Source organism: Pleuronectes platessa, chromosome 22 (genome assembly GCF_947347685.1).
Source record: "Pleuronectes platessa chromosome 22, fPlePla1.1, whole genome shotgun sequence".
Taxonomy (NCBI): domain Eukaryota; kingdom Metazoa; phylum Chordata; class Actinopteri; order Pleuronectiformes; family Pleuronectidae; genus Pleuronectes; species Pleuronectes platessa.
The window spans coordinates 12,369,057-12,657,414 of NC_070647.1; the positions used below are offsets into that span (position 1 = coordinate 12,369,057).

At 42.0% G+C, this 288,358-nt stretch overlaps 4 protein-coding genes and 10 non-coding genes across 21 annotated transcripts in view; 4 read left to right on the forward strand and 10 right to left on the reverse strand.

The window, feature by feature from the left end:
* Window positions 1–15,966: 15,966 nt before the first annotated feature.
* trnak-cuu (transfer RNA lysine (anticodon CUU)) lies at window positions 15,967–16,039 on the reverse strand. The gene has a single exon. It is a non-coding gene; the product is annotated as a tRNA-Lys (tRNA).
* A 612-nt stretch (window positions 16,040–16,651) lies between these two features.
* On the reverse strand, window positions 16,652–16,761 carry trnal-caa (transfer RNA leucine (anticodon CAA)). The gene is made up of 2 exons: window positions 16,724–16,761; window positions 16,652–16,697 (listed from the first exon to the last, which is right to left on the reverse strand). It is a non-coding gene; the product is annotated as a tRNA-Leu (tRNA).
* A 10,115-nt stretch (window positions 16,762–26,876) lies between these two features.
* trnak-cuu (transfer RNA lysine (anticodon CUU)) lies at window positions 26,877–26,949 on the forward strand. The gene has a single exon. It is a non-coding gene; the product is annotated as a tRNA-Lys (tRNA).
* A 1,822-nt stretch (window positions 26,950–28,771) lies between these two features.
* trnak-cuu (transfer RNA lysine (anticodon CUU)) lies at window positions 28,772–28,844 on the forward strand. Its single transcript has one exon. It is a non-coding gene; the product is annotated as a tRNA-Lys (tRNA).
* A 4,359-nt stretch (window positions 28,845–33,203) lies between these two features.
* On the reverse strand, window positions 33,204–33,314 carry trnal-caa (transfer RNA leucine (anticodon CAA)). Its single transcript has 2 exons — window positions 33,277–33,314; window positions 33,204–33,249 (listed from the first exon to the last, which is right to left on the reverse strand). It is a non-coding gene; the product is annotated as a tRNA-Leu (tRNA).
* Window positions 33,315–35,227: 1,913 nt separating this feature from the next.
* trnal-caa (transfer RNA leucine (anticodon CAA)) lies at window positions 35,228–35,339 on the reverse strand. Its single transcript has 2 exons — window positions 35,302–35,339; window positions 35,228–35,273 (listed from the first exon to the last, which is right to left on the reverse strand). It is a non-coding gene; the product is annotated as a tRNA-Leu (tRNA).
* A 2,040-nt stretch (window positions 35,340–37,379) lies between these two features.
* Window positions 37,380–37,490, reverse strand: trnal-caa (transfer RNA leucine (anticodon CAA)). The gene is made up of 2 exons: window positions 37,453–37,490; window positions 37,380–37,425 (listed from the first exon to the last, which is right to left on the reverse strand). It is a non-coding gene; the product is annotated as a tRNA-Leu (tRNA).
* Window positions 37,491–37,737: 247 nt separating this feature from the next.
* Window positions 37,738–37,851, reverse strand: trnal-caa (transfer RNA leucine (anticodon CAA)). The gene is made up of 2 exons: window positions 37,814–37,851; window positions 37,738–37,783 (listed from the first exon to the last, which is right to left on the reverse strand). It is a non-coding gene; the product is annotated as a tRNA-Leu (tRNA).
* Window positions 37,852–41,043: 3,192 nt separating this feature from the next.
* LOC128428497 (ELKS/Rab6-interacting/CAST family member 1) lies at window positions 41,044–156,601 on the reverse strand. 2 transcript variants are annotated; one of them, XM_053414692.1, is made up of 22 exons: window positions 156,355–156,601; window positions 146,691–147,551; window positions 145,673–145,750; window positions 145,224–145,379; window positions 124,862–125,118; window positions 124,591–124,762; window positions 122,236–122,310; window positions 121,897–122,052; window positions 120,928–121,020; window positions 119,201–119,368; window positions 118,954–119,121; window positions 116,200–116,337; window positions 114,286–114,426; window positions 112,172–112,312; window positions 109,888–110,081; window positions 95,822–95,957; window positions 93,145–93,276; window positions 87,538–87,698; window positions 71,689–71,836; window positions 63,190–63,297; window positions 57,464–57,649; window positions 41,044–43,179 (listed from the first exon to the last, which is right to left on the reverse strand). In XM_053414692.1, the coding sequence occupies exons 2-22, from the start codon at window positions 147,189–147,191 to the stop codon at window positions 43,042–43,044; spliced, it is 3,447 nt and encodes a 1,148-aa protein (XP_053270667.1). In that variant the 5' UTR covers window positions 147,192–147,551; window positions 156,355–156,601; the 3' UTR covers window positions 41,044–43,041. The 2 variants fall into 2 exon arrangements, 1 of the variants encoding a protein (XP_053270667.1); XR_008333799.1 differs by lacking the exon at window positions 41,044–43,179 and adding an exon at window positions 62,797–62,874 and having other exon boundaries at window positions 57,509–57,649.
* Window positions 65,382–65,454, reverse strand: trnak-cuu (transfer RNA lysine (anticodon CUU)). Its single transcript has one exon. It is a non-coding gene; the product is annotated as a tRNA-Lys (tRNA).
* On the reverse strand, window positions 66,746–66,818 carry trnak-cuu (transfer RNA lysine (anticodon CUU)). The gene has a single exon. It is a non-coding gene; the product is annotated as a tRNA-Lys (tRNA).
* Window positions 156,602–161,596: 4,995 nt separating the features above from the next.
* Window positions 161,597–184,311, reverse strand: LOC128428841 (ninjurin-2). The gene is made up of 4 exons (XM_053415099.1): window positions 184,216–184,311; window positions 162,704–162,834; window positions 162,527–162,606; window positions 161,597–161,766 (listed from the first exon to the last, which is right to left on the reverse strand). The coding sequence occupies exons 1-4, from the start codon at window positions 184,309–184,311 to the stop codon at window positions 161,597–161,599; spliced, it is 477 nt and encodes a 158-aa protein (XP_053271074.1).
* Window positions 184,312–207,159: 22,848 nt separating this feature from the next.
* Window positions 207,160–285,238, forward strand: wnk1b (WNK lysine deficient protein kinase 1b). Of its 5 annotated transcripts, XM_053414577.1 has the most exons (36): window positions 207,160–207,727; window positions 210,596–212,261; window positions 244,512–244,684; window positions 248,694–248,914; window positions 250,651–250,808; window positions 253,965–254,053; window positions 254,599–254,738; window positions 254,881–254,960; window positions 255,120–255,437; window positions 255,739–255,808; window positions 256,186–256,379; window positions 259,875–261,296; window positions 263,355–263,447; window positions 264,295–264,363; window positions 266,171–266,413; window positions 267,231–267,301; window positions 267,428–267,578; window positions 267,765–267,881; window positions 268,174–268,284; window positions 268,430–268,481; window positions 268,575–268,715; window positions 269,435–270,212; window positions 270,480–270,796; window positions 270,882–270,943; window positions 271,291–271,347; window positions 272,060–272,143; window positions 272,270–272,306; window positions 272,401–272,474; window positions 272,680–272,964; window positions 273,194–273,465; window positions 273,679–273,754; window positions 273,843–273,972; window positions 274,805–275,002; window positions 279,170–279,342; window positions 279,900–279,956; window positions 280,238–285,238. In XM_053414577.1, the coding sequence occupies exons 2-36, from the start codon at window positions 211,317–211,319 to the stop codon at window positions 280,664–280,666; spliced, it is 7,887 nt and encodes a 2,628-aa protein (XP_053270552.1). In that variant the 5' UTR covers window positions 207,160–207,727; window positions 210,596–211,316; the 3' UTR covers window positions 280,667–285,238. The 5 variants fall into 5 exon arrangements, with proteins under 5 accessions (XP_053270552.1, XP_053270548.1, XP_053270550.1 ...); XM_053414573.1 differs by lacking the exons at window positions 259,875–261,296; window positions 266,171–266,413; XM_053414575.1 differs by lacking the exons at window positions 259,875–261,296; window positions 266,171–266,413 and having other exon boundaries at window positions 271,291–271,338.
* Window positions 285,239–288,165: 2,927 nt separating this feature from the next.
* Window positions 288,166–288,358, forward strand: part of LOC128429010 (proline-rich protein 5) — a 16,054-nt gene continuing 15,861 nt past the window's right edge. For 2 of the 3 annotated variants that reach the window (XM_053415296.1, XM_053415297.1), the window contains exon 1: window positions 288,166–288,291. The gene's annotated coding sequence lies outside the window, so the exon portion shown is untranslated. The remainder of the gene's footprint in view (window positions 288,292–288,358) is intronic. The other variant, XM_053415295.1, reaches the window with a different exon arrangement.

Consider the following 288,358-nt stretch of genomic DNA (forward strand, 5'->3'; position numbering starts at 1 on the left):
GCTTCACTCGACGGTGGAAAGAGAGAGAGAGAGAAAGAGAGAAGTGTAAGTGAGTGATTGTGTGTGTGTGTATGGGACATGTTGGTTCTGCCTTTTCTTTGTCTCCATGTGAAACCATGTGAGGCTCTGACAGAAACGTGACAGATAGTTGCAATGTCAAAAACTGGCAGGCTCGCATGCATCCTAATTTGTCAGGTGAGGCAGTGTTTTGGTAGCGTGGGAGGTGCGATGCGTGTTTTGTGTGCTTGTCTTCCAGCGAGCACGTGTGATTGATACTGTATATGTGCATAATGCATATACACTCAGCTGGTGCCTGCGCCTCTGCCGGCTCTCTGTACCTTCCTGTCAGTTCAGCTTGTCATTCAAGCATCAATAAGGAGAAACTTTTTCCCTTTCTCTTTACTCAGTTTAAAATTTGTCATGCTCTTCTCCCAGAAAGGGGAAATGGGCAGAAAGGGGAGACAGAGAAACTGCAGCAACAGTCAAGTGGGGTTTTATCACATGTTTGACAGGAGACACTGAGCATCGGAACAGAGAGACTTCACCGCGTTAACAAGGAGGGTTTTTTTCAGGGGCTTTTTTTGGGGGCTAGATGTCAGGATTGTTTGGAAGGCAACAGGGGGAAAGAAGAGTTGTGGAAAGAGCATGTGATAAAGAATTCCTCTTTAAACCTGCAGTGTTGGACAAGCTGAGCCCAGAAAAATCTAAACCTACCATTATTAATTGAAGGTTTTGTGATGATGAGCCAATCATTTCCATTTTGAGAGAAAATAATAATAATGTGAGGATGAGGCAGCATCATAACTTTAGATAAACTGGCTTTAAACCATTCTCAGGTCTATGCACTATTGACATAGAGACAGCAAATGTTTGCTTCAACTTTCTGAATGGATTATAAAGTTAACGGCACCATAGATCCTCCTTATTGTTTAATGTCGTAAAAGGTCGGGTCTATAATATAATTTGAATGTTACACAGGACTATGAGGTAGATTCAGTCAGTTGTGCGTCCGCACCATGAGAGTTGACAACACATCTTCCAGCACCAGCTCATATTTCAGCCAACTGCTGCCATGGAAACCACAGACAGTTTCCGCCATATACATCTACAAAACAATAGTTGTTGTATCATCATTATTTATATTTCCTTAAACAAAAAGATTTAACATTAAAAACACATTCCAGTTTGGCATTAAATTTCAATGAAGCTTTAAAAAAAAAAACATTCCAGAATCATTCATCACAGTTTGTTTGTGAGTCCCCGAAGAGACAAACATATCAGGCATAGTCCAAATCAGAGGTTTGAAAAGGCCCAACAAGTTATTGAACTAATTGAAAATCTTTTGTTTTGACTATATGCCTGACATTGGTCATTAATTACATGTGAAATGTGTCAAACGTTTAACAACGCTGATACAAATCAATGTAAATGACCAGTTTTCATGGGTAACATAAATGGGTTTAAATTGAGTAGTTACACTCCACATAGCTTTGCATTGATATAACTATTGTTTCACATGTTCTAATTCCCTGAACTCTTATACTGATGAATGAGAGGGAACCTGAAGTGATGAATCAGGGAATTTATAGATTGATTTATTTAATGGGCCAAAATGCTCTGAACTTTTCCTCAACCTGTATTTAATTTGAGTTTGGACATTTAAGCCGTGAGAAAATTTCCCACCAAAATGTTATTTAATATTCAATCTATAAAGGCGTGATTGAGACGGAGTGGCACTCTTATCTCTCTGTAAATGAATTACAGTTTCAATTTGCATGTTGAGTGAATTGAACTGAAAGTGCCTCATCCCCAGAGTGTCCAGAGCTCTGGTGTGCGTGTTGATAACCAGACTGCCAATTCAGGATTTGGTAAAAAGCTTTATTCACACATGACTCAGTTATTTATTGCTTCATATGTGATCTGTAAGAAGTCTGGAAGATACCGATTTATACACTGAGATTCAAACTATTCTGAAGTTAGCATCAGTTTATTGCAGGATTTTCTAGGTTTTGCTTAAGAGGGATTATATATTTTATGATAATAAGAAGCCATGGTATTTGGAATATTATAAGAAAATTTATAACTAATTGAATTTAATCAAAAAATACCATTTGTTAAAATTTAAATAAAGTATGGAACTAAAATATGATTTTTTTTTACTGAAAATAATGTTTAGTAAGTAATTCCAACTTTAAAAATTAATTAAATTCAAGTTGTTTAACTCATAAGTTTCCAGTGAGGATAAACGACAGAATATGATATTATAAATGTTATATTCAACTAGCAATTTATTTTCTTATTTTAGGAAAAATGCCATATGCCATCAATTTACATACAAGTCAACAATAAAGTTACACATTAATGGATGTGTAACATTCAGACACCAAAATTCAAGTAAAAGGTTACTCTGACTCACACATGACCCAATAATTCTTTCTTGGGTCACAAAATTACCTTGAAATTCCAAAAGAGTTCATTTAAAACCATGTAAAATGTGATTGTTTTCAAAATAATTCAACAAATGTCGGCCTTCCTTTGCTTCCATACATGTGTTTTAGGTATATTGAGTGTGTAGTATACATTCAATCCAGAACAGGTTCCACAGGCTGCACACAGATGAGTGCCAGCCGCCAGCTTTGCCCGACTGTGAGTGGCACAGACCTCATCTTTCCACTGCTGCTCCAACAGATGTGACCGGACTTGAAACAAACCTGCGGCTCCAGGTTTGTTCGGTGGCTCTGATGCTGAGCCGTGTGAGTCGTGGTCGGAAAGTCAGACCAGATCTCTTTTTTTTTTATACAACGAAGGAGATTCATCTGAGCTCCCTGACGTCCCTGAGTCACTGAAGCAACCAGCCTTCACAATCTAACAAAGATGATGCCGAGAGATGCAGAGACTAGCAACAAAGGAGGGAGGAAGAAAATTAGGCAGTGACATATGGTGTATGATTGTAGCCTTGAAGAGAAGAGTGAGATAATTGATGTGTTTGTGCAAGAAAGAGATTTTAAAAACAGACGAATAGAGAAATAGAGAGAGGCTCAGGGAGAGAGACATGGGAGGTGGAGTGAAAGAAGATAAAGAGAGAAACTGAGGATTGAATACAAAGAGGGGCTGTGCGTGCGAGCCTGTGTTTCTGTGTGTGTGCGTGCCTGTGTGTGTGTGCGTGCCTGTGTGTGTGCGTGTGTGTTTCTGTGTGTGTCTGTGGGAGAGTGTGTACGCTTGGTGTGTATCTGCCGTCCCCAAGGTCCTTCTAGCTGTCTTCTCCTATTGATTAGTTCATATTGATCTGGCCTGGCACAACACTCACCCACACACACACACAAACAAAAACACACACTACACCACGGTTCACTTTATTTAGCCGGGCTTTGACACAGGGGACATGAAGGTACATTGTTAACACACATGCAAGCATGCACACACACTTGCACACACAATGCTCCCATCATTTGGCCTCTTACAATCACAATCATCTCCTCAGAAAGACATACACACACACTCAAACACACACACACTCTCTCTCTTTGCCCGTTTGCTCCTGTGCATTGGTTGTCTGAGAAACAATGAGAATCATGAATCACAAAGACTGTCAGCAGAAAACTAAATGTCTTATACAAACCTGATGAATCCCTCAGTCTGCTTCTCGGGGAAATGCTTGATTTTCCGAAAACGACCATTTGTATGTGCACGATAGTTTTATATGCTACAGGCAGATAACCCAAAATTTAAAGCTATTGTAATCAATATTTTCATATATGTAAGAGGTGTCGTATGCAGGAACAAAGCCACAGAGGATTACCATCTCACACTTAATAGTTCTAATCTACTAATCTAAAATCTAGTGATCTTTTTAGTTTCTATCAGCTCCTGTTTTGGTTTTACAGCAGCATAAACATGTTTGTTTACTTTCCCGAAATAATACGCTACTTACGCTACTCATGCTAGCCGTCGTTGTCAGCACTTTGCAACAATGGGAGCGGCTGAAGAGACAGATATTTCCTTCAGGTGTTGGTAGAGACCCAAACAGAGCAAAAAAGAGTGAATACTAGAAACAAATACATATATCTTATATATACCAACAAGATAGCTGTATGATGATTTGTTTGTACCTGGTTACCGCTGCTCCTAAGTGGCGAAAAAATCAACTATTAATTATTTAATTGTATCATTCCACATGGTCGTCGTACGTGTTTGTGTTGCTCGATGTTCTGGAGTGGCTGCTTCTGAAGATTTTGGGTCACAAAAGAGTTTGAACGTGAAACAATTTACAGTCAACTGCTGCAGCGGTGGCCTGAAGGCAGAAGGCAGAAGTCGCAGGTTTGTGTCAGGAGGGTCATCAGTGCTGGTCCCAAGCCTGAGTGGGAGAGTGCAGCTGAGGTGAATCAGACTCCCTCTCTTCAAATTAAAGGATTGGGGGGGAGGGTAAACAACATATAGTCAAGTCGATGAGCCCTTGAGCAAGACATTTTACCTCCAGCTGCTCCTGAGCTGCTCTGTGGAAGGGGTGTGTCGGTACAGCAGGACGAGGCTTACAAAGACGGTCTTCGTTCACAATGATAGAAATGTGAGGAAATAACGTGAAGAGGGGAAAACGCCAATAACAATCTGGACCCAGTGTCTGCTCATCAACAGCGCTCTAACGAGGAGGCTTTACTTGTCACGGCCAGAATGATGCATGATGGGACCTGCGGCGGGCGCCTGACACATATCAATATGTATACCCACATTTCTATACACCACACACAGATATGGTCTCTTTTTTTTATATATGTCCTTCATCCAGGCTCTGTGCAAGACTTCCTTTCTCCCTCTTTGTCTCTGATTCAGAGGAAACGTCACTGTCTGTCTCTGCCTTTAGTCTTTTGTGTGCATGCACACAAACACACACCCACACGCACACACACACACAAATACAGTACGTGCACAGACACACAAACACCTGCACCCACAGAGGCATACACACACACACACACACACACACACACACACGCACACAGCCTGCCTTCTGCTGCTGTGATGGCTCCGAGCTGTCAAAACATCCTTGCTTTTTCTCCCTCTCTCTCAGCAAAGCAGCCTGACTGAGCTTGTCTATGCAGGTTCACAGAGACTGCTGTCTATCCACCCTCCATCTCTCCTCCCCCCTTTTCTCTCTCTCTCTCTCTCTCTCTCTCTCTCTCTCTCTCTCTCTCTCTCTCTCTCTCTCCTCCAGATTTGTGTATCTTAGCATCTCGATTTTGCCTTCTCGAGCTTTTTCAACATGCCTCGCTTGTCCTTCGCCTTCACAAAGATCTGCATACACTGAGCATTTTCAAAAATACACATGGGCTCTGTTTATACTGCATTTGGCGTCTGCCTACACAGATGTGCTCACACGTGCCGTCAGCATGTAAGGTCTATGCAGGCTTTCCTTTGCTTTTTCTTCACGACTTTCACACAATCCTTGCAGACATGGGCAGATGAGGACATCTGATCCAGTGACACAGAAAAGCACCATTCAGGGTTTAAGGCTGAATATAGAGTTAAGATATAGAAACATTGTATTTACACCAGTGTGTTTTCAAGCTGTTTGATCCTGTTTCACCACCTGCATGCTCCTTCAATACAGTTGATCCAACACTTCAGCTGTTCTCTTTGAATGGCCTGGGCAATAGAAGAATAATTACCATCTATATATTTTCATCTATAGCAATATAACAGATGTTCGATACATATCGATATAATCCTCATCCAGTGTGTCTTGATGGTTAGGAGCCATAACACACAAATGATTTACCTGGGATTGGTCAAATATTTTCTGTTTGTCTTTCTCTGCTTATGAGGAAGAGTTTAAAACTACAATCGTCAAAAAAAGAGGCTGTAAGTGTATTTTTGACATATTTAATTAATTCCATCTGATTGCAGATTTTAAATTTGACCACCTATCCTGGATGAACATTATCTCCATTAATCCTGAGTCCATTGATCAACCATCATACAACTGACAACATCTGTATTGTAGAACTGGATATACAAGCATTGAAAATGAATGGCTCTGCTGCACAGTGCTGGATAATGTTGTGAGCAGACCGAAGTCACTAGTACTTTTGAGGTTGTAGGTTATAGTCCTACTAAAAGTCTAGAATGTGGAGTAAAAGATGCAACTTCAAATTAAGCTTGGTGTTAACTTGGTGTGAGCTGCAGTTAAAGCATCTTGCAAAACCTCTGGTGTGTATTAAAAAGCCTAGAATAGTCTTCAGAGGTTTTACTTCCTGACACAACATTCACTTTGCGAAACCTTTCTCAAGATCAGAATCAATGAAACTTCGCTTTATGACAAATCCATTTGCAGCAGTCTTAAGCTCCTTTAGCACACGGTTGAATTTCCCTCACAAGGAAAAGTAAATTTTACAGTTTAATAAGTGGAAACATGAATTTTTTCCTCTAAAAGACATCTTCCTAATACAATATACATTTGTCTTCTCCCTCTTTCCTTCTCCGTTGGATATCTTTCCTTCTCTCCTTTTCATACTCTCTTTCCCCCACAAACACACAAACAAACACACACAGAGCGCTGTGTGTTTGGCCTGCAGGGTGTGCGCAGCGGGGAGGAATCAACCGTATGGCAGACACGAGGACGGAGCCAAATCTGGCTCGTACACATGGTGTGTGGCCGTGCTGCCCTGTGTGTGTGTATGTGTGTGTGTGTGTGTAGCTGAGGGCGGCTTGCACTTAAATATATATCAGGAGCAGTGGTTGCCTAAAGGTGAATGTTGTGCGGTTTTCACTAGATGGCTGCTGGCGAATGAATGAAAACCACTCTCCTTTCCCTCGCCAGCGACTGTCACTGTGCCCTTGAGCAAGGCACTTAAGCTTCATTTTGACAACAATTTCTGGGCGTGTGCTGATAAAATGTAAATGCTGAGATGTGGGGACATGGTATACATGTTCAAAATGAGTCAGATGGAGCTATACACACAAACAAGCAGTCACTTGTGAACACAACAAAGTTCACCACCACTTTATCTCGAGGTATTAGAAATGAGTGCTGCAGAACTACGGCAAGCCCAGTGGGTCAGTACAGGGTAGTACTTTCATGGTTTGCCTTTTTTTCCTCTTAACAAAGACCAAAATTGTGATAAATTAGAAAATATCCTTTGAAATTCAACTCGATTTAAATTATAACAAAACCAGAATTCTGCAGCCTATGTATGTAGTCTGTATGCAGACATGTATGTATTTACAGTACACTGTCTATGTATATACAGTGTCTACGTTTTCCATTTCCATGTATTGTGCATTTGACAATAGACGAACTTGTCAGTGTGTGTGTGTGTGTCCGTGTGTGTGTGTGTGGGGGGGGGGGGGGGTTGATGTCAATACCTCTGTCATGTCAAGTTAAAGTTTATGTTCCTGCATGCATGTCCATGTCCATGTCATTGCATGCTTCCTGCATGATGATATGCGTGTAATTTAATTGTACACGCTTGCGTGTGTACTGTATGTTGTGTGTCTATTTGCTGCCAACATGGAAGCACACATTTGAGTGTGTGTGTGTATGTGTGTGTGTGTGTGTGTTTGTGTGAGAGAGGGAGAGCGTCTTGGCTCGTGGTGGTTTTGTCAGTGCATGAAAATCATTTATTCATGTTTCACTCACCCTGTGTATGCGTGTGTGTCTGTGTTTGTGTGTGTAGTCTGTTTATGTCATGTATGCATGCTCTATTAGATGCTCTTTGCTTACATGTGTAGCTAAAGGTTAGCCCTACCATGTCCGTATCCATTTGTTTGTGTTTCCCTTACTCCTCTCTGTCTTGTGTTTTCTTTTCAAACCTCTCCAGCCTTGTTTTTCACCTTCACTCCCGTCCTCTCTCCCCCATCTCCTCTCTGCAGCTCCCCTCAAAAACATCTGTGTGTCTCCTCTCATGTGTGTGGAGGTTACCCTGGGTATGCACCCTGACTGTGTGTGTGTGTGTGTGTGTGTGTGTGTCTGTGTGTGTGTGTAGGAGGGTTTTAAAAAATGCATATACTCTATAAGAGGGAGGAGGAATCAGAGCGTGGTGAAAAGAAAAATACAGCCTCCGTGTGTGTGTTGTGTCAGTCGGGTCGACATCTGATCTTGCTGAGTATGGTAAAGAAGAAAGTGCTGAAAGTACCTTGTGTGTGTGCCTCTGTGTTTGGTGATGGGGGGCGGGTCCTGTGTCTGTGTGTGTGTGTGTGTGTTTTGTGGCCTGTATGTGTCGTCATTTCTGTGTGGGTGGTAAGAGGAGGGAGTTAGGCAGTAAGGGAATAGGGTGTGTGTGAGTGCACTTAGTTTAAGTGTCAGCATGCCTTTGTATGTGTGTGTGTTGTGTGTGTGTGGTCAAGATATTGCTCATGTCGAAGGGACCTAACTGGAGGGTCTTGTCCTCATAAAGTAAATGACCGGATTTAAAAGGTGATGGAACGTGAGAAAGGTTTTAAGGTTAGGTCTAGGCTACATTTGGGTTTAGATTAAATGAGGATGAGGGTTGGATTTAAGCAAGTAGTAGTTATGTTTAAGGATAGAGTGAGGAAGGGAATTTAAGTCGATGTTATCCCCTCTGAAGTCATGGAGCTAAATGAGAGACGAAAAGTGTGTGTGTGTAGAAAAAGAAGTAAGAGAAGAAAGAGAAGGAAAGGCCTTCCATTTGTCAGCCTCTCTTTCGCTCTGACTCCCCCTCTTTCCTTCCTGCCTGTCAGACACATATAAAAAATACAAAAAAATACACACCCACTACGTGACCAAAGAGTTTGTATAGACTTCATCTCTATAGTAGCTGGACTGAATAAAAACAATCTAATGTGAACAGAAATGACATAGTTATATACTGAGCGAGGATGTGAGATCTGATTACAAGTGGTCATTGGACACGTATGTGGAAACAGATGGTAATACTAGGTTTGAACTGTCCACATGTGGTCAGGTCAGTGTAGTTGGACGGTAACACCAGGTCTGAACAGAGCCTTAAAGCAGCAGTAGTCCCTTTCCTCCGTCTTCACCCTCTTTGGCGCTGTGTGTGTTTTACATTTCATGTTTTGTGTCTGTGGTTTCGCGGTTACATCAGTAGCAGTGTCTCACTGAAGGAAATATATCCATACTTCATTTCCTAACTGCAAAAAAATGAAACATAGACAAGGGTGAGGGGTAGAAGAACTCTGGAACGAGCGAGTCGGAACAAATGAATACAGATCCGGTGCCAAAAAGCAAAGTTGGGAGACTGAGCAGGTGGAGCAGAACTAACTTTGTTTTGTCAAAGGACTGGTTTACAGATGGGTAAAGGTAGGTAGACGTCCATGAAGACAATGAGTCCATCAAAACAGGTAAATGCGGGTCAGAGGAAACTAAGACACAATCACCAAGGCGTCCTTTGACATTTGATTTTTACCTTTGACAGAAACTTTCCCGATGACCCAAGGACGTTTGTAGGAACTCTGGAACTTTTAATTTGGTTTTATTTCTTGAGTGCTGAACTGTGACAATAAGAAACACCGGATGTTGAATGATCTCCCTGCGAAACATTAGGATCGGTGCAATAAATAAACAAATCTCACAAGCTAGGTCATAAATAAAAATCTCCCTTTCCACTGTTATTAATCTTAAGCCTTTTATATTGTTTGTTTTGAATATTCCTTCTTTCAGTCACTCCTTTCTTTCCTCGCTCTCCTTAACCTGAGCTGAACTGAAAGAGAGAAAAGAGAATCATTATATGAATCTGTTATTACATCTACTGAACATCCAATAGTGTTGTGTTACTACGCCACTGACACAGGATTTTAATTAAAGCTTAACCCCCCCCCCCCCGCCCGCCTCGAAAAAACGACAACGGTGTAGACAGGCCTATTGATTTCTGTGGTAACACTGTCCTGTCATCTATGTCTGCGACCCCCCCATCCCTCCCCTTCCTCCCCCTCTTCTCCTCCCATACATGTGTAAAGTCACATTTGACGCTCCTCACCTCTCCTCCTCCTCCTCCTCCTCCTCCCTCCGTTACAAGTCCTTTAAACCCGAACGACCATACAGGTCGTTTGTCCCCATACGACCCCCTGGAGCTTCCCCCTGAAATACTGACACTACGGTAACAGACGTACTGGACCATGGTTACAATAATGGTAACAGTTTGGTTAGGGCTAGGCTCCTAAGTAAGGCTCAGGACAAGACTATGGTGGGGGTATCTCCCTTCGGCTATATCCCTACGGCTTCCTAGAAATTTGGAAAAACTGCTGGGCCTGTTTTAGCCTGAAAACGCTGGGACTGTGATATAGTCTTGAAGGAAACAAAGATGTTTGTAAACCAGGACTGAGACACACACAGCCGCTCCCTGAGTGGGTCTTGATTTGTGTTCGCTAATGAAAACGTAGAAGCATGGATGTTGCCTGAAGATTAGAGACACAATGATGACTGTTACAGAAAACTAAAAGTGTGGGAGTCCTGTGTTTGGACGTCTTTGCTGCTCCTTGAACGCCACCTGGCCGCTACAGTTCAACCTGCTAAGGAACATAACCATGGGATGTTATTGGCTGAGCTGCCGCGCAGAAAACCCATGGGCTTACAAGAGGACGGTCTCCTCCTCTGCTACCATCACTTATTATTACATATTTCCCTCCTGCTGTTTACATCTCTTCTTTCTTTCAGCTCCATCTCCCTCCGCTACTCCATCCTTCCCCTGTTCTCCCCCTCCCTGCATTCTTCTTTTCCTCCCGTTCTCCTAAAAGGATTCATGTCAGGATGAGAGAGACGCTGATTGGATTCACTGAGGTGGGGGTACGTGGGCCTTTTGTTTTTGCCCGTACCGCACACGCAACACACACACATGCAGAAAACCACATACAACACACAAGTGGCTCCACACACAGATAAAACAGGACAAATAGGAGAAAGTCTCAGCAATCCCCCAGAGAGAGAGGTGGAGGAAGAAACAGAGATTTCCTGCTGTTTGCTCCACAGTGATGCCAATAAGCGAACAGGAACGAACAGGAGACGAAGACAAAGGAAGAAAACACAGATATGAAGAGGAACTAAAAAGGAAAAGGCTCAGACAAAAACATTCACATGCTCCACTAACCATAAAGATTGATAAGGTTGTGCAAACTGGATTACGGTTTATGGCGTGTAGTCTGTTTTACTACATGTGTAACCATGCGGACAGACAAGAAAAAAGTCTTAAAACTGGAGATTACATGTTTTTGGTTTATCCAATTCTTTGATTCAGTAGTAAATATTAATCTAATTAATGGCAGCACATCTTGTTTAACTGATATTCGTCCAATTAGGAATGAATGAAGGGATTAAAAGGTTGGTAAACTACAACCTTCGGTCAGTGATCATGATAAGAGATCATATCATCAATGTGTGCTGCAATTTCCCGACGTCATAAGAAGTCCAAAGTGGGAACAACGATTTCACAAATCTAATATGAAGCCATGTCCACTTGAGACCCGCTGCCACAGGGAGCATGTTCATAAGTACTGAGGAAAATAATATTTTTCTTCTCAACTTGTTTTATTTGAATCCTTTGTGGGTGTAAAAATGTATCAACATACATAGTAATCAGAAACGTATTTAATGATGAATTCTAAGCCCAAGATTAGGAAAAACACATAACATAGAAATAGACATCTTCCTCCAAGCTACCATCTAATCTAATTCTATAATGTCAGCTTTTACGCAGATGACACTCTACTTTATGCCACTGAATTGTCCAGTTCACTTAATTAATTGACTACAGAGCCCCATCATCACAGAAAAATGAGCCCATTTTCTGTTTTATATCAAAAAGCAAATATACTAATGATTGTTTTCTGTGTCATCAAACACAGATTGTGGAAAAAGTTTTATCATCAGACTGTCAAAGCTTCCAAACTACCTCAAAAGCTTTCTTCCCTCCAGCAAATCAACAGTAACTAAAGCCCTAATTTTAGACATGTGCACTAACTGGATTCAGGCACTATGCATCTTTTAGATTGAACAACAAGCAATTATCTCGTTGGTTTAATGCCCTTGAGATTTCTAAACTTCATTATCTGACGGTTTCTTTGTCTGTTTGTATTAATTCTTTCTGTCAGATTATTGTTGGGTGCCTGACTTTATATTTGTTGTTTCTTGGATGCCACAAGGTGTCTGTTGAAAACAAGTTCTCGATTTCAGTAACACTGACACTGTAACAAAATGAAATACGTGTCATCAGCTTGTTCTCACTGTAAAATCTGTAGAATCACTGCTTTGGAAATATCATTTCTCATGAGCTGTGGTGTCAATCAAGTGGTTGAACTGTGAGGCAAACAAAAGAGGAAGAGAATCAAGTCAGAGCAAAACAAGGAAAGAAGAGTGGGTAGAAACAAGATCGTTAATGATGAGCTGCACACGCACCGATCGGAGGTTGAAGGTAGATGAGGAAATATCACTGGAAAGCTATGTGGGGCAGCAACACACACACACACCTACACACACACACACACACACACACACACACACACACACACACACACACACACACACACACAGGTCTCTCAACCTTGGGTCGACCACCCATGCAGGAAACACACATGCACACACTCACTCCTGTCTCGCCATGATGATGTTATTCATATTTAAAGAGTTGGTCTTCTAAGTGAACACAGCATGGAAGAGAATATCTCAATGTGCACACACACACATGCACAAACACACTCACACACACACACACACCCACACACCCACGCACAAAGACAGGCAGACAGCTTGCTCCTGTCAACACTACAGCTTACTCCAGCCGTTTTCAGACATGAACTCTGGAGAATGTGCAGAGAAGTGGGTCTGGACCTTGTGTGTCTGTCTCTTGCGTGTTAGAAACATCACGAACGGACACACACGCTCCTGCTGTTTTCAGACATTTGCGTTTGAACTTGCTCTGGCCTCTGTGGAGAATGTCAGGAGTTCAGTGCATTTCTGGAAGCAGCTTTAAAGATGCTGGTTTTACACAGAAAATTGCCAAAACAAACCCCTCTGCAAAGTCTTTTTTTTTCAATTTCCAATTGTCAGACAATGACTTGAACCTTTTTCTATTCAAGATCTGTGCAACTGGAATTAAAGAACATCTATCGGGAAAGATTTAGATTTAAAGATTGTGGCAAACTGCAGAATGATACGTTTGTCTGATGGTGGTGAAAAAGTCACTTAAGACATCTGGATCCTTGGAGTGTCGACAGAGAAGGAGCGAAAGTGAAGGGGGGAGGAGGGAGGGAATAAATTAGAGGATTGTTTCGCAGCGCCTCAGGTCTTGGATCCCCCACCCTCCCAACTTCTCCACCTCCTCTCTCTTCCTTTCTTTTTTCCCTCCTCCTCGCCAGAGGAAAAGTCCTCCATTCCCTGCATTCCTCTCACATTCCAGCTCTGGGTTTACCTTCTCTACCTCTCCCTCTGCATCAACATCATCTCCTCCTCCTCTCTCGCCCATGGCTATCCGTCTGTCTGTCTCCACCTCTTTCCCTCCCTCTCTCTCTTTTCTCCCTCAAAATCGCCCCTCCTCCTCCTCCTCCTCTTGCCCTCTCCCTCCTCCCTCGCTCTTTCCCAGCATGCTCCAGTAGGCCAGCGGCAGCAGGGGGCTCGCCTGAACCCCCCACCCCCAGCAGGGGCCCTCCAGCTCAGCCTGGCTGGCTAGCAGGCTCCCTGGCATACCTCCAGCACAGACACACACACACACACACACACACACACACACACACACACACACACACACACACACACACCCACACAACTCTGCTTGCTGTCCTTGCCTGCCTTCTCTCTAGCAGCCTCCCTCAGGTCTTTAAACACTCTTTTTTCTTTCTTCAATTTTTTTCTTTAATCATTTAGGTTAAATTTTGGTGACGTCTGATGTGGACGTCGTTCTTCACCAAATTGTGCTCAAATATGACAAATCGTCAACTTCATATATTGTTTTATCATACTATTGCAACAGTCACTGAGTTAATGTTGTTTTTTTCCTTTAGTTTATGACTGAAGTTATCTTATATCTGTACATACGCGATTGATGTTACACAAAATGTCGCAGTTATAGTTATGTGAACCAACTGTAGTAAGTTATATGCGTAAATAAGATTATGTATGAGGGGGAGAGAGGGAGAGAGAGAGAGAGAGAGAGAGAGAGAGAGGCCCTCAGTAATTTGGTATTTCCTTTTGAGACAGGGGAGGAAGGACCAGTGCGCGCTCTCTCTCTCGCTCTCTCTCTCTCTCTCTCTCTCTCTCTCTCTCTCTCTCTCTCTCTCTCTCTCACACACACACGCACACACACATAAATACACAACTCCATTAATGACCCTTACATCCGGCCTTACAGAGGCCTAAGAATAAAGAGGGGAAAAAGAAAAGAAGGAAAATAAAAGAAAGAAAGTAAGAAAGAAGGATAGATAGGTTGATAGATCGATAAATCAATAGATAGATAGAAAGACCGATCGATAGATAGATAGATAGATAGATAGATAGACAAATAGAGTTAAGAAGTGTTAAGAGTGAGTTAAGCTATAAGTTAAGACAGGTATGCACTACAGGCCAAGGGTGAGAGTCCACACACACACATACACACACAAGCACACACAAGGGTATGGGAGTTCAACTGGAGGTTAGACCCTGAGGCTCCATGGCTCAACAGAGACGGAGAGAGAGAATTCATAAGCAGCTGATTCAGCCACTGACGACTGTGATTACTGCAGATGCAGAGGAAAAGAAGGAAAGAGGGAGTTTTCAGCAACATTGTTCTTTTCAAGGGGAACGGGAACAAATTGAAAAGACAGAGATGAGACGTTTGTACGAAAGAAAGAAAGAAAGAAGGTACTGAGTGGGTGTTAATGTCTCTTTTACAACTCCAACAGCAGCTGAAGATGTAACTGTGTCTCCACACTGTCCCACACACTAACACACAGGGCCCTGACCTCGCTGATGGCAGCTGTTGACATTAGTTACACACACACGTATACTCACACACGCACGCGCACACAAACACACACACACACGGGATAAACAGGATTAAATGGACAACACAGAAGTCTCGATAAATCCTATCCAAGACCTGAAAAACCCTTTTCCCTATTGATTGATGATCGATTCATTCATTCAAAGGAAGTAAGAGATTTTAAACACAAGGACACATTCTGACTACGTGACAAACTTTTACAACATATTTCTTTGCTCTGTGTTCAACCTTTGCTCAGCTCATTATCTGTTAAACTGAAGCAACGTGGTCTTCTGACTCAACAGCTCGCTGTGACCAGTTAGTCATTAAACTCTGCCTCCACACAGATCTAGTTCTCAGTACTCAGATGAGTGCTTAGATGAGTTAGACATTAACACGGTGTCTCTGTCTCAAGTTTTCTATGTTTTTTCATCACAACTCTACTACACAAGATTTCACCATATCTGAAAGAAACTAATCCTACAGTTATAGACAATGAAGAAAATAATCAAATTCTAGCGCATCTGAGAAGACAGATTCGTGACGGTTATGCTCTACTGACTGAGCCGACCGGGCTACTGTAACATAACGTATATCACATGAAAACAGAAAACAGCTCATATATCATAACAAATATTTTTCGTGTCAGAAGACAGAACAGATCATTCATAATTCTACAGAAGAAAAAAAAACAGACAGATGAAGAAAACATGATATATAAGTGAATGATGAATGATGCAAAATATAATGTGACCTTTCTTTTAAAACTCATGTTGTGCTTTTGGGGGTTTTCCCCCCCTTTGCTTTCTTTGCCTTGATGTGAATGTCAAAGTTGAGTCCATGTCAAAAAGAATTCTTCTCTCCAACATAAAACTGCATGTGAAGAGACTGCAAAACCTGTTTGTGTTTGATCAGTGGGCGTTAGACCTTTGGAATTCACATACTACAGTACTACTTCCTGTCAGAGCAGATTTCAGATGCGGTAAAACTCCCAGCGATGTCGTCATCTGTAAATCATTTGCAAACCCATTATTAAAAATAGCTACGCCCAACGTGGGGCTCGAACCCACGACCCTGAGATTAAGAGTCTCATGCTCTACCGACTGAGCTAGCCGGGCACATTGTGTGCTATTAGTAGGAGTGAGAAAACGTGGTCAGCACCACGGAGAGCACCGACAAAACAAGGACATGAGATAAGGATCATCTCAACGGTGAGTGGAGGAAGAAATGATTAGAGCCCATAACATTACCTCAACAGTCATTGAATGAGAGAACATCTTGTTTTGGATTTTAACTACACTATAAAATACATGTTTCTTTGTGTTTCTCAGGCTGAGAAACAGAGGTCGGACTGACATCAAGTTTCTCAGTAAACCACATGAGTCTCAGCCGCTGCTGCTATAGAGAACTGGTGGCCTCTTTATTCAAATGTTATTAATATAGGACCTATCACATGTCCAAATCCCACAAGATTCAACACTGCTCTTCTTTTGTGCCGTTAACAATACATGTGGCAAGTGTGAAGCTGATAAGATAAACAGTTATGGAGATAAACTTTACTCAGACAGAGATTTCTGGAATTAGCAGATAGTTGCTTACGTTTTAGCTTTTATTTAAGAGATGCATTCCTGGTCCTGTTAGCTATAAGGTTCACTCAAGCCTAACGGATTATACACATGTAAACCCAACTACATTCTACAGCTCATGAATGAGGCCTGCAACAAAACATCTGTCAGGAGTGGGATTTGAACCCACGCCTCTATTCAGAGACCAGAATTCCCTTTGCTCAGGAAGGAGTGAACCTTGAGTCTGGCGCCTTAGACCGCTCGGCCACCCTGACAACTTGAAGCCACTCAAGGCCAGCGTCAGTCTGTAGGATGCTCACTTCAAATCACTCATGTTCAGAGGTGATTACTGTAAAGACTTTTTAATTGCCAGCATTGGAAATACATCTTTCTATCTCCCTAATGGAAGAATGAATGGACAGACGACAATGAATGAGTGGACAGATGGACGGACATCAAGCTGAAGGAGGGATGGATGGACGATGGAGGGGTGGGGGGGATGTTTGACGTCTTTGATCCTCCCAGCAGAAATAATCAACAAAGCCCTGGAGCAGGCCAGCTAGACCCAGTGTGTGTGTGTGTGTGTGTGTGTGTGTGTGTGTGTGTGTGTGTGTGTGTGTGTGTGTGTGTGTGTGTGTGTGTGTGTGTGTGTGTGTGTGTGTATGTATGTGTGTGTCTGTTTTCTGGCTACATGCCAGGACCAGCTCCCCAGGAGAGAGATCAAAGACTGTGCTCCCTCTCTCTCCCTCTCCCTCTGTCTTCATCTACCTCTCTCACTCATATTTCTCACACTCCCTCCTCCTCCTCCTCCTCCTCCTCTGTTCTCCACCATCTCTCTCTGCCTCTCTCTCTCTCTCTCTCTCTCTTGAAAACACTCGTTATTGCTTTTCATGATTTCTTTGACGTTCCCTTTCTTTTTTACCTGAGGGCATAGAACTGGACGAGAACCGTTTCCTATGCAAAACAGAAATGAAAAGACAGGACGGAGGGATGAAAAGAGCGAAGGAATGAAAATAAGTGGGGGGAAATAGAAAATGCAGGGTTGCACTGGTGTTTTAGAAACTAACAGGAACACACACACACACATACAAAACCTGCCAGAACAAATGGTCCCATGACAACCTGGCAACTACGAGAGCTTTGATGCACAGGTCAAGAGAGAGAGAGAGAGAGAGAGAGAGGGTGTGTGTGTGTGTGTGTGTGTGTGTGTGTGTTTCAGACTGTTATTTACCTTTAAGTCGGACAAATCTCATGACAACAACAACCTGAATGTCAGACACACGGTTCAGATTGAATTAGCCCTTTGGCAAAATAATCTGCTGTTTTAAATTAAAAGCTCGTCTCTGAAAACACAAAAATGTTGGACACAGCCGCTCTTATCTTTGACATTTCAAAAATAAAGCATTCCACTAAATTGACAAATCAAATCTGAGGTTATATCATTGGTTCATTGTCTGGTCAAGCAATTATGTCTAAACTGAGACAACGGTATGTGTCTCTTCATGTGATAATATGTTCACAATAGACCCTGCTGACTTTTGGACCCCACTGTGTGTATACGTTCTCAAGTTGTTGTTTTTCAGAAGTCATTCTGTGCTGCTGAAGTTCAGCCTCATCTCACTTATTATGATTATAAGCTGATTGTCCTTTTTCTAAAATTTTCCTATTTTCATAGAGGAGATGATGTTTCTTTGGATGCTGCCCGACACGGTGCTGTTCATCATAACAGGAACAAGGACTAAACTCTACCTCTTTTTCTCTTTTTCCTCCATCTATACTTTCACACCATTACCTGACTGGTCATATTTCCTCTTCCTCTTTCTGCCTTTCTTAGCACAATGCAAATAAGAAACTTGATCCCTCTCCCACCTTTCCCGACCAGTCCCTCTCTGACCCTCCCTCCTTCTTTTCTTCTCCCCTCTCTTTCTGCCTCTTTAGCTCTGTCACTCCGCTCTCTCCTCCCCTGCCTCCCCTTCCCTCTCATCATCCTCATCTCTCCCTCTTTCTCGCCCCAGCATCTCTCTTTTTCCTCCCCTCTCTGTCGTGTTTTTGTCCCTCACCCTTTCTCCCTCTCTCTCTCTCTCCAGCAGTAGTCATTCTACTTATAGCCTCGCCATAAATCAACCTGTCATTCTCCGTCATGCTCGCTGGATCTCGCTGGGGCTTGTGGTGCGTGCACACAGACACGCACGCACACACACACACACACACACACAAACACACACACACACACACGGGGTAGCACACATATACAAGCTCAAACACAAGCACAGACACACAAATACGGAGAAGAATCAAGACTCGGAGACATCAAACACACTCAAACACAAACACACACACACACCGAATCGTAAAAAACATTTTTTTTAAATTCTTGAATAAAACCTAAGGACAAGTAGAATCGATTGAGAGGGAAGATCAACGTAGATTTAAGAAAAGATAACAGAGACATCTCCACCTGTTCCCATACCACAAACACACACACAGACACACACACAGACACACACACACACACACACACACACACACACACACACACACACACACACACGCACACAAACAAGCACACTTCATTAGGACCAGGCTTTGGTCCCCATGAGGTCCTCTGGTCCTGACAAGCTCAATGATGCTGGAGAAGGTCCTCTATGTACAGCAGCTACATTATTATTCAAGGCATCTCAGACCACTTGGGTAAGATCACAGAGACAGTGAGGTCTTGGTATAAAATCACTAACTTACTAACTTTAACCAAATGCTTCAGTAGCTTATTCCCAAAACGTTACGTCTGGAATCGGATCATCCAGCTCCAACCTCCTCTCAGTGACGTGTGTGAAGGATAATGATGTCACACTATTGGAGAAAAGCTTAGAATGATTTCAATAATTCAATCGTACAGCTCCACTGATTCTATTCCTTCAGATTGTATTAGAAACTAAATGATCAGCATATAAATGTATGTGAAGGAGACTAGAGTGTCTCCTTCTTCCCCTCCATCTCTTATTTTCAAGACTCTGCTCTTCTCTCGTTCCTCTCGTCGTTTTGTCAGAGATAAACATCTCCTCTTCTCCTCCTCTCCTCTCTCTCTCCTCTTACACCCCTTCCTTATTCTAACTCTCCATGACCAACGCAAGAACCCCATAAAGACCCTTAGGAGACTGAGGATTTCATGGGGCTTTGTGTTTGTTTACGCGTCTGTGTGTGTGTGTGTGTGCGTGTGTGTGTGCGTGTGTGGCTGCGTGCGTGTAGCCGCGCGCATGTATGTGTGTGTGTAGACAACAGCACATGTGGCATGCAAGGGCACGTAATCCTGTGGCCTCCAGATACCGTTATTGACACACACACGGCACTCTATGACCTGCACTGCCCTTGCACACAAACACATACATACACACACACACACACACACACACACACACACACACACTCACACAATGACACGTCCTAGTATAACCCACAGTGCCCTCAGCATTGTACAGACAGTGAAACAGATACTTTCTGGATGAAACGTCTCTTGATTGTTGTTCTTTGTGTCTTTTACAAACTGGTCAAATTCGATATTTATCTCATTGTTAAAATCATACAAACTTAATGTTTGTGTAGTCACAGATGAATGAAGGAGAATGTAACACTGACCTACTGTTTATTCAGCCTTCACATATTTCTATTATTGTTTATGTTTTGTAAAATCTAAAAAAGTGATCCAGTTCCTCCTCCTAGTAACTAAATTCACCAACAAGAGCAAATAAGTGAAGATGAATATTAATGGAGTCCAGTAAATAGACCGATGTTGCAGCTGATCTGAGTCCTGTTTGAATTACATTTGCTAAAACTTTCAGTGGTCAGCGGTTTCAAGAATTGAGGTTGTTCTTCTTTCCAGTCAAACTGTATGTCTGTGGACGTGTTTTAAGATTTATGAGCTGGTTGGTTTGTGCCACAGACAGAGAAGTCAGAAAGTGTTGAGAGACGAACTGTCCCTCTGTTGGTTTGGTTCTTCTTTGATGGGGTTTGTTGTCTCGGAGAAAAACATGGAATATAGGCAGCATTCAAATGAAGAACAGAAGAAAACAATAACAGGCACGGATATAGATTGCCAAGGTCACATTTCACTGTGTATCGTATACAAGACCTCCTCTTTCTCTCTGCGCTCCACTGCTCTCCTCCTCTTCCTCCTCTGCATTCCTCTCTCCTCCTCCTCCCTCCCTTCTCTCACACTGACACACACACACACACACACACACACACACACACGGTCTCTCCAGAGATGTGTCCGTTGCTCTGACCTCTCTCTCTCCTGGGAGAGCTGGCTGTCTGCTCTGCTCTCTCTTTTTCTCTCCTGGCCTCACACTTTCTCCTTCTCTCCCCCTCTGTGTCTTTCTTCGTCTTCCTCTTCCCTCCGTATCTCCCCATCTATTGATCTATCTCTCTAATCGTCTTTTGTCTCCTACCTCTCTCATCCTCTCCTTGGTTTCATGTCTCCCTTGCTCTCGCATCCTCTTATCTCTTCATCCTCTCTCCACTCAATCCCTCACCTCCTCTCATCTTCCCTCCCTTCGCTGTCTTTTTAGCCGTTCCCCTTCCCCCCCTCTTTTCCACCCACACCCCATCTCCTGCTTTTCTCTCCGTCCCTCTTTTAATATTTCTCTCTCTCTTTGGGCTTTCATGGTGCTGGTGAGACTGCAGGGCTCAGTCTGAGGCTTCTTGCCCAGTCCATGCTGCCTCTCTCCAGGCACGGCGCCCACAGAGGGTGGGCAAGGCTGAAGGAGAGCTGGAGGGGTCTGTCTGTGTGTGTGTGTGTGTGTGTGTGTGTGTGTGTTTGTCTGTATCCAGTGATGAGGAAAGGAGGATAGAGACAGAAGAAACAATGGAGAAGAATAGATTTCTGTTGAGTCACACTTTGCTGGCTGGAGCGTTACTGTGGCTACAACAGCACTAGTGTGTGTGTGTCTGTGAGTGTGTGTATCTGTGAGTGTGTGTGTGTGTGTGTGTGTGTGTGTGTGTGTATGTGAGAGTGAGTGAAGGTTGTTATTCTAGCTCAGGAAACTACAGTATGTATAAATACAATAGAATTTATAGCAACACATCTCTTATATCTGCTTTATATGAGCTTTCACTATTTCTCATGGTTAAGATAAGGGCTGATTAATCAATCATCTACTTTCTTAATCAAAGTGAGGAGTGACCATCAGCCTGCGCCACAGACAGAGATCATGCACTGGATGTTTTAAAATGGCCAAATATACATGGACTGACAGGTATAACAGAATTGGGGCGAAATGGTCCTTTAGAGCAACACATACTCAGACAATCAGAAAGCTTTAAAGCTGGCAATGTTATCATATAAACCTTAAGTATTATCGTTATCTAGCTGCAGATCCCTCACTGCAGCAGGGAAACCAAGCATGCACAATAACAGAAAGTTCACATGGTAAAATTCATTCTGCAAAACTTCAGTAGAGGTTTAAAACCTGCCTGATGATCTGACTGCTCACGGTTCTGCTGGACTGGTTTTAATTATCAATGACGTGATTTTTTTTTACCTCAATATAATTTTGATACATGATGCTCTGGCCGACCTGAGGCAAAAAGTAAAAATACACAACCAGAATTATCCTAAAAAATTATTCCTGGGGAGAGCATAACAGATAACATCATCAGTGTGTGTGGGGGGTGTGTGCTTGTGTGTGTGTGTGTGTGTGTGTGTGTGTGTGTGTGTGTGTGTGTGTGTGTGTGTGTGTGTGTGTGTGTGTGTGACAGCATCAGCACACCTGTACCCAGCTGCACGCAGAGAACAACAATTCCCCTGCTGGTCACTAATGGTACAGGCCTGCTGGAGAGGAATCAAATGGCCTGGAACCAACCAGGCATGATGGGAGAGGGGAGGGAGGAGAGGGGCAGTGGTCAGATGGAGGGAGTGAGGGAAGAAGGGGAGGGAAAGGGAGAGGAAGGAGGTGTGGGGGGAGGAATGATGGCCGTGCATTCTGAAATTAATTTGGTGAAAGACGCCAAAACAAAAAAAGAGTCTTCACAGGACAAAGAAAGAGGGAGTGAGGGGGGGGGGGGAGTTCACACCAGTGTTTAAAATGTCGCCTGTAGCTGTCATCTCTTTATTTATCTCCTCACTCTCTTTTCTCAACCACTCCTTCTCTCTGTTTCACTCCAGCTCCATACCTCCCTCTCCCTCTCTAACCTCTCACCCCTGTCCTCTCGCTCTCTCTCTCTCTCATGTCCAGTCTGTCAAGTGGAGAGTTCCAGTGAGGTAGCGCCATCTATCTGTGTCCACTGTTACTGCAGTTAAAAACTTCAGTCCCTTTGAAGCATAGAAAATACAACTTTTGGAAACTAACATAAGAAAGCTTGGAAAATATGAATGAATTTTAATGTTTGTGTTTTCTATGCACACGATAATCTTACACGCAAAGATATGAAGTTATGAGGTTAAATAATGTCTGATGACAGCAGCGTCTTGTTAACTTATGCGCAAAGGTTACATGGTTTGTTAGGACAAAAAAACTAATTAACCCAGAAATAAAGTGAGGAGATGAATCCAAATTATTAATAATGACTTTAAATTACTTAAAATATACACTAAATTCAACATCTTAATCCCAAACTTTATGATTTTTTGAATGGAATATGTAAATTTTGAGCTTCGAGGTTTATTGTTGACCTCACAAATAGTTGGAAATTAATTCTAACTCATGCTCCAATAAAATTCGAAGTTTTATCAAGATAATACAGGAATTACAAATAACTACATTTTTTCTTAAATTTAATTAAACACAAATCTCAATACTGTCTTTAAATGTAACCCCCTCATCAAAACAAGAATCCCTCGGTTGCACTTATGAAATCTGTAATGACTGTTTATGAGGCTGCTTCATATTTTCCGTGTGAGCATCAGTGTGATGTCTCCAGGTGCTGCATGCAAACACAACGTGCTGGGGAGTCAGATCCCTGCACATTTATTGAGCGTAATAACGCAATTCTGATCTGGTTTCAGGCGGCGTGCACGTCTGACAGACGACGCAGCAGCGCAGCAGTGGCAGATGTGAAATATCTGCTGCTACTGCTGCATGTGTTAAAATATGCAGGATAAGATGCAGGATGAGATTAAAAAGATACGACAGCAGAGGTGTTTTCAACTCCTCTGCATCCAAACATTAACAGAGAGTAAACGCTTTGAGAGAGTGTTTTCAGGGGGATGGGAGAGTATAGTTGATTCACTAGTCAGATTTTAAATCCCTAACTCAGATTAAGATTTTTCGTCCCTCATTAATCCAAACAAAGGGATTTAGCAGCTTCAAGAAAAAAAATTATGCTGAGTAGACGGTTTCCAAATGCTCTTTGTTGCCAGGGTGGAAAAAAATGTATTTGTTAAAGACAGAGAAGTAGAATATCCAGTAACAACAGCAGCAACCTGCTGTCCAGAGGAAAATGTCAATATTAGATCTGCAAACACGGGATTCTGTCCAGTGCAAACAATACTTTCATTATACACACACAGAGAAAACACAGCTGGGCTCTTTCTTTCCTTGCAATACAATATGAACATTGTGTCATTAAAGTCAGTTAGTTCAGTGTGGTAAAACGTGTTTTGGGAAATTCTGCAGCCTGAAAAATTGACTCCACTGAACAGGCAGTAACTTCATGAGGGTTACCATGGCAATTAGGCTGCACGTTTTTTCCATGTTGATTTAGAATTGAATATTAATATCCATCCCAATGCCAATATTTGACTGTAACTATATACATTTGCTTTGCTTTGATAAATGCAGTTCTCATCATTTTTCTCAGTTCAGTTGGAGGTTTACCGGGTACACCCAGACCCAGGGGTAGACCCAGAACCTGCTGAGGGACTACATATCCCATCTGCCCTGGGAACGCCTCAGAATCCACCAGGAAGAGGTGGACAGCGTGGGAGAGGGACGTCTGGGAAACGCTACTTGGGCGGGAACCACTGTGACCTGAGCCCAGATTAACTGAAGACTGTGGACGAATGGACGGATGTTGGGTTTGTCAACAGTGTAGCTAGGGAACAGTGGCACCGGTCTTTTTCCAACAGTAGTTAAATATTCAATCCAAATTAAAAAATACAAGCCCTGATTAACTCTTTTATGTTATGATACTTGCTTATTGTCTATTTGTGAAATTAGAAAGACGGTTTCTTCATGTTAGGATTGTGCATTGGTCCACAACTTAACTGCACTGGATCCCAAACTATGAAAAGTATCTCAGCGTCATCAAACCACAAATGAAGTGGACAGACACAGATTGAAATAGTCTCCTTGTTATCTGGCGAAGAATCCGTGTCCTCTCCTAACGCAATGCAGTGCTCCGCTCCCCTCGGTCCAGGCTGCAGGCGACGGCAGCTACACTCAGTGCACTTCCTCATCAATCATTTCAGCCAATCAGTGATGGATTGGCTTTAAAAAAGTAAAATGTGTGTGTGGGTGTTTGTGCGTAAATCAATGTTGTCTGCTACCTCTGTGATTTTGTTTTTTTACCAGACAACAGACTAATGCTTTGTCGATCCTTCATCTACAAATAAATACTGCAGTGGAGATGTGGGATAGAGAGAAGGTGAGAGAGAGAATGGGGAAAGAAAGAGAACTAAAGGAGAAGAAAGACACACAGACAGGGTTGGTGATAGAAGGATGGAAAATAAAAATTCTAGTGCAAGAGCGAGAGAGGAGAGAAGATAGTGGGAATAAATTTGATTTAATCCTCTCTTCTGTAGCTTTCTCTCGTGTGTGTGTGTGTGTGTGTGTGTGTGTGTGTGTGTGTGTGTGTGTGCGTGTGCATTGACAGAGGAGCTGGTTTTGCTTCAGGTTGGATATTGGCTACAGAAAAAACCCACTCAGTAATTATCTAGAAAGAGCACCTGCATGGGCACTGGGAATCTCATTATGTTATAACCACCAGCACCTCGTCCAACACACACAAATACACACACACACAGACACACAAGGCAGAGGAAAAATTAGAAGGTAAAAATGGTTGAGGAAATAAGAGAAACAACAAACTTAAATGAACATTGACATTTTTTCACACGACTTGATTTCTAAAACTCTCTGTCCAATCAGACGGCAGCGCTGCTCGTACATATAAAGTTATATTGAACTCAGTTTTCATGATGAGTTTCCTTCTGCTCGTTCTTCCCTTCATCTGTTTTACCTTTGATCTGTTGTAGTAGCAGACAATGGCCAGTAAGAGGCAGCGTTTCCTCTCATCTGACTGACTAAATGTTCCCTGTCACTCATGTTTTTTTTGTATTTCCTTCACTGTTTCTTTTCTCTGCATCTGGATTCATGCGTTCGGCCCCCCCTCTCCACACACACACACACACACACACACACACACACACACACACACACACACACACACACACACACACACACACACACACACACACACACACTCACTCAAACCATCTGCAGGGTTAGCATGTTCATAACAGAAGCAAAAGCAGGTGTGTGTGTGTGTGTGCGCGTGTAGAGGACCACCCTGCTGATTTGAGCTGCCTCACTCATTGGTGCGTATCGTCTCTGACAGTGACAGAGTGAAATGATTTCCAGTGAGTGACCACAGCAGGAGGGTGCAGGACTCAGACAGTGCCCCACCCGAGTCCTCTCAGCCTCGGTCGATCAACACTAACACCCTGATGATTTACAGGATACAGTTCAAACTTAACTACAGTTGCTACTACACAACATGTGTGTTATCAAACTACCGATACAAAAGAAGTCAGTTTCTATGTAGAATGCCACAGACCATGTTCAGACTTGGCATCAACATCCGTCCACAGTGATCCAATCACAAGTGTTCAGTGCTAAGTGCAGGTGTAAACGCACAGATACATGTCATTAATGCTTACGGAGGTTTGATGTCTCGTACCACATCTGGAGGTGGTCAAACGGTATACACAATTATATGCATAAAGAGCGTAGAGGGTATATTTATCACAAGTGGTCACAGGAGACACATTGAGGATGTCTTCTAACGCAAGACATTCTTCAAGCATAGAGATGCAACAAAAGTGAGCAATGCATCAGCCGGGCCAGCACGACACTGTCTGGGTCGTCCAGGTTAGCGAGTGTTTTAAGAAGTAAGGAAATCAATTGGTGGAGTCTTTGAACTGCACAAGTGTTAATAGCTTAGGTTGACTTCTGAAGGGCCCTCACACACCAATCAACCATCAACAAGAGTCCACAGACTTGTTCCAGCACTGTGTTGTTTCTGAGATCACGACTCAAAACTACAAACTTACATGAACAGGCTTCACCTGAGGACAAATTCTAAAGAGTCTTTGCATCAATAACACCTCAACAGACCACGGCCTGCAGGGGTACAGTTCAGAGACCTGATATGATGACATATCAGCAGAAACATAGCCCGGCTAGCTCAGTCGGTAGAGCATGAGACTCTTAATCTCAGGGTCGTGGGTTCGAGCCCCACGTTGGGCGAATATATATTTTCTGTGTAATAGATGTGGTATTACAGACGATATAAAGATGATGTGAACACATAATAGTAGTCCTAGTAGCAGTGCACTGTTATAAATGTGTAATAACATGCGTTTGGGACCCAGTTGCTCAGACCATGTTTGAGGGTGGATACCTGTCTTAGTGATTTTATGTATCTTAATAATAAAAACAACATATTAACTCCTACATACCTTTTAGAACAATGAGCTTGAGAGAAGTAGTAAAATCAACAATAGAATGAATACAATGTCATTTAAAATAAAATAAAGCAAATAGGCCACATTGACTCAGCTGACGTCCTCTGACCTGCTGCACTTTCATAAAGGTCCAAAGGAATTTTTAACTTTTCAGTGTTTCCCATTCTCTGAATTGTTTGTAAGCATTGGCACGATATCGAAACCGACAATATAATAATTGAGCAGAATGGTAATATCATATTTTGAATAGGGCTGTGAAATGATTACAATTTTTAATCAAATTAATCACAGGTTTCTATGGATTAATCATGATTAATCACATTACCGATTTTTTCGGAATATTTTTGTGAAAACAAGATTTATGACATTTAACTTTTCTTTTGTGCTGCAACTCAGCAGTTCTTCAGCAGTTATCATTGCTTTTCCATATGGAACATTAATATAATCTTCATCCTAAACAGAATTCGGGCTCCTTAGCCATTGTGTGGTTGAATAAAACTTTTTTTTTAAAATTAAACAGAAATTATTTGAGCTTCTTAGCCATAGGATGGTTGACATTTTTTATATTTTTTGTCACACAACCATTAACCACACCATGATACAATCTAATGCCTCTAAAGGCCCTCTTAGCTACTCGGTCTTTAGCCAGTTGGTGAGGCAAACTAACTTGTTCAAATTCTCTGACAGTAAAGCTGACCGCTTCTTTTGCACAATGTGTCCGGCGAGTGAGTCTGGTTTGGCGCATTCCACTTGAACGCTCCTCGCCGACCAACACATGCTTCGCTTCGCGTTGCGGTGGTTAGGCGGGTATTGCTACGGTGAAACGATAACGTCTTCTGGCAGAGTGTGCATATCACCTTGGTTTTACTGAATGTTCGATCTTTGTTTTTTTGGAACACGATCTTCCCGTCCAGTAGGTCCTCAGGTTCATCAGAATTATCCATGTTGTTTGTTTGTTTGAATGGCAGCTGCCGTCTGACTGCATTAGAGCGGCGACTAGTGCAGAGGCGGCGGAATTGGAAGGTCCTTCTGCGCATGCGTTAAAAAAAAAAAAACGAATTAATCCTGTAATTTAATCATAACGCGTTAACGTTGGGCGAATATATATTTTCTGTGTAATAGATGTGGTATTACAGAAGATATAAAGATGATGAGAACACATAATAGTACTCCTAGTAGCAGTGCACAGTTATAAATGTGTAATAACATGTGTTTGGGACCCAGGTGCTCAGACAAAGTGTGAGGGTGGATACCTGTCTTCGTGATTTTATGTATCTTAATAATAAAGACATTACATTAACTCAAGAACACCTTTTAGAACAATGAGCTTGATAGAAGAAGGAAAGACAAGAATAGAATTAATACAATGTCATTTAAAATCAAATAAAGCAAATATGCCACATTGACTCAGCTGACGTCCTCTGATCTGCTGCACTTTCATAAGGGACAAAAGGATTTTTTAACTTTTCAGTGTTTCCCATTCCCTGAATTATTTGTATGCATCGTCACGATATCGACACCGACAATATAATAATTGAGCAGAATGGTAATAACATATTTTTAACTATACGAAAAAATTTCGTTCTATTTTGTATATCCTTGTAGCCCGGCTAGCTCAGTCGGTAGAGCATGAGACTCTTAATCTCAGGGTCGTGGGTTCGAGCCCCACGTTGGGCGTCAATGTTTTATACAGGAACATGTGGGTTAAACTGATCAAGACCACTAACTACAGAAAAAATCGGTTTGCAGTTTAAACTCTCACCTCATCTGAGCTCAATACATACATGTAAAAATTTAGAGTTAAAGGTTCAGTGTGCAGAATTTAGTGACATCTAGTGGTGAAGTTTCATATTGCAGCTGAATAACCCTCACCTCACCCTCCCCTTCCAAACATCAAGAGACCCTGTGGTAGCCTTTAGTTGTCATAAACTCTCAAAAGATGCTTAGTTTGTCCTGATTGGGACCCTAACCCCCTAACCCTTAAATATATCCAGGTTATATTGGAGGAAATAATGCAAAGTACAGTGTATTGAGCTGAAAGAGATGGACAAAGTAAAGAGAGAGACAGAAAGAGCGATTAAGAGTGATAGAAAGAGAGAAAGTCAGAGAGAGGGAGGGAGACGAAAACAGAGAATGGGCTTATTGTAGTGAACGTAAATAAGATTCTTGTCCCCATCTGTTTGGATCTGCAGCCTACACTGACTATGTGTGTGTGTGTGTGATGTGTGTGTGTGTGATTTGTGTGTGTGTCAAACTTCCAGCCCAGTGCAGGTGTGCTGTTGATAGTTTTATCAGTGCAGGATCGCGGCTGCTGAGACAAGCAGAGGGAGGAAGGGAGGAGAGGAAAGAGGAGGGTACGGGAGAGGTGAAAGAGAGAGGAGGAGGGAGGAGGAAAGGAGAGGAGAGGAGATGACGGCCATAACTACATTTCTGTTTACCCTGTTCCATTAATATTCCATAACACGTAAAGACTGAATACATGCTCCCTATAATATGCTACAACGTCATGGCTACATTCAGGCTGCTGCCTTTGTGCTGGTTTGGAAAAACACAGTAATGTTTCATGGTTTCAAACATGGGACTAAATACTGTGTGTGGTTTCTGGACCCAACGTCAGAACTGGTCACAACTTCTAAGACTCTAACAAAGATATTTTATCAAATTTAAAGAGCAACTGTAACATCCTTCCATTATCTGTACTGCTTATTCTACAGGGATCACGGGGTTCAGAGCTAATCACAGCTCCCATTAGGCGACATTGGGGTAGACATACAGAGATATACATTTAGAGACTGGGATTCGAACCAATAACCTTAGCAGATAGCTAAATGATTTGGCCCAGATTTGGCCGACCTATCACACAACCCACATCCAGCTCACATACTGCTGGGTTCTCACATCGGATTATTCCAAGGGGGAGAAACTCTCACTCTGACGTTTGCCTTCACAAATGAAACTGCTGCAGAGAAAGTGTAAAGAATTTAAATATACAAAATCAAATTAGAATCCTATGTTGTTATTATTGCTTTGGAACACTGGATTTCGTGTATCAGTGTTCAGTGAGAGCAGCTCCTCTGGTTCTGAAGCTGTTTGTCTTGTGGCCTCCTGGTCAGTGACTGTCCTCGTGTACCAGCCCGCTGGATTTATAAAACAAGCTCCGGCTCTATAAAGTGTCCAATAAACCACTTTTACTATTAGTGTGGGGCACTGTTAGCACACAGCTACTGACCGCCACCACTGACCATATGCACACACACACACACTCACCCACCGAACACACACACAGAGTTACTGGTCAGAAACATTTCGAAGACTGCTGGAGTCAGGACCTCTGCCAAACTCTAACCCCATGTCACCCCACCCTGCCGCCCGATGACATCACTGCATAGCCCTGAACCACCAGCCCAGAAAGGTCTGAACATACACACACACACACACACAAACTAACACACACACAAACACGAAAATCCAGACACCATAACAATTACCAGCGGGTCACATTTTGAGTGCACACATGCAGAAATGTACACACACACACACATATCACTTGACCATAATGACTACCGCATGACCACACTGCATCGTCAATACTAAAACACTGAAATACATACACACACTCCCACAAACACACAAACACACACACGCACACAGGTGTTTAAGCCCCAAAAGTTAAATTCAGAAAAATGAAGTCGATAAATCAAAGAAGAGAATGAAAAGGTTTTCTCTCTTTCACTCTTCTCTTTCTCGCCCCTTCACACACACAAACACACACACACCCACACACACGCACACATACACAAGTGGAGGGTACCCCTGTCATGCACTGCTCTGGGAGGAATTCCCAGGAATCAAGTCGACCAATCAGAGATGAGAGTTTAAAATACTGGCCCCTCCACTGGAGAAGCCGTCCACTTCACATGGACCACTGTGTTTGTGTGTGTGTGTGTGTGTGTGAATCCAAGTTAGTCATTAGTGTTCCCACTGGGCTAAAATACACACACATGTAACACATCGAGTTTCAAACCATCTCCTTCTCAGATACTTCACACACTTTTACAAACATTTCCCACGTTTCCCAGTTTTCTTGTTTTCAAACTGGTGACCACAACTTACAGAAAACAAACCAACTTAAATCAAAAATCTTTCCCTTATCCAAATTCATTGTATAACATATGGGACATGGACACACACACACAAACACACACATACACACACACACTCACAGACTCACTTATACAGACTTAACAATACACTTGTGAATGACCTTGAGGATTCATTGATGCTTGCAGACGACCCATCTACTCCAATATCTATATGAACACACACACACACACACACACACACACACACACACCTGCTCACTTAGTCTTCTTCCCTAATTGCTCTGTTCCGATGGAGAGGACACTCAAGCAACACTTCGTGTGTTTGGTTAAAGAAAGGTTTTTCTCAGCAGTTTGAGGGCACACACATAGACAGACACAGACACAGACACACACACACACACACACACACATACACACAGAGACACACACAGACACAGAAACAGATTCACACACACAGACAGACAAAGGTAACATTTTACAATGAGAGAATGTTCAGGATGTAGATTTGATGGCCATAGACATAAATAAATATTAGAAAAAACTTGCTAACATCTGGCTTTTCCTGCGATGGGAATAGATCCAATGACTCTGCAGTAGAAACAGGTTTTCATTGGTTCCGGCTCCGATTGACAGTGATACATGACACCCGGGGGAGCTCAACAATTTCTTCTAGACTCTATTTGCACCTTTTCAAGACACAACGTTTTAATGCATGAACGTTGCGCAAATATCTTGGGACTCTTTGTAAGAGATTTTTTTATATGTATCATGCAAAGTGAATGTTGAAGCTTAGAACATGTTGGTTTCTGATACATTTGTGTATTTGTGACTTTGAAGACAGACTTTTGTTGAAGACCTTCATGAGTTTTTCCGAATAGACTCTGCATTAAGACCCCAAAACTGTTAAATATCTCAACTCAAATGATAACGTTTCTACGAATCAAGGCTTAAATGAGAGACACACACAGCATCGATCCAAAAACAATGCAGCTGTAAGAGAAAGAAGACGGAGTGAGAGAAAAGAGAAGCTTTAAAGACAAGTAGAGAAAAATCATGTCATGAATGAAAGAGCGAGAGGGAGGGAGGAGAGGGGAGGAGAGAAAGAACAGAAGTAGAGCTGGTCGACAGGGGGGGAGGAGGAAGAGAGATTATCTCTCTCTAATGGCTAACCTGTTGACAGCAACACTTTTCACCACCTCTATCTACACATCTAACATTACTATCTACCCTCACACACACATTCACACACACACACACACACAGTCAGCTCCACGGCTCATGTGGATTGTAGACTCTATACCGGAGACGTCACCGACCGGAGACGACCGCTGCCGCCATCGCATCACATCACATCATCAAGATAAATCTGATCTGCTTCCACATGAGCTGACAGACGGAGAAACTCACTTTGGTCTGCTCTGAACAAAAGAAGATACGAGGATCCAAAGAGCAGGAAGATGAAGTCTTCAGTTGATTAAAATATCTTCGTAAAGAAACTAATGAAGGAAATGTTCTTTTAAAAATGTCCTGTGTTTTCTCCTATAACACACACACAGACACACACACCTCATATCTGTAGTATCATTATATTTTCCTGCTCAGTGTATTTCTACCTTGTATTTTATTGTATTTGATATACGAGGCTGCTGCTGTGACAATTTAATTTCCCCATGGAGATCAATACAGTATCTATCTATCTCTAAATTTATCTAATTGGCTTAATGAGTGTTTGTGGCTCCCTTGAGAAAGACATGTCAATCTTAAAAATGTCGAGTGACAGTTTATATCAACTGTCTAGTTTTGTCAAAAGAAACAGTTTTAAGGATGGGGGGGGGGGGGGGGGGGGGGGGGGGGGACATCGTTATTTCACAAAGACACAGGAGGAAAGAAAGTTGTGTTTCTCAGAACCAGACAACAGTGGGAGCAAAAGATATGTCAGAAGTGGGATTTGAACCCACGCCTCCATTCGGAGACCAGAAATCCCTTTGACCAGGAAGGAGTCAGTCCTTGAGTCTGGCGCCTTAGACCGCTCGGCCATCCTGACAGTGGAGTCACAGTCTTTAACAAGTTGATAGATAAGTGGGATTTGAACCAATGCCTCCATTTGAAACAAATCAGGCACATTTAGAGAACTGATATCTATACGTACGTGAATTGTGTTGGGCCTCGGCGGATGTGATCTTTAATTTATTATCATGTGTGTGAACATTTTCAACACAAGCTGCAACATGTCCAAGCTGAAGAATCGTTTAGGACTTCCATGCATTTTCCATGCAGGACAATCTAGTCACATGCACAGAAGGCTCACACGGGACAACACCAACACACCCGGAGCAGCTTTCTACTCAGAACATGACGGAGCTGTCCGTCCACTGTCCCTGTGCAGGACAATGTGTGTGTTTGTGTTTATATCAACTTGATGCCACAAAGTTTTAACTACAGCGCCTCAGGTCCAGATGAAGCCGGAGGCAGCTCCTCTGTACAGAGAGAAACATTTGTGCAACATTTCGACCAAAATAGTCCTGGTCTCCACCGCAGGGCGAGAGGGACACACACACACACACACACGCACACGCACACACGCACACACACACTCCCTAATTCAAAGCCAAAAGTCATGAAACGAGTCCATTCTGACAGCAGAGACATTGTGGAGACCAAAAAAAAAAGAAGGACAACGAGCTCAAATGGAACAAAGTCCAAAACCAAGTTCAGAAAGTTTCATCAAAACTCTCACCACACAGTAAACACTTCACACACACAAGATTTCACTGAAATAGAATACTAATACACATAAAAACATAGTAAGTCATATACTATGTAACATTTTTGCAACATTGTATAGACATGTGGAAAGTGTGGGTGCAGAGCGTGTGTGTAACATGTAATGACCTTCTCTGAGAACTTTTAGGTCAATAAACCATTATAAAATATGTTTTCTTACCTGGTCTGCTGTGCGTAAATCCAGTTGCTCCTCAGCTCTCCAAGGACAAGTCCTCCTCCCACCATCCACAGCTCTCAAGTCCGAAAAGTGTGACTCCCTGCCCGGCTGGGAAACTGCACACAGGTCGGTGTTTTCATTGAAAGGAGGGGGGAGAACCCTTCAGACAGACCCCACAGCAGCAGCAGCAGCAGCAGCCTGGAGCACAGAGCACACACAACTTCTTCCAAGTGTCCACTTTCTTCAAAACACGACTTTTACTGCGCAACTCGCACCAAAGATTCAGAAAAAGTCCACTTTAGGGAAATGAGCAGATGTGTGAACGCAGCATCCGGTGGTGCGTCGATCTGTCCGCGTCCACGAGAGTCCCCAAAACTGTCGCGCACACACGAAGAAGTGACGCCACACGATGAGTGTCGGTGCACACGCTCCGCTCCTCCTCGGTGTGCACGGCTCTGTGCGCCCCTGCGTCCTCACTCAGCAACAGGTGTCAGGGAGAAAAGTGAGATTTCTCCACATCACAAGTTTCCAAACTGTCCAGCTGATACGCACGGAGGAGGAACAAGAAGAGGAGGAAGGAGGGGGGGGGATGTGCGCAGTCCACAGCTCTTCAGGAGTTTTACGCGTACAAAAATAAACGAGAGCGAGAAGTTTGGAGAAGAAGAGAGAGAGTCAGGAGAGGAGTGAGACAAAGGAGAAGAGAAGTTGTGTTACTGTCTGGGGGACTGTCCTGCAGTGTGATGTGGAAAAGTGTCCGCCGGCCCACCGGTGCAGAGGGAGGAGAGAGGGAGGGAAGGAGGGAGGAGAAAGTTATTTTACACAGACACAGGAGGAAAGAAAGGTGTGTTCTTCAACTGCCCTGAAACAGCGGAGAATAAACCATGTGTCAGGAGTGGGATTCGAACCCACGTTCAGTGTTTAGTTCACAACTGTTGTTTTTCACATGATTTTATTCAGTTTAGAGTCTAAAGTAAACTTGAGTTGAAGAAAAAGAGACAGTCTGAGTTTAAAACATCTGTCAGAAGTGGGATTTGAACCCACGCCTCCATTCGGAGACCAGAAATCCCTTTTGACTAGGAAGGAGTCAATCCTTGAGTCTGGCGCCTTAGACCGCTCGGCCATCCTGACATAGAGGCGACTTGTAAGAGGAGCCAATATATTCCTTTATTTTGTAATAACTGTATTTTCTCCTGGACACTTTAAATACATACGCATTGGAAGATGATACACTCATGAAAATGTCGCCCTCGCAAAAAGATATTGATTGACGTCTTGTAGTTACTGACATAGTCTGGTAATCACAGAGTTAGACTGAGTTGGTCGTTTGGATCACGTGTTTTCAGGGTGTTACTCAGTCCTGTCTCCTATGAAGGACCATACATATGGAGGACCATACATGACATAAGTAAAAATAAATAAATAAATAAATGTATAAATAAATACAGAAATAAATAAATAAATGAATAAATAAAAAAGGAAATAAATAAATACAGAAATAAATAAATAAATATGTTAATACCAAAAGAAATGTCAAAATAAATGTCTTTACTATATTTGCACATTTATTTATTCCCTGATACATTTCCTTTTCATTTGCAGTGTCCTTATGCTAATGAGAAAGGCGGGCCTAACCGCAGTCTCATGCAGGATTGGTCACAAGAGTGTAATGATCCAGCCCTACGTCTGCCTCTCAATGCTGACTGGTGTCCAGTAGCTGTTTGCAGCGTTGAGCCAGTTCACACTTAAAATGAACTAGTTCAAGTTCAGAGGGTTAGTTAAGGTTATTTTTTATTGGGATGATTTAGCTGTCAGTAGTCCTGACTGTGAGCGTCACGTCTCGTGTTGTACTGAGCACAAGGAGCGAGCCGAGAGGAGAAGGAGGAAACAGAAACTCCAGCTCGTTACAAACCACCTGCGGCTTCTGCTCTGATCATGAAGCCGCTGATCTCTGATCAGATGTGACCAGAGAAACTCTGTGTTTCCACTGTTCTACAAAGTCACTGAGCGGCTGTTTCACGGTGAAAAGCTCAAGTCTCAGTCACTGCCCGTGTCTCTGAGCGAGTGTGTGACGGAGCGGGCTGTGTGTGTGTGTAGCTCAGTTGACCAATCCTGAGGTTAGGCCCGCCTTTCTCATTAGCATAAGGACACTGAAATGTGGAAATAAATAAATGTGGAAATAAATAAAAGTTGGAATAAAAGTGGAAATAAATAAATAAATGTGGAAATAAGTTTAACACATTGATTTATTTAATTCTGCATTTATTTCCACATTTATTTATTTATTTCCACATTTATTCCAACTTTTATTTTTCGATTTCAGTGTCCTTATGCTAATGAGAAAGGCGGGCCCAACCTCAGTCTCGAGCAGGATTGGTCAACTGAGCTACACACACACAGCCCCTGCGCTGCTCCACACACTCGCTCAGAGACACGGGCAGTGACTGAGACTTGAGCTCTTCACCGTGAAACAGCCAGTTAGTGACTCTGTGGAACAGTGGAAACACAGAGTTTCTCTGGTCACATCTGCTCAGAGATCAGCGGCTTCATGATCAGAGCAGAGGCTGCAGGTGGTTTGTACCGAGCTGGAGTTTCTGTTTCCTTCTCCTCTCGGCTCGCTCCTTGTGCTCAGTACAACACGTGACGCTCACAGTCAGGACTACTGACACCTAAATCATCCCAATAAAAAATAACCTTAAATAACCCTCTGAACTTGATATAGTTCATTTTAAGTGTGAACTGGCTCAACGCTGCAAACAGCTACTGGACACCAGTCAGCATTGAGAGGCAGACGTAGGGCTGGATCATTACACTCTTGTGACCAATCCTGCTCGAGACTGCGGTTAGGCCCGCCTTTCTCATTAGCATAAGGACACTGCAAATGAAAAGGAAATGTATCAGGGAATAAATAAATGTGCAAATATAGTTAAGACATTTATTTTGACATTTCTTTTGGTATTAACATATTTATTTATTTATTTCTGTATTAATTTATTTATTTCCTTTTTTATTTATTTATTTATTTATTTCTGTATTTATTTATACATTTATTTATTTATTTATTTTTACTTAAGTCATGTATGGTCCTCCATATACTATAGAGTCTCGATTCTAGAATCTATGCACTTGATTTATTTTATTTGTTTCATGGACACCTGGAAGTAAAACATCTGTCAGAAGTGGGATTTGAACCCACGCCTCCATTTGGAGACCAGAAGTCCCTTTGACCAGGAAGGAGTCAGTCCTTGAGTCTGGCGCCTTAGACCACTCGGCCATCCTGACATAGACATTACTAGAAGATGAGCCTTAAGTTGAATTTCTTTGTGTTACAAAGAAGGACTTAATTTCCTTTTTGGAAACATCAAATACATTTGCATGGAAGAAGTTACACTCATGAAAGTGTCGCCTACAGAAGAAGTCTTCCTTTGTTACTGACAGAGTTTGATAATCACAGTTAGATTGACTTGGTTGTATGGATCATGTGTTTTTTAGGATTCTACTAAATCCTGCATACAGTCTGTTAAAGTAATGTCAGAAGTGGGATTTGAACCCACGCCTCCATTCGGAGACCAGAAGTCCCTTTTGACGGAAGGAAGGAGTCAGTCCTTGAGTCTGGCGCCTTAGACCGCTCGGCCATCCTGACAACTGACCACTGTGATTCACCAGAGTCTTTTTCTAAGCATGAGAGAGACTTTCTCTAGACGGAGGAGGAGGAGGAGGAGGAGCTTGAGGAGGAGGAGGAGAAGAAGGAGGAGGAGGAGAAGAAGGAGGAGGAGGAGCTTGAGGAGGAGGAGAAGAAGGAGGAGAGGAAAACGGTGTTGGTGCATGTTTGGACAGTCAGTGGCTAACAGCTTATTTTAGAGGCTCTGCTCCTCTCACCTCGTTTTTATTTCCTCTCAGAACCTTTTCCTACCGCCCCCCCCACCATCCTTCATCCAGTCATTCATTGACTCTACACACCATTTATTAAAGGAAATGAAGACAAATCTGTATTCAGAGAGTAAAGCAACCAGACACAAGCTGATGCCGTCCAACCACAACTGACACCATGAATCATTTACCCTGAAAACATGTAATATACCAGGAGTGTGTGTCCTGACAGGAGCTGCAGTTGGTTTTGCTCCCTGCCCTCCCTCTCCTCCTCTCTCTCTGTTTTCTCTTTCTCTCCATCACCCTCTCCGTCTTCTTCTTTTTCGCCCGCGTGTGACGTGATGTGTGATGATTGAAACCACATCGTCCCAAAGCCAAACCCGAGCCCTCCCCGGTTCCTCTGCAGCCGCTCACTTCTCTACTTCCTCCGCTCGTGGCTCCTCCACAGTCATGGAGAGAAGACATGGGCTGTCTGTACACACACACACACACACCCACACAGGACACACAGGACACACTCAGGACACACACGTGTTCATAAGTACATGTTATCTCAAGGACATCTGTGCTTTTTGACTTGTGAAGCAGTATCAGTGGGATCTTATCGACGTGTTGTGCAAAGACAGGTGAGTCTAACTGTGAGAGACAAGTCCAAACAGAGAGAAACATAAAAATCATTTTGTTACATTATAAGCTGTATTTCATATTTACTTTTACATACTTTCTCTGTTATTTAACTTCTGTAAAGTGTATTTGAGTATTAAAATTACTCTATAAATAAAATGTATTAGTATTACTAGTATAGTTATAGTAGTCTAGTCCCTGTCCCATACTATCTTATAATGATTTGCATCCTGTTTATCCTGTAAGAACTGTTGGGGGCTATAGTCAATCCCAGCTGACATTGGTCGAGAGACGGGTACAACCTGACAGCTCATTTATAATGAATTCTACAGTATAGCATATCCCATAGTATAGTAAAGTATAGCTAAGTATAGAAAAATATAGATTTCCCCCAATAATTGCAATGTCAGACTGTTAGTGTATAAAACATGAACACAACCATATGGAATATAAAACACATAGACTTCTCCGACACTTATTTAAGTCTATAAATGTAACCAGGTGTACACGTCTTGTTCTGGAACTTTCTGTTCTGGAGTTTCTGTGTCAAAGCAGAGATGAGAGGAGGAACAGTTCAGAGTTTCAGATTGAATCTTGCAGGTTGAAGAGTTGATTAGGTGACAAACCACAAGCAAGCAGGTGGACACACACACACACAGACACACAGACACACACAGAGGGAAGGCTGACACACGAAAGAAGGAGCAAGAGGGAAAGATGGAAGACGGATTCTGACAGAAATAATAGCTGCTGCTCAGTGGGTCCCGTCTCCTCCATCTCTCACTCCATCACTCTCTCACTTTTGCCATCACATAAATCCTCCTCCTCCTCTTCCTCCTCTGTCCATCCCCTCGGTCTCCCTCCGCCGGCTTCTACTAGGACAGTCAATGGAGAAAGCAGAACCGATTCCCCACGTGCTCCCAGGTGCTCGCACACGTGCAAAGCGTTGCCACATGTGACGTTTACAGACTGTCAGCCGAGTGTTTGATGTGCGTTATTGTGTTAAAAACAGAACGACCCCGGCGACCTGATGATGTTTTCATCCCCGTGTGGAAATTCTTCACAGAGGACGAGGTCAAAGACGTGGTGAAGGTCAAGGCCTGAGGTCAGAGGAGCTGAGTGGGTCTGTTAAACCTGATTTTCTAGTTGAACGAGTCCGACTCGTAACACTGAGCTGCGGCCATATGCAAAGAATAAAGAAGTGTGTGTGTGTGTGTGTTTCTTTCTACAGTTTCTATGTAATTAACCTGCTGCCTTTTACCTTCACACACAAACATTCACCTTGTTTCCATCCCAAAAAGTTTCCTCTGGTCTTCGGTGGTGCATCTGAAACCAGTTAAATTCATTCATCTGGTTTCAAGTATGAAGCGTCCACTGCAGAAGCATGACTTTCCAAGATACTCTAAAGTACTTTCTCAGAAACGGTCAAGTGCGTTAGAGAAGAATCTAGACAACAAGAACACACACAAGCACAGGGAGTGGCTGGTGCATAACGTTAAGCAGCTCTTTATTGTCGGAGAGGATTCAAATTGAAAGTAAATGTACGTTTCTGAAGTGTGTGTCTGTGTGTGTGTTACCGCTTTTCGACCCAGGTGAACCTGGTGCAAGGGCTGTTTCAGAGTTGGTTCAGCTTGTCAACCTTTTAAGAACCAGTTTGCTTTTCCACGTGCAAAAGTATTGCTCTTTTTTTTATTTATTTAAATAGTGGTCATAGTATTTTGATCCCAGTGATTCTTTCCTCTAGATCAGCGAATTCTTGATGCCACAGTGGAACCAGTTCTTTTGACCGTCGAAACTCAAAGAGCAGGTTGGAGATTAGACACCGGCTTCCAACCAGCATCATGGTGAGTGTTTTCTGAAAGGACACTGGTGGAGATAGAGCAACCAGGGGTCTGGAATAATGTCGTTATTGTGGGCGGACTGGAAAATGAACCACTGCTGACAAGATAAGAGGCTGAGTCGAGTTTTCATGTGAAGGAAGAAGATAGAAAGAGCAAAGGAGGTAAAATGAAAAAGGGAGGAAGGAGAGAGGACAAGTGGAAAGATGCAGGATCGGTCCACTGAGTTCAAACACACTCACCAGTGTGTTCAGGCGTTTGTGAGGGAACACAAACTGAACAGCTTCCCAGAAAATTTGAGGAATGAAAATAACATTTCTGTTGCACAAAGTTATGTTTACATTTGTCTTTATCCCTTCTTAATTCCCTTCTTGTGAGGTATTAATACCTTCACCTCTTCTGGCCTCAGTAAATCCCTCAAAAGACAAAATATATGAGAGAGACAATTCACCCTTTGGACAAAAAGAAGCAAAAGAGACAAAAACAACACTTCCACAAAAAGAAAAGATAAAGATAAATTCATTTTTTATTTCCATTCTTTCATTTTCGATCCACGACAGAGTCACGGTGAGTTCCAGTCATCACCAGCCCCAAAGACAAAACATCATCAGTATAAAACACGCAAAACTAAACACTGGATTTACGACAACACGCACATATCTGACTGAGTTTCATTTCAAAATAAAACAACCTTTGTGTTTCAAATGTGACACCACACCAGACTCCAGAGTCCTCATCCCAAAAACAATTTTGAAATGAAACTCCTGATGTTGCTTTTGACTTGTTAAGACACTGCTGAGGTGCAGAGGAAAGTTCTTCAGTCTAATCAGATTTGAGGATGTCGTGTAAATCCCTGTCTTTGGGTCCCGTGTCCACCGGGTGTTAGTGTTTTTTTTAAGAGAGCTCAAGTTGCATGTGGCCAACGTTAGTCATGTGTTCAGCACAGAATGAGACTACAGCTGTGTCCAAATTCAGGGGGCATCTCACTCAGAGGACTCAGCCTGATCTCCACAGTCCATAAAGGAGCCACCCGCATAGCTAGCTGTCTTCCATTTGTCTTTTTGGGGTGTCGTCCTCCTCCGAGGGATGAGGCCCCTGAATCGGGAAACAGCTCAAACTAAAAACACCCCCAATCAAAGGAGCTTCTCAGTGAATTTGATACAATTAGATCCTCCTGTGCGCTGTGCTGCAAGTGTGTAAATCCATGTGTCAGCGCTGTGGGAAACATGCATTCGAGTGTCATTACCACAGTAACACAACAAGAACAAGAGAGTGAGCGTGAGGACAAACATTCCTGGTGGACACGGTGCAACGTACAGCAACAAACCTGTGCTCTCCTCCAAATCACACACACACAAAGAAAGGGGAAATATCTTGACACATTATGTAACATACCGACCAAGAGATGACAATATTTTCAATTTCAACAAGATTAGTGTTTTATATATTCATATATTACCAAAAGCAAAAAAATATATAACATTTATTTCATGTTCCCCTTCCTCCCGAGAAAGAAAAACCGACGGTGTATCGATGAGGGGGAAATGAGTGAGTCCAGACGTCTCCTTGTGTTAAGGGATTGTCACAGGAGGGTGAGTGAGGGATCATCTGAGCTCTGCACGGACACACAACCCAACAGAATGTGTTGCTTTCTTAGGTCAGAGAGAAACACAAACCATCCACACGGGCGTGTTTTCATAAAGGGACTATTGCGAGATTTATTGTGGTTCTATGCTTTTCGTTTGTTGTGTGAGACAATAGATGGAAGCGTTGTGTTCCCCTGATGAAATCTGTGTAGCTGTTAATTAAAACTTCTCTCTTTACAATTTACACAACGGCCGGGGAAAGAAAAAAAGACACTGTGAGCCGGGACCTTTCATCAGATACCTGACGGAAGAAAAAAAAATACAAGAAAAGGAACTGAAGGTGAAAACGTTAGCAGCAAATGATGTAAAGAAACGAAGGCAGCTGAAATAGACACACTCTCGTATCTGAATAAAAGACAGTGTGACAACAGTGTGTAAGTCTGGCATCAGAAAACAACCTGGCAAACTCAACTTACTCTCAAATACAGTTAGATTTTTTTTTTTTATCCTTCCTCCTCAATAAAATACAAGTCACACTCACATGTTACAACTGCTGATCACCTGGAAGGACACAAGATGGCCGCTGTGACGTGTCAAAAACTATTTTCCAATTAATTAGCATGCCAACAAAGCACTGAAGGGCGGAAAGGTGAACCATATTTTCCCTTAGCTGCCCCCCCCCTCGTGTAAAAAATATACAATGTGGACTGAAGACGCAGTGGATGAATATTTTATATCTGGATTTCTTTTTCTTTCTTTTGTAGATCCACTATCGAGTGAAGAGAAAGTTTTCATCTTCATGTCCAACACTGAGTATCTACAATCAGGGGATATTATTGGGGCTGGCTGACTGTGTGTGTGTCTGTGTGTGCGTGCGTGCGTGCGTGTTTGCGTGCGTGTGTGTGTGTGTGTGTGTCAGCAGCTGTCCTCCAGGGCGTTGACGACTTGTTCCAAGATGTCGGGGCATCGGTCGGCGATCTGCTGCAGGACCTGATTGGCGTACTCTTGGAGCTCCGCCCCCTCCCTCTCGCACAGCTCTAACTCCGCCTCCAACTGAGAGAAAGATGGAGAGAAAAAGACGAAGGAGATTTTAGACATGTTGCAAATCAACGTCTTGTGATGCAGTCATTTAGATTTAGATTTCACACGTCACTGTACATTATAATCTGTAGGGGTTTCCTCCCAGTTGCTAGCCTTGTGCTAAGCTAAGCTAACTCTTGGCTCCTGTTTCATATTAAACTGAGATACGAGAGTTGTTTCAATTAATAAATAAAGATGGTGGATAAGTTAATAAAGTGGCTAAAGGTTAACTTTGGTATTAATTCGAAAAGCGTGGAGCAATTCTTTTAAGTTGAGTAAGAGAAGCCAACATCATGAAGAAGATGAGAGAAAGATAAACGATTTTAATCCAACATAAGTCAAACTCAAAAATAAACTCCTTACAGCTGCATGGATGATGGAGAAGCATGTTTAAGTTGAGACACACACACACACATACACACACACGCAAACACAAACGCACACACACACACTACTATAATCTGAAGACACCACGATGTAGTTCTTTCGGACCGTATAGAGTGGAACATTTCAGCGAGTGAGCACTAATGTTGTTTTCTTTGGCTGCTGCTGGGCTGAGACGTCAAACTCAAACTGACTTAATGACCAATACATCTGTATCAATACAAGCGCGGCTCAAACAGTTGTGTTAACACAAGCACACATTTGTGATAATGGTTAAGTTTGAACCTCTCATACTGGTATTTTACATCATAATGGTTTTATTCAAGCGTAACAGTGCAGCAACTGATCTCAGTGGTAATAATCAATGAAATTACACAAAAATATTGTTTAAAATGTTTTAATTGAACAATTTGTAAATGTTTATTTGAACAATGTTTACGATAATCTTTTATACGTAATATTGAAAATGTTAATAAAACATTTGTAATAGAAAGCCTGCGCTAAACCTACATGTGGTGTTTTCTTATTTTATTCCGTCCCTTAACTTTACGCAAGTAGTAAATCCCTTGAGTTCCCCTTGAATATTTCATATTCCCTGATAACTAATAACTCATTTTGAATCATGGACAGGGGAAGAGGAAGAGGAAGAGGAGAGCAGTGGAGATTCTGGCTGAGAAGACAGACGAGAAAATACAGATGATGGGGAAAACAAGGGAATAAACGGAAAAGAAAGAGATTGAGAGATCGAGTGAATGAATGAGGAGGTGAAGCACAGAAAGAAGGGAAAGCAATGAGGCTTGACCACTCTACCCTTCCCTGTGTGTACGTGTGTGTATGTGTTTGTGTGCGACACGTGATACGAGTACGAATATTCACATTGTTGTGTGCTACCTAACTTGAATAAACCATTTTCGTAGAGTTAAGAAGCATTTTTTTTTTTGCATTTGTCTTCTGGGGATGAAAATGACATCAAAGCGATATTATCAGGGCTTCGAGGAATCACCATCATTTTCCATGTGGACGTGACAAAGGAGAGATTAAGAGCAGAGTGATGAGTTCTGAGCGGAGTCCAGCTTTTATCAGCGTCATCTCTCTACACCTTGATCTTTATCATTTCCAATGTTCCTCCCATCTACACTGGCCACACCAACATCCACCCGGCGCTGTGTGTATGTGCGTGTGATGCTTATCCACACGATTCCTGCGTGTCAGTTTATGTGTGTTTGCAGGTAATTCATCTCAATGGCAGCGCATTTTAGATGCAATCCCGCAGAAAAACACGGCAGTAAAGATAAGATGGTAACACGGCCGAGGAGATAAATGGTTTAGTGTGTGTGTGTCCCCTGTCGTCTGCTCTCTGCCTCTGACACAGCCTTGACCCACAGAAGGACACTCGAAAAAAATCAAGATCAAACGGGTCGAACACGGCGATGATGCTGCCATGCTCCTGAAACTGGACTTTAACGTTTCTAACCCCTGAAAACGAACTAATACCTTCCAGTTGGCAAAGAAGGGCGATTGTCTGGAAAGGCCCCCCCGAAGAATGGAACGACACCACTGTTAGAAACCCCCTAATGAGGTCTGAATCTTTAGAGGTTTAATTGAATATCTAAATATGTGTGTAGGGTGTGTTTGGAATGGTGTTGGGGCTTTGCACTTGCACAATATTTGCTAATTAAATAATTGCTTGAAGATTGACAGTATGTGGTTTGGTATTATGTGTTTCTTAAAGGAGGGGTGGGAGATGGGGGCTGGTATGGTTCGATGTGGGGCCTCTCAAGTCCCGGGAAAACCTTCAGTACATTAAAAGCAGATTTTCCTCTAAAATAACATATGACTTTGTAAATCTGGCTCATTTTGAAATACAAAGGTTACAGAGAACAGGCCACGACCCCCTACCCCCCCCAGAAACCACTGATCTAAACCCCTCATAGTGCAGTCAACGCCTGGATCCCGAATTCAACCCTGAAAAAGTTTTCCTCAGATAGACAGAGAACATATTACATCCTCGAATCCCTCCAATTAACCATGAAAGGAACATGTTGTCATAACTGATACGAATCAAAAGCAAAAACTGGGAAAACAAGAGCCAGTTTTTCCGCCGAAAAGAAATCATAATTGATTCCTCCGCAAAGAAAAACATCCCCTCGATGCTGCGCAATAAACTTTATCTCTTGCTACATTCAAGCTGCTGCTCATTTATGGCCTGAAGAGATTAAATATAAACAAGGTCGCACTGTACAGTCCCAGTTATGAGGTATAGGTCTAGATGTGGTTACAGGCTCCCATGGATCACGTCCCATGTGATCACAGTGTGTGGCCACAGAGAAATGTAGATGAAATAATGGAAGAGGGCAGAGAGCGGGTGTTGCCAGATTCATGACTCCTTCAAGTGTGTGTGTGAGTGTGTGTGCATGTGTGTGATACAGTGGTTTAGGTGTTTGACATGACAGGTGTGTGTGAGTGCACAGCGTTAGGCTTAAGTGTATGTTGCAAGCTCAAGTTCTAATTTAGTGAGTGATAGAGGATTGTGGGTAGCAGGGAGATAGATAGAGGGAAGCAGCAAGACGTGTGTGTGTGCGTGTGAGGGAGAGAGAGAGAGAGAAAGAGAGAGCGACAGAAAAAAGAGAGGGGTTGTTGAAGATGATTTTTACTGCAGCCATTAAAGCTCCATTATCATGATGGATCATTATCTATCTTATCGGGGGCCTGGAGGAACACACACACACACACACACACACACACACACACACACACACACACACACACACACACACACACACACACACACACACACACACACACACACACACACACACACACACACACACACACACACACACACACAAAAGTCCTGCACAAACATGTACAGTACATGCACACGCTTGAGAACGAGGGTAAGATTTGTGTGTGTGTGTGTGTGTGTATGTGTGTGTGCGATGACCCCTTGACACACATTACAGGGCTTGAACCTCTTTGCGGAGGAATGCTAATGTTTTCTAAAGAAATCATAACTCAACAGAGCGAGAGAGAGAGAGACAGAGATTATCAGAGAAACGAGGAGAAGCAGAGAAAGAGGGAGAACACATATATATACAATCTAAGTGAAGAGCATTAGCCCGTCCACCAACAGGTCAATTGCCTGCTGCAGATGCACATATCACAACACGCAGCCTCTCACTTACAGACAATTCTGAGGCCAGAGGTGAGTGTTTATCAGGAAAATGTCTCCGGGCACTTCATGCCGGCGCATTTTTTAACTGTTAACTTCATCCGGCTCAGACCGGTTTCGAGGGAAATCGTGTTCTGTGAAGCCCGAGGACCAGACGTACGTCCCCTTAGATCAGGGTAGTTCCCTGTGAGGCCCACATGAAGCAAGTTCTGAACAAATAATGGAGTTAGTCCAACAGCTTGGTTAATATTTTCGTTTCTGTCCTACTCGGAAACAAGAAACCAATATTGATTACTGATATCGTGTATTAAAACCTGGCCTGCTATTAATGAAACAAGGCATTTCAAGGGCCAAAAACAACTACACCACCTTGGAGAGTAAATGTACCAGTGGGCTTTAATGGTGGACATGAATTATATGAATGGGAAAGGAGCCATTTTTACCTCAATGACATGATTCATGAAGTTTAGTGAAAAATTAGGTCATGGACCAAGTAAGAACGTTTTAGTTTTTGGGGATAATTACTGGAACCATGTGAGAATTTATCCATTTTACCTGGACTCTGAGGAATAGAAGCAAAATCGTTTTTTCCTTCATCCCCATCACAAGGCCCATTTTCCACCATTATGAAATGTTTAAACAGGGTCTATTAGAGGATGAGGTTATACAAGCAGGTAAATATGCGTCGGAATGAAAACAGAACTGGAGCCGATAAGGTTGACTGTAAAATTGCTCAAACAAATACGACATAAACACAAGGGAAAGAGAAGGTGGAGGTCAAGACACAGTACAAGTCTGGAGAGCAAATATATTTTTCTGCATTTAGCCGAGTTTGTATTTTATATATAAAGAACACAGCAGGTCGTGTCCAGGTCAGACGTGTTCACAACAGGAAAATCTCCATGTCTGAAAGCAGTTCATGTTAAAGAGGTAGAGATACAAGCAGGTTTTAAAAAGACAGCCTGGAGCGGTGCTGTAGAAACACCATCATGAGTAAGAGCAAAGGGATAAAGTATAATAGGCCCTTTTAGACCATTATAATCCCTGTCTCTTTCCTGGTCTCTATTTAAACTATTATGTTCTAACAGGCTTACACTGTATGGAGCCTGCTTTATAAGCCCAAAAGTGCCTGAACCGTGTGTGTGTGTGCGTGTGCGTGTGCGGGTGCGTGTGTGTGTGTGTGCTCAGTCATAGTCCAGTGCAGCTCAGCTAATGACGCAGGCTAACGAGCAGCAGTGGGAATAGGGCTCCAGGACTTGTACCTGAAACTGCTCCTGGAGGACTAAATATAGTGCACTCTCAAAATACAAGAGCAGTGTGTTTTGTGAGAAATTCAAGATCACTTGTCAGATTTATTCTAACTGGTTTATTTAATCAGCCAAATGGACTATGGGAAAATTCTCATATTTACTGACTCGGCCCCTGGGAGCAGTTATAGGAGGTGGGCGGAGGATTAAACACACTCATATCTGGGAGCTCTCTATCGGTCCGTGCCTTGCTCATGAGCACTGGAAGATGTTGTAATGGAAGGGTATGTGTACAATTCCCCACTCAGCGTTTTATTATAGTCATGGAATTTTAATCTGACAGTTCATGTCTGCACCATTCACTTCAGCACCTAATAACGCAGGTTACGCCACAGGGAGAAGTGGGCCTGTGAATTTTAGTGCGGTAACTATAGAGGAAAAGCTTCAAAGAGACCAGGACTTATACAGAACATAAAAAAGACTTTAACCTTAAATTGGCCCTGCAGGAACAACTACACAACACTGGACTTTAACAGCACTAATGGCCGCAGACATAAACCACAGACACACGCTGCTGCATCGACTGTGGAACCTCTCAGGAGGCAAAACCCAGAAGGTGGATGCAAGTTAGTTCAAACTAATTCACAGTTGTTATAAGAGAATATTTGCCTCAGTGTAGAAGGTTCTCTTTACACCCATGTTTTGTTGTCGGCAGGATTAAGCAAAAACTAGTGAACGGATTTACACAAAACTTAGTGGAAAGATAGGATATAGGCTAAAAAAGAACCAATTATATTTTGAGGTGGATCCAGGAATGGTTTATCTCCTTTAACAACGCGAGATGTGAGGGCGTTTTTTGTCATTTTTAAAAAGTTTACCAGAGAACAATGACTGGATCTTAATGAAAGGAAAAGACATCCGATCCAATGCTTAGGGGTTAAGGTTAGGGTTCAAGACAATTTATCTCAGTAAGGGTGAGATAGGTTTACAGAGTTCAAAGGAAATTTACTTCACATTGACCAAAGTTTCTATATGATTTATAAGATTTGTGCGCTTATCCCATAAATCCCTAAAAAAGCTTGGAAAAACTACAAACTTCCATCGACCAGTGTTAGCCCCAGTCTCAAATATAACAATGAAAGATATTCTCATAGAAGAGAAGTTACCAGCAGTTACCACAACTGGCACTTTGCTGTATGTGATATCATCTAATAAATCTTTTGTTATATAACAGAGTTTAATGGCATTTTTAGGACTTACACAGTCTCCAAATAACGATTCTATTAAAACTAGTGAGGTGTTTGTAAAAGTCAGAATGATTTTATGTCTGTCCTGACATAAATTCTTCCACCATGACCATGTGGCAGTGAAAGGAACTTGAACTTGCTGAAGGAAACTGACCAAAGAGTTCACTGAGCTACAGACGGAGGAGAGAGAAGTGAGAGTTGTCTGTGCTTCTCCCCGTGTGGTTACTTAAGTGTTTGCCCTTCACCTGTCACCATCACCAGCATGTCTTCCCATCACACACAAGAGATGAAGGATAGACAATGGACAGGAGAAAAGGGACAAAAAGAAAAGAGAGCTGGGGAAACAAATTGATGAAAAACTGGCAATGAGAGAAAAATGTAAAGAAACAAAAGAGAAAAGTAGGAGAGGAAGAAGAGGACAGGACAGAAATGAAGAAGAGGGGGAGGAGCGAGTGATAACCAGAAACAGTGGGAAAGACTGAGGGACAAAGAAGTGAACGAAAGAAAAAAAAAAGACAAATGCATGTAAAAAAAAGAGAGGCCGACTGTTAAAGCCATTAAGCCAGGATTCAATAAATCTGCATAAAACCCGGCAGTTAGACTGTAATGACCAGTTAAGGCAAAAGTGTGTGTGTGTGTGTGTGGTTGTGAAAAGGGGTTCTGAGGGTTGTACTAGTGTGCGGCTGCGTCTGACTGTCTCTCCTTTTGTCTGCGTTTCTGAGTGTGTGTTCATTGTGTGTGTGTGTGTGTGTGTGTGTGTAATGGCCGTTGAGGACCTCTGTGTCGTATTTGGAGAGAAAACAATCATCCTTGGTGCAGGAAGCAGAGCTGCCTAATGAAAGCCTAGAGAGACCCCAGACCACAGTGCAGCACAAATGGATGTGTCTGAATCTCTGCTTGACAGAAACCCCCCAAAAACCCCTCCACTCCTACATCTCCTCCTCCCTCTCTCTTCCCTCCACTCCTCACCTTAATGCAATTTCCTGTACACGGACGCACAATCAACTTTTCGAGGCAAAAGTCAAAGTCAAACCTTGTCTAAGATCGAGTCGACACCGGGGCTACACACAGACTAATAAGATCGTAGGTAAGTTTCTCCATCCAGACAAGCACTTTACATGCTAACACACCTGAAAATGGATTTCACATGACCATTCATGTACACTGTGCAAGGAAGCAGATTGTCCACACAATGGTGAAAGGTAAGAGTGGGGATTTGTTTCGTGGCCTAATAACATGGTGGATGTGTTACTGACACCATGATCTGATAGTCATGACTGGTTCTTACCCAATCCGACGAAAGCAGATGGCGTTGTCATTGTTTTTTCTCCTGTCCAGACTACAACACAGCCGAGGAGTTTTCAAACTAAAACTCTGGAGTCGCGTGGATGCCAGTTGTAAACTTAGAAAAGTGTGTCACATCTACAAACGTGTGGATGTAACCCAAGTTCTGTCGATGTAGAGGTCATAAAGTATTCATGCTGCGTGGCTGCTTGACACTGTCTGCTTTATTGTTATTGTTAGAGGATGTTATCAGGTAAAAGCCAGAGATGTGAATGCTTTTTTGCTTTAAAGTCTCGAAGCAGTAGGTCCAAGTCAAGCTGACATTTTTATGGGTAAAGCCTTAGTATCAAATCTCAAGTCTACACCTGCGGGTACATACAAACATGACAAAAACAACCCAGACGAGTTATTATCACAGCAAAACTACTACAAAAACAAAAGTCAACGACAACTTTCCCAGTCTATCTTTGACGTGCGCTACCTTTCTGGTCCCTGTTACATGGCATTTCCATAGCTTATGTTTTTCATGTTCAATGTGAACTCTTCTCTGAGGCAAAAGTTTTTTTTCTAAGAAAAACATTCAATAACATCACAGACAGACAGATAAGCACAAAGCCAGACGCACTGTGACTCCATGCAGGGTTTTTATCATAAGGAAACTTTCTGTCACACACGCCTGAATATCAAAATAACAATAATTACTCTCTTTGCTCTATCAGTACTACTGTAATAACTGTAGCTCCAGTCCTCATTATCAGCGGTGATGGATTCATTCCAGCTCCGCCTCATCCTGTTTTCGTATCTCCTGTCTGTCAAAATTCACCCAATCGGTGACCTGGAGATCAGGACGGGTCCTCGCACACAGACGAGCAGAGTTCCTGTGCCGTCTGCCAGTCTGTGAACAGGGCATCGCTTTGCCACAGGTCATCAGGCTGCAGAGCTGGAAAAACAATGATTGTGTCCATTTGAAACCTTAACTTTATGGATAGAACTCTTTAATGTTTCATTTATTTTTGTAGATAACACTATGAAAAAGATTTGGTTAAATTTGCCAATGTTAATATGCAGAATTAACCAATTGTGACCACGTATAAGAACAACAATTTAAATTATAAATCTATCTACATAGCAGCCTTACATTCTCCTCTGGTCTTTAGCTTTCTGAAATGTATCTTCTTCATAATAAAGAGATGATAACTAACCAACATTGAGTTGTATGGTGTTTGAAGCCATCGAGCCGGCATCAGAATATCTGCTCTGTTTTCCTGTTTTGGAAATTTGTTATTACGTAATTTGACTCTGGAAAGCTGATGTGTAACTTTAATAATGTTTGTAAAGTCGGCCAAAATAAAAAGTACATATTCCTCCTGTCCCCCCTCTGAGAAACCCTTCATTAGGAGATTACTCTGGAACAACAGTGACATTTGAAGTCTGTAATCGTGCGGTATTTCCCTTCATTAGAGTGACATGTCGAGTTGTAAATGTGTGTACTCAGCTTTCACTGAGGTTTCTGCAGTTTGAGTTGGCTCACACACACTCAGGGTCGCTCGCCGGGAGCCGTTTTGCTTTTAGCCGATAGAGCCGTGGCCCGACAATTCATCCTGGATTCATGAGAGCGGTGGTAGAAAGTCCGACTCAGCCAATAACACTTCATACATTTTTATACAGCACCAAACACACGGAAATAGCCATTTGCATTTAGACTAAAATGGACTACAAACACAGACTTCTTTTACACACTTTTACATAGACAAATAAATACACACACACACACACACACACACACACACACACACACACAGCCAATTCGTTTACTTTCACACTTCAGGCCAGAGAAAGAGAGAAAGATAGACTTCCTGTCTGTGTGTGAGTGTGTGAGAGATTACGATGCCAGTTCTCTTCAGTGCTCATTAGAGACGTCACTGAGCCATAAAGGTTATTATTATGACTATGGCACAGAGAGCAGCTCGTTTCAGTGAAACCTCACTATTGGAATCAGTGTAGCTTTGGTGGTTCAGCCGAGGTTAAAGAGAAACGTGGAAACAAACACAGAAGAATCACATCTTCTGCAAATCCATTTTCAGAAAAACTGGCCCGACCGCTCGGTGCTGGACTCCAGGCTGCTGGAGCCATTAAGCCGAGACCTGACATCCAGAGGCTGCCTAGTCCTAGAACCTTCAGATCTCCAGTGCGAGAGAGAACTCAGCCATACAAATGTCAATCAAGCTGAAAGCTGATGGGATGTTTCAGTCTGAATCGACTTATGCTGCCATCCCTAAAGCCAGGACACTAAAAACACCAGCTCAGCTACAGTAAAGCTCTGCTGTTGTTGTGTTTGCGTTGCTACAAATCAACGAGACTTGTCCTCCTTATTAGAGATGCTCCGATGCCGATACCAGCATCACAAATGCCTCTGATAATCGGCGAGTACGAGACATGAAAGACTGAGAGCTCAAAATGTGTCAGGGGCTGCATCCAAAGCCACATCATCACAATTAAATGGTACAAACATCAACACAAGTTAATGAGGACTATAACAGTATGTTCCATTGTTGTGTCATCCAATAAAAAGTTCATAATCTAATTCACATGATGGATTAAAACACTTCAACATGCATCCCCTTTCAAATCTGCCGACTAATGAGGTGCTGTGGTTGTTATGCTGAGATAAAACAGTGTTTTTGTACCGAGTTACATCTGGGAAAACAACAGTTTTTTTTTTACAACACAAGTGCTCAGAGATGCTCTGAACTGGCTGTTTTGAAGTACAGTGAGAATTAAGTTAGTTTGGTACTTGAGGAGGTTTACATGCTCTGTGGACAGGTGTTGTAAACTAGCATTTATGCTAATACACTGTAAACAATGCATCTGGTTCGTCCAATGACATTGTCATGTCCATGTCCAAATAAAATCTACTACTACTAATTTCCTTTCACTGTCCATTGCTGCAGCTCCTCTTTTCTTGAAAACACTTGGTTTTAGCGCATGTCTTTTTAAGGCTCCCTCTCCCGATAAAGCCCAATCTACTCTGATTGGCCTGCTGAACCCACTCGGTTGTAATTGGTCAACTCCTTACACATGTAGGAAGTCAACTAGATGTGCATTATGCAATTGTATCAATGAAAAAATAAAAGATTGCATTTGGGATGTTTTTTTTAGGTCTGGTCATTTGTAGATATTTTAATGAAGGATTGTTACATATATTAAATCTTTAAATAGTAAACATGTTTCACTTCAGAATCCTACATTATAAGGATTTAACCTTATCTTTAGAAAAAGCAGGAGTTTCGCTCTGGAAGGTCTGAATGTGCAGCTGAGCCTCCCTGAGGTTTCCTGCTCCCAGTGTTACCACTTATCTGTAATGGGAGGTGCACAGCTGATAAACCCTAGACACCAACTTGTTGGTTACTGGTTACTATGTATTCGCTCCAGTGAAACAACATCAACGTTAGATCAGACAGTGTTCAAATGCTGGTGACACATCGCAGAACCACATTGTCAGATACACGAGGCTCCGGTGGTCATTCATGATCGCTCTGAAGTAAAACCTAATATGTGGGTGAGGGATAAGAACATTTCCGTTTGTGTGTGTGTGTTTTTGTGACTGTCCATGTGTGTGTTTTACATGCTATTTTAGTATGATCCTAATGGCTTTACAGAGTGCCAGGCATTTTAACAGAGCCAGGGAGAGCCTTGTAAAACACACACACACACACACACACACACACACACACACACACACACATGCTCACCACAAGACAGAGAAAACAAGCTGGCACACTGGAACATGGTGGTAAGGGAGGGAATCTGTGCGCGAGTGTGTGTGTGTGTGTGTGTGTGTGTGCATTTAAGAGGGTCAGCCAGGGTGATGGTGACACATGATGAAGGAAAATGGGAAACATGGGCTTGAATGAAAGACTGGCAGTGTGCGTCTGTGATTGTGTGTAGGCATGGTCGGGGTCTGCAGCAGACGCATGGCGCCAAGTGGCACTGCCTTGAGTATGGGTGGATTTGTAGGGAGGGAGTTAAGGAGAGGCAGAGCATTTCAAACTGGGAGGTTGTTAAAGGAAAAATCTCACCCCCCCAAAAAAAAACTGAGTAAAAAGCTAAGTCTCACCAGCTCTGACACCTACACTGAAATAGAGCAAGTGAGAGTGAAGAGTAATGGAAGGAGGGAAAGTGAAAGATGACCCGTCTCCTTGAGGGGAGAGAAAAAACAAAGGCCTGAAGAAGTACAAGGAGAGGTGATGAAGAGAAGAAAAAAATGCAAAGAATAATACGTTTTCACCCAAAAGCCGAAATCCTCAGTGTAAACAAAGGGTTGTAGTTGCTCTGCATGTATTGTGATGAACTGTTTTCCTGGAGAAATGGACTGATCCAGGAGTTTTCTTTCACTGTTTCAGCAGGATTTCACACAGATTTAATTAAATCTATGGCACGCCCATGAACGTTGCTCTCAAGCACAACAGAGAGACAGGTACACACAAAAGAGTGAAGCTTCTTGCGTGAGAGAGAGAGAGAGAGAGAACTGTATCGAATACGCACAATTCCAGCTGAAACTATGAGGTCTGCATGGATGGTAACAACTCGCACGCCCTCTACCACGCAGCAGCCGAGCAAAACACCAAGTAAGAGATCTGAAATGTTATTATGAGAAGTGATGGAAGTACCTCAAAGCACCTCTTTAGTTGTTTCCATTTGCTTTTAATGTCTGGCGAAAATTGAGGCGAAAAAACCCAGGCGGATCTTAACATGGAGAATATTGGAAGACACTGCCAAACCTGGGTAAGTGGATATATCAGGTCCAGTCCGTGCAAGGACAACCTCAACAGTAATGGTAGACGCAATGTTCTCAGTAATGGAAGAGTTGGATTTAACACTGCAGTGAAACAAACGTGCCGAAAACAAGAAAAACAAGCGAGAGGTTCAAAAACACTGCAGTGTGCCATGAGTGTGGTTAACAGTTGCGCAAAATGCAGGTGATTTGTGGTAGAATAGCGTACACAGTCTTTTTAAGATCATGTTTTCCTCAGTTGTAAATTTGACTTGGATGTGGCCACGAGCACAGTTTGGTGCAAATGTCATCAGTGTCTCTAAAATGTTTTCATAAATATAAAAGGCAGGAACAAAATACTGCAGGCCACTCAGCTGGCCGTCGACAAGCATTCAATCTTGTTAGATAAGCTTTCACGGCTGCTCACAAAATCAGGTCTAATTCAGAGTGTGTTTTTCTTTGGGAAAACCACCGACCCACAGAACACGGTCGGCTTTTCATTTCGGGGAAAAACCGGCTGATGATGAAAAATACGCGTGGTAATCGTCTGCCCATGAAAGTCACCAGGACCATTTCTCTGTGCCTTTAATGTACACAATGATAAATGACAACTTAATTCTCTGCATTCAGAGTTTATTTAAAGTGACACCGAACCGCGCAGCGCTGTATCTGAAGCACTCATGCTAAACAGAGACATTCTGCAGCATTAAGACACACAATAGGGCTTTCAGCAGGAAACTAGCCCCGCTGTACCCTAACCACACACTCTGTCACATTGGTCCGAGAACGCGTGTGTGTGTCTAGAGTTACCGATTTTCAATGTATACCACATGTAGCCACCATCGCCTGATATGTTTTCAATATGGAGGTAAGGACAGACAGAGTCATAGGAAGTGGAAGACAGCCGAAAAAAAGTAATTTAAATTTAATATACACTGTTTATATTCAGTATCTGAAAACACAAGTTGTTACCATGACGGTAGAGCAACAGCGAAGCCAACGTGTTTTCAACTTTCTCCAACGCTCACCTTTTTCTCTCCCTATCCTCATTTCACTTCTCTTTTCTCTCTCTCCTCTTCAGATGACAACTCTATCAACAGTAAGACAAATACACTCTTCTCTCCCCTCCTCGCTCTGTACGCGAACAGACCAGCCTCCTGCTGCCAAAAGCACAGAGCAGAGTTTACTCCCTGCAAAAGAAAATGTTTGAGACAGTATTTGTTCGGCTGCCAGGCGCTTGTCGTCAGGTGACCCACTGGAGTAAATCTGTTCAATAATGTCAAAAGCAGAGCCAAAAATCTGCCAGGCTGACCATTGTGTGCCCAACTTCTACGAATACATCCACACAATTACAGACACACAGAGTGTATGTACACACACACACACGCACGCACGCACGCACGCACGCAAACACACACAATGAGACGCGCACAAACGCAAGGGACAAGTAAGCATGAATAAATACTCACAGGCAGGTTTTAGAAATTGATAAATGAGGAGTGACAAAATGTCCTTCGATTTTTCCCAAATCTTTTCAAACATAGAGCACATTCACTCCACACACGCACACACTCACTCTGTAAATAAATAAATAATAATAATAAGCTTTATTTAAACCGCACTTTTCAGACCAAAGTTACAAAGTGCTTCACAAAGGTAAACTAAATTAAAATATGACAGGACAGAGGCAGATAAAATATTTTTTATCATGGGGGGTATCATGGACAACCTCTCTCCACCTCTTCCCACCATCCAAAAGGTCGGCCGAAATATTCCTGATATGGTTGCCGCCATTTTGCACTTGTGATGCCATTTGGTGCCAGAATCTACGCGGCAGTGATCATGGTGCAGAGCCACGGTATCAATCAGGATGTTTCAACCGATTTATGGCATCCAACAAATGAAAAATGACATGAAATCAGTGCGATAAGAACTAAAACTTGTACTTTGGCATTTATATTTTGGTCCATGTCCAATCCACTTACAAGGAGGAGGCAGGGTGTATGACCTATAATGGTGCTGACTTGCAGGATCTCAGAAATGACATTCTACATCACTAGAAGCATTTTGTGGAATTCAAGGACAAACAAACGTCATCACAGGATTTCAGACACACACAACTCAAACTGATAAAAGTCCCATGTCCTACCTGTTCCCGTGTCATGCTGCGCAGCTGCGTGTGCCAGGTGGCGGAGTCTGAGCGGTGATAGGAGGGGGGCGGGGCAAAGTCCTGCAATATGATTGGGTCCCGCTCCTGACACAGTGAGGTCAGGTGACTGATGTACAGCTTCAGTTTGCTGCGATTCTGATTGAGATCCAGGAGGGGAGAGAGAATCTGAGGGAGGAAGGAAAACGTGTTGATCTTTTTATTCCATTTTATTGTAAATGAAATATAACATCAACAAGAAACAAAAGAATAACAAAAAGGAAAAACAGTTGGGAATGATGATTCAGAGACAGAAATGAGGCAGATTGAGTGACAATGAAAGCTTAGTGATTTAAAAAAAAAAAATGATAATTATTATTCATTTTGATTGGATGTTGCCTTTCCACATACAGTGAAATGAAAACAGACGGAGAAGTTTCTTGGAACATTTCCATGAACACTACAAACCTGAACACCAACAATTCCAGTAATGGGTTCTCGTGAATGCTTTGCTGTGATTAGCCAAAAGTCCCTGGTTAATTATTATTATCCAGATTTCCATGCACTGGCACAATTCTTCTGGATTCCTTTGAGGAACCTGTTGACTTATGTAAAAACACTGTTCCATGACCACAAACACAAAAAGTATTTTGAAACAACCATGTGTTGAAGTACTGATCATAATGCAGTCAACTACTGCATGAGCAAAACAGACATATTTTTGGGGTACTAGACAAGACCCCCCAAGAGATGTGCGTGCGCGCACCCACCCACACACACACACACACACACAGATAAGAAATGCAGGCGCACCACTCTCCTTGGGGAATAGCAGGATTTAAGTGCAGAGGAAGGGGAAGCATGTTAAGAGGGCTGTTAGTGTGTGTGTGTTGGTAAAGTATATTTAATCCCAGCTGCGTCTGTCCACACCATGCGCTTCGTGCTCATCGTCACTCAGCATACACATTATACACACACACACACACACACACACACACACACACACACACACACCTACGCACACACACACACACACACTTCAGGTCTCTTTCACTCAGCGTAGGAACATCTTTCTCTCTCTCACTGCATCTTCTCTTCAAGAATTGCAAATATTCAGGTAATGTTGTCTCATGTCCTGATTTGACTTTAATCCTGGTTGATTCAACTTAGAACACAATGTTGTGATGTTGATTCATTTGATATGAGACTTGTTTCTTACACTTGCAGGACACATCAAGTATTGCATTGATCGTGAGTTGAAATACTACTTTTCTGTTGATATAGTCGGACAATTAATCAGCCTGGTATGAAGCCACTAGTCAATGATGTGTAACCATAGCAACCACACTGATGCCTCACAGCACATTAACTCTATACTAAAATGAAACATGCATGGGATTCTAAGTGCTCATACACGGCTTGCATGTTAGATATATAAGTGACTGATGTGATCACACCTATGATCCCCTACACACAGCTGTTACATAGCTTCTAGATCTGAAATCCTGCCTCAGCCGTCACAACAGTGAAAAATTTGATAATATTTGAAATAAAACTCCACATATAAATCCAAACCCTCGTTATTCAGCGACTCGTTGTGTTTGACTATCTTGACAAACAAATGAAAAGAAGTAGATGTGGGCGGTTTTGTGGGGAAGAGGAAAGGAAAACTCTTTTCTGCTCTCTCGTCTCTCTGGCAGCAAAAAAATGAAAGCTGAAGGTAAAGTGGAAGTAAATCAAAGGAACTGTCACTTCTGATTCTGAGCCTTATTTACTGGGAGCATGACACACACACACACACACACTCACACACACACACACACACATACACATACACAAGTACGCATACACACACACACAACTTGGAGTAATTTCTTTTACCAGACCACCTCCACCAGTGTAGCTACCCGACCTTCTTGGCTAACAACTACTCGTTTCTCACACGAACAGACGCTGAATATATAAGTGTTTATACATAATATGTGTGAGTACACACACCCATACAGTACAAGGCGGCCCACAAACACACTGTGGCAGAAACACACTCACACACACACACTCTCACACATAGGGTCGTTATCAGAGTTGTAAATAGCTCTAGTTACAGTATTTTCCAGTGAGGACCTGCCAGTAGTTTACAGTCCATTACGAAATACATTACTGAACATTTCCCTCCGGAGGAGCGAGGGAGGTAGACACGGGAAAAGAGAGAAAGAAAGTGAGGCTTCAGGGACCCTGCACATTGTGCATTTAAAACATTTCTGTTGCAGCATGTTATGATGGGTGCTGACAGTCGCAACGCAACAATGGCATTATCTCTCCAAGTCCGTTGTGTGATACGACAATATGTGAAAACACATCTCAGAATTCGGCTTTGGCGCTCTGAAAAAACATTCCCCCGACATGTGTGCAACAGCTGTTTTCTCACAGCACGCTCTAATCCGGACTATGCTGTCAAAAAGCTTTAAAGGAGAATCACTGTCCACACTTTCCAGACCTGCAGCGGAGCTCGGATCAAATGCGAGACAAATGAGAAGCAGGGCGAAGGCATGGAAGGAATGATGGCGATACAAAGAAGACCTTCGCACAGAAGTAACACCACCCGTGCTTTCGTTTCCTTTTTTTGGCATAATGGCAAATAATGTTACAAAATGTCTGGATTTACACTCGTAATAACAACGTGACATACGAACAAAACACTGACCTCTGGAAGTCTTTGCAGATTCTTTGAATTTACTGGCTTTATTAAGGTGTACAGTACGTGCATGTGCCTACATGTTTTTTATTGCATTACACAACCTGCAATGGTCAATGTATGCAGTGTGTGTGTGTTTAATGAGTCCACAGTGTTTTCCAATGTCTTACTGTACTATGAAACAATCCCACAGGACACATCATTTTATATAGCGCTCTGTATGTGTGTGTGTGTCTTTATTATCCTCCAACGACTGCCTACCAGACTCTTACTGTACTATGAAACAACTCCAAAGAGAGACATTGAGCCGGCCCCACTGACTGGCTGCATTTTGAAAAAAGGCGTCTATGGCCACATTATACGGCGAAGTCAGGATTTTTCTTCCTCCGCGGATCCCTCTGAGACGCACATGCACAGAAGCACATATATATTTATTTGACCAGGAACAGCATAGATAGAGGGTTGGATTGCAATGCAGAGCACGTTGTCAGTGCTGGAGACATGCGTGCTGATGCGCTGTGACTAATAAACATTTGGTTATTGTGGGATCTCTCAAATTCTCATATAAAAGCTCTTTGATATAAAATACACATCTACAAAGCCTCAGAGGAGGACTTAAAAAAGGCATTTCATTTACAGTACATTTAACTGCAGAGGGATGAGATCAGACCGTAGTTGTGCACTGCAGCTTATGTGAAACAGTTGATTGATCAGGTGCAATCTGCAACTCTTTTGCTAATCATGTTGCATTTGCTGCTTTTCTCTGTCCATGTCACAGAAACTGAGTATTTTCAGGTTTTTAGCTAAAAGATGTTAGAAGAAACACAAATTCTTTAAGACATCCCTGTACCTTATGGTCTGGGAAAGTGTTCCCCTTTCATATGTGCAGAACAACTTACTGAGTTCTGATGTCTTTGGTGAAAAAAGGGAGAGCGTTCATTCATGTTGAGTCATTTTAAACTATCCAAAATCTCACAAACCAAAAAGTCGAATTACACCTCTTCCCTGTCTTTTCCAACTGATGCATCTAAAATCACTCAAGACCATTAAAAATGCAAAACACCATTAAAAAAAGCCTCAACAAGGCTTCATGTGTTCTGCTGTGTTTCTCTGTTGCAGTTGTTCCTGAAGCATTTAATTCTCCAACTGCAGCACAGGATCCTCTTATGGAACGAGTCACAGCCATTCACTGTTCTGATGTAATGTGCTGTGGCGAGGTTCCCCACCTCACACACACTGAGGCGAAAGTTTGCCTGTGCATGAGTTCGTGCAGCCACTCGTGAGATGTGTGTGTGTGTGTGTGTGTGTGTGTGTGTGTGTGTGTGTGTGTGTGTATGTCCGGCTGGCCTGTCTCTCTCAGCAGGGAGGTGCTACCGCTAATTAATAACCAGGGATGTGCTGGTGAACCTTAGGGCTTTAAGCATCCCAGTGGGAATTCCCAGTGGAGGAGCTTAGGGTGCGCTAAAAGCAGCATGTGCTGCTCATATGTGCTGCCTCCACTGTTTCCAATGAATACCACCCTGTTCATAACCCTGTTAAGCACAAACTCACATAACTTACCGATACAGCACATCTTCTCAAAGTTAATGCAAATTTTTGATGACGTTTTTTCAAGATATTTAAAGAGCCAGTGACTTATCGGAACTCTCCACAAGTTTCAATATAGAAAATTGTTAAAAAAATGTTTTAACGCATTGGAAATACATAAGAACTAAGAGCTAAAGGAAAAATGTCTCGTTCTGAAACACATTGCATTCCTCATTAGACATATTATTGATTGATTTGCAGCCGTGTGTTTTTTATTCTTGCTTGACTTGAAGGTTGTCATGCATGTGCGATTAATGACCTCTGGGCCTGAAAAATACTGAAATCCCCTGTTGTGCGATTTTAAAAGAACACTACAGGGCAAAGGGTCAAAGGTAATAAACCCTTGCTTTTTATCATGCTTTAAAAAAAAATGTTAACGTCAGAGTTTGGCGGAGGAGCAGCTTTCTTAAATCATCCGCTACGTCACACACACAAAGAAGGTTGAGAAACGATCAGGGTCATGCAACGATCTCAAGCATCAAGACCAACACATGAGGTTTCCAAGAAGGGAAGATGATGTTGCACAGGAGGATCAACACATTAGGTGAAAAAGATGGAAAGAATAAATATGACAAAAAGCACATGTCCAGATTAATCGTCAGAGTAATTAAAAATGATTCAAGTATAAAAAAAATAAGAGCAAGAGCAGGAGGAAACTTTTTAAAAGTAAAGGTGAAAATGAACAGATGGGATATTTAATCAAACATGTTCCATGACATGAGATCTGGAAATATTCCTGCTTGGCCAATGAGTCCAGCTCTTTCAGGAGCAAGAAAAATCAGAAGTGCAAATTAAATTTTGTTCTTGGGAAAAGAGAAAACGCAAAGAAGAAGAAGAAATATGGCAGAAATGGAAGAGTTTCAAGACTCATGTTTGAATGAATGGCAGAAAAAAATGAAGAATGGAAAAATAGATCGATTAAAAAAGAAGAGAAACGATGATTCACGAAACCAGAATGACCACCAACTCACGGATGAAACAAAAGTAAGAAAGACGACGGACCAATGACACGATGAACACAACATGACTGGATCCAGATAAAGAGGACGCTCACCCTTCTGTACAAAATGGTTGACCGAAGAAAAGAAAGAAGGCATATGATTGGCTAGGCCCAAATGCCCTCCTCATCGTCCTATTGGTGAGTTCAGAGAAAGCAGGAAGTTAGTAGGTAAGCACAGAAACCTTGTTAAATTAAGAAACTTGAAAAAATGTCTGCTTCTAAGATAGAGAGAAAAAGGTAATGTTACTCCCACAAATGGAAATGGGACTTAATGTCACTGTCTTTCACTTGAACATAGACTAATAGGAACAATTAAAGACTGTTAATTTAGAGCAAGCTTTCATCCACATTAGGGTGAAGATATTAGTTTGAAGGGTTGTGAGGGATCTGGAATCATTTGCAGATTTGTCCCAGCTGAAGGCTCGTGTTCCAGGTTAGAGTTCTCACCTGGTCAGGGGAGGGTTTGTGATTGTTGGGCAGCTCTGCGTTCGGAGATGAGACCTTCAGGTGCTCGTCCTCATAGTTGTCCGCCATCAGCTTCATCCGGTTCTGAGTCTACAGAGAAAAAAAACAAGTTACAAACATTAAGATCAGAGACAGTGAGACATGATTTGACATGATTCAGCAACAGCAAATAACGTTTGTGTTTGAGAGAAAAAAAACAATACAATGAAGTGTGTGTGTGTGTGAGTGTTTTTTGTGTGTTCGTGTGATAAGAGGAAAACCCGCTCACTGAATTCCTCCAGGAGTTAATTTGCAGAGAGGAAGATGAGAGGAGAGTTTTGGACGACCGCCAGGAGCTTTGGCTTCACTAAGACATATTTTATACGTGATTGTGTGGCTGAAGGTGTGTGTGTGCGTGTGTGTGTGTGTGTGTGTCCGAGAGTGAAAGCGAGAGGGAGAGAAAGACAGAAACAGAAAATGGACAACAAGAAAAAGACAAAAAAAAATCTGTGCTGTGTTTGTGTCTTTTATGATAATAACACACACACACACACAACTTGAGATGCCACCTGTTGTGCTGCTTGTTAACTGGTGCAGAAAAATAACAGGCTTGTTAACTTGTCTCTTGGGGGGAGATCCATGAAGGCTTGGACAAACATTACGCTACACACACACACACACTTGAAAATCACTTAATGTGCTCTACACACACGCACACACACAAATACACACTCTTTCTCCCTGTCTTTGCTCCATCACTCTCATCTCTCCCCTCTTTGCTCTACTGTCGTCTCTTTGTTCCCCTCCATACTGTCCTTCATCCTCTCCTCCTTTCCTCTCCTCTCCTCTCACTCCATCTATTACTCATGTTAAAGTTATACTTCAGTAGTGATACACAAGGCTTCGAAAGAGCGAGGGAGTGAGAGGGAGAAGGTGAGGGAGGGAGTCAGTCTAAATCTGTCTTGTACGATCTAAATCCCCTTAGTCTCTCGCTGAGCCCTGCGAGGACGAGGGGCTTAAGCAGGCCAGACTGAGGCTCTGTGTGTGTGTGTGTGTGTGTGTGTGTGTGTGTGTGTGTGTGTGTGTGTGTGTGTGTTTGACAGAACGTGAAATAACTATGTGAATGCCAACTTTTACTTGTAATTGTTTGAAAGCTCAATGAATGGTGCTAGAAACAGGTTCCACTCGGTGTGTACGTGGAACCAGCACCTACAGTATGTGTGTGTGTGTGTGTGTCTGTGTACACAAGTTAAGCTGACGAGAGCCTCCCCTGGCGAGCACACACACATTTTTCATGTCTTCATTTTCTGCAGGCAGCTATAAAATAAATACACACATCCATTTCAAACAAACACAGAAAATAAAAAGTTCAACTTGAGACCGTGTAAGTACAGACTGAGGAGTCCCCGCTGCACCTGCAGACACACACACTTGCTGTGGAGTGATTTTTATTTGTCTCTGTCCGTCTCTTCAGTCTTCCCACTGATTTAACAACAGCAACAGTATAAGAATGTCCAGAAGAAAATATTTTTACTTTGAAAAAAAAAAAAAAAGAGGTACAGATAATATTTCAAAACAAAAGCATTTGTCACTTTGTTCTTCTTAGAGCCAAAGTTCACTTTTCAACCTGTGTCCCCGGGTCTCATTTTTTCCAGTGTGAGTATTTCAGAGATGCCTGAGGCTCCATGAAGTTCACTGTGAACTCTCTGTGTAACGTTATACTGTGACAGACTGTGGTAATTCAAATCCACTTCCAAATTTTGACTTTATGGACTTTGTTTGCCTTGGCTGTAGCTGCAGACGCAAAATGTCTGATCAGTACTCTCTTTGGTTACGATGCAAAATTGCATGATCGGACAAATAATTTGAATATGGCTTTATTATATTATATTACCCGAATTGTAGACAAACAGACTTCACTCATCGTTTCTCTGGTGCAAGCTGTCAGGGAATTTAGCATTTTAAAACCACTGAAGTGGAAGACTTGTTTAGATCTGCAACGACTGCTATAGGTGGACGAGTCCAAAGCCCAAAACATATCGGCTAAATGTGGGGCTCAATATATTGTGAAAACTCATGAATGACCAACATTCGCTTCCAGTCTGAGTGATCAGGTGTCAAATTCATCCTTGATGTTCCAACAAAGGGTCAGAACAAGTCAAAGACATTAATATACCTCCTCTCAAAAGCTGTGTCGCCCAACGTGGGGCTCGAACCCACGACCCTGAGATTAAGAGTCTCATGCTCTACCGACTGAGCTAGCCGGGCTATACTAATCCCTTGGAGGCGTGGCTAAATACTTGTGTTAACATGCTCGTAACTCATACTGGCATCGAAGAGTAATGCTTCTGGTTTAGGACGAGTGGGTGATAGGTACTTAAGTTATGTGTTTAAGTGTATTTCAGGCACTGGATTTTGTGTCAACACATGTAGAACTATGCTGGAAGAGCAGGTCACTATGCTGTGAACTGTCCATGACATTTGGAAAGACGGTTTCAAATGGAGCCAGAGACCAAAGGTCAACCAACGTAACCAAGATTAGAAGCTCTAACAATTGGGCTAGCTATTTAAAAAACGCATTACATGTTTGCCTCAAACATTCCCCTTCATTTCATCTTTTGATCCGTTCCTTGTATTTTCCTCCTTATCCTCTCTTTTCGAAACACATTTTTGGCACTGATTTTGGTTGATGAATGTCTGACGAAATCCGGCATAAATAACACAGAGCATTGGACAAATGTGTGTGCTCCTCCAACATTTAGTTGGAGAAAGAATGATAGAAATAGAGGACAGAGAAACAGAAATAATCAAAAAGAAAATAGAGTTTAGTTGAAGAGGATAAGCTGTGATGACCGTGTGTCTGATCTCTGATCTCTATAAAACGGCCTTACTACATCTAAATCTCTCAACCCTTCTGCAAACACGCCGTCTTTTCTTTGTCTCCGCCTCTCTTCCTCCACATCTTAGAGCTCTTTTTCTGAATAATCCCTGAAGTTTCTCCCTTCTCCCTCTTCCTCTCTTTATCTCTCTTGTCTCTCATACACAGCAATCACTATGATTAAGATTCTGTCTCATACCTAACACTCCACTCCTTTGTCTCTCGTCCTCCCTTTCTTTAAAGAGATATTTTTCATGTTGATTTTAAGACTATCTCTTCTCAGCAGACACAGTATCTCATTTCTTCTCTTTCTCTCTCACTTTCTCGACTCTTGAGCTTCTTAACATGCCTTTGTATCCGTGACTAATTCCCTCTCCTGTTCTATTCCTCTCTACAAAATGTCCTTATTTCCATATATTTCCTTAAAGTCCCCTTTTCTCATTGTTCCTTGTCTAGTTTGCTAGTTTCTTTTGTATGTTAGTATTTTTCTTCATGGTTTTGCCCCCTGTATTGATGTTTTGTATATAATTTCTGCAGCAGAAGTTTTACATTGTGCATGATGCCTTTGTATTATTGTTATGAATGCATCTGACTCAATCAAAATCCTCTTATGTTTTTAATTTACAAAGTCAATATATCCAAAGATATCCAAACCCAGCTACTTCCAATTCAAAAGTCATGCGCCCAACGTGGGGCTCGAACCCACGACCCTGAGATTAAGAGTCTCATGCTCTACCGACTGAGCTAGCCGGGCTACATGCCTACCCTTCACAGGGGCCCACAATCTATAACTGAGTTATAACCACACGCCTGTTAAGCCTATCGATGAATACTAGCAATGGGCATTAGGAGAAATGGTAAAACTTTTAGGATGAATTTGAACAAACTGTGTGACCCCTTTTCGATCCGTTAGCCAGCAAGCTAACGATCTTACTAAATGGCACTTAGAAAGCAGTTAGCAGACTCGTTAGCTTGAGGAGCTTTATTTTCCTCTTTGTTGAATGAAATGATGAACGGTCCTGAGAACAATATACCAAGGGAGGGTGAAAGTGAGGGGAGGAGAAGGAGGGAAAGAGAAAGAGAAGAACAAAGAGAAGTACCAGAAGAAGAAATTAACGCCTCTTCCTCCTCCTTCTCTCTGTCCTATTCTATTTCCCCCGTCCAGCCTTTCTTTACATCTTCCCCCTTTCTCTAATTGTCAGGAACGCTGACCTCAGCTCGCTTGTTTCCATGCCAACTATCTCACTTAATCTAATCATCACACCATTATTTCTTCTCCCGCTCCCTCATTGTTCACCTCCCATTCTTCTCCCTACCCACCCCCCCTCCCCACTGTGGCTCCGCTGTAACCCGCTGACAACATAGAGAATGAGAAACAAATGAGGAAGGGGGGGGGGGGGGGGGGGGGAACTGCTGAGTCATGCCTAGCAGAAAATGATTTCATCGTTACAAGGCTCCGGGGGATATTAGATGAGTATATTGTTTCGTCTTTCCCTCCAGCGGTGAAACAGGAACCTTTGTTGATATCTGTGGAATTATCAATAATGAAAAAGTTGCTGAGTCATGGCTGGACAAGAACTATTTCATCACGAGCAAAAATTTGATTTGCTTTCTTTTCCAGTTTCACCGACAAAGGCAGAAAGTTGTTGATAAGTGGGAAATAAAAAATGACAATGAAAAGTGTCAGAGCTGAGCGCAGAGGGGGGATGTTTCGTTTTGAGAGGTCTCTTGAGGAGCAATAAATTAGATTAGACTCACATTTTTTCACTTTTGCCAGTAACTGGAGAGGTCATGAGGATAATAAACAATTATTGAAGAACCATAAAGTTTTGGGGGTGTGGGGGGGGGGGGGGGGGGGGGGGTGGTGGGGGGGGGGGGGGGGGGGGGGGGGGGGGGGGGGGGGGGGGGGGCAGGACAAAAAAACCACCCCCCAATAAAAATCCCTAAATAAGCAATGGGAAACATGACAAAAATAGATTATTTTCAAGTGCATTTAATCTATAAAATACATAATTTTCAAATGCCGAACCAAAGCAGCCTCAGAGTTTCCCAACTAAAATGGGTCAGCAGCGTTTCCAAATCTCTACAATGCAGGTGCTCGAAACTTTTATAACTATGGCAGTAAATAGAACACAAACCTTCTTCAAGGCCCAATCGTCCCCTTAAATTCAATCAGGCGGCACCAATTTGCACACAGTCATAGATACCAACCAACAAATAGACCGGGGTGAAAACATAGCCTCCTTGTGGAGGTAACTAAAACATAGAAGTGCGCAAGTCTGGCCATATTTTATGTAAACCTGCTTTATGGATCTGTGATGAACAGCTAGTCTACTGTTCCCTGTCTGCTTTGTGAGATTTGTCTTTCGGTAATGTTGGTTAGGAGTGCTGTGGGTTTGGTAAGAATAATATGGAAACATGAAAGTCTTTAGAAGTGTCCATATAACAGCCAGGCCTCACACAGGTGGGGATGAATGGCTGCAGCCACACATACACCACCTGTAAATGTTAACCACATGTGTCTGCTGCAGGAGGGGCAGTAGCATACTTTCACCCCCCCACCCCCCCACCCCTCTTCTGTCACTTGTTCCATTTCATGAATTATTACAGTCCCTCCCTCCCAGCTTGGCTTTTACACTCTCTTCAACACAATATTCTCTCTCTCACGCTTTCTCATGGTTTTAGCCTCCGTCTCTTCACAACACTGTTGCAGAAAATAAAAATAAAGTATTAAAGTGAGGACGAGGCAGATGGTGAGAAAGACATGAGGAGCAGCGTGAGGAGAGCTGAGGTCACCTTGATCTACAGCATCCTGCCGACACTTCAGCTGCGGGGCCGAAGGTCGACACGCAGGAAACACTTTGAGGGTCAAACACCTATTCTGTAACACACATGTTTTTATATTTATCTAGTATAAATGCTGCAAATGTAGAGATTTCCTTTGGGAGGATCCATCCTTTTTTTCTGTCTCTTCTAGCTAAAGGTGGATATCTGTCATGATACAGAACACACTGCAGCAACACAATACTGTACTGGTAAAATAACTCATTCATTACATCCCTGGTTATATGAAAACACTAGATGGGTCAATCAGCGTTTTATGTTTTCTTAGCAGGATAACGCAAAAACTACTGGATGGATTTCCTTTCTTGATGAAACTATGGCTCAGGGAAGAACCCATTAAAGTTTGGTGCAGATCCAGAGCAAGAAGCAGATATATGATTGTCTCATCAAAGATAGGGTGTTTTGCAACTTTTTTGGGGGGTGTCTAAGGAAATAATTCTGCACCATAACTCACCGTCATGTTTTGAAGGCAAATTCAGAACAGACCTGAGACGTCAGCAGCTTTTGGGCTCTCGCGCAGGAGCCCTCAATTCAACAAAACACTCAGCGTGAACTTTGATTGACTGACAAGTGATGGCCGTCGAAGAAACACTCAGAGCGAAAACTTAAAAAACAGCAGTGTTGATTGTGCATGAAATAGATACAAGAGAAACACCTTTAGGATACTGGAAAAGCCAGAATAGGTATGTTGCTCATACATAATTAATTTTAAATGATTTCTTCCCGTTTACAGTTGACGTATTTGGTCCTATGGCAGCCAGAGTACATGCAACAATATTCACTTTCAATTTCATATCACAACGCTGTCTGGGTCCGTCTGCCAGGCAGGTTATCAGTGGTTCAGAGTGTGTGTTTGTGTGTGTGTGTCACGCTGAATGAGCCAGCTAAAAATACTACCAGCTTCAGCTCACTGTAAGATTAGACTGAACACACAACCACTCACACAGGGGAATATCGAGGAAGTCCCTGCTGTGATCCATCATTGAGGGACAGAAAATTATGACACCCCAAAGAGAGAGAGGAACCAAGACGAGAGCAGAACCACTCGCACCCTCGCACGACACACACACACACCGACACATTCACACAGAGCAGCAGACAGTGGAGTCTCTGTGTTGTCAGTAGGTGACGACGGGATGAGGGAGGAAGAGAGAGCGGAGTGATGTATGTTATAATGACTTCATTTGACACAACACTCACTGCTTCACTCTTAAACCCCAGTTCAAACACTCTCTGGCTGCTCACACACAGATTTAGCTCTTTCTTGCACGAGCCACATTCATCTAACTGAGTCCTCGTGAGCTTTTTTCCACCCATTGAGTGGACTTTTGGCAAAAATCACGCACTGGAAATCTCGTGCAACAACAGAGGTGCTAGATGTTATCTAATTCAGCAGCTCTGAGGATGAAAACTCAATTATGGTCACGGAACAGCACTTCAATTTCAGAGTTTAAATCAAACAAGTAAAAAGTTCTGCAGTCACTCTTTAGTTTGGATTTATTGTGTGTCATAATCATGTCAGCGTGTTTGGCAATTTTTGTTCCCATGCACGTACAGGAGGTGGAAAACAAACTGAATGTAGCCCCAGTTTTAACACGTTAGGGGGGAAAGCAAATTCTAAATTTGCCAAGGTAACAGTATAAGCTACTATAAGTGCATGTTAAATTTGTGTACATGTAATGTGTGGGATGGATGGAAGGAGGATTAGATGAAATATAAAAAGCAGAAAGAGGCACAGAGGAGAAAACAGTGAGGAAGAAACTCCACCGAACTCCCAGAAGGCTCATCAACTAAGGGGCTGGTTAGTTTAATAGAGCCACGAGAACCTTTACTGTGTGTGTGTGTGTGTCCGCATGTGTGTGTGCATGTGTGTGAGAGTGTGAATAGACCTCTGTGTGGAACCACAGAATCATTTGGCCATGTTTATATCCTTGTTTTTGGCCTGGGTCAGTGTGCACATATCAGGGTGTGCACAAATATTTGTGTAAATGAATGCATATCAGCAAAGTGACATGCACGGCACCGTGTATTTATGTGTTTGAGTATACAGTATTTGGACAGAAAACCTTTATGATGTGAACATTTACACAAATCCATATGAACAAATACATATGGGAGAACTATCACCAAAGATTTGTCGAACATTTTAACTGTGTGAGTGTTTTGAGACAAATTTATATAATTTCGACAAGCATGATTCCTCCCAAGAACGTGCTCCAGCTAAACAATCCTTGCCCTCCATTGTCTAAAGTGTGGCAGTCCTTGAGACAGACACCACCCAACCAAATCAGTAACACTGCTCCGCAAAAGCACTTGAAGTGAAAGCAGCAGAGCCAGAGAAAAAAGACAGCAAATCACCAAAACATCTGTTTAAGTTTTTATGTGTTAAATGTGTATCCGTTAGTAGAATTAACTGAGAAATGTTCATTCTTAATGTTTGTTCCTCACCAGTAATTATCTGCTGTTTTCTAAAAAACCTTGCCTATGGTATGATATGTGTTGGAGGACCATGCCTTACCTAACACCGTTTTTCAGCTGATTTATATTTTTAAGTTATGGCCGTTAATGCTGAGAAAAATGGCTTGAACTGTTGTTGGAGTCTGGAAATCATGTGAGAGGATGTTTCAATAAAGAAAACCAGTAACACCACAGTCCAAAGCAAATGGCCCAGTTCAAACAGGCCTGTTTAGAACAGGTGCTGCACTTCCTCATCGTCCACTTGGATGTCAGCGTGTGTGTGTGTGTGTGTGTGTTTACTAATCACAGCACAGTAATCGTACCTGCTGTTTGAGCTGCTGAACCAGACTGTCCTTCTCCCTCTTGAGAGAGGCCACCTCCTCCTGGGTTTTCTTCTTCTTGGACGAGGAGAGCTCCAGCAGGGCGATGTTGGCGTCTTTCTCACTTATCGCTGCCAGCAGCGCCTCTTGCCTGCAAAAAGAAAAATCACACATTAGAATCAACACGTTTTAATTTAGCACTGCTTTCAGACACAAATTAATTTGATTTGATCATATTTGATGTGCAAAAAACTGATGACAGCGCTAGCAGCTTTTTCTTTCTCACTCAGAGACACATTGTAGCGTTTGTTCCCAAATAACATATTCATCCACATCTATTCTAGACAGTTTGAGATTTATTGTCCTATTTTTTGAGATTTCTGCTGCCTCTGTCCCACTCTTCCCTCCACCTCCCTCGTAATGAGGTGGAGACAGAAAAATCCCAGAGAAGGACATCTAAGAGGAAACCAAAACTATCTGCATGGCTGGATACCAATTTGGGTGCACTTTAATGTGATGGTGAACCCATGGCGTGTCAACAAATTTAGGAAAGTCCTCTTAATTGGAGCACAGCATTGTGATTTAGAAGGATAAAATTGGTGTATTTTTGCAGGAATATGAGGATTGCTTGTGGTCAAGTATGACGCACACCATGTAATCAAGACGCCCCCAGTTCATTTATGGTGGGGATCTTATGTCGTATGTATAATCTTTTCTCTTCCTTGGTTTCCCTCCACACCATCTATCCCACAATAGAAAAAAAATACCAAACACATCAGTAAAAACAAATCCTAAACATTTGCATCTAGTGCAGCTTTTACTTTGTCCACTCTGCAGGGGGGATAACTAACTTTCCATTAATGTAAAGAAAGAGACTCTAATGTCTGTTCTTATTTATGAAATGACCAGGCAGTATATATCTGTAAGTCTTGGTGCTGAATAGAATAAACACTATCTATCTATACGAGTACACACTCTTATGTATAGACGTCTCTGGCTCGTTCTTTCCATACTCCTCTCCTGCTTGTCTCTCTCTATCTCGTCCCCCTGTCATAATGGTCGGGCTGACAGATAGATAGCATTCCATGTGGTCAGGGAGCAACAAGCCGCATCCCATCCGCCACAGATCTGGCTGAGCCGCCGCTGAGACACCCCAGGCTCTGATTTCTGAAAATTCTATCCGTTCTCCAGAGAGAGAATCTAAATCACAGTGGTTTTCCCCACAATCCCACAGAGATTAACTGGCCACACACACACACACACACACACACACACACACACACACACACACACACACACACACACGTACACATAGATGAGAGCATCTGAATGACGATTACATGTTTGGTGAAGTGAAGACTCACAGATTCTTTGCCGAGGCTCACTGACCACACTGTCAGTGTGCAAGTGTCCCATCATGCATCTGCACTGCTGCAGTCTTGTCAGAGGCAGCTGAACAACTTCAGACTACATCAATTCCCCGGGGACGTCTGGTCACTGTCAGACTTCTCAAAAGGCTTATTTGTGTAAGACTCTCCCAGTTTGGGAATATGAGGCCACTACTTCAAAGATGTATTATCTTGTACCTTTATATTATAACGTCCAGTAAGACAGACCTTAATATTTCTATCATTTGTCAATAATAAACATTTGAAAATGAAAAAAATTGTACAATACCAAAGAAGGAACTCCCAAGAGAATTCAAGGGTTAATGGTGTTTTTGTTTCAACGAGATTGTGGGACACTGTTAACACTGTCACTATCTTTCTTTTTCCAGACAAACACTGGTGCGGGGGACACGCACACATGCATGCACGCGCACACACATACACACAAACACACATACAGAAAAGCTAATGGAACATTCTTCTTGTTAAAGCTAACAGTGCATCCAGTTTTATACCATATCTGAGAGTTACCTGCCAGCACATGGCGCTAATAAACCCCAGTGATAAAATGATATTTATTCCAGATGCACTCGTCTCACTCGGGGCCTCTCCGTGGCACTCCCTTCATCTCACACACATAAAGCACTCTCTGCTCGGCCTTCTCAGCTTGCAGAGCTAAACACGCGCTTACGACAAGTGCTGGTTGTGGCTACTGCTGATGCTATGTGATCATTAAAAAAAAAAAAACATTCTTAAGTGCAGCTCTCTTTAGCTAAATCTTTATTAAAGATAAGTCGCCTGTCAGAGGGCACTTTAAAACATAGCATGCTCTCAGCGGTGCTGGCTGTGCGTCCTCACAGTTGAAAATAACAAAAGCAACGAAGCCAGCGCTCTGCGGAGGAAACGCTCCCAGTGGATGCTCTGCCTTAGATCTGTAACTTTGCTTTCAAGTCCTTCCTTTGTGGAGCCATATAGAGAGCAAAGTAGGATAAAGGAAGGTCTGCTAACAGTAAGTGAAGAATAGAAGCTTGTCATCTCTTATCTATTATACTTACTCGTCCCAGCAGCACCTCTGGTCTTATTTGTAGTGGTACTTATGCACTGCTCATCCAAGAATGACTTATTTATTTCAGAAGTGTCACACATTTGTCTCAAGATTCTGTGTTTATAGGGTCTTTAACCAGCCAATGTTAGCTTTGCATGCACTGTATCACAGACTGGACCAACAGCCCACCAACACACGCTAACATCTGGCTGTTGTCTTCACAGGGAAAAGGGTACAAACATCTTTCATTGGAAACTTGACGCCCTTTTGTAAACCATCAATTATATAAAGATGGAAGACAAGCCAGCTCCTCAGAAGGGAAGCGAAATTGTCCTGATCGCCCCCTGGTGGCTGGCTATGCTATAGGTGGTGAAAGATTTGTGTAAAATGCGTGATTGAGAGTACTTAGATGGTGGAGCTGGGGGCTACATTGGAAAATGCTGGATCATCGCAACCAGTAACGCAATGCCATCAATCAACACGCTCGATTGACGAGTCACTGTAAAACTCCACAGAGAACTTGCACCAGTTCATTTCAAATAGGTGGTGATGGAGGTGACTGGTAAAACAGCCCCACATTAATATAGACTTTTCACAGGTTATTGAAAATTTAACAAGTGTCCCTTTCAACTTCTATTCTCTCCCCACTTCCCCCCCTCCCTTTTTAGTCTCTCTCTAACTCATTCTCCATCAGTATCTCTCGCCCACCCTGCCTTCCTCATCTTCCTCTTCATCCCCACTCCTCCGTCATCACTCCTCCTATCTCTCCACCTCCTCTCCACCTCCGCCTGTAAAGAAGACAAGGAGGAATTCTTTCCGTCGTCCGGCAGTCGTGTGCCATGATGTCATCGCAGTGGTGACAAGGCAGACAGTAAGCAGAAACACAAAACCACGCCAGGCACCTGACCCCAACACACACACACACACACACACACACACACACACACACACACACACACACACACACACACACACACACACACACACACACACACACACACACACACACACACACACACACACACACACACACACACACACACACACACACAAACACAAACACAGGCTCTCGCTCCATCCTAAGACCACTTAAGGCCCCTCGCTTTATCAGAAACACTAAGGCCTGGTCTTAGATCACCCACATATTTTTCTCTCACACAAACGCACACACACACACACACACACCCACACCCACGGCTTCCTGTGTGTGCTGCGTTGTCTCTTTCATGCTGTAACACATAACTGCAATCTTCAGTGTGTGTGTGTGTAGGTGTGTGTCTTACAGTGATAAGTGTATGTCTCTGTTATGACAGCATGTGTTTCTATGTGTGTCTTTGTGCTTATAAGGATGTACTTATAATTCAAGTGTGTGTGTGTGCATGTTCGCAGGTTGTCTATGAGTATTCAAGGCTTATTTCTGTGCATTTCTATGTGTAAAATTGAAGTGTGTCTGTGTGTGTGTGTAAAGTAGATTCAGTCCTGTGTGACATTGGCCAGTCTCTGTCTAAGACAAACACAGAGCTATTTTAGAAATAATCCCCCCTCTCTCTGCTCTCTGTTTCCGACTGAACAAAGCAGCCCCTCCATTGTTTTTCAGTGACACTGTCTGCTCTGGTTATACAGGGGGCCGCTTGTAGGACACCAGCGTTTACTCTCTAACCCCTGTAGGACGTGGTGCGTGTCTAGCTCGACCTCATTTTTGCAAGGGGCGGTTTTCGCGCCGCACGCTGACCTTCAGAGAAACATTTCCCCAAACGTTTTAAATGCTACATAAACGACGAGGAAGTTGTTTTCCTCCCCGAAACCAATTCAACCCTTTTCAGACCAATTCTGAGAGAATGATTGAGTTTTGAGGTGAGTTAAATCAGCGGGTTCGGCTAAAAAATGCAGTTCTGCAATGATTATATTTACTTTAATCAGGAGCGATGTGAGCTTTGGTTTGCTTTAGACAAAAACAGACAGGCCGAGTTGCAGGAATTTGTTATTTATCGGTTTCATTCAGTGATTAAAAGAATCTGGATCCCACAATATCACAAGTTCTGCTGAGCTGGAGCAGGAGCTCAACGTCCCTCTGGACAATTGTTTGAATTTAATCTTTGACCGAAAACATTCTGACTCAAGAAAAGATAATTCAAGGTGTAGAGGGGTTCTTAAAAGATGACAGGAGAGGGGAGTGAGGGGCGGCCACCTGGATACAAGCTGAGGTCAGATCAACCTTAACCATTAAAGTTTTTTTCTAGCTTTTCCTTTAAAAATTGAAAATGAAAAAGGTTAACAGAGAGAGAGACAGAGAGAGAGAGAGAGAGAGAGAGAGAGAGAGAGAGAGAGAGAGAGAGAGAGAGACGGGAATATTCTTTACAAAGTGAATAGGAGAAAAAGGGGATTTTAGAACGAGAAAAGAGCTGAAGAGAGATGAGGAGAAGACTAAGATACAGGAGGGCACAGCTGGCTCTCAGTGGTAGCTAATGCTGCCTGGAGGCACACACACACACACACATGCTAACACAAACACACACGCTAATACATACACGCACACACACCTCGATGGCTCTGGTGTTCATGACTCTGCATCATCTGCTTGTATGTGTGAAGACAAAATTAAACCATTTCTGATTCCTACCCCTGTTTTCACCACCACCCTGTCTCACACTCACTCACTCACTCGCGCACACGCATGCTCGCCACACACCCACACACTTTAGTTTAGTTTATGGCTCTCCAGAGTGGGCCCCTACAGAGTAATATTTTTCTCTCAGCTGACAGCTTCTGTCCTAGGGCAGACAACTAGCCAGCACCGGGCCTCGATCCTGCTCTCATCTACACCACGGTGACTCTCTCTTTCTCTGCCTTATACACACACACACACACGCACACACATGAAAACAAACATGCACACACACGTGTTGAAGGTGTAAACTGCTCCTGATGCCTCACATCTTCAAATAGTGAGAGAAAGGTACCAAAGTAAGAAACTAAGCAAGAGGAATGAAGCTAGAGGCTTCTCTTTAAATTTTTAACCACCTTTGAACACACACACATGCACGCACACAGACACACACACACACACACACACACACAAACTCCTTTATGGCTCTACGAGGGAAAAGAGAGCAATGAATACACAGATCAGAGCAGGTTTTATGAAACATTTGTTCGTGCTGGCCTGCCATATGTGCAGCATCAAATCAATGATAGCCAATAAAGCCCTGGTTTATAGTAAACCATCCACTGCTGCTCTTTCTCCTGCAAACGCGCCGACACAAAGCTCCGTCGGATCGTAACAGTTCGAGAAAATGATTGACACCTTCCGCCGTTGTTATGGGCATTGAAAACGTTAAGATTGCTCTTGAGGGGCTACATGAAACACATGAAAGGGATAATGGTACAATTGAAATACAGGCTAATGATAAAATGATTATCAAGAATTACAGCTAATGGCCTCTTCTGCTTTTATTCATTGCCAAAAGCCAAAATGTGTTTGTGATCTGGAAACTTTACTTGTTTATTATGTCGGAGGAGGCCGTGTAAAAGGGATTTGCATAAAGAAGCCCGGTCGTGATTTGGCAGAAGATTTGTTTTATCTTTGACTAATGCTCCTTTGACTAAAGTAGCCCGTTGTACAATGTATAATAATACAATGTGAACAGAAGGGTTTTTTGGGTGAGATCTTTCTGAAAGCTGACTTGTGTGTGTGTGTGTGTGTGTGTGTGTGTGTGTGTGTGTGTGTGTTAACCCTATCGTGGAAGTGGGTCAGAGATGCTGGACATAAATGATTTAGTATGGAGAGAGATGAATGAGAGACCATCAGAGAGAATTGGAAAAAGTGAGAGAGCGAAAAAGAGAGTTAGGGAAATAGGTTAAAGCTGGTGCACAGGATAAGTGTGTGTGTGTGTGTGTGTGTGTGTGTGTGTGTTTGAGAGGGAGAGAAAAGCACCCCTCAAGGAGCTGTTGTACATCAGAGAGGCTTAAAGAAAAACAGCAAGAAGGCTTACACTCACACACACCCCACTCACACACACACACACACACACACACATTGACAGAAAGAAACAGCACTGACAGGAAAGGGAATAAAATAACTGGAGGATTTGGAGGGAAAACAAATCAAAGAGACGTGAAGGGGGAGAGAGGAACGGATAGAGGGAGGGAGGGATGGAGTAAAGGAAAGGGGAGGCCGAGAGACAAAGGCAGTAAGAGGATGAGGAGTGAGAGAGAGAGGGAGAGAGAGAGAGAGACAGAGGAGGGCAGGTGGGACTACTGCTTGACAGAATGAGGATCTGTTCTTGACACATTTACCCTTTTTCTCGCTGACTTTTTTCTCTACAAGAAACGCTGGCTTCCCTCGTTCCCCCACCTCCTTCTCTCTCTGCCTGCAACTCTCTCTCTCACACACACACACACACACACACACACACATTTAAAAACACACTGTGACTAATAAGAAAGGTGTAAAAATGCATTATCCATGGTCTGTGGGAGTTTGCTCTTTTCATGGGACCACACACACACACACACTAAGAAGTGTGACTAAAGATGCAGCTTTGTCTTCACTGCGGCTCCTTACAGTAAATCAATTTCTACGCCTTGCTACAGAGACCAAGACATCTGCTTACAATCTGTCAGCGCAAGCTCACTCCTGTACCTTGAACCAGTCACAGAGCCGGACACCTGCGACTCACACACACGTTCGTCAAAGCATCAGAGATACGCGCCAACCGACAACATGACAGTGGCAGATCTGTGAAATCCATAGATATTCTCTGTCGTACACCTCAACTCTGTGATTCACTGAGATGCTTTTGATTGTCAGTGGGTTCAGGCCAACAAGGGAAGCTGGATGCAACTTCACACCTTCGAAAAGGTGCAGTAAAATCAAGGAAAGCTGCTTTCAGACACACACTGAGGTCTGGATATCTTTTCTGGAGGGCTAGTGATGACGTCTCTAATGCACAATGGATGCAGAAGAGCATAAAATAAATAAAAAGACTTTGAATATCTCAATCACAAGAGCTGACCATCATGAAAACGCAGAAAGAGAGAGAAAGAGTGTCATGGGTTAGTTTTACACTATTAACTGTCAAATTAAACATGTGCATATTCTGCATAATAACTCTGGATAATTCTTGATAATATTAGATATTAAAAAGTTAAATATATATGAGCAATGATTGAAAAACGAATATAAACAATAATATCAGGGCAACAATCAAAGCAGCATGCCACTGGCTTTGCATTTTGGGTAGATTTACAACAAATCACATTTACCTTCATCTGTCTAAGATTGAATCTAACAAGGCCAAAACTGCTTCCTGATTTTTTGTTTTAATGCAGTGAAGCTTCTACATTTCAACAGTAATTTTCACCATCTTTAAAAGCTATAATCTCAAGTTTCAGAGCAAGTTAAAATAAAAATGACAGATTCACATTTCTCAGAGTTTTGATGAAGCATGAACAAAGTCCACCGTTAATATTCTAGATGTTTCATTTAATTCATCATGTATGATTACGTGCTCAGTTTCTTTGCTCGCTGACAACGAGCCAATTTTCCGATTCAGGAGAATAAAGTCTGACGGAATCTTTACAACCTGAGATGATTGATAACTGTGATTATGTCCCTGATGTAATCGCCGTCAGTTAATAACTCTCGTTCTCACTCAATCTGATGTCTTCCTTGTTCACTCTGTCTTTTCTGTGCATTTAATGAGCCAATCACAAGTCTGCCACTGGTCCGTCCTCTTCTCCCTCTGCCTGTCTGTCTTCTAGACTTTTATTATTTCCAAAATAGATATGTAATTGTTTGGCAATCAAAACGTACAATCAGAGGGTTTTAAAAAAAATAAATGCTTGTCTTGTTTTCTACTTTTTGATACATTTTCCCTTTTCCTCGCTCCCTTTCCCTCTTTAATTGCTGTTTAATGATCTGTTTGATGGCCTGGCACGCACAACCTGCAATCACTTGAGGTAAACAGGCGGGTTTTTGGTTTTGCCGCATCCTTTTTTACTTTATCTGTTCTTTCTTTCCACTTGTTTCCTTTGGTCCTGATGTGTTTGGTCGCTGTCCATGTCCCTGAACATTTCCCCCTTGTTCTAGAGTCTTTGTCCTCGTTTCAAATCTCGCCCCCTTTTCCCTCTTTTTGGTTCAGTCGACTTCATTGGTGCAAGCGCACTGAAATCCGTGTGCAGATTACACATTAAATAAGGAGGATAACAATGCACATTATAATGCAAAAAGTCAGAACTAAAAAAAAATGTCTTTCTCTGTCCCATAATCAGCTGGAGATCACTGGTTTACGAGGCTTCAGAGACGTTCAGAAAACCCTGTTATTTAAATACAACTTCTAACTGCAGCACATCTTTTATTGCTTCTAAATCTCCCTCAGTTGCTCACAAGGGAGAAGAGAGAGAGAGACAGAGACAGAAAAAAAAAATTCAAAGAGGACAGAGGAAGGCAGCTCGAGACGGAGGGAAGAGGGCGAGCGAGCAAGGCAAGTGCACAGAGCGCATGGAAGATGGCAAGAGAGAGAGAGAGACGTGCAGCGAGGCGGCCTGATGTGAGCTCGTAGGACTAGTGTCAGAACCACGTGCCCTCTTTTTGTCAAACTAAGCTTCCAACGTGTCTGACACACACACGCACACACACATACGCACACACTCGCTTTGGCACAGTGTGGATTAATATCATTGCCGTCTGAGGGGATCAAAGCGTGTCTCTGTGTTTAGTGCGCCGCCATAAGCATGTGTACATGCATTTGTGTGGGAGAATGTATTTTAATGCATGTTTTTAGAAATATATTTGTATGTGTGAGTGTGAGAGAGTGTGTGTGTGTGTGTGTGTGTGTGTGTGTGTGTGTGTGTGTGTGTGTGTGTGTGTGTGTGTGTGTGTGTGTGTGTGTGTGTGTGTGTGTGTGTGTGTGTGTGTGTGTGTGTGTGTGTGTGTGTGTGTACGTAATTCTCAAACATTCCTCCGGGAGTGAAAGCTTCTAAGACATCATGCTTTCTTGTCTGGTTTTGTGAGTGACTGTCTGTGTGTGTGTGTGTGTGTGTGTGTGTGTGTCTATTTATTTTTCTGAAGGCAACATGTACTTCTATTGTTAGTGATGGGATAGCTGCTGTGTGTGTGCTCATGTGTGGGTTATTTGCACATGTAGTGATATTGTTAGTGTTGGCTGTCTGACTGTCAGGAGCAGAACTCTCGTCCAATCGACATACTCACACACACGCACACACACACTCACTCCATTGATTAGATTCACGATGTAGTGACAAAAGTGAAGACAGAGACGGAGAGAGAGAAATACAGCCTTCCGGACAGAAATCACTCGATAATGACGTTTCCAGACAAATGTAGGCTGCAGAGTGGAGGACAATGGATGGAAAGAGGCAGGGCAGGCAGGATGCAAGCAGCGAGAGACGAAAACAGGAGGATGGGAGCGATGGAGGACAAGGAATGCCAGAGCGAGGGATGCAGTGGAGGGAGGGACGGCAGGAATGAAGGGAGGGATGGCTCGCGGAAGGGGTGCGGGGGGAGAAGAGGTTTGAGGTTTGGAGAGGGAGGCTGGGAGGGAGATAAAACAGAGAACAGAGCAGCAGAAGAGAAATAAATTGAATTTATAGTGTTCACCTTGAGGCATCAGACAAGGCTCTAACGGGGCAGACGTTCTTCATTCTCTAATTGTGCACGCAGTTCAAAATACAGTGCGGGTAAACAGACTTCCTGTAGTCAAGGTTGTCCGAATTCTTCCACACACCCAGCATGTGTGAGAGTGAGACAACAGGAAAAACAGCAGGGCACCTATACACACACAACTGAAAACAACAAGCATTGATACTTATATGTATCTTTCTCTCCTTTAAATCTACAAAAAGCTAATTTTTTAATAAAAATCACTCTTATAGTCACACAGAGGATCCTGTTCCAATTTATACAAACAGTCAAATTTGCTCAATAAATCCCCCCCCCCGATACTTGACTAGCACATGTTTCTTTCAGCCTGAGGCAGCCTCCCACATGCAGATAGAGAAACTAGATTTATTTTCCCACTACCAAGACAAACAAAAGTAATGTGACTCACTTTGTTGCCTGCTGCTCGAGGCCTTGACCATTAGCCTCGTACCAAAAAATCATCCAGTGCCTCCATGCCCCTGTTTCTGCCCAATAGGGACTTTTCATTGGGATTCTTCTGTGTTTTTAAAGCATCATTAACAACATAACAACCTCACAAGTAAACTGATTCATTCCGATTGTTTTTTAAATATTAAGTTTTTGTCTGGTAAAAACGCAGGAAATTAAATTGACAGTTTTGTGACAAAGGCGAGGAAGGACGTTGCGTGAGATAAGTGGTAATATATTCAATATACACTGTAGTCTGAAAGATTGATGGATGAACGGAAGGAGCGAGGGAGACAGAGATGGAGGTAATATAATTTCTTCAGGATATCACGCAGTTTTGTTGGCTCGCCTGAGTTGTTGTTGGACAGCTGTCTTTCTCCTCTTTGCTCTCCCTCCTTTCCCCTCGGCCAAAAAAGCATTTCTGCTTCTTTTCTTTCATTTTATTATCCTCCTACTGTCTCCCTCCCCCCAAAAAGAAATTTGTAACTCTTGCCCTGACCTCTTTGCATGCGTTTCTTCTCTTCGTTGTGTCCACTGTGTGCTCCCCTTTCTCTCCTCATCCACTTCTTTGTCCTCTCGGAGTCTGTTCAGATATCCAAGCCAAATTGTAAGTGATATCCAACTAATGTAATAGACTATTTTGAAATCCATCCCTTTTTAAATTAATTTACACAAACGATTTTGTGTTCGGATAAGTAAAACATGAACTTCCTGTGATATTCCTTCCCTGGAAATCCAAACGTACTTCTTTCAACACTGGAAAATGACTTCAGTAAATTCTAATAAAACTGTCACTGTCACATTTGCTATAATAAATCAGCACATTTCATATATAAAATCATCAAAAGCGAAACTATTGTTGTAAACCCAGTTTACAACCTCCACAAATCAAGTTCTGTTCAAAATGTGCTCCACGTCTGTTTGGGTCATTTCGCCCTGAACAAAGTTTCTCAGGCAAAGCTGCAGGACAAGGTTTCAAACTGCAAACGGGGTTCTTCAAATTCCATCTTGTGTTTGCCAAATTTATAATCAATCATGTGAGAGTTAAACTGCTTCATTTTAGTTGAGTGTTTACTTGCTTGCAGTGTTGAAATTTCCACGCTGAAAGGATGTGTTCTAATCACGCTCAGTGAGGTAAGTGCAAGCAACTGTCATCATGGCAAGAACTACTTGAAAATATATCTGAAATGTTCTTTTCATTACAACCCAACTTACAGCCATGTTTCTTTTGGACGGATTCTCCCTCATCCAAATCAAAGGTATAAGTAGAGACCTTCTGATCTTAAACTGTACAAATAAAACCAACACGACTTGTCTCGTCTGTGTCCTAAAAAAACACGTTTTAGAAGATTATTGTCTCCTCTTGAAATCCTTTCAAAGCCAACCAAAATCTTCTGTGCGTATGTTTTACATTAATCAAGTCTCGTCGGACAAGCGCCGCATTGAGTGCTACGGCTCCACAAACCAGACCTGCCCGTAACCACACCAGAGACGTACAGTAAACGTGTCTGCGTGTGAAACCGACATGAGAAGAAAGACGAGAGAGAAAGAGCGGGAGCGGTGCGGCGGGGTGTAGATGTGTGTCGGACGTCAGTGGAGAATAAAATGAGCCTTAATTCATCCAGATTGGGATTTCAGACCTGACCCCCCCCACTGTTACACACACACACACACACCGTCAGCGCATTCCTCTGCACCGACACCTGCTTACCCTAAACTCTCCAAACACATGACGACACATGTGCACACACGAGGCTGGGAAGAGAACGAGCATGTCCGTATTTAATGTATATCACAAAGAAAATATGCCTGTGTGCTTTATGAGCCTGCTTGCATGTTTGAGGGTCGCTGCAGATGATTTATCAGTGGGAACAGTCGCATGTTGGAGCCCTGCAGGGCAGATGTTGTTGTCTGTGTGTAGTTCTGTCTGTGTATTTTCCTGTCTCTGGATCAGAGTGTTTATAGTGCGGCTCTACTTAGATGTTAATAGTGGGTATTTGCATGTTTGTGGATGTGTGTATCCCAGAATTTTTTATTATATTATTGTGTGTTGTTGGACAAATACAGAAACACACCAAGGAACGAAGTGTGTTTGTGTGTGTGTGTGTGTGCGTGCGCGTGTGTGAGTGTGTGTGTGTGTGTGTGTGTGTGTGTGTGTGTGTGTGTGTGTGTGTGTGTGTGTGTGTGTGTGTGTGTGTGTGTGCGTGTGTGCATGTGAGTGTGTGGCAATAAGAGGAAGGAGGAAACAAGAAAAGAATAGAAAAAGAAACAGATGGTCAGTATGTGTGCTCTTGCAGCTGTATTCTGAATATTTCTGCACGGGAGTGTGTGTTAATATATTCTATGTCTGTTCCAGAAACCTCGGAAACATGCCGTATCATATATCATGTCTAACAGTAACATTAAACCTTACACCAATGTAGAACTGGGCAGCAAATCAGACATCAAACCCCGAAGAGTAACGGCCGCCTGCGTGCACGGAGACAGTTTCATGTGCATTACACTGAGATATATGGACACACAGGACACAGCCACCTTAAACATCTCGTGTTTTACATGTGGGAGAAAGCCAGAGAGAAATGACGTCTTCGCTGACCGAACCCTAATGTCCTGTGAAAAATATGAGCGGTGGCGTCATGCACATTACTCACAGCGAGACAACCAGCAGCTACCTGAAACATCTAAACTTCTCACTGAGGGTTTGCTGAGAAGAAAATAGACTACATCCCAGATATGTGAGAAGCATATCCTACTGCGGCCTGAAAAAGATCATGAATTATGCAGAGGCAGAGCTGGAGAGCTGGAGAGCGCCGTGCTTTCTTTCCAGTAAGTTGTTAAATTATCACATATGAATGTGACAATTCGTCTGCAGGGGGATTCAAGCGGAGCATTTCAAAGAGGAATTCCCTCTGTGTTTTCGGGTGAGTTGCTATTAATCAGAAAACCACAGACGACACGAGCGGAAACAGAAGAAAATAGAAGCTTTGGCAGCAAAAAAAACGCGAGTGAGGAGAAAAGTGCTGGCCAACGCAGACAAGCATACCAACAGTAAATAATTGATATCCTAAAAACGTAAGTATGAGCTCAGAGAGGGAAAAAGAGAAACAAACTTTTCTACAAGGCCTGCCGCCAGAGAGTTTAAGATTTAAAGTGAAGGAAAAGGAAACTTTTTGTACCTCTTAATCTACCCGTCTACAGATGTACTATTTCGTACGTCAATAAATTGGCCCCAATAAGGACACAAATTAATCTAACCATCCTGAATATGACGCACGGCGGTGAATATGACTAAAAGTTAACTTTTTGCTTTAGTTCTATTGGGTAAAAACACAAGTGAGGTTGTGTCAAGTCAAGCTTATTTATATAGCACATTAAAAACAACAGGAGATGAGCCAAAGTGTCTTAGAGTTAAAGAAATACAAGTTTGGACGAAAAAAGGACTAGAAGGGGCAAAGATGGAATCCTTATATATGCAAGAGAGAATGTATTTGCAATCACACGATGAATATATGCATAATTCACACGTACAGTATCTGTCACATAAGAGGGCAGCGCCGTGTGTGCAGCTGCTGCAGAAGCACCAGAGACAGGCAGCGCAGTAAACATCTGGATCTCTGTATGATCCAGTGGAAACACAGTCAGAGTTCAGAGTATATACAGTCAGTGTGCCGCAGGGACAGAGAAGTTAAATGATAGCACAGATTGCACCGCCCGCTGGAGACTGATAAATCTAATCATGCATGTGGTCTGTGTGTGTGTGTGTGTGTGTGTGTGTGTGTGTGTGTGTGTGTGTGTGTGTGTGTGTGTTTGCATTTAGTTGCATTGTGTGTGTTGAGTAAGGGAGCATGTATACGTGTAATTCGCCTGTGTTCCTGTATAAATATTCATCATGGAGGCAATATCCTCGGAAAAGGAAGCGTGGACATGTCCAGACACAAATAAGACAATCAAGCACACGTCTATCTGTGTATCTGTGTGTGCACATGTGATACACACACACACACGCACACACATAAATTCACCCATGGAAACAAGGCCACGCATTCTGAAGCGCTGATGCCTGTAATAATCGCACGGGTTGTTACTACGGTGATAAAATGGCCAATAACTTGCTCACCTGGGCTGTGAATGGACATACGGCTGGACCAACACACACACACACACAAACACACTTTATATCTCTCTCTTGATGCAAAGAAATTCAATGATGCTAGAAAATGTCAAGGAAAGAGCGCAGGAAACCTAAATCACAGTGCATACCCTCATTTTCCCATGATGCCATGATGCCCCACAGCGTGTTTAAACAGGCAGGACATGCTAACACGGACATTCTTCTTGGCTTCGATTTGTTCGATTCGTTCCACTAAATTACACCACATTGTAAGGTCTCGGCGAGGATGTAAAACAGCACAAAATACGGAGAATCAATGGACTGCTGGACTCCGTTTAGCTGCACTTAAAAACGCAAACCCATCTATTAAAATTGCATTCAATTTTTACACTGATGTACTGTGTGCATGTGTGCATGAGTGTGTGCGGTGTGTCTGTGCAAGCAATCAATCATTTGAAGAGTTGTACAGCGGGAACATGGTTATTGCATTAGCACGCTACTTAGGTCTATGACTTTAAAAGTGCAGGGAGAAAGAGAGAGGAGATAAAAGAAGAAAGGGACGAGAGGAGGGCTGAGAGGAGAGTTGATGAGGTGTGGGGTGAAGATCATCACGAGCACTGGGAACCTTCCGGGAACACTGAGGCGACAAGGGAAACTACTGGAGATATCATAAGAGTTGCTAATTTGAGGGAAAGTGTGAAAGGTCAAGTCTGACTTTGAGAGATGATAACTGGTTGGAAATGTTAATGTACATAAACCAAGAGGCGAGAACAGCCAGTGAAACACTAGAGGACTATTAGGACCATGTTGAAGAAGCAAAATCTGAGATTTCAAGAATAAAGTATGAAGTAGTAATTTTAGGCTACGTGTGATTTTACAGGGGGAATATCAGAAGACCAACCTGTGGCCTGCATTAAAATGAGGAATGATAGGCTGAAATTGAGTTATACTTTAATATAAGTTTCATAAATAACGTTATACTTAATCTTTTGGCTCATCAGTACCACATTAGGCGATTGTAAGTATCTAGAATTCAGAATGATTGAGTAAGAAAATGTCTATTCCTAAAATAGGACATTTAAATGAATGTAGGAGCCAGAGAGAGAAACCTTTTGGGATAACTGGAAGTTGCTGTTGAGCTGGTTTACCTGTTGACATTAAAATAAAAGTAATGAAATGTGTGTTTCTGTGTTCTCACTTCATCTCCAGAACCTCCTCCAGGTGCTTCCGCCTCTCGGCCCGCAGGGCGGTCAGGTGACCTTCCTTCTCGGCCAGTGAGAGTTGAGTCGATGACAGCCTGGCCTTCATCACATCCAGTTCCTGTTTCACCCTCTCCATGGCAACCAGCAGGTCCTCCACCTGACACACACACATTAGAAAACATTACTTTCTCATGTCTTCCACTTTTAAATCGTCAGCCTTAATGTATATTTATTGTTTGGTTGTGTGTGTGTGTGTGTGTGTGTGTGTGTGTGTGTGTGTGTGTGTGTGTGTGTGTGTGTGTGTGTGTGTTTGTGTGTGTGTGTGCATGTGCATGTGCGTGTGTGTGCATGTGCATGTGCGTGTGTGTGTGTGTGTGTGTGTGTGTGTGTGGGTGTGTGTGTGCGCTTTGACATATTTTTAAATGAAATGCTTTGTCGCAAATCATCAAACATTTCATTCTTTCCTTGTTGTTTTCTCTCATCAATGTTCCTCTTTCAGCAAGTTATTTAAACACACACATGCACACTTTGAATCTGTGGTGCTGAAGCAGAAAGAAAGAAGATCAAAAACATCAAACCCAAAGACAACAGAAAAGGATTTAAACTATTTAAAAAGGAAACATTTGTTTTAATTGCTCGAAAAAAACAGATGGTATCGGCAGAAAGAAAAAGTAGAAACTCTGAACAGAAGCTGAATCTGAAAGCAGCTGTTCACAAAGAAACTGGGACAAGGACAAAATAAAGAGTCTTCCCTTTAGAATAATAAAAAAATGAGGCCAGGCCTTTAATTCAAGGTGGAGGATCTTTCTCAATGTTCATGGATTTTTACTATTTCCTTCACTTTTTAATTCTTTTTCCAAGACTTCTGCTTTCCCGTTCTGTCAGAATTCCTCCCCACCAATTCCAAAGTGGCCAATAGACTTTCCTTGAATGAACTGGATGTTGGCTCTTTAGACATCATTGAGATTCTGTCGTCCTGTATCTCCCATCATGATCTCCAGGTGGTTCAAGAAGATTCCACTGAGAGGTTACATTTTTTAACTTCTGACTTTAGTGCACCACGAACATTCGGACCTCAAGTTATTATTTGAGCTATTTTTTCTAACTGTATCTCCACAGGCCTTTAATAAGGATAAAACTGACTTATTATCTTCACCAAGGAGGTTGTGATTTCTGTTGTTCATTAGCAGGATTGTACGAAAACACTTAAAGGGTTTTTTTTACATGCAGATTTGTAATTTTTTATCACTTTCTTTAAAATTGTGATAATTGTTTTTAAACATATTCACCAATTTGATTCCTAAACACAGTCCTAAACAGAGGTAAATCAAGATCTGCACATTAGTCCTAGAAAAAAAATATTAATATGTTGATAAAGAGAAAGAAACTATTCCTGAATCCGCCCCTTAATCCGCATCTTCACCAAAGTTTAACGTGTTCTTCCCAGACCCCATCCCTCCACCAGTTTGTGTGTAATCCTGCTAGATCTAGTCCAACAACAAACAAAGCCTCCTTGGTGAAGGTAAAAAGCCATTACAGAAGTTTTTATATCCTTCAGTAAAATAAAAAGGTGACAGAATGGAATGAAAAGTGAAGAATGAATGGTGAACATATAGAAGTGCCATTTGGGATGTTTGTTTGTTACCTTTGACCACCTAAAGCCGGCTGTGGTGAACTCATGAAGTGGAATGTGAGACAGCTGCGTACAAAAAAGCAGAGAGAGAGAAAGACAGGAGAAAAGAGAGCAAGGGAAGGGGGTGTTGACAGTGAGGGGGGGTCCAAAATGGATGTGAGACAGAAGTAAGGAAGGAAGAAGAGAAAAAAGGAGTACAGAAAAGGGGAAAGAACAGAAGAGGACATAAGGGGGAAAGAGAAATAAAAGTTGAGGTAGCAGGATGGATGTTGAAAGGTATGGAAGTGTGAAGAATGAAGAGGGCCCAAATAAAGGTGAAGAGGAGATAAGAGAGATATGTACAGGGAGGAGAGGCAGAGAAAAAGAGAAAAGTTGTAAGAAATGCTCAAGTGCAAAAAACAAGCCGTACAGCAAAGACGGAAGACAGGGAGACAAATAGTCAGATGAAAGAAAGTGCAGACAGTGCAGTAAGTTGCACAGAGCAACACAGGCAGTGTTAAAACTGCAATTCAAACGAGACACAAAGAGGAGGAGAGGTTAGGAGGGAGAAGAGGGAACCGATGACAGGAACCTAAAGGGAAAGAGAAAGGGAGACAGACGAGAGAAAAGCCTTTGGCCGACATCAGAGATGTAGAGACTGAGGGATGGAGGGATGCAGGGAGGGTTGAGGAGTGACGGGGCCTGGCTGGAAAAGAAGGAGAGGAGGAGGAGAGGAGGAGGAGAGGAGGACAGCAACCCCTTCAGTCTTCTGAACAAGTGTGTGTTTGTGTGTAAGAGCGACTTCAAACGCAATCGAGTGAAAGAAATTAAAGAAGAAGAAAGTGCACCGGGTTCAACAATTAAAATTATGTGGTTAATAAAAAAACGGAAAGCTGGAGAGCAGAAGACAGATGGAGTGTGTCACTGTTGACTCACTACTCTGTCTCACACACACACACCTTTCTTGACCACATGTACACTAGTGACTCATGGCAAGCAGAATAGGTCGAATATAATTTCATGTGGTCAACAATTTTTGCTGCCCATGGAACAAACACACACGCGCACGCACACACAGGAGCTGTCAATAAATGGCTGCATATCAATGGTGTGCGGCTTGTGTGCTTGTCCCCGGTTGCATCTGTGTGTATGTGTGTGTGTGTGTGTAAATGCTATAAAAAGAAACGCGTGTTCTTTTACACACGCCGTCCTCATTAAGGTCGGAAATTGTCTCTCCCTCTGTCATCATTTTATGAATCATTATGTGAAACGTTAATTGCAATGACGTGGTCGTAAAACAGGGCCACAAAAATATTTATTTATAATTTGACTTGTGTATACCGAGACACCTTTCCCGTTAGAGAGCCGTGTCCCTCTGGCGCCCGCTGAATGCCATGTTGTGCCCAGTACGTGCACTGTTTAAACAGCAGTTAGCACTTCTTTCCGCCATGTTTGCGCGTCTGGAGCAATGTATGTATGTGGACCACTGTCTTGTGTATTACTATCCTGTCTGCGAGTGTTGGGCGCACACACACGTGTATGTGCGCGTTTGCGTGTGTGTGTGTGTATGTGTGTGTGCGCTGAAAGGCTGAGTTAGCGCTGTTGATGTTGGGTGAGAGCTTGGCTGCCATCTCCACTCGTTCACCACACGCTGACGTTCCAGCTCCTTCCTCCTTCACTCAAGCATTTGAGTAGGAGGACGCTCTCCAGCACCCTGTCCTGGCCTAAATGGCCTCGATTCTGTCTAATTAAAGCTGCCACTTCTGGCTTTTTCAAGTATTTCTATACAGCGCTGATAAATTAAAAGTGATAGCTTGGCACAAATGGCTCTAAACAAATTAAACCGCAGTCCTCTTCAGGAGGATAAACATGTTGGAAGGGACTTTTTCATCTTTCCCTCACTTCACAATCTTCGAGGTTTAAGGCTCTGTTGTATCTTTGTTTTGGGACGTTAAAATCACACCATAGGTTACTACTGTGTGAAACGTTTTGATTAAATTGTTCCAGTAACTATGGAGGCACGGGAAGATAAAAGTGGCCTCTGTGTATTTTTGCTTGTTCGTGAAGAGCCGTGAGTGCGAGTCGGATTAGTCTCCAATAAAAAGACGGCAAATTAAAAGAGAGAGAATCGTGTTTTTATTGTATATTTACTCCTGGTGTAATACTGATATACAGTATGTACTGTACAATTAATTAAATACAAAAGTAGAAAGGGGAAATTAATACTTCAGAGAGCGTATTGTCAAACTGTGATGATATAGTCAGTGTTCATTATTTTAACTCTGATTAAAAAGGCTTGAAATGTATTTCTCATGCGTCCAATTTCCAAACTCCATCTCTTTCTTTCGTTACATGTTTATGGCTGTTTAATTTAAATCTGAAATGTCCATCCCTCGTCCTATTGTTAATAGCACTTGATCCTGAAGCTGTGCACAGTCACAAGGTTTTTGTTTTAAATTTAAATTGAACAGCTCCACTGGTTCCTAAACCAAAGGAAACAACAGAAACAAAAGCCAAGGGTCCAATTTTAGGCTTTGCTTATAAAACATGTTCAGGTAAGTTCCTGAAAAGGTCCCTGAGCTCCTAGTAAAGTTAAAATGGTTGAAACTAGCTATGTTTTAAATATGCAAGTGATCGTGATGTGAAACAACATGAAATCGAATAAAATAAAAGTGTTCTCTAAAGCACTGATCAGTACTACATACAGATTGGCTTCCCGTGCTTGCTCAAACCCTTCATCAAAGCTGCATGAATTCAAATATCCAAGTCCAATATGCTATTTCTTTTCGGTTGCATCATTACATCAAAAGGGAAATCGGACCTGTTATGTGCATCACTTAACCGTGTTTGTCTGTAGTACTTAGCAACTCTGAAAACTTCAGGATCTAGACATGAATTGGAAATAAAGCTCTGTGATTTTTGGACGTGCCTTTTTGCACACGGAGCAGAACAAAGCTAAATTTGTCGCGTAAGCCTCGTTTCACCTTCAGTGCATGTGCCACGTGTCAGGCTCCGCCCATCCGCCACGTCTCTTTTTCATACATCCGTCCACGGGTCTATGCTCCTAACCCTACCTGGAACTTACGTCTGCCGGGGCGCTCATTAACATTTACCATGAATGAAGGCGTCAGCAAAATACCTCCAGAGTAAAACATCTGTTTGCATGCCTGTCTCTCCGTGTCTGTCCAGAAGAGGTCTGGTAAGTAAAGGCCAGTGAGGACGGCCAACATTTAGAGTCAGTAATAACAATGGAGTCCAGCCGGGGGTGCCAAGAGCTACAGCGGGCCATGTTTTCTCAGGGCAGTTTTCATCCTTAGAGCCCACGCTGTTTTTTCCCCCCACTTGTCAAAACCCATCTTGGCTCTGAGGAACATTTCCCATCTCTGTGGCCTTGTTAAGTCATTGGTGCCCAGGAGAACAACACACACACACACACACACACACTCCCACTGGTCTGAGGTTGAATCCACTGACCCCTTCCCTTCCACACCCCGCTTGGAGCTTTCCTACTGTCTCAATATAGATGCAACAGATTACAAATTGGAGTGGAGGAAAAGACGTTTGTGCGTCGCCGGCCGAGGAGGACAAAACACAAGCTGTTCTTTAAATAGGGACATGTTTACCTCTCCTCCAAATGAGGAGTGACTGGGCAAACACACATCCAGAGCCACACCTGAATGAGCTCAGTTGGCACGGGGCATGTGTGTCGCCGGCCACCATTAGCCACTTTTGGCATGGCGTTGTTTAGCTATGTCAAAAAGGCTTTTTATTTTGCCATTAAGATATTTGTCTGTGTGCGCTTTTGTTTGTCCGTCCAAATGTCCCCAAAAGACAGAAATGAGGACGATTGTGACCAGGTGAATAAAAAAAAAAGCAGCTTAAAGGGGTTGAGTTAAAGGAAAGATTTGGTTCACACATTTATTGGTTCGGGAAAAGGAATCGTAGACAATGCGGGTGTTGTGTGTTTATTAGCCATGGCGTGAGAGAGTACCTGTTTCTCGGAGTGGACGCGTGCATGCTCCTCCTGGGCGAGCACCACCTCCCGCTCTGTTGTGATCTGAACGCTTTCCCTCAGCGCCTCCTCCAGCTCTTCGATGCGGTCCTCTTTATGACGGAGGGAGTCCTACAGAGAGAAAGCGGGCAATGACAAGACAGTACAGAGTTTTAGAGTCGGTTAATGCAGCATTTATTAAAGATGGAGTCAATAAAAAAACAAATGGTGAAGGGAATATAAATAGTTTTGGGGGCCTTTGGTCACAGACAGTATTCATCCTGAGAGGAACATCTGCAAATCCTCCCAAAGGCTACGGAGACAATTCACTCCAAACCACAAATGTGAACCTCATGGTGATGCTAAAAGAAAAGTCAGGGGCTCAGGGGAAGTCAAAGACCATGAATGACAATAAAAGATTTTACAGCAATCCAGCCAAAAATGGTTGAGCTATTTTAGTCTGGACCCAAGTGATGGACGTGAACCGCTACGATGGCAAAGGCAACTAAAAACACAAAACGTGAATCAATTCCAGCCTCTCGAGTGTCAGTATTTGTGTGTTTTAAATCATTGTAAATTGATTATATTTCGACTGTTTGCTTTGATAAAACAAACTCTCTGACTCTGGTCAATTGTGATTACAGTTTTTCACCATTCTCTGACACTTACAGTTACTCTGAGCTCTAGATACTTGGAACAATATCTCTAATTCAGTGATGACCACTTTTGTGAGAAATGTATTTGATTTCAATAATTGCAATAACGTATATTTGGCAGCGTGGCTCTGTTCTGGGACCTCCCCACTTAAGGTTGGAACAGGCAGCAATGACAACACATGACAGTGATTGGGTCAAGTTCAGTTTGAAAGGAAGGTGCTGGTTTGGAGGTCGGTTGCAAAGTGGCTTTTCAGTGGAAGGAGGAAAAAGGGCAGGCAGCTAAAGCATCTTAAATAAAGTGCACAATATGAGCTAGGAATATTTGAAGCTTAGGAGGGGATCAGCTGGGCCATTAGGCCGGCATAAGGATCTGCTACTCACAGTGCACGTCTACTGGATTGTGGCTGTGGTTGACTTTGTGACCGGCCTGAACGAACGCTATGCTCAGTTTTCTAAAAGAGTTTTCTCCCCTTCGTTATCAAAAAGTTTCTTTATTTATTTGGGGTCCAAAAGTTATTTTGGGGACGCTTATGGGGATTGAAGCGTAGATTAGGCCCCAAAAATCACGAGGTGTACAAAACCATCCTTGATCTGACATCCACCACATCTGACAGTGTGTGTCCTAAGTTTCCCTGCAAAAGCAGCTTTCCCTGTCACATCTCGCCTAAGACCTCCCCAGAGTCAAAACCTTGGACACTCCTCATTCCGATGTGCTGCTTCCTGCGACTGGAACAAGCTGCAAAAAGACTCACAAATCACACAATCTGATTTCCATCTGCCTCCGAGGACTCAAGACTTCCCGATCAAGGAAAACGAATGAACTTCCCACCAATGCCCTATAAAAATAGAGCTATTTCTTCTTCCTGCCAGGCGACTTTCCTGGTTACAGTCGAATGGCTAACTGGTGGAGACAGGGTGGGACCCAGAGGATGAGACATTACAATTGGCCGTGAACAAACCTCCAGAACATCTCCAACACATGTGCTGTGAATCCGCATCCAGGTCCAACATTACTTGGTGTCTGACTATGCAGCGACGCAGACAGATCTTAATTGAATTAAATATTCTCATTGTTTGGAGTTAAATTCTCACTTGCATTCCATTAACCGTCCTCAGTGCTGGTTAAACACACACTAGTTATGGTTGTGACCGCTGCGGTCTCATAAGTCTGAGTGACTCACAGAGCTATCAGCTCATCACCTAACCACACGCATATGCACGAATGACAACTTCCAAACTGCTTAAGCAGAGGATCACTCATCGCCACAGGGAGCATACGCTGATTCGCGTGCGCACACACACGCACAGAAAGAGTGTTTTCATCTGCCTCTAATCAGAGGAGACCAATGAGGTTAACGATTACTGGAAGAGGAGACGCAGGGCGAAGAGGAGGATGGACAAGGGGAAAGAGGAAGTCAGGGAGGTTTAGGTGAAATTAAACGTAGTGAATTAGAGGTGAAAGGGAGGAAATATGAGGAGATATGAAGACAACCGCAGCCATTATCATCACCCGACACATGGCTGCTCATCTCGTGGTCACTAGACACCACAGCAGAAAATGAGGAGAAGCTCTCTCACCACAGGAAGCGTTAAAAACCCACAGCATTCATTTCATCGTTCGTGGTTGTCTCCTTTCCCCTCTAATCACCTCTCCTCTCATTTTATCAACCTCTTCTCCCCCTTTGCCTCTCCATCTTCCATCTGCTCGCCCTGTCAGTCATCCTCCTCAGTTACCCCGTCTCACACTCCCTGAGCGAGAGCTGCATCACGCGCGCGCGCGTGTGTGTGTGTGTGTGTGGTGTGTGTGTGTGTGTGTGTGTGAGTGTGTTTGACATTGCCTCAGGCTGCTCCCTGTCATAACTGTCACATTACGATGAAGCATTGTTGTGATAGCAGACAATATTCAAGGTAGGACATAGAGGAGGAGGAGAAAAACTTTTTCCTTTCTGACTTTCTTCACCCTCTCGCTTTACCCCTCCACTCTTACAGTTCCTTTCCTCCTCTTCCTCCCTCTTTCCTACCTGTATCTGCTGGGAGCTTTCATTCAGATTGTCCTCTCTCTTCTTGGCCTCCTCCATCAGCAGGGCGTTCTTGCTTTTCTCCTGCTGCTCCTTGTGCCTCAGGTTGGCCGCCTTTTTAGACTGGTCCTTCATCTGCCTGCAAACACACACAACACCCAAAAATCAATAGTTGAAGTCAATAAAGCAACAGATAAAGATGACACTCACTGTACAAAGATGTCGACAGGAGACGGAGGAAGATGAGGATGACTGCACACTGAGCTGTAAGTGTGAAGAGCAGCTTTAGATATACAAACATTACCTGGTAGTGATTCTGGATAAGTGGTATCTTCAATAAGACACAAAACTTTTGATCTAATCACAAATTGATCAATAAATTAAGAAAATCCAACAAGATAATATTATATGCATTTTAAACCTACACATCTTAGAGCATGGGTATTCAATTCAAATTACAGGTCCAGACAGAGAAGATTTCCACAAGCAAAGATCCAGAACCTAGTAATGTCTATCTAGTGTAATGGTTCAGTGCAACATAGAAAAGAAGAAGAATCAATCTAAAAGTGGAGGCTACGCTGAATTTAACACATGGACTTGGACCGTGGACTTAGTTAATTAAAGTAGACTTAACATCCAAGATGATGAATGTGCAAGTCCCTGAGTGATGTCCAACGAGAACATTTGCTGCAAATAGTGAATAACCCAAATAGAAGAATGGGATATTACTGGCAATGTCCACTTGTCCCTTGCAGACAATACATGAAGAACAGATCCAACACAATACGAAAAAAAACAAATTAGAAAATGTAGGAACTGTATTCTTTCCAGAAATGAGGAACATTTACATCTGGGAGCATTGTAGTGCTATATCCTTATTTAAGGTAGTGAAGCTGTTGAAAGTACCAGTTTTATCCTTTAACAGCATTGACATGAACCTGCCACAAAGACCCCACATGTATGCACACAAACAAACCGCAATACCAACTAAACGGAAATCACTGGGATCTACAATGCTGCCGGCTGACATTAAATATATCGAGTTAAACCGTCACATTCACAACACATTCAGGACACAGTACCTGCTTGTTCCGCGAAGAATAAAAGACACAGGGATTAACTGTTCTGTACGATACAGAGCAGATATAAAAATCCCTTGGGGCCAATATAATGTAAAGATCAGTGACTGAATTCAATGAAAAGCTATGAATCAATGACGAGATGACATCTGAGATTTCTCCCCAGCAGGAAGCATGGGGATCTTTTCAGAGGGGGGATTACTGGGTGTCGGGAAGCAGAGTCTAAATCATCGTCTGGGGAATGACGGAGAGAGAGTGTGCAGGAAAAAACGAGGGAGGAAGAGAGAGCGGTATTCTTCATGGGAGCTGCAGGGTTTGGGAATGGAGAAAGGGTTTAATCCCTGTTTAAGCTGTCTAGAAGCCATTGTGGCTCTGTCACAGACCTACAGTATCAGCTATCACACCAGCTTGACTTGATCAGGATCTCTCATACCTTACACATACAGACACACACACACACAAAGAGACACACACACAGGGACTAAGCCAAACTAATGCCAGTAAGGTTTAACAAAGTCTACTGAATCACGACACAAGTCAAAGATAAGTCAAACAGAAAGGATGGATGTGTAAGAGCGCACACACACACACACACACACACACACACACACACACACACACACACACACACACACACACACACACACACACACACACACACACACACACACACACACACACACACACACACACACACACACACACACACACACAGCCACTCATCCAACAAAGACAAAAGTAAACAACAGGCTAAGACATTAGAAATTGATCCAACTCAATAAAAGTCCTTCTTTCTGTATGCTGCATGTGTCCTCAAGTCTTTTGTGTGTTTGCATATAAAAAAAAGCTGTTTACAGTATGTCTGCCTGCACTGTGAAAATATTTACGCACGTGTTCCTGCTATCATAACTTTTTTTTATAGACTCGTAGATTATCTATTTTCTCCACATCCACTGCCGCAGCTGCCAGTAACCGACCTCCAGTGATAGGAATCCACTGCAAGCGCCATCTCACGATACTCACCGCCCGAAGTCATATTCATATTCTAGAGGGTAAATATTTAATCACATCCCTTTCATGTATTGTTCCCGTCTTCCTACGCCTTCAACTACCTGCTAAACTAAGCTAAAAATAATGGAGGTCATCCATCAAGTTTCTTTTGCATCAGTATGACTGCCAGGGAAGTTGAGAAATGATATTGGCAGACGATGGAAACATAAAATCCTCGATGTGTTTGCTAAAAGGTCCAGGGGGCCCGATTGCAAACTGTCCAGAGAAATTTGGGAAGCTGGAGGAAAAACTGATATTTGACGACGGAGGCCAAAAAACCGCTCGGCAGCACCTGGCTGCTCAAAACTCGCAGAATAACAATCGCCGTGCGTGAGTGTGGGTTCCACTTGTGTTGTTTTTGAGTGCAGCTTATACATATGAAGCATAACATCAGATGCATTATGGGGATTTTTTTTTGTATCCTCTGTTGGGGGTTGATTTCTATTTGAATACTTGGGATCGATTTTTGCGCTATACGCCCTGTGTGCATGTGTAACAGGTCATAAACAGGCAGGAATGTTCCTATTGGAGGATTTCCAGGAAGCTCCAACCATCTGGTTAGCTCTCTGAGGTTTCCCCTGCTTCATGCTACATTTACTCTATGTATGTGCATGTGGAACGGACATTTGGTCTGCGATGTTTCCTATTGACTCAGCACTCAGTTCCCACTTACACTCTCACTCTTTCCTATTTCCCTTTTCTAACACTAAACACTTGTTTTGCTCAGCCCCTCTCCTGTTTGGCTGTATCTCTCCTCATGTGTATCATTTACATGGGTAACTATCACGCATCTGCCTCAGACCACAGCGACTTCCTCTTCATCTTCTCTCCGCCTTGCTCTCCCAAACCAAACCCTGCTCTTTCCCCGCACTTATTTTTCCACTTTCCTCGGACGCCGCTTTATAATCATTTGCGTGATAGCAATCGTTTATTTGCATCAAGCCAATCTGAGAGGACAAATCGTTTTTCTCCCTCCTCTTTCCTCTCGGTCTCCTCCAAACACCCACACCCTCGCCAAAATGCAACATTACCCTTTACCCTTCGGATAAAAATATTTTCATCAGACCACGGACCATTTCCTCCTCTCCCTGATGTCTGCCTCTCCCTCTTTTGTCACTTCCACCTCCCGTACTCTACCATCCCTCGCACTCCTCCTCTGTAAAAAAGATAAACCATGGATCACAGGCGACTGCAACAGAGGTCAAACAATCCCTCTCCAACTTTTTTTGCCATAGGGATTTTATCATCTGCATACATATTGTCCCTGTGTTTGCTTGAGACAAGTTTCTAGTCCTTCTACATGGATGTAACATGTAGAGACGTCATATGTGCTAAGACATAAAGTAACAGCTTGAGTTTAAGACTGCAAAACAATACCAATATATACAATTCTACTGTTAAATGCAGATCGTTATATTCATAAAATCATCTATAAAATGTAACAATTCACAATTTCTCACTTTCAAATGATGAAAAAGGCTGTGGGTTTGTAATAATCCTATCAGGCAGGAAGAGATTAATATACTGACAATGACATGACCATGATTCAAATTCTATGACACTAAACGCATCATTAGGTTAAATAAATGGATCTTATCATCTAGTAACTTCATTATGAGGCAGTTACCGAATGTCCTTCTTCTCTATTTCATCCTCATCTCCGTCCTCCCTGTGGAAAACGCCTGAGAAAGGAGAATTTCCCCACAGGGTTTGATAAAGTATGAGATTAACTATATTCCTGTATTGTTATGCAACTGTGACTGTTGAATGAGTTCATATTCTGCTGTACTGTACTGTACACCATGTGTCAGGACCAGTCCTTTCTTTCCATTTCCACCCCGCTCTGTCCTGATGAACACACCAGATGTACCATGAATATAGATTTTGGAAAATTGCAGTTTTGATTTGAACTCGATGGCTCGGCTGAAGTTGTTTTAATAGGCGAAATGTTCCTTCGCTCTACCCACAATGCTGTAAACACAACACGCTAATGTGCAGTGAAACCGCGTCTACACACACACATCAAAAAGTGCTCACATACTTAATTATGCAGTCTTTGAAACGCAGTACGAGCGAACACGCAGGAAGACGTTTACTCAAACTGTGGTGATATGATGCACGCAAGCACACCATGTGCGGACAGACTCACACAGGCACACACAGACATACACAACTATGCACTCGTTGACACACAGTATGCACGTTCACAAGGTACAAGCTAAACTGTGGTGATATGATGCATGCACACAGGCACACGCACACAAACACAAACACACACAGATAGAAAGTGGGAGAACTGTACCAAACACAACCTGCTTTGTATTAGATCAAATTTGTGGGTTGGACCACACACACATTTTTAAAGCACTGACACACACACAGGCAGACAAACACACACAGTTGTGCGTGCACCTTCACATAAACCAACAACAGGCATCCGTTTCCCACCATTTACAGAAATACACTCATATAAACACTGCGGCACATACTGTAAATCATAAATCATGCCACCATAAACAAACACAAACACACTTGTTGACAGCCCTTTGAAATTCCTAAATTTAGCAGGACCACAATAATATCTATACGTACTAATGCTAAATGCACACACTATTATATGAACTACCCAGATACACAAACATAGAATAACCTTCATTAAAGCTTAAAGTTGTAAAGTGTGAGTCCTGCTCTCAACCACCAGAAAAAAAAAACTAAAAACAAACACACATTCACACATTTTTATAATCTTCAGTAAACATCAAGCGTTCCAAAATAAAAAACAACATTTTAACCTCCCTCATTAGCATGTTGCTGATATTCAGGGAGCCACATTAAGGTAATATTAATATTGCATTTGGAGCCCTGTATAAATATTTGATCAGAAATGCTCTGGGGGCTCATGTATGTTTACTGCACACAGTTCAACCAACATTAACATCAAGGATTTTCTTTAACTGTTCGGAATTCAGTATTTCCTTTGAATAATACAGGAAACATTGGTTTGGCTTACTAAGCCGGTAAAAACTAGGAAACATAAACGATCATAAGCACGATACTGTATTCTGGTCTTTCTCACGTTGGATGCGGAAGAGAAACTTACAGTACAAGGAGGACCTTTTTGAGGAACGAAGAAAGAAATAATAATAATAATAATAATTTAAGGTTTGCAGAATGGCAGTGGGATATCCCTCGGGTGGACCGGTTAATTTGTGGGGTAAATAAGGAGGTAAGGCAGCTGGGGCCTTTGTGTGGATATGTGTACTAGCTGCCCTGATGTGGGATACTCGAAGCTAGCCTTTCAAAACACTGTGATAAAACTGCAGACAGAGTGAAATGTCTTTTTTCAATTGCTCCTGTCCTTATGAAAATAAATCACATTGAGGGGATACTTCCACACTTGAGAACGAAGCACGCACTGAGCTGAGGGTGTTTCGATAAGAGTAACAGTGTAAGCATGTGAAGAGGGAGCTGGAGTTGATGTTGGCAGTGTCTCTGTTTAACATGGAGGACAACAAAGTCCCTGAGAGAAACACTGACACTCCTCATAGGCCTGGCTCGTATACCTGCCATTAATCGGCGTCCTGGCAGAACCGGTCGCTAGGGGACGGCTCTGAGCACAGGTGTGAAAGAGCTCAAGACGCATCGAGGGCGAATTATGATCCAAACGCTCTGTGAGCACAGGAAGGGGACAGCCCTGTATTACTGTGTAATAAAACAAAACAATACAAAAACACCTCCCTCCTCCCTGTGCTTTCCTCACTGATGGATGGAATTAACTTCCTCTCCGCCTGTGACCCATTAAATACCATAACAACCAGAATGAAATGTCATTTTTTAATTGCTCCTGCTCCATAAATCACATTTTAGGGATATAGCCACACTTCACTAACCATACACTGAATTGAAAGTGTTTCAATAAGAGTAATAATATAAGAGAGAGCAGGGGTTGAGGCTTGAGTTCTCAGAGATTCTGTTCCAGCCTGGCCCTTTGCTGTATGTCTTCTTTGCTCTCTCTCCCTCCATTTGATGCTTACTGTCCTATCAATAAAGGCAAAATGCTCAAAATATATCTTTAAAAACATATTAATCACACACAAACATATATTTTCTTATTTTTTCATCTACCCTCCTTCTCTGTCTGTCTCTTTATGTCTCTCTCCCCTTCCAGTAAATCAATAAGGTTATTCTGTCCCACTTATCTGTACATTCTGCAGTATAAATGTTGCATTACTTTCTTCTCTTGTTTTTGTCTCGCTTCACCAATAAAAAAAAAAAGAATCCAAACGCCCGACCACCTTTTAAGGTTTATTTAAATGTTTCTTTCTTTGGTATAAAAACAATCTTTTATAGGCATTGAGTTCAGTTTATGCCATAGCAAAAAGTCACTAATTCATTACTTGTCTACATATTGTGTTTAAATAAGGTTGAAAAAAACATGCAAGGAAATAAAAAGGTTGTTTTTTCATTAGGTATTCAGTAAGATCCCAAACAATGAGGAGAAGCTACAAAATGCAAATATTAATATGACAATACTACAAAGCAGAATAATACTAGACTAATCAAAACTGGGAAGGAAAATGTTTTTCATTTTCCCTGCGTGTGTCTGTGTGTGTCTGTGTGTGTGTGCGCAGGTATCTTAAAAGATAACTCAGTACTCATGTCTTCTCTACTGTTGTCACCCTCTTGCTTAAAAGTGTGTTCGTGTGTGGAATACAGAAAATAAACGTGCATGGTCGCTGATACCTTGCGTGTGCGTGTGCATGCGTGTGTGTCTGCTTGTTGTCACCCATTAGCTGACAAATCCGCGCACAACCTCAGCGCTCGGAGTCGCACAGGACCTCAAAGGGATCACACTCACATACACACACAAAAGAAACAATGCAATTCCTACAGAAACCTTGATGTCACCGACTTGGCAGTGGATGAGGAGTTCCTTAGCTCAAGATCAAAACAGCCAGAGGAAAAAAAAAGACAGGAAGAGAGGAAAAAAAAAAGATAGAATAAGAAAGATACGTTTTTTTGTCATGTACCAGCGAGGCAATGCTAACTTTTTTTCTCTTTTGTGTCTATCCCCCTCTAGAGTTGAATCACAAAACACCCGAACAACAGAGAAGATAAAGCTGACAAGACGGCAGGGGGATCAGTGGCTCTAGAATTTGAAAAAATAGAGAAAGAACCAGCAAAGAAAGAGCTGGCACTGCTGGGACCATCACACACGAAACACTCAGGCCGCCAGTTTTATGCAGGAAACAGAAGGATGAAGTGGTTATTATGTGGTTGATCACGATGTGTTGGTCAGAGATATTTCAATAGGACTTTAATATGTCTGTTAGAAAAGACCGAATTCAGACGTCGGGGGTTTTGCATGCTGAAATGTCATTACAGTCACTTTCTGAGTAAAGACCATAGACTGAATATTAAGATGTGGCGTCATTGGCACAAGATGGTGGCGTTTCTATGCAGCAATATTATGGCTTAATTGCTGGATAGTGGAAGGAATTGGAGACGCATCGTCCATTTTTATATACATTGGTACAGACGATAGAATTATCGGAGTAAAAAAAGATGGATGTGTTTTAAACTTGGACCAAAGCTATATGATGCTACACTCAAAGGAATAGTTGGAGACAGTTAGCTTAGCTTAGCAAAAAGATTGAAAAATATAGGGAAACAGTTAGCACAGCTGACATCTTTTTTTGGCAGTGATGACAATGGGACATGTGATGTAATTCATGAGTTTTGGAGGTGCTGCTAAGGAGATATTTACAGCCCTGGACTGAAAAAGGCTGGCTGTTTCCATTATTCTTTTATGCTAAGCTAACTATCCCTTGGCTAGAGCGTACTTATCGTACAGATATGATAGTGTTGTCAATATTTTCTCCAAATTCTCTAACGAATGTTAATATGCTTGTTTCCCGAAATGTCAGACTGTTCCTCTCAGCCCCCACACTAAAAGTTAATGGTCTAATTGAGGTCATGACAACTTTGGGAGTCAAACCCGGGGACACAGGCCAGGAAAGATAGTGAACTACGAGTGGAACAGATGAAAAACGGTTCGCCAGAACTTGAGCCGAATCCCAGGCTATCTCAGCCTCTTAACAAAATCTGGAGTGATTTCTCTAGAGCAGCAGCAAAGACAGAAACCCAGAAGAAGTAAGAAGACCTCTGAGCAAAAGTTCACGGCTGTCCAAGTTAATAATGGCAACTCGCCGCGGCAACGTTTTTTTGCTTGTTTGCTGTGGGAGCCTCAAATTTAAAGTTATTAAAGCCAGCGCTTGCATTAAAAGTTCAAATAGTGGTGTAGTGATGAGACTAGCAGAGAGTTATGAACGAAGGGTGAAAGAACAAGACAATAATGTTTCCTCTTGAAATATAGCAGCAATGTGTCAGAGAACAAGAGCAGAGGGAGAGTCAAGGTGTCTCCCTCAAAGACAGACAGACACGACGGGAATGATTAAAAGAGTTTGTGACGGAGTGAGCGAGATGAGAGAGCGTCTCGATGCAAGGACAAGGAGTATGACAATGAAGGAGAGAGATGAGAGAGACAGTGATGGAGGCTGGATGGAAGAAAAATAGGCATGCAGTACCAACCTTGAGGCAAAACTGGGTAGAGCGGGAGACAGTGTTGCATTGTAAAGATAAAAGAGGGAGAAAGAGAGAAGGAGCAGGAAAAGGTGAGAGAGGGGAGAGAGGAGTTGAGCGTTAGGTTAGTCAGCTTGATCACCCCTTCAAAGAGGAAAGAGATGAGAGACAGGACAGAGACTGACAGACAGACAGAAAGACAGATGGGACATGGCAACGCACAGCTGGGCAGGCAGGTAGACGGCCACAGAGACAGATCAGTCAAATGCAGGCATTTCTTAGACGCCCGCTCGCCCTTATAGGACCTCTACAAGCATGAACTCTGAGCATATAAAGAGATAACGCAGACTTCAATGTGTTTTTTGAGCCCAACTAGATAATATGACCATTCTTTGATGAAACACATTAATGCTAGTTTTAATATCACATTTGAAACCAAACTTATAGATTTTTTTTTTTTTACATTTATGGGTTTAACACGGCTCATAACGTCTCTGCATCATGACATTTATATATATTCAAAAAAGGTGACATCCTCTGAGGGAAGCTGGAGAGCGGCACTCGTTTTCACATCTATCCTGAGAGGAAAACCCTCAACCACAGATCCTCTACCATCCAGAGACGTATCCCATCCTCTTCTGCCCCCCCATGTCTTCAGACACAGCTGTCTCACACACACACCGTTTGAACTACTACCTGAGATGGCCGCCTATGCCTGTGACAGCTCAGGAACGCTCCTCCGACATGGTTGCTTCAGCACCCGCTGTCTCCCTGCGCGCTCACCTGTGCCGGTGGTTCAAACGGTTCAGGATGACCATGGTCTTTGCCATCAAGAAACCCCTGAGATGAAAAACCTTCTACCTCATACGCCATTTTCTGTGTGCTGCTACTGGAATTGTCTCTCATATCTAGACAACAACAATAACCTAGCTTTAGCATGCTAATTGGTATGACGTATTTGCATCTTAGCAACGCCTCCCGGCAGTGTGTTCTGTTCTAAAGGTTTTTTTTTTTTGAATCTCCAGGGAAAAACACTTAAGCCAAAACTTGAACTTTAAAACCGAAGTTAAACTCTAAGGGGAACACATGAAAATGCAATAACAACCCATGGAAAGTGAGCAATTAGCCAATCAAAGCAGACGCTGAGACTGCGATCACTACCAATTATTTCTTCTTCAATAGTTTGGACACTGCAGACCACTTCTCTGGCTTCCTCCTGGGGTCACTTGGACAGTGAGCGGATTGTGGAGCGGTGGAAAAAGGCATATTAAAAAGGGGCACGACATGCAAACGTTAAGATATGAAATTTGAAGACAATTTACTTCCTAATTTGGTCGGCCCCAAAAGTATTCCACACAATCACTCCTCCTGAAACTGGCACGGCCCAAACTCCAGGGTGAGCTTATGCCTGGGAACGCACACAGGTGTCAGCGTGCCAGAGACAAATTGTCCATTACAGAACAATATAACACGCAATAAACTTCCCTAATTTCCTATTACTCAAGTTTATATTCTACATATCTCCAAACCACTTTCCCCTTTCTCTAATTTTCTCTCCATTTTTTCCCTTGCCAGTCTTTTCTGTCAGTTTCATTTTCTGTTTCTCTATCAGCGCTATGTTGCCTTCAGCGTTTCTTTTCTCTCTCTCTCGCGCTCTCTCTCTCTCTCTCAACGTCTCCACCCGTTATTTCACTGTTTTTCTCCCTCCACCACCACCTTCCTTTCCCTCTTTCTTTCCCTTTCTCTCTGTTTTCCACTCTTCCATCCAAATCCTTTATTTTGGCCATCAGGGCAGATTTTCAGCTCCATTTCCCCTCAGTGTGAAGTCACCCAGTCTGCTCCAATTACCATCCTAGTTACTGAAATAAATAACCTGGTACCATTACAGCTGCTTTTACACTAGGGGAGAACGACAGAGGCTTTATTTTTACTCTTATTTTACCATCATCTGATCTTTTCATTAGTAACGTTCCCAGTGTTCACTGGTAGCCCAGGGTTAGTCGTGGTGCCAAGCTAAGAGTTGGCTAAGGGCAAATTTATCCTCTTCTGACATACCTGCTAGCTCCAGGCTAAGTCTAAGAATTTAACGGCAGGGTAATGTAGCCCTGGGATAAAGTCTGTATTATGCTTAGCCTAGTTAATGACTATATAAAAAGATTTAAAACACACTATGTTTGTTGAAAGGTTTCCACACCACCAAGCATAAGACATCTGTGGACAACCAGTAGCTTAGGAGTTAGGTTAAAATGGCGCAGGGGTACATTGACAGTATTTTTTGATGCAGTTTGTTAAATGATGCCTGATGAAGGTCTAGTACCTGATTTCCAGTTTGACAGTGTGGGGGAGGTCTACCATTAAAGACAGCTCTTGGCAAGTAAAGGAATTACTTTTGATGCTGAACATTTCCTCTAGACTGGAAAGTCAACAGCCACTAATGCTAATGTTGGTTCTGTAGCAATAGCAAATACTTCATATAGCTCCTTTAATGCTTAACCACAGTGTTGAGTTAACCAGGGGTACAGCTTCCCTCATCATACAACCAACGGCTAAAGCAAACCTATCTTCGCATGTTCTAATATAAGCTCTACAAACCAATTACTTCACAGCAAAGTAAACGTGAGTGCTGGTCTTTCAATGGAAGGGAAATTGTCTACTTATTATTAATTAAACTATAATAGGATGCAAGTCTCGCAACATATTGTGCAGACTAAATTTAAGATCTCTAATGCCTACACTTTTAAACGGTAACGTTACAATGTGATCCTCAAACTTCGCACTGCTGTAACTCTGCATCTGTGGCTACTGACAGACTAAACATACACACACACACACACACACACACACTTACAGTTTAAATCCATGACTTTTAAGTCAGCAGGTGCTGAATTATTAATAGTCTATTGCTTCTGTCCAGACGGAGACACAGTGAGGAAATACTGAATCTCCCCCCCAAAAACCATTAAGAACCATTAGTCTTTCCGTCAAACGAATAAACACACAGACGGAGAGCAAGAAGCAAAGCGGGTGAGGTGGGGGTGAGGACTTCAGAGTGGGAGAAGAGATCATGTCCAAGGAAGATTAAAGAGACAGAAAGAGAGATGGAGCAGGCAGACGGCATGTGAGAGTTCAGAAATCCATGATACAAACAGACAGAATGACAGACCAGTTCTTCTTTATATTCAAAGAACACTCTCACACATCTAACCCTCAAAGTTTACCAGAACACAACCAAACTTAACCTCGGAGTAAACTTCAAACTGCCTAATAACGTTGTTGTTGAACTCTTGGCCACGATTTGAAAAACTAGTTTGAGAAGTTGACTCATGAAAGGACACACAGACAGACAGAGTAAAACAGATATTCAAGGAGACAGGTGAGCGCAGGCAGACATGCAGGCAGACACATAATCTGATAGAAACTGACAGAGAACAGAGATTAAGACGAGCTAATTAGTGAGATTTAGTGACCGTCAGCAGACGTACAGAGCAAAAGACGGACAGGTTGACCCAAAATCAGACAGAAAGTAGAAAATTAGTTAGAAACAAACATATCATTGCTGTTAATATGAAAAAAATAAATACAAATACAGTGAATTAATTGTCCAGACTCCTAATGAAAGAAAAAGAGCGTGTTAAACTCTGTGAGTCAAGCATCTGCAGCTGAAAGTAAAACAAAAGTGAAGCGTGAAAACAAGAGCCACTAAATGAAAGAGTTGCATCATTGACAGGAGCAGAGGCTCAAAGAGTTTCGGGGCCGCACAGCAAAGACTCTGGTGCCAAACCTCGCCCTCGTCTGACAAACTTTTCACAGCAGTTTGGCTCGTCACTCTGCAGCTACAACAGATGACAAAAACTTCTGCTGATGGCACAGACGTGTGAGAGAGTACAACTCGTGCCGATTAATGATCTGTCGGACAGGCCAAGTGAGCCACAATGGAGGCTGAGTGAATACTGGTCCAATGCTGCAACTCTTTGATGGTGATTATTAGTGAACATACTCAGCTTGGTCCCATGTGGAAAAGCAGAAATCTCTTGAAAGGTCAAAAATTTGAAGGAAAAAAAAGGGTTTTAGGGTGGCAACTAACAATTATTTTGATTATCTCTCGGTGTGCTGATTGACGCCCTGTCCACACCTCTGCGTCAGGGCCTCTCGTTCGTCACTGAAATATTATTTGCACGCCAGATTTTCAAAAACTGACTTCACAGTAATTATAAAAGGCCTGAGTTTAATTAAATCTACAGAATTCTGAAAATAGTGGAACATTTTTAATTTCCCAGAGCTCAAGGTGACGTTCAATTGCTTCTTTTATACAAATTACAAAAATTCAAAGTGGCAAATTTTAGCATTTATTTTCATAACTTTTTTAATTTCCGTCAGCAGTTGACATGACTCATCATTCCAACTCTAAAAGGATTTCTACTTTGCAGAATACTTTTTTACAACAGTGATGATTTTATTATTAACATCTGAGTTGATGAATAGTTACAATGTGACTATACCAGTTAGAGGCTGTCAGACAATATTCTAATCTTGATTCTAATTTTCCTGTGCTGCTGGAAACTTGAGGTACTTTGAACAAAACAGTTCACCACAATTGACTTTTGAAGGTTGAAGTGTTTCATTACAGAAGCTTTTCCACATGGGAGTGCTTGTTATCATAGTGCTTTCATATCCCGCCCCCTGACAAGCAAAGTGAGTTGTGCCGTGCATCAGTCTATCTGACTGACAGGGCCGCCAGCCACTCACGTGCCCAGGTAGTCCCACACCAGCCCCCCCTTAGGCTGTTCAGACGCAGCGGAGGCGGGGGCCTGTTTTCGCGACTGCTGAGAACGCCACAGATGAGAAGCAGAGGGATTTCTGAGGTGGGATGGGCACGCACACACGAAAAAACACACACACACACGCACACACAACAAACAAACAAACAAACAAAAACCCACTCACGCAGATGTACAATCACATGTATGCATACATTCATTTATGCGCGCACACACATGAATAAGGTAAAATAAGGAACATAATAAGAGATGAGTGATGACAGAATAAATTAAGTGGGAAATGAAGGAGTAAGGGGAAGAAACAAGGGAGAGAAAAGGGTGAGAACAAGAGAAAACTAAAGGATTAGTAATTTAGGAAGGATTACCAAACAGTATGTTGCCTGAAATTGAATGGAAAATGGACAACAGAGCAGAGCCTTTTCTGGCATTAATAACTAATTTAATAAGTGAAGACAGCCTTGGTTTGTCTGTATTGAATTTGGTTAATAGAGGATGTAGAGTGCAGGAACATTGAAATTCAGTTTTTTTAGGATTTTTCTCTTCGAATTCTCCATCCCCCTCCTTTTCAATTCATCCTCACCTCTCCAGTTCGTGGATCTTTTTCTCCTTGTCATTCTTTTCATTCTCCATCTCCCTGAGGATCTCCAGCAGCCGCTCCACCTCGGTCTGGGCCTTCCCGGCATCCTCTTTGTGCCGGGTCACTTCCTGCTCCAGGCAGGAGATGCGCTCAGAGAGTTCAGTGCTACCCTTTGACTCCGTCGCTGAGTTCTGTGCCTGGAAAAGAAATTAAATATTAAAAATAAACCGAGTGTGTTAGCTCTCAAAACGAGGTGACCGACAACTTGATGAAGGCAATAAGTTCCCCCTGAAGAAGAATGAGCCCATATGAATGTGTGTTACAGATGTGGAGGATTTGATGAAAGTGACATGTGACTTTGCTGAAGAATCCGTTTATAGTCACAAACCAGTTTTAACAAAATGTGGACTCAACAGTTATAAAATAATAAACTCTATTTAATAGCACTTTTTAATGGATAAAATGCAGCTCAATGTGCTTTACATTAAAAGGGTAGTTCAAGCAGTTAAATTAAATTAAGGCGTTTAATAACAAGCCCGGCTAATACAAACAAAGAGTATTTATGAAGCATGCAGGAATTTCAAGGACTATGTACACATTTAGGGCTCCTTTGTTTCTAATTAAAAATACATGTATTAATTTGTTTTGATTTAAAATGTTAATAGGTGAAGGAATAAAATTATAGTGAAGCACACCAAAGAGCACATTTCCCAGTAAAAACGAGTAAACAACACGGCAGAGTCTGCAGCCGCGGTTGTGAGGCTGGAGGCTACTGACGATGGACCTTTGGGCTAAAAGCTAATCAGCATGCTCACAGCGACAATTTGAGCTTGCTAGCAAGTAAAGAAGCTAGGGGGCATGTTGAGCAGTTACAATTTAGTATGTTCACCTTCTTAGTATGTAGTAGAGTGTGTGAGCATTGTAACATATGACAATTAGCACTAAAAAAAGGGATGTAAATAGTTTTGATGGTACACAGTCAAAAGGTCTGGACTGGTGTATTGAGTTATAAATGTGTTTATTCAGTTAAAAGTATGTTATGTTGGCTTACTGACGAATGAACATACCATGCAAACTCCCACGATGTTGATTTGTATAAAGACTAAAACAGGAGTAAACAAAAATTAAACATAATTGGTTTCTTAAGAAGAAAAAGAAAGAAATTAAATAAAACAAAAACGAGTTATAACCGGCTTAGAGGTTAGAACAGCTGTGAGTGTGTTTCCCAGAAGCAAATGTTGCTCTTGGGACAGATTGACTTTCTGTGTGTGTGTGTGTGTGCACATGTCTTGGTCCTGCAATGAATAAACCCTATTAGTTTTGGAAGTGCACAACAGTTTTTACAGGTCTTTTTGTGGAGAGGAAATGTTTGGGTGTCTGACGATACTGTAAGGAGATCTAGGTGGAGGAGAACAGAGAAGGAGCGAAAGATAAATAAGAAAAGGGAAAAAAGGAACATCACAGACAATGTCACATACACAATGTCAATCAGTTTGCACACACAGGCACAAGTCCCCCGTCTTCTTTTCCCATCCACGGCAACAGAAAGAGACTAAGAAATCAACTTGGATGAAATGAGAGAAACAGCAGAAATTCACTGACGCCTTCATACACACTCTCTCTCTGTAACACACACACACACACCACACACATGCATGCATGCACGCACACACCACACACACACACACACACACACACACACACACACGCATACAAGCACACCACACACATACGGCCCTACATACAAATTCAGGGTGTGGTGGTGGTGCTGTCTTCTCTACTCTGTGAAAATGACTGTAACGCTGTCAGCAAGCCATCACACACACCATTTTATGGGCTGCTGTGTGGGAGAGAATATGTGATATGAAAACACACACACAAACACACAGAGACGCACTGACACAAATGCACTCATGCACACACATGCACGCACAGCAGTGAGAAGTAGACGACTGCTGTGCTTGGAAAAAAGTTACGGGAAAACAACTTAGGGGGGAAAGAAAAGTGAGATTAGAGGTTCTTAAGTGTAAAACTGTCCATTTCGATTCAGTTGTGTTTCAGTCTTCACAGCGCTTTCTTCACCACAGAGTTTTGCATGATGAGCGATGTTTAATTGAACCATCATGGCCATCGTTGAGCATCGTTTTCGGCAATTCAGTCAATATGTTTTTGCCTAAAACATGTGCTAAAAATCTCTAATGACCTCTGTGAATGCATCATGTTTTCGGATGTTTTTATAATAACATGATTAACCAGTTATTTCCCTTGAGTTAAGGTCTTCTCTAACCTTTTTCAGATGGTTCTCTAGTTTGACACACTCCTCTTTCTTCTGCTCCAGACTGATCTCCAAACTCTTCAGCCTGCTGTCCTTCTTCAGGGTGGAGGAAGCCAAAGAGGACGCCTTCTCCTTCAGGTCCAACACAGATGTCTGAAAAGGGAGAGGAGTAATGGAGTGAACACCGCAAACCTCTTACTACTGAACAATAGGGGCTGCAGCAGTGTTGGCACTAATGGTGGATTATACCAGCTTGGGTCTTATTTCTTTCTAATTTTCTTGTGCTTATGTTTAAAATGTAAGAAATGTACCTGTAAGCTGAAGCTTTTTTTTACTGTTATCATAAAAATCACATCCACTATGATAAAGACTAAATCAAAGTGTTAAGAAACTGGAGTTATCCGTGAAGTTCTCCCCACACAGTCAAGATACTGTCTCTGTACCTTGTTCTCAAATACATTTTCCCATGACCGGTCTCCTCTCTCACTCTTCCAGCTCAATCCCTCCATCCGTGAAGTCTCTCACTCCCTTTCTTTTCTGGTCTTTCCCTCTTTTGGTAGGGGCAGTGAATCAGAAACCAGCAGGACCAGAAGGGCCGCCGCTCAGACATGTAATTTTACCCTTGACTGACAATACCAACTCCAGACTAGGGATCATCATGTTTGACTGGGCTTTGGTCAGAGGGACCTCGCTGCTAACTCTGATTATATTTAGGTAGCCATATATATTGCAGTTGTCAGACAAAACCCCACATCTGTGTTTAGCAGCGCGGAGAGGAATGCTTGTTTTCTGCCGAAGTCTCAACATGTATTTTTGAACTTAAATACTGGCAGGGAAACAGGTTTTATGACCCAATAATGACAAAGCAAAAATCTTTTTTTCCAGTACTAGCATTTTAAGAAGCTGCAGCCATCAGGTGATGGCTTAGCTTAGCATAAAGACTGAAAATAGGGAGCCTGGAGCTTCTGTGGGGACCACCTTCCCCCGTCTATAGCTACATATATTGCTACAGTAACAACAGTGCTATTCAACTTCTCAACTCATTCTCAGCATGACAGTGATTGAAGAAATTGTATCTTTCAAACTGTTCCTTCTCATAACACAAAATGTACCTGAAAACACAAGTTATGTGATATAATGTAATTTTTAGGTCTCTACACATCTGAAGATAGTTTTCCTGAAGCATGCGACTGTATTAGCGTGTGGATACCCGACCCGAGCCCGTCGGGACCTGGTGAGTGGGGCCAGAAATTATCCTCTGGTTAGGCTCGGGTTCGGTCGGGTTGGCTGGGCTATCTACTGGACATTTTTGATGCCGCACATGCCTGTAATTGGGGAAAACACCAGGCTCGGTTGAGGTTCGGACACAAAGAACAGAATACCTGCCGGGCTGCGGTTGGGCGTGGCTAATTTCCTCTCTGGCTCGGTCGGGTTCGGAAAGAAAATTCCAAGCAAACCACAATCTGGTGTGTGTGTCTGCGTTTGTCAGTAAAGGGACTTATTATATCTCCACTTGACACTAAACAACACGTAAAAAGTGAATTGGAACCGATTTGATGAAAGGGAGCACGTGTTAACAAGAACAAGGAACAGGCCTTCTGATTGGTCAGATGGACTTCCAGTTCAGGTTATAGAGATGTAGGTAAACTAAGGTCGTTAAGAGATTTCTTACCTGTTTGACAAGTGGCTCTGTTTCTATTTCTTAACACTGGGCTTGCACCTGCTCATGTCTCCTGAGAGAAACAGGGCTAAAATAAATTTCAGATAAAATCCAGTTTTGCTAAATGTTGTTTTTCCTGCAGTGGTTAATTATGCAGTCCTACCACTGCACAGTGAAAAGAGAGAACACAGCCTCTAAAAATGCTTTGTCATCCTCTGCTCCGTTGTTTTGGATGAATCATGTGGGTCACAACAAGAACAGTTCAGCTCCCATCACTGTTTCAATTGGTTGTGGGGTTTTGCATATTGTTGTCAAGGAGACGTGACTGTTTTATCGTTGTTGTCCTTCAGCACGAGGACCCTGGGAGGATTCAAGGTCTGTTCTACAGAGACACAGAGAAGTGGCGTGTGTGTTTTTTCTCTATAGACGTGTTGTGTGTGTGTGTGTGTGTGAGTGTGTCTTCTACCTCACGGTCAGCCAGGTCAGCCTGCAGCTGGGAAACCTTCTCCCTCAACTCCTTCAGCTCCTTCTTGCTGGACTCCATCTCATCTCCCTTTTCTCTCTCCTCCCTCTCCCGCTGCTCCTTCAAGCGCTCGATGATTCGCTCCTGAACTCAGCGAGGAAGAGGAGAGGATGAAGGAGGGATGAGAGTTAAAAGGACAGGAGAGAGAAAGAGTCAAAAGAGGAAAGAAGGGGAGAGAAAAGGGTAAATTAGAAGGCACGATGGAAAGAGAGAATCGGACAGAGAATTAAAAATCACCTCTTCCACTCCAACAGTCCCTCACAGTCGCTCAATATCGAGTTTCTATACCAATAACAGTCACATTAAACTTTATGAACATGGCGGCTTTGACAGGATCTAACAGCCAACAGTGATTTTAGACACGTAATACATCCTGGCACGAGATGTAAAAATCACAACCACTAAAACACTATAGACGCTCCCCAGCTATAGAAACACACAGCGGCCGGTTCAAGGAGAAGTACAAAAGTTCACCCAAAGACAAACCCAGAGAGTGCACAGGCTGCTCTGTGTGAACTTCTATCTTTGTGAGGATGGATTTGACTCTTGTGGACATTTTTAGGCCGTGATGACATTTAATTAGGTTTTATGGTTTATGCAAGAATTTAGGTGAGACGTGTAGATTGTGATAAGATTAAGTGTCAGTGGCGAGGGAGCGTTACGTCATTGTCAGTTCTCACAGAATTATGTGTGTGTGTGTGTGTGTGTTTGTGTGTGTGTGTGTGTGTGTGTGTGTGTGACCTACGGTATAAGCTGGACTTGAAATACATCAAGCAAATTCTAATTAGATTTCATTTGTTCCGGTTTAAAACAACGTATCAATCATAATGTTCATATTTTAGAGAACACTCATATTTAATGGAATACAGATTATTTATACTGTATGCAATGATAATATATAACAATGAACTTAAATAGCATGAAACACAAACAGGGTGTTGAGTGTTGAGCATAAAATTGAAGCATGACACGGGATAAGTGGAATTACTGCCCTGAGGGTGTATATCCCCACCACTCAGTGCTATTTCAGTGTACATGCATTTATTTTCCAGACTCACATGAGGTCACCATGACTTTTGACCAGTGAAATCAAATCGATTAATCTTTGAGGTCGAGTGAAAACTGGTCAGAATTTGAACAAAAAAATTCTAAAAACATGTATTTACATTATACATCACAAAGGAGAACAATTAGTATGAGAAGGATGGAGAGGTAAGACAAATGGACAAGAAGGAGATATGTCCACAAGCACCAGAACAATGAAAATCAAGGAGGGAAAGAAAAGCTTGTAAAAGTCCTTTGAGTGAGAGGGGAGCTGTCGGCCGCGTCCTCCTGCCAACACTCACACATCTAGCGGACACCCTGAATATTAGTCACCGGACAATTAATAGCCCGGTTTCCTGTGTGTGTGCAAGTGCGATGTAGGAGATGAAGCTGGTAACATAATCGAGCTGAAGAGAAAAATATATATCCTCATTTAACACTTCTGCTGGTGTAAACGCTGGTTTCCCAGAAACGGGGTCAAGAATCCTCACGTGGAGCAGCCAGAAGAATCATTAAACACAGGCGGTTGCTGGTTCAATTCCCATGTTAAGGTGACTGTTTCATGACTGTGGCACCTGAATGCTTAGGCCTAAACAATGATAAATGGCATGGGCTGTTTGAGACCTTTTTTAAATATAGGCAGTGAATGGAAACCGCCGATGTGATTATTGGTTCATTTCCATTCATCCAGAGTCATTTGAACATTGTGTGGGAGGTGGACAGGTTTGCTCACAGTGGTTTTATTGATGTATTAAAATTGCTCGGGAGTTGACCTGAGGTTGACCAGCAACATGTGTGTGTGTGTGTGTGTACCTTCTCAGCCAGAGCCTCCTCCAGTGTTCCCAGTGCTGTGTCGGTGTTGGATGTGTCCGTCTGTAAAGACTTGACTCTGTCTTTGAGGCCGGCCAGCTGTTTCTCTTTATCCCTCAGCTGATCCAGGAGGTTTTCTATCTGCACAGACAAAAGGAGACAAATACTCATCAACAGAGTTGTTTGTTATAGATTAATAATTATTTTTCACTTTCTTAACATTGCGAGTATTTATCAACATTTTCCTTTAGTTTTTCATATCATATTTCATGGAGCTTGATGAAAACAACCCGGCACGTTTAGGGGACTAATATTTAGGAGTGTGTGCAATTTGGTGCAGATCCTAATTAAAATCTGAATCTGTCAATAGAAATGGGTCCATAAGGGGAAATGTGCGCCTTGGCAGAGGTATGCATTCTACTGAGTGCCATTCTAGCTACGTATATAAAATTAGCGGTTAGTCCAAAAGCAATAATCTTCCATATGATGACTTAAAGGACTGTAAGAGAGTGTATCTGACAGTTAATAACTGTACACACAAACAACAGGACATTGTATTTAAAGATAATAATAAAACATATAAGTTCTATCAACACTGTGGTCTGAATTTCCAATACATCCTCTTTTAAACTGATTCTATGGCAAATTACTCCTCTGTTCAAAAAACAAACACAGAATCTGCACTGTCCTGAACACAAGCAACAGATTCATGTAAAAGGGCTCTAATGTGATTCTATCTGGAGATTTTCAAGACAAGAAAAAGCCTGAGAGGTGCTGTGCTGTCAAATATAAACTTTCTCCCTAAGCGTTGCTACCTTTAACCCCTCTACTCCAAATACACACTCTATACTTCCACCTCTTCCCCCCTGCTCCCCATTCCTCCTCCAGCTTCCTCTCGCAGCGATTTGGTAGCAGATTAATTTTCAGTTAAAACACAGAAACCCGCAGAAATACCTCAAGGACTCGCTCCGAGTGTGTGTGCATGTGTGCGTGTGTGCATGCGTGTATGTGTGTGAGAGGGAACAAGAGAGATCACAGACAAAGATAAGGTGTTATGTCAACTTTGTGGTCTTCATTAAAAGATGGTTGGAACAAAAGTACCAGAAATAATAAATTCGGTAGAGAAAGAGAAGTGGAATGCTTATGTAATGTGTTATCATGAAGGAAGTTGGGTGGTAAAACTGCGAAAAATGTCTCTCTGCCTCTCCCTCTCCCTCTCTAACCTTTTTCTATCCCGCTGTTCTTTTGCCAACGAGAGAGGAAGACAAGCGATTGACAAGCTGTCACAGAAAAGAAAGTCAGATTGGTATGCAACCTTTGACTCCACTGCAGGAGAGACGCACACATTTACAGTACCACGGAGTGTGTGTTTCTGTGTGCTCATACGGTAAAACATTTCGAGCACCTCATTAATCTATTGACCTGACAGCTTGACTGACACCTTCTCCTCTACACACACACACACACACAAACACACACATACATACACAAACACACACATGCACACGCACACATGCACGCACACACAAGCCAGTGAGAAGCTTTGATCGTGTCTGCACTTCCTGGAACTGACAACCGCTGGATGGCTGGTGCACACACTCACGCCGGCACAGACACACACACACTCACATTGTCTGTCTGGTCCTATTTCAGTCCCAAAAATCATGTGTGATAATTAACCGGAATACGGTAACAAATCAGTATCTGGCCGACGCCTCTCTTCATCAACTTCACCACGCTCCTCACATAAAGCAGAAAAATAACAAAGACAAAGAGAAGAGGACGATGGGACGATAACAGTCTCAGGTAATTTCCTTCACTTTCCTAACAAAGAGTGACGGATGAGACCCCCAAGGAGGGACGAGGACAAGAGGAAGAAGAGAAGTGGACAAATGGGGAACAAAAAGGAGATATTTCTTAATTTTGTATCCACATGGAAAAGGAGAAGTGAGAGAAAAACAAGTGCAGACCAAATAAAGGAGGAGTCTGTCTCGCTCGCACACACTGGGCCGTATTCTGTTCTTGAGCTGTATTTGAAGACGCCAGAGGTCATCATTTATTGAACAAGAGGAACTCATTAGTATGCATCTGATTTCAAACTGACTCTGTCTCTCTCCTCCCCCTCCCTCTCTTGCTTTATGTCTGCTTGATTGTCTCTATTAATTACCTCTGCACTCGCTGTCTACATTTAAAAAAAAATGGTGGGGCAGCACAAACGCTGGAGGGATGGAGCTAGAAAAACACAAAAGACTGGCAATGGTGGAATTAACTTTGTATACATATACTAGTATGCTGTATTTAACTTGTTGTGTTACTTTCTAACTAAGGGGGTCCTTTCTCACCCTCCATCCGTCCACGCCTTCATACCCACGACACTCCTGTATCTTCAATGTGACAGTGCTAACACAGAGAAACTCTTAAATACTTTAAAATGTAAAAAATATACAGAAAACAGCTGTAAACCTGGTTGTCTGTTCACCCGCAGTACCTGTCTGTGAATATGATGTGTCCCTCTGTCTGTCTGCTCACCTGTCTGTGCGCCTGTAGCTCCTGATGTAAAACAGTCCTGCAGCCCCATCTAGTGGCTAAACTGATCCATGCAACATTAAACCTCAACATGAGCAGATTTTTATCAGTAAAAATTGGTGAAAAAGAGAGAATGTCTCTGTCACTGTGTCTCCATGATTCTTCTAAAATGGATTTCAACCTAAGCAACTGATTTCAACCTAACTCTTCCAGTGGCATTGGTTTTCCTACCTTCTTCTGCAGCACGTTCACTTTGCGCTCCTTGACGTCCAGCATGTCCTTGAGGTCGGTGATCTCTCCTTGCTGAGTGCTCTTGTTGTCCGTCAGCTCTGATATCTGCTGACTCTTCTTAGACAGGAATGATTCCTTTTCTTCCTGGCGGAGACGCAGGGCATCCACCTGTGTGCACAAACACAGCCGGTGAAAATCAAGTCAATGGTGCCATCACATGTAGTGTTCTTAAAGTGTGACAATTGACCTCGGTCTGCAGTATGGCGGCTCTCTGTTCTTTGGCAGTGAGGGACTCCTTAAGAACGTCCACGTGTTGCTTGCTGTCTGAAAACTGGTTGGTCAGTGTTTCCAGTTTGGTCCTGAGACCCAGCAGGTCGCTGTCCTTGCGACTCAGATCCTGCTTCGCCTGCTCCATCTGAGAAACACACACACACGACACGAAGACACAGGTGTGGCATAGAAAGAAGTTATGAGTATGTATTAGAGAGGATTACTTGCTTATTTAAAATCCACTACAAGCTTCACCAAGTGAGTAGTGAGCACTCAGTCTACGATGCGTGTTAAGGTTTTGAGACATTGTTCATAACTCCATTGTAGTCTGTGAAAGAAGAATAGGTAGTGCACAGAACTGCAGTAAGAAGTCCACCAAGAAGTCAGCCAAGAACATTTACATCTTTACAGCAAGAGCCTGATCGTTCCCTCAAGAGAGAACATGGTTGCCATTGATGTTACTACGTCCATATAAATATATTTTTAAAAAGAAAGTTTAACAGTAGTGTTCTGTGCAGTGTACACAGTGTGTGAGTTTGATCAAATATAATCTTGACACTTCTAGGACTTGTAGGATAGCCTTGTTTGTTTAACAGTTAGACACGCATGGAAGTCCGGCCAGTATTAAATTCCTTCTCTATGTATTAGTAGCCGCGGGTTAGGGTCATTTCTCACAGTAAGTCTGAGATTATTAAGAAAGAAAACATAAGACTACTGTTCAATTTTCATGGGTGACGAACCGAAGTTCCTTTGGTCCAGGTGACTGGGAGTGACAGTTGAGGATGAATTCAACTTGACAGTAAAAAAAAAAGAAAAGACTTGACCCAAACCCCACGGTAAAGTTGATCCTATGACAACTTTGAACGCCCCAGAAAAGTGATCCCAGCCACGAGCTGAGAGAGAAACCACATGCGAGGAGAAAAACAAGCAGGTTAGAGATTCACAGAGTGTAGCACAGCTGGACTCTAAGCTTCAGGTCTGTAATTGTGCGGCTCAGACGGCTAGAAACAACTATTACTGTCAAAAGCCATTGGTCAGCAACAGAAAGGGAAGGTCGCTCGAGAGAACACTTTCATTCCCCCTCCTCACTCTCAACGTTGGTTCTTTCTCTATGATGGGATGATGGGGTGGTTACAGCTTAACTTGTCGGAATCAGGTGCAGCAAGTTCAGGAGAAAAGCTGAACTATAGATCAGTTAAAAAGACGTAGACGTCATTAAAAAGCAGCGTTTATCTAAAATTTGAACCAAGGAAACTTTTAAAGTCGCTCGGACATTAAACCCATCAGAATTAATCTCCACGTGTGTCTGCAGAGGGCGCTGCTGCTCAGTAAAAGTTACATAGTGTTGCTTTCAGGTCACAGTGTTGTCTGTAGGCGGTTGTCGTTGTTGTTGTTCTTTCATGGGTGTTGATCAAGTTGGAACATTTGAATGGCAACCCTGCCTCCGCAAATAATGTGATTATAGCTTGGGATCATTTCCCATGATGCTCTCAAAATCTGAAAATGAAGATAAATCTTCAGCCGATGAGCATGAATGACATTTGAGAGTTATAGTTGCTGTTGTCTGAACACTACTGGGATTCTACTGGGATTCTACTCAAGCAGAAGCCGTTAGACAGACAACCTGGAAGAAAGGAAGAAAGAAAGGAAGAAAGAGAAAAGAAATAAAGATCTAGCAAACAGACACAGAGGTGTGTCTCTTACTGCGGACACCTCCCGTTGAAGCTCATTGGCTCGTTGTTTTAGCTCCTCCTTCTCTGATTGGCTGTGATTTAGATCCTCCTTCAGCTGCTCAACCTGACAGGAGAGGAGGGCGTCACCATCACCACAACATATCAGAAGCCATGGTCACTGACCATTGACCCACGAACCACTCAACAGCATATTCAAGCACCTCACATTCAGAGATAATTCAGGGAAACAGTGATTAAGGATTTGTATAAAGTGATTATGAGAATAAACTCTTGACAATGCTGTTTCACTGTTATGTGCACCGAAGCAATCTTACTGGTCCTTGCACTTGAACCAGTGAGCAGTTGTATTATTCCATTAGTTTCTCTTCACTAATAAATCACAAGACAGCAAACACACTGGTCGTGTCTGAACCTCTAAACCAAAGAGGTGAAGCTGTCATCTACAAACCTCTAGGAAGATAAGGAAGAGGTGAACATTTTTTTGTTACTGACGTGTTGTTTTTATATTGTTGTTTGTAAAGTGCACCAACCACACCAAGGCAATTTCCTGTATGTGAAAATATACAAGGCAATAAAAAGAATTCTGATTCTGATTCTGATTCTGAAAGAAAAACTGGCAGAAACTAAATCACTACACTTCTTCTAAAACAGCTGACGGAGAAAGACCATCTACTGAATTCCCAAATATACTCGTCTCCCCACATGACAGAAGTGCTGGTTTGTTATAATGAGCAGGGCTCCCATAGAAGCACTTTGCCATCCTGACACTAAAGCTGTTCCCGTCAACAGTAAAGGAAAGAAGAGGAGTTACTTTTCCAGCGAGTCAGAGATTCCAATAATTTTTTACAACACAAGGAGAAAATATGATTAGACAAGCAGATATGTGTGCAGTGCATGTCTGAGTGTCTCTCTGTGTGTGTGTGTGTGTGTGTGTGTGTGTGTGTGTGTGTGTGTGTGTGTGTGTGTGTGTGTGTATCACCTTGTTCTTCAGGAACTTGGAGTGGGATCTGTAGACCTCCATCTGTTTGATCTCCTCCTCCCTTTCCTCGCTGCTCAGAGCTCCGTTGGACTTGAGCATGTTCACCTCCTCCTCCAGCTCCCTCAAGCCACGCTCCATCGAGCTGATCTTTGCATCCTGCCAGGACATCCACGCGTTAACTCGTGTTCTATTTACTTGTTATTGCATTTTCAATACATTTTTGCACTGTTTGAAAGAATTTAAATATTATTAAAAAGTATAGCTTCTATTTATTATTGCTGATTTTGATATAAAGCACAGACGCACGTTCAAAGGAAATAATTATCATCCAATATTTACCTTCATCTCGATGACTGTCTGCAGGGCCTTGGTCTTCGTCGACTCTGGAGCTGCTTCATATCTCCTGTGCAGCTCCTGAGGGACACACACACCGCGATGGTCAGGAGAAGATGGAGAGAGAGACACGGAGGGATGGAGAGAGGGATGGAGAGAGGGATGGAGCGAGGGGCGAAGTAAAGGGGAAGAAGGTCTTGTGCCGGGACAGGAGGCGACAACACCTGGTGGGAAGGGATGGCGGGAGGGCTGGACAGTGGGTGTGGGACGTGGAGCAGGAGCAGGGAACGAGTGCTGGAGGGAAGGATGGAGGGAGGGCTGGACAATGGGTGTGGGACGTGGAGCAGGAGCAGGGAACGAGTGCTGGAGGGAAGGATGGACAGAGGAGGCAACGACAAAATAGGGACGGTGAGGGGGGCAAGAGGAGGGCCGGACAACGGGATGGAAGAGGTGGCGATGGGAAGGAGGAGAAGGTGCTGGGAAGGAGGGAGAGGAGCGGAGTGGGTGATGACGCGAAGGGGAGAAAGGAGCACAGGGTTGGAAGGGGGGTGACACGTGGAAAGGTGGCGGGATGGAGATGGAGGGAGAAACGGGAAAAGAGGGAGAGAGCGGGATGGAGGGAGAGGCGGGAATGCGATGTTTCCCTCCTGTGGAGGCGCTGGCTTTGAGCCTCCTCGGGTCGATGCGTCCGTCCCACATCCTTCAAACAGGGAGGAGAGCCACCACAGAAGCTGACAGAGACCGTCTCAGCCACAAATCTGAATGAATGATCTGATCTGACGGCCTGAAATTATGCTAATTCAAAAAAAAGTAGGTCCCAGCTACAAAGCTTTAGTCTCCTTCAGAAGCAGAAACCTCTCGTAAAATAATATATAACTCAAATCACAATTCAATCAAAATTTGAACTGAGCTATTTTACTGAGCTACACGCAGGGATGCTCTGTCTGCCTGGCTGTGGTTCACAACTCACTAGTCAAATGAAGAGAGAGTAGAGAAGGGGGGGTGTAGTGTATGTAGTGACACAAAAAGGGGAAAAGGGGACAGGGAGAAAGAGCGCGAGTGAGGGAGGGGATGAAAGCAGAGGGGAGGATGCAGCAGTGTATGCATCACTGCTTTTCTTTGGAGGAAACTCAGTGAGAGGCCGACAAAGCTAATGCAGGAGCCGGGAAGCACAGAAACACACGTATGTGAAAGGGACGCTAGGATGCTAGTGGCTTTAGGCAATAGTATGAAAACTCATGAGTGCACACACACACACACACACACACACAAAATGTGTAAGGCTCATTTCCTCTACAGTGTCGAAGGTAAAAGCAGAATAGATGGAGCAAAGTGTGGAAGCAAAAAAGTCTGATTTGTCTTTTTTCTCTATTTTGTAATTAACCCCATCTCTGTCAAAATAAAAGAAACTCTGATGCAATGAGAAGCAACAGACTTTGTATGAATCACTTTTGTTGGTGGGTTCATACACATTTCTCAGCTGGGGTCCATGGTGCATTTGGAGCTGATTTATGACCTTGTGAACTGAATGTTTGTCAACCTAGCGGTTCTTTGCTTTACAGATTTGTCTGAATTAAAACTTTTTAAAGACAATCCTTATCATCACACATGCAGTGTAATGTTATAATGTATTTCATAACTAAAATCAAGAGATAAATCAGTCTTATTTGCATCTGCATAGACAGAAATAAGGGTTCCTGCAGCTTTAAACACATTACATTTACTGATGAATGACTTATGTTAATTACGACAGATATGAAGGGATATTCTAATCCCAGAATATATCTGTAGTCTTTCCCACAGTCAAGCCGAGTGTACTCAGATAAATTCTGAACGAGGTGTTTGTCGAGGGTTCCCTAGGGTCTTTCAGTCCAGTTTCAATATAACTTTATACCATTTGAAATAATTCAATTATAATTACAAGGTTTGTCACATTGGAAATTATTAAAATAAACCTTGAAAAAATGTAAGAAAGTGCATTGAAGACTTTTTATAAGCTGAAACGGTCAGTGCTTGGGCCCTAATTTTTTTTTTTTTACATTTGTTTTGTAATAACAACATCTAACCAGTAGATGGAGCTATTGTATACTACAGTAGTCTCAGTAACAGCTGAGAGAGAGAAGTTGGAGAATTGTGTGTGTGTGTGTGTGTGTGTGTGTGTTAGTATGTGTCTGTTAATGTTTTTGTTGTTTGTTAAAGCTCAATTATGAGCCAGGAGTGGAAACTGCCAAGGGCATTGCTTGAATATGACAGGGTTTGATTTGTTTACACTCACATCTGGCTGTACACACACATACACTCATGCACTGGGGGGCCCTTGAATGCCCTCTGTTGTCTCATCCTACACACACAGACACACACCTCTCTGAGTTGTAGCATCTCCTTGTCTTTTCGCTCCAGCAGGCCCTCCAGCTGGTGGATGGTCATCTCAGCATCGGCCAGTCGCCTCGTACGTTCGTGGTCCTCCTCTGTTGCCCGTGAGGACAGGCCTTTACTCTGCAGCATTTCCAGTAACTTCTTTATTGACTCATCCCTGTGGGACAAGAATATTATGGATTTGAACATAATGGAGGCCTAAAATTGGACATCAGAAGAGAGCCAAACCTCCCCTGTCTGTGTCCTCGGTCTTTACCTGGCAGTCAGGGTGTGTTTCTGCGTGTCTATCCTCAGCTCCATTTCCTCCACCGTCTTCCTCAGGAGGAAGAGCTCTTTGACCTGCCGCTCGTACTCGGCGTGGAGACGCAGGAAGTTGTCCTCCGTCATGTCCTGAGGGGAGAAGGCGTGGTTTCCGAGGTGCCCAGAGTCCGAGTAGTCCGACTGGAAGAGGTGGTTGAGATCGCGTTGGATTCGGACCTCATCTTGTAAAGCCTGGATGGTGCACTGAAGATGCTGGAGGGAGAGAGAGAGTAGATACCTCAAGAACTGGTAAGATCAGGTAATGTGATCCGCGGTTAAGCTTATTATCAAGCTGACTGAACTTCTGAAGTCAACACTCAACCAGCCCGCAGCCTTAGATCTTCCGAGAAGACCCTGTTAGATTATTACTCAGTCAAGACTGGAGACCAAAGGTAACAGGGCCTTTGCTGTCTAGGCTTCAAGCCACTGGAAAAGTTTACCTGAGGAACTCAGACTGGAAATATTGTCTACTTCAAAATCGCTCTTAACATGTACTTTTACTTAATGACTTTACTTTACGTTTTCTTTATCTCATTACATTTAGATTATTTATTATTAAATGTATCTTACTGTATATGTATATTATTATCTGCTGTCTTCTTGTTGTGGTTGTTGTCACTACTGCTCAAAGAGAGCTCACAAATAATGTTTGACAAATTTAATCGATTGAATTTTGATCTGAAATCTGAGTGAGTGAAGTGACCTGCTGACTGAAACATCCAACAGTATGTTTATGTCATCTTGACTGAGCGTGTTGGCAGGTTTGTATCACCACCATCATGCTGACAAGAGGAAAAGATGACACGACTTTGCCTGAGTCACACAAAATAGGGGTCTATAATGTGTGTGTATGTGCATGTGTGTGTGTGTGTGTGTGTGTGTGTGTGTGTGCAACGTCACTTCAATGCCCAGAGGCTTTTTCAGACTGCGTCACAAATAACCTGAGCAGCAAACGAGTCATGGTGAATTTCCAGAGATTAAAAAGAAAATACAGCTGAGAGAAGGTTGCAGTAATGAAAGCAGAAGTAACTAGAAGATAAAAAAAAAAAAAAGGTTATAAAAGGCAGAGATGCCCTTGCAGTTATCGTTAATCAACATTGACAAGAGACAGGACAAGATTAAAGGAGAAAGGAAGGAGAAGAATGAGCTGGGAGGCAGAGAAAAACATGTCTTAGATATTGAGGAAAAGAAGGAAGAGAAAGGGACATAGCAGCAGATAATGATCATAAATAAACTATGTACTTGTACAAACACACGGTGGTAGCTCTGGTTTGTGTTGCATGACGGCCAGGGCAGAGTCTGCTTTGTCACATTTTATTTCATGAACATTTTATTTGATTTAGTTCTTCTTCTTCACTGTGTTACCATATGCGTCACACACAGAGAGCGACTTGACACTGACATTTCTAGGATTTCCCTGAAGACTGACAGACACAGACACAGACACAGACACAGAGCATCTTTTAAATATTCCCTTTGTGGTCCGTCCATCTGTCGCCATGCCAACTACAACTCCTCCCTTAGACATGCACTCGCTGACCGACCCGTGTGAGGGAAACATGCAAGAATGTGCACACAATCTCAAATGTTTGGACTTGCTCAAATACTTCATACTCTACTGAAAGAAGAACCAACATTTTTATGGGCTCTGGTATTTTGCAGCTTTTCTGTCTTTAGAAACTAATTTTTGGATTTCTTTTTAGATGTTCAGACAAAATAAGTAACGGCGAGTGTCATGCTTGAGAAACTGGGACCTTGTATCTACGAATTTTCTGCATAATAAACATTCTCAAGGGTCTAAGGTGTGTGACTGCACTTAAAATCAATTGTGATATATTGTAATTTCCTGCTACCTTCTTAAATTCATAGTATTTCTCTGTTTTCTCTTCTCTCTGGATTGCCTCTGTAATTGCATGTTATTCTGATCAATCTTTTAAAAGAAAGTGAAGTGAGGGGAAGCAAGGATAAACATACAAAGTTGTGGAGGCCTTTTCCAAACTGATAGTATATCACCACTCTCATTAACTGGGGCACCTCTCGATTAGTGTGATACGGCCCAAACTGTATTAACTGTGGGATGATTTTGATTATTCATTTTAAGATAAATTAAATGTTATACTTAATTTGGTTTCACCATTAATCAATTAATAGCAAGAAAAACGAGTTATAGCCATAGATATGAATATTAAAACAGAAAGGAGCAGCTGTATGCGAAGTGGAAAAATGAGTCAGGGACAGAAACACACATGAACACACACATCTGTACTCATTTCAGTAACATATAAATTTCATGCACTATTTAGGCATTAAATAAACTTGCATGTCTTCATGGATCATTATGTGCTGTAATCAGTCAGGCAAACACATAATCTCACTATAACGTCAAGCAACTAAAAGTATGCCAGAGCATGCACGCACACACACACACACACAGACACACCCAACCTCAATAGTTATGCACACTCTAATGCATATCATTGTAATTCTGCATTAATTCAAGCAAACAGGAACAAAACCCACACACACCCAACTTCAAAGGTTAAATATAAAGAATTCGGGAAATTCACACACACATACAATCATATGCCAGTAACCCAGCCAACCCACACGCACACACAGACACACACACACACACAGCTGGAATGCGGAGCTGAGAAATGCCAGACCAGATGATAAAGAAGGTCTGAAATATAGAAGGAAGTGAGCAGAAAGAAACACAAACAGAGAGGGAGATAACAAGGATGGAGTGAGAAAAGAGAGGAAACAGAGCGTTAATTGCGTCCGGGAGAAATAGAGGAAGGGATGAAAAGAGGGAGACAGAGATGGAAAGAGGGCCAGAACACGAGGTGTGTTTTTCATCTTGGTTTCTGCTGAGTCGTCTGGTTCTTTCACCTCTGATCTTGTCAAACGGTTCCTGATCCCTCAAAAATTCCATTGAGGGGCTCAGTTACACAAATATGCACAAATATGCACACTGTACACACTCAAATGTTGATATTACACTGTGAGCTCGACTACAACCACAAACACATGTTCTCCATCGTACATTTTGCACTCCAGTTTGATTTCTGATTTCTGTTCAACTGATAAAAAAGGTGAGAATAAGATAAATACATTTAAACTGTGTGTAACTGGGACCAACACACAAACAAGAAGAGGAATCAAGAGGACAGATGTTTCCTTCAAGAGAAGGACAGATCATTTCATCAAGCTGGTGGAAAGTAAACAAGTGCACGATGGGAAATGATCTCAATGCCAGTGATGATTAACAAATCAAAAGTTGTGAATTTGACTGAGTGCTCCACATAAACAGCAGAGCAGGTTGAGGTCCCCTAAAAATCTATCTAGCCGTCTCCCGAGTAGTCTCCATCAATACAACTGATGTCTTTCCATCAACTTCCATGAATTATTCCTTGGGAAATGGTTGAAAATATCAAAAAATGCCTTGGAATGTTTAAAAGAAAATCTGCCCTTACTTCTGGGTACAACCCAAAATTTGATAAACAAACCAAACAACCAATCAACAAGCAGGGGCAAAACCCGAACCTCCTCCTTTGACGTTATTCCAATATCCTTCACAACAACTTAAAAAAGCCTTTAAAAGATGACATCGTTTTCACATGCATTTGAGACTTCAAGTCACCTTGATGCTTCTCATATAAACAAAATATGAACTATGTTTCACAAACAAACTTTCTGTCCGCACTCACTCGTCAGTCATGAAATAAATCAATGCAAACAGAGCATGTGAGACTGAGGTTGTGGAGAAATTCAACCTTCATGTGAATCTATTTGTATTTTTGTTGTGCTCTGGTCTCGTCAAATGAGACACACTAGTATATCAGCTGTACCACATTCAGCTTTTCCACTCACTGAACTTACTTCATTACCACATAATCGGTGGAAGAACCTGACGTGGGGAAAAAGTATCCAGACAAAAATCTCAAAATGTCTCACTATCGAGCCACAACCACACGGGCCTGTACTCTGTCTCATATAGTTTGTGTCTGTAGGCCGGGCAGGAGTTTAAAGCCTGATACAGGATTTAACATGAAAGAAGTCTGTAGCCTAATGAGTAATATTCTTTTTTTTCAAAACTTACTCGAAACCCGCTGGTTTGAAACCGCAGATTTAAGCAAAGACAAGATTTAAATTTGATTTTGATTTCATTGAGTCAATCCAGGTTTTCAGGATGACCTCACACAGTTTCTTTACACCATGAGACACTCATTCACTTCTCTATTAGGGTTCAAATGAACTCCTGTCACACTTAATGGTTTTATTACAGTGACATGACAGCTGCCTAAAATCATGAATTAATCACAAGATGTGTCTTGTAATGAGAAACACATTAAACTAATGGTCACTTGTGGAACAAAATTATTATCCTGCATAATCTATTTTCCGAAGAGGGTAGGAAGAGGAAGAGGAGAGGAAGAGGAGGAAGAGGAGGAAGAGACGAGCCGAGAAGCGTGAATACGGCGACAAATATTCCATCCGCTCGTCACCGCCCTCCCCCCCCGAGGTCACCGCTCATCTGTCTTTCAATATTAACCATCTCTCCGTTATTACTCCTCCGTCTCATCCCTCGCTTGTTCTTTGCTCGCCGGGTGAGTCATGCTTCCCCCCCTTCGCAAACAGACACACACTGTGACATAAGCACATGTACACACAATGGATGTACAACAACACACACACACAATGAACGCACAAAACGCAAAGTTATGCCTGTATGCAACAGACAACATGAAGGTTGTTGCAATGTTTAGTGTGTGTGTGTGTGTTTGAAATGACAGCAAGCGGTTTGAAAGCATCGCCCACACAGGCATCAGACAACACGCAGATTAACACACACACACAAACACACTCTCTATCTTTTCTCTGAGGATATAGGTGGAGGATGAAGAGCGTAATGAAGAGGAGGATACATTTTGAGCAGGAAAAAAAAGAAGGAGAACAATCTCCGGGAAGAAAATAGCATCAGATTGAATGAAAACAAAAGCGGAAGTCCAGAATAAGCGCGGATGAAAGAGGGAAAAAGGCAAGAGATTAAACGAGGTGAGGAAAAAATGAAAAAAATGCCAAGAGAAAGGGAGGAAAAGGCGAGAGTAAAGCAATGACCCTAATCAGTCACTTTGAGATGCAACATCAGGGTCAGTGGTGGGTTTAAAGAGCGAGAGAAGAGAAGAGAAGAGGAGGAATTAAATCATTGGCTGTCACATCTATTTAGACGGACAGACAGATACGCAGACTGACAGATGTCAGAGAGGCAGAGGAGAGGAAGGAAGGAAAAAAGGAAAAGCATAGAAGGAAAAGGGGAGTGACCGTACTGTAATTCTGTTCATTCCTCACCAACTCTTCCCAAACCCACTCCTTATAAGGAAAGACATGGCTGCCACAGGACCACAGGCTCTCTCTCTCTCTCACACTCTCTCACACTCTCTCTCCTTCACACACACACAAACACATTGAGAGAGAGAAAGTGGAGAAAGTGAGACAGCGACAGCAGGAACTCACAAAATCACAGCCTTGTAGGCAAAGAGGGAAAACTGACTCTTTCATTTTCAAATCCTTCTTTCCTCTCCACGTTTCTTTCCACTGTAAAACGAACACTGCGCCTTTGTGAAAGAAAACGTGAAGAAACGAGGGAACATTTCTTTCCCTCCGCACGATGGACTTTTATATGAATCTCATTCCGTTCCTCACCCGCCGCTCACCCTCACCTCCCTCTTTCTCCTCTGTCCATCTGTCCTGTCTCTCCCCCACTATCATTCCCTTTATTTACCTTATTCCCTCGTTCTCTCCATCCCTCTCTCTCTCCTCCTCCTTCTCACCTATCTCTCCATCCTGGCTAAATAAACACAAAAGGTTTGTGGACCATCTGCTACTGATGAGCATTCATGTGTGAAAAACAAACACACAAGAAGAAGGCCTAATACATTAACACACACACACACACACACACACACAGGAGACTCAACCCATACACATGTAGGCACACACGCAATGCAGGGATAACAGTCGCGATAAATTAATTCTAACAGGGAGGAAGAGAGATTGTCTCACACATGCATATGATATGGATGCACACATGTATAGTATACTAACACACACAAACGCACACTCACACACACACACACTCACACAGAGGAATATGACTCATAGGTCGAGGAGTGGCGGATGGAAAGAGGAGCAGGCTGCAGGAAACAGAAGGAGGGAGATAAGGTAGAATGACACAGGGAGATGATTGTGTTTGTGTTTTAAAGAAAGTCATATCAAAGACGGACTGAGGGGAATAAAAACTTTAAAGAAAACTTTGTTGTCTTTTCCAGAATCACCCTGCATCACATTCAAACCAAAGACTATGGACGACATGACAGCTCCCCAAAAAATTAGGCTAAATTATCTACAGAGTAAAAGTACACGCTTCTCAATTCTCAATTTAATTAGTTTTTATCACACTGATGTATATTTAAGTGCTCATGTATTCAGATTTTATTTAGGGGGTGAGACATCATGATTGACAGCTGGGACTAATTCACGATTGGTTGATCGGCAGGACCACGATGCTGCGGCTCCACACCACGACCACTACTGTGCAGACTCTGGATCCAGATGACGTCAAAGGGGGTGTGGCAAAGACTGTGGCACCCGTATCCTGGATATTTTAACTTCATTTTTGTACAATGAGAGGAAGTGCATACTTGTTGTCCATCTTTATTTACAGTCCATGATTCAGAGGGTCAAACACAATCACACTCAGGTCTTCTCAGTCGAGCCCAACCCCCTCCACTGGTTCACTGTCAAACAGCTTCCATGTACAATTCTCTTTGTAACATGTACTAAACAAATTAAGTAACCTGGTATTAAACAAAAGGAAACAACAAAATTCATAAGCAGAGATATTTGGCCACTTGTCCACCTCTACAGCCATTTCAAGCTCCAGATATAAAACTGAAAAACAGTCACTTGTTCAGACTCACTACAGAGCCCATTTGTTCTGGAGCAGGACAGCTGACCGGTTTAATCAAAGAGCACAAGAGACAACAGATTGAAGAGTTGTGGATCTGGGGCCGAGGAGCATGACTCCTGAGGAATGCACGTGTTTGCAGAATCCCAGGGTGAGTGAGTGTGTGTGTGTGTGTGTGTGTGTTCAGCATTTTCTCTTTCACTCTCTTGCCATAAATCCTTCCTCCCCCCCTTTCTCTCCCTAAACTGTAACTCCCTTCCTACAGATTTACATCCAGCCTGGACTTTTTCAACAAGGAAAAATCTCCGTCATCTCCTGTGATTCAAACCTACTTCAACATTCAATCAGATGAACTATTAAACATCTCTGAATTTAAATCTTGTTTAGGAAATATGCATTGTTGATAATGTTTAATGATAACAGGACAATATGTAATCAGAACAGCAGCACTACGGTACTTACTCTGTCTTCCTTTCATCCTACAATTGCCCCTCCTTTCTTTTCCCCCCAACTCTTCAATCCATCAACTCTATCTTTAAATCCACACTCTTCTCTCCTCTTCTTCACTCATCTCTCTCCATCAATCCGTCTTTCCATTTCATCTGTTTTTTTTTTCCTGCTTGATTTGTCTATGACATCCATTCATCTCTCCTCCTTTACTCCCCCTTCCTGGCTCCCATCCCAAGCTTTGATCTATCCTTCACTCTACTGATTTACTTTCTCTCTACGTTTTACACATCTTTACATCTCAGTCCATCTTCTCCACACTAACACACACACACACACTTTTCCCCTCGCCCTCCTCCTCTTCCAGGTTCTTTACCGATATAAGGATACCCAGACAAAGCATTTTTGCAGCCAGCTGGCACAGGAACTCTTGCTGGCAACAGTTTTTTTCTATACAGTAAATGGAAAACTCACACAGGAAACAACTGGCCGTGTCCACTCCTATTGGATTCAACCTAACCTGAGAACAAGCTCAACGCCTGCTTGGAGTGATTAATTAGAAACGCAGGATACTCAACTTAAAATCTGGAGTAATAACGTTAAGTGATGGGCGGTGATTAGAAGGTTTTACTCAGTCAGCAAAGAAGCTGGTCTAAATGTGGTCTGCGGTATATCTATACAGTAAAATAAGTATTATGTGCCTTTAAGTAATTCTTTATTAAGTGCACAAGTGAATAAATGCCTTAAGTCTTTTCACATGCTTTAAGAATTTTAACTGCAGAGGCGGAACAGATCAGGGTTCTGGTAGCACCATCCATTTACACATTAACCTGAAGGCCATGTTCAAAGAGTGGAAAATTCACTCAAGTGCCAGTCTGTGAAATTATCCCGCTCCCTCGCGCTCTCCAAGTTTGTCGCTTTGAGCAAAAAGAGTAAAATGCAGGGAAAAATTGCAGACGGGGAGAAGAGGAAGAAAGGAGAAGAGAGAGAAAGACGGTCTCTCCGAATCTGCCTCATCTCTCCATCTCCCTCATCACACTATTGACCTGAAGGTAAAGTGCCACCAAGGTGTAACGGGCACTGTACTGATCTGCCTGTTTCGATTAACCTCCTCACACACTCTCACACACACACAGACACACACACACTCAGAGAAAGAGAAGGCAAATCTCCAGACCCTTTGCCCACTGGGTTCAGCAGGTAATGTTTTACAAAAAGAAAACAGAAACCGATATACATGCTTTTTTTGACAAATTGGGCATTTTTATAAAATCTTGAAACTAACACCTCTCCACTAACACGGTCATATGACCTGGTATCAGTATAGTATGTTACAATTTTTTTCTTCATTGTTTGTATTAAACAATCGTAATGGATCATGATTTATAATTAATAACATGAATAAAAACTGTGGTCATGATTTGCGTTTCACTTGTGTATTTTCATCATCAATGCTGGGGAAGCCAACAACTCCCATGATCCCCCACTGCGTTACGACATCATCTAACTAGGTCTTTAATATCGTTTATATTAAGAGACTTGTAAGGGAAATGTAACATGTGACCATAATATAATCATGTTTATGTATACTTGGATTGATCATCATTGAATCTCTAACAAATGTAACTTTGATGTTGCTGTTTCCTGTAGAACTGAGTGAGTGTTGGCCTGATTACTCCAGTCACAGTAATCTAATTAGTCCGGACACAGTGTGATAGTAATTAGCTATTCAGGCATTATGATGTAAGGAACTACTTTGATGTTCCTTACACAAACTCACCTAACAAAGACCTTACAGCACGGGGGATTTGTGGTGGTTGTAGACACTAAGAAGGGATCTCGGAGACAGATGTTACACTCCAGGGGTCTGAGAGCAGGGGACAGGATACCCGTCACCTATTTCCTTTATATCAAAGAGGCTGATCAATAAGTTTGTTCCTCTCTAGGAGGAGCTTGAAGATGTTTGAAGTGCTGCTTCTCCTGTGTCATTAACTGTTTAACAACCCCCTCCCGAATGGGTGGGGTTAGCCAAATGTATAAATACCAACCACTGTCTTCTGTCTGTGTGCATATGACAAACTCAACTCTGTTGTATGTACCATGCTCGAGCATTAAATGTGTGACAATACTGTAAGAGAATTGTGTCTCGTTTCCTCCTTGCTAAAGGTGGGATTGTAGAAATTGCCACGACAATTTGGGGGCTCGTCCGGGATGCCTAACTCATTCACGCTTCAAACCATTCTCAAGACCAAGTTTAAATCTGCGCGCAGTCGGTGAGGGGATTTTCTTTTTATTAATTATTATTGCCCAAGACCCGAAGTCTACCTCTCCTGAAGGGCAAGTCGTAATCGACTCCCATGGTGAGAAGAGGCTGCTTGTGAGATTATGGAATGAAGATTGTTCGATACGGCATCTGAAATTTTTCTTTGAAGGAGGATACAGTATTGAAGAGCACGGGGTGACGCGTGAGGTAGAGTGACATTACTTAGGGGTGATGACCCATTGATAAAGGAATTAATAAGAATAATATCAATTAATGTCATCTATGTGCTGGTAAGTGAGTGACTGCGAATTTAATTTAAATGGGGAAACTTAATAGCAAGCCTTTTACTGAAGTGTGTGATCTAATGGGATGTGCAAAAATTATGTGTGAGAAACATGGTGATGACTCCTGTAAACAGCTTCTGGTGTGGATAGAAAAGTTTGCATTTTCTGAGAACGGTAGTTTTCGTATAATTCAAAAACAGGCGCTACAAGTTGAATTGGGAAAAATGACCAAATGAAGGGTAAAACTAAATAAATTAGATAGCATTGATAATGTGTGATTCAGAATTGTTAAATGTAACAGATAAGTAGTGAGCAGGGGTGCAAGAGGGGGGGAAGGGAAACTAATCAATGTCCTCAGCTCTCACATTCACAGAAAGAACTGGATCTCCTCCCTGCCTCAGCCGCTCATCAGAGCCACCTGAACCAACAGCCTGCTATCTCATACCGAGACCTCCAAGGACAGTCTGCCTCAACAGGACGCACCACATCAGGCGCAGCATTCGCTCCAACTCCATGTCACCAGAATCAGGGTGAGGCTGCTGCAACCATCGCGGCACAAGACAGTCTTGGGTCGGACAGACTCAGTCCCATCTCAACAAGAACAAGAGCAGACGCAGATGCAGTGATGTATGTCTACAGAGCCTGGACACCAGAGGAGATGTGCTGAATTTCCAGTGAACTGTCAGACATAGCGTCACAAGGAGGGCCTGCAATTTTCGAAGTACTGTCCCAAATTGTATAACAGTAAAGGCAGACTTTGAGAGAAACCAGAAGTCTCTTGCTCCACAGCATAAAACTGAAATGGCAAGGGGCCAAGTATAAAGGGACTGGCCAGGGACAGACATGCGCTATGACTGGAGAACAGATGCGGTTTCGCGGACATGTGAAGAGACTCTATGAGAACAACCTGCTGGAAAGGTGGTCAAATCTATTAAAGTCTTCAAAGATAACCGCTGAATGTTGCCACCAGAAGACCCAGACCACTGTGCGAGAGACTGTAACACGACAAGGCTGAAAAGGAGATCCACTGGACTTATTTTTCACGTATCCCAGAGACTGCACAGAGGATGAGGCATGGCTTGAGGCAGAGGCGGAGGAGACTCCAGATTCAGGTGAAACGCACCCCCAACACCACACGTACAAACATTACAAAGAATTGTTTAACATGGCAAAAAGGAAGTGGATCTGAAGTTTTACCTGAAATATCTCTACAGGTAGCAGGCAAAATATCTAATTTCTGGTTGATTCTGGGGCCGCAAAACAACATTATCTTCCAAAATTGGTTGGTATATATATTTTCACTGTTGGGGCATCAGGCACCAAAATTAAATAATCATATACCACACCACGGTCTGTTACCAAAACAGATGGGGATATAAAATACATGTTGACTTGAAAATTTGTTAGGAGGACACCAAATGTGGTCTTAGGCTTGATTTTTGCATTGTAAACAGGAAGGGGTTTAAGTCACCAGAACATGAGATATCCATAGTGAATATGTACAACCAGATCATGGTTAGCCACTGTACCTACACCAATGGGACCTGTTACCCACTGGGCCAAGGTATATAACCTCAGATCTGCTTGAAATAGCACACACACACACACACACTGCGTCATGCAAGTATCTGACTTACATTGCACAGCAACAGTTAGTGAAGGAACAGACAAAAAAAAAAAAAAAACTGGTTCCAGGAAGATTAAAGAAAGCAATAGTATTAGTAGTGATTTGGTGTATTATGATAATAGATTGTAAGCATTGACTGTTGTGTTGACCCCACAATAGGCAAATCTTTAATATACTTAACCCATCACCAGATATATTTCTAGCTAAAGCAAATGATGTGCAGTGGGAAAATTTGGCACACATGGTCACTGAGTGTTCACAAGATTGTAAATGGGAGGATAGGGGAGAAGGAATTCAATATTCTTCCTCAATGCAAACACACAGATGCCCATTTTCAGAGCATTTTTATGGGGGAAAACAAAAATGTGTATTTAGAACAAACCGCTAAATTTAAACAAAAGGTTTGCAGTTTAACAATTGACTCTTCAGAGTTACAAAAAGTGCAACAAAATGTATGGACTAATGATAAGTATGATCTGGGATTATTTTAAACTGAACATCTCAATGTGACACCAAAGAGCACATAACGTTAATGTTCGAGCGCACATCCACTCAATCCAGAAGCAGCAGCAGGTATAACACCAGAATTTTAAAACTGGTAGAAAACCGGAGTCATCATTCCATGTGCACACTCACCAGTAAGAATGCCTATTAAATAGATTAAAATAAAACAAAAAAGAGAGGATAATATAAAAGATTCTCTGGTTCCACCAGAAAGCATGTAGTTTTTGTTTATTTTGAATTGTTTATTTTGCTAATGCATTTTTCAGTGTCCCAGTTCATCCACACTCTCAGTATTGGTTTGCTTTCACAATTCCGGATAAATCATATACGTTCAGACGTATGTCCAAAAGTTTTGTGGAATCCCGCGCAGTCAGGTCACGGGTTATGCAAGTGAGTCTGGAGGACTTGGCATTACCAGCGGTAAGCAAGTGAGTCTGGAGGACTTGGCATTACCAGCGGTAAGCGCGCTGATATAAATGTTGATGATTCGATGATTTGTTCACCAACAACACAGGCCTTTAAAGTCGACACAGTAGCATGCTAAAATATCTTGCAGACCAGGGCCATGAGGCCAGCCTGGCTAAGCTGCAATTTGTCCAGAAAAGTGTAACTTTCCTAGGACACAAAATTTCTAGTAGCGGTAAAAACATTGAGCTCAAACGAGTGGAAGCCATCCTAAAGATTCTAACACCGCGTTCTAAAAAACAATTAATGTAATTTTTTTTAGGGATGACGGACTACTGTAAACAGTGGATCTGTGATTATGCATCCCTGGAGGCTCCACTCCTGTATGTTATGCATGGCCAAGGACTGACACCAACTGACAACCTGACGTGGACGACAGACGCTGACACAGCATTCACCTAACTACAACAGACTGACTTCGACACCTACACTGGGACCACCAGATCAAAACAGATCATTTACACAGACTGTAAATGAGAAACGGGGTTTCATGACAACAGTTTAGTGCAAACGACCAGTGGCGTATTTATCCTCCAAGAAATTAGATAGCTTGGCATTGGGTCAGCCTCTCTGTCTAAGAGCAGAATGATATCAAGAGGTCACATTGTTAATGCCATATTCTGGATCGTCCATTCTGCTAGAGCAGCAACCTAATTCTATTAACAGCCATTTTACTCTGTAAAGTGTGAAGCTCACACTAAAGGTGATTCTGTTTTTCAACAGGTAATGCTCAAGCAGATACAGCAGCAGAGGAAGCGGCAACTAACCAACATACTGTCATTGATATTCCTTTTTCCTTTCTCTCACAGATTTAGCAGAAGCACAGAGCCATGCTAACAACATAGAGAAAGCAGAATGTAAATGTTTTAACAATGTATGTCAATCTAAGGACGGCCGTCCATGTGTGTTTAAATGTTTATTTGTTGTTTTGTTTGTTTCTGTTTTATTGAAAATTGTCTGGTTTCCCAAACTACTCCTTTACGTTTTATTTCAAAATGTTTACATTTTCTGACAGGCAACACTACAAGAGGCCAGGACGTACAACCCCCTGGCCAACCGATTGATCGCTTGCAAATGGATTTCATTGAACTAACACCATGTGAAGGAAAGGAGCATTGTCATGTGGCTGTTGACATATTTTCCCTACAGGTAAAGCAGATGCCTCTGCAGTCGCAACGGTGTTGGTGCGAGAAAACATTTACCCTAGAAACAAGGGGTGGAGCAGTTGAAAGAGAACATTGGAACAATTAAAAACAAATGGTCAAGTGCTGTGATGACACAGAAATCTCATGGATCAAAGCACTACCGGTAGTGTTTACTGACCATGAGAGGGAGGGAAGGGCCAGAACAGGTTTGTACTGTGTGGACATAACCAAAATGTTGAGCCTTATACACACAGGTAAATGCAGCAATCCCGCAACCAGCAGAGGGCCAGTTGCATAATTGGAAACCAGGGGACTGGGTGCTGATATAAGTCCGCCACTTGAGACGGAGGCCCAGGGAGAAAGTGTCGCTTCCCTCACAGACGAGGAACAAAGCAGAAGAAAGATGACAGCTCTCACTGAGGTGTAAAACCATACCAACAACCAACAGCTGTTGCAGATAAAGGAAGAAACGGCGAGAAAGAGACAGAAGGAACAAAAAAAAGAGAAGAAAGACCAGTATCAACTCATCATAAACCAACCCGACAGTAAAATGGACATCATTTATTTTATCTTATAATTATTTAACAGAGCGCACAGACCAAGTGAGTTCAAAACTGACTGTAGAAAATATCCAAATTCAAGATCATTGTGCATGCAATGCTCCAACCACATGTAGAATTCCTAGCTCTGCCTGCTAGCTTCAATGACACAGAATGCTGGCCAGTAAGTAATCCAGAATATACTTTTTGCGTCATGGCAGGAATGTGGATAGCACCGTGGAAAACTCAAACCCAAATAATGTTCTTAGAATTTAAATCTGAATTATTGTTCAAAGCCTATATTTTCATCTAAATCCTCAGCCCGCAACTGCTCAGTCGCTTGGCATCCTCTGCCAGTGCATCCTATGTCAAATGTTTCTTCTGTGTACAGGATCCTAGCCAAATAATTACAGCAAATGCTTATTTTAAATCAAACAAAAACTGTTTCTTTTAAAAGACAGTCTGCACTGCCAGAGAAGGTGTATTTAGTCTGTGGGGACCAGTGTTACAGCTGCTTACCAAGAGAATCCCACAGTCGTTTGTTCATGTTTTTGATTGCTATTTCTGTTATCACTTGTAAGATTGGTCTGATACGCAAAAAATGCACTTAGGCCATTGTTACCACTATGCAAATTGACCTCTAGCCTATCTTAGACTGGATTCCACCATATGATGACGTTGATAATATATCACACAACTGAAGTACCCTCAATCGTCAACTTCGGACAGAGTGGGATTTCCCCCACCTTATAAAGTGTTATTGATCCATAATGATCAAAATGACGGATTGTAAGGGAAATGTAACATGTGACCATAATATAATCATGTTTATGTATACTTGGATTGATCATCATTGAATCTCTAACAAATGTAACTTTGATGTTGCTGTTTCCTGTAGAACTGAGTGAGTGTTGGCCTGATTACTCCAGTCACAGTAATCTAATTAGTCCGGACACAGTGTGATAGTAATTAGCTATTCAGGCATTATGATTGATGTAAGGAACTACTTTGATGTTCCTTACACAAACTCACCTAACAAAGACCTTACAGCACGGGGGATTTGTGGTGGTTGTAGACACTAAGAAGGGATCTCGGAGACAGATGTTACACTCCAGGGGTCTGAGAGCAGGGGACAGGATACCCGTCACCTATTTCCTTTATATCAAAGAGGCTGATCAATAAGTTTGTTCCTCTCTAGGAGGAGCTTGAAGATGTTTGAAGTGCTGCTTCTCCTGTGTCATTAACTGTTTAACAACCCCCTCCCGAATGGGTGGGGTTAGCCAAATGTATAAATACCAACCACTGTCTTCTGTCTGTGTGCATATGACAAACTCAACTCTGTTGTATGTACCATGCTCGAGCATTAAATGTGTGACAATACTGTAAGAGAATTGTGTCTCGTTTCCTCCTTGCTAAAGGTGGGATTGTAGAAATTGCCACGACAGACTTCTAGCAATCAGAAAACAGTCTGGTTTAAATTAATGTTTTATAATAGGGGAAAACATTTTCCTTAATTCCTCAAGCAGACGCAAGCACTCGCACAAACACTCTAACCCTAACAGTTTTATTCTAAACCAGCACCTTGAGTATTAAGTTAAATAATTGAAGAGAATGAAAACAGTGCAGCAGTAAAAGAACAACAGCCGCTAGCCTCTAACACACACACGTCTTCTGACATCATACCACTTCCGTGTACTTTCCATTTCCATACAACACGCACAAACTGTTGCATGCAGAAAAAAAACATACAGACTTGATAAAAATAGAGATGGAGGATGCAAAACAGCGCAGACCACTACATCACATGCACAAGAACATGCGTGCATTACTTTCTCCATGTGCACATTATGTACATACAGTAACAAACACGCAAGTAAAATCTACACAATTATAACCAGGCAATTTGTGCCTCCGCACAGACAGACACGCAAGCGTTTCCGTGTACAAAAAGCCCAATTGTCCTGACGCACACGTGAGCATGCCATCTCACGGAAGGACAAAGATTCTCTCTCTCTCTCTCTCTCTCTCTCTCTCTCTCTCTCTCTCTCTCTCTCTCTCTCTCTCTCTCTCTCTCTCTCTCTCTCTCTCTCTCTCTCTCTCTCTCTCTCCCTCTCTCTCTCCTCTCTCTCTCTCTCTCTCTCTCTCTCTCTCTCTCTCTCTCTCTCTCTCTCTCTCTCTCTCTCTCTCTCTCTCTCTCTCTCTCTCTCTCTCTCTCTCTCTCTCTCTTATCAAGGAAACAAACAAACCGAGCTGGCAGCGCCTACTTCTTAAAAAATGTATACATACAAACTCACACATACAAACACCCTACACAAGTGAAACACACTCACACAAAACACACACACATTAACACGCATGCTGTGGTATGACGTCACATGGCTGGCCTGGAGTACAGTAGAGACTTGATAGCATCTAGCAGCCCCAGATACAGACAGACACAGTAGTTATTGTTCATCGCTCTGATTCATTGCTGGGACATAGACTAGAGAGTAACAGATATGTTACTAGATCTATAAACATTTCATTTACCCTATGTTGCTTGATATGCATGAAATATGAAATCTTATTAGGATTCATTTGAGGTATATATTCAGACAGATAACATCAACATGTCATTTCTGCAACAAACTCCTCAGTTGCATGGATGTTTCTTCAGAAATGAAAAGGTGATGCTCTTCTAATCATGAAGGCTAACTGCTGCTTGTCATCTGCTTGTTCTTTTGTATATCTATCTAAATGAAAACTGATTGGAGAGCAGAGGGAATAAAGAGCTAGAAAAAGACAAAGGTTTCTGTGTACTTGAGAGAAACTTTGAATTGAAAGAAAAACCAAAGACAGAGAGGCTTTCCTCGAGCACTCTACACATTCCTCCATCTCCTCCCTTTCTTTGCCCCGATTCGCTTTCTTTCTGGGTGAAACGTCGAACGTACCTGCTGTGATCAAAGAGGTGGAACAAATTGGGTGAACACTCTCATTTACAGAGAGCAGAGCAAAGGCAGCGCAGAGAGAGGGACAATGAGACAGAGGACGCTGACCACAGGGTGAGGCCGAACAGAGCGGGCATCTGTATGCAGACTGGTGCATTTGTCGGATCGGGGTTGTGTTTGGGTCGCTTCTATTGAATCGTGTTCTGGGGCAAAGCGGCTCCACAGGCCCAGATGGAGAGTGAGGAGGGAGGGGAGGAGAGGGAGTCGGACAGTCGGGAGCGAATTGGTGAGACAGAGAGGAAGAGAGAGAGGCAGGGGAGAGATGGAGAGTGTCATGACAATGTTGAGAAAACTTGTGAAGAGAAAATTACTGGATGTGGGTGGTGACACGAGAGACGGCAGCTGGCTGTAAATACTGCAAGAGTAATAATCTGCATCTCAGGGAGGATGCGACAAAATAGAGCCCGACATATAGTTTGACTTTGAATATGCAGATTTGTCACCTGTGTCTTACTGAGAGTTTTTTCGGTCTGTCAGCCCGTTTTCCATCCATCCACTATCTATCTATCTATACAGCTTATCCTTTGTCATGGGGGGGTCTTCTGTGTGAAGAGGTCATCCCACCCACCCTGACACCCCAGAAGTAATCAATATATTCATATCTACCAACCTACTGTGAAAGGCGTAGCTCATATAATCCAGGGATGACATCTCACCCTCGCAGTTGCCCTCAGCTCTGTGGAGCCTTTTAGAGATTTAACACTTAACAGCCCACAATTTTCCTGCAGCAGTTTTCGATGAAAAGGCTCCGATGAACCAAGTGTAAGCTCCCTCCCCAGGACCAAACTATGGACAGATAAAGTTACAGTGGGTAAACATACTGGAGCATTGAGCTTCTAAAGGGCTGGAGAGTTCGACAGGAGTGGATGAAGATAGAAGTTAAGCAAACAAGGCCAAAAGGAGAGTAAATATTGTATAACGCTCGTGACGTGGGCTGAAACGGGACTCCTGACTGCTGCTTATGTTGTTGCAATGTTAATGTGTGTGGTGAAAGTGAAACAAGGCAACTACACATCTAATTTTACACAGTTATAATACCAATAAGACAAAAACAGCAAAACTATTAAAGCAAAACCAAGTGAGAAATATCCAGAGAAGTATTGATCCATGTAGAGGATAGAGAAAATAATTTGTCTGAATAAAATATAAAATTATTTTTTGTTGTGTCACTCTTGTGGCACAGCCTCCCAAATAGATCAAATATACAACAGACAACACTCAAATTTTCATTTATTCGGATATAATTACTCCATCATCTATTGCATCTCGTTTATAAAAACAAGTGTCCGACAAGTACAAGCATGAGATCAGGAATGTTTTACTAAGTGTTTTACTGACTCCGAATCTATTGTGACACATTGTGTTGATATGAGAGGAAGGGAGTGGGAAAGGAAGGAAAGAAAAACAGAAGGGGGCGAAAGAGAGGTGAAGTTAGTGGGTAAGGCATGAAGGAGGAGGCCAGGAAGTGAGGAAGTTTGGAGGAAGGTAGGAAGGACGAGGAAGAAAGAAGTGTGGAGATTATACGTGCATTCCTGAACAGGGTGTGTGTGTGTGCGTGTCCTAAAATTACTGGGAGTGTTATTCAATTTCTAAAACTAAGAGGATGGAGAGAAGGAGGGAGAGAGAGGAGGGAAGGTGGGAGGTAAGGAGGAGAGAGAGAAAGCCAGCGCTGACTCACCGGGCGGTGACAGAAATAGAAGAAGAGAAGCAGAATGAGTAAGAACTGAGAGAGAGAGAGAGAGAGAAAAAAAAGAAAGCAAGGGGACAGAGAACAACCAGTGATAAACAGAGAAAGAGGACGAGCGAAGAGAGGGAAAGTGACAGCATAATGAGAGCAGGAAATGAAAAGGATGGCTCGGGTTCAAAGGGTGTGATTTGTCTGGCGGAAAGAAAGAGGATGAAAGTAGAAAGTGACGAAGAAAGAGAGGGAGCACATATTTCCTGACATTAAAAGAAAAGAAAATAATCTCTTACATGTCTTATCGTGTGTTTTCACTCACTGCAACACACACACACACCAATGGAGGAGTGTGTGTGTGTGACAGCAAGTGAGGATTGATTTAGGAATAGCAGCAGGTTAACTACATGGTAGATTAATACATTTATCATGTGTTCCTTCAGTCTCTCTCTCTCTCTCAGACACAACACACACATTTTGACTAAAACATGTATACACAGCCACGCACAACCTGCTTGAGTGTTCTCAAACTGCATCTAAAAAACATGTCAAAGCAAATTTTTGGAGAAACCACATTAAATTTGTCCTGCAGGCAACATCCAACCTTAAATACACTCACACCAGCAGGTCTAAGAGCAGGTGACAATGACCAAAAGGTAAAAATGACATTATATTCTTCAAAATAAAGTCAGCAAGTGCGTGCGCCCTCTCCGTGCTGGGCCATGACAGCATGTGAAATCCGACACTGCAAGTGACAGCGAGCGAGTATGTGTGCATCTCTTGCGTAATAACCCAGCCTCCTGCCAGACTCGCTGCGTCTCCATCTCATCCAGATTGCTCCTGAACCAGAAGACAGCTGGGAGTCCCCAACCAGGCATCTGTCTTCGAGGCCGCCATGAAGCAGCGAGACAAATCCACCAGAACAGTCCACAAAATGATCTAGAAGCACCGTCCCCTGTGTGCCTTCCAATAAAATCAGACAAATCCGAGGATAGGACAACTAGGGGAGGATAAACCTCATCTTTTTGGTTTGGATGAAAAAATGTAAATGCTAAACCGACCTCTATGAAACTTTGTGGATGGGCGGGGCATAAGGAAGAAGCCTCTAATTTTTGGAGTGGATCCAGAGAAACAAATAGAGCCAAGAAGTTTTTTTCATTTCTAGTTCTAGTTTCTTTTTTCTAAAACTTCTGCTTTCCTCAGTTGGGAAGAAAATCTAATTAAAAATGCAATATAACCGTTAAGAGGATATAACCGTTGACATACTTCTCCCTTTTCTTTTGACTGAGCAACCAGCAAAGACACTCCAGAGATATATACAGTATAAATAATTCAGTGTCCCATAGAAACGTAGGTCCAGGCACACACACACACACACACACACACACACACAGATGTCTTTTTCCTACCTGTGTCTCCTCCTGAACAACTCTGTACTGTTCCTTCCAGACAGACATCTTTGTGGCTTCATCCTTCCTCACCGCCCTCTCTTTCTTCAGCTCTGGACTCCAAAACGTCTTGATGGAGTTCATAGAGGAGCTCAGCTTGGACTCTTTAGCCTCCAGCTACAAGAAAGCAACATCAAACACAGTGTTAATAAGTGTTATATCCTCTGGGATGCTTCATTTACCTGTATCTTCAGTCAATGACCCTTATTATCCTTTATTAAGTTTGCAGATGATATTATAATTTATCTCCCTCAACTTATCAGATTCACTTGCTTTAAATTTCCCTTGTTATCTTAATCTTCAATTCAGGACTGCAGATTTCCAAGAAGATATATAAACAACATTTGTCACAGAACTGCAAATATCAAAGTATCATGCTCCTTCTTTTGAGAGCATGCAAGTGTCCTTACTTCTCTGCGTAGCAGCTCGTTCTCTCTCAGCACTTCTCTTAGTTGTGTTTGAAGGTCCGACATGGCTCCGTCTCTCACCTGACAAAACAAATTGTGAATATTTAACCCAATCGTCATATGGAGTTATGCAAGTATGTGAAATTAAATATGGAAAATAAGATCTATGTACCGTATGTGAAGCACTTTTAGATTATATATACATGCAAATACTTTTCTCAGACAGGATTTTGCAGGAAACCATTTCCACACAAGACAGACATTTATAGACCGAGTTCCTTTATGGATTACACAACTAACTTCAATATTAATGAGAATACGCTTCCCATATAAAAGTTTAATTCATCTTGGCATAAGGAGAGCAGTGTTTGAATGAATTTTAAATACTTTGGATGCATTCTTAAACAACAACAAGCGCCCACACCAAAATGTATCTGCATCGGTAAATCAGCAACATTAAAAGATAAGCAAGTCAAGCTTTAGAGAAACAGCATCCTCACAATCCCCAAGTTACAGAGTGTATGAGGCTAGTTAAGGAAATAAGGGTCGAGGAAAGATAGAACGTTTCGCTTTAGAAATAATTAGAAACGATTAGAGGGGGGAGGTATGGGAGAGAAATGAGAGAAACTTCTTAGAGAGACGAGGCTTTCAGGTTATGACTAATGGTGCACAGGCAGTGGGAGGGCTGACCTTATCTATTTTAGCACACAGGATTTATGTATATTTAATTAAAGGGTAACTTTAAAGCAAAATATTCACTCTTAAAACACCTAGATGATCAATAATCTCTACATAGAACAGATGGTTCACAGTGATGCCATTTTTTCTTTTACTAGAAGCAACTGATTTGATCTTTACTTGTTTTAATTTTCAAACATTACAAGATAACAATATTTATTTGTAAGGAGCAGTGACTTTTGTGCAGATTAAACCAATGAGGTAGAACATGTTAATTAGTTCAGTTTACAAATGACTGACTTCAGCGTTGCAGCAACAGCAGAAGAACACACGTGTGCCTCACCTGTCTCATTGAGTGGGGAACAGTAGCTGCCTGTGGAGGATGGTTTGGCATCTCTCCTCCAAACGCTATAGCATCAGAAGGCATGGCCGCTCCACAACCCATACCTCCAATGTTTATATTAGGACTGCTGCCCATAATTGCCGCCCTCACTCCATAAGGAAGCCTGGCACCAGCCCTCCCCAAGGTCATGGTGCTTTTGGGCAGCGAGGGATTCAGCCCACTGCCCAGACTCCCAATCCCGATCGGGTCATCAACGGTGTCCGAGAAGTACATAGGACCTCCTGTGGCGTAGGCGGCGTTAAGAGACTGAATGTTCTCCATGGACAGGGTTTTACCAGAGCCAGTTAGTCCGCCGGTGGAGCTGGTGCTGCTGTTTCTCCTGTGTCCGAGGCGTGGGGAGCGAGGGAGGCGTGGGGAGCGACCGGGACTCCCAGAAGCCGACCCGTTCCCATTGGATCCCACAACGTCCAGCTTGGAGATGGAACGTGAGCTCCCGTACATGGTGACACAATGTGGGGTGTTTACTTAGGAGATGTACGTGTATCTGGATCAAACGATCAAGTGAGACTATACTATGATAGTCCAGCAAGGGGGTACCCTGAGAAAATAGAGCGAGGAGCCTGTGAAATTACAACATGGTCAGAAATGTTCTGAGAGCTGAAAAACACAAATCTCCTGTCTTCTACTGAAGTGCTTCTTCACTGGAAATATCCTGATGCAGTGTTGACATATCTGTGATCAAGGCTTCTTCCCACACGCTCAATGAAATCCATGGGCTTTGTGAGAAAACTTTAATAAATAGGGCATCCGCTTAGATGAAGGAAGCCAATTAATCCTCAAGGCCTGGTGGGGCGGGATCACCTAGAAAGAAAAAGGAGAAAGACATTTATTGATGGGGAAAACAGAATTCAAAAGACTTGAACAAATACAATTTAAAAATGTCTCTTTTGCATTTGAAAAAACTTGGATAAAGTATTAATAATCTACAAATCTGTTGCCTTCAAACTCTGTGTATCCAACACAAGCCACAAGTAAAATCAGCCTCAATCCTCATCAGAGCAGCAGGTCATAGAAAAAGCTGACTGGTCAAAATATTTCGATCATATGTCCCACAGTACTGATGCATGCACTAAAGTGTCATATAATCTGGCATCTACGATTTCAGGGTGCAAGCAGGAGAAGATGAAAACACAGTAAACTATATAAAGCTGACATTTTCAGTTCATCGACAGCAGTAACAGAAATGCCGCTCCCTCTACAAACTCTGCCACAGGCACCAGCGTCATCAGCCGATGTGTCAGTTCATATGATCACACAGCCGGCTTTGTCTCCCCGCCACCCGCTACTCCTTCTTGAGATCACACTCTGTCCTGACACCTCTGGCACCGAAATCAAAGTCACAGTCCGGCGGCTGAGACGAACCAGATGAGAGCAGATGACATTTAATCGGGTGACTTAATGTTCATGCAGGTCAGTTTAACAGCTAGCTGAATCTCATGTATTATAAATGGAATACTATGATTCGAAGCTTTGTTATTGATCCATTTCTATACTGGAATAATAACATTTGTATGGAATAATGGAAGAAATGTTTTTTTCTATTTCTGTTAATCATATCAGTCACACTGGATTGAGGGATGAGCTACACTAGATGCCAAACATGTCAACTGTAATCCTACAATTAAAATAAAGCAGAAACACCATGAAATTATGTGTGTGTGTATGTGTGTGTTGGATGAAATACTCAGGTCAAAGGAGCTATGTAATAAACAGAGCAGTGATTTTATTGGTTTTGAGTGTCACACCATTATAATCTATGAGCACTTGTTTGCACATGTTGCTGATAAATGTCTCAGAAGATGCTGCCCTTTTCCAGCTCTCTGCTGTGAATGCTCTAATCTCTGAGGTTCCCTGAACTACCCACTTTGGACAACTTGTACTAAGCAACCACATGTTTGCATGAACAGTTCGGGTTTAAAAAAATAACTTCAATTCGGGTTTAAAAAAATAACTTCAATGTGAGTACAATATAATTTAAAACACATTTTAGTGCAGTGGTGGTTCAGTGATGTTCCCTGTTCAGCAGTACTAAGAAGGTTCCTGGTTCAAATCCCAGTCATAAACTTTCAGACTTACTCTTTATGCTCTGAACAGCTTTTGCTCAAGTTACAAATACTGAAATTAAAATTGCACATTTGCTTCGGGCAGGGTCTTTGTGCATGGAGGTTTGCATGTTCTCCCCGTGTTTGAAGGCAGGCTGATGGTTTGCTCCTTTTTAATCTACCTGCACTGAAACTTCTGGTCCCTTTAACAGCCCAGGGTGTGTCTTCCCTGCTGAGGCTCAGATCTCTTGGCCAGGGAGATCTCACTGACAGCCAGTCAGTTACACCGGCAGTCCACACACAGTTAAAACACGTACAGGGACCATCTGCTGTGTCTCCCCTCAGGCCAAAAACACACACCTGGACAGAAACAGGCCAGAACGCTGCCTCTGGCACACAGCAGCACACACACACATGGTCTCACTCACTCAGACATGTGCACAATGAGCCAAGATATCAGACATATCATTCTACATGCAAAAAAAAACATGAAAATATTCAACCCATGGACACAGATGACACACATCAGGTCAGTGGCTCTAAAGAATCATGTCACGACAAACACACACATCTGATGCTTCATCTGAGGCCGTTATGAGACTACAGGGACACAGAGTGTGTGTGTGTGTGTGTGTGTGTGTGTGTGTGTGTGTGTGTGTGTGTGTGTGTGTGTGTGTGTGTGTGTGTGTGTGTGTGTGTGTTGCGGGGGCTTTCCTCCTCCCCCCCTCTCGACTTGCTGACCTGTACATAATGCATATGCTCGTGTCCTGATTCTCACTAAAGCACAGAAAAAAAAAACGTGGTCTGTCTGGCTTCTTTTTGTTGCCTTTATTTAAGCGTTTATCCAACACACATTGAGCTCTTTTTTGGGTCATGACCTGCCCCTGCTGGGACACTTAGTGGTCGGTGGTTTAAAAGCCTTGCTCAAAGGCATCTCTGATAGACGGTAGAAAAGAAAATGTACTTCCCCCACTCAGACTTTTCTAGTGGAGATCCACAATACTACAATTTAGTGCTAACTTCTTTTCCCTGGGTCATTGCTTCGTACTTAAAACTATGAACGGGACATTTGATTATAGGTTTGATAACATGCAAGCTGCAGTTTTCTGTATCCGGCTAAAGCTAAATGTACGTGTTTAGACACAAACACACAAAATACACACATATAAACTGTTTATCTTGTTGCAGGGAGGTGGCGCCGACCCCAGCATGCATGAGGCAAGAATCGAGGTACACCAAGGTCACCCATTTATCACACAGCTAAACACACAGCTCTTTTGTGTTGTTATTGGCTTCATGGTCTCATGGAAACCGCAACACACACCATGTTGTGTTTCCTACAGTTCAAGTCTAAGGGTCATATGAATGAATCATCAGTGTGTCCTACAGGTCGAGGGAGAGCTCAGATAGGACAGAGCATCAAGTAGAGAAATACAGAATAAAAACAACACACCGATTGTATGACGCACACTGAATCATGATATCCAGGGATCACGAGGATATGACTGTCTGAGAGCTATTTGTCAATTGAGCACACTATCCCTCCTGCCCTTTCACCAAACTGTGAAACAGCACCATGGTGAAACATCTGTCAGACGCTGCCACACTGAAGGTTCATGGGAGTCCACTCCTCACCTTGAGGGGCAGAGTGAGCTCTCCACCCCATCTCACAGAATTCATGAGCATCAGCTTCGTTTTAAAATATTCGAACTTCAAGTTCATGCACGCCTTGGAATGATATTTGTTGTAAATGTTAGCATGAATATTGATTTGCTATAACTGATATGATCAGATCAAAAAAAATGTCTTGGTTAAGTGTTTCATCTGTTGAAAGATGGTTTTGAAAAAATCTGTTCAAATAGAGCCATTCATTGTTTGGCCGATTTTATTTATGGTTACTTATAATAAAGTTTATGGTTAACCTGTAAAATATCAAGCCTCAATTACATGTCCTTGTCATAAGGGACTGATAACAACTTCTTAGGAATAGTCCAATAATCAAAAACCCAACAATATCCGGTTTAACATTTGAAGATTTGAAGTCAGTAATCATGTTCAAATTCTCTGTCTTTCACTAATGGATGAATCATTCCAGCTCTAATCAAATCAATAGTGACATAATTACTGAGCTGCAAAAATCTGAATTGTCAGCAAGAATCTGACTGGGGCTTCTATTAAGAAAAAACAAAAACCTACTGGTACAGATCCTGGAAAAGCCCAGGAATACATTTTAAGAACCAAAATAACTTCATCCCACTTAGGTCTTAACAACAAACGTCAGGAAACACCATTGTGTTTCATCCTCTGCCTCTCTGTACTGTTTCTATCAGCCACGCTGTATCTTTGTATCTTTCCTCTAACAGTTTTGTCTTAGGCCTCGTAAAATCCTGGACTATCACACCAGGATACCAAGAATGTCTCCATGGCGTCATGCCACGTACTTGTACTTGTACTTGCGTAGATCCAGTATGTTCTGGCACAGCAGTTGACTGACTTCAAATGTTATCATTTTCACAACATGGCTGCAGATAAAAACTAAATTTGAAACCCTGAATAGCAGCAGAAAGTCGATGACGCAGACATATCATCACCTTTTAGGTCAATATACCTACATAACAAACAGTTGGCAGTATATTCAACCTGCGAGTACCTGAGCCATGTTTCTGTCCACTGGATGATTTCAACATTCAGTCCTTTTTTCAGCTCTGTTTATGGTCTCTAGTAAATCCTGAGGGAGACGTTTGGCTCTTTAGCTACTAATGCCCCATTATGTTCATCAGCATGGCTCTCTGTTGTTTGGAGCTGGGCACGTAGCCTACAGTGAGGTATGTGACCGGGCTGTTATTTGCTGAAAACAGAAACGACACTGGGAATGACCCAAAACAGTGAATCTGGTGCCCGGAACTAAATGAACTGAAAGACACTATACTGCTCACAACAATACAGATGTTACTACAGAGCCTATGAGCAAACGTGACGGGTTAGGATTAGCATTAAACACAAGGTAAGACAGGATTTTATACCTAGAATGAGAGACAGAGGTTTTATTCAGATTTAATCCTCTTTCCGACCTCTAATCCATCCTTCCCCTCTCCCACTTTCACTTTTCTCCCTGATGCTTCCTCTCTTCCTCCATCAGCATTCCTGGAGGTGTTCAGCATGCTCTATTTATGTGACAACCACACATCCATCTGTCCCACCGCACAAAGCAACACACCACTCAACCTATACTTAGCCGAGCTTGCGTTTCAGCGCGGGAGCAGAGTTTGACAAAGTTTGTCGCTCGCCGGAGGATCGGAGGGCTCACAAAAACCCATTATCCTCAACTAGAACATTGTTATTACTCGTGTGATTAGGGTGATGTGACTGGAAAGGACTCGCTGGTGCTGTCTGAGGTTACACATCTCACTGGAAATCCACTCAACAGCTCTGCTGAAGGGGGGAGCCAAACTTGTTCTGCATCTACTCTGCCTGAAGATTTAAAAAGATGAAGCGGTGCACGCCAGATTTTGTACCTTTACAGGACGATGGGTGAAAATCTGACTGCTACTTGTCTAACGGGTACAAAAGGGAGGTGGATTATCTCAACCCCAAGAGTGTTAGCATTACATCATTGTAAGACGGATGCAAAACTCTTTAGCAGCTTGTGTCAAACATTATTACAATTTAGGAGTTAAAAACATTATTTGCTGAGTTTTTCTGTTACTATTATGCAATTTAAGTTTCAAAGAAGTTAATTTCATCTGTGCAATTCGTGCAAACAGTGTAATAAATTTATTTTGAATTATAACAAAATATATAGAATCAATATAGAAATGATCTTTTAAAGCTACATCACAGAAAGTCGAAAGGCCAGAAAATGACAAGGCAAGAAAAGTGCGAGAAAAAAAATATGATTTCTGCTTTGACTATTTTGCTTGAAAAGAAATTAAAAGGAAATGGAATTAAACTATATCAAATGTTTAAATCATATTTAAACCCTAACCCAATCATCTAGGATGTAATATGTAACCACTTCAGAGACCTCTGCAGCTCTCTTAAATAATAAATAGTGGTTATTCTTATGATATTCTTATTCGGGTCAGTTTTCACATAATGCCACTTTGAGTGGTTTAATAAAAACAGGCCCGATACCTCACTCCCAGTGCAGTTTCTCACTACTTCAATATGCATCAGGGCTTAACAGGATTTATTTAGCTCTGCTGTGAAACCCATAACTCAAGCAATGCTGTCGTTTGGTTTGGATAACTGTATTATCAGTGGTTTGGCCTCATTCCACACACAAGACACAAGATATTGTCTCCATGTCAGGGCATTATATTGATTATACACACATCATCCTCATAAACAGCCTGAGGAGGATTTTTAACCGAGGATGAAAAAACTTGATTTCTATAGTTTTCCTGACTTCTGCCATAAATAGAAAACCCAACTACACCTGCACCCAGTATATTTGAAGCCAAAACATAAATTAGATTCTTTTCAATTAACTCATCTGCACAGTTACACTTGGGAGTAAATATTAGCGGGTGGGTGACAGTGAATCCTGTGTCAGGCAGAAGATGTCTGGGTAAGATACAGAGAAGTAACACCGGAGTGACTGTGGCCACGGCTCCTGTCCGCGATAACACATAATATGGTTCAGACTCTGGAAAGCACAACGCTGATAAGCCACTGATAGCATCAGCTCCAGTCTGTTGTGTACCACAGGAAATTAATCTGAGATGCAGGACCGGGCAAACAAAGCGCACACACAATTACACACTTTGACTCACACAACTCCATGTACACAAACGCACGGATGCACATGAAATACGCCGATGCCATGCACTTGCAATTACATCATGTGCTCTTATCTGATCTTAGCTGCTACTGCTGCTACTGCTGCTGCCTACATAACAAATATGGAAAATGGGCCGTTGCGATTCAACAATTAACACAAAGGCAGGAAAGGGCAATTCAGGAGTATGAGGTGGTTGAAGGAAGAGAAAGAGAGTGCGACTTCACCAGGCTCATCCTGTAAAGGGGCATGTGATCGTACAGGGTGACTCAAACATCCCCTGAGACATCCATCCATCCGATATGATAGCCAACCACTAACAAAGTGATAAACTATTTCAGTAAATAACGATTACATGTTCTCATGATAAAAGTGAGTGCTGGGAATTGATTTTAAAGATCTACAGTCTTCATCGGGCTCAGCTCCTCATACTGGTCCAAAGTCTTGAGCCGATATGACAGAAGTTCTTGCCCCTGACGTTGAGTCTGGAGACAGAGGAGTCACAGTGCAGAGGGTTAATGAGGGATCAAAAGTTCAGGAGGTTATAACAATGGATTGGAATGCTTGGATGCTAACAGGAACCAAGAACTACTTAAACGTAGCATTGGCCAAAGCACTGTACAGATGCACAGTAAAAAATTCTACCTATCACTTCAGCCAATAACTGGGCTCACTCCTAACTTCATCACATACTTCTTAACCCCCTCTGTGTCTGACTCTGTTCATTTAGATCTGTGGATGGAGCTCTGCTGGTTATATTTCCACATCACAGAGTTCCCGATCACCTGTTGAGATCAAACAGGCAATTATCCTCAGAGGGCACTTTACCTCATGTCATGTGGGGGTGCACGATGGTCCCAGACTTTTAAACAGGGTCCACAAGCGTATTATGGTAATTACTGAGGGCCAATTTGAAGTTTAAACCAAGGTTATATACAGAGGGACCCTCTATAAGTGACTGGATCTTTACTGGCATCATGGTGGGAATACGGGTTTTGAAGAGCGGATGGAAAACACCAGGGAACACCTCAAGAACTGAAATCTGCAAAGTTGCCTCATATGAACAATTTTCATACGAAAACTACTTTTAGCATGATACTGTTGGCAAGACAGACACCCCCCCCCCTTCTTATTTCTTTAAGCAAAGTTTTTCTGATTGGTGTGTGTAGTTTAATTTTATTCCCATCTGATTCAAGAACTGATTAACTTACTCTTGTTTTAATTACTGTTCTTTAAATCCCCATCTTTATTTGTTTTACTTTCATTTAAGCCCATTGTAACTTTGTTAAGTCAAGTGATGTATAAATAAAGTTTATAATTCGTATGGCTCAGGTCCATATGTTAAGATTGGAAGATATTAGTATAGTACTAGTATTATAATAGGGTTCAGCCAGAGGAAGACTGGGGCGTGCAGAGCCGGGACATTTAAAAATGTCCAGTGTTTACAATGACCTCAGGAGGAAGGAAGCAGCAGCTCCGTTCCCCGACTCGTGTTCCCGGAGGAGGAGCGGAGCGAAGAAATGGAGCTGTGGGCGGAACACTGAGGAAATCATACAGTCATGGTCCAGCCCCCCCCCCCCCCCCCTCCCGCCTTTCATCCCCCGACCACCACCACTAACCACCCTTGAGTGTTGCAAAACACACTCAGCAGTTGCCAGCTCCCCGCCCTCAACAACACAATCACAATCAGATCCATGTTTTTCCACATGGGCTCCTTGATATGGCCCAGAATTATATCAAAATCAAATCAGTTGATATCGATTATCATCATGATAAATGTCACTTTATTGGGTCTTTTAAGATTTAAGGGTTAATTTTTTCTCCAGAGTGAAGGTCATTGTTTTAAATACACAAATCTGAGGTTGATCAACTGTGTTTTAGCTCCACACTTTATTGCACAATGCATAAGCAATGTATCGATATATATTAAGACTTTTGTTATCCTGCTATTGATGGAGTTACATTGCTATATGGCTTTTTGAGCTATTTTACACAAATCAATATAGTTAGTCAAGTCTTTCACATGTTGCTTTGTGTGGCATCTGTCAACACATGGCTGTGACAGTCCTGTGCAGCTACAACAGCAATGAACACGAGGATTTAGAGACGTCCATTGATTTCTGTGTCATCTTGCAAAAGTGCAAAACATTAAAAAAAAAGAAAAAAACATAAAGAGAACCTGAGGGATCCTGTTTGAAAAGTGGAGAGATGAAACACAAAGTTATCATCTACTTCCACTTGTGGGTGTCAGTGATTCCACAGGAGGTTTGAAAGGAGGCCAGACAACAATCAGGTCCCTGCAGATGTTATATTAGCCGAATGTGAGGACAACAACAGTCTACGTGGATTTTAATGGACACTTCATGTGGCGCCTGCAACACGGTGAGCAGCCGGATAATCGCGTTATTGTGCAGGTACACAGACGAGACGTGGAGGAAGAGGAGGAAGACTCTGGTCTGCACAGCCTCACCTGGCGCTGTGCACGTTAAGTTGCGTCCGTTGTGTTGAAGAATACAAAGACACAACGTATCTCGTGATTGACATGTGTGGGACGGACACACGTCAGATAATCCGCCTTCACGTACTGACCTGAGACCACAGCTCAATGTGCATATGTGTCCAGGCTCCTGTTGGACAAACCTGTATGTGGACAGCAGCACAACACACACACACACATACATGGGCACACAGACACACGTAGGCCCATGTTATGAATCATGTATGCTCTCTCACACACACACACACAAACAGACACACACACAGAGGAAGTTCCAGTACTCACTGCGGCTGTGTGTCCTCTCCAGTGGAATAAGCTCTGTTAAAAAAGATGGAGGAAGGGGTTCACTATCTCCTGCTCGCCGGTGGTTCTTCTGCCGTGACGCCGCGTAACGGGACCAGACGGTCAGCCGAGGTGACTCGCTCTCTCCCGGGCAGCCTGCCTGTCTGTCTGTCTGCTCCGGTGGACCGCAGCTGTCTCTCTGTCTGCTCGGTGTCTCGCTCCCTCTTCTTCCCCGTCTGTCTCCCTCTCTGCTCGGTCTCTGACTGACTGACTGACTGCCGCCTCCCCCCGGTGCTCGGGCGCTCCCATGACGTCAGCGCGGCGGAGCGAGCGCGCCCCCGAGACGCAACAGCCTTTAGCAGCCCCCCCCCCCCCCCCCCTTCTTTCTCCCTCCCTCTCTTCATTGTCATCCACTCATCATTTTGTATAATAAACGATATAAGATACACATATTGTTAGGGCCCGAGCACTGACAGGCACTGATAATAATAAATATTTTTTTATTTTAAGTTATTTAATATAATTTTTTATTTGTTTATTAAATTTAAAAAAAAAAAAAATTTCATTTAAAATGTATTAACCTCCTGCACAGAACCGAACTGCGCACATGCGACTGTTCCCTCTCATGAGAAACTAAGCACAACTAGAAGATGGACAAATTATTGTGTGTGTCTGTGTCATTCTAAGCTGCTTTCAGTGTTGTGCAAGTTCACACCTCTCATGAACAAGTTCAAAGTTCAGTTCATACAAGTAAACATGAATAGTTCAAGTTCATAGTTCACCATTTAAATTCTGAACTAGTTCATAGTTCAGTTCGTTTCATAGTTTTAAGGTGGACAGTGAGAATGAAAGACTTAACTTGTTAAAGAAGACCTTATCCATCACTACCCCTTGCCTTTACTGTCGGAACCTTTATCAGACAGTGTGTAAAAATCCCTCCGATAATAATAAGGTGCATCGGATCTCGGATGTAGTTGCTGAGTTTGCGGCAATGGGCTTCTGCGCACATCTTGCACAGAAGATTGCGATGATTGACTGATGATTGCCGTGAGGAACTAAGCACAACAAGAAGATAGACAAAGTATCGTGTGTGTCCGTGTCATTTTATGCTGCTTTTGATAAACACTTCAGAGAAAATATTTTATATTTGACAGCCTTACTTAAAAGTTACTTTTATATCTTTGGCTTTTAGATACTGGATGATTTAACATACTTAAAAACCTATTGTTAGAGAATAAAAGACCCTCCAGCCACTACTCATTTTCTTTCCCTTAATTTCCAACAGGGTTTGTGTCAAATTATTGTTCAAATTTGAGAACACATTTCTATCAGAACTTTGCTTATTTTTTCTTTCAATTTTCATTTAACTGGTGTCCCTATAAACATGTAGTTCAAACTAGCACCACCTGCAGCAGCTCCAACTGCAACATGCTGCTGACACACTGTTGCCTCAGTATTAGTCATCTAATTGTGTTATTCATAATAATATGTCTGAAGAAAGTCTCATGTATTTTACTGTAATACTACAATTTGCTGCTTATACAAATACTTGTATTTGTTTACTTTCATTGAGGAGGTGTCTCATCTTGTCGATGCGATTCTTGTAATCAGCTCTTTCTGCATCGTGCATTCACTCAGTACATCAGAACCTGTAGAACGTTCACACCTCAGAGTTTGTGTTTGACGAGTGAACGACCTATATACAGTTTCAAGTTAGAGTAGTGTGGCCTATTTCATATCTCTATATGTCTGTCTGACACACATCATCAGAAAGTCATCTGTCCAACTAGACACTGGCCAAACAAACAAACACACACACACACACACACACACACACACACACACACACACACACACACACACACACACAGTGTCCCAGTTCCCTGGGCGCCAGTCAGTCAGACAGCTGAGGTATAAATAGTTTGCTGGCTAAAGTTCCCCCTGAGAGAAACACAGCAGGAGAACCAGCGCTCTCTTCTGAAGCGTCTCCACTAACTCCATCCAGAGAGAACTGCTATTTTCTTCTCAATTTAACTTCTACAAAGCATATTGATAAAGGTATAGACATTAAGGTGTATTTAATGTTATATAAATATCTATACTTATGAACAAGTACCATGGTAAACAAGTGTCTGGCTCAGGCTACACAGAGAAGTATGATCCTGGAGGCGTTTATTTTTTTAAGAAATGCAGTTTTATTAAGGATAGTAACTCATATACACATATCAGTTGCATAATACAGAGCAAACACTTGGTTTTAAAGTCTGTAATCAGATATATGTTGGCTAAGCGTGATTGGAAGGTATTTCAGCATTTAAAATTAAACCTCAGCATTTAAAATATTTTATTTATTTATGTAGGTACCATATCCAACGCTCAGCGCGCACACACACACATCTATATATCATCTGCTCACATTTTACATACACTTCAAACTCAAAGAAATAGCAAATGAAAAAGATTAGTGATAAGATGAGTGAAAAAATGTTGTTTAGTGATGTAAACTGCAAATTTTCGTTCAAAGATGTAAGTAACGAAACTAATGTTCAATTTTAATATAACAGTGGCTTTTTAAAGTGGCGGAATGGGATTTACTTTTCATGATGCCTGTGCCCAGTATTTGTTGTTTCCTCCTGGCTCGATCAAAAACAGACGAGGATACTTGTTAGACAACAGTGTCACCCTCTGGTTAAAAATAGGCATTGCATGATGTACAACTATGACTGACAGAGACAGTCTCAATATAATTGATCTTACTGATCATAAATTTGAACTAATTTGTTTGCCTAATCCTAACGAATGCTGATTTAGATACAACAGCTTTATTATTTATTCTGTATTTATTTTAATTTAATTTTAGATACTCTTGATCAACAATAGTCATCTCATATATATGTTTTGTTGTGTCTACTTTAGTGAATTACACACACTTTTATTGAATAGGCTATGAAATCCTTTTACATGTATAAACATGTAAGAAATGGCAGTTCTGCTAGAAGATATGAGGAGAATATTCTCAAATTAAACAAAGAGTTAAAACAAAAACTGCTCTCTATGCATGTTTGTATATTATGAGTTATTGTAAGTGTGTCAGTGTGTAGGTGTATTAGTCAGCAGAGGGGTGTATGTGTGTGTGTGGGTCAGCGAAAGCGCCTCATGAGCCATGGGAAGTGTCCAGTGCGCTGCATGCCGAAGGTACTGATGAAGAAGTTGAGGACTGAGGTGATGAAGACTATGATGGTGGTCATGTTGTTCAGGTAGTCCAGACGCTTCTGGAGAGCAGAGTTATTCAGGTCCCGGCGTCCTGCAGCAGACACACACACTTAGAGACACACTGTGACCTTAACCTAACCTTAACAAAAACCTTACAACATAAGGAAGACAAGTTCCCACAACATGAGTGGAGTCTTATGCCACACACACACTGAGAGATAGCCCAGGGTCAAGTGATCCATACACACACACACACATACATTGCATTATTTGCAGTTGACTAGTCGCAGTCACCATTTCACCTTCCGTAAAAACCACAGTAAGCATCACAGGCTTCTGTTAAATCACTACATTTATTATAATATGTCTCATATATGTACTTGTATCTGTTTGAGATTGAATCTTAAAAAACAAAACAAAACTTGAGAATAAATAATATAAAACGTTAAAGTTTAGATCAAGTTTTCTCAATCTTTCCATTTCAAAACATGACAAGAATAAATATTTAAAAACACAATGCATCAATATGTATTACAATAGATGCTGAGTTGGTTAAAGGGGAAATATTTTAGTTGGATTAAAGCATGAAAACATAAAAGGAACAGCACACGTCAAAGACGGAATAATAAATCACACAAGATGTGATATTTCTTACATGTGTGATTCATGTCTCCCAACTTCATACAAATTACAATTGCACAAACAACTTTTTACTTTATTTTAACTTTGATTCGACAAATGTTTGTGTGCGTGTGTGTGTGTGTGTGTGTGTGTGTGTGTGTGTCAGAAGTGGAGTCGAGCCAGCAGCCAGCGGAAGAAGCCCGTCCTCTTGGACCCGAAGAAGCTGACGAAGAAGTTTGTCACTGTGGTGACGAAGATGACGCCTGTGGCAACGTTGTTCAGGTAGTCGAGTCGTTTCTGATTGGACACCACGTTCAGGTCCCTGCGGGCTGGGACACACACACAGACACAGACACACACACACATAAACACACACACACATAAACACACACACACACAAACGTATTTCAAACGTTTTAAACGCACCCACACACATACATGCAGTTGAAACATGCACACAGACAAACACATAGCCCATTCCAACATGAACACAGAGATGCTCTCATGCAAGCAGCACGTTCACACACTGATCCCCCCCCCCCCCCCTCCAGCCTCTGTCCACTTGACTCCTGGACTGAAATTTGGTCTGAACATTGAAAGGATTGAGGTCAAATGTCACAGTCAAATACTAGATATTATTTCTGAGCAATGAATAATTGTTTGTTATAGCAATAGAAATAATCACTATTCTTATGTCATACTTGAGATAAAACTAACTTCCTCGTAGCAAAATTAGGTAAATTTAAAATAGTGTGATGATTATTGACAGTGATGCACAGGCCGGTTTTGATTAATGGGAGTGACCCTCACCCCCATATATTATGACCCAGGTACAAAATGACATGTTCATTTGTACTTAAAGTAAATTCTCCCCTCTGAGGAGATCCTGTGAACTTGTGCAGACTCTGGCCGAGTGAATTTCACACATAAGTTCAATGCAAATGCACCAGTGGAGGTCAACAGACACAAATTTGCTCTGGGCCGTGCACCGGACAAGTCACACCCTTGTGATTGTTACTGAAAACAAAGGGAGAGAGGTGGAAGGTTTTTCTAGACACTTTAATAGAAGTGGAGCTTTCATGGAGCTGATGTCTAGAGGCCAATATATATTTTAATGGAGTTGGATTTTTGGGAAATTGCAATATTGGTTCATTTGTTTTTGTGAGTCAGATGGAAAGTCATTTCTCTTGTGTATCATGTGTAGTTGTTCATACTGTGAGCTTATTTCTGATTTGCTCTGAGGCTGGATGTTGTTGTTATTGTCTGTATATTTACGAGAGTCTCACGTAACTCACCTAACTCTAATAAACATAATGTGGTTCTATAAATGTGTACAACGGAAATTGGATTTCTACTGTGCACAGAGCAACTTTAATCATGTGTGTTAATGAACGTACAGTGTGTGAACGTCTCATAGGAAGAAACGCTGAAACATCCATCCCAGCAGCCAGCTGCGCTGTGTGCCGAACGCCGATTTAATGATGTTGACGATGAGGGTGAGGAAGATGATGCCTGTGTTCAGATTGTTCAGGAAGTTTAAACACCGCTGACAGGAGGGGAGGAGGGTCAGCTCAAAACGAGCTGCACACATGCACACACACACACACACAAAGGTAAAACATACACACATTACACACACAGACAATGACAACACATTCGCACAGAAACACACACACAGAGACACAAAGACACTTATTGGTCCCTTGGCCCAGTCCATTTCCACTCATACTGAATCAAATCAAATATATATAAATATACTGTGGCAGATTAGTGCTGTAAGTACAGTAAGTCACACTTCTCTGTTTGTGTGTGTGTGTGTGTGTGTGTGTGTGTGTGTGTGTGTGTGTGTGTGTGTGTGTGTGTGTGTGTGTGCGTTCCTGTGCATGTTAAAATCGTTCCCTACGTCAGAGTCAGAAATGCATCCTGGCAAACAGGCCAGTTCGCTCCATCCCAAACACTGTGATGCAGATGTTGATGACGAAGATGAGGAAGATGAGGATGGTTGTCATGTTGTTCAGACAGTCCAGACGCTCCTGGTTGATCTCATCAGTGATGTCCCTCCTGGCTGCAACACACACGTACACACACATACCAAAAATAGCGACAATACGAAAACAAAATAATAATCAAAATCCAATTATCAGCTTATCGTAGGTGGTTTGCTGGTGTTGCACAACATGTGGTGGCCTCGAGACACTACACCTAAACCTGCTCGGCCTGTATGTTCCCTGCAAATCAACCTGTCAGTGATTTAGTTTGTTAATATGACTGGTTAAAAACATGGAGGATGGATTTCTGAAGCAGCAGATGTTTCTTATCAGAATAATTTTGCAGCGCTCACCGATGACGATGATCAGGATTCCAGCCACAATCTGAAGAGCCAGGGAGAAGGAGATGAGCGTCAGAACAGCAGCGTAGTACCTGAGGACACAAGAGAACAAATATTATGCAAAGAAAGATATTAACTATATGTGTTTTGATGTAAAACTGTAAATATTACACACACACACACACGTACCTGTATCCAGCTCCCTGTTCGATGACCGTCTTCATGTGTGTGATGTTGGCCAGGAACAGAGCGATGTCCAACATGCCCTCAGCTGCCGACTTCTTGGTGGCGTACAGGTTCATGTTCAGGTTGGAACCGCCCTGAGAAACACGGAGCAACAGATTCAGGACTTCAAATGATTCTCTCCATCCTCATCGCCCAGTGCTTTATTGAAGTTTTTAACAACACAACTAGAATACTGAATGCAAAGCCTTTTCCTCTCTGTCCAACTTGTATAACTTTGTATTTACACCTGCAATCGTGTCTTTTAAAGTCATAGATCCGTAATTCTCGTTTTGTTCATATATGCAGATAGACACATTACCAATATGAAGTTCAGTATTAAGCAACTCCACACTCTCAATACACAATGAAATATCCTTTATCAAATATCTGAGCGGTAGATCTGAGGCCCAGTTGGTATGTAGCATCACATCATTGCACAACCAACACTGTAAAACCTCCCTGATACATTTAATAACGACACATCCTAAAGGATCAAAATCATTCTCATCTATAAGCAACATGAAACTTAGTGGAAATGGATAAAGCAGAATCAACCATAGATGTTTTAAAGTATTCTTTGGCTTCTGATATTTTCTGATCCTGACATGAACAAAATAATGAACTGATGAAATGAAATTATCCTAATCACACTTCTGTAACATGCCAGTCTTCATCCCTTGCTTTCAAGGGGACAACAATGTGAAGTTTATCAAGATCTGCCCTCTAGGAAACCACTGCTACTGTTTATCATCCAAAAGAGACGCGTAGATGTTAAATGCAAATTAAAAATAACAGATGGACAGAGGTGAAGGTAAGGGATAAGAAGGAGGAACAGAGACGTAGAGGAAAGCAGCTCTGCAGGAAAGTTGACCACATGTCTGCTGAGTCATATGAAACTGACCTGAAGAGGGCAGCAAAGACCATGGATACCACTACAAGACATGACCAGAAAACAAAGATAATCCACGAAACAATATGAAATGTTTTTGTTTGTATATCTACTCCCAGGAAAATCCGTAAATTCCTTAAATAAGATACGAGAGATTTAGGAAAAGATAAATCTAACTCTTGTTATTGGCTCATAAAAATATTCCTGCCATTGTTTTTTATTATTATTTCATCAGATTTAGTTCCAGGAACTAAATTCTCTGATTTAGTGGAGGTGGGGTGCTGAAAACAGAAACTCCCCAGTGTTTCTCGTGCTGCAGCTCATTTGAAAGTTGTTTTTAGATCGATGAAGAGCTGCTCTTTGTTGCACCGCTGAGTGGGTGTGTGAGGCCGCTGAGTGTGTGTGTGTGTGTGTGTGTGTGTGTGTGTGTGTGTGTGATTGTGTTTTGTGTGTTAAAGTGAATGTCTCTATTTTTGCAGAACAATCATTCGATGGCGAAGCAGGAAATAACAGGTAATAGCAGAAATGTCACGTTTCCTTGCAGCTTTCCCCAAAAAGAGGTGCTGTGTGTGTGTGTGTGTATATATGCCGGGGTGTGTGTAAGAGTGTGTATGTGTGTGTGTGTGTTTGTCTGGGTGTGTGCGTGTGGGTGTGTGCATCATTACATAAGACCTCATGTATGACCCTCAGCACATGTGAGGAACTAAAAAATGCAGAGATCTAATTATCGTCCTGCACATGCACATATTATGTTTCTTAACACTGAGCCATGGATTACAGGCGTCTGTCCTCAGGAGGATCATTTTACTCTGGCCTGTTTCAGAGCTGCTTGAATCTCTCTTCTTGTCTTTAACCAGAGACGTATAGAAAGTCCATCGTGCGTGTATTAGACACACCTTGCGGCCTTGTGGACATTATTACTGTACATGTTCAACAAAGCAGCCTTTCCTTGTGCTAACTCAGTTTCTCTCCTGTGTTTCTATACCTGCAAAATTACTGCTCACTTGAACCAATTTCTGGATACAGCTGTTCTATAAGAAGCAGCACCACTGACCTTCCTGTACATGAGTAAGATATGATTTTTGAAGCAACAAAGAACGATGTCTTTAGGAAGTAGTTATGTTAGAGAATTTACTTATGTATGCTGCACATACTTTTTTCCATCCATCCATCCATCCATCCTTCCTTCCTTCCTTCCTTCCTTCCTTCCTTCTTTCCTTCCTTCCTTCTTTCCTTCCTTCCTTCCTTCTTTCTTTCCTTCCTTCCTTCCTTCCTTCCTTCCTTCCTTCCTTCCTTCCTTCCATCCTTCCTTCCTTCCTTCCTTCCTTCCTTCCTTCCTTCCTTCCTTCCTTCCTTCCTTACTTCTTTCTTTCCTTCCTTCCTTCCTTCCTTCTTTCCTTCCTTCCTTCCTTCCTTCCTTCCTTCCTTCCTTCCTTCCTTCCTTCCTACCTTCTTTCCTTCCTTCCTTCCTCCATCCTACCCTCTATCCATCTGTCTGTCTGTCTATCTATCTATGACATATGGGGCCTTAATAAGTAGAGACAAACACTTTTCTTTTCCCAGTGAAACTTCTAACAAACATTTCCACTTCACTTAGTTAACAGTTTGTGAGAGTGCACAACAGAAAGCACTGCAGCCTCTGTGAACATGTCACACATGCACAAAGCGTTCTCCGAGGCTGAGATCATCATCGACTTCGTTTCTTCTTCCAAAATTCTCTGAGGCAAACGGAATGACGATAACTAACCAGCAGCACCACAGATCCACTGTGCAGCAGCAGCCAGTGTGTTTTACATCCACTTCCCTCTGGCACACGTCCTCCCTCCGCAGGGAGACAGCGAGTTGGCAGGTGCAGCCCGGTAACAAATAGCTCTCACCGACGGCGTCTGTATGAGGTCTGTGGCTTATCATAGCTGGGCCACGGGTTCTGGTATGAGACGTCACCGCTGACATTTTCAAATGTGGGTTTTCGACTCGGCAAAGGCCGCAACCCAAAACCAAAATAATCTGACTCTTTGTGCAAGATGTATGTTTGTTTTTTTGGGGCTTTTGTGCACCTTGCAGTTTATCCAGATGTTTACCAAAGGAGCAGAGGCCCCACGTGATATCATTCTGTGAAAGAAAACTGGCTCTCTTCCCCCATACGGTAAGAGTACAGTTTGTCCCAGACCACGTTAATCTCCAAGAAACTATGAGGCAATTCCAAAAAAACCTACAAGACTTTGAAAACACTGGGAACACATGTAGCCCGGCCCCTGGAATGTTTTCCCGAAGCGTGTGTGAAAGAGCGAGAGGGAGAGCTGGGTAGGAGCGAGGGAGGAAAACGTGAAGAAGGAGGGAGGAGGACGTGAAGAAGTGAAGAAGTGATGAAAAAAAAGAGAGGCAGTGTTGGATATAGAGACACAAAGAGTGAGAGAGAAAGAGAGAGAGAGAGAGAGAGAGAGAGAGAGAGAGAGAGAGAGAGAGAGAGAGAGAGAGAGAGAGAGAGAAAAAAAAAAGTATGTTTGCATGCTGGCCTGTTTCAATAATTTTTTTCTTTGGAGCCTCATGTGGTCACACTTTATCAACATCAGCTTTGGGAATGCCGCCAAAACACACACACACACACACACACACACACACACACACACACACACACACCACAACCAAAACATTGGAATGGCCTACATACAACTTTATGGCCCATGTGTGTCCACTTACTGTCGTGTCTCTCTAAATGCACCGACTGTTCCTTCGCTGCACTAAATCTCATTTTATTTTGGATGTATTCACATGTACACGTTGATAAATGACAAAATGTCAGTTGTTGCCTTTGTCTCAGCAGGAAGCAAGACAAGTCATACATCCTGATTTACAGCAGCAGCGTGCGCACTCGGCTGCAGGAGGTCGGCGAAGGTCCCACACGTTTACCCTCAGAAGCTGTGAATTACAGCCGAGGCTCCATCATGTGCAGGATTGACGACCCGGCTCCACGGTGAGCAGATGACCGCGAGTGTTTTCTAATCCTGTGAAAGAAAGTGCCTTCCCTGCTGAGAAATAATCAGACAGCTGCATAATATAAGTGGCTTAAGTATTGTGTGTTTTTAAAATATGATATATCATCCAATCATATGGTCTCCTGAGTGTCTCAGTGTCTTTGGTCCTTATCTCTAAAAAGTCATTCAGGTGTTAGCAGTGGTTGTTTCTATTTATGTCTAAAATCTCCACACAGTATAAAAGAGGAGGAGTGATTATCTGCAATGAATTAGTCGAGTTTATAGATTTTGCGTCCTGCGTGCTGAGGAAGTTACTCACTGTTTTATTACTTTTCTACTGGTTTTGAATCACTCCAGCCTGATAGCTGGAATGGGATCTGCTACTGAGACGAGGATCTATAACATGCACAACATCGCAGCTTCAAAAATTCATTAGCTCCAAAGAAACTCATGAAGAAGAGAAATGAGTCTATAGAATTTTCCTTTTTTCCTTCTTTTATAGTTTTACACATGAAGTGATCTTAATCATATTGTTCTAGTCCTCACAAGGTGGTAAATTCAAAGCCCTTTAAGTAGAAGTCACCTTCACCCGCTTACACTCTCATTTATAAACAGCCTCTATTTGCTGACATTTTTTCTATCACACACACCATTCACACACGGGCATCGAACCACCGACCTTCTGGTTAGTGGACGACCCTGCTGAGCCGCAGGTATCTGGTGATCGACTGAAATAGGCTCGAGATGAAAGTCAAATAATCACCATTACAATTTGGTCTTTTATTGGGAAATAAATGTACAACATTTTATGGCACTCCATTAAATAGTTATGGCGACATTTCCCCGGATCTTAAAAATGTCACGCGGCACTGAATGAAAAGTCAGTCTGTCAGGAGTTCTAAATCCTCAGGGGACCATGAATGTACAGAACACTTCATCTATTCACTGCGGAGATATTTACAGTGAGTCTGCACCGAGGCGCTGACATTTCCATACCTACAGTCAGTCCGTTACACTTCTCTGCTCATGTGGCCTCTTTCTCTTTCCTTTTTTCACTCCTGGTTTCTGTAGATGTGTGTTTATGTTGTAAATTCATCCTATAGAAAATCCAGAGTGCTTTCGGGAGTCTCATTCCTGAAAGTCACTGAGCCGAAGCTGTGGGCACAGGGCCACATCAGATAACTTACACACACACACCAAAAACATACACAAACACACACACACACACGCACACGCTGTACCTGACCTGTCCTACCATGCAAAACTACACGTTTACACTCCTGACTGCCAACACACACACTTGCAGGGCATGAACACTCTCACACACACACACACAAACACACACCAGCACGTTGACTAAACCACATGGAGGGCCCCCCTCAACCTCACAGGAAGTGCTCCTCCCCTGGACTCCCATTGGCCGCTATAATAACCAATGGGAAGAAACGACCAACTAGGAGTGGAGCTCTGGTTTTCCTTTAGTATCTTATTTTAACTGCCCGTCTCTCCATCTCAATGTCAGTACTTCCCAATTTTTTCTGTTTTTTCCCCCTTTTTCCACGTCTCCCTCTGCCTGAAGGCATCAACCCTCTGGTTGCTTTTAATGTAACTTCCACAGAGAACGAGAGAGAAGAAGACAGCAGAAAAGCAGATGAGGAGAAACAGATGAGAATCAGCATCAATGGAGGAAGAGAAGCAGCGACCAAGATGATCCCCCCCCCCCCCCCCCCCCCCCCTCGCCGACTCCCTGGCAGCAGATCAGCTTTGGCAGTTACTTGCGTACTCGAATGATTTTTGGCTCTGAACCCAACTCAGTTTTTGCCAAAAACTAAGAGCAGCGCTGAGAGAAAACTTAGAGAGAGAAGAGACGGACATGTTTTTCTTTTCAGTAACTGAAATCCATGATTGGCTTTAAACGCATTAGATCCATTTGTTAAACTCTTTTCTAATCCCAGCTGAGTCTGCAGATCTCAGTGAGAAGACCTCAAATCCATCTGCTTCAATTCATATTAAAAGATTTTTGAAGAATGGCGTGAACACAGTCGAACATTAGCAGCTATAACAGCCGGATATTGCCAAACAAAATCTAAAGGTCGAAGAATTTAGGATTTATATTCATCCTGAAGCCAGACTTCAAGTAAATGCTTAAAATACACATTTTCAGGCCTGACTGTGAAAACTGGTTCCACATGCAGAGGTGAACACATCAGGTCCATTCACACATCACATCTTGACATTTTGCTTGTTTGTGCAGGAGGGGGGCACATCAACACGTGATGTTCTGCGATCCAGTGTGTGTGTGTGTGTGTGTGCGTGTCTGTGTATGTCTGTGTGCATTTCCATGAAAAGACATATTATGTTTAGACACCAACAAACAGAGGAGTAAATTCTGCGCACGTACCCAACAAATCCAGCAAGAGCCAAATCTCTAATTATGTGAACTTTGACATAGAAAAAAACTTTTGCAACTTGAAGACCTCATTGCCATCATTCATCCCACTGACTGGCCTGTAATTAGCAAAACTGGCATGAAAAACAACCTTTAAAATGTGTGTGTGTGTGTGTGTGTAAGCGTGCAAGTGTTTTTATGTATAGACTCACATGATGCTGATGCCGGCCTTTACAATAAGTCTGGATATATATGTACTTGGGTACAAGGCCAATGAGTGAATTTGCAAAATCATGAAACTTGTAATTTCGTTACCTGCTGCGTCCCCTTAGGTCCCACCTGAGTGAAGGCACATGTACTTTTAACACGGAGGATAAAAACCGCTCTCTTCTCCTCTCTTCCTCCCTGTTTACAATCACATTAATCTTTCCTCTTGAGTCCAACACTCCCACAGAATCTAATCATTATAGTATTTTCAACTCTGGGCCTGTTTCTATTCAGTGATGGCTCAGTTAAAATCCCATGTCCTTTCAGAAGATTCCTCAGTGGAGCCTCCATTCAATTCCAGATTAGAGAATGATTTGCATGATATCGACACTGTGATTTAAACTATAAATTACATAATAAAATTCATGAGCATTTTCTGTTTCTGTTTAACTGTGTCTCTGATGGTTCTCTCATCTCCTTCCTCCCTGTGATGATCAAAGTGTTGACCTGCAGGGGACGAGCTGTTACTCAGCAGGATGGACCAGTCACTAACTTGCCGGACAGGATTTGCAAAGAATCATTAGTGTGTGTGTGCACGCTTCATGAGACCCAGCACCAGTTTATGACCTTGAGCGTGAGAACATATTAGAGGAGATGTTGTCAGGGCCTCCACTCTTAAAAGGTCTGTTTGAGAGACTTGAATGTCAAGCAACCACAACATTACTTCTAATATTTTAATGCAGGATATGTTTAAAGTAATATGTATTTGTCAAAGGCCATTCTGCTGCATAAACTTTGTATATTTTAATGATAATAATACTTTCTTGCCTGAAGGGGTTTTACTTGTAATCGGTTGTATTAACATTAATGTATCGCTGCCTCTTCAGTAGAGGATCTCCATTTTTCTCGCAGCACTGGATCTGGATAAAGGACCCTGAAGGACTTCATCAACTTTGACCCTGGATTCTCTTGTTCTCTGATAAAGAGTAGACATTTTGGGGAAGTGAATGATGCTCAGAATCTGACAGATCTTACAATGGCCTGTTTGAGGGTTAGGACTTTGTTTTAGGGTCACAGTGAGGATTACGATTAGGTTTAAGTTAGGATAAAGTAACTGAGCCCATTTCCTTTGAAAGGATGCAGGAGGTTCACCGTCCTTCCCTCGGTCAGTCTCTAACCCTGGTCCCAGGAACACTGACCGCAGTCAATCCATCATCCTCCAAGAAAGTTGTGATTGACTTTATCTATTCATTCATTCTGAACCTTTATCCTGTCTATGTGTGTTCTCCTTTGTCTTGTATTACCAAAACTAAAAACCAGATTCCAGAATAGTTCTTATAAGCTGTCAGCTTCCTGGACTCTCTAGATTCTAGCTCTTGAATTTTAAAAGCATTTGATCTAACTTCGAACAAATTAAAGTTATGAAAAAAAAGACATAGAAGTGTGCATGTGTGTGTGTGTGTGTGTGTGAGGAGATAGAATACAGGGGAAATAAACCACCCACATAACCCTAACCTTTGACCCTTGACCTATCACCCCTGAATGGTGAGACGCTCGGCCACACACGATGCCACCGTGGGGAAACCCACACGGGCAGGAAATAAAGTTGAACAAACCCTGAGCTGTGATTTAACATGACACATGCGGACACACGGTGTAGGCATTTCCCTGCATGTGTGTGTGTAGCGGGCGGACTCCCACTGCTCTGTAATCCAACTGCTTACACTCCACCACAGGAGCGTGCATTTCTGCATGGGCACTTCCATCTGTTATCCAGGGAACAGAGAGAGAGAGAGAGAGAGAGAGAGAGAGAGAGATAGAGAGAGAGAGAGAGAGAGAGAGAGAGAGAGAGAGAGGAGGCAGTGATCTAATATCGGTCGACTCTTTCCATTCCTGATCACGAGCACATGGTGCCACAGCGTTCCTCATATCAGTGACTCAGCCAGCCGGCCCCCCCAGCCCTGCAGGGACATCCTGTATGTTTGGAGGGTCCCATTTCCAACTGACAGGACTTTACCACCATGAAATCCTCCCTGTACTGCAACACCGATATCATAAAAAAAAAAAACAATTGTTATTTTGGAAAACTACTGTTATTCGTGTTTTTATTCTCGAGTATTTCAAGAATAATTCTGGTTTGTTATGACTTTAGCAAACCGTTTCTACATCTTCTCCTTTCAGCTGCTCATATTACTGGCATGACCGTTGCCCCAGAGTGAAGTCAAAGCATATTAATCGCCCCCTGGTGGGTGGCTGCACTAGGCCGACCTCAACAAGGGCTACAGGTGTGTGTGTCTGTGTGTGTGTGTGTGTCCATAAACACTTGGTTCTCCTATGACGTCAGCCCTGCTACAAGAATGTGTTACCTAAGAGCCTTGCTAATATAGCATCATCTAGAATGCTCCAAACCATAAAGTACCAGATGTGTGTGTGTTTGTATTAATCTGCGTGTTGCCAGGTAGGTGTGGGGGGGAGGGGGGTGCGTCGCATGCCAGTTATGTCGGATGTGTCATGGCAACATCACAAACAGAAACAGAAGTGTTCTGACTGTTTTCTGAGCTGCTTTCTCTGCTGTGATGACTTGGTTTAGGTTTGCCGATGACAGGCAGGAATGATGAGTATGAGCAGGCTGGAGTTACTTCAGGGCTCCCTATCAAATTGAAATCTCTCGAATGTACAGCCCAGGCAGAGGAGCCGTCCTATAGGCTTCTCGCTGATGACAGAAGTTTGGCACGTACTGCTTCACTGTATGACTTTGCACCGAGGCTATTCATTATGCTTACATTTCATCGCCGGGTGCAAATGTGATAGGCTCCCGACGAGAATATGTACAGCTACTCCACTTTCCACACACAGTATCTGCTTTAAACCTTTTCTAAATACAAATTCCGACACAAGTTTTATTATTTACACTTTAAAATAAGGAAAACTCTGCTGTGAAGACATCAGAGATGCGATAAGCTGTGTAAATACAAACGTAGCCGAGCTATTCTCTAACCTGTTACTATGCAATATTACGTATTGTATTATTTCTAGAAAATGGAAGTTTAAAGTTGAAGAAAATCTAAATAATGAAATACAGTACAACTATCCCTCAAAGTTGATATTGTGAACATTGGAAAGTACTACTACAATGTTTACATTTTGTATCACTGTTCTAGAGAGAGCACACACACAGACACACAACTGTCCTTTGCGTTTACTTCCATTCACAGCCTGACTTACCAGGATCTCAGGAGAGAGAGAGAGGGAGAGAGAGAGGGGGGGGGGGGGGGGGGGGGGAGAGAGAGAGAGAGAGAGAGAGAGACCACACGTCCTGCAATCAGCAGATGACAAACAACCACACAATGGCCTCAAGCATGATTTGTGGGGCTGTAAAAATATACAAGTCATTGTTGAATGTTTGCGTGAAGGTTTTACAACAGGGAGGACGTGTTTGGACAGTGGACTGACTGTAGCGTCCTTTGTGAGGATGAAGACGGCAGCAATAGCTGGAATTCCTGGTTTTTCTTGGTGGTGTGTAACCTGTCATAAAATGGATGCACATGCCTTCTGCGAACTGGAGCACCAAAAATACCATCATTTTTTTCCCGATGATAATGAATGGAGTGTCACAGTGTTTTCATCACCGCCTCGTCGTCTTTCAGGAGGTCACAGGTCAACAGCGAGGTGCTCAGGGCCCTTCAGGGGAGTGGAAGTCTCCTCCTGTGGGAGCTGGTGTCCGACTCGTCCCCCTGAAGGAATGTTACCTCGACACATGCTGCCTCCCAGCTGCTGCTGCAGCACACGGCTCATTTCAGAGAGAAACGCTGCATCAAGCCAGGTTCAGAACAGGAGATATAGTTTAACATTTCTTCAGAACAACATGCAAGCTCTGGTAAAAGTGTTTCCCAATAGTTTTACCTGCAATGTTACAGGGCTGCGTTCCGCCTCAATGACCAGAGGCAGAGATGCTGTTATGACCATGAACATGACGGTCAGGTTAAAAGTTGTTGTTGTGCAACTTTGCAACAGACAGATCAAACGTAACATTCAGCAAACTGTAAAATCAGTTAGAAATAAGGTGAGATTACTTTTTAAAAATCTAGGAAACTGCTTTGAAAAACGTACGTCGATATCATTTCGTTTTAAATTATGTTTTCGATATTTCTGCTGTATTAGCATAAATCATTTTGTCAACTAGTTAGATGCTTTACAGATCACAATTAAAAGAAATTTGAAGATCACACAACAGATGAGAAAATAAGAAAGACATAGATTGAAATATAAAATATTTAAGATTGGAGGAAAAAATGTATCAGAGCTATGATAATAAAAAAGAAGATAAAAAAATTATATAGAAGGTTAAAAGTTTGAATATATAATCATTTTACAAGTCAGATCCAGTTTATAGGTATCAGGGAATAAATGATTCTCCTCAAATCCCACCATGTCTTCCTGTATGCAGACGTGCAGTCCGTGTTCTAGAGCCAGTATGTGATCAAAAATCATTAAAGCATCAAAAAACAGCCACAAGCTCGTGAGGTATTTCCAATCCTCTGAGTCACCATAGCCTGTGATTACAAAACCAGTCCTGACAGTGTTTGTGGTTCGTTGTAATTATAACTCAAACAGAAATGTCACTTTGCAACAACAAGAGATCTTAACTTACATTTACGATTGCCTGTCTGCATCCAAAACAAACAACTAGCGAGCAGTTGGGGGGGGGGGGGGATACTGCAGGAAGTGTGTGTGTCGTACACAATGCCGGCTCAACTGTAAATTTCTGTGCGGGACATGTTGCCGTGTGGAGGTGTGGTGGAAAGAAAGAGAATGGAGTCGCATCTTGTCTCTGGTGACATTTTGCACCGACGACGAGCTGTTTGGAGTTTAACCCTCGCTGAGGGGCGCCAGCTCTCAGGCCGCGGCCACGTGTGACCTCGCAGGACATTCCTTCCAGCGACTTCCTGGGGTTTATGACTGGGCCTTCCTCGCCCTCCACAACACACACACACACACACACACACACACACACACACATACACACACACACACACACACACACACTTCCTTTCTCTGTGTTCCTGTGTGTGTGGGCATTCCCACTTCCTGAGTTCCACGAATGCAGAGGTTTCTTGTCCAAACTGTGTCCCGAATAAAAGACACGTAAAGCGCAGTGATGAATACTGTCGGCCTGTCTGTTGTTTACAGTGAGACATCATTTCCCTTCTTTTTCACGCTTTCCACTTTTTATTGGTAGACATTTAAAAATGATTATATCCCGTCCTGAGCACCACACAGCCGGTGACACACGGTTAAGGTCTAAGACTCAGAGGAAATTACTCAGACTTTAAACAATCTCAGCCTCATCTGACGGGAAGACAGCATTACAGACTTGAGCCTATAACCAGGCAGGAATGAATGATAACAAATATTTCATCCCTTTATATTCCTCACAGTCACGATATTCCACGCCCTATGTCCCATCAAGTGGCAGAGACGCAATATCAAACCACCTTGTCGGCTTTGCAATTCGTTATTTTGGCAATGGACTTAAATATTGTATACTGCAAAAGACTCAACTCTTAGCAGGTTTTCAATTTGTAGGCTTTTAAAGTGTTTTAGTTTGATCACATCCACTTTGTTCAAACCCGGGGATCCAGTGAACACACACATAGGATTAGTGCACATGGTGATGGTGACAACTGGAAATCTACTGGTTTCACGGGATCTCTGCTCAACCAGTCAAACATAAACAACCACACAGAAAAGGTCACCATCTCCTCCTCTGTGTGTTTGTACTGTACATACAACTGAACTTGCACTTCAGGCTACAGTCATGTGTCTACAGATGTGTGTGTGCTTGCATGAGAGAGAGAGAGAGAGAGAGAGAGAGAGACGGAGAGGTTGTGTAATCCTTGTCATGTATCCATGTATATACACATGCAAATTTCACACACACACGCACACACACACATACATATACACACTCACACACACACACACGCACACACACACATACATATACACACTCACACGCACACACACATACATATACACACTCACACACACACACACACACACTTTATAACATGACGGTTTATTATCTCACCTCATTCTAAGCGCACAAAGTAAACACTTGGTTGCGATGTTGATTTAGCAGAGTAGTGATGTCATGATGATCATCTGTTGTGTAATAACTGAACGACCGGAGCAGTGACACCAGGGTCATTTCACATTTTCAAAAGTTGCTCTGCAGATTTGTTTTTTTACGACTGCACGTGTGTTCCTAGAGAAACAGAAGAAAACCACAATCGGGTTCCCTGGTTACCACCGGGTTTTTATTACTGTGGTAATGTGGGTGTGATCTGAAATCAGCGCTTCTCCTCTGATCAGCCGTCACTGCTGCAAATTGAGCCATTTAATTGTCATGATGGGAGTTTTCCACTGAGACAAACCCAGTGCAAAATACACGTCCTCTCTATCAATTCCCTTTCAATTGAGTAAGTTGATTTACACAGAGAATAATAACCGTCATATAGACAAAAAGATAAACAATGAATGTCCAGAGTTACATGTTGTCCCATCGCAAAGCTGATTATGCAATATATCAAAATCAGTGCTTATCTATTAAACAATACGTAAATCCGTAATAAAGTATCTTGAAAACGAAATGCTCCTGTTATACACAGTGTGTTTACTCTGTTTGCAAAGACTGGTCTGTTCGTTGCACAGAGGTGAAAAAAGGAGCGTGTGTGTGCGGCTGTGAGAAGAAGTAAACGAGTATTTGTCTCACAGAAGTTATGGCTGTTTATTTTCACTGAAGAGGTCAAAGGGTAGACGATAATTTGTGACCACAACACACACACAGGGACACACCCACACACACTATGTTTACGATCATGAGAAAGTTCTGAAATACAACATACAGTTACATACTTGTTAAAGTACAGAGCCAAAGTAGCTGCCTGTGTTATATAGTTTTTGCCAATTAAAGTGTAGACACTTTCTTTTTTAGCAATTTCATAGCCCATATGTTTTTACAGGGATCCAATTTTCACTCAAAGGCCGGCATCCCCCCCCCCATGTCTTAATAAAAACTTGTAATACTGTGGTAAAACAATTGAACAGCAGAACAACACGGTTGATGATCTGTAAAATGCAGTGATTCTCACTTTCACCAAAACACGAGTGAAATCAAATGTTTTCCTTCAAGACCTGGAGTCCTCATGGTCTTACACAGAGGACGGTTAATAACAGAGGGTCATTGTTTCACGCTGGGCATGACCTCACCCTGTGGAAATCAACAATAGTCCCATGAGCGCCACAGGCACCAGTGGACATCAGCTACGGAGACTGGATGAGGTAAGACAGAACCTCACCCACCTCCCCCACTCACAACCACCCACGCCATCGCTTTTCTTTTTTCCTTTTGAACACACTTATAATCATGAATGACCTCACACAGCCACCTCACTCCAACACACTATCTAAGTGTTACGGTTGTGCGCTTGTACAGAAAGCTCCAAGTGGTATCGTTGTGTCTAAATGTGTGAACAAGCATCATTAAGGGCGTGTGACTACAAATGGTAACACTACCTAATAACCTTTGCAAAGGAGGGTGAGTTTTCATGGTTTGCTCGTTCGATTATTTGCACGTCTTTGGCAGGATTACTCCAAAACTACACCGCCCATTTCCATTAGATTGCTGGGGACAGTTGGGTCATGACGGAAGGAAGAACCTGCTACATCTTTGATGGATCCTTAGTGTGAGTCACAAGGTCACAAGGTCACAGTGTGATAAGAACTATTAAAAAAGAACTGAAACCATATTCCCCTCCGCTAACCTAGAGGAGGCCGGATTTATGACCCATACTGCAGCCAGCCACCAGGGGGCGATCGAGATGCTTTGGCTTCACTTTGAGGGAGGTCCTGTTTATCTTTATGTACAGTCTATGTGTTTACATTACTACACACAATCCACACACACACGTCTACATGTATGCAGCCTTTTCCACAAACCGTACACAACATCAGCGACCAGCTGCTGCTGCCATCTGATTGGATGAGGCAACACTGACACTGCAGGGAATGAAGGTAGAGAGAGAGCGAGAGAGAGAGAGAGGGAGATAGGTCTTTATCTACCTGTAGATCCCCCTTCAATCAACGTAAACACACTCATGTACACACTCATGCGTTCATTCACACGCTCGACACTGGGCCTCAGCCTGCAGCCCAGCACATTTTTTTTTTTACTTAAATCAACAGGTTCGATTCCGTCTCTTAAAGGAACAGCACCGAATTTGGGAAACACATTAATTCATATTTATCTCCGAGGAGGGACGGCAAGTTTAGAGGGTCAGTGTCACATCTCTTAACACACACACACACACAGAGCCGCACAGCAGCACCACACCCGAGGGGCTCCTGGGGGTTTACGACATTGTACATTGTTTATGTCTATTTTTATGCCTGTGCCACATGTGTGACTGCGTCTCTATGTGAGTTTGGCCGCCGTCCAAGCTCAGCACACGGGCCCGGCCACGAGTTACACTTTAACACCGCCGCAGTTAAAAGTCTCCGTGTTAGACTTGCAGTCAATAAGCACCGCACCATTCTCTGAAAAGAAATGAATCCTGGTGAATTCTTTGACAGGCCCTTAAACAGTTACAGGTTTTGTTTTCTTATAATGAGTCAAGGGTGTGTAAACAGAGCTACATGGAAAGTCAGTGAAAAGCCTAAAAATGATTGATAGGCAGTGAAAATGGATTTATAAGTCTGGTGTGTGTGTGTGTGTGTGTGTGTGTGTGTGTGTGTGTGTGTGTGTGTGTGTGTGTGTGTGTGTGTGTGTGTGTGTGTGTGTGGGAGAGAGAGTTATGGTGTCCCAGTAGGGGGGCCTCTGCACTGGAAATGGGGTTTTCCTGTTCCTTCTTGGCAGATACAGCTGGAACACGTGGATGTGGAAGAAAGTGGGTCACAACAACAGTCTCGAGCCGTTTTCTGAAATGAACTCCTCAAGTACGAAGAGCGAAACACGAGATCGTTCGGCTCAGGCACATTCCCAACAACAGGAACACGGCCAGAACATTCAGGTGAAGGGTGGCGCCTGCGTCGAGCGTAGAGGAGGCAGGACATGATGCAAAAATGTCCCTGCAGGAATCAAATGTTTTTGTTTTTAGCACATCGGCCCTTCCTTTGTGTCTTCTTCATGTACGGTTCCTTATTTCCATTCTGAGACATTTGGAGTTTTGCATCTGTGGCGTGTTAGAAATGTCGTCAACACGCCCGCTCACTCCCTCTTCTCCAGCTATTTGCCTGCTACCTTCCCACATGGGGTCACTGGGACTTTTTCCAGGCATTTTCCCAGTTTGCTGGCGGGAAAAGTTCCAGAATACTTCAGATTCAACCGACTCTGGACACTCTTGACACTTTCAGGATGTTCTGTGAGGTATTTAGCTGAGGATTTGACTGATGATTGATTTAATGTGAAAAACATTGTCTTTATGAAACACACAAAAGTCTTTCACCAGCTGAAAATGGCGTCAGTAATGATTTAAATAGCAGACTTGTGTGTCTGTGATGAGAACACTATATCTGTGTCTGTTGTTTTTCACTCTGACAACATAATTGTGGGTTTGTGAAGAGAGAAAGAGGCACAACACACACACACACACACACACACACACACACACACACACACACACACACACAGATAGACTGTTCTGTGTAACAGTGTGTGTGTGTGTGACAATCTCATGTTTTATATCTGGTAAAGTGTTTTGCCTGGAATCACTCATCTTGTCTCATTGGCATTGATTAAGGCCAGAGAAGTGTAAAAGCTGTTTCAGATTCAGACTCAGAGTAATTTCCCCTCCTGGAAAAAAAACACACATCCCCCCTGGGCAGAGGAAGATGAGGATAAAGAGAGAAAAAGAGAATGGAGAAGAATGTGTGAGGGAGAAAGAGAAGAAGGAGAACTGGACAAGGCCTGCGGCTAAAAGAGTGGGAGAGAAGGCAAAACAAATCTAATTTGAAATCAGTCAAGTCTGCACAAATGTGTAATATAATAAAAGAAAATGAAATATAACAAATATGATATTTTTCTCTATATATTGGGATTAATAATGTAAATGTATGAAGAACGGAAAACAAGATTGTCCAGCTCAGACACGTTTCCAATAACAGGAACATGTTATATAATATATATATATATAATCATGATCTCAAACAGGCGGCTCACACCTGGAACTGAAGGATGGAGGAACGTGCTTGTGGGTAAAAATGTCAAAGGTTAGATACCCGGACATATAAATTAAATGGTGAGACTGTATTTATATAGCTGTTTTACATTCCTAACGACCATTAAGAGATCTTTAGAGTACCAGCACAGCTACTCCACAGCACCTCTATGTGTAGCCATTTTTCTATCACACACCAGTCACAGTGCACAGAGACTCCGGGGTTCGGGATCTAGCACTTTTAAACTTCCGAATGCAGACTTGAGGAGCCCGGGGATCAAACCACAGACCTTCTGGATAGTGGACGACCCGCCTTAACCTCCTGAGTCACCGACAAGAGGAAGCACTTGCCTCATCCTCCTTCCTCGTTCTCCCCGCTGAGAAACCGTCCTGCTGTGTGAGTGTGTGCAGGGTGTCGCTGTAAACGCTGGTGTGAACGAACCCGAGATGCTTCGTGGGCACTTTGGCATCCGATTGCTCCATTCACATTCTGATGTGTTCACGCATCAATCCGTCATCGCACTTTGTTGAGTAGAATAACATATATTATTATTCTGATTCCGATTATAGATATGTCTTGTGACAGAGCGTAAAAAACACATGTACGACACAGTGAATATACTAGGCAGATTTTACATTGCACAACTATTACGCAACAACAAGACATTTAAAGATGAGTCTCAGTTGGGTCTCGGATGAATGTTCCCGGAATCACACACACACACACACGCACAGACTTTCTCGCACTTCACACCCACACTCAGAATTTGGCATTTGCCATGTAGGGGCCAACATTGGGTCACACACACACACACACACACACACACACACACACACACACACACACACACGCATGTATAAACATGTAATGTCCAAGAGAGGCAGTAAATGTATTCTGGGAGGTGAGAGAAGTGGGATGGAGTCGAGAAGTCGAGAGGGACGGTGGCCACAGAGGGACATTCAAACAAGTGGATTAAAGAAAGAATATTCTATTAAGCGGCTTGATGCAGCAGGATCAACACCTGAGAATACAAACATAGGTGTTGCCATAGCACATATTACACAACACATATTGACGCACTGTATTATTTTGGTATGAGCATTGCTATTGTTATTGTTGATATATCATAGTGAGTGACCTGCCCTGACTTGTTGGCCTCTGCCGTAAGCACTCGATGGTCGTCTCAGGCTAGTTCACATGCAAGAAGTGACTGTGAGATGAAGCTGTCACGCTTCTTGTTTTGCTGCGATCGTCTCAACTTTCGTTTCAGTGACAGCACGACCACCGAATGGTGTGTTTCTGTTGATGGGCACATTATGGAGATCCTAAAGTCAAGTATCAGGCTCCGATGACTGAGCAACGATCCTCTCAGACCATAACAAAATAAACCTAAAAATAAACCTTGCATCCTCTGAGATGAGAAGAAATACGAATCTTTCTTTCTTGATATTTATGCAAAGTGACAGATATTTTTCATTCAAACAGAAGCATCATTATTTTTGGGAATTCCCAGATTCATGAGGCCAAATTCACTGACTTCATTGACTGAGCAAATTAAGTCTGATAAAGATTCTTCTTCTTCACCTTTTGTCTAAAAACTCATACCGAGTTGTCAGTGGGACTGAATGGCTTTGATAGAGAGAGCCTGGGAAAGTATTGAAAGACTTGTGCATTGAGTTAGTTAAGTTCTTCTTATGGTATTTGGTTATATTCAGAAAAATATAACCATTATTGTAAGTTTCTGTTTTCTGAAGCATGATGGCCGCTCAGGGAGAGGCTGTGTCATTCCTTCTAATTCGGTGTCAGCTCTCCACGCCCCGTCGCCGTGCTCTATACATAGAGGGGGACTTCAAGGTGTAAAGACTTCACACCATAGAAATAGATTCATCATGGCAGCTCCGCAACAGACGCTGAGTGAAAACCTCATTAATCCAAATGCAGCAAATGACATGTCTCCCCGTCCAATGTGTTGAGCGTAACATGTCTCCTGAAGCACCAGATAGTATTCAAAAGTCCTGTGTTACTGTTTCATCCGACAAAAAGTGACATAAAGCACAAGCTGCATCTGAGGTGTAAGTACAGCTGCTACCCAAAAATGGTAAAGACATTTGAGATGCATGATGTAGACATACGGGATATGAGAGAGTTTTTTCACATGCACACACACACAGACGCACACACGCATGCATACATTTCTCATTTCTGCTTTTCCGAGGGTCACATATTTCCCACCGCTCGTCTGTCAACATGTGATTAGTCGACCGGGCCTGAAACGAATAGCTGCGGCTTGGTCTCGGATGCACAATGTGATCATTAGCGCCGAGGTTAGAGGCCGGACGCAGGTCACCTGTCCTTGAGGGCGTGCACGCGAGGCAATCCTCCATCGCCACACGCTCGCAGACGTGTTAGCTATGTTAGTCAGTCTAATTCTCGCTGTGCACACACACACACCAGGCCACTGCTGCAGCCACCGAACTGAACACTGTTTGCACTCGACCGGTGTTAACACAAATTCTCGAGACATTTAGATTCTGCAATGTGTCCAGCGTGACTCATGAAAAATGTGCGCACGTGTGTTAACAGAAGAACAGAGCAAGCATTCATGACGGGTATATTTGGAGGTGGTCAGCAGAAAGGTAAACACGTATATTTTCTTTGCCACATGAATTCATAACCATCCACTAAAACTGGCATCCTGCTTTAGACTCCTACCGAGCAACTCTGCATAAATATTCACAACCTCCTCTGATCTAATGAGCAGGTAGAAGGAGACACTTTGAACTCTGGAAAATGTCCAGACAATTGGGTAGAGACATTCTCCAGACTTCACATATGAAGAACACAGCAGTCAGAGGCGTTCACAGCTACAGGAAAAGGTCCAGAGCATTTAGGCGAGGGATGGCGTCATGGGTAGAGCAGGAGGCAGGACATGACCTATAAATTCTGATGTGTTGATATACCAGCGTGGGCCCTTATCACCATAATCACATTTGTTTTGTTTTGCATTCATGTCTTAGAAGCCTCATCAACATTCCCACAGCCGGACATTTTTACCAGGGCCCTGGCACGAAAAGTTCCAGAAAATATCCAGAGCAGCCGACTCAGACATTTGCGTTTTCTCATGCAGCCCCTCCGGAAACAGAAACATGATGTCAGCATCAATCTGAATTCATTTGATTCTACTTCTTTCACCTTTTATCTTTGCCACAACCATGAACGTGACCATTTCTTGCCCAACCCTAAACCTAACCTAACCACAGTTCACATCTCACCCCTCACCTTAACTAGAAAATCACATGATGATGTTTAGCTTCATGATTACAAGGGCTTTGGTTCAAATGAGAACAACTGGTGAAGAGGTAACAAAGACAAGTACTTACACACCAACACACATATACACACACACACACACACACATACACACACACACACACACACACACACACACACACACAGTCCTTGTTATTTGTTGTGCCTGCCAATCAACCAGCGGGGCTATCAGTTACTGGTATATTTAGCTGCACAAGTGAACAAAGTGCTATTACACAAGACCAGCTCTATGTGTGTGTGTGTGTGTGTGTGTGTGTGTGTGTGTGTGTGTGTGTGTGTATGTGTGTGTGTGTATGCGTGTGTGTGTGTGGGTGTGAATGATGACTCAGAAGATAAGTTGTATAATGGAACCAGTGCCAAACTGACTTGAACGATAACAAACCAAAATCAAAACAAACCGAAATGAAAAAATAACAATAACAGAAAAACAAAATACTTTCTTTCTTTTTACTACTATCGTATATTTTGGGCAGCCGAGAGGTTGATGATGGTGAAGTTGATGCTGAAGGAAGAATTCTCCGCAGACCCAGAACTTGCTTGTATAGTTAAAGTTTATTACACAGAAGTCTTTACAGGTCAGGACGGACTCTAGAAATCCGGAGACATTCACATGCCAATAGTGAAGCCCGATTTGCAGGCGTCAAACATACAATATATATAGGGGTTGCCTACGCCCATGGCAACATCCCACATCCCATGGTTGAGAGGTGCATGACTACATGTGTTTGAACGCATAACATGTAAATGTAAGGATGAATTCATAACAACATGCCTCGTGCTTAGTAGAAGAAAACCCATTTTCTACACTCATCCATTAAGGGGTCAGAGTTCATACCCTAGGGGAGAGAACTAACAAGAAATGCATAGAAGAGTTACTGAGAATCTAAAGATGGGGGCCGCATGCTTAAACATGTGATTCTGGTTCATACTAAGGTTAAAGGTAGCAGAATATACTACACTACTAAGTAAAAAGTGTCCATAAATATGTCTTCTCAAAAACAACACGCCTCGTTCTCAGCCCTCCTTGACCTCTCTTCTTGGCGTTAGTGAGTACCTGCTCTGTTGACCCGCGGCTATATTGCCTTTATTAGCCTTCACACCCAGGCACTAATTGATATTTGATGGATGTCGTGATCATTTCTGGGTCTCGGAATAGAGTCCAGACGCTCGGCCCCAACCCCGAGAGCCACGCACCATCCCTCTGATCCTCAGCTCGCACGTAGGCAGGACATACCGCGGCTCTGTGGCAAAGCTAAGACAGGGGCTGCAATTCACAGATCAACCCCAAAAAAAGGGGGGTGAAAGAGTGAAGGGACAGAGGAAGAGGGGGACACAGAAAGGAAGAGAGAAGACTGGACGGAACAACTTCACTATTGTTTTTCCTTCTTTGTATCGTTTGTCGTTTACGGCCTTCCCCGACTTTGCCTCCCCTCTTTTTCTCACGCAGTCTTTTCTTGGGTGCACTAACCTGCAGCGGGCCGCCAGCCGGCATGGTGGACCTCAGCGATGTCAGGTCGATGTCTCGGCCCGGCTCCCCTCGCTCTGTCTTCCCCATTCCCTGCATAATAAGACCCCGAAGCGACTCGCGCACCAAGTGTTGCCCGTGCTGCAGTAAAGATGCTAATGGCGCGGATGGCAGTGGTCGTTATGAAGGAGGAAATTACACTGGATGCCAGGCACCGAGCGCCAGGCGAAGGCCGGAGAGGACAGCGGACAGACAAACAAACGACTCATTCACCCCCCCCGATCTTGGCCTCCCCCCACGCTCTCTCACTGTACACTCTTTCCGCATGTCTCTCTGTCTCTTTCTCCCTCTCTCTATTCTCCCTCTGTGTCAAATCGAGGCTGTTAAAATGGTAGAAGAAAACTAATGAGCCACCACATTGAAAACCGAGCAAACGTTTTTTAATCCCGTCCTTGTGCACGGCTTTATTTGAATGGCCCGACCACTGCGACCAGGTTGGGTCTATTTACGTGTGTTTGCCCAACGGAAACATTCTGCTGTGTTCCTGTTTACTGTAACCGAGGTCACGCGTATTCCCAGTAAAGCACTGAGGCTCCACTGTGAGGACTTCTCTCTAAATCAGGGGACCCCCCCCAAAAGAATACAGCCCCCTCCAGAAGATTTCAGGACTTATTAGAAAAGAGAGAAACATGACGTCAGCATTTAGCTTTGTTCCTTTACTCGCCTTGAGCTGTTTCATTTCTGCATTATAGAATCATAACTACTTTAAATACTTATAGCACCTTTAATGTACCATGGTTATTAACGCTGACTACACACACATAACCGCTTTGCATTGACTTCCATTAATAAACTTAAGGTACTGGTCATACTTGAACAAATGAGGCCGGACCAGCAAAAATCCTGAGAGTGTGATGATTTGAGCGGGGCTGTGTTTTATGAGCCATGAGCTGAGCGTTTCATCGACTGGAGGAAGAACGTGTTTTTTATTCCTTCTTCTCAGAAAGAGGCTGCAAGTGTGCAGTCGCAGGTGAGGATGAAAGAAGAGGGCACAACAGCCGTGTGCGTTTTGAAATGAAAAAGAGGTTTATTCTATTATACGGTCCAAAGGGGCTGAGGTGAAGCAGGAAGGCGCTGCTGTTCACTTAAAGACAGGAACTGGAAAGGAAACAAGCTCGACAGAAACACTTCGGACCCTTCGAGGTGACCTGTGAGTGGAATTGAGAAAGTCAGGGACTCAATGAAAAAGACACACAAGCCTTCAGTTTCTTTATTTGGACCTGCACCAAATGGCTCACACTCATAGATTCCAAGATCCAAGAATAGTTATTTGAGATATCTGTGGAAATGACAAAAAAGAAAGTTGACACAGTTTCTTTCCTGGAACCCAGTTCGGTACTTTTTGTGTAACCCTGCTGACAAACCAGCAGCCAAGCGCACAGGGGGGACGATGACGTCAATCTATACATGAATTACGGCCTGTTTCGCACACAGCACACACACTAGACTGCCGGCAAACACACACATGGATACAGTAAAACCACAAAGCGTGTCTTTCTTTTTTAAACACTCAAACATTGAGCTTGTCCTGCGGGGGAAAGGTGCCTTTCATCGGGGATTAAACACATTACTCCAGCCCATAATCCCCAGAATAATTATCACCTGAACGGCAGGAATTTCATTACGTTAAGTGTGTGTGAGCAGGACGCCACACGATGTGAGCACTGCGAACCTGTGTCCCACTTTCCAAAGGGCTTCCCACGGCGTCGGAAAGGGGCTGATGTTGGTGTTTGTTAATTTGTGCATCATATTTCTTTTTTCCAATAAAAAATTTGTTTTGGACAAATAAATATGAAATCAGCTTTAATCCTCGATTCCTCAAGCTAGGTGTGTCTCACTTGATCACGTTGCATTCAGACCTGTGGCCTCCAACAATCACTAACTGTTGACAGCACTGTGGAAGGTGGGGCAGGTTGAAAAAAGAACCAATTCAATTATGGAAGCGGATTCGATGAAGGAGCTGGATCCAGGAACTTTTTTTCTCTTTTCTTTCTATCGATGCAAAATGTGCACCCAATTCGAGCAGGGTGAAATTTGTTGAAGCAGGTCAAAGTTTGGAGTTTGTCGCGGTTCTCTTTATTAACTTTCACTCTCTGAAAGCAAGAATCATAATCTATCTATTCCTTTGCAATCACCAGGCCTCCTGGAACTTTGCCAAACACAAATCTCACGCTGACCGAGAAGTGAATGTTGCTTTAGCGGTTTTCCAGAATCACACCTCTGTCCGCTTTCAGGATCGTACCGCTCATAACTCAGCAGCACACGATGGAGCCATTAAACCGGGTGTAGATTGTTGGACTGAACCGATTTGGGGTCGTCCTGCGATGAGAGGTTTTTAAAAAATGGCCTCCCCACAGATTTTCTCTCTTTCTGCAGCCGTTCCTAGAAACCAAGCGTTTACACGAGATAACAGTTATCCTGCCAAAACCTCCTCATTCTTCACTTCCTAGAAACAGGGAGTTTTCCTCAGACGCCAGTTACTGCACGCACTGAATGAATAACGGCTGTGTGGATGAAGGAGCTGGACTGGGGTGAACCTCCAGGCAGGGGCGTTTCTAGGTTTGAAAGAAAGGGGGGGCTTAGCCCCTAAGGATGCTGAATGTTTGCGCCCGCAAAAATTCAGCCTCCCCTGTGTTTACGGATGACGATGTCACCTTGTGTTATCAGCATCAGAGCGGCAAACACAAACAAACCAGCTTCTTTAAAAACAGAGCATTGATTGACTCTAACAGTTCGTCCGGTTCAGACCGAGTCATAAAGATGACTCTTAAGAATGTGACACGGGAAGATGAAGGCTTCTACAGGTGTGCGTCAGACAGCTGCAGAGTCCAGAGAGCTGGTTATCAGTGAGACCGGACAGAGGTCAGCTGAACATCATCACTCTGCTGTGTGTTCTATAGAAGTGGATCAGTGTCACATATCAACTGTTGTTTCTTTTAGGAAACTTCACATCAGAGGAGACTCCAGCCTCCACTGTTATTTTTCTTATTCATATACATCTACTTGTTTTGGAGGAAATACTCAATATTAATCAACACATTTTTCATTATTGAGTGAAGCCTTTTGGTTGTCTGGTTCTCCTCCTGCTCTGTCTTTTCATCAAGGTCTAATTTCATCAGGAAGATCCCTCAGGATCTAATGAGATGAAAGAAACTAGAATGGGACTCAGTAGAGCTCATATTCACCAAGGCCCAGCAGTCCCCTTAAATACAATCAAGCTGCACCAAATTTCACACACTCATAGATATCAGTCCTCTACATACGGCAGATTTTTTTCATTAAGGTCCAAGAATTATTCCCTAGGAAAACGTTTTAAAAGCACAATGTTAAAGAAAGAGTTAAAAAATGACTGGATCGGCTTAATACCAAAATACAGTGGGCCCTTTCCTGACACTTACTACATCTGTCCGCCAAGTTGATTGGAAATCCAATTGTTGTTGTTATTATAACAGTTTTATTCATTTAAACAAGTATTATGTCGTCTTGATCAGGTTCCTGGAAATGGATCTTTGCTTCATGTGGGGTTCTACTTCTGATCGTCATTCCTTTGACTGTTTGGCTCGTTTGTCACTACAGGTTAGTATTTATAAAATCTTCATCCGTCTTGACTTCCTACTTTCTACTGCATGAACGACAAGCCCAACAGGTGGTGAAGTAAATGATTCACTGCCTGTTGTATTTTCCTGAAGGTACCAGAAGTTCTGCACTTGGAGCTGCTGGCCAGTTTCCAAACAGGAAGTTCCAGCAGGGGTGCTTCCTGCCACCAAGTTGGATGTGACGGAGGTAAAGTGGGACCTGTCCTGGATGGAGATGTCCAAACTGTTGGAAAAGGATTCTTATTGTGGCACTTAAAGGGAAACTCTCTTCTGAAGCCCAGAGACTTAACTATTGGGTCAAACCTATGAGAAAGCTCAGTCAGTGCTGCAATTTGTAGTATTTGATGGTCACATGTCAAAATAGTGCTGCCTGATATATTTTTGAATTGAATTAAATGAGATGTTTAGGATTTATAAGGATGATTACATTTGCTGATGGTGCAGATTTGATAGCTTCCAATACAAATGTTATTGTTTCAGTTGTCACATTTGTCAATGTCAATACTCTTGCACATTTAAACGTCTCTCCTTTGAGTACATTTTGAAACTAAGAATCGTATTTGTTATATCTTATTATCTAATCATTAATATAATTGACTGTTCTAAATCATTTTACATGTATCAATTCTCCTGTGTTTGTTCGAGGTTCCATGTTGTTTGCTCCCTTTGAATCGTTATTTGCTATTTCTTGTCGTCTGAAGTTATAAAAGTCATGGAAATCGTCGTGCTTGTTTTATATCTTTTAAGGCAGAATAAAAAAACAACTACCAAGAAACTAGAAATAACTATAAAGATTAACCAAACAAATGAAGTTCATATATTCCAACAGCCTCTATAGCGGTCAAACCAGTTAGGCCTCATTGATAGACCATGTTAGCTACCAATTTGTTGCATTTTGCATTAATAGATCACTACAAACAGTACACGTCTTCTTAAATAGACCTAAAATCAACTTTAGACAGAAAGATGTTAAGAATCTCCAGTACTAAGAATCTAAAACAGTAAAAATTAACTCTGAGATGTTTTTGAAATCCGACCTTCAAAATCATACTGTCATGCCATGTGTAAGGTAGGGCAGTCGGTGGATGAACAGAATGTGTGTCCATTCATCGTTGAGGAAGATATCAGGAAGTCCTACTGACAAACATTGTTGTGCATTTTAAAGAACAAAGTATTTTCATGTGAGAGAACAAGCATTTCAATGAAAACTAGGGCTACGCAAAATGATCAAAATGTCATATCCTCTTGTAGAAGTCATTTCATATCCAGTTAATCATATGTATTGTAATTGGTCATCCGTCCCCGTGATTCTTTAGGTTTTGTTTGAGCTCTGAGTTGTATTACTCTCATCCATAGACACCTATGAAGGTATTTTCTGCTGCAAAACACTTGTGCAATGGAATTTGTGGTTGTAGAAAATCGTCTTATCTTAAATATTCTCCATACAGTGTGACATGAACCTCTTGGTAAAATAAATTTAAACTATTTAAGTCTGAATTTTGTTTGGAAATATCCTGGGTTGTATAATGTTCACATGTTCGTTTGTGATGAAATACTGCGGCTAAGAGTTACACGACGAAATGAACAATGTATTTTGTTTCATTTATTACATGCATATGTTAATGTATATAAACATATATGTAAATATATATTGTATATATATATATATATATATAATATATATAATATGTATATATATATATATATATAAATACTAAGACAAGAAGGTGATAAGACAGGAGCCATTAAAAAAATTAAAGATCAGATGCTGCAAGAATGACGCAATTAAAAGTCCACCAAAATGAAATGTCCTGTTTTTATTTACAGAAATAAATGATCGCAAAACTTCCTCATCAGTAGGTGGTTATATCACCATAGCAACCAGATGCTAAGATTTGAAATAGAAGATTATTTTGATTGACAGGGACACTCTCTCAATACCTCCTTTGATGCTTTGATGAACAGCATCAAAGTTGGTATTTTGATAGGAGACCTCTGATTGGCTGTTGATTGCTTTAAATACTGTTAAATTTTAAGACAGCTGCTATTGCACTCTGACCTTGACTGAGGTAAGTCATGTCTCACCCTCTCTCTGTGTTTACCCAGCATGCTAACCAATACAATTCAGGCTCATTATTCAAGTTTGAAATTAAACCACTGTATAATATGAAGCTTCTGCTGTTACATGTTGATAATGTGCGGTTTTCTGTTGCTTTTATGACAAATGTGAAAATATTGTTGCTGGCTTCTTTTGTGTTATCTGCTGCTTATCTTAATGAGTGATATGTGTTAACGTGATGCTAAGTAGCGTTAGGTCACCGAGGCCAGGCAGAGCGAGGCATTGTGGACAAAACACCTGTAGCACCAGGAAATGTTCCCATTTCACATCTTATTCTACCAAACGATGTGTTTTGTAACATTGGGAAGATTAACCTTGGTGTTTAACTTTAGTATTTAAGATAAAGTAAAAAAACAACAGCTTCCATCACTGCCAATCAAATTCAGATTCAAATTCAAATCAAAGGGGCTTGTTGCCATTTTTGGTCCCATTTTTTCTGGGACTAATGTTATTTCAGAGAAAACTTTTCTGGAAGGAGCATCAACTTGCAAAACTTGCTCACACGGTCCCATTTTTTTACTCTCACAAATTTCAAATATATCTGTGTGTCCGGCAAAGTCTTGGAATTCTCCCGATGTCTTTATTTCACAGATAGGACTTATAGTTTCTGAATTATAGTTGTTTGAGTGGTGCACTCAGAGTTTAGATTTCTCTCTTCCCAGTGAGGAGAGAGCAGTTGCATTCAGTTGAGTTTCCATGGCAACCAGATACACAAGTAGCAGAAGGGGAGTCAGCAGAGCATGCTAACCAATACAATTCAGGCTCATTATTCAAGTTTGAAATTAAACCACTGTATAATATGAAGCTTCTGCTGTTACATGTTGATAATGTGCGGTTTTCTGTTGCTTTTATGACAAATGTGAAAATATTGTTGCTGGCTTCTTTTGTGTTTTCTGCTGCTTACCTTAATGAGTGATATGTGTTAACGTGATGCTAAGTAGCTTTAAGTCGCCGAGGCCAGGCAGAGCGAGGCATTGTGGACAAAACACTTGTAGCACCAGGAAATGTTCCCATTTCACATCTTATTCTACCAAACGATGTGTTTTGTAACATTGGGAAGATTAACCTTGGTGTTTAACTTTAGTATTTAAGATAAAGTAAAAAAACAACAGCTTCCATCACTGCCAATCAAATTCAGATTCAAATTCAAATCAAAGGGGCTTGGTGCCATGGTGATTGATGAGGGAAGTTTTATTTCCCCAAAAAATTTACTGGTGATTTTTTGGTTAATGTGTAGTTTGAATGTGTTGAAGGACAAGTTGACGGAAGCTTAAGTTAATGCTAGGAGCACATTACATGAGGTGTGTAGCTCCTTTAAGGAAAAAAACAATCCCTCTCTATTGGGTCTAATGTTATTTCAGAGAAAACTTTTCTGGAAGGAGCATCAACTTGCATAAGTTGCTCACACGGTCCCATTTTTTTACTCTCACAAATTTCAAATATATCTGTGTGTCCGGCAAAGTCTTGGAATTCTCCCGATGTCTTTATTTCACAGATAGGACTTATAGTTTCTGAATTATAGTTGTTTGAGTGGTGCACTCAGAGTTTAGATTTCTCTCTTCTCTCAACCGGTGCATTCAGTTGAGTTTCCATGGCAACCAGATACACAAGTAGCAGAAGGGGAGTCTCTCTCTCTCTCTCTCTCTCTCTCTCTCTCTCTCTCTCTCTCTCTCTCTCTCTCTCTCTCTCTCTCAATCTCAATCTCTCGCTTAAACCAGCCAGTCTGTCTCTCTCTCTCTCTCTCTCTCTCTCTCATTCTCTCTGCGTGTGTCTCTCTATCTGTGTCAATTGTTTTATATTGAATGTTTGATTGATCAAATTCCCCTAAATCTTACACACTATTTCATCCTGTCACCTGCAGACATAAAGCCTTTTGACTTCAAGTTCCAGACAAGAGCAGAAACTTCTTCGGAAAATAGTGCATCAACTCATCCAACAGCTTCTTCAGAAGATAGATCTACTCTCTGTGGTGAACCATGGAGAAACCAGATATTCTGAAGATCCTCAATGACGAACTCCTCACAGCTTACAGGAAGATCAATGCTCTTAAGGAGGAGGTGTGGCAGCTGCAAGACCAGCTTCAAGACAGAGATGAGTTCATAAAGATGGCGGTGGAGAAGGAGAAGGAGAAGGAGAAGGAGAAGGAGAAAGAGAAAGAGAAAGAGAAGGAGAAAGAGAAAGAGAAAGAGAAGGAGAAGGAGAAGGAGAAGAGGAAGGAGATTGAGACCGAGACCGAGAAGGAGAATGAGATCCAGGCCCTGACGGAGAAGGTGGAGCAGCTGGAAAACCAGCTGAAAGAGAAAGATGTTGTCATAGCGAAGGAGGTGAAGAAACGGCGCGCTCGCCTCAGGGCCTATCTCGACTGCCTTGCTGAGCTAACTGACTGTCAGGCCAAGATTAAGATGATGGAAGCAAGGCTGCACCAGGAGCGACCCCAGCCTGATACAGGATGTAGCAGTGAGGTGGAGGTGGAGAAGGAGAAGGAGAAGGAGAAGGAGAAGGAGAAGGAGAAGGAGAAGGAGAAAGAGAAGGAGAAGGAGAAAGAGAAGGAGAAAGAGAAGGAGAAGGAGAAAGAGAAGGAGAAGGAGAAGGAGAAAGAGAAAGAGAAGGAGAAGGAGAAAGAGAAGGAGAAGGAGAAGGAGAAGGAGAAAGAGAAAGAGAAGGAGAAAGAGAAAGAGAAGGAGAAAGAGAAGGAGAAGGAGAAGGAGAAAGAGAAGGAGAAGGAGAAAGAGAAGGAGAAGTACAAGGACAAGGAGAAGGACAAGGAGAAGGAGAAACTTGTGACGATCTACAATGTCGAAATCCTCCGAGCCAACAGGAACATTTTGATTCTTAAGGAGGAGGTGTGGCGGCTGGAAAACCATCTTAAAGACAGAGATGATATCATAAAGATGGCGGTGGAGGAGGAGAAGGAGAAGGAGAAGGAGAAGGAGAAGGAGAAGGAGAAGGAGAAGGAGAAGGAGAAGGAGAAGGAGATTAAGATTGAGACTGAGACCGAGAGGGAGATGGAGACGGAGAAGGAGAAGGAGAATGAGATCCAGGCCCTGACGGAGAAGGTGGAGCAGCTGGAAAACCAGCTGAAAGACAAAGATGTTGTCATAACGAAGGAGGTAGAGAAAGGGCATGCTCGCCTCAGGGCCTATGTTGACTGCTTGGCCGAGCTCACTGACTGTCAGGCCAAGGCTAAAATTCTGGAAGGAAGTCTGCACAAGTGAGCAGTGAGGTGGAGGTCAACATGGAGAAGGTGAACGAGAAGGTGCTTGCTTCAGGGCCGAAAGGAGACGAAACTGCAGCAGGAGAAAACTCCAACTATGGGACTGAGCTACAGAAAGGAGAAGGCCGAGATGAGCTGGAGGAGAGAGAAGAGGTGGAGAAGCCCCCGCCCTCACCCTTTTTCTACTCCTCAAAACAAACCCCTCCCCTGTCCCCCTTTGTACATATTTGAAATGATCTAATGATGTGTTGTAAATATGTTAAGCTTTTTGAATAAAAATAACTAGTATAGTAACATCTACCTCTGTCTTTCTGAATATACACACAGGATTCATTGATCAATTAACACAGTGTTGGAGTGAAACAAATCAGTGTGATTCATTTAGTTTGCTACTATTCATATGAACACAGCAGAGCATAGACAAACAATGTTTCTTAACTTTTTTACATTTGGTCAAATCTATATATTAATTATGACAACAATACAATAATAATAGTATCATCTCATCTGAGGGCCCACCCATCACACTGACCACGCCCATCTGACACGCACACACACTCACGCACACACACACATGCACACACACACACACACACATACACGTACACACACACGCATACACACACACGCACGCACACACACACACACAAGTCATTATCATTTATATATTTACTGTATATATATACACATTTATTTCAATTTATTCATGGTTGAGGTCAATATCAGATCATAAGACATGTTCATGGCCCTGAAGTCAATTTAAAATGACATGTAGCATGTTAGAGTTATAAATAACTTGTCCATGTGTAAAACAATAGTTTAATTAAAAAAAAAAAAAATCACAATAATTATTTTGGGGGGCTGAAGCACATTTTAGGGGGGCTTCAGCCCCCCTGAAACAGGCCTAACGACGCCCCTGCCTCCAGGCTTTGCACAGACTTAGAGTGTGATATTTTTGACAGCAACTCGGCTAAATGTGTAATCCTGCTTTCGCGAGGTAGCCTTTGTTTGCTCTTACACAGTAGAGAGAGGATCGTGAGGCCCGTTCTTGACTACTCTGCGCATGTGTCTGTGTGTGTGTATGTGCATGTGGCGGCTCAAACAGCAGCTGTAAAGGCCCCACCTGTAATTCTGCTTGAACCTCAATAACACTTCTCCTGTAACAGTAGATCCTCAGGGGATGCGGCAGCTCTGCTCCACAACAAACAAAGCTGTGAGCAGGTATTGCAAAACACCGGCACAACCTGCCACACAGGCTTTTGTGTTTACAGTGTCATTCTCTGCCGATCGGCAATTGCTTTGATTTGTGAATAGGAGTTATTAATAGCGTGCCTGTCATGCAAGACACTCGAATTCAGAGAAAGTCTCATAGGTGAGAGAAGTGATGGGTCTTATGTAACCCGGGAACACTTCCAGGCTGCGTCCTCAATCAAAACCATCCAGTTTGAATCATCCAGTGTTATTTGAGATGTTCTTCCACCACAGCAGCAGGTTTGGCAGGTGTAATGAGGTGAAGGTATATGAAAGGAAAGCAGCTGCCTTTTGACAAACTCTGCTAACTTAAAAAAATAGAAGAGAAATTAAAATAAAATAAACTTATATAGCACCTTTAACAACAGTTCTCAATGCTTGGTGGTAGTTCCCAATGTGAAATGTAAGTACAGCAGGTTAAAAGATGATTTTATCATTATTAGTATGTTCCAGTTCGTGTAGTTGTGGCCAGTCGGAGGAAGTACTCAAACATTTTACTCAGTAAAAACATTAACTCGAGTAAAGTAAAAGTACCATATAATTAGTTTTTATTTAGGACAAATACTTGCTTTTAAATATATTAAAAGTAAAAGTACTTGCAGAGAGTAGCCTATTCCCTAATGCAAAGTCTACTCGTCATTTTACCTGAGTCTCGGCCTCTTCTGAAGCTGTGTTAGTTGTTTCTTCTTCACCGGGGATGCTGCTGCTGCAGTAGACTGGTCTAATGTGACCTGGCCACTCTGATTGGATCAATTCCCCTCTCGTAATTGATTACGCTTTAAAGCATTTTTACTAAAAACACGTGAGCACGAACGCAACGTAGTGTTGTGTAGTGTATTTGCTGACGTATGTTGTGAAGTAAGTCAAAACAGAAAAGCAAAGTCTTCCCACTGGCAATCAGAAAGGAGTCAAGGAGTCGCCTTTAAAATCAGGCATGTTTGGGGGATTGATAGATATGAGTGTGAGATGTAGTTCATTTAAATGTGGCTTCATAAGTAAACTGTTGGTTCTTGGCGGGGGATCATTCTTGTTTCCTTCAGCCGTTTCCTGAGTCAAACTCAGGAGCGAGTCTGCCCCAATCCGATCTGTCTGCATATCCAGAGGTCCCAGCCTCACGTCTCTCCTGAGACTTCATCAGGCAGACTGGAGGCTCGTCTTCAACTGATCTTAAACAACTTGAGACTCAGACTTGCTCCAACTAATTTAAAATCAGCTTTGGCAAAACGTGAAACATGTGGGATGATACTGACTGGCACAAACAATACAGTCCTTTGTCTGTCCTTGTCATTCTGCTTGTGTCTTGTGCCACTAGTCTTTGTCTCATTCATTTGTACTCTTGTTCTCTTTCTCTCTCACACACACGCATGCAAATACACACACAAACACACACACACACACACACACACACACACACACACACACACACACACACACACACACACACACACACACAGACACACAAAGGTTAGGGTTCAACAGTTAAGTACCAGGCAGTGCTGTCCTCTCACTGTCCACGGCCGTCTTTCATATACACACGCAAATACAAACGCACACTAACCAAACAGTGCTTGTCTTATTCTGACAATGAGAAGAGACTCTTTATCCGTAGTAGCGATGGTCACACAGACACACACGTAACACACATCAAAGTCAACCTAGCTTTGAAGAAGAGACACAGAATCTGGATTAGAAAAAAACTGAAATGAACCCCAAAGGTGAATGTCTTTGTTGGAACTGCTCAACACACAGTCAGCAGGAAGAAAGAGAAAAACTATTATTAAAAATAAATACACTGAAAATGAGCAGAAAACAGCAGGGTATATCAAGCATAGGGGACTGATATTTATTAATGCATGCAATTTGGTCCGGTCACAAAATGTTGAGGAGTCATTTCTCCTCTTCTGTGGACCCACAGCCGTACCTCCGGTCGAGCTCATCCATAATAGCTTTACGGGCTGAACTGTTTTTAAAAGACATCACCATGAAAGGTCTGGTCTTTCTCCGGACACAAGGGTTTCTCGCCTGCTCATAGTCAGTCTGTGCTTTAGCAGGGGGAGCTCTAATGGGCTTGACAACGGGAGAGAATAAGTGCAACAGATCATCATTCTCGCTCGTCCGTGGTTGGTCTTTTGCTTCTGTCCCCTTGTTCAACGTTTTCAGTTCATAATGGATCTGTTTCAGCCTGCTAGCATCTCCGCGGCTTCTTGCAGCGATCTGTTCAGTCTTTAATTGGAATTTCCTCTCGTCAATATCCAGTGGTACAGCTCGGAATCTGTTCTTTTGGGCCACAAGTAAGTTCAACTCTTTCGGAGTTAAAGTGTGATCCAGGGCTTCTTTGAGGGATTTCGCCTTTCTGGCAATTTCGTTAAGAGTTGGGACTTGCATCCCAGCAACCGACATCGCCAGTTCCCAGAACATAAATTCACCAATTGTGAATTCCTTGTCGGACGCAGACTTGAGAGTCACAATTTGGTCTATACCAGCGTGTCTGAGTTGAAATCCCAGGTTTGTCCGTTTGGATTTAAGCTGGTAGACCTGATCCGTCTCCATCACAGACACAATTTCTGTAATACAGTGACCTGGCTCCCCGCTGCCGTCCTCCATTGATACCCTGAGGAAGCAGCCAGTCACTGTGGTGGCAAAGAAGGGCATGTGGCACCATTGCTCCAGCCTCGCACTGGATAAGCAGATCTTCTTGAGCTCTTCAGGAGTGAGAACAGGCTGAGGCACTACTCCACATGCTTCCTTCTCCACAGGCACTTGGACTGGCTTAATCTGTCTTTTCCTCTCGGTGCCATCAGATTTCCCTGACGCTGCAGAAGCAGTACTGGCAACAACGAACGTCGTTTGCACCGGTGACATAGATACTTTGGCTTCATTAAGGGCCTGAAAAGGGGAAAATTTCATGATTTTCATGAGTTCATGATTAAAACTCCAGTCCCACCTTAACACAACATCTACACATACTTTATTCTAAAGATAGGTCTCCTTGATAGAGTCACATGCAATCACATCTAAAATTGTGCTTTGTTTGTGTTATGTGTGGCTGTAGCAAATACCCATGGTTCTGTCACTTTGCAGCATACCTTGTTAAATAAAACGAGCAAACTTAAATTAAACTCAACATAAAGTCCCAGCACTACCTGCTGGTGTCTGGCTTTGCAGCCCAGTGTCTCTATCTCTGTGTCTCTCAGTGTCTCTATCTCTGTTCGTCTCAGTCCTTGTGTTTCTCCTCTCAGCTGACAGCCTAGAGGTGGAGGTGCTCTCCCAGCCACATCCACTGCGGATCAACATTGGACTCGAGTGATACAAGAAACTAAACGGAGTGTAAACTGTGCGACTATCTGAAGTGGGTTGGCCTGGAAATCCACTTGTTTACAAGTTGAGGGGTTAAATATTCACCGCTGACCCCGAAAACTAATTTGCCGGTGTCGTCGTTTTTTTTAAAACACGTTAGCTTTAAAAAATACATTTTATTTCAAGTTCCCAAAATGAACAATTGTATCCAAGAAACACAAATGCAATCACAAAATCACAATGTCCTGTTTGAATTTTTGTTTGATCAAATCTCAGATTCCGTGAAATTTAAGGAATTCACATTATTTATATTTCATTTGCAGAAGTACAGTATACCTTAATATGTCTCACTGGATATCAAAAGTACCAATTTTGATGCAATAGCTCAACAAAATCTATGAAAATGTATTCGAGCTTTAGACCAAACATAAATAAATTACGGTGGAAAAGACAGTAAAAGTTCAACGATCTTACCTTCCTTGGATTTCCGTCCATCGCGAGGTTGGTGCAAAGTCTTGAAAAATTCAAGGCAGCGAGTGAGAATTTTGTTTGAGACATATCTATATCTAAATCTATGTCTATATAGACATAATATATAGATTATAATACGTCTATATAGAGTCATATAAAAGGCACTCTGACTTTAATCAAAAGGACTTTTAAATAAAAAGATCAAGGATTACAGGGTCCTTTTATGTGACCATAAATGGTGAAACACTAATAATTCCTATATATGATTTAAGCAAAAGTAACTGTATGATATTTTCTTTTAATAATTTAACTAACTCCACTCAAATATTTCAATTATTATAAATATTAGTAACTTTATTTATAATTTAGATGATTTTATTGATTTTAGAGCAGGAAATCAGCAATTTAGAAGTTTTAATCTACTTTATAACATTTCATGTGTTATATTCAAATAACAGACGCTACCTGGCAACTAGGACATCTATACTCTAAAATAAGCAAAGCTAAGTGGCAGATTTAAAAGCGTAAAGGTATTCTAATATAATTCTCAATATGATGTAATTTAAAAAAGCTAATTTTGTCCTCTGAATGTCAAATAAATCCTATAAATTGTCTTTTATCATAAAGTACACTTTGTTACTCAAAATCACACAGATTTCAATATCAAATGTAAATAAATGCACTTTTCCAAACATTTAACACACAAACGAACATCCACAGACACAGACACACACTAAGATGGTCTTTTTTCATGTGGCTTTAAAAACATGACCTCTCAAACGTGTAATAACCCCCCCACACTCCTAAGAACAGGAAATTACATTTTACAACAGGACTGTGGATAATGACAAAATGCTTTATATTCCTTTTCCAAAAACGCAACAATATTTACCACCTGCTTCGTCCTTTACACTCAATGACACCGATGTTGCGATTCACAATTTGCATGGTTGTTTGGTCAGCTGCACGTCTTTTTTTATCTTGCATTTACAGATTCTGTGCTCTTACTGCATGTTTTAGCCGCACTAGTGAACTTCCGGCTGCTAAATTTTAGTACGAGCAGTAATTGGAAGAAACAGTCTCAAGCTAAAAGGTTTAGTGTATTTTATTACCCTTGTAACCACATCTCAAGGCCATACTTCAGTATACATGCCAGCTGCCACTTGGACAATGTGGCTCTGTGTTGCTGCAAACAGTGGTCTGCAGCACATGCACATGCTGGTGAGGGTCCTCTGCATGTTTCGGCAAGAAATCCCAAAAAATCTTGAGGCTATAATCCCATGCAAGTATTTGCAAATACCTCGTGTTGAGGAAGGTTTAACATTATTTGATAATAGCTTTGTATTATAGTGGGTTGTTTTTCTAATACCCCCTTGGGCAATTTCAGCTGTCTTGATACACCTAACGCCATCTGTGTGAGATTTCCAAGTGGTAAAACGTAAAGAGAATGTTTAAGTATATTTATTTTTGTCCCACAAACAAGCGTCATGGTACAATTTGAAACAAGGTAAAAACAGAGCCAAAAAAAACCCATTTCCAATGAGAGCATGTATTTATCTTTAACCTTTGGTCTTCTTTAATCACACTCCATGCTTGTACTGTTCAGAACCAGCCCGCCATGTTACATTTTACCTTCTCTTCTCCCTGCATGGAGAGAGAGATATCACAAATTTTCATTGTTGCCTCCAATTTGGAGTGTTACCAGAATAAAATTAATTTGGTCTGATTAGCCTCATGAGGTTCAATCTGTAGGGACACATGGAAATAGTTAGAAGAGACAAAGCACCTGAATCAGACGCAGCCCTGATATGCTCCCCGATAGGATATTTCAAACACACAGTCAGGGAAAGCAAGTAGTACCAAAAACAATGCATTTTAATATTAATAGAAACAGTGCAAGGGAACAGAAACATTGTCAAATGCAAATGTGCAAAAAGAAATGTGTGAGGTAAAACGAGTGAGACTGACACACTGGACTCTTTAGTGACACTACCTGGTAGAAGAGTGCACTGCATGGTGATTCGACACTGGCCTCCATTTATCTCCCTGGGTTTTCTGAGCCATTTATAATCTCATACATAACTTGTATGAGCCTTCATCACCACTGAAGCCATAAACACCTAAAATACTGTCTACAAACCACTAATAAAGCCATATTCAAACGTTCATGTTCATAAAGCAAGACATCAACACCAAGGCATGGCTCAGGATAAACACTGAAAATGTGGCAATTGATTTTTATTGGTTTCATATAGATATCGATTATTTGTCAATACAAGCAATGTGAAAAGCTTTGGACTTAAATTCAGGTTTAACCCTGAAGTCCCACAGACCTTTATATGTCTGCATGCTCTCTCTCTCTCTCTAAGAGAGCGGCCGATCGCTGCCTGCAGTGTCACTGAATAGGGAAATGACAGGTTTACTGTTGCAACACGAGAGTGTTTAAAGCGCACCCCCCGACACCCACACCCTCATACCTAGGAACATACATAACCATACAGGCACTGAGTTACAGGCTTGCTGGTCGTTATTTAACAGAGTTGACTTATAGTTGTCAAATGTGCCACAGGTGAGGAAAGAACATATGTCCTTATTTTTAAGGGTGAATGTAAACCTCACTTTACTGTATCGAGCCACAGTAGGAAGCTGTTTGATTAGTGAGTGAAGCAGAGGTAGAATATCATTAAATTAAAGAATGGCAAAACAAATTAATCAGTATTCACAACAGCAGACTGGTTGATTTGATTATTTTAATCGGTATATTAGTATTTCCTGATTTTGTTTTTAAAGGATAAAGAAAAACTGGATATATTATCCCCTTGTTCTCCAAAGGTTTAGAGGTGAATTTGTCTCCCACGTGACATGAATTTAATGACAGATATCCCTGCATGTACTTGGCAGAACTTAAAGGGCACCAGAGAGGAACATGGAAACACACGTAGTAGCCTGTGAGCCACGTATTAGAGACACTGTGGTATACAAATTCAGATTTTTACAGATATTTCCTCAGACACAATGCAGAAAATAGAATAATAACGTTTAACTTCAGCTTGCTCAGACTAAAAGAAGGAAATAGTGATGAATAAGGAGAAAGAGAGAGAGAGAGAGAGAGAGAGAGAGAGAGAGAGACCTCTTGAACTACCTGAGCTGAGGTTCAACAAGTTCCTAAGCCTTTTGTAACTTGTTAGTTAACCAGGTAAACCCAGGTCACCGTTTGACCTTTAACATATCGGAGAATGTTTCCATTCACACACTCACACACTCACACACTCACACACACACTCACACACACACACACACACACACACACACACACACACACAATAATTTTTTTAATTTGAAAACATTTGTCCATCTTTTTCCACCACCATAGAAAAAAACCTGTGCTGCGTTTCTCATGGGAATGAGCAGGTAATTAAATCCTTAACGTAAACAGAAATGCCAAAGTTGGGTAGGCTGTCGTGTTGGCAGGACTTCAATCACCTATTCACTGCACAATATCTTACCCTATGTACATTTTATTTGATATTCAATCCCTAAAAACTATTTAAGCACTGTGCTTTTTTTTAGAGAAAATCCATCATTGAATACTGCAGGAGATGAAAAACTACGAAAGAAAAGCGATAAAACTAGATCCAAGTGCAACAGAACAGGTCAAGAAACCTCCCATAAGCAGGTTGACCTGTTTTTCAGCGCTTGGATAAACCATGACCTGGATGACTGAGAATCTCCACACACACCAGCTCGGTGCCTTGGTCATGACAAAAGATCAAGAGGTTAAAATGTCACTTTAGTCTCTTTTCTGAGAGCCGTCAAACTCAATGAGTGACAGCTTGTGTTGCCAGAATCTCTCAGCTTATGAATTCCAACTGTTTGACCTGACAGTCAACACCAACTCTTCCTGGAACATATAAGTACTGTTGCTGTGAACAGCCTTTAAGAAACTTCAACAGACTCCCCTTGCTTTGTATAACATCTAGATTTCAGGCCTCAGAGCAACCCTGGAAAAAGCTCCATAAGCTGATAGCTCGTTCCTGAGTCAGCCATAGAGAGGCATTTGTACCTGGGGGTGTATTTGAGCAGACAAATTTGCATACTAAAAGAAATGTTTCATTTTAAGAAATGTGCAGCTCTCGACAGTCTGGGTATCTGTCAGACCTGGAGCCCCCCTGTAACTCTAAAGCTTTGATTATCATTGGAAAAAAATTGCGCAATTCTTATTCAGCCGTCCAAAGTTAACAAAATCTGAATCTGTTTTCTGTACAGCTTAGACAGGAGACTGTAAATAAAGATGGACGACATGAGGGCACCCGAAAAGTGAAGCCAAAACGTTTTGATTGCCCCCTGGTGGCTGGCTGCACCACAGGTCATGCACCCTGCTTCCTCCATTTTAGTGGGTGGGACATGGACAAAACTAAAAAGTCAGAGTACACATCAAATAATTTTTTCTTGGAGATGGTTTCTGTAATTTTGGGTTGCCCTTACATCCATTGATGTTTGTTCAAGTGTTCTGAAAAATGATTATCTGATGCAGACTGAGACTGATTGGTCGACCATATGTATCTATGGGACCTCGCTACCACGTCTCCATCTCCTGATTGCTGCTGTTCAGACTCCGGCTCCATAAGGCTCAAGATGACAGTGTCCGTTTCTGCGATATATTGTCTTAATTCCTGGATTGCAGCAGGAAGTGGAGACATGTCATCCATCTTTAGATGATATAAGATTTGAATGTGTCAAGTTTTGGGCTCAGCTTAGTCAACCTGTCGCTGGCTGTGGCCTTATATCAAAGTCCTAGCAAAATCTTCTTTACAAATGTCAGACTTTTTTTTGTTCCTCAACGTGCGCTTGGGTCGAAATTTGCTCACATGACATCAGAGTTTCTCCTACATGACCTGAGATGAATGTGGATCTATCACTCTGCAGCTCATGCGTTGCAGCTGTCGCCCCAGGGTGTTCTTCTATGTCCCTCTTCCTCTTCCTCCTCTTCTGCTACCCCTGGAACTTTAGGGGCTAAGGTGTGTTGTGGTGCGCGCAGGCTAGCGTTCGGTTAAAGTCAGCCTAGGTAAAGGTCAGAGCAGAGCAACGCCTCACAGAGAGGGGAGAATAAATCTCTCAGTCTGACAGCGTAATATTTGGGGACAGTTTAACAGCTTGCTGAAAGAGGCGGTGAAGGTGTGTCGAGGTGTGTGTGTGTGTTTGTAAAAGAATGCCGAGGGTCTACTCATGCTGTCAGTTGAATAAACTTTGTGCCAAGTTAACTTCACACGCATGCACATCTTTCTTTCTAGGAATTTGTTTTGTACTGTCAGGCACTTCCGATGAATCCGCTCAATTCAATGAATAACACAAGTATTCATTCAACATGTTCAAAAGCCGAGGAGCAATGAAGACAATTGAAGTCATATATCAAATGTGACTAGCTGTCACAGTCATAGACTTAGGGCACCTGTGCAGCCAGGTATGATTGTCACATGTGAAGTTGCAAAATATCCCGAGAATCAGGCCAAATGTATCACAAGGCATGATACTTCTACTTCAGAGCTTGTAAAAGGAAAGCAAGTTGATGAAATATTACCTGAACAGTGGACGACAAAAATGATGATGGTTTTTACGGAGACTATGCTGATCCCAAAAAATAGAGCAACACAACCATGAACACATGTGGATAAAATACACACTATGCAATATCTCAACAGTTTTATTTATAGTGTATGTGTAACTGCTGGAGGTTATAGCGTTGTGTGAGGGCCAGATTTCAATTCATGAAAAGGGGCAGACCATGAATATCTTTGTAGGCCATCGCTAGATAAGATGAACCTTTAATGATCTCCCATAGAGGTAATTCAAAAATGACACAGTAGCACAAAACAGAGGATTGATGAAACATGAATAAAAATCTAGAATAAATAAGATAAAAATAGAAATACCATATACAAAATTAAGTTCTGTAAAAAGATAAAAGTTGACTATGACTATGGAGGCCTAAATGTGTCCTGTCCTCAGATTTCGTGTAATTCAAACATTAAATATTACAAAAGTTTATTAAATCCTGTTACACATTTTACTGCTGTGTAAGTGGCGTTGTACATTTTAATGCGTACAGCGGCGTCTTTGTAATCTGTCTCAAAGCGTTTGGATAAGTCCTCACATGTTGTCATGTTGTGGCAACCTCAAGTATCGTTGAACCGCCTTAAGCAACATTCAGGATAAACATGTGAAGGAGCATCAGCCCACACACACACTGACATATACATGCACACACATGCACACATCTGCCTCAGGAATCAGGAGCTAAATTGAATGCAGCGCTCTGTACTGCATTGCTACACACAGGCTCATTCATGTCCTACTGCAGTATTCAACTCCTGGTCGTCATATGAAGACCCGAAGCAGCAAGACCGTGACCCAGTTTGTGTCACCCAGCGCCGGCCACCTCTCAATGAACGCTGGTGTCTGTGAGGATCATACTACATGTTAATCTATCGCAAGATTGTTTGCTGATTGTGTAGCGGCAATACTGAGCCAATCACCCTGTTATTATCAGTGGAAGCTTACATAGCAGCTTCATTTGATAAGATATGGCAACGACTGTGTATATTAGGCAGTGACAGCACAGCACATGGGTCATTGGGGAGAGGTTTTTAATTGCATTTTCACAAAAAGAATATTTGCAAGAATACGTGGAGGAAGTGTGAAGTGTTTCTTAATGAGCAACAATACAGAGTTTTGCTAAATAAATGCTGCAAAAGGAGCTAATGTGTGACCTGCTGCTGATGTGATAGTTTCTGATATTTCACAGTTGAAATTTATGCAAACAGTTTTATTATTCATCCAAAGTTGGGTCACTGAGATAATGTTCTAAGAATGCTCTAATCAGTGGATCCCTCTTTTGTTTGTGTTCATCTGAGGGGCTGTGCCATTAAAAGGTTTGGACCCCTGCTGTCAAATACAAACAGGAAGACCCTTGGAGAAAACTTGAACAAATTGTGTGCATAAGATAATGGGACACACAGCAGCTCTGGAGAGAATATACACTCTCTCTCTCTGTCTTTACAACTGATTATCCTGTTTTTATTACCCTTGCCTGAGGTGCTACAGCTCGATATCAGGTAGAAGTCAAATAGAGTCAAATCCTGATGTGCAGTCTTTGAAAGGAACAAACTCAGCTGTTATGAAAAACGTTCTGACAATCACAGGAAGACAAAGAACAGCATTCGAGGAAAGCATATTTACCCTGGTACTCTATTTGAGTACTATTTTTCCTGCAGTATTCAATGATGAATTTTCTACAAAAAAGCAAAGCGTTTAATTGTTTTCAGGGATTGAATATAAAATTAAATTAACATAGTGAAAGATATTGTGCAATAAATAGGTGATTGAAGTCCTGCCAACACGACAATGTGCCAAACTTTAGCAGTTATATTAACATTAAGGATTGGATTACCTGCTCATTCCAATGCAAAACTAAGCACTGGAAGTAGATGGACAAATTCTTGTGTGTGGGTGTGTGTCATTGTGTGCTGCTTTTGATACACATTTCAAGGAAAACCATTGTGCTTTCTACTCTACTACATATATTTGACAGCCTTTCTTAAAAGTTACTTTTACATTTTTGGATTTTACATACTGGATGATTTAACATGCTTTAAAAACCTATTGTTAGAGATTAACCCAGTAGTTTCTAACATTGGCTTCTGACGCCTTACAAGAATCACAGTGTGGGACACTTCTAACTTGTCTATGAGTTGGTAAAACCTCCAGCCACTAGTCATCTTTTTCCCTTAACTTCTAACATGGTTTGTGTCAAATTATTGTTCAAATATGAGAACACATTTGTATCAGAACTTTATTTATTTTTCTTTCCACTCTCTTTTACCATCCCACAACCCCTCACATTTCACTGGTGTCACTGTAAATAAACATGTAGTTCAAACTAGCGCCACCTGCAGCAGCTCCAACAGCAACATGCTGCTGACACACTGATGCCTCAGTATCAGTGTATCATCTAATTATGTTATTCATAATAATATGTCAGAGGAAAGTCTCATGTATTTTACTGTAATACTACAATTTGCTGCTAATACTTATGGTACTTTTACTTAGGCATGGTTTTTCAAGCAGGATCTGAGTACTTCTACCAGCTCAAGTGAAGGCCACACACAGAGACACTTATCACATCCGGTTTTCCCTGTCAAAATAAAACATTTTAAATAACTATATAGCAATATAGTTCAGTCGAGTTGAGTTGACACTATATTAATTCAGTGAAGAAAGTAGGGCGTTAGATTAAGTCTCTTGGTGGTAACTTGTATTTAAGTACATCTAGCCATAATTCGACAACTGCTACTAGTAGATTAAATGAATGCATATAAATGTAATATTTCCAACATTTGGTTTCATGAAGGGTCTGGTGTATTGAGGAATATTTGGCAATTAGAGGAAATCTATAGCATATGCTTAGGGAACTATTCAACTGATTATTTGACAACCAGATTGTTATAGTCAATGTTTGCAGTTTCTTGTATCAGTACTGAATTTCATATAAAAATTTGTGTTAAACAAATACCATGGCATGTGCTTTTACTTTTAACTGTATGAAAACTCTCAAGTAAATTTAATATATATATATTTATTTATATGCTGTGCTTCAGCCTAAGAGCATTAGACACATATGGGCCACAGCTGGATCCCCAACATTAAGAGCATGTGTATGAATACGAGCTGTAGCACATGTCAAATGTGTTATTTATCTTACAATAGCCTTTTATATTGTACTGTTATAAGTGGGGTTAATACCAGTCTTTTCACTATCATACACGTTGCTGGTGGTCTTTATCTTTAGTCTGGAAGAACGTCTCTACTTCCGGTATCGTCCGGGCTCACGACCGCTGCCTTGCCGCGGCTCCTCGGTGAGAAAGCCCCGTCGTCGCCCTGTCGAGTCATCGCTGGAGAAGAGCCCGGAGCGGATGGAGCGGACGGAGCGGACGAGCCGCCGTCTGATGGCTTGAAAACGGGGGGAATAAGTGTGGATCACGTCGGATTATTCGCGCTCTCACCCACACACACACACTCGCACACGCACGAGCCCAGGACGGTGGCAGCCGCTGGTCTGGATGTAGATGCGCGTGAAGACATGAGCGGAGTGTGAGTCAGGCTGTTGCCGCTCGGTTGCGGCTGCGGACCCGGGCACCGACAGCACGGAGGCAGCCTGAAAGAGCGAACTTGGCTCCTCTCTCTTCCCGGTGGGAGGTGTCTGCTAGCCCGCTGTGCCGCGTCGCGCTCGCAGCCTCCCCGCCCGGACCTTCTAATGAGGATACGGACATAACTGAGGGGGGACATTTTTTCTGTAAATATCGTCTTTTCTCTGTCTTCTTTAAAGCAACCAACTGTGGCTTTAATGTGACGCACTAACAGACATTAGCTCTGTGTCGGAGCGGACCCCCCCTGCGGAGGACTTCAGGGCTTCTTCATCAAGTTTCCTCCCGCAACAAGCTCCACACCGATGTAAGAATTACATTTTTATCTCCATTTGTCAGGACTCTTCTTCGGTAGAGGCTGTGTCTGTTGTCTTGTTTTGCCTGGAGGTGAAGTGAGCTGCACAGCCCGGGTCTCTTGAGTTTCCAACAGGCAGCAGGGACCCCCCCCCCCCCAGAAACTACCTGTACACTTATGTTTCTTCTGTCTCTTTACTTGTTGGTTCCCCCCTGTGCTGTTTTTTTAAATACAATATTTCAATTCTCCAGGGTTTAAAGGAGCCAGGTTAAAAAACATTTGATTAATTTCTAATTAAAAATGTGACACTCATTTGTGTTGTATTTTAATAGCCAGTCAGCTGCTTCTTTTTTAAAACAACATTAAACTTTTGCTATTTAGCCTTAATTTAGCCTTGGTTTAGCTTTAATTTAGCTTTTAGCTCGAATATACATGTTAGTTCTATTAGGCAGGAATCATAGCATACGATTCAAACTTAAACATTTTATTTTTTTCGAGTACTTTACATTATGTTAAGGTTGTATAAATGATTAAACAACCTATTTATCAATTTTATTTTTGATTTTTAGCGATATAGCTCGTTTATGCTAGCAAGGCTAATTTAAGGTTAACTGATAAGTCATCAATGACACCTGTTACTAAAGTAATACTTACCTGTAACAGCAAAATAAGCTTTTATTTGGCTTTAAAATCACAGTCTGTTGTTAATATAGACTATTAAAAATAGAAAAGTATCTAATATGCATTTTCTTTTTTGTGATTGCCTTTACATGAATCCAGTAGAGGCAAGGTTTTTAAACTAACAGTACCCTGTAGCTGTTGTGAAGTCACTGTGAAAACATCTCTTCATGGCTCATTTCTTAAATAAGCTACATGTCATTATCGCAGCCGCAGAGAGACCGATGTTTTTTTTAGCAGCATTAAGTTTAAATTATCTCTCAGTGGGATTCTGAGGTTGAGTTTAACCTCAAATTATAAACAGTCTGATGATGGGACTGCACGTCTCGGGTCTTATTCACGTTCAGGCACTGGGGTCACACAGCTGTCCAGGGAAATGTTGAGATCTGAAGGGATTTTCTTTGTGATATTACATGAAACACAACCTGTGTACCACTTCAGAGACTTCCACTGTCGGCCATCATCAGTCTTGTCTCTTCAGTTGGTGCCGTTGTGTAATGCATTACCTCATTGATCACTGTAGGTCCTTTCGTCACTGTGTACACCTGGACTGGAAGCTGAGACATCTGGTTGAGTGAAAAGACTTCTTTAAAAAAAACCTGCAGGGCAGCCAGGTGCCGTCACATGCAAAAACAGGTCCAGGCTCCATAATCTGAGAGGTTATTTCAGACCTGATTTAATAAATATTCATAAAATATCAATGCATACATGATAAAATGGCACAGGAAGCTGCAGAGGTGAGACTTTCTTTTGAAAAGATCTTAATTACATACTTCTTGTTGGCCCTTAGGCACATATACCTAGTGTGACCTCTTCAGTACTAATCCTTCACCCACTTCTCTTGTTTGAGACAATAAACTGTATCCTGTGGGGTCACATCAATCTCTGGTGTTGTGAATAGTCAATATAAAGAAAGCATAAGGCACAAATCTTACTCGGTGAAAGTTTAAAGTGTTGTCTTAAAACAGCAAGTTTCATATTCGATGCAAAAACAACTTCAGAGAACAAGTTGGATTATTTGTATCCACGGTTGTTGTTATATGAAGTGGTCACAACTGGGTTGAGTGGAGGGAGAGTGGTTTAGGATTTCAGTTTATTAACTCAGTTGCTAAGTGCAATTTTAATTCATATTAAACCAATTTCATTAAAGATAATCTATAGACAACTAAAGAAAAATGCGTTCCAGGTTCTTTTTTTAGATCAGTGTTGATGAAACTTATGAGCTTGTTTTGAACATGAATGATTCCTAACATCATACAATAAAGCTGCACTTGCTGCTCCTCTGTGCTACCACAATTACACAGGAGTTATCCATAGGATCTAATGTCACGCAAACTGCTAATTCAGCAATGCATATTTCTTGTCTCCTTTTAAGTTTTCTGTAATCTAATATGTTATATACACGTTACACTGTCCTTAGATCTGCATTTGGTTTCTGTGCAGTGGTTCTATCTCTGTCGCTCCCCACCTCTTTCCTGTTGAGCTGCTGAATTGCCATGGAGTAGCCTAACCTTGGGTCAGCCAGGCTGTTGTGACTTTGGGCTAAATTTGGAACGTGGAGCAATTAGGCGCACACTCTTCTGCTCCACTCCACTGCGTTAACTACACTGGGGCGATTAGTGGGGGAAACACTGAGGTGGGATGTGGATCTCCATGTTGTCACTGAGCTTGAGTCTTAGATGTAAGATCATACCAGGCTCAACACCAGTCAAACGTTCACCGACTTGTGAGCCAAAAGTTGGTCTGTATCTGGAATCGTGAATTAATTAATCAAAGTTCAAATGTATTGTATGATGTAAGAAACACAGCTTTGTCATTTAGTGTTTTATAAATTTTTTACCACCCAAATTATTTTGAAATGAACATTGAAATGAAGAATCTGGTCAGAGAGAGGGAGAGATTATTTACCTGTAACACAACTTATGGCAGAGCTTGGCTTGTGTTCGTTCCCACCCTGCTTCTGTCACTCAAATCACTGGTCATGAGCCAGATGGTGGTAAAATATCATAGGATATGACAAGCTTGTATTTTATACTAGACACTTTGGCAGGCAACCAAGTATTATTTATGAGTCACATAAAGTTGATTGGGTCAGTGATGTTGTCAAGTGAGGGGTGAATTTTGTGATTTATGCTCTGATGCATTAAGAGTATATAGTTTAATCTTTCTGCTCTTTTTTTTTTCTCTCTTTTTATTTAACAGCAAAAAGAACAGCTAGAGATCCAAGCTGTGCCAGGCCAGGCCAGGCCAGGCTAGGCCAGGCTAGCATTCTGTCTGGCTTCACCAGCTTCCTGCTCTCGGTGAGTGGAGGAGGCTTCAGCCAGCTCAGCCAAGTCAAGCTGTAAAAGATTGGATTCCAACCATATTTCATCTTAGCCTTCAGGAGGCCACACTGGTCTGTGAGATCTCCATTTCTTCCATGTCATGTTGGTTGCTCTCTGGATATTGGCATCAGAATGGATTCAGGTGTTAATTTGACAGGTGTCACATCATTGCAGTGCTTGCACTCTCCCTCCTTGGACTGCCTCTCGTCCCCTCCCTCCCCAATCTTCAAGAGAAAGCCCCTCAGCCCCCCCTGGGGCTTCCCTGAGCCCTGTACAGACGGGCCTAACAGGAACTGTCAGTTGTCTTGTTGAAACAAGTTGACGCTGCAAAGGGGAAGTAGAGTTAATAAATTCTTGATAAAAAAATCTACAGACCACAACAAGGATAACTGTCGTCGAATGATTTATTTTTTGTAACCTCTCCACTTTTCTTCTACTTGGATCAGAGGTTTTCACTTCAAGAAGGAGCTTACTGATCAAGATTTGCACCCAAAACCAGTTTACAAATAGGTTAATGTGAATACTAATTGAAAAAAAAAAATCCTTATTTATACACAAAGATTTTTTCTATATTTGTTTGGGTCTAAGCATCAGGCGGAATGTCTGAAAGCAATAGCAGCAGTAAAGCGGTGATATTCATTGCCCCAGCCTCCCCTCCTCCCTCTTCCTCCGCCTGTCCATCCCCACAGACCCCTCAAAAGAATGTGAACGGCTCTTCCAGTTCAGACTCGCATGTGGTGGAGAAGCTCGGTGTTGTCCCGGAGGTCCGACGCCGGCGCCACACCATGGATAGGGACTCTAAAACAGCTGAGCACCGCTTCTTCCGTCGCAGCGTCATCTGTGACTCCAACGCCACAGCTTTAGACCTGCCCAGCAAAGCAGCTGTGATCCTCACCTCACCTCCAGACTGTGAAGGGTGTCCCATCTTCCTCACTCCACAATCCTTAGGGTCTGGACCTGGGGTGCAAGATGACGAGGTTGAGAGAGGTTCCTATTTGCAAATCAATACCCGTCATCCTTGTCTTGGGGTTAGTGGGGCTGTTGAAGAAGGGCATGTAGAAATCGCTGAGAAAGATCTAACAGAAGGCAGTGTCACGGTTCCAGTTCCCACCATTAGCAGTGTGGAACATACAGATGGGGCAGAGACAGTGTCCAGCCCGACAGTATTGGATGTTACAGACAACACAGCAGTCAAACAGCCTGATGTAACATTAACTCCCAGAGGGACCGAGAACACACAACAGGTGGCAAAAGATGAAAAAGTGATCGAACATGTAGAAGAAAGCAGCGTTAGTAGTCGAGCCGGAGAGAAGGAGAGAGTGACGGAGGAGGAGAGGGGTCTAGCAAAAGCACGAGCAGAGCTGAGAGAAGCCGAGAAACGAGTGCAGGATGATATAGAGGAGGTAGAGACTAAAGCTGTGGGGACTTCATCGGATGGACGCTTCCTGAAATTTGACATCGAGATTGGAAGAGGCTCTTTTAAGACAGTCTACAAAGGACTGGATACGGAGACGACGGTGGAAGTGGCGTGGTGTGAACTCCAGGTAAGACTCGTACAACTGTCACCTCTGTGCTGTTGTTTTCCTGTTTATGTAGCTATGTCTTTTATATCATCTTTCGTTCCTTCCTGAGGTGTTTAAGTTTAATCCAGGTTTTATGGCCACTAATATTGACTTCTTGCAAATCCAACTGCTTTCCTGTATAAAGGTTCACAAAATGAAATCACAACAAGATTGATAGTGCAATGCTGTTGCAGATTACATTCTTGGTTAAATTGCATATGGGGCTTTGTCATTTAAAATGCCCCCAAAGTAGATTTCTCAAAGATGCTCCAACTGTTGTTTTTCCCCCATGGATGATGGCTTCACTCTCTAGGTCAGTCATGATAGAGATGAGTCTTCATGGTCTAGTTTGTTGCAAGATTAATGCTCAGGAGGCTTCATTGTTTGAAAATACATGGTTGTTAAAATTCTACTGCATATACCTTGGGCCATATTTATATTTCCATAATGTTGAAACAGCTGTGAGATGCAGGGTGAGAGGGTTTTTCTATCAGTGGTTACTTACGAGCATAACCAACAGAAAAATCAAACAAACTGAGGAGGTATGGTGCAGCCCATGCCCCTCTTTTCTTCTTACTCATGGTTTTGTTTGTTCATTACTACATCCTTTCAGTTACCCCACTTTGATTTATGCATGTGAACGGATGCTGCAGTGAATCATATTACCACTAACGCACGTTGCACAAATGAGTATCGAATGAGGCAGAGGATGCTGAACAATCAAAGCCTGAATGCTTCAGTTTTAATTTCTGATGACTGTGGCGGTCTGACGTGCTGGAAATCCAGCCTCATAAATCTTAGATTTGTAGAATGTGGATGATTAGATCTCAAGGTTATGACTAGAAACATATTGGTCAAAAATCCCCTTGACTTTCTGTGAAATTCTATTGTACTGACAGTAAGTGAAACTTTTGACTTTTTCACCTACATCTACAGGACAGATAAGGTCCCAATTGCTCGTGTATTGTTTCTCTATGGCTTGAACAAGATTGGGAGCTGCCCAGCGCGCCCTATCAGCTTTTATTCCTTGGCCTGTAGATGCATTAAGGTTCAGAAAAAGGTGAAACATGAGACAGGATGGCACTCAACTCACCAAAGGATGCGGTTGCTACAATATGCTACATTGATGCAACTTCTGCACAGTGGGTCAAAGAGGTACAGAGAGTGTGAGCATGAGACGTGCAGAGGAGTGAAAAGCTGTAAGTTTGCTGGTGACAGAAAGTTGAGATTGTCTTTGCTGCTCGTCTTGTTGACAAGGAAGCACAGAGACAGTGGTGCGTCCTTTAGTTGCTGATGTAGAATAACAGTCTCAGGCAGTCATAAGACTCTCAGGGTGGTGAGCTGAGATTTTAGCGAAGGGAGAAAACAGTAACGTGGACTCACGTGGAACTGCTTGCCCTGATGAGATACTGAGCCAGAGGAAAAAAATCTGTAAATAGACTATTTAATGTGTTGTTAGGACATTTAAGGGACAGATGATGACATAATTGGCCACATGCTGGGAGTTAATTGTAATACATCAGAAATTGAGGAAAGAAATTACATTTTTTCCTTGTTTAGTAAAAGTCGTGGGTAACCCCAACTAGTCAAACACGGTGAGTTGTATGATCAAATGTTTTCCCTGCTAATCTGTGCTTGTGTATATATCTCAGTGTGCAAAGTATTTCCTGTGTGAATGTGGGTTGTGTTTCCTGTCATCTCCATCACACGTGCTCCTGTATTCATCCTAAAATCTGCTTTGCTTGATTCCCCGCGGCAGGGAGAGTTTCCTCTGTCCGGCACACATGACTCTTTCCCTCTTTATAAGCATGTAGAGACGAGTACTTTTCTATGGTATACAAACTTAATCCTTTCTGTGCATATGTCGGATAGAAAAGATAGCTGAGCGTCTTCTGACATGTGGCAGAATGCTGGGAGTAAAGTTACATACACACACACAGACACACAGACACACACCACAACCAATCACAATCACTCACTGGGTGGGCAGGGCAACTGGAGATCTGTGGGAGTCAGGATCATCTGGAACTTGTCTGAATGTGTGTTTGTAGTGTGTGTGTTTCCATCCCATTGTGCCATTTCAATATGTGTTTTTTTTAAGGTGTCTGTTAAAGATGGATAGATAGACCTCAAAATAAGGTTAACTTTTGTTTCATGAGGAATCTATAGATGTTTGGAACCAGAGCAGCAGGAGTTGGGGGAAAGAGATAGCGCAGATAGTTTGCTTAAGCTTTAGTGAAGGAAAAGATTGATGAATTGATGGAATGCGTGGAGAAAGACGAGTAAGGTCACCTGGTAGCTTATCTTAAGGTGCCTTGTCTGGTGGGCAGTTGATGGATGTTAAGGGAGAGGCTGACGCAGTTCTGGACTGTTCGAAAACAGACAAAGGGAAAGATTTTGGGTCAGTTTAATCTTGATACACTAATCTAGAAAAATGTTCAATGATAACAGCAGTTACATACAGTGTTTAACAGTATTATGTTATGTGAAAGGCTTAACTTGTCTTGAAAGTGAGTGGGGAAATTGCAGAGGGCCTAGTGTTAGCAAATCTTGTGCTTTTTGTAGTGTCAATAGCACAAAACCAAGCATTTTTTGAGTATTTCTGTCTTTGTAGCTCATGAAAGTGGTGAAATAATTCTGAGATGAAACCATCAGCTGTTCTGATCACAAACACAATCAGGATAACTCTAGAAACTGAGATAATATTAGTAGCACAAGCCAACTAAGGGGTAAAAATAAAGAATAGAGGGAAAAAGGAGAACCGTTGCCTTATGAGAGGGCAGAGGTGGAAGTTCAAAGTTCGGCCTGTTAAATCAGAGGTGATCATTAGGGGCCTTCCCCACATTCAACCACTTCTGGCAGAAGCAGTGAAGCTCAGAGCAACCTGGATAAAAGATTGAAGAAGTTGCAAAAATACAAAGATACATTGGCCAACAGGAGCATGGGGTTAGAGGAAGAGGGAGGTGAATGTTGGAGTTCAATGAGAGAACAGAGAAATGGGAAATGTGGAGGGACAAAAAAAATAGGGGGGAAAAGACAAAGTATAAAGGGGGAAGGATGAGGGAGAAGCGGGAGTGGAGCAGAGAAACTAAAGACAACAAAGAAGAGGGAACCCTGTGTGTGTGTCTTTTTGTGTGTGTGTCTGTGTGCGTGCGTGTGTGTGTGTGTGAGTGAGTGAGTGTGTGACCTTAGGCTCTCCGCTCTATTGGCAGCCAAAGACCTTGAAATTTCTCTCCCAACAGCAACACAAGGCAGATTAGCCCCCACCCCACAAACATATACAAGCCCACACACACTCTTGTGGGGCTCCCTCAATAAAGCTTATTCATCACTCCTATAAACTACTACTATAAATCAGTCTCTTACTATTAAAGACCTCAGACAGCTCTGTTGGCAATATTTTTTTTTTTGTTTAATTCATCTAAATTTATATGTGTATTTTATTTTAGAATCTCACTCTTGTTTTTTTTCCAGTAATTCATATCGCTGTAGTACCATTGGGTACACAAAATTAAATCTGTCAGATACATATGGCCCACTGCATCCTATACTAGCCTGAAATCTGTCCACGTGTTGGTGTAAGGAGGGATGGAGGGGAACAGATCCTGTTTGAGGCCCAAAATGAAAAGGGAGCAAAAGGGAGAACGAGCATATTAAGATGTTTGTCAGGATTGTTTATATCAGGCATTTACAAAGTGTTTATTTCCTAAAGGCACTCTTACTGAACAGTGAATTCTCTGTTGCACTTTAACGCTGCGTATTACACGGCTTTGCCTTAACAGACTAGTATTTGTATACGTTCTTATATGGTCTTGGAAAAAAATTAACTCTTTCCAAAAATAGCATGTGACGTATTACAGACTTCGGAAATTGTGAAGTTTTACATCCAAACATTTTGAATAGGAGATGATGTACATGAGTACACATGCATAAAAGAGAGAGAACTTTTTTTTTTGTTGCTGAAAGATAAATATCCCCAGATTACTGCAGGGCAGCAGAGCTGAGGTGAAACGGTGAGACTTTCAGAGGTTCAGATTTCCCTGACAAAACAGCAAACTGCAGCTGTGTCGAGCCTTAAGCAAAAGCAGGTTCTCTCTGCTGATTGATTCTGAAGTTGCTTTAAAGTACCCCCCAAAAATACACACACATAGTGAAAAACAGAATAGAAACCGTGTCTGCAAAACTTTCTTGTAAATGTTTTAAATGGGCTACTAATAAATTACTCTGTTCCTTTTTCGTTGACACAATTAGAGCTCTGTGACAAGACTAACTATATAACATGTGATGGGAAGATAGTTAAAACATTTTATCATATCCTAATATGCTTTATAATATATTTTGTTTTGTGGCAAATCACTCTGCATTGTATTTTTTTTGTCATTCAGACGGTACTTTGCATTTTGGGAGCAGACAAATGGACTCAGATGAGCTAAGAGGAATAACATGGAGCTCATAGCAACAAGATGCATCGTGAGCCTCTTTCACCACTTCTGCACGAATCATGTCAAACAGCACGAAGACACGAAATGAAATCCCAAGAGGATTTTGTCCACAGCTCACCATGTACCATTACCACGTTACCATTTAGATCTGCAGAGAACCAGTTTACGTGGCCGAGAATGGGTTTGATCTACAAGAAACGATATGTGTGAAAGTTTGGTCATATTGCGCATCCCGATAAGCAGATATGCTATTTTGTACATGTCTGTTTGTGTGTAGAGAGAATGTGGCTGTGTGCACACTGCAGATGACTTTGGGTATCGTTTTAACTTTTGGGTGAGCCTCCCCTCTGCAGATGAGCTCAGCTGTTTAATTACAAAGGACTTAAACTGGTAACGCTTATTTTTTTATTACTTTCAGAATGTTTCCTGTGTTTTCTGTCAGATGGTTTTGTGGACTAAGTAATTTAAGAGCCACATGAACAGAGATTTTGTAGCTGGATTTAGCTGCTTTCTCCTCTACAGTCGGGATGGAAAATCACCACCAGCTACCGTACAGTTCTGACTTGTAGGTCTGTGTGCATGTGTCATCAATCAGCATGATAACATCACTCATGAAGCTGTTCTTATTGTCTAATTAAACTAGGCGGGGGAAACTTGCGTCGCATCTCGGGAATCTTGCACCCACCATGGCCAAACGAGTTTATTTCCTGACACACACAACTGAAGAAAAGAGGAAGAGGAAGCGTATTCAAGAGAATTGTAAGAGCTTAGTGTCAAAGTAAGAGTTTTCTTACTTCCAACAGCCGACAGTTATACACACACATCATTCCTACGCACATGTGTGCATAAGCGCGGGACAGCAAGATGTGTAGCTCAGATATGCAAAGACCCTAAAGCTCAGCCAGTTGGATTTATGAATGATAAAACGGGAACGCCATAAGAGGAGGTCGCTCCGTGTTCGCCTCTGGTGTAGGATAACCTGAAGATGACGGAGGATAAGAGAGAGAGTGCACAGAGGAAATCGCTTTAACATTCATTTTATTCTCACTATTGCTCTGTCTTCCGCTTGCGTTGTCTTTTTCCCCCTTCTCAATCTCTTTGTCATATGTCGGTAAGGGAAGGGAAACAGAGAAGCTAAGACTTCCTCATATGCAGACCCAAGGTTTGTGTGTGTGGGTACAGAACTTCCTCTCATGATGAAGAGCTAGGTCAGGCCACCCTATCTTTAAGAATTTAATTAGAATAGATTGTTGTGGAGGGTGTGAACTCATAATTGTGAAACAAAGTCACAAATTTTTAATGTTTGTGCACAGTCAATGATACACGGGTAAAAATACTGCACATAGTCTCGACCCTGCACCCATGGGAGTGCAGCATTTTATCACGCACACACATAAATCTCCCCTGATTGCTTTGCGGACTCAGATATGTGTGTTAACAGTTGAGTTGTGTGCGTGTCCGTGCGTACGTGGGTCTGTGTATAGAGTGAAGACATTTACTGACCTGACTCCCACTCTGTTTGTTTAGTAAAATAAGTAGCAAGTGTAATCCTGCGCTATCACTTTGTGTCTGTATGTGTGTCTCTGAGAAATGGCACGTGGTTTTATAAGTGGTAACAATGAAGATGCTGAAGCATTTTAGCACCTTCTTCAGACCAAACTTCCTGTCAATGACTAAAGCTGAGAAAGTAAAAGATGCTTGAGAAACTGGTGAGTGTGTTTTTTAACCAACACAATCCACACATGGAGTGTTTGTGTGTTTCTCAGTGTGTGTGTGTGTGTTGGTATGTGTGCTTTATATGATTATATCATGGTTTTATTGGAAACAGGGTGTGTGTGTGTGTGTGTGTGTTTGCGTTGACTAATGCGAAGGCAATGTGTGCTTACAGTTGATATTGGGATTGTGTGTGTGTTGAAGGGTGAGTCGGGGACACTAAATGAATCAAGCAGATGATAGATGACTTTCACAGTTACACATTATGACAAATATTATGTTCTCTCTCTGCTTTCCTTTGCTTTCACTCTATCCCGATTTTTTTTCTTCCCTTTCTCTCCAATCAATTTCCTCAACTCTCCCTTTATCTCTTTCGTCTTTCCCTGCTCTTCTCATTATTTCCTTTTGTCTTATTTGTTTCTGTCTCCCCTCCCTCCCTTTCGATCTCCTTCCCTCCTTAGATTTCCCATGTATCAGGGGAGTAACTTTACGTTTGGTTCCTCCTCCTCCTCCTCCTCCTCCGCTCACTCATTGATTATTTTGCCATCCGCACTTTGAAGATTATTTCAGGCATCTATGATCTGATGGACACTACGTAGCTGAGATAGAAAAAAGAGCCTCAGAGACATGTGTGAAAAGCAACTGTATTTGAACTTGCAGTGCTTACACTCAACTTTGTCCTCAAGAAAGCTTGGATTGCTACTGCAACCCAGATTCAACCCTACACACACACACACACACACACACACACACACACTCAATGGCCTGACTTAAGGCAAGGGTTTGCCTGATTAGCGAAAAGAGGGTTACTGGTTTTCCAATTTTAAATATGCTTTTGCCAGGAAGTTGAAAAACAATGCTCACATTGTAAGAATAATCACTTCCTGGAAATCCAGAGCAGCTTTTGGTTGACAGCTGCAGATCAGAGGCAGGGGATTGGGTAATGTCGTCTTGAGCTAGAAAAGGCAAATCTTGGATCAGGTGGGCAGCGTCTCTTTCCTCAGACAGGCTGGCTGAAGCTGAATGCTAAGACACCATGTCATACTCTGAAAACTTTACTGCTTTGCTTGAAACTCTCCTAGAAGGTACTTGAGGATACTTTCTTTTCTTTAATGTAATTGTGAGGAATTCTTTGTCTGGTGCAGTTTATATAAGAAAGTTAGCCTCTGCAGTTGCAGGTTCGAAGTTTTGATTAAAATCAAATGCTTTGGCCTTTATAATATTGGGTATTAGGATTGTGCAATATGACCACAATCTCATATCCTGATGGAGCATACATATCCACATCATACTAACCATGGTATTGTTAATATTCTCTACTCATTTTTTTTTTTTTTTTTATAAAATGACTGCATATTAAGGCCTATTTCTTATTGCACGGTGAATTATAAACTTGAATGAATGTTAAGATCGTACTCGTGTAATTTTCTCCTTTTATTGGGAGCATACCTAGAAATATTAAATGGTGTGTGCAACAAAATATAAATTAAAAACCAGACAATAAAGGGCATAAAATCAATAAAAACCTACAATGTAAATATGGTGAAAAATATCTAAACCAAACATAAATGGTCTCCTCTTTTATGTACAAGCTCCTTGTTTTGTCTTTGTCTGGGTCAGAGTCGTGTTCGGAATTGACCTGTTCTGTGTCACATTCATTCTCCTCCATGTTTGTTTATTTTGCTTTCATGAAAATGTCCTGTCTGAATCTATGATGAGTGGAAGAATGGATATTGTCGTTGGAATGATGAGAAATATTTTGATTTGTGACACAATCATTTCTGACAATATGACACAGTATACCGACAGGGCATAAAATTAAGTAATGGAATATAGGGAAACTACATATTTGTACACATTAACTGAATGAGGACTGACTTAGTCATCCTTAAAGGTGATATAATAGAGGCTGTCATATGGTACATTGACAATGAAGCCCTTTGAGGTGAATTGAAAAATATCACATTCCCTCCATATCTAAACTACGTCAGTGTTTTGAAGCGAGTGCATCAACACGTCAGCTGACTTGGCTTTATGACCATCCTTCTAAACCAGTTAAGATTGGTCACATACTTCTTAGGTTTGGTAAACATCTGTTTCTATTGGAGAATTTGATTAAATGTAATCAAGTATTATTAAATATCAAGAATATCCCAACAGTATTTGACTGACTCCTGGTAAATCAATGAAAAGGCCAACACTTAAGTTGCAGACGACTGCCTCTGATTCAACAGATCAACCCTTGAGAATGGGGCTGCATGCACGTTTAATAGACCAGTTCATCTCCTGCAGGAGACTGAGGAGAGAAGTGTGTGAGTGTGACCTCAGTCTAAAAGAGATCCGGTCTCTAAACTGCCTGTCGTCTGCATCAGCGTAAAGTGACCTGAACTATACAAGGCTGCCTGCTATACAACACTGTGTGTGTGTATGATTGTGTTTATTTTCTTTTTCTGTTGGTTTAGTCTGCTCTTCCTTTTGCCTGTGCAGTGACTCTGCACCGTCTGTTTCCGCTGTGTGTGTTTGTGTGCACGTGCTGCTCAGTCTGCCTATAGAATGTGTGCAAGTGAGCTCCTGTTTTCTTTCTCTTTCTTTGTGTTAACCTCCTATTCTGTGTGTCTGTTTGTGTGTGCGTGTGTGTATCTGTGTGTGTGTTTGGGGAGGAGGCGGCTCCTGGTTTCATTGTATCCTTCCCAGATTCCCCACATTCCAATGATAAGATGTCATTTCTTCGTGGAATGGGGCTCCAAGTAGGGGGGCACATCATAACCTCCCCCTCAAACACACACACACACACACACACACACACACACACACACACACACTTCATGGCAATACATTTTCATCTGTGATGAATTATAACAGTTAAAGATTTTTGTAGATAAACAAGTGCATTTCATATTAAAAAAAGCACGAGCATATCCACTGACGTTAAATGAACTCATTGCTATGGACATTAATCGCAAGAAACAGTAAACTACAACTTTCCTAATCAGGCCTACACAGGACAAACCTTCATTTTTGTTTCTATTAGTCTTAATGTAGGTCAGAGATTAAAATGGTTCCTTCATTCACAGATTTCATGTTAAAACATGTCACTGATTTTATCCATCGACTATCTGTTTATCTTTTGTGAGACACATAGGGGCTGGAGCCACTCCCAGCGGACATTGGGCAAAAAGACGTTGTACATGACAAATGTATCTCCTGTTGATTCAGCCCAATCTTGGTTGTGATCTAATCTCCTCCGAACAGGTGGACATTTTGATTGTTTTCATTTGTCTCCTATATGCGACAAGTTCATATCGAGAGAATACCCAACCTGAGATGAAATATCTATACAGAACAACAATAGATTTGGGTTTAACAGGTTCATTACATCTGAAAATAGAACTGAACGATAGTGAGACAGAAATAACAAAGTGTAGTTATGATGCTGTGTGCAACTGTTCATGCGTTTGTCGCTTTTTTTGTCTTTCTCCGTCACTCTCCCTCCCGTTTTGTGTCTGTCTCCCGTTTTGTGTCTGTCTCTGTCTGTGGCTTCCTCTCTTGCCCTCTGGTTGTGTCTGCGCCTCTGCTTCCGCTATGACCTTAAAAAACGCTTCTTGGGGAAAAGAGGAGAGAGAGAGCGAGATAGAGAGGGGAGATGGGATTTTTCCCCTCGTATTTTTTTCTCTTCCTCTTCTATAAATAGCAGCGGAGTAGCATAGTGTCATCTGCTGAGCCACAACTAGAGCAGAATGAGTGGGGACTCTCAAAGTGGATAAATGTGTGTAAGGGACTGTCTGTGTTGGGTCTACTGTGCTCAATTAAGAAATTAAAAACGCTCAGCCATACACTCGAATCCTACTTGACAGTTATAGCTAAATTCATTCTAAATCAAAGCAAAAATCCTTATATTTGAGAACCAGTGCATGCATGTTTGGCAATTATGCTATAGCACTTATCAAAAAAAATGAAGAGATTAAAATATAAGGTAACTTAAGAGGTGTTTAGATTAGCAAAATATTTCTTAAAAGAAAAAGAAAAAGCTTTCAGTGTTCACACCATCAACCTTCACCATCAACAACCACTCTTTCATAGTCAAGGAGTGGTTGATGTTATTCATTGGCCACTTCTTTCTTCAATATACTCTTTGCATCTTTATTTCAGGAAAACATGCTATTAATTTACAAACTCCATCACTAATTGAGATGGTATGCGCGTCAACAGAGGTTAGACGTGAGTCCCCTCTGCATGTCTCACATCCCTTGAAAGATTTAATTGTTAAAGTTCGATGAAGTAGAATTTCTGATCTTAATCACTTTCATGGTCCGTTTAATGATAGACAGTGACCGCCTGACAATTCCAAGCAACACCATAAACACACACACACAATAAATTGTGCACAGTCACACACTGCATGATCCGTGTGGTAGGAAGTTCTCCCCATCAGATTAGGAGTCAATCTTTTATAAGCTACGGCCTGCATGATGTAATCGCCACAGAGCGAGGTCACACTGATGGTATGTGGGGCTCAATGGCATTTGATTTGATCGGGAAAACCCCGTCTGTCCATGTTAATGCTGTGGTCGGGTGTGAGATTGAACAGCTGCGTGATGACCAACAGTCATCTGCCACATTGCCACGGACACCTCTCAGTGCTATTTGCATGTTGTGGAAAACACAAAAAAGATAAATCCCCATGAAATGAAAATATATTTTTGTTGATGTGCCATTGTCAATCCGTATTACACCTGAAGGTATTACATCATGCCTGTTTATATGTATGATATGCCGCATTAATGGTCATCCACCTTGTATTCTTTTCTTAGAATTTAAAGGTTATATTTTGGGTTCTTGCAGCAAACACGTTAAAGTCCTTTTAAGGAAATCTTCTGTCTTTACAAGGGATGAAACTCAAGATGAGAATTTTATGAGAACTTGTTCATGACCTCCTACAGCTGAGATGAAAGGTGTCATGATGTTTCACTTTTTAGCCTGTAAAGCTTTAATGCATACAGACATACACACACATTATAACAAGGCAGGGTTGACGGAGAGGTCAGCTCTGTTTGGTTACTGCTGTTGTTCTTTTGTGAGTGCGGATGCGTGTGAGTTGTGTTGCGTTGTCTGTTCATTGTGTAATGGGTGATAAACAGCTCACCTCTGTCACACTGTTGTTGACTCTGGCTCAGCTACACTGAATGGAGGGCGGCACTTGCAGAGCATGTGAGGCGCAAGTTGGAAGAAATAGAAAGATGGAGAAATTACAGAAGAAAAAGCAAGAAAGAGGATGAGAGAGAACATGGGAGTTTGCATGTTAGTAGAAGTGGTGGAAGATTATCAGTAATGTTTTTCTCTGTATTTTCTCTGTGTGTATGTGGTTAAGTGGTGCCAGTTGCTGATTGTGACAGCTCACTTGCATTTTATCAATAATGTTAGTGGGCAAATGTATATGACAACGATCAACCATCTCACCATGGTACACCCTGAAACCGCTGCAACCCAATCTCCCATAATCTCTAATGACTATTTGTCTTGTCTGGCTCATAATGTGGTTAATCAGTGAATTACCACTTTTTTTTTTTTTTTTTTTTTTTTAAAGAATCATTCATTAATAGTGTAATTTATTGTCAGTTAACGCATTCTGACTAACTAAGTTTAACTTCAATGTCGGCACTATTACATATACATACTGCAATTTAGTCTGTGAAATGTCCTTAGTTTTTAGTGAGGTCTTCTACACGACTTAGTGCAGTTGTGTGTGTACTTTAAATGTCATTCAGTGGTATGGTGGATCCGTACACAGTTGCCCTCCATTATATACTATAGATTAGTTTTGTTGAAGAGGAATACACAGCCTCATGAATTTGGGCATCCTTATTAAAACGGAGTTAAAATGAGACAAAAAGCTCAAGAACCGATGTTCAGTATTAAGACAAATTCAGAGACAAAAAGAGAAATATCAGGTAGAAAATGCAGCACAATCGTGATGAACACAGTGCAGAGAGACAGGAACAATGATAAAGCCAGAGAGATAAGTCGTGAGCAAAAGCCACAAAGAGAGAGACATTTCAGAGAACCAGAAAAGGACTGAACTAAATCAAACCTGGTTGGAGAAAGTATGATATTCACAGAGATAAACGCAGCGGGACAGACGAAGAGCGGAAGATAAAAAAAAGAGAAGCAGAGCGAATTAGAGAGAGAGAAAGAGAGAGACAGTGAGAGTAAGTCAGAGTGACGCAGACGGGGAGAGCGAGACAGCACATTAATGGGGAGCTTTAGAAGGTAATGGACTGTAGATCCCCTGTGGCCTGATGGGAGTCCCATTCGACCTGTGTGCTTTAGACGTTGTCTGCTCCATTGTATTTTCAATATCCAGATGCTCCCGCTGCCCTGGGGCTTTCACAGAAGAGTACAGGGCAGCTCACACATTGTGGTGCTGCAGTTCAGTTTCTATTTAAAGAGGAATAACAAGAATTATTTGGTGGATATTGTACGTTGCAATGAACCCGTTTTTTTTTTTTTCAGGGAAATTCTACTTCATGCATTTAACAGAAACTGCTGTCATTATGCATACTTCATATTAGTTGTGAGTATGTGTGTATAGAGTTTGTGTGTTTGATGTGTGCGTGGCCATGCATAAAGAGCCATGTGGCTTTGTTTGCAGAAGAACAGGTTTGAGTGCTAATATCCTGAATTCTTTAAACATCAATGAAACTAGGCTTATAGATAATCAATAAGAGAAGTAGATGAGGATTTTTCAAGTTTGTGACAAGTCAGAAGCTTTTTGCAGTTTGCTGTGATTCAAACTTTGTATTTTTCTCAATGTGCAAGAGAATGCGAGTAGAAAGCAGACGGAGGAAACTTTGCCTCAACTTTGCAGCGCTCCAAAAGTCGCAGGTGGCACCAAACCACAAACACGCCACAGCACATTTTTGCATGTGCAGACACACATTTAGCAAGATGCTATTTCTCTATGTTTGGAGGTATATTTCAGATAGTGTGTGTGTGGTCAGCCACCAGCTATCTGCTACTTGAGTATACATAGCTTTGAGTTGTATACGGCTCATTTCCCTTGCAACAGACTGAGCATACTAAACCCTATCAGATTAAATGTCACATAGTTATCACATCAGTGTGTTTTTTATGTGTTTTGTTTGTGTAATACGAAAAAAATTTGATAAATTTATATTTGCAGCTACTTTGCAACATAAAAACACCACTTTGTTGCTTATTTTCTCGTTTGTCTGCGATTATACTTGCAACAAAGCATGGCTTTGTTTTGGGGTGGGTCATGAGCCCAAAAGGTTAAGACCGGCTGGCATTTCCAGTAAGTATCTTCCAGCACATTTTAGGGAGGATTTAACTCTAAACTCTTTAGAAGGCTTCCTTTTTGTCGAAACAGCAAATCTGCTCTGACTGCAGTGGTGGGGAATGTCCTTAATTAGCCCAAACATTGCTCTGTTTCAGCTCACTAGCCTGAAGCGGGCAAAGGGGAGGATGAGAAGAAGATAGAGAAGGGGAGAGGGGTGAAAAAGGGGTGGCAGAGGGGAGGGTAGACAGGAAGAGAGAAGGGAAGATAAAAAGCGAAGTGCCATGAAAGTGCTTCTGATGAAACTCTCAGTGAATTCCTGTGGTTTTAGCTATGCAACCTACATTTATGTGCCATTTACTTAGCACCTGTCACTCTGAGAATTGATGTGTGTGGTGATGTGCAGATAACTATACGTCACCCACCTGACTAGTCCCAGTGTCATCAGAGTTTACAAACATATGCATCTGCGTGGTTAGATATTGGGCAATGCCAAATGTGTCTGTTTACGTGTGTTTGTGAAGTGGGAATGAGAACGTAACAGTTCAATACGTGAATGTCCGTAACCCAATCCAAACTGTGACTGTTAATTCAAATGATTGATTCTTGTAATTGGCCAAACACGTCTCAGGTCTGAGTTTTTTTTTTTCAGGATTCCCACACAGTGCTGATTTATTTCTAATAAAGACTTCCCTTTTTAGTTTATGAAGGTTTAATATCCCTATTCCTCAGATTATAAATTATTATAAGTATATATTTTGTTATTGAAAGACCTTTCTTTTCTCATTAACCAAAACAGGTCCTGCAAGAGAGTCATTCTGCCTAGCTAACAAAAAAACGTGTTGAATGATTACTCGATTTTCTTTTGTCCCATTATTATTATATGATATTCATAATAATAAACGTTGTGCACAGGCAAACACGCCTGCTTTTGTTCCGGTTTCTGTTTACCATTAGGGAGCAAACTGTGAAGCTTCAAAAGACGGATTCAGCATTTGTGTATGAATGGGTGTGTGAAAATGTTTTTGTGGGTGTGTTCATGACTGCAAGGTGCGAATGTGTTGGCAACTCCTTGTATTGTGTTGATTTGTGGCTGGAGACAAAACCTGTCCTGATGGAGGTTATTTTATATCCAGGTAACCTTGTATATCCTAACTTGTAGGACTGGCCATTAGGAGCAGCTGAAGAAATTCTGCAGTGGAACGTCAATCAGTCCAGAACGATTTTACAGTTTCATCTTGGCATAAGAACCCCCTCCCAGGCAATTGCAGCCAAATATAGAATGTAATTCTTTGGGAAACATGGTTTCATTTAATTAAACAGGTTGAATCTTGATGCAAACAAAACAAGTGGTTTCTAAAAAAACCTGTCATCTCATGTTCTTTGTTGGCAGACAACCTCGCTGTTTTCAAGAGCAAAAACTATTAGACATGTTCCACCACAGCTTCTCCTCTTGTATCTCTATTGCTCTTTCCATATTTTTGTATTTGTTATTCCAGCCATCCTCCAGGCGACCGCAGGTTGACCCTGCTATTTTCTCAGTCTGGTGCATGCACACTCAATTTGTTCATCTCTTTATGTTTTTTTTTTTTTTTTCTGCTCCTCTCTCTGTTTATCTCCTGTGTGCAACTCTCACCCTTCAACTGATTATTGTTCTCCACACCGCTTTCCCTTTTGTGTCTTTTTATTACTGTCTTTCGCTTCTCTTCCTTCTATCTTCTCTGTGTTATGCTGTTTCTCTGAACTTCTCTTTCTTACTGCTCTGCCTCACTCTCGTTCTTTCTCTCCTCTCTCTCTCTCCATCTATAAATAGAAATCTCGTGGGCTGGAGGTGTTAGCAGCATAGCAGCGGCAACAGAAGCGCATGATTCACACTTCTGATGGTTCATATTCTGCCTTTTTATTTACATTCACTACTCTCCTTAGAGGACCTCTTCTCTTCTCTACCAGGCATCTGGATCATATTCAAATGACTCTCACCCCAGTAAACCCTGAATTGAGGCCATGAACAATCATGGCCTCCATTCATCGAGATTTTAACTCTCACATAACCTCCTACTGCTCTTGCCCCACTCCAGTGGTTGTATAGGTGAAGATCAATGTACTACTGTGAAGTCTCAGCAGATGTTCAAGACACAGAGACATCTGTCAGTGACAATGTTTATGACCAAGTTTATTTTTCTTACTTCATTGACCAAAAACACACTCAGTTTTCTGGCTAGAGGAACGTGTTCAGAAGTTAAAGAGCTCTCTGGCACAGTTTAGCTTATCTCCATTAATATCAGCTGTTGCAAAACGACGGTTCAGTGGCTCGGGAAAAATACATTCCAAGTTTTATTTCTTAAATGTGCTTTTAAGAGTTGTTGTATTCATTTGGTCTGTCTACACATTTATTGAACTTTTAGAAAAAAACACTGTTTCCATGTGAACATGGTTGGGTTATAAAACTCAACACTCCGTGTCAATTGTACATATATCTCTTTATCTCAATAGTGTAGTATTCTTACTTCAGTAATTGACTGACTACAGTGACTAATTGACTACTAGTTTCACTCAGGTTTCGACCCACCGTGACATCAACCATTTGTTTGTAGACAGCCACGCATTTTGTCCAGCACCATTTTGTTTTTTTTTAAACCAGAAGTAATCATATTTGGAGGAGTGGGGGTGAGCGTGCTTGAGAGCATGCAGACACTTCTTGCCCATCTACATCAGCGACATGCACCCATTGGACGATACTAATTGCCAGTTGCACGGTATCCAAGCCCTGATGCACACCGTACTTTATCATCTATTTCTATTCTAAATCGCACCATTATTTACAAAATGATCATCCTGCTGTGTTGAAGAAGACTTGAAACTAGAGATTAAAACCATAAACATTGTATGTAGTAGGGTCATAGGGTTATGTCTCTAAAAACGCCAGTGGAGACTCCCTCTGCTGGTCACTTGAGAGAATTCAGATTTCAGGCACATCTCCATTAGCTTCACTTTTCGGACCCAGAGTCTACGTTTATAGTCAGCCTATGGTTTCTCTGCTATTTTCATTGTGGTGGCAACTACTTGAAGAAATATAATTAATTTGAACATTTTACCGAGAACATTTGTTGCCACTGAATTTGGCTGTTATTCCAGCTTGTTTCTATTTGCACTACAGACTGTCTGACTTCATCTTGTCAATTTGATTCATGTTCATAACAGCAGATACAGACAGATGGTTTTCACAGCAACTGTAAATACAGAAGGATATACGAACACATTTCCACAAGGCCTGGCACAATAACACACATCTATGTAAATATACATGTGCAAATACATTATAGCTGCTTTCACGCATGCACCATGATAATGAACTTGCCTAGTAATTACTCAGGGGAGCTGAATCTGTGAATGCAAACCAGTTGAACTGGACACTAAGCAGAGTTTTACCCTGGCAGCTCCCAGATATAGAGTGTAGATGTATGAGCCCGTGTGTGTATTGAGTGGGTCAGGGTTTGCTAGTAGGCATGTTGATGACGTCTTTATGATTTCTTCTGTGCACACCACCCCTCGCCAATATTAAACAGAGTACTTCCAGTAAGTGACTATGCGTCAGACACGGAAATCTCTGGTTTTGTGCTGCTGTGCTATTCCGGACATTGTCCAGAGTTCATAAGTAATTAACACACGTGCAATCATCCACACTAATTCATTCACACACAGAGATTCCTTGGAAACACACAGGCACACTCGTTCACAGGCATTCACACACACACACAAAGAGAAGGATTGAGCGTCTCATTGACGGGTCTGAGGTCAGATTTAGGGTCAGCGTTTGGGTCACTTCAGGGATCCATTAAGGGAGAGCCTCTCAATGATGATAGATTAACCGGGACAGATAGAAGAACCTGAAGAAAAAGAAAAAAAGAAAGTACCAAACACATGATTCATATCTGAAGTCCTGTGCTGACTTCACAGGATGTGAGCATTCAATCTCATAGTCGATTCTGTGCGCATGTGCGTGTCCATGCCAATCCCTCATCACTCTCATTATTGCTGTTTGTTGGCTCTGTGCTGAACTGAAGAGGCAGATGGTTTTCAGTAAGAAAACATGAAAACCTCAGTAAATTAGTGTTTTGCTCCTGAGTTGCCTCCGTCTGCTCCTACGTGTATGACTGTTTCCTCTCTCTTTATCTACTTATCCGTTTTCTCTAAATCTCTTCCTTAAGATTCAGAAAGATAACATACTTGACGCACACAAAGAACGAGCTCATGTTTGTGTTTATTTTGTACATTCTGAACATGCTGTACACTGTACACTCTGGATTCATTTTAAAGGTACAGATTTCTATTACCTATAGATGTATCCATGTTGTCATGGTGAGTCACCACCGTGACACCGTAGTACCTCAAACAGATTTTTATCAGAGGAAGGACTTTAATTGTAATTCCTCTGTTTGATGAGTATAATTACTCATTGTAGTTTTCCTCTCTCCTCTCTTCCCTGTTAAAGTTACAGCATTACCCTTCCAATATGAGCCCAAAACTTTCTGTATACTTCCTGTAACTTGCAGCTTTTATTATGAAACAGTTGCAGGTATAGAATCAACAACACCCATAGTGGTGGAAATAGAACAACAGTACTTAAATGTGTAATCCAGATAAAAAAGTATTGAAAATATCAGAATATAAATTATGCTTCACTGGCAACCCAGCCTTGTTTTCGTGGGTGGGCTGCCTGTATTTGTTTTTTTTTTCAACCATGCCCCCGGTTCAGCTTTTAATTCACTCCTGGCAGGTAAACTGGTCATACTAGTTGTTAGAGTCAGTTGTTTTCCTGTATAATAGTCAGTTACAGTTGGGGTAGAGAAACAGACTGTGGATGACTGCCAGCATTACACCACGACAGATTTGTAAACAATCAGTCCACCAACTCACATCATTTAAAAAGTATTTTTATGGCAGCATTGTTTATTGATATCTAGATACTGACAAGTTACTGCACTGTACAGAGTCAGAGCAGCACCTGTCAGTGAACTATGTCAGTGCACAGTCGCAGCAGCTTGTCATCATGAACGCACCTCTGCATTGTTCTCTCATCAGGTGGGCGACTTGTGTTTTTCTTTTGTTCATCTGGCCAGGGTTTTGCATTGAGCGGTTGGACCACAGCAGTGATGTTCTTTAGAGGATATGATGGATAGAAGTTTGATTCCCTGTGCCCATGATGCACTAAGGGCTTTTTGAAGAGATGCCCGATTTGATAGATTTTTTCCAGCCTAGTTGATTTACCATGGACCTCCAGCCACTGCGTTCATGCACTTTGATGCTCCTCCATGTGTTGGCAACAGCATTGAGTTTTGGCAGGTGTGAGGAGCCTTTTGAAGTTGGTGGGTCAAACCACAGATGTATATAAAGATGGATGATGCGACCCCACTTCCTCCCTGTATCCGGGAACAAAACCAAGATATGCTAAATACATCCATGTCCTATCTGAAAACATGGAGGGGCTGGGGTTTATGGTCAGCCACCAGGATCCTATCAGAGTGCACAAACACGTCTCTCATCTCTGTCAGAATGTGAATCGCTGCTTGTTGTCACACAACATGCATTTGTGCACAGAAGCTTTTTGAACAGGCAGTTGGTTAATAGTGAAACTGACTTTCAGAAACCAAACGTGCTCATCAATGCAAACATCCTGCTGCAGCAACGCATCCTTTAGCTGCACCCACATGTGAAGTGTTTGCCTGAGTGTGTGTCTTTATACTTTATAATTACAGGTTTACCTCTTACTCTCTAACTTTCTTACCTACTCTCTTCTTCCCTCTGGCTGCAACCTGTTTTTTTGACCTCTCATAAACCTCCTGCAGCATGACTGTGACTGTGACTGTGTGTGTGTGTGTGTGTGTGTGTGTGTGTGTGTGTGTGTGTGTGTGTGTGTGTGTGTGTGTGTGTGTGTGTGTGTGTGTGTGTGTGTGTGTGTGTGTGTGTGTGTGTGTGTGTGTGTCACATTGAGCTTTTGTGTGTTTTTATGTCAGCCATAAAGTCTAGTTGAGGCAGTTCTGTTGACATTGCCCCCCTCTTTTTCTGTTCGGGCCCCTTCTGGAACATTTTGACCGATGTCATGTATTTAATGTGCGATGATGATTGGTCACAGGGAAAACAATCTCTTCCTTTTGCACTTGTTGTTACAGTAATGTTTTGAGCAGACACCCAAATGCCAAATAGATATCAGATGTTTGATCAGGACCTGAAATGATTTCTCTATTAGTTACTTTAAATATTATTTTGGTAATTGTCTCCCATTTTAGAGAGTTAAACATCATTGCTGTGGGAAAATGTAAATTTCTTTACAAGTCTGACACATGGAAAGAAAAACGGCTTCAGTGTCTTAATCCGCTTCATCCTCCTACTTCGTTGGCCTGATCCTTATGTTATCTCATACTTCATTGTGTGCATATTTTAAGAAGCAAGTGCTTGGAAATCATGGGATCATCGCTCTTTGTTTTCATTGTTCCCGCAGACAGAAAGTTGGACACCACTTTTACTGTCACACATTCAGGTGAAAGATTGGGTGTAACACGTCAAAAGTTTTTGTTACAGTTCACATGGGTAGGTGTGTGTTCCCACTCTAGATTTTTACAATGTTACAAGTGGGTGTGTGCATGCGTGCGAGCACAGTGACAGCGATGGGAACTCGGCTATTGTACCAATCTTTGTGAAGCTAATTGTAGCCACATGTACTTTGTGGCCAATTACAGTATTTCTTTTGAGAAGCGACAGAGCTTTACATTATTGTAATTATCTTGCTTCTCTCCTCATGAGAAAGTCTGCCAACCATTTCACCAAAGCAGAGGCAGGTGAAATAACAAAACTCACTTGTTTCTTGAGCTTTGGGTCAGGAAGGAGTGTGTGTCTGTGCTTGTGCTTAACTCTGTCCCTCTTTACACACAAACTGATAATCCCATGAATTTAGTTATTAATAAATGATATCAGATCTTGATTCTGGAACGTTATGGTCACTGTAACCCTGATGTCCCGGCTTTGCACGCCACTTTACGCCATGTGTTGTGTGTCTCATAAGCTCTAGAGCCAATTAAACAAACACAAAGTAAAAGTTGTGTCCTGATAACGTCTGATTAGTGATGGTGTTTATTGTAAGTGCAGGTCAGCAAAGGGTGAATAATTTAAAACTTATGGTTGTCTCACTTCAACTATTGGCTACTGTGTCCCTCACGATTTCTGGTGGTTTCATCACAATTTCCAAATATGGACTATATTTGAGTATTTGAACTGGAGCTCTAACTTAAAAAGGGAATTCATTTTGTGCCAACTTCAGGCATCGCTTTATAAAACAAAACTTTAAACTTGTTCTTAACAAAAGCGTCTTTGTTCAAGTTTTAATCTGGACTTGTGGTTGCAGGGTATAAAGTTTGGTCAGGAGTATTGGAGGAGCAAAGCAAAAGTTTAGTCAGGAAAACGTTTGTTTCATTGTTGGAATTGGCGTAGTTAGGCCTCATTGTCATTATTACATTTATCTTTCCTGAGAACGAGGCTCATTATAAAGCTATACAATTTTGCTTTTGTTTCAATTGACAGCTCATTATCTGCACTGTCTTCCCTCCCACCTCCTCTCAGCCCCTCTTTCAGGCCTCTTCTCCTCAAAGTCCCATCCTCCAACACATCCTCTCCTATCTCCTTTTTTAGGCGCTCATTCTCTCCACTAATGATCAGCCGTTAACATCTGTCATCATCTCCTCCTGCTGGTCTTGAACCTCACCTCACAGATGTCTTGCCTCCTAGTCCTGTGGTTTTTTCTTCTATCACTAAATTAACACTCTTGTGAGATCAAAAATTTCACTTTCACAAAAAATTGAAATCGGAACAATTGAGTTTTTATCCAGCAGCAGAAGCAGCATCGTCCCTCCCTGTCAGTCCTGCAGGCTCGAGTGATTATTTTTCTTGACAAAGACAGCGTGTGTTTCTAGTGGATGTGAGCATTAGGGTGACTCAGTCCTGTGACATTGACATCTGTCTCTCAGAGAGACACTACAGAGACAGACAGGCACCTCTGCAGTAACCCTACACCATGTGTGTGTGTGCGCTCGTGCATACAATGTTCTCACTGTATTGCATCATTGTGTCATATGATCTAACCTCCATTCCTCTCCCTTCCTCTCCTCTCCTTCATTTTTTACGTAGTGTTACTAAAATGACTAGATGCGCTGCTGCCTGCTCTCTTGTTAAAACAAAAGACATGGCAGACATATCTATTCTCAGTGGGACATTCAATATGCTGAGATATTTGATGACGTTTGTAGCATTTTAAAATTAAACCTTCGTTCAGTGAATGTATATGATCTTGTGCTTTTTTCTTTTTAGCCATCACTCATGTACCTTCTGCCTGGAAGTATTAACCTCATTGCCAATGGGTTTTCTTTGAGTGTCTGTTTGAGCTGTTTGTTTGTGTTGCTGGACATTTGCATGAATATGCAAATATATTTTATGCATAACTTCATAATTATAACCTACGAAACGTTGCCTCCTCTTCCTAAATAGATCTCCTGTAGCTGTCATGGTTAGCCAGACTTTTGCTGTCAATTAAAGGTGTATCATGTCTAGTTACCTTGCGTTCTCTATGAACTGTATTTTATTGTGAGGCTATTACTTTGCCTGTTAATGGGCAGAAAGAGTACCTACTGTAGGATATGGAACATTTCTGCATTGTGTGTGTCATCCTAGCAGGAAAGACTTCAGAGGACAAATATCCCCATTTCCTTTTCCTCTAACCTCACTTCCGTCCTCACTTCTGCTCACACCCCCCCTCCTCATTTCCCTACCCTGTTTTGTCGGTCGGGTTTGCATCTGTACACGCTACATGATCATTTATACATTAATCTAGTGATCATTCTGTTGCATATTTCTCTATGTATTAGACTTCTTAGTGTGAAGTATATCAATTTAGCCATTTGTAATATTAGATGATTTAAAATATGTCTTAGTTCTTACATGTCTGCTTTAAATTATATGTGCATGCATTTGCAAGATAGAGACAATAATAAGAGGAAAACTAGGTTAATTTCTTATAACCGGGTGATTTAGCAGTAATGGACTCTCATCTGGAACAAATTAACCCCAAAACCTGCATGTAGCAAAACCTCAATCAGTCAGAGAAATGCACACAAACCTGCACACAAACCTGCACACATGCAAACTCAACATACACACACAGCGTTTGGCTGCTGGACGTGTCTGGAGCCCGTCCAGTTGTCTGTCACAGATTACTTCAGCCTCTGGTGCAGGGCTCCGTTGGTAGTCTGTATCTGTTTAACTTCTCTGGTTACCCTGTCAGTGCTGGGGCCTAAATCAGTTGCTCGCCCTCGTCTCAACTAACCAGCTGCCAAGGAAATATAGGCCACCGTGAGGGGAAGGAAAAGGACAGAGAGACCTAGTCTGAAAGACAGAACGGGGCACAGATACATGGAGGGAAGAAAGAAGGAGGTAAAAGCAGAGATGACTCATACATTTGAAGTCGCCATAAATAGTTTCCACCGTTTCTAGCTCTCTCTCCATCTTGTTACCTCTCTCTACAGCTTTTCTCTTGAGATAAGCTAATCCCCCTTTTATGTTTTTGTAAAGCTGGGAGGTGAATGATGTGTCTTTATGTATTTATGTACAAACGCATGGGAGTTTGCTCTTATGAGGGATGTCACAATACCCAAAATGTTGTAGTCAATACTGATACCATGAAATTTCCGTGATTCTCGAAAAAAAGTTTGAGTGTGTGTCCTTCAGGGCTTCTGCTAATCTGTTGACAACCTCAGGGTTTGTGGAGGAGTTAAAAACCAGACCACAGCACAGGCACAAGCTCGCAAACACGCACACGCATCACTGACATAGTGTGTAGTATTCTTAGAGTCGTGTTTGTGCCAACGTCAAGCTGTGTGCATGTAAACACACAGTTGGTTACTCTCACTAAAATAGTTGTAAGGTTGACGAGCATAAATATGGAGTTCTTTGAATATTCAACACAGCTTTAATTACTTGCCTCTCTGTCTGTGACCTAGAAATGTCTGTTTTATGTAAAAGCTCCTAAATTATGTTTGTTGCTGGTTAGAAAAAAGGTAAGAAGTATTAAAAATAAGTGTCAGGGCGTCTCTGTGGGATGTCCAAGCCTCGTGGAGGTTTGTTAATGTTCTGCTCTATCGCTGTGTCACAGATGAGATATTTTCAATACTGCTGTAGGACTGAGACTCAGTAAACATCATTTCCAGATATTCTTTGCATAACCCTAACCCCCCTCTACATAAACTGTATGAAGATATGACAGTTTTCTAATTGATTTAAAATGCTTGAAAAGTTAAAAGTATGTTCTAAGTAAAGTATAACTCACAGTGAAGATGAGCCGGTTGAACACCATCATTAAAGTGCTGATGTCTGTTCCCCACACTCTGTGTAACAACTAGCTAATTGCGTAATTAGAGCGTCCATATTGTTTGTAGTATTTTAGACAATTAAACTGCTGCTGTGTGATTAGATGCCTATGGCTGTTGATGCTCTTTAAAGTGAAACCTGAGAAGAGCTAAAGTTCCGCTTGGGCGTAAATAGTGGAGGTCCGCATTTAACAGAGTGTAAAAGGATAGTCCTCTCAGATTATGTAATAGTTTTATCTGAGACTGCCCTCGTCTTCTCTCTAACACTGGCCCTAACCCTTCTGTTAGATCATCAGTTACTGGAAAAGCTATACGACGTCATTCACACCCTCTGGAATTCAGGGAGACTTGCACATAAGCACAGAGAAACGCATGCCACAGAACGGCACACAAGCAGGGGTATATACTGTTTCTTGGTAATGAACTCCCGGTAGCATCTGGTGGTATTTTAGTGGGCTTTAGTAGGGATTTTGTCCATGATCCCCCTACAACATATGGGATGTTTCTTTCTGCTCCAGACTGAACAGACCTGCTCAGTAATGCTGTTATTTTAATCTTAGATGTTATTAAGATGGAAAAGATTTTAAATGTCCTGAGCAGCAGACACATGGGGAACGGATCGTGCCCATCAACGTATCAACCTCTTTGATGTGTTTGTTTACGATGTGTTAACAGAGAGGCTGGTCGACACGGGCTATAATAAGACACAAACACAGACACACACACACACACAGACACACACACACACACACACACACACACACACACACACACACACACACACAAATCAAAATCTGTTATATCCCATGACTGTGTATAGTCACTTAGCAATATTGTGAATGTGCTTCTACTAATTAGCATATATGATACCATGACCTCACATGTTAACATACTGCCTAATGTCAACCGTTTTCAGCCCTTTAACTGATTGGTTCTCCTCTACTTTGTGCTCACACATCATTATTATGAGTGATAAGAAACTCCAGGGGGCGAGCAAGATTACATGGGGAACTTTCATGTCATCCATCTTTGTACACACACTATATTGGCGATACTGGCATTTGTCATCTACAGAAAATAACCAACCAAAACCAACAAAAAGATAAAGAATGTGCAATGGCGAGTAGAGAAATTATTTTTGCTGGCTGACCAATGGTTTAGCTTCATCATAAACTCAACTCCATTACTCTCTCACACTGCTGCAGCACCACGATGTGGCCCCTTCTGAAAAAGGGTCAGAACCTTAAAGTTCAAAGACTTTTTGGTCCCTTCAAGGCCGACAGGAATGCTGATATATGACAGTCATTATGTTCGAAACTTCTCATGTTTCAAAATAATCTTTGCTGTAGCTCAAAGTGTGTTTTACTGCCAAAGCAACTGAGCAAAGACACAAAATAATTTCAATAGTTTTACGAGATGCAATTTTTTTAATTATTATTAACAGGCATTTTGTTTGTTTAAAATCTTTCTCAAATAATTACTTATTTCCGCAATGAATTCCCTGGTCATCCCACTGCATCCACCGAATGTGGATTCAGAGTTCTCCGAATGTCCTGTCTATAATTTGTCTAAATAATCTCCTTTTAATTCTAATATAATAATGAAGCTGACACAAACAATACAAAGCTTTCCAATGTGAATCTACAAATTTGGTTCCCTGTTTTCTACACGTGATTTCATTGGATCTTTGTTTCCTGTGAGAGCGACAAAGGACCCCATTGTTTGTTGCTTATCATTTCAATCAAAACCACAATCAGAGCTTTATTAGAGCTCCAGATGTTGGAACAGGTTTGCTCAGCTGATGTAGGACTAACATTGGTATTAGATATTATCTCGAGAATGAGGGAAAACCGTTCCACAGCTTGAAGGTCAAACATTCATAGATACATTTGATGAAAAGCTCTGTGTCTTTAAGGGGACCTGACGGGAGCTTTCCCTGTGAACTTTGGATGTGTGACATATTTTACACATTAGCTCCAGATTTAGGATAATTCTTGGTATAATGTGATCCCTGTGCAGGGTATACTCTTCCGTTAAGGATTTACGAGGGAGAGAACATTAAACCAGTAGTTCCACTCATTATCCTCATATTACCCTTGGATCCAGATGACTGGATCAAGTGGCTGAACTGAGGGTGTGATGTGGGAGGGAGGCCAAATGTGTCCTGCTTGTATTCTCTGGGAATCCCATAAAGAGGAGAGCGAAAAGAAGGGAATTATGGGATGGAAAACGATAGGAGAGGAGTGAGGAAGACTGAGGAAAAGGAAGAGGAGAGAGGAGCGGTGAGGAGAGATGAGGCTTGACCAGCAAAGGCAGAGGGTAATGACACATGGTGTGTCTGTTGGTGGGCGGGTGTGTTTGTGTCTGTTGATGGGCGGGTGTGTTTGTGTGTTTGTGTCTGTTGATGGGCGGGTGTATGTATGTGTGTGTGTATTTGTGTGTGAGTGCAGCCAAGCACAGATAAATTAGACAATAGGGTGCACAGTCAGTGGCAGGCAGGGATGGCTCCCATTGTTAAGACAGAAGAGTTCACAACACACACACACACACACACATTCAAATACGCACAAACACAAAGCTTGTTATTGAACCCATCCTGTTGAATGTGGGTCTGTTGAAAATCACACAAAGATACAGTGATTAATTGGAGATCTTGTGATGCCATGATTCCCTTCCCATTACAAATTCTGATACCTGGACTTTGTGTATCAAATGATACAAAGTAACAATCCGAAAACAGTGCATTTAATAAATGGTACGTAAATTAAATACAGAAATTTTAAACATAGTAAATCATATAATCCTGACATTATCAACAACCATATTTCAAGGACAAGGAAGGACAATCATAGGGTAGGTATCTCAGAAACAACTAGATCAGACTACAGTTCACACACATGCACACATGGGCCTGGTTACTGCAATATGTAGAGCAGTGATTGATGGGAAACCAAAAACCACCTCCATAGCAGAAACCGGGAAAAGGGGGTGAAAGGGGTGGGTGGTGATGGAGAAGCAAAGAGAAACAAGAAGGAGAGGACAAAAAAGATAAAACAAACACATGGGGGTTATAAGAGGAGGTTGCGAACAAGTGGTCTCTTATCGGAGTGTTTCCTTTGGTTTTTGGCAAATCTATGATACGTCTATTTAAATGATGAGATCAGTCTGTGTCACTTTCTCGCCTCCTTTCTGAATGTTACTGGAACTCATTCATCTACTTTTCAATCACTCCTATATAGATATGGGTGCTCTCTCGCTCTCTTCTTCTCTGTCGCTCTTTCTCTTTCTCTCTCTGTATCTCATATGCCAGCTAACCATAACAAGCTGTGTTAAAGTTCTTGGAGGGGTTTGTGTGTGTGCGTGCATTGTAGGGGGGTTGTGGTTCTTTGCGGGAGAGCATTTCCAGACCGTGGGGGTTTGAGATACATTTAAGCCACGTCCTAATGGAGCAAACCAAGACTCTATTCATGCACTTATACGCACACACACGTACACGTCCACCAACCATGAGAGCTCATCCACCACCCCTCCAGAGCTTTATTGTACACTGAAGCAAATTAGCTCACTCACTGAGTCAAGAATCCTAATGTAATAAAGATTTACGTGTTTTTCTCTCCAGCAAATCAACATTTTTTCAAAGCGTGGGTGAGGTTAATAGAATTAAAAGTGAGTTGGGTCAACAACACATGTTGGAGAAAGCAAAGTTGAAAGTTCAGTTAAGGTACCAGAAGGTGTTTAGGTGATGATGGTAAACAGGATGATCCGTGTCATGGGAAAATAAATCATCTCACTGCAATTTTCTTGCAGCCCTTTCTAGATCTTCTGCAGCTAGTTTATCTCTTCTCCCTCGTTTTTATTAAACAAAGTTTATTTTTAGAGTGCATCTGCATCTTTTACATCTTGTGGCGTGATCTTTAAATACCTTTTGCAATAAATTATTATAAAAACTGAACTGGACAGTAGCTTATATGAGCATATGTATTCTGATTCTGTAATTTTTTGACAACATGGTAATATTTTTTTAAGGAGAGTGACATTCGTTCCTAATAGAGCACTGCCAATCCCAACCGCATAATATAATTTGATCCTTTAATTGTTATTGCGCTACAGACACTACAAACTGCCACAGGTGAAAAATTTACCCAGTTATATTACTATAATGAAATTAGCACAAGGTTACACCGTACCTAGGACAGCTGCGTGGAAGCATTAATGAGGTTTGGAAAAAGCGTCTCAGTTTCAGAACAAGATATTCTTCAGTTGTTGAATACACATAACACAAGCACATGCATGCTGACAACCTTGTGATCACAGGTATTTCTCCAGAGAAAAGGAAATACCCAGATCCTAATACCCCTACTTGTCTGTTTGAATCAGAACCTCTACCAGTCCAGGGTTAGAGGACAAACTCTAATTTGCATTTGAACAGTGAAGGTTGCTGATGACTTTGTGCATTCAACATCCAGTGTGTAGGGGATGTATTAGCATAAATGGAATATAACATAATTATTATCATAAGTATATATATATTAGAACAAACCAAACACTGCCTCTAGAGAGGGTGTTTGACTTGTTAATGTCACATGAAAGCCACTGTAGTTTCTTCTTTACACATACACACTGACCCCTTACGGGTCATACTATTTAATGGAAAGCCTGGGAAACAGATCTTATGGAATTATTTATCCTATACTTAGAACCTGCTGTCCCCATGAGAGATTCTGCACATAAGCTGACATCCTGGGAGTTTGGTACCAACAAACCATCTACACTGTAATTTTCTGGCGCTCGTTGTATTGTCTTGTTGTGACCTCAGCCATCTGAAGCTGTGAGTGCTGCTGACTCGCTGGGGGTGCAACAGACTAGACCAGACCAGAGCAGATGATCAGAGTGTCAAAGCAAAGTAGGATGTCTAGACTAGATGAGTTGATCAGAGGGTCTCAGCTTTCAACCTCCCTGCAGGAAAGCTGCATTACGCTTTTAACACTGCAGATTCTGTTTCTGCCAGCCTGTCTGACATGCAGCCTTGCTTTATGTGGGCGTGCATGCAGAAATAGGCCAGACAAACTCGGAGCTGACTGTCAGAGATTCATAGGGCGCTTCTTTCAAGTCCTCAGATTGGTGAGAGGAAGATTGCGAGCAAGCAATGCAGGGCTTAGAGCGTGAGAAGTCCTTACGTCAAAAAGAATTGTGTGCGTGAGTGTTAGATAAGAAGCTGAAGTGAACAGGCTTGTCTTGCTTAGGTGCCTGTTTGTGAGAGCCTGTTGGTTTGAGAAGAAAACAGAGAGATAGGCAGAGTGAGGCTGAGATGGAGAGCGAGAGCGTATTTGTGAGTCTGACAAATTCAAGTCCCATGATGTTTTGAAGCTTGGAGCAGAAAAGACGGGATAAAGAAAGAACAAAACAACCACTCTCAACAAGGAGACTTAGATCAAATTAATTCTTTAAATACCCACATCCCAACAGCAGTTTGTTTTTTGCATATATATAGACCAATTCAAACGCCTGAGACCAGTTAAATGACAAAGTGGTGTCTGACTGTTGGAAGTTCCAGATCTTATAAAGCACATACTGTGTGTAGGGAGGTGCGCCCATTCATGAAGGAGAATGAAGAAGCAACACTCATAACGAATGAATAATGGATAAGAAAGCCCCCCTAGACTTGCTGTCTGCTCACATATGCGGACACACACACACACACAAACACACACACACACACACACACACACACACGCACACACACTACAGTAGGAGAGTAAGAAAGAGGGGGGGGGACGTGTCTAACAATGATATGGGTGGTCAGGGTCTTTTTTAAGTGCTGCTGGGAAATGGAATGTTGGCTTCCAGGTACTCAGGTGACGTACAGCTTTTTTCATGTGACCATCGAGTCACGTGATCATAACAGGCAGAAGGAGGAAAGCGAGGGCGAACGGGAGTGCGGGTTAATAAGCGCACATGGGTGTTTTTGTGCGTCAGTTGCTAATGGGCCATCATCAGTAAAAGGGTTGGTGTAGGATGAGAGGATAAGCTGTTACACACACACACACACACACACACACACACACACACACACACACACACACACACACACACACACACACACACACACACACACACACACACACACACACACACACACACACACACAGATATTCTGCACACATTAATGCACTCTAAAACACACTGGAGCTTTCAGAGTATCTCTCTCTTTCTGTGTGTGTGTGTGCATGTGCAAATCATATGATATAGACGAGGCTACACAATATGACAATATTGTGAAACAGGTTATATAAGTTGACAGTATGAGATCATCACCTCGGAGATAGGCCTAATCTTCGAAGCTCACAAGGTTTTCTAATAGCTTTATATCATTTTACAAAACTCACTCACCGTGACCGGCCACAATCTCCTGTGCTGAGTTGCTGATTGGTTGGTACGGTGGGTGGTTCCTTTTTTTGGGGCTTCAGTGGCTCTGTTCGAGAGTTACCGAGGGTAGCATTAAACCATTTGAATGATTGATGGCGAGCATGCTTCTTGTCTCAGATGGTTTGCACCAATGCACTGGTTGTATTTCCTTTTAAAGTTTGATTCAAATTCAACAGCTTTATTGAATTAAACAATGATACAGTTGAATTAGATTCAAGGTGCCCCTCATTGTACATCTCTTTTAAAAACTGGATACTATTGTGATAATGTTGCAATAATAGGTGAACAGCATCCAACGTCTGATCTTTTACCTTGAATTCAAATTAACTTTATTTTTCCTCCTTGCTCTCTGCATTTCAGTTATTTTATCATCTTTACTGAAACCAACCATGATGCTGCTCTGTCTGTGTTTGTCTGCAGATCAGTCTGTTCAGTTGCCTGCAATGTTATCCTCTAAAAGGGTCACAGACATTATTAATGCTCTAGATGTGTGTCATGCTTTCCTCTCAAAGCTCACATTTCTGCTTATAAGTTCCATATTTGTTTCAATCTTATCGCAGCCTACTTGTAACTGCAGGTTTTCTCTGAAGACTTTATATTTTGAATGGGCAGAAATGTACAGAGTATGAGGTTTCGTCAACTTACTTTACTGTTGTCAGGCAGCTGAGAATGTGTTTATTTTATGGGGCACTGATGAGCTGGATGTGTCAGCCACAGTTAGACACAGAGATGATGAAGAAAATAGAAACATCACTGTGCAAACACACTTAGGCAGAAGCAAAGGAGCGCTCATGTCCATTCCAAATTACTAAAGAATTGATACCTACAGAGGTAAATGATGAGCCAACAAATAATGACAAGATTTGGGCTGATTTCTAATTGTGCTGGTACTGTGTTGTTGCTTAAACCATGTTGGGTTCATACAAACCTTCTTCTTGTTAAGGGTTTATTGGTGGTTGGCAAACCAGCTTACAGGTGCATTACTGCCCCCTAGATATAAAATTCAGTTTATCATTTGGCCTAATGTCAAAACAGTTTCACATGTTTCAAACCCTGAAAAGGATTTATTTAGACTCTTATGAAATTTAAACAAACACATAACACAGACTAGACAGGAATGTCTCACAGCTTTTACACACATTTTCATGTAAGAATGCACACACTAACACTTCTTTACAAGAACCAGCTTACCCACAGTGCCCTTTGCATCTGTATTTATTGAACTATCGGTGGTAGAGCTGGAATGCCCATTAAACTCTGTATGTGTGTGTGTGTGTCAGACTTTTCTAAGAGGCTCGTCTTCCACAGGTTGGAAGAATGTTGAATGTAACTTTCTTTTCTTAACTTGTTTTGGTCTTTCACACAGGGCCTTTAACGATGACTAAAAAAGACTTGTTTAAAGATTGGTTTATATTTATTTACCAGTTTATTGTCAACGAGTCTCTCAAGACTTTTCATACACCAATAAGTAGATATGGAGCAATAAGTCTAAATACGAAGACGGGTTATACACACTTTTAAATTCACTTATGCAGTATGCTCACACTGCTAGGTATAATACAACAAAAGGCAAGGCAATATGTTTCTGGTTGTACGTGGCTTCATATTTTATATAAATTTATATGTCAATACCAAGTTTAGATGCTGTGTCAATAAAATTGATATTTTGCATCTCGTTGTCAAACCATGAAATTAATCTTTTGTGGGGGAATCATAATTTCGCCCCTCTGTATGACTTTTCTCTTGTCTTAATTAGCTTTCCTTTCTGCCCCTAAACCCTCTTCCTGCTTCACTTGATAGTAATCACTCTCACTTTATCCATGTTGTTCCCTCAAAACAACATGTTTTGTTTGGGTAAAAGCTTCTTTCCTCCAGATTTCTAGACAAACAATGTTTCCTTTATTTATGTGGCTGTATGACTAATTTTCCTCCTCTTTCCTGTGTGCAGGATCGCAAGCTGTCAAAGTCAGAGCGACAGCGCTTCAAAGAGGAGGCCGGGATGCTGAAGGGTCTCCAGCATCCTAACATTGTCCGCTTCTATGACTCGTGGGAGGGGCCATGCAAAGGAAAGAAATGTATTGTTCTAGTCACCGAGCTCATGACATCTGGAACGCTAAAAACGTGAGTACATGACACTTGCGATGAATTTTTACCTCTATTGCTCTCTATAGCCATCTCATTACAGACGATGACTCACCCCCATCTTTCTATTGAAGAGTAAAAATTGCACAAAACCTCACATACATGTCTGCATTCTCTTCTCCGCCAAACTAATATGCAGCCCCTTTCTATTTCCGTCCATTGAAATTGTCTTCTACAGACATGTAGTAAGCTCCTTCACATCCCAGCATGATCTCAGTGTGTCTGAGTGCAGCTGTTAGCGGCTCATCTAGTTTGTTTCGACTCGTATTATGTAAAAGTGTGTCTGTGTTACATCATTAAGTTGACAAAGATTAGACTACTTCCTATGTTTCTGTTACAAACTGTGCATACATGGGGTTTGCATGTCAACACCAGGAGCGTCTCTCACTCTCTTGCCTCACTCATTGCCCCCCCCCACTGAACTCGATGTAGAGATTTGGCAAGTGTGTCGCTGTCATTGTCCAAGTGTGTAACAGCGTGCCAGTCTGTCTGCTGTACAGAATGGACCTGTGACAGTGAATTTGAAAGTGATTGTTGAGCTCCCGAAACAATGAAAGCTTAAATGTGGCGTGAGTGGCACACGGCGTCCACACAGCGTGCCCCCGTGCAGTGCATCGTGGGACATTGGCCCACCTGCCAGCTGCTGCTTCTGCTGCAGATTCCTCTCATTCCGGACAGAGACAGAGAGAGAAACCATAGTGTGTGTGTGGGTGGGTGGGCGGGTGGGTGGCTGTGGCTGGGTGTGTGGATGGGTGTGTGTTGGTAGATTGGCGGGGTGACAAGAGTAAACCAAACTGATAATGAGATGCAGTTAGCTATAGAGGCAGATAGATGCACAAACAGTGAGACCAACAGAAATATCTAGATGTCCAGTTTAAAGGTGATTAGGCAGAGTGACTGTCAAACTAAAGTATTACCTGTGACCGCAGGGTGAGAGAATTGATCCAGCACCACAGTACTACCAGGAGCAGTAGCTCCCTCAAGTGGAAGAGTGAAAAGCTTCACGTATTTGTTAAGGAAAAAAAGAAACTGTGACTGACAACCTGCCTCAACTCTCAACTCAGTAATGCGAACATTAAAAGAAAGTGTGTTTTTCCAACCTCTTACACTCTACATACATACTTTTTTGTAGACATAATTTGGATTGGATTTAGATTAAAATAAGCAGACAAAGATACCACAAAGCAAATGGAAAACCGGGCAAGTATGTTGTTTTACTACTTTAAAGATTTAATGATTATTGTTTATTTTACAAAAGCATAAAACTTGAATTATGTCCATAAAATCTTTAAAATTGTGTAAAAATGTCAACTTCCAGTAACGCAAGATATTCTTTTTTGATATGTTGTTTGGTCACAACAGCAGCCCAGAACCCCAAAATACATCATTTACAACGCATAGAAAACACATTTTAAAAGCTGGTTTCAGTGGTTTTTGCTTCAAAGAATAACTTGCATTAATTACTCTCTGTCGGGTAACTAATCAAACAATCAAATTCAATCTTTAAGCTCAGCATAATATATGGAGGAAGTAAAGTCTTCACAAACATGTCTTTCCAAGTTTATTTAGTGCAAGCATGTACATATAAGCACAGATTCAAGGCTGCGGAGCAATTTGGCCCTCGTCCAGATGAAGACTCAGAAAGGAGAACGACGCCTGTGCTCTGAAGTGGTGGAAAAAGTATGAGAGATGACAAGAGAGAGGGGTGATAGGGAAGAAGAGAGATGTGAGGTTGGAAATACTGACCAGGGTGGGTTCGGAGGGCCCTTATCTCTGCGTGTGCGCGAGACAGAAAGGGGCTGATGAGGCATTCGTCTGCTTGTATGTATTAATGCGTTTGTTTTTGTGAATGTGTATCTGTTAATGCGCATTTGTTCTGTTCAAATACAGTGTAAATGCTGATCTATTTATTCAGGTTAGGGTGTTGATGAAGTGATTGTGGGTGTGGAACGTGCTTTGTGCGCTGTCACTCCAACATCGCACGGCACAGGGTTTAACTTATCTGTCAGCACTGTTCTGACTTCAGAGGAGAGAGAAAGAAAGCTGAGGAGACGGGCGAGGTCGAGGAGCATGGGCGGGTGAAAGTAAGAAAAGAAGAGAAGAAGATTATGCCGAGAAGTAGAAGAGAAATGTGTGATAGAATGGGGTGAATGTAAGGAGGATGAAAAGAAAGTTAAAATCATGCAGATGTAGATTTTGAGTTTATGTACAATGGTGATTTAAAGGTTTTCTGTTAAAATGTTCCATACCCTGAAGTGACAACTTCTTATGAAAAGATTTATTAACTTTGATAAATTCCACAGTATTATTGTGTTGTCATTCGTTTTCACCAAATCCATCATCGTCTCTTTTGGAGCTAAAGAGGCAAACAAATTAATCTATAGCTGTATCACTTCACAGAATCTGGTCTGAATCATGCAGCATGACTGATAATCCTGTTATAGTTCATCCTCTCATCATCAGCCAAGTGTAGAAGAGAGGACACGCTGCACATTATTTATCTAGATTCCAACAGGATGTTAGATGCTCCTGCAGCTGCCCCCATGTCAGCTGAGTCTGAGATGAAAAGTCACCTCACAGTGTTTTCTGTTGATGATTTCTGGAAAACCAAATTGTTTCATCATATGCACAGGGTCTCAAAGGAGTCTTAAACACGTTTAGAATATTATGTTCTAGGTCTTAAATATGTTTGGGTAGGTCTTAATTAGGATAAGACTATTTTAGCGCTATATTCGCAGCTCTTCAAAGTAAATATTAGATGTGTGCATACTTTTTCTCAGTGTGTTAAACATACCAAATATTAGCATTCTGTCATAAAACAACAAAAAATACCACCAAGACCAGTGTCTTAGGAGCTCAGCCCAACAAGCCAGGGCTGTGTCGGAGCAGATTGATCTGCAATGCTTTGTCAACGCTTGTCCAAGCCGCTCGTCATCAGGTCAGACAGATTTGCAGTTGCTGAATTATTAGGGCAGCTGTTGAAACTCGGGATCTGTGGAGCTGCCAGCGATACGGCTATGCAGCAGATCAGCTGTCTGGACTTGGAGCAGAAAGACAGAGGGCATCACTGGTGGGGTCGACATCGCCAGGGTCACTCGGTGCACGAGGCCGAGTTCAACCAAACAAAGTGATGATGAGGCCTGAAACAGATTGTCTCTCTTCCATCCTCCTAACATCTGCAGCACACTGGATCTGATTGTGGGCTCAGCACTTTAGAGTTTCAGTGACGAGCTGAGTGGAGAAATTTCCCATCTGATAAAGTTTCAATCCCTGATGTTAATCAAGACAGACGACTGAATATCTAAAACAGATTTAAAATACTTTTTAAGCCCTGTATTATTGCTAAAACGTGATATTTACCTGTTCCTTTTGCTTTTTGTGAGGCAAAACAATGATTGAAAGACATGGTTAAGATAGTCTTCTTGAATTAAAAGCAACAAACTTATTCTAAAATTTCAGGCTGGGAAACAAAGACTTTTAAACCTAAGTGTGTCAGTCTTTAAGTGTTTGTCCAGATTAAATCGGATGTATTTTTAATGAGATTAGATGCGTCTGAGAGTCCTGTTAAATGTCCGTCAATGACTCTCTGTCGTTTGCTGTGTTCGTCCACGTTCATGTCTATGTAAATGTACCTCTTTAATCTGAAATTGTATTACTGTAATCCACTTGGGTCTCATAAGCTTTAATCTTTAATAGAAGTATTATCCATGTTTCCACCATGTCACCCTTTCAACTGACAATCGCTGTGGCATTATTCATTTTCACCCTTGTTTTTGTTTTCAGTGTCCTTTAATGAGGACAAAGCTAAAAGCAATTTAATGATGCCACGCTATTTATAACATTTGATGAGAAACTCAACAGGCCGGGTATTTTATGTTGTGTAAGTTCATGAAATAGTTTGACCTGTTTTTAGCTGGTGCACTAGTTACACTTAATCTCACTTTGTTGGCTGACATGCCGTCTTGTGTGTGATGTCTTTGTCCCGCAGCTACCTGAAGCGTTTCAAGGTGATGAAAATCAAGGTGCTGCGTTCATGGTGCAGACAGATCCTCAAAGGGCTTCACTTCCTGCACACCCGAACCCCGCCCATCATTCACAGGGACCTGAAATGTGACAACATCTTCATCACGGGGCCCACGGGCTCGGTGAAGATAGGGGACCTGGGGTTAGCCACATTAAAGAGGGCCTCTTTCGCCAAGAGTGTCATAGGTAGGAAGACGCATGTGCATGGACACTAAAGACACATTTATCTCTTGTATGCAGACACACACTTCTGTAGTTAGATGTGAAGCCGTATATCGGAATGACATGTTCAGGTTTGTGAAGGTGGATAAAGTAAAAAATCTGATGATTTATTTGGGATTACCGCACGAAGGACAAACATAGTCTTATATAACGTATAGACACAAAGCCGGAAAGACTATGTACACACTACACACGCCTACTGTAGATTCACTTTACTGCCTCTTACATTTCTGGTTGTTTAAGTAAACGGCAGGTATTTGAAAAGTGATACCACACACCAGACAGTCTGCTACTGAGCTTGGATTAAACTGTCTGCAGACGTGATGGCTGAGCACACAAACCCTGAACATAATACATACATCAGGTAAAGAGTGTCTGTTCGGCTCCATATATTAACTTGGCTGCCTGTCAGTATAGACATTTTCTCACACACAAAAGTATTTGGACTCACAAAGAAACAGAGCCATGATTTTTGAGATCTCGGTCCTCTAATCATCATAACATTTTTATATATGTTATTGAAATGACAGAGCCAGTTTTTTTTTTTCTTAAACCTCTTTGTGAGTAAATTAGAAGTGTGAAGTGTGTCAAATGTTTCAATTGCAAGAAAGTATACACACATAGGGACTGAAAGTAGGATGGATTGTTTTCTGTGTTACCGCAAGCCTCGGAAACATTGTCCCATTAGAAATACTCTAAATACTAATACTATTTCTAGCAATGAAATGGCAGCAATGACAGTTTTTGTTTCCCTGAGAGAGAAATTAAGTTAAGAAATTCTCACTCACTCAGGATGCAAGTGAGCTGATACAGATGTTTTGTTTCTTTGGTGTTTGTTATTTTTTCCACCAAAAATTTCTCACAAACCTTGGCAGAGCAGACGCAACTGAATATGAAGCAACTGCCACAAGCTGTCTAAACTTGCTCAATAAACACGCTATTGAGCAAGTTTAGCCAGTTTGCGGATGTTTCTATTTCTTTCTTCGCTAAAGAGAAATTCTCATTGTAAGAAACACAATTTTAAAATCCTTCAGCCCTTCATTACACTCAAGCATAGATTTAATCATACAAATTATGTGACAACCCGTAAGTATAACCATCTTTCCCAAGACACTGATTCTTTGTGTAAAAAATAACTATCTCAAAAGCCTTTTGGTCAATTTTTTCATTATTAAAGCATTATTCTTTTAAAGATACTTTTTGAACAAGATAGAAAATCGGTTTTATTTTAAATATAATTAAATACTCAAATACAGTGATGCTTACAACAGGAAATTTGCGATAATATCTCTATTGATTTATGACATAACAAGTTTAGAGATCCAATTTCAGTCTTTTCTGCTGTCCGAGGCTCTAACTAAGTTAACAAGAGATGGAATGATTGGACGATTCTTGGGAATCGAAGATAAGCATGCAACAAACATGAAGCTGTTATTGTAGCTTCCTCTCACAACTCACCACTAGCCTACAATGCATTTTGTGTTTGAGTAAAAACTTTTTTTTATGTGAACTAAACAGATGCTTTGATCAAGCACTATCAGAAAGTATGCACCAACACTCACTTCCAGATGCTGGACAGAAGTGACGGATATCTGAAGAATATAAATGTCCACCCACCAGTTGATGCTCCCATAAATGACTGAGTGATCTAAATTTTCTTTAAAATGGAAGACATGTTTTTTCCTTCTCCTTTTCATCAGGCACCCCAGAGTTTATGGCTCCAGAGATGTACGAGGAGAAGTACGATGAATCAGTAGATGTCTACGCCTTCGGGATGTGTATGTTGGAGATGGCTACGTCAGAATACCCCTACTCTGAATGTCAAAACGCTGCTCAGATCTACAGGCGGGTCACTAGTGTAAGTCATCGCCTGCACAATAAGTGGAGACACCAAGTTTCGGTGCATCCAAGTGCCTTGTTTGTCCTTAATGTCACTAACACACTCCTCCGCCCGCCTCTCTCTGCTACTCCCCCCTATACTTGTTTACCGACTATATTAATAAGTTTGGCATGAGATGCAGGCGATCGGGTCATATGACAGTGTTTTTGCATTTGATTGCTCTCACACTTTCTCTTGTTCAGAAGCACTGCTCACCTCTGTTATGAAACCGAAGGGAAAAAAGAGAAATCACAGTAGCACTAGAAGAACATGTTTCTTTCTACCACTAGAGAGGGGTACTGAGCATACAGGTCATTTCAGGCCAAATCTAATGTTCCCTCTACACACACTGTTGTTTTGGCCTTGAGCAAAACATTTGTTGAAAGTTAGCACAGGGTAGGAAGAATCACATTAACGTTTTCTGCAAAAAATGAATGAAAATAAAAAGTGAAATCACATATTTTTGTCGAAGTTTTAAATGGCTGGAAAGGGTCTGGTCTCCACTACAACCTATAATAAGTCCCCATTTTTCTACCAGATCTTTGCATTGATGAACAAAAGGTCTTTGTTCGACATCTCTAATTCCCTTCGAGTCTTTGTAACGTTTTAGTGACATTTTCACTTGGCTGGGAACAGTGAGAGCACAAAAATGAGACCGAGAGAAAAACACAGACAGAGAGGGTAGCAGATGCAATCATGAGCTGTTTCAAGTTAAGTGCTGCCGAGGTCAACAACAAAACACACACACACACACAAATATACACATACACACACACACACACACACAAGCAGATGAGAACTGTCTGCCTCTCTTCCTCACAGGAGTTCAGCTCTGTGGATGCTGACAGCGATTCTTAATGGACCATTGGAATTTACTAGAAAAATCTTCTTTCTATTTTCTCTGTTTATCCTTCAATGTATCCATAACTGTTATTCTGCTGCAACAGTGCAGAAGAAAAACACATTGTTTATACTTGATTAAATGCATTGATTAAATGCCCCCCCCCAAAGGCATTCATTTGAGACGGATCAAGTATTAACTCCAGTATCACTAAATATCTGGCTGCTTCTACTGCAGAAATACATCCATTGTTATAATTTATGGATGATGTGAATTTCATCCTCAAATCAAATTATGCCTAAGCAACTATATATTAAAAATAACTTAAACAAATATTAAATATAAGTAAACTCAAGAAGCTACCACTTCTTTAAATGCAGTATTTTAGTTAATGATAATCAGACAGTAGCTGCATGAACACATAACCTATTCAAATCAAACCATATTTCCTTGATTTAATGACCTTAACCTCTAAATTCACAGCTTATTTTTTCCGTAAATGCAACTGATAAATTAATAGCAGTATCATTATATAAAGGAAGCAACATGTTTCTTAGATTGTTTTGCAGTCAGATTCAGTTGTCTGTATTTATTATTGCCACAGAAAACGCACAAATACACACAAGCTTGTAACAACCCTCAGGGTGCAACAGTCACCTGCTTCCTTTCATTCTGCTGTTTAATCCATCCACTCAGCTTCCACCCCTCTATGCCTGTCCCCATGTTAAACCCCACAAACCCCCTGATGTTGCAGCACCAGTTCATTGTAGATGAGTTGTCACGCTATTAAACGGCTAACTGTTAATTTGGCATGTTAAATGAACCGCTCGTGGATTGAGGTTATTGTGGATGTTTTTCTGTCAAATCTTCAGTCTTTTTTTATGCTTTTATACAATTCCTTGGTATTTCCTTGTCCTCTTGGTCATATTACCATCAACTGAATCTACATTGGCGTCTTGATCTCTCAGTCTCATCCTCTTTGTACCTTGACGTACAATGTTGTTGACGTGCTTCATGGTCCTTTTCCCTCTGGAACATTCCTTACCTCCAATCAGCCTTGTTAAACTACAAATCTAGCTTTCTTTCTCCCTCTTCTCTCCCCCTGACTCTCCTCCATCCCCCCTTCTTCTGTCAGACTTAATACCATTACTACCTCCATCAGTCCTAACTTTGTTTGGACCTTGTGCGTGTGTGTGTGTGCGCGTGTGTGTGACAGAGAGAGGTGTGGGGTGGGGGGGGGGTTGTTGCGTCATGATGAACTGGGCAGTTGAAGGGGAGAGGCCAAGAAAGTAGAGGAGGAAGGTTAGACGGCTTGAGGAAAGAGCAGAAAGAGGTGGTCATTTGCTGGTATAACCCAGGTTTAGATAATGGATCAGTCCATCTGTCTGAAAAGCAGCCACTTCAGACTAATCAACCAAAAACTAAATTCAAAGTCTTCGTCTTGTCAGTCAACTCTCTACTCCACTTGTCTGTCTTAGGTAAGTTACTCACCTTATATTTAAGGACCTTATGTCTATGAACCCTGTATGTCGTTTAGCCTTTTTAATATTTAAAAATAACCCAGCAAAGTTTACCTGTAGTTACTATTTTTTCTCTTTTAGTTTGGACTTCAATTTTTTCCTATTTTTGTGAGTGTTTTATAGGTTTTAATTTTTTTTTAAACACTCTGTTAAACTCTTGAGCTTCGGAATGGTTTACCTAAAATGTAATTTGCTTACAGAGGCTCCCTGGAAATAGTTATTCACTTTTTTGCACTTTAAGCTAGCCATTTTCTAATCGTGTCTTCTTAGACTTGAATTTTGCTTTATTAGTCTAATAAAGCAAAGTCGAAGTCGAAGTTTTCGTTGTTTCCCCAAAAACGTTGTGAATAATTTTATATTCCCAAGAGGATTAAACTATTACTTGACTAACTAGGACATCTGCCAGTCAAATTATCTAAATCTCTATCATTTGAATCACAATGGGTTTTTCACAGACTACAGTCTAATGTGATCAGCAATATTATATAATAGGACCTTGCTTTGGATTGTTACAACTTTTGAATTCTGTTTTCTATTTTCCTATATTGAAGAGTTGTTTTATCATGCATTTCATGCAGAGACAAAACAACATCTCCATGCAAACATATAACATTTATCTGTTTTCTGGACCAAAATTACCTTCAAGGATTTGGACAATGAATCTAGAGCACATGTGTGTAGGGTATGTCGGTGTGTGGGTCTTCCCTTCATTGTGTGTCTCTATTTGCTTCCTCATTCTCACTGCTCTTCTTTTCTCTGTGTGTGATTTTGCAGGGGGTGAAGCCTGCCAGTTTTGACAAGGTAGCCATTCCTGAGGTGAAGGAAATTATAGAGGGTTGCATCCAAACAAACAAGGATGAGAGGTGAGTCACATGAACCACAAACTATCAACGCCAAATTTGGATCTGTTGACATATAGCTATATTCCACTGAGTTGGTGTTATTGGAGGTCCTATAGTCTTTCCACAATTCTCTAACATTTATGAAAAGGTTGGAATTATGCTGTCATCACTTCCCCCAGTAAAGCTTTATGGTGCCATTCAAATGTCAAGGGTCAGGAGACTGAACAGTAAAATCCTGTGACTGATTAGTGATTATCAAGACGTCCCGGCCCACAAACTAAATGGCACAATGTGAAATGTATGTGGAAGGCTGTTTTTGGAATAATTGTTGTCACAATGGTGTTATTCCCAGAGGATTAATGAAATACCATGCCTCTCCTGTTAGCTTCTAAAGTTGGAGATCAGTTCACTAAGTGTTGCCTGTCTTGCTCAAATTTGCATCAAACACTATAAAGCGGTTAATCTGTTTTTCCCTCAACAGCTTTCTTTTAAACACAATCTCCTTGTCAATCTAAATTGCTGTGTGTTCCCTCATGGATCCTCTTTGTTGTCTCTTGTTCCTGAAGGTATGCCATAAAGATCCTGCTGAACCATGCGTTCTTCCAGGAGGACACAGGGGTCAGGGTTGAACTGGCAGAAGAGGATGATGGAGAAATGATCGCCATCAAACTTTGGCTGAGAATAGAAGACGTCAAGAAACTTAAAGGCAGAGAATGATTCCATTTTATCTTATGATTATGAAATATTATGATTATTATATATTTGTTCTAATTTTACAAACGTGCAGCACTGTTTCTTAGCTTTTTGTCTCTTTTATGCTATTTCATTTCTACATTTTAAATCTTTAGGCAAATACAAAGACAACGAAGCCATCGAGTTCTCTTTTGACCTGATTAAGGATGTGCCTGAAGATGTGGCCCAGGAAATGGTATGAATAAAGAAGGGGAGGATATAATGATGAATGAAGGATGAATGGTGGTGGTTATTGGATAGAAAGAGAGGATGAATAAATGTTTGAGATTTTGAAGACAATGATGTATTGAGTTTTTTTCTAAACAAGCATCTCTTTGACGTCACCCCCATCCAGGTTGAGTCTGGCTACGTCGCTGAGGGTGACCATAAGACCATGGCCAAGGCGATTAAGGACCGTGTGTCTTTGATCCAGAGGAAGAGGGAACAGAGGAAGCTGGTTCGGGAGGAGCAGGAGAAGAGGAGACAGGAGGCAGAGCAGCATCTGCAACAGCAGCAGCAGCAACAACAGCAACAGCAGCAGCAACAACAACAACAACAACAACAGCAGCAACAGCAACAGCAGCAGCAACAACAACAGCAACAGCAACAACAACAACAACTGCAGCAACTTCAGCAGCAGCAACAAGAAACACATAAAACCTCATACACACAGGTTTGTTGTCAGTATTTTTCACCTTCGTGAGACTGATTAGATGCTGGAAAAGCACCAGGATCAGGAGATACTCAGGATGTTCTTTTAAGGTTTTCTGTATTTGAAAGAAAGAAATGACCAAGTCTTTCGATGTGCCAATTTAATCATACACAGGGTCATATTCTCCCTGAAAGCCAAAATTGGCAAGAATCGGATTCAAGTTGTAGTATTTCGTATTAGAAGGTCATCAATGCTTACATGTGTAATATAACTATGAGAGTTGTCTGTCTTTTGTTTAACCTTAGCTTGTGTTTGTCCGCAGGCCGAGTTGGAAGAGACTGAAGTGGCGCACCAGCAGCTCCACTATCAGCAGACCGGCCTCTCACACGCATGTAAGACATACTGCACACAGGAGACAAAGTCAATACAGTCGGTTGCATTCTGCACATTTCTGTCTGTGAAGAGCTCATCATGAAAACTTTTTTTAACTTGATATGCATATGACATGTTTTATTCATATTAACAGTAGTTATGAAAACATGTTCCACAAGCAAATTGAAAAACGTATGCAGTTTTTCACACCAGCCGAAAAGTCACTTCTGCAGTGCTATTATATTACCATGTTAATATAATTTTGTAAATTGCAATTCATTTAGTTTTAGGTCATTACTTGAGGATAACTTTAATTACACTATAGATTGTATTAGAATAATAAGGCACAAGAGAACAGTGTTCATTCCTGATATCTCCACATGTGTTTATCTCTCAGCTGAAGGAGGTATGGACAGCGGCCAGGGTTCCTCTGTTTTCTCTTCCGACTCCCCCCACCTCGGTCAGCTGACCATGTCCTACAGCGGCCCCCCTTCCTCCCAGCCCCCTTCCCAACCCCAGACCCCCTATCCCCTTACCCCATCTGCCAACACGCAGCAACATCCAGGCTATGCCCAGCCACCGCAGCCAATGGTGAGTGCCGATGTCATCCAGATTAGATGTTATGCATGTGTTGGTTTCATTTGCGCCCATCTATGAATGATGTCACAGATGTGCTCAACGTGACTCATCAGTTTGAAGTGAGTGCTGCATCGTGTTTTGGTGTGGGAGTGAGCTTGAATGACATTAGCACTGTTTGTGAGTGGGTTAGGAATTCTAATTGCTGTTAGGTGTTGAACAAAATACATGAGAGCATGCTGCAGACTGTTTTTTATCTGGAGACGATAACCTCCGACTCGAAGTAGAAGATTACCAAGAGGTATTTTATTATTTTCTTTCCCAAAGAGACATTTTAGATGCAGCTTTGCGCAGAGAGAACAATGCATTCAACAAACTCCACGCAGTTAGTTTGTCTTCTATATTTGTAGCCATTTAGACAAACAGTTATGTTTCAGTTCAGCTAGTCAGTCTATTACTTTAGGTAGTCAAGCAGTGATTTACATCAGCTGCTCAGTTACTGTTGTATTTCATCTGTCATTCACTCTTTATTTAGCCTTGAAGATGTTCTGCATCTCTTTCCCTCAGTCCTTTATTTCTCCTAGCCCCAAGCCTCCTTTTACCGTTGGTTCAAATCCAATTGTTGTGTTCATTGTTTATTCAGTTACTATTCTTTTCTTCATGGTTGTTATTTGTTATGTTGTATTTTCCTTTTGTTTTTATATTTTCAAACCTTTTTTATGCATAAATATACTTATTGGATGCAAATCAACCCACACTCCAACTACTTATGGTCCATGAATTCATCCATATTCCATCACTCACCCATGGGATATTTGCTGGGTGACCATTGACCTCCATTGTTAACCGTTTAGCAACCAAATTCTCTTTCATAAGGCCCCTTCAAGTTGTTGCTAATAGGAGAAGCGAGCATTTCTAATTCAATTTCTCAAGCTATAATTTTCCATTTAGTGACCTTTGACTACAGATTTGGTTCAAAATTAGCAACTGACAACACACTGACCGATTTTTTTGTCGAGGTTGACGATCACTGTGTTTGTTGGACAATTACAAACTGAATGATAGTTTCGGCTGTTTTTTAGTTTTCACTTTTTTGAAGCAACAAAGCTTCTCAGTTGACATTTCTTACCAGCTTTCAGTAAACTGACTAAAATCTTTTTCTGTTCCTTTATTTGGTTTTAAATGATCTTAAGTTTAAATATTGTTTCTTTTGTCATTGTTCTGTTTCCATCATTAATTTGTCTTTACTGCAAAGAGAATTTTTAAGTTGTTGTGTTATTGTGTCTTATATACATATTTTAACAATGAAGATTTTTATCCATTACGATGTTTGCTTGCTTGTTCTTACAAAGTCACTGGTGCAATGATCTTCCCTTACTGAATTATTTCTTTTGATCATTTTGTTATCTCGCTCGTTAATTTTTTCTTACTTAAGCTCTTTTTTCAATCATATAGTTGATTATGTTTGGGTTTTTTATCCATGTTTCCTCTTCTACTGTTATTTTCTGTTCACGTCGTATTTTAATTTTTGTTTTTGTTTTTCATGTTGATCCCTCCCTCCTCCATCACCCCTGCCTCTGCCCTGCAGACACGTCGTCGTCGAAGTCGTAGCATGTCCATTTGCGTGCCCCCCTCTTCCTATTCCTTTTCTTCCCATGCTCCAAAGCGGCCTTCCACCCCTCCTCCAGATCTCTCGTCGTCGTCCTCCTACATCACCTCCTCCCCTGGCATGCCTCTCGCTGCTGAGAGGGACACATTTGCCGGGCGCCTCTCCAAGGCCCTGGAGACAGTCCTACCCATTCACGCTGCTTCCTCTCTGCCTAAGACCAGGCAGCGGAGGTCCAGCCTACCTGCCCTGTTCTCCACCCCTGTAGGTTCAAAATCTTAATCACAGTGGTGGTGAGAACCAGAGAGGAAGGGAGGGAGAGAAAGATGAAGGGCATGGGCCACAGTGATGTCTGAAATTAGAGAACATCTAAAACTGCTCAAACAACTTTTTGCCTGTATTAGAAGAGTTCCCACTGTCTCTGTAATCAGAGCACCCTGACAAATTGAACGTCCTATTCCAGTATGTTATTTATTCAAACTGACCAAGGATACAGCTTGAGTTACTTATACTGATGTCACAGCCTTTTACAACTATATAATCCAAACAGAAGACATGTAAACAACCATATAGTTTGAAGCTTTTGCTTGCACTCTAACAAGTGCAAGTTAAAATATAATCAGAAAGGATCTTGAACTGGTTTTGTACCAGTGTAGCCTTCTTGCCCCCCTGTTCTGAATAATCCTATATATCTATCTGCCATATCTTCTGTAATGAGTCATAGATTCATCTATATTATGTTATGAGTTAAAAGCAGTTTAAGTGGCACCTGTAGGTATATAAATGCCCTAAGCTTTCAAATACTGCTGTGAGTCCGTCTTTCTACCCATTCATTTTTTCTCTCTCTCTCTCTCCACCTCTAATAAACCACCATGTGTTTTTATTCAATACAGAATGAGCTTCTTCACCCTTAATGTCACAACCCTGTGCATCTGCCATCAGGAAAACTGGTCATTTGACAGCCAAGAGGATTTCATTTGTCATTTTCTAAATTAAATTATTACAAAATATATCACCATTAGAAAGACAATTTATCGGTACATAATTTTGATGCTAGAAGGTGCTTCAAACAAAGATACTTTTATAGTTGGTGCTTGTTAGTATTGCCTTTTTGACTAATAAATAAAAAGGACATTGCAAAAAAGGTCCTATGAACACCTCAGTGTAGGGGCTCTTACTCAGGAAACATTAAGCCTTTTTGGAACAGCAGAAAAAACACAAGCATTATGCCATGCAGCAGTCCTCCTGTTGGGCATAATTGGTATAACCCAGTTAATAAAACTTAAAAGCATTATACATTTTTATTTAAAAAAAAAAAAATTATCTGCAACGACGTCCCTCCTTCAGATAATGTCTCAAAAGCAAAAGAGAAGCAACTTACCTCTGTACCACGTCAAACAGAGATGTAGACCCATGCCTTCAATCATCAATTCCCCTGTTGTTACAGATAGTCTTCATTCCGTATTTTGCAGGGACAAGCTAAGATAAAAGACAGTTTTCTTATGTGCCGATGCATTAAGATAATGTTGAGCTTCAAGCCAGCATTAACCGTCTCTGGTCTTTGCATGTAATCCTCCAACTTCTGTCGGCCTGTGGGCTATCGCTGTTTGTCCGTCCCTTCTCTGCGTTCTCTGTCTGTGAGCTTTGCATCTTTACATTACCAAGTTGCTTAATGTCATCTTTTTATATTTTTAAGTGTTTCTCTGTCCTGTGACAACCACATTGTTGTTATCTTGGAGGCAGAATTTATGTCCCTTTTTCTCCATGTTTCTTATGAAGATATGCTCTCTATGCCGAACTATTTGAATCTTTTTACTGCTTTCTTTTGGGCCTTTGCTGTTGTTCTCTCTTTCTCATTCTCTTAGTTTCATTCTCAAACCCATTGTATCTCATTATCGCAGCAGCATTCAATGCCACACCCCTACAGTGGAGGAACAAGCACAGGAACAGGAGCAGGAGGGAGCGTCCTCCTCCCAACTCATCCTGACCCTGCTTCTATTTTCTTCCCCTCCATTCCTGAGCGCCCCATTTCCTTCTCTCCTCCACCCACTGGGCCTCCAAAGGCCTACAACACCCAGCGACGCAAGAGCACATCCATTCTAGAGGCCCATACCCGCCACTTCCAGCCCGCTTATGCTCGCTATGGGAGCAGCCTACATCCCTTTTCGGGAATGGAGGGTGTAGATACCCCCTCTCTCTTTATGGTGAACCCTGGTTTTGCAGCAGCTGCTCAAAGACTTGGTGTGGGGGAGCCACTGCATCTCCCAGGACAGTCTGACCCGAGTCTGTACGGCTACAAAGACATGAGAGCAGAGCATGAGGAAGTAGTCAGGAGATTAAGTCTAAATCAAGCTGCCTTATTGGACCATTATGAAGCAATGGCATATGGAGGATACCCAATGACTACACACCAGCTTGGTCACTTGAGCTACCATCAGCAGAGGCAGGCAGCGGCTGCTGCTGCTAGTTTGGGTTTTGATCCCGGTCCTCCACCTCAACCAGGCTTCTTGCACCCTCACCTCATGCAAAGAATGAGTACACACAGTCCAATGCCTTCTCCCTTACCTCCAATGAGCGCATCCACTGGTGGCTCTGTTTCCTCTTCATCATCTGATGGCTGCTATCCTCCACCACAGCATGGATCCATGTCTGCCTTCCCTATTTCTACACCACCAGTAATGAGTGAAGCTACACCATCTACTGGAAGTGTTTTTGAGTTTCATTTAGCTGCTGCTGCTGCAGCTGCTGCTGGAGACCCAAGCCTCCTGGCATCCAGACTTTACCGGGCTCGGAGAGGCTCCATGGACCTCCCTCTGGAGGACAACACCGTTCCTGGCTCAGGTGGTTCAGGCACATACAGCCGTCTCCAGCCAGTGAGAGAGGAGCTGTTCACTTACATCAGCCCGGAGCTCCCCTTACCTCCAGGAAGTCTACTTCTGCACCACATGGGCCTAACCATGAAGGACAGAAGTCCAGAACCTTCTAGCGACTCTTTGGCCTCCTCGGACGCAGGAGAGTTCCAGTCACCTCCTCCACCACCTCACCTCGCCTCGTTTGACTCCTCAGCTGCTCAGTCAATCCCTCACTCAACCTCCACCACGTTCTTTGATTCATCAGGGGTAGATCCCCAGGGACATCCACCTTCCATGCAGAGCTTTCTCCCTCCCACCCCATCCTCCGAGCTCCCACTTGGGGGAACATCATCAACTCATCTGGAGTCTCTGATCCAGAGTGCCTGGGCCCGACACGGAGGGGTGGTACCAGCACAAGCCGATATGACTTACCATGAGTCATTGCTGGCCATGCAGGCTGCTAACCCCACTCTGGTACTAAGTTCAGACCTTAGACATACCCCTAAACCACTGGGTCAATTACTAGTTTAAATTATATTGTTGCTTTTTTACCAAACATCTGCAAAAAGCTGTTAGTTTATGGATATATCATAATTGCCATAATTATCATCATAGATCGAGAATTCAATTGACGTTGCCTTAGTTCTCTGACAGTGTCGAATGTGAATTATAATTAATCATTCTAGAAAAAGTAGCTAAACTAATTTATAATAGTAACTTGACCCAGAGGCTGTGACCCCAATCCCTGTTGTTTTTGTATACGTCACCAACCCAGGAGCCCCAGCTGATGCTAATTTGTCACCACGTAGACTTTGGTTGTGATTTTAACCCCCTCCCCACACACCACAGAGAGAGTCTCAGGGTCTGCCTTCATCATGTCTCACATTATTTAGTCCCTGACAGCATTTACTTGTAGCAGAAGAATGATGTATGTCAAGATCATGACTTTTATCAGAGCTACTTCAGTAAAGATTAACCGACCCAGAGCAAATCTGGGAAAAAAACGGAAAACATTTGATTTCTCGTCAGACAATGGAGACGATTAGTTTAAAGCAGCATAAAGAAGGTAGTCCTTGAGACGTTTTCTGTTGTACAAGCTTATAAAGAGTCTGAGCCCCCTGCCTCCTTTCTGTCTTTATGTTGTGTATTTCATTTATTTGTCAGTATCAGTAAGTAATATTTTGTCTGTATGTTCATATATGAGTGTATATGAGAAATGTGTGTTTGTCCAAGTATACTGTTGTGAATGGTATACTTGAATTATTTGCTTGTACAAATCCAAAGTCCATTTGATCCAAAGATAATCAGAACTACCACTTGGTAAACATTTCCTATAGCTGTGTATTGTAGACATCTGCACATCGACTAGTCTTAAAGACTGTAATATAATCATTGAAGTATAATAATGTGATGAGACTTTGTTGATTTGTATGATCAAACACACAGAAAACATACAACAAAACCGGGGGGGCTCAGACGAAACCGGCAATGTAACCCTCCAGAGCCTTTTCATTTGTGTAACTTAGAATCTCTCTGTTGTGTTGTAATTGTCACTTATTTATTTTGGCACATTATGTTATTTCCTGTTTAGACTCGAAATCAACTTCCTGCACAGGGTTGCATTTGAAATTCATTAAAACCCCTAGAATGCTGATATTATCAGTGTCACAGTCACTTTGAACCAAGTAGGATCACTTGCCTTTTCTTTTTTCTGTCATTATCTCTGCTTTTGTTTCATGTTATTTATCTTGAGTTCTTGATCTTTCTATACATTTTATTTTTTTACTTTTTGTGCTGTGAAATGAATGACTGGGTATCTAGGTAGGTAGTAGAATGTCTGATTTAGGGTAACTGTCTCCAGCCTTCTAAGGGTTGAGTCGACAATAGAATTGCTGCCTTTAGAGATACACTATCAAACAGCACTTATGTTGCCAAATATTTATTCTACCGCAACTTTCCAAGTTCCAACAGCATATTGTTGAGTAAATTTAAATAGTAGGAGACAAATCTTAAACAATTAAAATGTTTGGTCTCATTGTTTTAGCTTCCACTCTGTGCTTCGTTGATTGTGAAATAGCAACTTATTCTCACTGCCAATCACTTAGGATCTTACCTGCATGTAAAAGAAAACCGTGTACTTACACCCTACCTAACCCCAGTACAGTGCCTGTACATGCTAAACTACGAGCTGTGTATATGAGCATATACATACAGTAGGTCTGTGTGCATATAGCTGTTATTGGATAGATTAATATACATATGTAGTACATGTGTGCATCCACAAGAAGAAGATCTAGACTAAAATCTGATGCCTTGAGAAGAAACGTCATCAGTACCTTGTGTTTGCACTCATGCGCAATGTTTGATCTCAGAGTTGCGGACATGTTCTGATTATTTATTTTCTTCTCTTTCCCTCATTCCAATCTTTCTTGATTTCTCATCTTTATCTCCCATCGTATAATATCGTGCAACATTGCATCTCCTCCTCTCTGTCCATCTTTCTGTCTTTCTTTTTCTTAATATTCTTCTCAGCAGCAGATTCAGACTCCCACCCCCCAGCCCTCACCAGGACCCCCCATAGTCCCGGCCGCCTCCCAGCCAGCGCCCCCTGGGACACCCCAACAAGTAAGACCCACAGAAACACAACAAGAGACATTTTTCTCTACTCTTCCCATTTCTCCTCACGTTATCGCTCTCCACACGTTCATAATGTCTTCCCTTGATGTCCAAACCCCATGAAGATAAAATACAAACATAGATCCACTCTCATGTTTTATGCTTATGCAGTATTAACTCATATGTCGGTTTTCTCTTTGAAGCTGTTGTCTATGCTTCAAGGTAACTACTCCCACAGAGCTGGCACTTCGCCCGAAGTAATACCACAGTCTTTTTAAAGAACAGTGCCCCCAGCGCACACCCCTGCCATGAAATAATTGCTGCACTAAACCAATTTGATTGAGCATGAAACCAGATGTTAATCGGGGATCGGATGTTCCCTGTAGAAAATAATTGAAAGTTAAATTTTTCCTTATTTTTAAACGACCAAAACAACAGTGCCAGCACGATTGTGGTCCCCATGTTTCCGTGAGAGCTGCATTCCAAACATTTTTTCACCATTTCGAATTTGTTCACATACTCTTTGCACTTTGTCATCTCGGTCAACAAATAACCAGGAAATTAATCATTTAGTGGATGAAATATAACTAAAAGGAATGAAAGTAAATGTATTTTCCCAGCTTACATCGTTCATATTATTTTGACTTCTCACAACCTGGAATTTATTTGTATCTAGGTTATTATAGGCAGGACGTGTTAGGGAACTGCGCTAGTAGTATTGCACCATAAAAAAACACAGGCAGATGTTAATGTGAACATTTACGTACTATATTTCATTTACATAATTATAATTTTCATACAATCTCTTGCACAAACTCTGTCTTCTCTCTAATTATGTGTGTGTGTTTCTCTCCAGGTCATTTCATCCAGTCAGAGCAGTACTTCAGTTCAGAGTCCCACACACACAACTCTGCAACAGGCACAGGTACAGCAACACTTTTAATGTCAATATATACAGAGGAACAATACACAATAAGCACATTGCTAATGCGGTAAAGCTGACAAAAATCTCTATTTACATACTTATAAACTGACAGGTTATGTACATTTCTAAGTTGAAGTTACTAATTACACATTTACAGATGCATTTAGATAAACAGATCCATTGTGGAAATGGAATGAAAAACAGCAATGATAGAAATGTCTCACATGTGATCAACACACTGAGCACATCAATCAAGCATCTGTTTCATCTGTTAAGATTTGATGATGTTTAGTCCTGTTGCCAGTAAACAACTGGAAGAGAAATTCAAACATCGTGTTGCTCAGATTCTTTGTCTAAATGTAATTACTGTATGTTTTTGCGCAGCCTGAATTGGTTTTTTGAACTTTGCTCTTTCATTGACTCAACTTGCTTCTGCTATTTTTCTTTCCATCCTCTGGCTCACTCTCCGGCATGATGCCTGTTTGTCCCCGGGTTTGTTTTTATTTGTGTTCTCCGTCTGTATGTATATATGTTTGTGTTTGTGATTTAATGCACAAAATGGATGGTGTATGTGTGTGTACGTGTGTTCAGTTGTGTGACCTCAGTCCATCACCCAGTATAGAACATCTTTACTTTTTGTACCAAGCTGCTAAGCTGGCTCTGGTGAAGGTACCATTATGTATGATACAGTATGTGTTGATGTACAGTAGGTGCCAGTGTGTCTCTGTCCCTGTGTGTTAGTGTGTGTGTGTGTGTGCATCAGTTTGAGCATGTGTTGAATGTGATTCAGTCGGTAAACAGAACATTGATAAGCTGGTTGATTCCTTATTTCTTTCCTTTATTCACCCCAGATGTTTTTACCAATTACCCAATTAAAAGCATGGATCCATATACAATTAATTAACATAAGAGACAATGGTAATAGATGAGGCTTGTGTGTATGGTGCTCTGACCCAACACACAAGACACACTATTCTGTATGGTGTAGTACTGAAGAAATTAAATACTGTTATCGTCCCTAAGATTCTTTCCCCCGGAAGATGGATAACTAAATCGATCCTGAGCGTACGTCTTTGAATCACATTGTAAAGTCTCAGTGGTAAGAGACATTTGAGAATATTTCTTTTAGCTGTGTCTTGATTTGTGATACGTTATCAAAGATCGTTGCTCATCTGCACAACACCAAGAATTGTTCTTGGTCCTGCAGCACCGTTAAAACTCTGTACACCAAACCTGGTCTGTGGAAATGTTGTTTTGTGGTTGCATGGTCTTCAAGTGTTGTATGTTGCACCTGGTTTTTATGTCACATAGTTGTTTGATTGAAGAGCTTGAGATTTTTGTCATGAATAGACATAATCCTTTTGTGTTTATAAAAAGCTTGTTGAGGGTCTCAGAATTGAAAGAGTCAGTGATGGGTCAGTGAAATATGGATGGATCATACCTCTCTCGATTATAAAGAGATTTATTATGGAGATAATGAAGACTTGCAGGCTCACTGATCTTTTATCTCCTCGGTTCCAAGGTACATTCATATTTAATTAGCGTATTTTAGATGAAACAGTTGAAGTAAGGACCATCCTCCACTCACTGCACCATCACCACAGTGACCGGCTGTAGTTTGCCAGTCGGTCTGTATACAGCTGACCACATGACGGGTTTACCTCCTCTCTCATCCCTCCTGTGACTTTGCGAATTTCCTTTTCTCAATTTTTACCCAACCTCTTGCCTCATGGCTTTCTTCTTCCCCCCTTAATTTTCCTCTCTGCCTCTTTCTCCTCCTCTTTCTTGCCCTCGCGCCTCTTCTCAGCCCAGTGTAACTCCGTCTACCTCTGCTGTGACGCACCCTTCTCCTTCGCCATCCCTTCCTATTACCATGCCGTCAGCGGTTGTGGCTTCCCCACCTTCTCCTCTGCCCCTCTCTGTTGGGGTGGTGCCTCCTATTGTTTCCCCTCCTCCTCCTCCTCCTGTGCCTCAACTATTGGCCACCATGGTGCCAATCATCAGCGTAGTCACCGCCCCACCTGACACTCCCATGGAAGTCCCTCCCCAGGTACTGGTTATAGATGGTCAAAACCACCACGTGGATGTCATGTCCCTGTTCAGTGTTTTCACGTTTGTGTGAAATCATTTGTTAGAGCAGTGGACAGCAAACTTTTTGAAACCAGAGCTTTGGATTATTGAGCTGTGAGTTTATAAAATGAGCACCTCAGTAGTTTGGATTTATATATGTGTTTATAGTTTTGTCCAGTTTTGTTGTGATCAATATTTGCTCCTACTTGTTAAATGTGTATTGTCTAAGTTGTACTTATTGTACATTAATTTGAGGGATTGTTAGAACGGTAATTTAAGTCTTTAGTCTGTGGTTTACTGTGCATTACTCAGAGTAATCAGTTTGGTGTTTTGTGTTGAATAGCTTGGGGGTTTTGGTTTGAGTGTAGCAACACAGATTTATTCGGCAGTGAAACTCTGTTGAATAGAATCAGTCGGTCAGTGTCTGCAGAGAGTTTAACTATGAGGATGCATGGGTTATTATAGATATTCTAAACATCTAGTAGACAAAATCCCATTTATTCAATCTTTTATTATCATTTCTTGCTCTGCTACTTTTGTCCCATGCTCTAGTTTTAGTTGTCGTTTGACCCAGCTCTTTGTCCCATATCCAACCTGCATATTTCAATTCAGTTGAACTATTTTCCCTCTAAATTCATGAAAGCATTGCTTGCAATCTGCTTAGTTTTCTCTCTACCTTTTGTCACAGTGTTCTTATATTTCATACTTTCTTCAAAATGTCCGTACCGTTAATGGTTGTGTTGGGGATAATACTGAGTGAGTATCTATGTGCATTTTCACGTGTCTGTGTGTTTCAGTCCGTCTCTCAGTCTTCAGAACTGTCCCAGTCCCAGCTGCAGCCACCTCAAGTTCTCTCATCTATAGAGAGGTAATACATGCACACATAAACATTCTCTCACGCACAGTCACTGAACCTAGAGTCCTCAAACAACATCTAATTCTTCATCACTTTTGATTATGTCTTTTTGGCTCCCATCTCTCCTTCATACATCAGTGGCCACTCGGAAACGTCAGGTCTGAGTGATGGCAACGAGGGGGGAGGAGGTCGTCACGAAGGGCGCTCCACCAAGCGACATCAGAGACGCTCTGTGCGAAGTCGATCACGCCACGAGAAGATCTCCAAGGCGAAGCTCAATGTTCTCAATGTAATAGCACATCCCATAAATCATACAAAGTCATAATTAAACAATAAATCCTCGTCTGCACTCTACCCACTGACGCTGTATTGGGTGTTATGAGCTGCAATAAAAGTAATGAAAACATCTGACACACTCATCTTTTTTATTTTGCCTCCTTTTAACTTTATCTTTCTCTCTCTCTTGTGTGTGTAGATCTCCAGCCGAGGAGACAGGGTAGCAGAGTGTCAGCTGGAGACTCACAACAGGAAGATGGTGACGTTCAGGTTTGACCTGGATGGTGACAATCCTGAGGAGATCGCTCAGATCATGGTACACACACTGGCCCTTGTTTCATGTTGTCCACCAGTCTTTTGATTAATTTAATCTCACCTTCATCATAGTAATGTGCTGAGAGATCTTCATTCGGCTGGAATATGCGTCTTGTGCGCGGGCTGCATATTCCTTTTCATCAGAAACCACTTAAGTTCACGTAATTGATTCGGACTTGTTTTTTGTTTTTTATCAAGAGAGTTCACTCAAGGACACCGGCATAGGAGGCAAAAACCAGGATATTGCTTTGTTTCTGTCACATATTTCATCTGAACTGTTTTTGTGTGTCCAGGTCCAGAGTGAGTTCATCCTGGAGAGTGAGAGGGAGTCATTCATTGAACAGGTCAGGGAGGTGATAGAGAACGCTGATGAGAAGGGTCTGGAGAGAGACGCAAACAGCCAGGTAGAAACAACAACACACTGGTTTGATTTTAAATTCTGAACACACACTGAATTGTCAAATCATCCCGGAACTTTACAAACCTCTTGTTTTTTTGTCACAGTTAATCTTCCAGTCTCAGTCATATGTCAATGTTGTTGATCCACAGATGACCGGTGGCATGGAGCAGCAGATTCCTGTCATATCTGTGCCCATGCCAGGTAAAAAAAAAACACAGCTAGGGTATTCATATTTATGCAAATGCATAGATTATTGGTAACACTGTTGTTTATCTCTGTTCATTTTGTCCTCAGACATCCCCCCAAGTGCAACAGCACAAGTGGTTCATTCAGCAGGTCGGAGGTTCATCGTCAGCCCCGTACCTGAAGCCAGGCTGAAGGAGCAAATGTTTCCCACCTCTTCTCCGACTGCCACTGCACCTTCTGTTGAAACAGGTAGGGATCATTGTCTACGCCGAGATCTGACACTAATGAGAAAAGTTTTATCATAACATTTTAATATACAATCAGTATGATGACCAAAATGAAAATAAGATCCAGTTTTAGACCAGAAGTTTTAGCTTCAAGCACTCACATCCAATGGCAGAGTACTCTGTGACACTCTGACACACACACTCTAAGTACTTATCAGATTAAGCTGTAATGCTTTTAGAGGAATTATTCCAAACGTTCTGTCCAAATGCAATAACACACTGGCATTTATTTAATTTAATACTGAAGGATCTTCTGGAAGAACACTGGAACATAAACAGTGGTATCCAGTCTTCTGTCGGATTTCGTGGAACTTTAAACATTATTCCATGAAATATATATATAATCATTAAGCATTTCAAAATTCAAAATTGTTATGGCAAACAAAATTTAGACAGATTTGAAATAAAACATTTTCATTTTAGTGCTTCCTAGTTTTCTGAATAATGCAAAGGAGAAACAAGGTATATTTTATTACTTGATTAACATACAGTTGCGAGGCAGAGGGGAAACTACTGGGATGAATGCAATCAGGATCACTAGACTGGAAGTAGCCAATGGTTAATGTATAGACATCCCTTAATAAATGAAAGAAAGTGTCACTGACATTTAAACTATTACATGAAATCACTAAAAGCACAGAGAAGAGGATCTGGTTTAAAGTTGTGTCTGTTTTTCTCCAGTTCCTCCGGCATCAGCTCCAGCTCCATCTCAGACTCCGGGCCAAGGTTTGGGGTTGTCCCAGTCTGCAGGAGTAATCAGCTTACAACAGGCCTTCTCTGAGCTCAAACAGAACCAGAATCAGTTTGATCCAGGACCCAGCACCGCCCCAGCCTCCATCCACTCCACCCATCCTTCTCTACAGCCTTCAGCTTCCCCTGTCCCCTCACAGGCTAGCACCGTCTCCTCCAGTGCTGATATTACTCCTAGTCTTGTCCCCTCTAATTTATCCAAGGCACAGGAACAGGTTATGGATGCCTCTCATCCTCCTCATTCCTCCTCCCCCTATACTGTTGCTGCTGTGTGTCACAGTCCTCCCAGTTCCTCATCGCCTCCTCCGACTGGGGTGAACCAGTCCATCCATCAGTCGCAGCCCGGGACACAGGCTGCCCAAATTCAGCCCCAGGCTTTCACCCAGCCTCAGTCCCAATCAGTCTCCGCTGTCGCTGCTTCTTCAGTAACTTCCACTTTACCCCCGGCGAGCATCTCCAACATTGCCCCAACAATGCTCACCTCTCCTCCCCCTGCCCAGTCTGTCCCTCTTGTGTCCTCCCCCCCCTCCTCCACTCTCACAGCCAGCGAAGTCTCCTCCATTCATCAGTCTGTCTCCTCCACCTCGTCGTCTACTCCTCCCCACTCCTCCTCGGCCGTCCCAGGCCCCCAAACCACTCCCTCTGCCACCTCCACTACACCTATTCTGACTGGGCAGACGCATACACACAGTGGGGAATGTGATGCAAGGTGAGAGTCAGTCGATATGGTTTTATTTATCAGGGCAACCAAATACTTTGAGTATCAGTGAAGTAATAAAAGCAAGTATTCTTGCTTTCTTCCCTTTTGCTTGAAGTAAACTGATCAATAAACAACTACATCCTCATTAAAAATGTCGATATGCCGAGTAAATTGTAATTAATAAATATCAATATTTTGCTTTTGTAGTCAAAAAGTTGACAAGACAGATAAAACTCAATATTTGAACAAGTTTTCAGAGACTTAATATTTTCTTAGGTGTGAGGCGTACGCTGAGGCCCAAGGCAAACCGGACGACATCCAAGTTCTGGAGAAGAAGCTTCGCTCCCTCTTCATGGACCTCGGCGGAGGAGGGCCCTCCAGCCAGGGAGATAGCGTAGGTGCTGACACTGGCTCTGGAGCCTCTGTGGCAGGTACCTCGTCCCCGTTGGGGCCCAGCTCTACCTCCACAACACCTGGCTCCAGCCTGCCAAACAATCCTCTTCAGCCCCCCTCCAGCCTAGCGATAGGGTCAGTGGGGTCACCTGCACCATTCCAGGGACCTGGGACAGCTATTTCCACCCCTTCAACGACGGGTACATAAAATATTTTTGATGCGTTTCTTTATAATGTGATTTTATAAACTTGTTTTCTAACTTTATGATATTTTTTTTTTTTCAGTCATCCCTGCCTCATCCTTTGGCCAGACCACTCCATCTAAAACCCCCTTATCCAGGGTACCGGTAGGTGATACAGTTTTGCAATACATAAAAATATTACATGATTTTAGAGCTTGTTAAACTATCAACATTTCCTCACTTATGTGTTTGGAGAGCATGTGCATGTTTTAGTTGAAACTGTCAAGCTAATTTACACTTCTACACTTAAAGGTTAAGAGTTCAGATTTTTTAATGTGGACAATAAATGTTCCGACATGTTTCAACTCACTTTACTTACAACTCATCTGGCATGACAATTTCTTTTAACATTCTCCTCGATGAACACTATTCTTGTAACTTCCTCTACAACTGTTTCTCTCTCTCATTTCTCCCACTCTGTCTTTTCATCGCCTCTCTTTCTCTGGGATTAGGCCAGTTCATCTCCTTCAGAACTCCTGCCATCCTTCCCTGGACCTTGTGTAATACAGGTGTTTTTTTCTTTGCTCATTTTAAAGAGTCACCATCGCAATGTGATGCATTATTAGTTAATTGTTGGATCTGTGCTGGACTTGTGGGCGACTGTTATTACTTTTTCTAAAGAGGACAATTACATCCTAAACGACTAAATACACATCCGGAAATGTATTAAAGCACAGAGATGCAATTTCTTGAAAAATCTGACCTGGCAAATATTCACATATATTCACCTCATATCTGATGTAGAGTCATGGAGTAGACTTGTTTGTTTTCATTAGTATCATCTGCTTGTAGTCAAAGCTCATCTGAGTTTGTGGAGGTATGTCATCAGAGAACCTATAAAAACTACACAGATGAGCACTGTGGGGGCTGAATCTTGATTTTTATATTTTGTTAGGGTCAGAAATTAAAATAAACTTTTCATAATTAGACCAACAAAGTCAGGATTGAAAGCCACAAAAAACGATGTTTAAAGCAACAAACTCTCTTCCCCTGTTGCAAAACTAAATCAGTCAAACAAAATTAGTGAACTATTTTTGAGTTTTTAAATCACAACCTTCCTTTGAATCATTAATTTGAACAACAGAAATCCATATAGTGGCGCATAATAAAATCATAACATCTGAAATTTGATAAATTATAATTTGATTATATTGAATAGTTGCCCTCACATGTTTTTGCCTCATCAGTGTTGATGTTGCTAATCAGCGTGTTCTCCTTCAGTCCCAGCAGCCTCTGGAGGACCTAGATGCACAGTTGAGGAGAGCACTGAGTCCAGAGACTGTTCCTGTCAGCACACACTCACAGGTAAACATACGCACACAGGTTCACATGTTATTATGGTGTCTCATACTGACATTGCACCTTTTGCACTAGTTCAATCACACTGCTCTTTATTAATTAATCTTTTCCTTTCCTCTCTCCGATCCCTAGGCCTCTCATGGTGGTTTTACTGGAGTGGGACCACCAGGTATGTGTACTGCAGAAAAACGAATGTATACACATATTTTGATTATCTGACTCATATCAGCTTCTGTTTGACATTTGTAATATTTGTCTTTCAGTACCCTTTTCTCTTGATGAGGACACTGTGTCCTCGCCTGCTCCTCCTCCTGCAATTAAACTTGGAAGATTTCAGGTAAATGCTAATTCACACTTCAGACCATACATACATGGATACCTACAATAAAGATGGCAGGATCCCCAAACCCTAAACACTTCTAAAAATGTTTGCTTTTCATGTCAGTGTTTGACTTTCAAAGCAGAAAGTTATAAGAAAAATGTTTGTTTCTCTTTTCTATGTTGCTACCTCCTTTTCCCTTATAACTCTATCACCTGCTTAGGTGTCACTTGCCACTGAAGAGCCTCCAGTCCTCCACCCGGCCTGCACTGAATCATCCTCCACCACCTCCTCGTCTTCGTCCTCCTCGTCCTCATCCTCAAGTCTCTCCAGCCCGGAAAACACGCTGCATAAAGACTCCTTGTCTCCTCTGAAAGGGGGAGGAGGACAAGGAGGAGACATTGTAGATGGACTCCCCCAGAGGACAGTGATGGGATCCCACCAACCCTCCCCCTTCACCTCTCCCTGTCCGTCTCCTAAGCCCACTACTACGATAGGACGCTTCCAGGTATTTCCTGTTTTTGATCTTGTAGTTAAATGGGTGAGGGGTCACAATCCTGCAAGAACAAACAATTAAAGCCTATGTTACTGCTTTTGTTTTGAATTAACAAATCTAATAAACAGTGTTTTACAGCTCATCTCAAACATATCTGTAAACTGTGTCTTGGTCAAAGTTCTCCTCCACTTTTAAAATTTGGCAAAAGTGGTTTAAGGCTCTTCTTGTCCTACATTTTAAGGTCACCACCAACCCTGAGGCTCGTGTCGGTAGATTCTCGGTCAGTCGTGCCCAGGAGCAGAGCCCTGAGCCCAGGCAAAGCCCTCTACCCGCTGCCCAAGCTGCTAACGGACCCAGCGAACCCAGGCAGATTTTGACCCCAGACTCAACTCATAAAGCCTCCCTGCCAAGCTTAAACAACAACTCCTTCAATAACTCCTACATCAGCAGTGATAACGACTCCGAATTTGAGGACGACGACTTCAAATGTGAAGTCAGCCGGCTCAAAGAAAAGTAAATTGTCCTCTCTTCAGTTCTTAGAAATCTGAAAAAGAAAAGATAGTCTGTCTTTCCTCCATTGCTTCTCTTTGTCTTTCTTCTTTTCCTGAAGAGGGAAGTTTAGGTCATCTTAGAAAACTTGGCCCACCTGCCTGAACCTCATTATTTATATTGTTTTGCCAGTCAATATTTTATTCCAAATATGTATTCTCTCTTTTTTTCCACTAGGCACATGCGTGAGATTCAGGCCCTTCACTCCCGTCAGAAGGAGGAGATAGACGGCCTCTTTACCAGGCTGGGAAAGGTAACTCACCACATCAGTGCACTAAAAACCTGATAAACAGCATCACATACAGTCGCTTACATCCACTCATCTTCTGATGTTCAATTAGGTTCCTCCGGCTGCAGTGCTCCCTCCGGTTATAGCTTTGACTGGCAGGAGGAGACGACCTACCAAAAGCAAATCATCCAAATCGTCCAGAACCAGCTCCATGGTCGGCAGCAAGAGTCCATTACAGCCAGGTATGTTCTTGCCTTAACATTTTTATTCAAGTCTCAGTTTGTACAAAAGTACAAAACAAACAAATGTATGTATTAAATATTTGTCTGGTAGCATCAAGCCATATACACACTTTAGTTCCATGAAATGTGGTAGTTCAGAAATGATGAATCTAACTGAATTTGAAGGTTCTTTTATATCAGGTTGATTTGTTAATGACATTCAGCCTCAGCTGTGTGTGTATTGATTACTAGCTAATATTAGCATTGTAACATGCTCAACAAAAATGGTCAACATGCAAAACATTAGCATGTCAAGGTGAACATTTAGCTCAGACCTGCTAGCATGACTTAAATTTAACTCATGGCACCAAAGCAAAGATAGATTGAACCAAAAATATCCACATGGCTTGATACTACCAGACTGAGGTGATGTATTTTGAGTAATTTGCTAAACCTGACCTTTGAACCCTGCACCTCTGAATAATGACTTACCTCAATCTTTAACTTAAACTCCACCACAGTCAAGATGTTCACAAACTCTCACTAACATTGCACCTTCTCTGTGTTTATGCATCCGTGTGTGTATGTGCTTGGTTACACGTGTGTGTGGGTGTGCGCTGGAGCAGACTCTAAGCCTCAACATTTCTGACTGCTTTCCCCTCCTGTGTTTTCTTTGTGTGTGGTTTTGTACATTGTGGTGACTATGTAAATGTCTGTGGTGACGGGTGTCTCATCTGTCCATTATGTGCGTGCGTGTGTGTGCGTGTGTGTGTGTGTGTGTGTTTGTGTGTTTTACCTGTGGTGTGTCGTTCCTATCCTGTCCTCTACTGCCCATGCCATGTGCCTTTTCTAGGCAGCACTTTATCCGCCCAGAGCGTCCCGACCATGTACCCCGGGCAACTGGCTCTGTTAGCCCCAGGAGGATTAGCTGATTCAGTCGGCAGCGCTCTGCCCCAGCCCCTCAAACCCTCTCCCTCCAGCGATAACCTGTGTTCGGCCTACACCAGTGATGCAGCGCTCTCTGTGCCCAGCCTGTGTGCTCCCACCCCAGGTAGGCATGCTGCTGGGAATTCCAGGCCATACCAGCCCTCATCACATTCCCACCACATAAGAAACACACTATGGGAAACAATTCATTTGAGCTTAAATATCTTGTTTTACTCTTTGTATACGGGCACAGTCCTCACTCCATCACAATCGGACACTCCTAACATCTCTCTCTACCTGTCTTGGACTATTTCTCTCTCTGTCTGCGTGAAGCGGTGTGATGGCTAACTGACTGTTACATTATCCCTGTCATCTATCCCTCTCCTGTCTTTCTCTTCTCTATTTTTCATTCTTGCCCTTCTTCTCTTTCTTTGTTGCTCTTCTTGATTCTCATTCTCTCTCTCTCTCTCTCTCTCTCTCTCTCTCTCCCCTCTCTCTCTCTCTTTCTGCATTTTCCTCCCATCTTCTGCACTCTCCTTTTCTTCATCCTCATCTTCTCTCTCCCCCCTTCCCTTTCCTCCTCCCTCTCTTCAGGCTGTATAAAGTTCAGCTGGGGTTCGGAGCGTTCGGCCTTCAAACCTGGCGGCAGGAGGACACGCTTTCTGAGTACGCCCTGCTTGGCTCTTTGTGTGTAATGCTTTATTTCTTTGCTCTTCTCTTTTAGCCGTCCTTACTTACTTTTGTTCTAGTTTTTGTATGACTCCTTTATCCGTCAAGTCATGGTCATCCTGTCTTCCCGTGGGTTTTCTTCTTTGATGGAAGAAGACCCTTTGCTTCTGATATCCTGCTGCAATCTGATAAAACTAAATCAGCTTTTAGGAATTAGTTGAAAACATTTATTTCCCCAGAGGATGTTAGCTGAGTTAGCCTTCTTTTTTTTTTACTTAACTACCTTACAACCATCCTTATTGAGCGAAAGACATTTTAAATACAGAAGGTAATTGAACAATTAGAGATGAGAACAGACTGCAGTACAGTAAGTGATCCAGATGATGGTTCTTTTTAGGAATCACTGGACTTCGAAATAAGTATAAATCAATCATGTACCAATAATGACAGTGTGTCTCACTGTTCACTGTCAAGTTACTGTAACCTTGTTTTGTGGAGGTATTTTTAATAAGAGAAAATACAAATGATCTAAAAAGGAGACTTAATTTCCCAGAGCAGGCTCAACCAGCAGCTAAAACAATGTTGGATTCTGCGTCTTTGGGCTGTATCTACATTGGAGTCATTCGGCTAATGCACCATAAAAACCTATTTACAGTTTTCTAGGCCTTAACTCCATGATGACTGGCACTGTGAGCAGAGCTGCATTACTGGAAATCTCCTTCCAGTCTATTCCTTTAGACCTAACAAGCTACTGCTCATGAGATCTGAAAGCTGAGTCCCATGGTGCAGTTTTGTGTGATTGTCTGTGTCGATATGAGTTTTGACTCAAATCCAGAGTGCTTCCATTTCCTAACTTTGTCTCCATTAAAACAAGCAGACTAACAAGGACAGACAAGTGGAGACCTGATGACTTGAGACCTCTGTCATACAGTTTTTTCTCTTGGACATTTTCCTATTTGTGTTTAATTCAACTTCATTAGTTAATTAAGTACAGGTCTGTTTAAATCCTCTCAATCAGTATTCATTTATTCAGAAATCAACGAAATTGTTTTAAGCCCAATTATAATCATCGTTATATGTAGTGTTGTGGGTTGAATGTGTTGTGCTTGATGAAGGGATAATTATGAATGCTGACAAACCCTCTGCAGCTCAAACCCTTTCTCTCCCTTCCCTCTTTCCTCCCCTGCCTCACCCCTTATCCTCATCCCCTCTCTCCCTCACCTCTCCCTCACCTGTCCCTCTGTCACTGCACAGCCAGGAGGGGGGGGAGAGAGAGAAAGACCTGGGTCTCAGTCTTTGTAACTTGTTTATCGGCAGCTAGCGTAGGAAAAAGTCATAAAATTGGCATGAAGTCTATATCAGCATGAGAATCCCACTGACTTCATTCTATTTAAGTCGCGGGCGCTGGCAGTGATTTAGAGGTGTGGAATGACACTGCGCTGATGTACAGTCAGATATATATTCCACATGGACCCAGTTCTGATAGGGCCCTGTGAGCTGTAGAGGACTCAGGACCTGGGGTTGGTTACCCAAAAGCATTGTAAAGCCACGGTACAGGGGTGATACTTTGAGGCAGTGTACAAGCAAATTAAACATATGTATTAGCTTTAAGAGCTTTTATTAAATAATATGGACAGTTGCTTATTGCTGCTACAGTAACTTCTGCACTTCCTCAGAGGTTTGCCCACATATCGTGGCTTTGTGAAAGAGAGCATCTCTACCCAGCTGTTTGTGTGTGACATTTCTAGTCCGTCTTCCCCACAGTGAAGCAGACGGATCACACAGCAATGACACTTGAAATAATAATTATGAATATCACATGCACATTTTGAGAAATTGCGGATTCACACTCGTCTCTTGTTTGCTTTGGTTTGAAGCGCCATTGATCTCTTTAATGATGTTGTTGGGCAACTCAACCTCAAAGTGTTGTGTATTTGTACCTCAGGTTCAAGTTACCACTCATGCATTGTGTTTGGTTGTTGTGGGGTTTAACTCTGACTCTCTCCCAATCCTCCAATTGTTGTCTTCCGGGCCGCACAGGGAAGATGGTGAAAAAAGTCTGCCCCTGCAACCAGCTCTGTAGTAACTATCTCTCTTTTTGGTCTTTCCTCCCTTCATCCATCTCCCCCCCTTCTCCATCCTCGCACTCGCTCTCCCACGCTTCCTCCCACCCTCCGATGCCCTCAAGGTTTCAAGTTTGACCTTCAGCCAGATTTGAGATCAGATCAATTCATCTGTTGCAGCTCCTGTAACACACTCATTTTAATTTCAGTCAGGTTTGAGCTCTGAAATGACTGAAGAAACCATCACAGACTCAAACCGACGTGTGCATGCACCTGCCGGCTCTTTACACACATGATCAAACACACGCTAACTCACCCAGACAGCTGTTCGCCCCTCTCTGTCCCCCCTCCCTCTCCCTCCCTTTCCTCGTCATGGCTTGTGGTCTAGACTACGTTGCCCAGAGTTCCCTGCTGCTGCAGTCGGTCATGACTCAGCCTCTCCTCATATTTATTTTCCTCCATTTTATTTAGCATGACATGACAGTTTTTTTTGTCCAGGACCAACTGTATGATTACTTTTTCAACTGGCTAATCCCTGCATATTATTATATCCTTATGTCTGATGCAGTGAGGTCAGATAAACATTTCACAGCCATGATCATTCATCAACATTCCTTTAGGTTCTATTTGTCTGCAATACAAATACATCAGCTCCTTGTAGTTATAATCTGGATTTGAAATATGTGCACTAAAGGGATTATAATAGATACAAAAAAAGTTTATATTGCAGTATTCTGCTCATTAAAAATATAGGTAGCCGTTCTTTGGCCTGAATGATGGGAAGCAATCATGTATTTGTGAAACCTTAAGGTCTGAGATTATGTGACACAAATCGGTGTTTGAAAGACAGAGGTCTAGAGTTTTCGTCTTTCATCTCTCAGTGAAACGTTTTCTCTTGGCTCGGTAGGGAGACACTAACCTTAACAAATACAAACCTGCTATATAGTATCACGATGACATCATTTAAATCAATTCATGTTTTTGCCTCTTCAACACAAGCTGTATTCAGTTTGCAGTGTGTTTGTTTTTGCTTTGATGATGACTGATGCTGAGGGCTGAGCAAAGAGCAAACTACCTGCTGGTGTTACAGAGCTCGAGTGCCATCTAGTGGTGAAAAGGTGAAGTGAAGCACTGAGTTCAGTGGAACACAGGGCCGCTCATCTGCTCAGATCAACCTCGCTGTAGGAGAATGGCGCCGAGCATGGCAGCTTCACAGATTGCCCAGTGTATCACTAGTCTGACAAATATAAGGTTTAGCATTTGTCATAATTATTTGAAAAACTGACCATGTTCTGCATTAATTTTTCGTCTAGTATCATAGTTAAACTCTTGTTCCTGTTTATCATCCATCATTTAAACTAAACATTATAATTCTAGGACCATGATCTGCCCTAAAATTCTGCCCTGACCAGCCTCTCTCACCACATAACAGCCCTTTTCATGGTCAAGACTGGACATACATCCACATTCATTCAGATAACATTAGTCTATGTCCTTGTTTGTATACTATCTCACATTATTTTGCTCCCCCCCCCCCCCCTGTTTGTTTGTCCTCACAGGGACTAACAGCACCATCGCAGTGAGCGGCTCTGGAGGTTTGGGTCAGAGCCAGACGGGTTCTCAGTATCTGCCCGCCAACATGTCGGTCCCCCACCAGAGGAAAGGAACCTTCACCGATGACCTCCACAAGCTGGTGGACAACTGGGCCCGAGATGCCATGAACCTCTCACAGGTTTGCTGCTGTTTTTGATTCATGCCAGCAGAGGTTGTTGTTTTTCCTTCCACTATGACTCACCAGCTCCCGGAGGTAGTTCACTGAGGAGAACGTTTTAGTTTTTTTTAAAGCTAAAGGGATTGGCAGAGTCTAACAAGCCACGGCGAAAATCTACTAGCTGATGGGATGTTACCTTAACATCTACAACGTCCTGTATCCATTTGGCACTTTAAGTGTTGACATCCACACTAACTCCGACACGTTATGAAACAAACACTACGTATGCTGTTGCAGAGATTATTATATTAATCTGTGAAGTGAAGAAGTGCCCGTCCCTACTGCCTGAATATCAGGAGTTAACAAATAAGAATTTACTAATATGCTGCAAAGTCCATATATTTTCATAATTTCAATTGCAAATAAATGTGTTTCTAAATATACTTTTGTGATTTTTATATAATAGACGTTTCTCTTTAGGCGTCTTAACTTTTTAATCTCTTAATTATAAAAAATGATTACTTTCTATACAGCCGAGCTAAATCAATTTGAGTTTAACAACAAACTTACTTTTTCAGGGTAAGAGGAGTGCCAAACAGCTGCAGCAAACTCCAGCGCAGGGACACAGCTATGAGGTAAGTCTAAACACACACCATACGCACACACACTCTCGCATGCACACACACACACACACACACACACACACACTGGATGCAGTCTTAATAAATAAATATAAAATAGTTTGAATCCATTAAATTCCATCACATGTAGCTTGAGTTTCTAACTTGGTAACTCTGTCCAGTTCAGACAGTATGAAGAAGATATTAATATTTAACAGATGCTTTATTTTGATAAAATTCCAGCTCTGAATAAAATCATGTCACCAGATTAATGATGAATCTTTTCCTCTTGTTAGGTCATCCAGTCAGCGAGTCTGGGCAGGAAGTTCTCGGCTCCCAGCCAACTGTGTCCCAGCAGCCTTGGAGGCTCTGCACACCTCCCCACAAACCCCACCGCTACCTCTCTGGCCAGCCGCAAGGGCTCCCTGTGCCACCCCCCCACCTCCTCCTCTCCATCTCAACCCCAGCCTACCCAATTCATCCAGTACACCCCCACCGCCGCCTACAGTGCACAGTGGTCTGGTCCGGCTCATGGCTTGTCGGCCTCGCAGCAGGCTCCGGTACAACCTGGGCCCCTGCTGGTCAGCACCTCCCAGCCCCTGGGCCCCTACCCCACCCCACAGGGCCAGATTCCCGGGCAGGGGCCATTCCAGGCTTTCCATTTGACCAACGCTCTGCAGAAGTCTGTCAGCAACCCAGGAGGACCCAATCTGAGGACCACGTAGGGCTGGGGATCAGGGCTGGATTGAATCACGGCCCGACTGGTGTGAACTGGTGTGGGGCGGAGAGTGTTTTGGGCTTGATCAGTGAGAGAAGAACAAGGAGCTCGGTGTTTAAAGATGTTGGATGCTGACGTGTCAGGAGAATGGAAAAGGAGTAGCTGAAGAGAGGAGAAACCAGGAAAGAGGAATTTCAAGTGCGACCATCTCCATTTGCCTCTGCTTCGATCCAAGTGTGCGAGACACTGACACAGACGCAGCTAAACAATCTCCTTGGCTGCTGTGTCTGACCCTGGGCTTGTGACAGCAGCCAAAGGCTCAAGGATAAAGGAAAAGACTGATGAGTGTAATGTTAACAAGCCAAAGAGGTTGTGACAGGATACGGGACTGTTGTTGAAGACTGAGTGTGTGTGTGTGCCTTGTTGTGTATGAGCTATTATAACTTAATCACACTTGTTTCATTACATGCTTTATATTGGGTGAACAAGCTCATACATGATGGGGCGCACATGTGTCCTAGTTTACGGTGATAGAAGATACAACATGCGGTTAAAGTGGAAGGATGTGGTGACGATGAAAAAGTCAGCAGACAAAAGCTTTGGTAGAAAGAAAAAAGATGTTTAGATCTGTGTCTGTGTTTATTCTCCCGTGTGTGTGATAAGTCAGGAAGTGTTTTTTCTTCAGTATTCAGACATTTTTTCTTAACCGTCAAAAGCACAAAGAATATCGAGAACAAATGGAATCAAAGCAAACTGAGAATAGTTAGCAGCTCGGCACTTGGTGGAATCAGCTTGTGATGGCTTCTCGTTCCTCCGTCGTTCTGGCAAAGCGTTCACACCGAGCTAGAGAGGTGGAGGACAGATAGTATGTGGAAACGGAGAGACACCTCTGTTTCCCGTTCCTCTGCTTACTTCACGAACGATAAATCAATGAGAGCACTTATTGGGACACGACGATGCTTCTGCGCGGCCCAACACCTCTTCACTGTCACGACTCCACCTCCTCCTTCTCCTCCATGCCTATCTCCGCCTCTCTGTTGCCATTTGAAGCAATAACAGCAGAAACCTTTTAAGAGGAAAGGAAAACAAAAGAAACATGAGAGAACTCATTGTGAAAAAGTGGCCTTGTTATCAGAATAATATCACAGTCCCTGTACAGTTTATTTTGTAGAATTTTGATGATTCCATTTAGTTCTTTTATTTTGGTTTTGTATTGTTTTTTGTTTGGCTTTGTTTGCTTCTTGCCCCCAGCTGGCAATCTGACACAAACACATGCACACACATACACAAATGTAAAAGATATGAATTCAGACATGCACACATTCATGCACAACCAGATGTAAATACACACACGTGTTGTTGGAGGCGTAGCAGCTGTTTAAGGGACGTAGATGTCTCAGTTCTTAGCGTCATTAAGCTGGTTTCAACACTCGGGTTCGAAATAATTGCAATGTACATTTATTATCATTATTGTTGTTAATGATCATTATTCTATTTAAAAAGAAACAAACAAAAAACGTGTTCTGTCGATGGACCTGTTATACACACGCACATCGGAGCCCGATGTGGAAACACTGTGATTATTGTTGTTGTTAGCGAAAGTGTTGTTGGACGACTTTAGTTTTAGGGTAACAATGAAAAAAAAAATATATGAGTGAACGGTTCTGGGTCCTTTCACTTTCAATTCACTGCTTCCTTCAAATGTCTCATCAAAATGTGAAAATGGAAAATATAAAACACAGTTATTTTCAATAAACATCCTCCCATCCAGTCACTGAGGACCTACTTCTAAACAAATGCCTTATACCACCAACCAATCGCCAGCAGCTTCAGTTTACAACTGATTGAATTGAAAGCTGAAACTGACCTCAGAGCCTGAATATAAAGACAAAACCAGAATGAACGGCAGGATAGTTGATATGTAGATTTAAAACAAAAGTAATGCTAGCTATTTGTTTTCTTAATACAGTACTTAAACAGTATATCAGACACTTTAAATAGCCCTCTTCCTACCTTCCTCCCCTGGTTTTGTTAGATGAATGTGAATGTATAAACCAATGGTGTCCATTTTAATGTACTTGAAAAGAAAAAGTCTGTCTTTTATTTCTATTTTTTTTTGCTCTGTTTCTCCCCCCCTCCAGAGCCTCTGGTGAATACTGGAGGTATTTACTAGTGCCTTACCTCCTTCCTGTTGCTTCTTTGTTGGGTTGGGTGGACGTGCGTGGGGAGTTGAGGGGTGTCACTGTGTCATCGGCCCTGATGGTCGGACATGGTTGATGGACACTTGCTGTGGTCAGCTCCTGCAGGTTGTGGTTACTAATTTGTGTCCTTCAAAATGCTCAAATTTAACCTTTTTTTTTTGTTGTGGGAGAATTGGGAGGAAAGCTGAATCAAAAATATTGAAAACCGTGACATCAGAGTTGTTTCTTTCATTGCTGTGCTTTGCTCTTATACGCACGAGGCCCGGCTGAGTCTTCAGGCCCAGCTGCACCACCAACAGAATGAAATGATGGAGGGAACGTGATACTTTATCGGTGCCATTTTGTTTTTTCAGGTTGTTAATTGTAAATATGAGGAAGGGGATTCCGTTTTATGGAGATTGGAGTTTTTGAAGATTGTATTTGAAGCTTGGACCACTCTGTACTTTAGAGCCACTGGCCTGGGTGCAGTAGAGAGTTCAGTCAGTGACACAGTGGTGTACACACGTGTTGTATACCAAAACATAAATCATATTTCTTTCTGACTGCTTTGTGAATTTGGCAAAAGACTAAAAAAAAGTATATTTTTCTGAATTTGTCCTCAATTTAATGATCTCTCCTAATGAATGAGGAGTAGTGCACCTTTACATATTATTACATCGACATAGTAAAAACCAAATCTTCTTCATCAGGACTGTGTCTGTGGTCTGATCAGATCCTGTATCAAAATATTGCTGAATCCTTATTGGGTGCATGGAAATATATGACATCACCTTTTTCTAAGTAGGATGAGGATTAGAAATAAAGTAAATACAAAGATCTCTGTGGTGAAATAACCAAAACCGTTCAAACTTCACTCTTTACTCAAAGTGTTACACATCTCAGAGATGCTGCTGCTGCTGCTGGGCAAACAAAGCAAAGAGTCAGAGTAAGGTATGAACATCGTTTCATCCCACTGTGCATTTGGGAAGCTGCACCATTCAGGGTCAAATGTGTGGTGGTGGTGGTGGTGGTGGTTGGAGTGAATGTGAGCACCGCGGTGGTCATATATGGAAGCGATGGAGGTTTCAGATTCAAGGCCTTCGAAACCCTGTTCTGATTTTAACCTTCATTTATCAGAGCAGATCAAAACTTGTCTGGTACAAACTTTAACATTCACTTAAAAACAACCTTGCGTCTTTTATTTTGTTTTTCATTGGAAAGGGTTTGTTCTGGATTCACATCAACACATTACGAAAACTTTGTAAAGTTTGTACAAAAACAACAACATTGCTTCTGCCTGTTTGTTTTTTGTGACATTTTCCCCGTGAAACGTTAATGCAACATTTTTACTACTTAGCAGGTTTGGTTGAAGCTGTGAATAATAATTGAGCCACTTTGCTTTAGTTCCGGTTCAGAGCGTTCTGTCAAATCCTTAAATGACGCCACCGACTCAGTGCCATGTGACGTGTCGTCAGTGGAGTGGAACCATCAGAAGTGAAGAATAAAAATTTAAAGAAAGAACATTTGAGTGTAATATTTACCTGCTGTTACTCACTGGAGCTGTTTTGGGTGAAGTTTCACTTTGGAATCTCAAATGATTTCCACAGTAGAGGTGTGATCATATTTTTGCTCTGTCATTACTACACAAAAGTTAACTACAAAAGAAATGCCCTCTGTGCAATGGCCGCAATGCAATATGTAAAGTTACAGTGCGTTGTCAAGCTGGGGGAGAGCTCTTACTGTGAAAGGTTTAGGAGTTCTCTAGCGCTGGGCGACTTTTATTGTGAAATTTAAGGTTTCAATGTTTCTGGTGACACAGATAACTGGCAGCAATAGTTGTTTTAACTGGTTCATGTTAGAGATTAAGTTTCTGTTGGTGTTTTTACAGGACTCGCTTTCCCTTTATGCTTTTACTTTAGAAGTGCCCACATGTTAACATCACACAATGCCTTTTCATGCACCAACAGAACAACACACACACACCACACTGTTTCCTGTAGCTCTCTCCTGTGGAATGACGTTGTCTCGAGTTGCTCTCGACTGTTACTGAAAAACATGTTGATTTTTTTTTTTTCCTGTTCTCACTTTAGTTTTTCTCTCACTCAGTTGATCTGCGGTTTAAAAGTCTCTAGCAGCGATTAACTTAACTTGGGTGGTTTCATTTGTTTCTGTAACATGTTTGACATTGTACAAAAGTGTTTGAATTACAAAAAACACATGGATGAAAGAAAAACAAGAATAAATACGTGTAGGGAGTCATTGGCAGCCTTTAATGGTATGTTTTGCACTAAGTAAAGAGTGTTCAAGCTTCATAATAAAAAGAAACTGCGCTTTGCGCTACAATACAATTAAATTTGTTACTTTATTTGTAAAAACTAAATAAAAGTTGTTTAAATGAATGGAACTGATTGAGTTTTAATTATAGATAATTAATTATATAGGAAACAACGTCTCTAGTTTTTATGTAGAATAGTTTTCTTAACAGGCCTGAGGGTCACGATGAAGAACCAGAACCAGTTCGATAAAGGATTCACAGGTGGACAGACAGGTACACAATAACAAAGACAAACAAGACGAAAGCTCTCTTCATGATACTCTCAGATCATCTCTGTGTTTCTAAGATGCCTCAGACTCTCAAAAGTAAAATAGTCCTCTTTAATTATTAGAGTGCAGTAGTGCTACTTTTTTTTCTCCACAAGGCGGCAGCACTTTTCCTAATAAACATGGAGGATTTACTGCTGTGTTCCTACAGGTCTGCTTCCTTCCTTCAACCACATCAACCTGATCTCAGGAAACAGCTGGTTGAGAGGTGTGAAGCCTGAGCTCATTATGTGTCACTCTGGAAACCGTGAAAATACAATGTGGAGGCCAGAGAAACTTTGTCCCGAGGAAGGAAGGGAGGAAGGAAAAATACTTTACTGCTCCATTATAATAACAATACATTTCCATCACGCTCCTTTCCTGCTGTGATATGAATACTTCACTGTAAAAGTAATTACACTTAATGACTGGGATATATTTTGAAGTGAAATAACCTTTTAGAAATAAGTTAAATAAGCTTGATCACCGGGGGAAAAACTGCCATTTAAATACTTAATACTCCATAACTTATTGTACTCTTTTTTTGATGGTTATAAAAGCTTCTTTTCGAGATCAGAGAAGATGAACTGTGACAATCATGAGATGGAACCAAACTGCCACTCACACACTGTGTGTACACCATGAACAAGGTTGGACTTCCCCTCCCTTAAGCTCCACTTTAAAGATTGTAATATTTAACATCAGTACATAGATTTCATTATATGTTCAGATAAGATTTTTGTACAGATAAAGATGTATAAATACCTGTAAGTACTGCTGAGAAGATTGACAGCCTCCACTTAATTCCACATTGTATCTCACAATATCAGATGAGAATATAAACAATGACACCTACAGACAAATCCCTGTTTTCTTTGAGACGGTGTTTACGGGACATGTGGTCGTTACTTCAACAGTTAAAACGATATATTACTGTGTAAGAAAACTGCACAAACATATGTTACATACAGAGCTTTATAGTGAAACAGGTATAGCATTAGACTGAGTAATAATTATCATAACATATTAAAATCACATTACTGTCGTTATGTGTGTGAAGTGGTTGTCACTGTTGTGGCGAGGCCAACCATAGATTTTTGTAATAAATGTTTATATATAAACACAGATAAATACTTGTTACGCTTTTTAGCTGACAATGAGTTTTCATTCTGGGACTGATGAAGGGCCTCGGTGTGTGTCTGTGTGTGTGTGTGTGAGAGAGAGAGAGAGAGTGTGTTTACTAAACAGTGGTCGCCCATGCTCTTTTTGTATTTGCAAACAGTGGTCAGGATGTGGGCTCAAGTGTTTTCTCTCTCTTGGGTTCATATTTTGTATGAAGATGAAATACAAACCATCAATTATAAATTTGGTCCGCCTCATCTACATAAGCAACTTGAGCTTGGAATAAAAAAAATAGTTAATACAAATAATATAGGGATTTATTTTAATTTTAGTGTTGGTTTGTGTGTTGTTCTTCTCCTCTTTCTCCTCTTTTCTTCTTCTTACTCACTCACTCATTAAACCATCCACTGCCGCCCACTCTCCTTCAGCTGCCCTTGAGTGAGGCACAACCTCCTGACTGCAGCCACCTGACAGCAGACGACCAGGATGTGGGTCACGTAGAGATGACTTTTAGGATCTGAAACTAAGAGATCAAATTACGAGGGAAATGACTTTATATTTAAAGGTTAAGTTCCTTTCAGTGTGTATATGTTGTCTAAAATAAACCCATCCCATGCCCCCCCCCCCCCCCCCCCCCCCGTAATCTTGTAGCTGTGTAAGCAGAAGCTGCAGCGGGCGGTGAGGGCTCCTGAGCGGAGTCGTCCCAGGTTCCTGTTTCCTCTGAGCAGCAGCTTCTCTCTCCTCCTGTCTGTTTACACACTGACTCTAAATGGCCTTAGTCTGCAGAGTGTGAGTGTGCGTTTGTTTCACATGTGTATTCCAGCGGACTGCGTGTGCACCTGTGATTTTCCCGTCCTCATGTGGCCCTGAACATGTTTACCTGTTCTCTGTGTGCGTGTTTAGATAGCCTGGAGGAGCTGAAGTGTAGATGAACACAAACAAACATGTGTGTATCGCTACACAAACCATCTGTCCGAAGGGTCACGCGGACAGACCCCTCATCGTGTAAAGGTGCCATTGAGCAAGGCACCGAATCGCTATCTGTTAATACCCTGACAAACCATGCAAGTTGAAGTCAGGTTCGTATATAGACTGAATTTAAAGATGGATGCCTCCAAAGGCAGTCATGTCCATCCAAAGGTTAATTTAATAACAATTTGAACATTGTTAAATAGACAACTGGCCTCAACTATTTCTGTTCAGTCCGGCCCTTTCTAATTCCAAGAATCAGGGAGCGGAAGCCCTCACATCTATGAAGCGACCTGAAATAAAGGTTTTAGATCCTGTGTGCGTGTGTGTGCAAGTGTTTTTGTGATCTTGCAGTTTTCACTTGCATCAGGAACTGTACAAGATTATTATCAAAAAATATTCAACCTCAAACACCAAGATTTTTTTCTTCTTTATTTTGATCAGTCTGACTGTGTGTGTGTGTGTGCGTGTGCGTGCTGTGGTTTCAGAGTCTGCACCTTCCTCAGCTCAAATCAACTTCTGAGTGCGCTGTAAAAGTACAAATTACCCTCAATAAACCATATAAGAAAGAGGTTGTGAAAGAGAAACACAAAAGTGTTTTTAATGTTGCACAGTAAAAAAGCAGAATTAAAAGTGCAGACGATGCTTCCTGGTTATAGCCTCGTCCTGCTGCCTTTAAAGTTAAGCCAGGAATTATATAATCACAGTAATCAGGATAAACATCAACGCAGGTCAACAATCTGATCAATATATGGGGAAGGCTGCAAAGGTGTGAAGTGGAGTGAATAACTCTGACTGTGTGTGGTGTGAACCAGTCTGCATTCAAAGTGTGGTTGTGTTAGGCTTGT

Excerpts from the sequence above, each read along its gene's own strand:
- LOC128428497 (XM_053414692.1), bottom strand. The coding sequence starts at position 147,191 with ATGTACGGGAGCTCACGTTCCATCTCCAAGCTGGACGTTGTGGGATCC. Across the intron at positions 122,053-122,235 it reads AGACAGTCATCGAGATGAAG|GATGCAAAGATCAGCTCGAT; the intron begins GTAAATATTGGA and ends ATGTCCTGGCAG. Across the intron at positions 112,313-114,285 it reads CTGACCTGGCTGACCGTGAG|ACATCTGTGTTGGACCTGAA; the intron begins GTAGAAGACACA and ends CTCCCTTTTCAG.
- LOC128428841 (XM_053415099.1), bottom strand. The coding sequence starts at position 184,311 with ATGCAGGGAATGGGGAAGACAGAGCGAGGGGAGCCGGGCCGAGACATC. Across the intron at positions 162,835-184,215 it reads CGGCTGGCGGCCCGCTGCAG|GGCGGTTCCAACCTGAACAT; the intron begins GTTAGTGCACCC and ends CGTGTTTCTCAG. Across the intron at positions 162,607-162,703 it reads GAACAGGGAGCTGGATACAG|GTACTACGCTGCTGTTCTGA; the intron begins GTACGTGTGTGT and ends TTGTGTCCTCAG.
- wnk1b (XM_053414577.1), top strand. The coding sequence starts at position 211,317 with ATGTCTGAAAGCAATAGCAGCAGTAAAGCGGTGATATTCATTGCCCCA. Across the intron at positions 248,915-250,650 it reads TTTCGCCAAGAGTGTCATAG|GCACCCCAGAGTTTATGGCT; the intron begins GTAGGAAGACGC and ends CCTTTTCATCAG. Across the intron at positions 268,482-268,574 it reads CATATCTGTGCCCATGCCAG|ACATCCCCCCAAGTGCAACA; the intron begins GTAAAAAAAAAA and ends TTTTGTCCTCAG.